The sequence below is a fragment of the Dysidea avara genome, chromosome 1 (genome assembly GCF_963678975.1).
Source record: "Dysidea avara chromosome 1, odDysAvar1.4, whole genome shotgun sequence".
Lineage (NCBI taxonomy): Eukaryota > Metazoa > Porifera > Demospongiae > Dictyoceratida > Dysideidae > Dysidea > Dysidea avara.
This window is the reverse complement of record NC_089272.1, coordinates 22,143,294-22,417,792: the sequence shown is the minus strand read 5'-3', so window position 1 is coordinate 22,417,792 and position 274,499 is coordinate 22,143,294. Positions and strand designations below refer to the sequence as shown.

Genomic DNA, 274,499 nt, shown 5'->3' with positions numbered 1-274,499 from the left:
AAACTTTCTTCTTAGTTTGAACTAGACAGTTATTAACATATACAATTGCATGTATACTCCCTTTAGTGATAATCTGATTTTAACTTCATCATTGTAAAGGTATATACATGCATTTAGAATATTAGTGGTAGCTGCTATCTAGCTCTACAATGTCACCCAACATTTGCTAGTCATTCAGAATTATCAAAGCTTGATGAAATATAATAACATAGGCATAGCTATACCCTTTTAGAGGGTAAGCGTTCATCAGTTTTCTCCTGATTGTGTAGTTTATTTTTTAAAGTATGCAACATACATGATATGATAATGTATAGCATAATGGTCAGTGATATAGTTTTCTTTGTCAATTCATAGACTGCATTAAGTTAAATTTTCTTTACTATTATAGTGGTTGCTGCTATTATCAGTAGATTGTTTAATGTTGTGGTTTGAATGTTACAATCACCAGACTAACAAAACACTGTTTACTCCATCAATTACCAACAATTAGAATTTCCTTCAGTCACACTATAAATTGCGCTCGTTCTATGTTCAAAGCAATACCAATGACACTATTAATTGTGATGGTGGGACTATGCAAAGTCATGAAAAGCAGCTTACATCAATCAAGAGGATTTTGTGATTGTCACTAAGTACTCAGAACAGCAAGTGGGAGCTGCAATGAATCTACTAACACTTTCCAAATGGAGTGAATACGTAGGAGCATCACTTGTTGAACCATTTGTTAATGAATCAGAGTTTAGACTACCTATCCTCACTTTTGCATACAGCTACATCAAGCACACTTCATTTCAGAGACTATTTTAATATCACATATTGGAACACCCTCTGTCTACAGTATAGTGCAGCATGCCTGGTATCTTGGACTATGTTTATGAGAAACAAACTGCAGAAATTTATATTTGTGGTTCTTTTGACCAACTTAAAATTTACACATGCATTAAACAGCCTGTATGTTGACCATGAAATTGCAAGCAATACAAGGATACTCACACCTTGTTGCTGATTACAAAATTGATATTAGAGAAGTATTGCAGGTCCGATGTGTATGCATGATGCTGAACTTAGCTACCAATGAGCATTAATGAGTTTAGCAAGCAAATTTATGGTGGATTTAATCATAAAGAAGTTATTGTGTGGTTTTCTACATGGAAAGGAATTGCTAAGGGAAACCGGATTAGAATAGTTGAGGAAAATTATCACAGAATTCCCAAGACAATTAAAATGCTAAAAATGAGTGATAGAATTATACAGGACAGCAAGTTGTATGTTGAAAAAATTAATGCTGGAGTCTTCTTTTGGTAGTTACATTGCTATATCAGCTCACACTGCCAGAAGACTGAGCAAGGTTTATTAATGCAAAGGATCAATATATGTGACTGAATTTTGGAAAATCACCCTTATGGGCATGCGTGAAATAATTAGAATTTTCATGTTTAGTGAGTTGCTAATAAGAGCAGGGAACAGTTTTGAAAATATTTCAAGAATTTTCTTGTAATTTAAGGTATTGAGAATGGTTTACAATCATTAACAGGTAAATTTGCACTATAAAGTTTGTGATTTGATCATTAAATATTTTAGGTGTCAAATGCGCCCATATGGGTGATTTTCCAAAATTCAGTCACATATACACATTCTTTCACAATTGCATTAATCAGTTCTCAAGCAGAGCATCATCAATGCTAGTTCTAAAATCAGTTCGAAGCAATTTTAGCAGTAGACCTTGGAAGATTTGGAGATACTTTTGCTTATAAGTAAATGAGTGACAAAATGGTGATGATTACTGCAAATGAGCTATTTCAGGTGGTATACAATGGCACTCTAACAACAGACCAGTAGGAACAGTCATTCATTGACATCACCAGTGGCGAAACAGATAGTGGATACATCGCAGCATTGTAAAGTAATGTATCACAGAATAGTGGATGTCTTGTCATGTTTAGTGGGAAGTCTTACTTTCAAAGTAGCTACCATGCTGCACAAGTATAAACAAAGTAATACATGTATTATAGAAGTTTGCTGTATTCCAGAAAAGCGTACAAATGATTAAACTAAAACAAACTTCATATTCAATTAAAATGAATAGCTACATGTAATTAATGTTTGTAGCTACAGATGTCACAATACAGCAATGTATATTGAATCAACTACTTTAAATGTATTATACCATAGATACTATAGCCATGATTATATGGTACTACATAGAGACCCAGTAAACCCCTGAACACTTTTTAAAATATGTTTTTATAGGATCAAACAGTCAACCATATTAAGGCTTGACATTGTAGTTAATGGTTTTCTGGGGAGGGAAACTTGAGAAGTCATACTTGGATATCATGCAATATTTAAATCTAGTGCACCATCAAATCTATCTCTCATGATAGGAAGAGACATGAACACAAACAACAGGTTCATGAAGTAGAGAATGCCTCATTCACTCGATACTTTAATTTCACCACCACTGGTGAAATGGATAACTCATGATCAGTTGGCCAACCTCTTGAGTACCAATCTTTTCTACAGTATTGTGATAGGATGGGTGAGATGTATATACGTTAAATGTATCTTTGTTGTGATCTGCAATTATGCATACTGTTGTGCATTCATGGCTCCCAGTACACTTTGCGCTGCCCAGTTTCCAAGGCTCTGATTGCTGTGCAGGTGGCTTATTGCTAAGCACCTTAACATGAGCTATAGTCATTTGTAGCTGTGTTTATCGACGACAGTAGTAGATGATGGGTGTAGCTGCATGATGTAAGCTGTTGTAGAAAGTGTTTACCTAAAACAGTAGTAGATGATGGGTGTAGCTGCATGATGTAGGCTGTTGCAGGAAGTGGATGATGTAACACTGCAAAGGTAGTGATATTTGTGCCAAGCAGCATCAAATTTCACCAATAAATTCAAGCTAGATGTAGGTGCTAGTGATACTGGAGCAGGGACAGTTCTACTCCAAGAAGATGACAATGGGTCAATACCAGCCTACTTTTGCTTGCAAAATGTATTTATAACCATGCATGTTCACCTAGTGACTAAGTCTGACATATACCAGACATGGAACAAGTGCAAAAAGTAGTCACAACAGGGCCAATATCAGTATAGTCTTGCTTTTTACTTTTATCACAATCTCTTGGTAACTTAATTGGTTGTTATTAGGATCTACAAGAGAAGAAATAAGAAATATAGTTTTAAAACAGATTGGGCAATATTTCCTACAGGCAGCACTGTGATGGGATGGGTGAGAAAAATTAAATCCGCATGAACTTCCAATTTTGCAATTATGTGTAACATTGTGCATTCATGGTGTCCAGTCCAGTTTGCACTGCCCGGCTTGCAGGTCATGCACAGAGGCTTGTAGCTAAAAGTTACAAGTTGCTTTGAATCACTTCACTGCAGAATGTCTGATGTGATTCTGTAAAGAAAGCAAGCCATATTCGTTCACTGGACTGGACTACTGGACTCACATAAAACTTGTCCACACACCCTTTTCAACAACTATGTAGCTAACCATTACTTTGTACAACACACTCAGGGTTCTCAGAGTTCTTGTCTTAAATATTAGAGGTACATACAGCTAACTGTTATCTAATCTATTTAACAGAGTTCATAATGAATAGTTTGAACTCTTGTTGTGTACAATGGATGTAATCTTTCACAAATATGTGCAGCCTTACACGTGCCTGTTATGTAGTGTGTTTATTGGAAAGCATTTCTCAGGCTAGCTGTTAGTGTTCACTGTTGCTCTATTCACCAAGCATTAGCTATAAACCCACAAATAGCTGGCATACCTATATTGAATACACAAACTGCTGAAAGGATGTAGGTGATGCTAGCTATATCATTAATTCTATGCTACATAATGCATGGCAGTATGTGCTATTTAAAAAAAAAAAAACGGAGAGAAGACAGACAGAAGCATTATAGTAGCATTAATAGCGCACAGCGCTTGTATATCATTGCTATAGCAGTAGGCAGGTCATTTATGGTAACGAACTACGCTGAGGTTTTAATGTAGCTATAGTGAATGAATAAAACACTTTTGTGGCTAAATCTGGCTATAATTGATTCCATTAGTCAAATCTGGTGAATGAATACACCTGCCATTGGGTTAACAATATGTTAGAATTAAAGATCTGTAGGGGTTGTGTCCCAGACTTCAAATGCAGTGACTGCCTCTCTATTAGAGTACTAGGGCTACTTTATTAAAGTGTCTTTTCAGTGGGCATATGTGCGAGCGTCTGGTCGGGTTCTTTTGGAAAGACTTGCTTATTAATTATGCCAGACTCTTGCAGAGCAAGGGTCTGGTCTGTATCAATATACATGTAGAGCAGCTCATGTATTTTCGACCCCCATGAGTTTTCGGACGCGATATTTCCTAGAAGAGCAATGAGAGCCGATCATTTATGGCACTATTATGAAGACCTATCACTATAACCTCCATGTATAAAATTTGAAAGGATTTGGTTATATCGTGAGGCTGCAGTGACCTTCGAAAGCCACTATCCAAAAAAATGGATGCTCGGACAAAGTAACGTTCGTTCGGACTCCTCCATCTCTACCCTTCCCATGCAACTTATATGCTATTGTGTGGTAGTGATTGGTAGAGCTATCCTTGAGCTATCCCGTGATATAAGCAGATTAGATTTTTATCAGCTACAGTTGCAGCTATCGCCTTTTTCCCAGACGTGGTAACTTGACGAATCGTCGGACACAAAATTGCAATTATAATTCCGGACATAGCAACTTATTGCGATTACTTTGACATTTTTTGAATTTAAGTATAGTACTAGCTAAGAAACATTTGAAAACAGCTATTTAGGCACCTGTGTAGAGTGATTTTTTATCAATTCGAGATGGAAATAGTAGCTACCTCATATAGCTACAATACATTAGGCCTAGAATAGCTACATAAAAATGCTCAAACTTAGAATAATTTATATAATTGAACTTACTTGAGACAAGGGAGGTAAGAAATAAACCACAACAATGCACAGAAGGTCGCCACTGCTTTATCGCCTTAGTGACTGTTCTATTAGAGTATATTAATTTAACACAGTTTTTAAACTGGTTTTCGCACTAATTTACCCTTAGATCGTCTGCATATGCATAAAATTATACTATGGATGCAATTAATGAAGTTTAATTAATATAGCATTTAATATACTCTAATAGAACAGTCACTAAGGCTATAAAGCAGTGGTGACCTTCTGTGTATTGTTGTGGTTTATTTCTTACCTCCCTTGTCTCAAGTAAGTTCAAATATATAAAATTATTAAGTTTGAGCAATTTTATGTAGCTATTCTAGACCTAATGTATTGTAGCTAAATGAGGTAGCTACTATTTCCATCTCGAATTGATAAAAAATCACTCTACACAGGTGCCTAAATAGCTGTTTTCAAATGTTTCTTAGCTAGTACTATACTTAAACTCAAAAAATGCCAAAGTCATCCCAATAAGTTGCTGTGTCCGGAATTATAATTGCAATTTTGTGTCCGACGATTCGTCAAGTTACCACGTCTGGGAAAAAGGCGATAGCTGCAACTGTAGCTTATAAAAATCTAATCTGCTTATATCACGGGATAGCTCAAGGATAGCTCTACCAATCACTACCACACAATAGCATATAAGTTGCATGGGAAGGGTAGAGATGGAGGAGTCCGAACGAACGTTACTTTGTCCGAGCATCCATTTTTTTGGACAGTGGCTTTCGAAGGTCACTGCAGCCACACGATATAACCAAATCCTTTCAAATTTTATACATGGAGGTTATAGTGATAGGTCTTCATAATAGTGCCATAAATGATCGGCTCTCATTGTTCTTCTAGGAAATATCGCGTCCGAACACTCATGGGGGTCGAAAATACATGAGCTGCTCTACAGCTGGAATGTACGTAATAATTAATAGCATGCATGACCTCACTCATACTAGAAGATGGGAATAAGCCATGGCCACAGTCAATGCAGACACCTCATCAATTTTGAAAATGCTACAATCAGATTGGTACTGTATCTATTCTTGTAGTTCGCACGAGGCACAAGTAATAGTATTGGAATAGACCCCACCTACAGGTACGGAATTGGCTATATATACTAGTGCCACGTGTTAAATCTGACCAGCATAGCACTGTCACCTTGGTGGCCATTTGACTAATTAGAATGACTTCAGACCCCCAAAGCAAGAACAAAGATTGCGGTCAATAAACTTCCGGTTGATTGTGCTTAATCCTGTCAGGTCCGTAAAATATAGAGGAATAGTTCGTCGATATAACAAGTTGATGGGCCGGTAATCAGTACCATCGTAAGTTTACATGTCACACTCACCAATTTGTCATGCCTACTTATATCGAGGACTTATATAATGCCTGGGAGAGTGGCTGACTTTCCTCGACACGGTGCTTATCGATTAGAATTATAAGCGCTTATAATTTTAATATATATGCGCCGTGCCGAGAAAAAGCGCCTGGCCACGTGAGACTCCCGTCACCTTGCCGTCAATATAAAGTGTCACGTAGCCACTGGTTTAGTTTGACTGGAGAGTTTTTAACTGTCAAGTTATAATGGTCACACCCAGGCAGGGGCGTAGCTAGCCAGACGGTGGTGGGGGATCCCCCACAAAATACTCGACATTGTTCATAATTGCACAAAAAGGCTAATGACCCAATGATGGGATACAATGTTGTATTATTACAGCTTATGTAACCCACAAAATACTCGACATTGTTCATAATTGCACAAAAAGGCTAATGACCCAATGATGGGATACAATGTTGTATTATTACAGCTTATGTAACCCACAAAATACTCGACATTGTTCATAATTGCACAAAAAGGCTAATGACCCAATGATGGGATACAATGTTGTATTATTACAGCTTATGTAACTAGCTACATATCTACTTCATTACTGATTGCTACCAGTTATCACTTATCAATGGAAATATTTTCGTCGAGCATCATCACACGTGCCACAACTGTACTCCAATAAATTCGCAATCCAGTAGAACTATATTGTGAATATTTTAGTACAAATACAATGTGTCACAGTTACTTACGTCAGCCACTGTCTGTGCTGCAGTCCTAGCACACTGGCATAGTATGACGAGCTCACTCACTTCAGCCAGCGAAATTCAAACGCCAAGTATTGGCACGAAATCCCAACTCTATGCCTTTCCTGTTAGCAGAATTTGTAAGCTTGTGACGGATCATCTGACTGACTGACAAAGTGAAACAAATTAAACTGGCATGCCACTACACTGTACCATGTACGAAGATCCAGCGTAATAAAGTTGATTCATTTAACACTTTATCACCTCGTAGGTTTGTAGCATCATTGCATATCACTTGTCACTTCTGAGTTGCGACTCTTGCGAAGTCACTTTGAGTGGGTCATCTGTCTTTAGATTCAAAAAATGCACTATCACGTGAGTAGTGTAGGCTAAATATAGAATTGTGTCTAATATTTTCGTTCGGTGAAGGCCTAGTGTCTATACGGGGGAACCCCTGGGGATTTGGGCATACCTTATTTTAGCGAACCATTTTATTAATTGCTTGTAACACGCAAGAAATCATCATATTATTATCACCATTCACAAACGAGTTGAATGTTGTGTGCACTCGCGTAGTAGCGCACAAACAGTAATTTGGGATGTGTGTCAGTAACTGGAAAGCTTGTGACGGAAGTTTAAAAAAACATCACTTAGTGATGGGGGGGGGGGGGGGGGCAAATGCCTCCCCTTGCCCCCCCTTGGCTACACCACTGCACCCAGGACACCCCTAGTCTGAGGTGGGGGTGTAGTGTTGCGCGCCCGGGTGCGCGAGACTACGTAGCTAGCTTCACCATTAAGCAGATCAATTATGAAGGCTAGATGTTATGTTTGTTTTGCATCCATTTTAGAATATTTTGAATACACAAAAACACTAGTTATATTATTATCAAACGAAATGAACAAGAGGCATATATCTTCAAAAGTAGGCCACTCCGACTTCCTGTTGTGGCCAAACAAACTTTGCATACAGGTGCAAGCAGGTGAGTGGCAAATGCCATTATTCCATTATGTTAAATAGTCAGTCAGATTAACAAGTGCGCTAGCCTGGTGGTGCCCACCTCTTCGAAGGGTCTGGTCACCCTAGCATTCAAAATTTGTAGCATGTTACAGTAAAGAGATAATACCAATCGGATTGTGTTGTTGGTAATTACTGAATTTTGGTGATGTTTGTTTTGGAGTTACCATAGACACTATAGAATTATGTAATGAATAGAAACGAAGTTTTGTGAATGAAAAGAAATACTTTAATACAGCAGTAGTCAAGTAACTACTCTAATAGACCAATCACAGCTGCAGTTGAATCTTAACTTTTGCCCTGACAGTTAATTTAAAGAATTGGATTTACTACATTTATATCCAATATTAGAGCTTCGGAGACTTGTTTTATTTATTTATTTACGGTACACTTATGGATCATCCATAATTTTCAGCATTTTACAAGTGTACAGAGAGTACTCTTTTTGCTTACCCCCTCTGTCCTACCAAAAATGTAAAAGTTAATGCTATTTGCTTTTCCTCACTGTATCTACCTGCTTCATTTATGTCAAAACACAGGCACTGACTGGGGTTGTGTAGCAGCAATTTCAGCAAGCTTTTCTAACTATCCAGCAATGTAATATTATAATATGTATAACTATCAATCGTATTTACCATACCCATTGAGTCAGAGATCAGATTGTGAAATTTTAAGTGTTAGACTTTAAAGCGTTTTACATGTTCTACCAGAGCAGTTTAACATGTTGACTTGCTTGACTCCTGTTTCTTTTGTTTTCTTCAGTGATCTATATTTCCCACATTTTAATTTTTTACACTATAGTATAGTGCAAAGTGGTCTTGCTTGGGTACCTAGTACTACTGAGCAGTCATACTAAGTTTGTGTCTTGCGATTGGCTGCCCACACTAACTTATGTGATGAAGCAGTGGTCACTGTGCAAAAACAATATATGTTTCCATGGAAATTTCTGTAACAAAAACTTACATAAAAGAATATTGCCATAATTCATGTCATATTATTTCTTTTTCTGACTGGAATGTGGCCCATTCTTTACATTTCATTCATAATGTAATATCGCATGTCAGTTAGCTATGTGGCTGACATTTAAATTTCTGATAATACGATTTTTTTTTGTGCAGTAAGTTTGGCTAGAAGACTGAGTGAGCCCAATTCAAGCCCCATTTACATGCATATGAGTTAAGATACTTAATCCAGACCAAAATTTGGTTGGTCAGACAACTGGTCTGGGGTACACCATTTTTGTCAACTAAAAACAGACTGATGCAGAAGGTAATTAATTCATCAAGTTAATTAGTAAATGTCTGATAGCTGACCATTGTAGGCCTCTTTACCACTGAACATGTCTGTCAACGCGTGTAGCAGTGTTGCACACACACACACACACACACACACACACACACACACACACACACACACACACACACACACACACACACACACACACACACACACACACACACACACACACACACACACACACACACACACACACACACACACACACACACACACACACACACACACAACATGCATAGGTGTGGTTGTTACATATGTACCAAGATTCAATAATTACTACACAACATGTGTCTATATGAAGAGTGGCACAACATAGTCATTCGGGGATGGCACATGGTGATACTTGTACTTGTCTGTGCAAGTGCAGTTCCTACATGCTTGGCCTATTATTAGACAATGGCCTCAGCACAAAACTTGGTGGACATGGTCAGTAGGCTCTGGTGACTGACCTTGGGCATGTGAGGTGTGGTCAACATCCAGTAATGATACCACTGGGTTCTGCCTATTGTAGTGATTCTGTTAGATAACATGCTACCTAGGCACCATAACTAGCTCACAGTAATAATTGTATACCAATATGTTATCCTATACTTGGGCACACCATCTACCTGTCCAAGATGTGGTTAACCAACCTTGAGAGGTGGTCTGTACCCACCCCTAGGTTCCACCTGTATAATTATGTTCAGTGGCCCTTTGCTATAGGTAAACTATTACTGTGTGATCATCTGCATGTGTGTAGTAACCATAATGGAGATAGCTGGGCCCACTAGTTTGCTATATAAATGCTTCTTCCTGATACACTTTCCCCTTTCATCCTTTGAAGATGAAAGATGGCTTAGTACAGATTACAGTGACCTACTTCCTTGATGTTTTCCGTATCCCAGTTTACGTATATCCAAGGGCAGGAAGGTTTCACTGGTTCTGGAAATCAGCTTTTTATATATCAAATAAGGTCATACATTATACCCACATTGATAGGAAGAAAGAAAACGTGATTTTCACACATACACACATATGATCTAGCTCTTATCCAAATGGAATGAATTTTACAGTGCCTGCCTGGAAAAGTTGGGATAATTACTTCATAGAATTTGTAACTGATTACTTATTGTTTTTATCCCCCTACTTTTGCAACAATATCTAGTGGATAAGCTACTACCGGTAGTTACTTTTGTAAGTTTGTACGATTATTCCACTCAGATATGACTACCAAAGAAAGAACTCAGCTCAGTTTTAACTAAAATCTAGTCTGTTTCATAGCCTGAATTATGAAGTACGGTACACACTTAATTTGGCTGTAGCATATAGCTTGTGTGGCACAAATATTCCAGAGCATTCCAGTTTTTAAAACATTATTACTAGTAACTAACTATGTAAATATTATAATTTTACTAGTTACAAGAGATGTAACTAATTATGTTACTTAGTTACTTTTAAAAAGTAATGTAACTTAGTTACGAAAGTAACTAATTACCCTAATTCTGCCTCCTAGACCATGTAACAAGTCACCCTGCAGAAAGTTTGGCTATGTAACAACCCGCCCTATGGAGAGTTTAGCTGTACAACAGGTTTAGCTACAAACAAATAACCCTGTAGAGAGTTCAGCTACACTCTGTAGAGATTTCAGCTGCATAACAGGTTACCAAGTTAAGAGCTCAGCTACACATCACAATAGAGAGTTCAGTTACAAACAAGTCACCCAGTAAAGAGTTTAGCCAAGTTACAAGTCACCCGTAGGTCATTCAACTAAGTATCTGTTCAGCTACATAACAAATCAGTTCACCCTGTAGATAGTTCAGCTATATACATTACAATTCACCCTGTTGAGAAATCAGCTATGTATTGGTTGCAAGTCACCCTGTAGAGAGTTTGGCTATGTAACAAGTCAACCTGTAGAGAGTTCAGCTACATTTCACCCTGTAGAGAGTTCAGCTACACTATAGGTCACTCTGTAGAGAGTTCAGTTACGTAACAATTCACTCTGTAAAGTGTTCAGCTATGAACAATTCTCCCTGTTGAGAGATCAGCTACATAACAGTTGCAAGTCACTCTGTACAGAGTTTAGCTATGTAACAAGTCATCCTGTAGAGAGTTCAGCTGTAGAAATGTTTGTTGTTGTTGTGATTTAGAAACTTTGGGATGGTGAGATTCAACTGTGAAAAAGTGTTGTAGGGTGTTTATAGCTAACCGTTCAAGATACTCACTTTTAAATAATCAATCCACTACCGTCATTCCAGAAACATGACTGTGGTCTTGCATGGTAGCTTTTTTCCTTAGTGTTTCCAGAACCATTTTCTGTGTGCAATACTCAAGACCCTGAAACACAAACACAAGTAGGTTGTATAAGTGTCCAGAGAATGATTGATACTTTGCACCTTGTAATATGTGACCAGATTTGCAAAAGGGGTCTTCCACACACATTTAATTCATTACCTTTGGTGACTCATAAATTCAGACTGGTATAAGCTATTAACTTGAACTTTGGTCAGTGATAAGTACCAACATAGGTTAGACAGTTTCAGCTTTGTATGTTTTTCAAAACCAAAGTTATGGTTTTTCAAGTTCATAGAATTGGGTGTGTGTGGAAGACTCCTTTTCACAAATCCGGTCACATATATACTTGGCTGCTTGTATGTTGCATTTATTACTGTGCATAGCCTCTACCAGGGATATACCGGGAAATTATGCACAATAGACAGGATGATTACTAGTTAAATATATTACTTGAAGTTTATTAACTGATTAAATCTCTCTAGTGTTGTTCCTGCTGGGTAGGTTGTATGTACCATAACCTTATTGCTGATGGGAAGAAGGAGTGTAAATTCTTGATAAGGGTATCATGCATGTAGCAGTAATGATTACCTCAGTATGTGGTATGGAGTAAGGTTAATTCATTGTTGGGTATCAGTTTGTTGACAATTTTATAAAAGGCAAGTTTCATGTTTTCTTCTTTGTGATAAAGATGGGAGTTACTTAGCATTTCAGTAACACTTGAATGTTTGGTAGGAGTAGTTTTTGTGATAAAACGGGCAGCTTGATGTTGCACCATTTCAAGCTTATGGATATTTATTTATGTATTATGGGCTCCAAGCTGTACAAACATAATCCAAAATTGGCAGGAGCATAGTAAGGTAACATTTCTTTTTAACTGTTGAAGTACAGGAACTTCAATGCATTTACTTTTGCTACTACTCTGTCAACATGATTGGTCCATTAATTTTTTGATGGTCACTCCAAGCATGCTCCAAGGTATTTTGCATGAGATGACTGTTTAATGTGGTGCTGGCCAATGTAATATTTGGTAGCTGATAGGGAATGTCCATTTGATATCTTTAAATGAACACATTAGATGGGTTGGAAGACATTAGCCAATGGTTTGAACATTGGATAAGTGCATTTAAATCTTCCTGTAATATTAGATGGTCATCATCTGTTATAGTGTATATAGCCTTACTTTGGATTTAACTGTTGAAGGTATATCATTCTGCATGCAGTTATTGTTATATCTTTTTATAGGGAAAAGAATGTTAACTAAAGAACGATTGTTAAAGTTTGGACTATTGCTGTGTTCTAGCTGCATGCTATTTTATTATGTCAATCATTTCAATGCACTTACAAGATTTGCATTGCGATATACTGCTAATCTAGAACATGATGAAGATACTCTATCCAGCAGCTCACATTCGAAAATCATGAATGATATCAACAGCAACAGTGAAAATGATGTTTTAGTTTCAGAAAGTAGGGGATTTGTATTTTCTGTTCATATCATTGAGCAACAAGTTGGAGCTGCAATGAATTTACTTACACTGTCACAATGGGCTAAACATGTTGGAATTTCAACTGTGGAACCATTTGTAAATAAATCTGTTTTTAGTTGGCCACCTAGATGGTCACAATCAGAATTATCTACGACACTTCGTTTTCACGATTATTTTAACCTTGATTATTGGAACAGCATGTGTTCTAGGTTTAATGCATCACCATTAGTTTCATGGGAAACATTTTTAAACAGAAAAACAGACAGTTCCATTATAGTCCTACTTTTGTTCACTGAGCACTGCATACAAAAACTAGTATTTGTTGATGATGAAATAAATAGAGAATCTGACTGCAGATCTCATTTCAATAATTTTGAGAAGGCCAATGGTTATAATATCCATCAAGTTTTGCAAACCAACATTGTTAGACGTGTTTGTATACCAATGTGCAAGCGAACATTTCATATTGACACCATCAGTAAATACATCTATGGAACATTTAAGCCAAAAGAAACTACAGTATTATTCATTCGCTGGATTGGAATAATGAGAAAATATAGGTTAAGAATTTTTGAAAAAGAATATGGAAGAACAACACAAGCTGTAGAAATGTTGCAAACAAGTGAAAGGATTATAAGAGACAGTAAAAATTATGTAAAAAGGTACTTGAATTCAGAATTTGGTGATTATGTGGCAATATCATTTCGGTCATGCAAAAGAGCCAAATTGATTGACCCATCTGAACAACCACAGTTTTTTAAAAAATGCATCAAAAAATTAGGACATACATTAAACTCTTTTATGTCAAGAAAGCTATTTTTAGCATTGGATTTTGGAAGATTCGGAGATTCTAAAATATCTACATACATAGCTGATGATTTAGTTAAAATGATGGAACATGATCTATTCCAGGTAGTTTTTAACGGAACACTGACAATGGAACAATGGGAGCAATCATTCATTGACATCACTAATGGCATAACAGATAGTGGATACATTGCTGGATTACACAGTAATATATTACAGAATAGTGGATGTCTTGTCATGTTTGGTGGGTCCTCTAACTTCCAGAGAAATATTGTGTATCAATATAAACAAAAGCATACTGATGAAAGTGTGTGTATTAAAAAAATATGTTATATTGACTAACCATATATCTCACTCATGGCATGCAGTAATTATACTGTAATACTGGTACTATTAGTTGCAATTTAATCCTGCTTTCCATGAAATATGACCTTGTTTACAGCCATGCTGCTAGAGGTAATTACCATAGTGCAGGAGAATTTGGCAAGTGCATTTTGCCAAACTAAAATCTGCCTAATATTTTGTCTAATATTAGCTACTAACAAATTTGCTGAATTGTTTTTCACCAAAATTCTATTGTGGAAAATTTGCCAAAGTTTCCTCTGGCCAAACTTTCCTGCTGCACAGTACTATCCGACACCGAATGCCTATAACTAGGCTATGGTTTAATGACATCCTCTCTCTTGTATGGATATGTGCTAACAGTATTAGTCCTTTGCTGCAGTGGCCATGTGCAATCTGGGTGTATAGACACTAAGCAACTAATATCTAATCAAGTTCATGTGCAGTAGGGTGACAGTCAAGTTTGGGACCCCTTCCCAAGGTATACAATGACATTTAGAGCCATTGTAATGATAGACACTCATTGATCTGAACAGCCGTGCATAAATGTTAGCAAGGTTCACTTGTGCTGATATTTATTAATAACTAAATGCTTCAATTGAGCAGTCACTAATGTCATTCATTACTGTATAGAGGATGCATTGTAGATACATGCTAATTTCCTGCTATATAATTTGTATAGGTATATAATAATCAATCAGAAATGCATTGAAACCATGCATAAAAGTTTATTTAATCCTATGGAATTGATGTGCTTCTGTATCAATCAACCTGGAATGCTACAAATAGAATTGCTTTGGACATGCTCTAAGCGTCACCTAATATTATTGCCATAGTTTTATTTGGTTTTTCATGCAGTGATGTGCCCAGGTTTAGGATAGTGGTGGCTACAATTGATAGAAATGTAATGTGGGGCCTTAACTTGTGTATGTCAGAGGTGAATCTGTAGTGGTTTTTGAGTGATGTGCACATCCCTGTTCATGTGACGATCACTCTTCATGTAAGATCAGTACACTTTGTTTGCAATAGCACTAATATGATTTTGGGTGAAAATACCAAACCACTTTTTCATGCATATAGCTTCATCAGACTGATTGTGCACATATTCACTGGCATAAACAAATGATGATGACTGACTGCTTTATATATATTGAGACCGCTATTCTCCACTCAGACTTTTGTATGGTTTATTTTAACAGTGCTTAAAGTGTGTCCAATCTCCACTGAAGCTGTATAAAATTGGCATAGATTGTAGCTAAATACATGTATCATTGGCTTTGCTAGATACCTTGGATTAGTAATTATGTTTAAAATCCTAAAACAGAATATTCTAGTTGAGCAGCTCATGTACAGATTTCTTGTGAAATGTAATTGAACATTATTGATGGCCCTTTTCACATAACCAATTAAACATTAATGTAATAAATTACTCAACACCTTAGATCAAGAGCATACTGTGCTACTTAGCTATTCGGCACATTTAAACATTCCACCAAAATAATAAGTGCTAATAATAGCTATATATAAAATAGGCACAAATTAAAGTGTTGCACCCCCCTCAGTAATATCTGTATGCTTTAAAGGATGATCTTACAACCAGATAGTCTGCATAATAATCACGTGATCAGATGATTTTACGGATTTGATTTCAGCAGAATTTACGGTTTCAGTCACCAGGCTAACTAACCGCAAGTCCTCTGTCGCGCGAAGCTCTGCTGAGTCAAGCGCGAGGTCAAGCGGTCCATTTCGGTGCGAGGACACGGAAATGGTACTTTGGATAGTGTACCTGTTGTTACTTGTAACAGACACTTTAGTTGGGGCTAACCAATGTCAAGTGACTGCGCCCGACCAGCTTGGACCATTCTTTTTGCCAAATCAGCCTGCCAATGACAAGATATGCCAGGGCGATAGTGAATTTATTAATCAGAAGAAGTTACACATTCGTGGCCGTGTGTTAGACGAGGATTGTACTTCACCCTTACCTAACTATAAGGTAGAAATATGGCAAGCAGATTCTGAAGGGATATATCATCAAGCGGATCGAGAATGTACTAGTACTCTTTATACTGGAGAACAGGGCGAGTTTCAATTCATCGCTCTGCCACCTGGGCAGTACAGAAGTGGTTCATTTTTTAGGCCAAGACACATTCATGTTATGGTAACAGGGAATGGAAGCTGCCATGAAACTCTGATCACACAAGTTTATTTCAAACGAAATGATATTTTGGGTAGAGAGAGTTGTGAAATGGGCTGCTGGTGGGTAGATGACACAAACATTATGGCCAATCTTGATGTGTTTGATAATAATCTTCCCAAATCACTCCGTAAATGTGCTGGAGTCATTCATGGAGAATTTAACATGATATTGCGACGCAAACGATCTTCTCACTGTACATTTTCTGCACCGAAATCAATAAAATGGAAAGGATTGAAATGTCCGAGTTTGAACTGTCCCTCTAAGAAACAGTGCGACAATAAAGCAAACACTTCAATGAGCTCAGCTGTAAATTTTGATTTCACTATCAAGGTTAAAGTGCTAAAGCAGCTTGCAAAATGTTCTTTTGTTGGAAAAATCATTGAAGTAAGTCAAGGACAGTTAGTTATGAATCAGCTCCAATTTAAAAAGAGTGCTAAAGTTAAGATTTATCTGAGCAGGAAAGACTTGTGTATGCATAAAGGTACTTTGTATTCAATCAGTGGCCTGTTTGCTGACTTAACTCACAAAGATATTACAGTTTCTGAAATAAGTTCTGTTAAGTCTTTGTAAGGTACATACATTTTTCAGTGTATTGTATATGTGTGCATGTGTTGAGTGCGTGTACAATTTGCATACCTGTGTGACCTAACTATACATCATCAATTTGATCTAATTCTAAGATAGAGACATCAAGTCTGTCGATTATCTGTTAGACCACATACGTTGCAGAGTGTATAGCACTGGTATAATTATAATAGTTGCAAGATGATCTCAAGAAAGCATAACTACTGTATTTTCTGTCATGGTAATAGTACGCCTTAGGGTCAAGTTCAGTTATGTGGTTCCTTCTTGACGTGTACAGCTAACATCCTACCAATTCTAGAAAATAAAGGAATGTGGGTAGCTTCTAGTTGTAGCACATGTACAGTAATAACAAACCTGGATTAAAGGTGGCCACTAGTCAAGGATTTTCATTAACCGATTTTTTAAACATATATCGTCTTTTGTCTAATTTTTGGCATCAACAGTCACGGCCTACATGAAATTGTGCATTAAAAGTAACGTTTAGATACAGTACTTACAATACCATACACAAGGCAATTAATGTTGATGAATGACTACATGTCTCATGAAATTGTGTACAGGGTACACATGAGTGTAACCATAGATATAATGTATACGTTCCTAACGCATACATTGTCTATGTTGTAACTAATGGTAAGTGGGTAGATGTGACTCCAGTTAGTATCTTCTTTTTCAGTGATACACTGTACATGATCAATCAGGCATCCATGCCAGGTAAGAGTTGACATTTTATTGTGTCTATAGTAACCTAATTAATTATGAGAACAAAATAATTAGATATTTGAATGGGTAAAAACTTGATCCCAAGTGTCTAACATCATAACAAAACTGTGTTTGTTTTTAGAAAAGAAAGTGCATTAAAAGTTTGTCTCATAGAAAGTGATATAGCTATATTGCCCAACAAAAATTGCATGAAACCATGCCTTACAGCTTGATTATTGCAGTTTAGTCCTTAGCTATACATGTATTTTCAATATTTTGTTTTGCCCCATGCATTTGAATATATTGTGTAGTAAATCTATGCACATAATACCTGTAGCTATATACATGGCTTGCTATACTTTCTTCTTTTCAGGATAGAAAAACTACTTTATACATTCTTGAGTAGCTAAAGGAAACACTACAATATCAATGTGTTCTTTATACCATGGCATCAGTGTTATAGATTGTAGTGAGTTATTGCCTTCCAGTGAAAACAACACCTTCAATACAAAAAGATCTGTCCCACAGCATAAGACTTAGCAAAGTTGAATTTTCTCCAAGTTTCATTGACAAGTGAGTAGCGAGTAGTGCCAAGTTGATATTCATAATACTCAGAGTCCTTAAACTTGAATCTATCAATACAACACTGACCAATTCTTCAATAATATCAGTTGACATGGAACTATCTCCAATTATCAGACAAGTCAGTGTACTTTGTGGTTTTATTATGCCTTTAAGCATCTGTACATCATCAAAGTTCAATCTGGCATGAAGCAAGTCCAGGAAGTGTAAATTATTTAGTTGACTTAATGCGCTCAGCAACTTAGTCGCTTCTCCTTCCTTGAAAGGATTATCACCTATGTCTAATTTCTGTAGGAATTATACTTGCAAGACTGTCACATGCATTTCGACCTAGTTCACAGTTGCTAAGTCAGTTAGGTCATGCAATATGACTGTAGGTAGGCTTAGTTTGATCAATGCTATCCTACCATGTATAATTTCAGAATTTGCATTAAGTGCTGAAGAAATCATTTCAATGCACTCAGCACCTATGCAACAAAGTTTCCATTGGCAAAGAGTGTTTGCTATGCAATATCCAAGGGCATAATAATAATCAAATGGTGTGATTGCCATTGGAGAAAAGTTCACGTTTCCACCATTAAATATTTTTGAACACAGATCAGGGTTTTGTGCCTCTTTAAAGCAACAGAATTGCAACTATTCATGCTTGCACTGCCCTGTGAGGCCCTGAGAAATTTGAAAATCTCACTTAAGGACAGCTGGTTAAAACCATTAGTAAGTCCAGCAACAAATTGTAGTACTACACTGTAAATGTCTTGTGAAGTATTGTTTAGTTGCTGTAGTGCTTCTAATTTTGTATTTCTATGGGCAAACTATCAAACTAGTAGAGATAGAATATTTAGTTGCTTTACTTTGGGCAAAATGTACATATAGTTTCCTTTGTAAATGCTCCTCATTTCACTCATAGCTATTTCATTGGAATGATAATCACACACTTGCACATCCAAATAATTTTTTAATCCTTTCACAATGTGGTGACATTTATTCAAGGCAGCAATGAAGGATGAAAACAGTGAAAAATTCAAACACATTTTCTTATACAGTATAGTCAATAATTGTTCATTTTTTGTACTTGGCATTCCACTTCTCCCTTTTCTTTCATAGTAAGCAAGTCATCTGATATAAAATGTGGAATTAATTCACTGGCATTGAGATTATCTACCATAGTCCTATAATTGGCTGCAAAAGATTTCTGCCACTCCATTCCTAGAACTCCTGTTACCATCAACGCTAGGCCTCTGTCAATAAATTGCATAAAATAAACAGTACAGTAATCCATAATAATAGGGATACAAAATGGTAACCCAAAGTTACAAGCATGAAAAACTTGCACAAGAAGGGGGCTGACCAGAGTAGCTGAACTCTCTGTAACTTGTAATGTAATGTAGCTGAACTCTCTCAGCAAGATTTATTACACTGGATGATTGGTATTGTGGCTAAACTCTCTACACAGAGAGACTTACAATGTAGCTGAACTCTCTACAGGGAGGCTTGTAATGCAGCTAAACTCTTTACTGGTAACTTGTCACATAACTGAACTCTCTACAGAGAGATCTGCAAACTCTAACTTGTCACATAGCTGAACTCTCTACAGGGAGACTAGTAATGTAGCTGAACTCTCTACAGAGAGACTTGTTACATAGCTGAACTCTCTAGAACAAAACTTGATATGTAGCTGAGCACCTCTACTACCATCATTGATCTCTTGCATAGATCCCTACTGCATTTTTAAATTAACAATTTTTTAAAATGCTAGTTTGTTTAGTTTTTTTGCTGTAGCACAGTGTAACTTGTGACTGTTCTATTTGAATATCACAAATGAGAGTGACTGTTGTATTAGAGTATCGCAAGTCAGCCAAGGGGTGTGCAGCGAGCTAGACCAGTAGGGGGTAAGGTCTTCTTGTTTACTGTTAAGCAAATAGCTAGATTGTTAAGAAGTGTGCATGGTCTCCATACTCTATTGCTATTAGTCATCTAGATCTTTATTATTTGATGGGTGTGGTCGCGAATCTATCGCGAACGGGATCCCAATCGCAAAGTTGCAGATATCTAGCTAGTGTACTTCTTGTAGTAGCGCCAGGACTGAAATGCCTCTGAAATCCATCTCTGAAATAATTCTGTGGCATCTAAATATGCTGCTGAAAGGACATGTTGATATGGAAAATTAACACCTTGATATGGTTTTGTTGGATGAAGAAGACAAGCAGCCTGATTGAAGATAAAGAAAAGACAAGGTGCAGCCAAAAGGCATATCTCACTGGTGAGTTTGTTATTGTGGCGTAAAATGGTGGCCATGCACTGCTTCATTTGGCCTCTAGGCTTGTCACCGCTTGTGAATGTGGTCAGGGAGTGATGCAGTGAGGCAGACTAAATTTCGAGTTTTGGCAATTTTTAAAACAATCTTTATCCGGTAACCAGTACAGGTGTAAGTGTTTTATTGTTTTCAATGCTGTATTTCATGTTAGATGGACTAATATTATTCGGAGTGGCTATTCGCACAGTCACGTACTAATAGCTTCATGCTATTCGCACGGCAGTCACGTGATGTTATTATTTTATGGATAGTATACATGGTTCATTTATCTCCGAAAACTACACGTGGGATTTTTCTTTCTGGACCTTTCTCAAGAGTTACAATGATCTTAAAGAGTCAGTCTCTGCCTTTGAAAGAACGGAATTCATCCAAGTGAATATTCAACGATCAAGATCAATAGATTCAGCAGCAAAACGTGCACCATCGAAGGTATACAATGAAGATTTGAGGTATAGAGAAATAGATTTTGTTTACGCACATGGAGGAAAATGTTTGTACTGCATTTAAGGGTGAATGGCCGTGGGGGATACAGGGAGGGGGCCAAGGTAGTATACCAAGATTGAGATACTCTAATAGAGCAGTCACTCTAATAAAGCTGTCATAGTATTAGAACAGTGTGTAGCAAGCTTTTAAAGGATTTTTAGGTTATTTTTCAGGCAGTGATAAATGCATAGTTGATAGGGTGGGCTACTATTGTTAGCAGGCTATGACCTTTTTTTTTTGGTCTCACTTTATCAAACTAGACAATGTAGTGCTATTTCATTTTGACCCCCTTTCCAAAAGTCTGCATGGATCCGTCCCTGGTGTGTGTCACTTGCTATCACATTAGAATCTTGACATTGTGATTTGACAATTAATGCCCAGTAAATCCTGGTGCTGACTCTTGCTTGTCAGGTATTACAGAAAATTTTTCCAATTTTAGAATCGAATTCTGTCCATTGTCATGATTCCTCAGAGTTGTAGACCCCCACAGTTCAATAACTAAACAAGGGGATGCTACTTGTTCTACTGATCCATTGAGAAACAATGAAAGTGATGTATGTGATGGAATTAAGGTAAAATTTAGCCTTGTCTATGTTTGTATGCTAATGATAAATTTCTTTGTTTACTGTAGGATGGCATCACTCTTATATTGGCATCACTCTTATATTGGCATCACTCTTATATTGGCATCACTCTTATATTGGCATCACTCTTATATTGGCATCACTCTTATATTGGCATCACTCTTATATTGGCATCACTCTTATATTGGCATCACTCTTATATTGGCATCACTCTTATATTGGCATCACTTTGGAAGAGGCCAAGAGAATGAATACTGTTGGATACTACTGATGCATTGAGAAACAATGAAAGTGATGTATGTGATGGAATTAAGGTAAAATTTAGCCTTGTCTATGTTTGTATGCTAATGATAAATTTCTTTGTTTACTGTAGGATGGCATCACTCTTATATTGGCATCACTTTGGAAGAGGCCAAGAGAATGAATACTGTTGGAGAAATGTGGTTTTGTAACTATAAGGGATGCGAGGATGCATTTGGCGATGTTTTTGACTCAGACTCCTATTGGATTATTTTGATCTAATTAATCTGCTACTTTACAGTATGTGCTATTTTTTAAATCTCTACTTATTAATTTTACCATATCAGTTTATAAACTCTGATCATGACTGCATGCATTTTACCATTCATGCAGTTGGGTATAGCAAGCTATAGGTGTGTCTTTAACATAGAGATATGGTTGCATGTTTTACAACGATGGCTATGTGTACCAAATTTGGTCGTGTGAGTCCAAGGATACACCATGCATGCACATTAATGCATTTTCTCTGCTATGGACTGCTCGCTGTGGGTTGTGTACTTACGATGTATGATACTTCCCACATGCACGTACACACCCCGAAGATGTATGCCATAGTAAAGGATCTATGTGTACATGCCAACTGCATCTGTCTTCTCTTAGTAACCATGCGAATAGCTCTGAGCGAGGCTCTGTGGTATTCGCACGGTCACATATGAATAGCTCCGTGCTACTTGCACGTGACCTTGCGAATGGCTCTATGCTATTCACACGTGACCGTGCAAATAGCGACTGCCGATATTACTTCGCGAAGGTGATTTTTGTCACTTAATATTTCTCTAGGATGGGCGGCAATATTGTCACTTTTGGGTGATCCCTACTTATATAGTACTATCGTACTGTTTGATAGCTAAACTATCTATTGGGTGACTTCTAATGTGGCTGAACTCTCTTCTGGGTAATACCTCTATAATGTAATGTTGCTGAACTCTCTACAGGGTGACCTGTTTGTAGCTGAACTGTCTTAAGGGTGACTTGTAATGTCTATGCTGAGTGAATTGTAGTAATGTAGCTGACTCTCTTGACCTGTTTGTAGATGAACTCTCTACAAGGTGACTTGCTTGAAGTTGAACTCTCTTCAGGGTGGTTTAACACATCTCTACAGGGTGACTTGAAATGTAACTGAACTCTCTACAAGGTGACCTGTTCATACTGTAACTGAACTCTCCATACGGTGGCCGGTTCATACTGTGCTGAACTCTCTACAGGGTAACTTGTTTTGTTCTTAAACTCTCCACAAGGTGACATGATGGTAGCTAAACTCTCACAGGTTGACTTGCTTGTAGCTGAACTCTCTTCAAAGCGATTTGTTAAATAACTGAGCTCTCTATATTGTTGCTTGTACTGTAGCTGAGCACTGTAATAGAATGCGTAACTGACTGGTACCATATAATAGGGTGACTGCACTATTAGAGTATTTTGGTTGAACACTTGCTACAGGTAGTTGGTTTTTGCATTATTACATGATTTCAACCCCGACTGTCCTATTACACTGAAACGCCTTATTAATTTACTGTACTTACTTCATTTCAATTTTCAGCTCATCCCCTTCAGAAGTTTGTCTGGAAGGTATGACAATAAATGTGACTGGGCCTGCGAAAATAGGGAATGTGGCTGCATAGATAGTGCACATATCTGGACACATCACCAAACAACTTATTGATGAAAAAAACAAAAACTGTGCCGGCATGCCTCAGTGGAAAACAAGGATCATGAAGGTATATGAATGGTGCACATTATAAGTGGCAAATGAAGTAAGTGTGACAGACAATGAGGTGACAATACTGAACTGATGAAGAGAGACAAGCAAGGTTGATTGCTTTTGAGTTGTGTTAGTTCCTAATAAGTCAGCTGATATTGAGTATGTGCAGAAAGTCCAAGTAGGTTGGCTGATTATGATTGATGTTTCTTAAATAATTATGTTGTGTTTTGTAATAATTGGTCTATCGGAACTATTGGTACAAGATCATTGGAGAGATGTGGTTACTGGTAAATTGGTAAACGGCCTGGATTACTCAGCATTGAATTGATTTGTGTTATATTGCTTTACAATTATTGTTCTGCTGATGTCGACCATTTGCATTCATGTAGATCGGCTAAGCACAGATTTCAACAGCTGATAGTCAAGCTATAAAATATGGTGAGTTGGTGACTATAATACAAATTAGAATGCGCAAAAAACAGCTGGAAGCTACTCACCAATGAACATTATACATATGCAGAGTTCATGCAGAATATTTGATAATTCCACAATGTATAGAACATTTCACTAAAAGAACCACTGATATAATATGTATTATCGGTGTAATTTAATACAAAAATATAGCTACCAAAGCCTTGGATCCAGCTAAGTGCAGCACTGCCTAAGCATTACCAGTGACATACATTTGATGAAATCTAACAAGTATCACCACAAGTTCACCTTTTCTTGCTAATTAAGAAGTGATATATGGGTGTTGAACATAATGAAACCTTTGTAATAATGTGCTAATACTGTACTTGTGGCAACAGTTTGCTGACTTGAACAACCCACTTCTTTATGGTATTGCAAGCTGTGTCCATAATCACTTTAGTGACTTCAGGATGTATATGTTGAAAAGGGTTGACTAGATGTGCTATGTCCTGCATGCATCTACTACTTAGCTACAAAAAAGCATACAAAATTCAATTAAATATCACATATAAGACAGCTCAGACTCCTTTAGCATCTGTTTAGTCATAAGTTTCTACAATTGCTTTTATACATGTATAAAATTCTTCAGACATTTTTAATGTGGACTAGCAGTATAACTATGTGCACAAATCAAAAAAGAAAAGCATATTTGTATTGTCACTTTCATAGCATCGCCAGTAACTTAATAAAGCCATTCAAGTTGCATTTTAAAAATCCATTCTACATATCTACATGAAGTGGAACACTGATGAACAACTTAACATGCTGCGTAGCCTGTCATACATTCTTTAAGGAAAAAAGTGAAGCTAGAACTTAAACACACACCTTGCTGTTCTGATCACGAAAACAACTTTCCAGAAGAAACCAGGTCAACCCTATGAAACCTCAAATGTAACTACCAATAAACCATCTATAGGATGCACAACTCATTGTGTCAGTTGAAAACTCCTAGAATGGCAAAAAAGTTATTACTATCACCATGATAGATATTCATATACTGATGCTTTTGTTAGTGGCGCAAGCAAACAAGGGCTAAACAGGGCTGGAACTCTGATAATCACAGGCCTAGCATGGTAAGTGGAGCTCAATCTATCAGTCTAAAGTACAGTTAGTCATGGTGGTGATGAGACTTGAAAGCACTGGTAGCTCTGGTATTCATGGAAGTGGCACACTTTGCTGATTTAAAATCTGGGATGATGTCAAGGAAACAACAGCATTCAGTTACCGGACATTAAATAAGCCTGACCATAGGATCCTACATCATCCTACAGTAGCTGTCAGTAACCACTCTAATGTGTCCTCCCTATAGCACAAAGAAATGCTTGCAAGGATAAATTAATGGCAACAATAACTGTGGGTCTTGCTGTAGGTGCAAAATTTCTTGTTGTAGGTACAAAGTTTCTTGTTGATATTGTGACATCAAAACTCGTATCAAAGAGTTAACTGATTTTCAGGCGTCAAACACCCATCCACTGTAGCTAGCTTTGACCGACGGAGATACTAGACATATCGTCCCTAAAATTACGTGTGTGGTACCAGTAATTCAGATTTCTTGGTGGCACTTAATTAGCAATTTAGGCCCAAGGAAGCACTTACAGTAAACACACCATGACTGGAATAATGTGACAGTCACCAGTTTCCTGTCTGGTTTGTCTGCTATGAGGTCTTCTGCTTCATTGTTATCACCCACCATTAACGCTTTTATCAGGACACTGTTTTACTGTAATGTAATACGTTAGAATACAGATACTGCTAGATACAACTGTATTCACTCTAGATCTGCCTGTGCATCATGCTAAGACTCCTGTTCACCTAATTATGTGAGTCACATGATGAATTGACAGATGTGGTGGATTTCCATATTACCAATAGACTCTCAAGAGCAAGTACACTGGCATAAAAGGTGGGGGATTTGACCTTTTTCAATCAAATTCTCCACCTGTGGGGACATGATGAGTCAGAACAAGTAAATATATTCCCACACATTGAACTTTGGGGAACAGTAACCTGTAAGGTCAAGCAAGCACTTAAAACTGAACTGTCAAATGCCCCACTAGTAAAACCAAATTGGCCATGGATCAAATCCGCCACGTATGCCCGGGAGGGGGTAATAGAATGGGGCTTAATTAATAATACTGTATTGATAGGTGAATAAAAGTGAGTCCACAAAAAGCCGGTTATTCGATTACGAGCGACTACTATGATGTGCATGAAGTGTCTAGAGTTTAAATAATCAATGAAATCAAATCAGTGATGCCATCGACCCCTATGATGACAATTCGAAACAAGTCAATTATAAGGGCCTTATATAGACTAGCTTACTGCTACTCACCTTAAACAAATTCATCAACAAAAGATTTGGCAAAACCACTAGAGAGATTACAATGCGGATGCTGCTGCTATCCGGCACATGTGCACGACCATATAAGGACTGCTGGACTGCAGTCTACAGTTACGTCATGTAGAAACCCCCTTTTGAATTTAGCTTAGTGGCATTCTAGGTTACGTTAGCTAGACTCTACACAGAGAAAACCATGAATAGCATAGTCAAGATACAAAATAACTACAAAGTCCTAGGACACACACGGCCACGAAATAAAAGTCTCCTCACTCCAGCTTCGTAGTTAGTCTCGCGCGTCCAGACCGCTTTTTTCCGTGTATTCCACCCAATACACGGAAAAAAGCTGTCTGACCACGCGAGACTAGCGGCGCCCGCTCGTTCGTATACCTGTATAGCAGCTTCGCGATTTCTCGTCTGAAACTATTTGCTGCACACAACTGCAAACTTGTCCTTGCAATTTGATGCAAAGAAACACTAGCTACTGCAAATTTGGCCAAGCTGAAATGCAATAACTGCACGTGCTGGCGTCACCGCATAGCCTGTTTTTGTTTTTATGTTTTTATCTGCTTTAGCTTCTTCTTTTTTATTTCCAGGGATATTTGGCACCCCTTTCCACCACCCCTAGCACTAGATGTTGAAGTGCTAGCCAAAAGAAAGACTACAAAATTTATTAACGGAAAGGCACCTGACCTTCTATCAGAGCAAGGTCAAGAGCCCTATGGCAGGCTGGGCAGCCACTATGGGAGCGTGCTCCCCTGAGACAAGCAATTCCTGAACGCAGCAGCGAAAAATTAAGGTGACAGCGCAGCCAGGCCATAACACTACTGAAAGGAACACCCCTTCTGGCTCAAAGACAACAAATAGGCCAGATGTTTGTAAACAACATTTGTACAACCACTCATTCCACCAAATGTGGAAAGCACTACCAGTACAAAAGACCCCATCTCAACTTCTCTGATCCTTTGCTCATATTTTCTGCGTTTCTCCTTCTCAAATCGCCGATACAGTAAGATACTGGAGTGGTGCGGTATGATGAAGCAATTGGGTTGAAAGCCTTGACATCAAAAAAAGTCCTCTGGTGTTTGCCACACCAGAACCCATCAGCCGAGACGTCCAAATGAGCCCCATGCCATTGAGTATATGAGTGTTTTGCCTGAAAGGTTCTGTAATGAAGGTTCCACACACACACCAGAACACACTTCTGATAGGGCATCAGCAGTAAAGTCCCTTAATTCATTATGTATAAGGGTGGGATAACCACCAGTGGGACAATTCATAGCATGATCCACAGAGAATCCCTTACCACAAACGCACTGTGTAGGCAATCCAGATGGAAGCCACCCATAGCACAAGCAAAGGGCATCACGAAAAGCGCTCTTATGCAAAGCAAAGCTGTGCTCGTTAACAGGCAAAGCTGAAAGCCAAGATGAAGCCCCCTTCTCACTAGACAGTGCCATGATTCTCTGTAGATCAGCAGACAGTGGTTGATGCAAACTGGCAGCAAAATCAGCTTGTGCTTGGTGTGTCGCACGTACAACTTCGGATTTAGCCAAACGTTGAGCCTCCAAAGTGTCGATGCTAAAATGAGACTCTTGCTGAACAATCAGGGCAACAAGCGTAGAGGTTATCTTCACAGATGAATCAAATTGGGAATCAGACAATAATTTCGGATTACCAATGCCAAGACCACCAAGCCTAATGGGTAAAGAGAAAAGAGATCTCTTAGCATCACTAATTGATCTCCCTGTCAATGCAGGAAGGAACTTAAGAGAGATAACATCCTCAAGATAACCAAGGAGGGCAGAGATTAACGGGATGGTACGCACAAAATAAGTCCATTTACTACACACACCATGTACTAAAGCAGTATAAGCAGCATGGGGATGGCTTATGCATGCGGCATAAGCAGCATGGGGATGGATCTGCTTTAGCTACCAGTTTGGTACTGGAGGGCGAACACTGGAGGTAGCAGAGCCTGTACGAGGTGCTTACCATGGGCCAAAGGAACCTATAAAGCGAAAATCATTGACTAAAGTTAATTAGTTTTCAGTACAGCTACTTGTTCACTTTGAATTTTTAGCCACTCATCACATTGGTTAGCTATGCTCCCCAAGTTTTGCAGGCAGAAGGTTTTTACATCTCATCTAAGTGGGTGTGGCTCAAGCATAATGTAAGTTTATGTAATTTAATAGGGAGTTTGTAAGAAATGGTTTTAGCTACTAAGTCAACATTGCCAGCATATATATAATCACTAAAAAATTCAGATGATGAAATAATAGTGAAAACGTGCATGTCAGCAGTGCGGGATCTGAAAGTGAGAGAAAACCATCATTAGGATGTTCAAAAACAGATACACTTACATATAGCTACCTCGGACTAATGCAACTATGTACTGAAGCATAAAATTAACAGTATACCTGAATTATAGCATGTATATACATGGCCTTATATTGTGATTTCTCTCAAAAGTGAATAAAAGAGAAGATGCATATGGTATATTGTGTATTCTGTAACCATATTTAAGTCATAAATCATGAAATACTGTAATAGAACACTCAAATGTATGATTCATCCAAGTTAAATAAATAAAAGTGGAAACTACCTAATCCAAATAGCAAGCCATATGCAGGTCATAACCAATGATTTTTACAGCTACACTCAAGAATTGATGCTTACCTCAACTCTTATACCCCTACACAATTAGATTATGGAATGATTTATCCAGCAGTGCTGTCAAATCACCTAATATTTATGTATTATTAATTTTAGCTAAGTAATTAGTATAGTGTTGATTATTGTTGTACTATATACTCTGTATGGAGGTTTCTGTACAGTAAAAATATACAATAATTATTCTGATAGAACAGTCGAAGCCACTCTAATAGAACAACCATAGTTAAAGCCAGATCCTGCATGAACTATAATTAGGAGTGTAGAATTTAAAATATATATATATATATATATATGTATAGATCTTAAATTTTAATTGGAAAGATTAATCAGTTCTAATAGAGAGATACATACTTTGATCAGCCACAAGCCATAACTATAAAATAGCTGACAGCCATTGCAGAATAGTTTGCATCCACAGAATCATAAATTTTGAACTATTTTAATGTTCACAATCTGTCAACAACTGGGAACTGTGGCTCCATGCAGACCCTTATGACTTGCTACCAAATTGGGAACCATGTACCTTGAAAAATTCTGGATAAGAACTAGTGTTGTTTTAGTAATGGATTTTAGTTCTACATGTACAAATAGAAAAAGGTTTTAGCTAAAGTTTTAGTCAGTTTTTAGTTACTACGCCAGTTATACATCAGTTTTTAGTTACTAGTCAGTTTAGATATTAGATTTTTATTTTTAGTTAAAGTTGTATCATCTTCAATATATATACTTTAGTTAATTAGATGCTAGATTTAAAAAGTTCTAGTTTCACTTAAGTACTAATTACTATAAGGGATCTGGGCTTTCCTGACCAAAATATCACTGCTGGATGTAGCCACATGGCTTTTGGATCAGTAGAGTACGTAGTTTAGGTGCTAATATGCATGTAAGTTGAGATTTAGTAAGTGCAAGAAATAACACAGCTGCAATTGCAAATTGAAAAGCATTATTATGTTGTTTGTTTTGGCAAAATTTATACTAAATGTCTCAATTAGCACACAATGTGACAATTAAGGTGCCAAGATAAACATGGTAAATACAAGATCAACATCAACAGAATGCACCAAGGTGCCAAAATCAAAATGATTAGCTGCAGCAAGTGCAAAACAATTGTAATAAGTATGAATACTGATTTAGCAGTCAGTGCATGCATGCTAACCTCCAATAATTTGATGCACAGTTACATACTTTCAGGAGCTTATAAGCGCCAAAGGCGCTTATAAGCTCCTGATACTTTCAACCCACCATGTTTGGTTTTTATACAAAAATGAATGTAGCTACATAATTTTTCAAGTAATTATATAATAGGTTATAGAGTTCAACGGCAGTAACTCTGGAGTAAATTCTGCCTCCTCCCTATACCATCTGAATTTACTTGTTTATATTATGGTGACTTGTTGCTAGCAAACAGAATAAATGCTTTTGCATTTGGTACTACATACATGGTATATAAACAAAATTTTGTTATGAAGTCCATCACAGACTAAAAAGTTGATAATCATTTTAATGCATAGATTCTAGAATGTTCATAACTACCTATATAGCAGAGAGACTTCCTTTGTCAATAACCATAAGCACCTTAGCATACATGCACAGTGAAAAGTGAATCTTAAGTAGTGGTGCCAGACGGTAGTTAATTTATGTATATAGTAACGTCACTACTTTGTAGTAACTTTATAGTAACTAAAAGGTAGTGTAGCTACCTTTTAGTTACTATAAGGTACGTATAGTAGTATGTAGTAAGTTTCTAGTTACCAGGCAGTAGCTACTTTGTATAGTAATGTCACTACTACTTTTCATTAAATGATTAGCATGTACAACAGTGCAGACAATTTTACTGGCATCATGTTTATAAAATCATGTTTATAAAACATAAGATGAGCAGTATAACTACATTAAATTAAGAGGAATTGTTCTTAGGGTGCGAACTGTTCCGATAATTGCTGCCTTCTGCAGAAAAGCAAACAGTTTTGGGGAGTAGTTTGGGATTTTCTTCATATGATTAAGACAAACTGATGAAATAACACCAGTGCAACCCAGTACAACAGGTACAATAGTAACTTACATCCCATACATCTGATTAGATTAGATTAGATTAGACTAGATTATCGATTTTTGTCAAAAGACAAGGGTCACACAAAAGGCAAAGCCTGCAAACGTGCTCCCCTTACAAAGACATACATACATACATACAGTTACAAGTACAAAATAAAACATACAGCAAAAAACATGACACACGACAACTACATACCTATACTAAAAGAAAACAAAGAGAAAATTACAAAATCAGGTTAGCTGAGCAGAAATCGACAAAGTGCCATCCGAAAAGGAATTGCTTTGGAAATTTGTAAAATTTCTACAGGTACTGAGTTCCAAAGAAATGGAGAATTTATAAAAAAAGAAAAACGGTATGCGTTAATGGTAGATGATGATGTGGTAAGTGAAAGTGAATGGGATCTAGTATTGGTGCTTGAAAACTTGAAATGTGAGTTGAATGGGATAGAAACTCTGTCATGTAAAATATCGTGTACTTGAGTGATAGTAAAATAGGACTGACGAGTATGGAGCGCAGGCCATCTTAGGTCCTGCAAACAAGATGTAGAAGATTTGGACCAGTTATGTGAATGAGGATTCCATCTGCTACCACACACCCAGCGTGCAGCTCGTCTCTGAATTGCTTCTAGTCTATCAATGTCTCTGGCAGTGTGTAAATACCATACAGGTGATGATAGTCAGTTGCCAAGTCATGATATTTTGTCACTTTCTCAACCTCTTTTAATGCCACATTAATATCAGCAGGACATGATATTTCTATAAAATAGATTTGTTTCTTATAATAATCAAATACAACTATGCCAGGACGATTGCTTGAATGATGGTGGTCAGTGAATAAACTAAAATCCCATAGTATCTTCACATCAGACGATTCCAGCACTGGAGGTGGTCTATGGGAGCACCGAGACTGACTAACTCTTGGGAATGAATAAGCTCTCATTAAGTGCCAGTGAACAGCAGCAGCAATCAGATTGTGATGATGACTACATTAAGACTAAAGGGGGCAGAGTGTTAGTTCGCAATCGCCGCTTTCTTCGTCGCCGTGTTCCACTGTCAATCCCAGACAAAACACTACTTACAACGCAAGGAGAACCTGAGCCATCACAGCCACCTCTGCGCAGATCCTCCCGCACTAAAAATCCTACCAGAAGACTTATTGAAGACCCTGATTGGAACTAACCTCTTATAGCGTTTGTGACAGTACCCTCCCACAAACACTTGTTGGGGGGGGGGGGAGATGCAGGATAATCTTAGTATTGTATTATAGGCTAATTATAATCATAGTGTATTCATAGCAATGGTTGTAAGTAGGATCACGTGTGTGTGTGATTGAATTGGTTATCACGTTCCTACAGAGGTTGGGCAAGTACAGGACAGGCTGACAACAGATGTACAACGGTTTCCTCCGCCTGGCCACATAATCTACAATTCAATGATGGTACTGATTTGTGCATTATTTTCGCCTCGATGACTCTAGTTGCTATCACTTGGCAAAGACAGTAGATTCAGTTTCTTAGTGTAGATGTTGTTTCAGCCACACAAAACTATTTTGTTTATTCACATCCTCAGTGTCCACAAAAGAATAAAACCGGCCATGAAGATGTTTTGCCAAAAGAGATGAAAATAAGGAATATAACTGCTTTCTACAAAGCACATCACTCATAGAGTCACAACTGTTGCATTCAAATGGTAGACCTGATGAACGACAATACTCCTCAGCCTGGGCTATCACTACTACTACTTTTCATCAAAAGATTCACATGTACATACATTTGTACAGAAATAAGAACATAATCACGTAAGAAATATACATTAGATAATGTTCAATAAATTACACATTAATAGCCTGTAAGACGTGTACACTTCCAAGTATAACAGCTTTCTGAAGGGTGGTAAAAAGGCTGTTAGTAAAGCCTGGACACAGATAAGTGCAACACTCCTGAGATACAACACCTGTACAGCCCAACACTACCACTACTACTACTACTACTGCTGCTGCTGCTGCTAGAATTTCACATGTACATTTGTACAGAAACATATCCCATTGCTTAACAAGCAAAATACCTATATGTTACACAAGAAAAATGTATATACATACAGTTCAAAGCAAAGGTTCAATTGTAAGTTACAGCAGTGATTTCCATAAGTAGTTTACAGTATGACCTTAAAATGTTTTGTGTTGTGTCAATATGGTATCCAAAACTGTATAAAAACTAGCATTTGCAGTCATATATACTGGATTCTGATTAAGGAAGAATGGCTTACCAATTACTAGAGGATAAACAATAAATCAAATCAATCAAAACAAATCAATACATGGGGAATGCATGGGAAGACTCATGTTCTATTAGAGCATTTCGTGAAATATTGTTTGAGAATGGGTACGGTCTCAATGAAGAGTACATCCTCCTTGTACTTCCCCTATATTTTTTGGTATATCACTGATCAGTTGCTTTAGTTGAACATCAATCCAATGTGTGCACTTGCTGTGAATCAACTTACTGCCTCCACATTCAAGGAAACAATTCATTATGCAGGAAACTTAATTTTTGTGCGGTGGAAAATGTAGGTGGTTATTAATGGAATAGGGTAGCTTTACAATAAAGATACACTAATTCTGGCACCCACATCAAGTCGGAGATATAAACAGAATTGAACTGGTTTATCATCACTCTGCATGGTTTGTGCATAACAAATTTAACAGAACAGCTAGTGTTATAATGCTAAATCATCTGAACTGCAGTGGCCACAACATCTAGCAAAGGAAGAAAGACTACAGACTCTGCTAAAGACAAAGAAAAGAGTGGTCGTGAGGACAACATAGAAACAGCACCAGCTAGTAGAGTAGAAGAAGAAAGTGCGCAGAGACTAACGTTAGAGCTGAGAAGAAATCAATCAAAGTTAGCTACATGTGTTTTATTAATAATCTAATCTCATGACCATCTTACCCAGTTATTTATATCCACTCGGGGTTACAGCATGAGATATATACAACTGACAGATAGAACGAATGCATGACTTGCACTCCTTTTTCCATACATTGTACCATCAAACTATATGGAACATCCTCCCAGAAGAAATTGTTAGTTCACCGGACTTTGATCACTTCTACTCTTCTACTTTTAGAAATCAATGTTTGCATGTATACTCAATTTACATTACAAATGAATAAATTAATAATTATTTATAGATAAATAATACTTATTATTTATTATCTGAGGAGGAGGCTAGTCTGGCCTGCTGACCCTATTTTAGGTGCTTATAAGGCACCTAAAATAGGGTCGGCGGCGTCAGACTAGTTCAGGGCTTGCACAAGTGTGCATGCTCCCCAGATATACAGGACAAGTACACAAACGAAAACTACAGAACTTCTAAGCACTCAGCTATGCAATCTCATGGGTAAAATGGACTTTTACCCACCTGACTAAAGAATCATTCCTAATGTTGTACAAAAAACTTTTATTTGGAATATTGTATTCCAATTGGAATCCATATTTCAGGGGCGGATCCAGAGTTTGGAAAGAGGGGGGGCACCTTTCTGAAAAACAGTTGAAGACCAAAAAAACTTGCTGAAAACCAGTTGAAGACAAAAAAAAAAAAAAAAAAAGTCACGACAATAATAGCTAGTTATCCCTACCAACTATATCACGTCTGTTAAATCCTATTTATAGCTTCATAGGTAAGCTACACTGCCTCATGAACATTGTGACTGTTTTATTAGAGTAATTGACTGCTCTATTAGAGTATCTCGATCTTGTATGCAATTTCTTGAAGGGGGGGGGGGCATTTGCCCCAAATGCCCCATCCTGGATCCGCCATTGTATTTGCAAGGAACGTTGATAAACTAAAGCGCATACAACAAAGAGCCACAAAGTTATTTCCAGAATTAGCTCACAATTACCATATGAAACAAGATTATAACCTCGGATTATAACACCTTAACCTATACACTTTGTACTGCTGGAGACAAAGAGAAGATTTGATAGATCTATTGGTTAATCAGCTGAACAGAGTCTTTACTTACCAAACCCATTTTTCACCTTTGTCAATTAATAGTGTCACTAGTGGCAAATATGTAAGCAGCATTGTAGGATCACCCCAAGACTGAAATTCTTTACAAATAGAGTTGTTATAATTAATGGAACAGAGAGAGAGAACAACCATCATTAAGAAGTTCAAAACACACAATTACAAATACCTCTGACACATGTGACTGTGCGTACAAGCGAGTAAAAATAAACCAAAACATACATGACGAATACATAAACATTGAGAATGACTAACTAAATTAAAATGAAGTGTTCCATTCAGGAATTCTGAAAAAGTTTAAGAACAATCTAGAACGAAATCAAATATGGACAGACTATAAGCCTAAGTTTAGCCGATTAACATAATATTTACGAATTAGACAAATTCTAGGTACGCGGCGCCCGCCTTATTTTTGAGAGATCAATGTGCGTGTGCGGCTGGGCAAGGGGGTGTCACTCAGGCTCTTGCTGTAGGTAGATCTGCGACCGCGGTCAAACTCTAAGTCAACGGTCAAGGCCACTAAATAGCTCTTACAGTGGGTCAAGGGTCAAGACGATACGGAAGGTTCGAAACCCACAATCGAAAACTATACGTAGCTATTATCAAGTTTACGGGATTATACGTAACTCACAAGAAGTAAGGATCTCCAAGAAGATGTTTTAAAGCTCCAACAGGCATTCCGCCATAATTATAATGATTTTTCTCTCCCAGCTGCTGGTAGCACGCACTAAGAAAATATTATGCTAGGTTACAAGCGCAGGTGCGTATAGGAAAATAGAGAAATAAGTAGGTCAAAAGTTCGACAAGAAACGCTCAAGTCACAGGTCAAAGACGATAAACGGTGCAAGTCAAAGGTCAAGGTGAAATTTTCCCCGGTCAAGACTTTGACCGCGGTCGCAGATCTACCTACAGCGTGAGCCGACATGACACCATAGATAATACATGTACAGACGATTGCGCGATCTTTGCAACAAAAACCGTCAAGCGAAAACCGAAAACGTGATCCATTTGCTTTGAAAAGCTGCCGAATTACGTAACAAGCTCACGTTTCCATTGACTTCCTGTGTTGCATAGATTCCGCAATCGTCTGTACACAGGTTCTAATAGTTCTTGCGCATCGACAAATTTAAAGCGGAAGTCACGTGTGGTAATTATAGTTTGAAGTTCAAAAATAAATTGATTTGATTGGTCGAAATCCTATGCACGTGATTTCGCTTGTTTTTGTTGTCGCGCAAGGTCTCTTAGAACCGCTGTAATAAAGGGTTAGTTATAAAAACCGGAATCGAAACGGGAAACGAAACGAAATCAGCCCACACTCTAGTAGAGGACAATCACTATATTAAGTTACACTATAATATATGCACGCAGTACCTGTTTATGCATCAAGCAAGACTCCAGGTGGCAGATTTCTCTGCACGGTGATTATCGATTAGAGATATTAAACGCCTGCTCCTATCCGAGGGTCTGGGGACTATACAATAGAAAAGTTCTGTGCTTGGGTAGGTGAGCCGTTGATTGTCCCTTAACCACTTTCATAAGAAGCGTGCCATAATAGCCACAGATGGATCCCTATGGCTTCAGACTCGTCAACCCACTGCAGCCAATCATTACCGTAAACGGTTTGTAATGATCAAGTAGTTATTCCTAGTCACTCCTCTTATAAAAGTGGTCAAGGGACAATCAACGCTCACCTACCCAAGCACAGAACTTTTCTATTGTAGAGTCCCCAGACCCTCGGATAGGAGCAGGCGTTTAATATCTCTATCTAATCGATAAGCGCCGTGCAGAGAAATCTGCCACCTGGAGTCTTGCTTGATGCATAAACAGGTACTGCGTGCATATATTATAGTGTAACTGTGCATAATAATGTGATTGTCCTCCACTATACCGTAGGCTGATTTCATTTCGTTTCATTTCCCATTTCAATTCCGGTTTTTATAACTATCCGTAATAAAGGATTGGCAACGCGCCTATTAAACCTGTAGTGACGTCACGTACAATCCTCGTTACGGTTCGTCATCGAGTTAACGCGCCCTCTCACCCGTTGCTAAACGCACTAGGCTGCTTCATTCCTTGTACCGTAGCAGGGTACTACTGAGTACAGACGTAAAGCTTAGTTCAAACGTAACGGAGCTGTAATCACCAAACCTACTGCTAGAAGTAACACCACTTCAGTGCCAAACACTGGTACTACTAATCAACACTCCTGACGACTCTCGCACTGGCGTGATGAACCATTCCATGTCCATTACATCTGATTTAAGTTATAGTGACCAATGTGACTTTTCTCCTGACCTCTCTATTTACACTACATCTGATACCCCAGATAGTGATTATGACAGTGACGATAACTCTGATAGTGAGTCACCTGACTTTGACTTTCAATCCTTAACAGTCTTTTACACTAATGCTGATCAGTTTCTTAATAAGCATGATGAACTACAGATGTTCATTGCTGGCAATGAACCTGATATAATTCTGATCAGCGAAATCCTGCCAAAGAGCCATTGTAACACTATTTCTTCTTCGAGACTATCCTTGGATGGTTACAATATGTTTTTTAATTTTGATCCTGATGGCTGTCAACCAACCACTAGCACTCGTGGTGTAGGTATATATATTTCAAAAAGAATATCCGTCTTGGAATATCATTTCACAGGCTCCAGCTTTCAAGAACATATTTGGATCTCAATTTCGCTCAAAGGTTGTGATAATTTACTCATTGGGTGTATCTATCGAAGCCCATCTTCTGATTTATTAAGTAGCACTAATTCCCTGTGTGAGCTTCTGAAGTCAATTCCTAGTCTCAAGTTTTCTCATGTCCTAATATGTGGAGACTTTAATTACCCTAACATAGATTGGTCATTACCATCAGCACCAGCTCATTGTGAACAGCTATTTCTTGATACTGTTCAAGATATATATCTCTTTCAACATGTACTGGAACCAACACGACATCGTAGCTCCTCTTCCAGTTTACTTGATCTTGTTTTCACAAATGAAGAAGGAATGATATCTGATATACAACATCTCCCTGGTCTCGGTTTGAGTGATCATGTTTGTCTCAAATTTGTTTTAACATGTTATGGTAAGTACATCCTTGATAACAAGCCAAGGTACAACCTTCATCAAGCTGATTTTGACAGGATGCGGACTTTGCTGGAGGCTATTGACTGGGATGATACATTAAGTTCCTTAGACATTCATCAAGCATGGGATGTATTTGCCTCTCATTATGAGTCAATTCTTAAGGAATGTATACCCTGCCATGCACTTAAAATGAAGAAGAAAAATATTTATATGACACGTGAAGCATTTCGTATAAAGAAGAAAAAATGTAAGCTTTGGAAACAGTATAAGCTATCTGGCACAAGGACAGACTATTCACTATATAGCAAAGCCAGAAATGAGCTGCGTAGTTTGACAAGGTCTCTTCGCAAGTCATATGAAGAGAAAATCGCCTCCAATATTAAAACTAACCAGAAAGTATTTTGGAAATATGTAAACTCCAGATTAAAATCAAAGTCTAGTATCAATTGTCTACAACATGCTGATGGCTCCATGACACACTCCAACACTGAGATGGCTAATGTTTTCAACAATCATTTTGCCAGTGTATATACTAGAGAGGATACATCCTCAGTACCTTCATTTCATCTTGATCACACAGTACCAACACTTAATGATGTCGATATAACACCATCCATTGTACTTGAAAGGTTAGAGAAAATCAATGTAAACAAATCATCAGGACCTGACGGTTGGCCTCTACTCTCATTAAAGGAAACTGCTTTACAACTTAGTGTTCCATTGTGTATACTGTTTAAAAAGTCACTTAGTAGTAGCTGTCTCCCTAGTAGTTGGAAACACGCCCATGTCACACCAATTCACAAGAAGGGAAATCGTTCTGCTGCTGATAACTACCGTCCAATAAGTTTAACGTCACCTATAGTCCGAATTTTGGAGTCAATCATTAAAGATCATATCACACACCACATGCTCACTAACAGTTTATTTTCTCCAAGCCAACATGGTTTCATTGCTGGCAGGTCGTGCACAACACAGCTTCTTACAGCAATGGACTACTGGACCCAATCACTTAATGATGGCTATCCTGTTGACATTATATATTTAGATTTCCGAAAGGCATTTGATTCTGTCCCTCATAATCGACTACTGATGAAATTGAAGGCATATGGCATGGGCGGGTCTCTACTAAGATGGGTACAGAATTTTCTTTCTGGTAGAAGGCAACGAGTTGTGCTTAATGGTGATCACTCTAGTTGGTCCACAGTCTCTAGTGGAGTTCCCCAAGGTTCAGTCCTTGGCCCCATGCTCTTTCTATTATATGTTAATGATATTCCGTTATCTGTGGACAGCCCAATCTTACTATTTGCTGATGATGCCAAGATCTTTCGATCAATTAGATGTGAAGCCGATTACTTACAACTTCAACGGGATATTGATATATTGTTTGAATGGTCGAGAACCTGGTTGCTTAATTTTAATATTAGCAAGTGTTATGTTTTGCATTTAGGTCTCACCCACTCCTATGGAAATTATTGTATTGATGGTAATGTTATAACATCTACTGAGTCAGTCAAAGATTTGGGAATCATCGTTGACTCTTCTCTGAAGTTTCATAACCATACTGCTATAGTAACTGCAAGAGCTAATCGTATACTAGCTGTGATTAATAAATCGTTTGAGTACTTGAACACCAACGTGTTACTCCAACTGTACAAATCCTTTGTTCGTCCCATATTAGAATATGGAAATATTATATGGGGTCCACAGTTCATACTCGATCAGCAGTCAGTTGAAAAAATTCAAAGAAGAGCTACCAAGTTAGTGAGCGAAATTAAAGACTTGCAATATGTTGACAGATTAAACCACCTAAACTTACCATCTCTCAGATATCGACGTCGTAGAGGGGACTTAATTTACACATACAGACTATTTCATAACATGCTGGACATGGATAGCTCATCTTTATTTACCCTTCGATCATCTTCTATAACAAGAGGTCATGATTTAAAGATCTATAAACCACACGCTACCTGCTTGCCACGCCGTCACTTTTATTCAGTAAGAATTATAAATGATTGGAATGGACTCCCATATGACTCAGTTAATGTTCATTCAACCAATTTGTTTAAGACACACCTAGATAGATTTTATTATGATTACCAGTATGATATTGTATAGTTATTTTTGTAGTAGTTTGATTGTATAGATCAGGTTTTTACAGGCTTTGCCTCCTTACCTGTACCCCCAATAATAATAAAAAAAAAACGGACGTACAACTGCTAAAGTGAGTATCTGATGTAATAAAATGGCAGGTTATATAGAGCCGGTACCGGTTACACTATTTTGCCGGCAGTGGAGGGTATAATACTTAGAATGTTACGTGCATTAAAAAAAACTTGTACAAAAAACCTAAGAAAGCGAAAAAAAAAAAGTTGTCTAAGCGAGGGTTCGAACCCGGGCATCCGTACTCATAAGCAATGTTTGTAACGATTATACCACCGGTGCTGCAGCTAGTCATATTATTTAGTTTCTACGTTATAAACATCCGACTGAAGTGACTTCTATATATAACAAGAGTGAAGAAGAAACCAAAGCTGAACCCTAGCCTACCCCTAACGCTAAGGAACTACTTTTCGCATCCCCTAAAGTTGAATGCTCGGGGCAACCTACTAGGCGCGTGCCCTAAAGTTGAATGCTCGGGGCAACCTACTAGGCGCGTGCCCTAAAGTTGAATGCTCGGGGCAACCTACTAGTGCCGGCACAATAGCCGTTAGTGTTTGCAAACCGGTACCGGCTAAATATACACTTAGATAATAAAATAGTGAAACGCACTGTCAGTTTTAACCCAGCGCAAGATAAGGCCCACTGCTTCATGGCTTTTCACAGTTTTGGAGTTTTAACAAGGACACTGAAGTGCTTTTTTCCGAACAATATACAAAGAATTAATCGTAACCATTAGTAGAGTGTCATGCTTTGTTTTGTGTAGGCGTACCACTTACCCAAAGTATGGTTTGAAGCTGTTTCATTGTGCTGGGTTTTGGAGTTTTGTCGTGGTACCATGAGGAGAAGCATCAAGTTACTATTCAGCACAAGAGAGCTCAATGTCATGGTGGTGTTATGCAAATATGCATGAGCTCAAATTCAGATTTGGCATTAGCCATCAAAGTATGTGAAAATGGGATATAAAAGGTGTAGTGGAACAGAGCATGTTTTCAACATGAAGGAGCTGTTGGTGGTAAAGAGTAGTGTATCATGACTTCAAGCCTAGACAGGGAATGATGAGCATATCTATAAATGTAGCAGCTCGCAGCAAATACCATCCACTGGATATCAAGTGACGTCCTTGTGTTTTGTCACAAAAATAGACATTCCCTTCAAGTGCTGGAAACTAATGTGGACTAAGTCTAGCTAGTTCACTTTGTTATAATAACTGATATAAACAATGGACACATATTATACTAGTTATCTGAACTCCTAGGCACCACCTGCAGCTCAGATACCTGATAACTGAAGTTTGTACAAAATCTCTTTACACAATGTTAGTCAATTGCAAAGTATGAAAAATAACTTCTCTAATAGAACACTCGCTACTCTAATAGAGTATTCAATTGTGACATACAGGTTTGGATAACTGAGATTCCACTGTACACCTGTGGAGCATTTGCCAGTAGGTCCCACATCCCAGTGTATAGCAGTCAAGGTAATTATGACTGTGTTACATTTCATTAAATTCAAGCACTAGTAGTAGTATTCATATCAGATAAAACAGCAGCAACATCACAACCCTCAGAGTCAGAAATGACATGGGATTCTCACACAATCTCATAAAGAAATCTTAAATTCTGAACTCTGGAATCACACAAAATCAATGAGGCTTCCAGGTCCAGTATGGCTTGGAGTTAGCTAGATAAATGACTGATGGATGTTCCATTAACTGATCTGTGCAAAGCACACCTGCATCTCCATTGAGGCTGTTGGCTACTCCATTTTGTGCAATAATAGAAGTGTGAAATCCAAGTAAAACCTAGATAAAGATTTATATTATTGAAATTCTAACAAACACTTGAAATCCCTAAACATTACACAATTTAGAGATGTTGGTTGAGAGGTCTGTCATTCAGTGAAATTTTGTTGATCAAAGTTCAGAAATTTGTCAAACGATTACTTTTTTCGGATACTTTCCACATACCTAAAACAACAGCCATTGCGAGATCTTTCATGTAAATATGGCCCCCTTGGTATGGTTTCCTACAAACCATTAGCCCCAGATATAAAAGGAAACCTCACCATTGAAATTTGCTTACTGCACTATTTAGTTGTTCACTCAGTTTACATGGTCATAGCACACAGTAACAGTTGTCAACAGCACATGCATTATTAAGATAGCTGAATTTCGAGGATTTTCTGAGTGACTGACCCCTGGCATTGGTGACCCTAGTCACCCACGCAATACGACACGTGAACAACACGACAAAAACAGAATGGAGTGTTCAGTGAACTCTTGTCCTCCACCACACACATACACACAGCCTAAGCCGACAACTGTACCTATTGCCACCCAAAAAACCAACACTGGGATGCCTGTGCACCACTCAGGCACTATAGTCTTGTGCAGAATCCTCCTGGGACTATATAGATCTCACAGGGAGAGGTCGCAGAACCCAAAGTTCCACAACAACAACCACTAAGTTGGGACAAGGACAGTGAGGCAGCATAGCCAAGTGGCTAGAGCACTAGCCTGGTAATTGAAAGGTTCCAGGTTTTGCAAATTTAGAGTTTCCTTGAGCAAGAAACTTTGTTCACATTGCTCCAGCTGTATACAGTTGGGGACCTGGTGAGCTGTCACAGCAACATCAATGGGTACCTGGCGTTTACTGGGGAAGTAAATTCCCAATATACATACAATATCCATCTCGAGCTCTCCATTAAAAAAAACATTGCCACTGGATACATAAGGTATTTGCTGCTGAAGCCCTAAACGAGCATACAATCGGTTTAAATCCTGGTTTACATAGTCCATCCTTATTATGACCTACTGTAGCTGGCTACCAGGAGCGCATCGAATCCTTGATAGAATTCGATGCTCATGTGAAACGGTACTGAAGACTCCACGACTCACCAAGTTGCTGCCGCGCCCAAAATCCGCTGGTTGATAGCGCTGGTTGATAGCTCACTACGATCGATACTGGTTACATGAGTAGTTCCTCTCTATTACTGGATAGCGAAATAACAGCACTGGGAACGATAAAGCGGAGCATTCATGTCGGGTAGCCGTATCTATGACAATAGACCCGCAGAAGTTACATAATAAGTCACGCGACCGTAACGAGGATTGTCTAATAGTTGCTATGCGCGTTGCCAATCCTTTATTACGTGTATTATCTATGATGACACCTCCTTGCTGGGGAACACTATAAATTCTTATTCACCATTCAGATGGGGATTCTCTGTGAATACGAAGTGTGTAGATCTCGATATGTTGTTAAGAGTGACCTTGGATCACAAGCGTCTGGCGTTATTGCCATTAATTATATTGAGTATCAGTGCTGTAGCGTTCTCACAACCACAACCACCAATACGTGAGTTGAAAAGTTGAGCATGATTTTGTGTACATTGTGTTAGGCTAGCTGATTGTTCCCAGTGCTAGCCATTATTGTAAACAACATACTAGCTATTATCTCTTTTTGCCATCAGGTATTGTCCAGGAACCAGTTGATGTAGTAGCTCTTCCAGGAGAAGATGTTTTACTGCAATGTGTATTTGTTGACAATAGATCTCTGCTAGTAAGTGCAGAGTGGTTTAGAAATGGTGAACCAACTGCAGGCCTGCAAAGGCATTCCGAATTCCATAACCCTGGCACTACTATCACTATTGGGCTTCGAGTACAGAACATAATGAGAGTAGACGATGAGGCTGTATATCACTGCTCACCGGCTGGTCAACCAGATATTACCAGTAAATTGGTATCCATTACTGTCGCAGGTTAGCAACTACATAGCTACTTGTACATAATTATGTACAGTAGCAGTATGTACATATGTGTTAATTGAAGCTTAATTATATCCACAGTACACATATGCACATACACACATATATACTCCATTACTATAGAGGCACCATCTATGGTCCTGACCAGGAGTGGATGGATTATTGGTTATAACTTGATCTTAGGGCCTACAAACATTTTGCCTTACCTTGGCACCCCTCTTTTAACCACATATTGATCCTACATAGGTGGTGCATGGTAGTTGGAGAGGTACACTGAAATTTGTTACATATATAATCCCAAACTTACATTGGATAATTAATAGTGAAGAAACTAGAGTTTATGTGAAAAAATGTTCAAACTCCTACACATGATTATGTATGTTGTAACATAGTTATCTGGCCATACAGTGTACTGCATAAGCAATACAGTACATGTCGGCACTTTGATACTCCCACGCAAAGTGCAATATTTTATAGGAAATGTGCATGCTGGCATTAGGTGGAGATTCCCAGACTAATATAAAAATAGACTCACTTTAGATGTGTGCTGCCAATTGAGGATTACCCTGGAGCCTCAGTAATAATGACACTGGCTTGTGGGGATTGCTGGCATAGTAGTGAGCTTGCAATATCAGATAAAGCAACTTAAATCGCTAAACTTGATGAAAGCTTATGGCATGAGTTTATTTAAATTGCTTGCTTTGATAAAAATCAAGTGCACATGCATGCTCACATATACCTTGTCCTTCAATGGTGAGAGTGTTTGGGAGATTTGGCAAAACATGGATAACAAATTACATTTATTTATATTATGGCTGACCATACTAATATTGTCTTCAGGCACTGCCTTCACACAATATGTGCTTCTTACACAGATGTTCCTGAGTTTTCAGAAAGTGATAACATTGTTTCAGTTCTTAGCACAACCTTTTCTACTGCTACCATTGAATGGATACCAGCTACAACTCTTCCTAACGCTGCTGTTAGCGGATACATTATCCGTGCATATGATGACATGGGCTTGCAGGGAGTTTACCAAATCAGTGATGGCAATACTTTAAACTTTACTATCAGTGAACTTGAACCATCTACTCAATATTACATTAATGTAGTTGCAAGCAACATTGTAGGACAAAGTGCTCCTACTGGAAACATCAGCCTAACCACAAGAGCATTCGGTAAGGACAGTTTATATTTGTATATATGCATTGTTTTATATTTGTATTTGTTACTGACACAATTATTATGATGATATCTCTATAGTCCCCCCATTGCCACCAACAAATGTTGATGTATGTGTGTCATTTGATATGGCCAACAATCCAACCCTGCGAATTCAGTGGCAAGTAAGCATCTACAGTGTATATATGCAGAATCCCAATTACCTATTAAGCATTGTATTGTACATTGCAGGGAGTCTATGTATGTTAGAAAATAGTACAAGAATGGCAAATGTGTACCTAGGCAAAGAAACCAGCTAATTACAATGTGTTCAAATCTCTCTTTCACAATAATTGACTCCTTGTGCCCTACCCTAGTGTGTTATACAACATAATAATTGTGTTACATTCATAATAGAATCCACCTAACGATTGATACCTACACACCTTGGCCATATTAGCTACATGGATTATGCCATAGAATAAGTTCTCCTTTTCAGAAAAAATGGATAATTGTTTAATGGAGGTCTGTTCTTTTTGGTGGGTTCTTGAAGCTCTCCAACAATACATATTCTGATATACCATTTGTTGGCTGTAAAAATCTCTGAGTTGGTTTATATAGCTAATCTAGATGTGTATAGCTTCATTTCCATTGTGAGTTGCTAACAACTTTTTAATGTGTACACGGGTGTGTATATTAGCCATTATTATGTAGTTGGATGATTTTGTTACAATTTTACTGTTGTGCATGATTGCATCAGTGATTTCCCATAAATTCAGGACTCTACATATCTAAAAATATCCTAGCAATATGCATTCAATAGTAACATAGGTCTGTGCACCACTAATGTTCACTAACGACACAAAGTCATTATATGTGTTGATACCATGCATGGTAGCAAAGGCCTACTTAATTGCTTGTAGAAGAATAACCTGTTAAAATGCATGGAAAATTAAACTGTTGTGTGATGATCAAGTTACATTATCTATGTGAGTGAAACTCCACATAGTGGCCAACTTTTAATGCCAAGCACACTGCTTATGTACTTCACAAGTAAACAAATCCACCTTCGTTTAAGCTTATTTAATTGGCACATGTGTTTTCAGTATATGCTGTGGGAATGTATGTCTTGTTATGACTCGGCACATTGTACACCTCATTTTAACACAATTATTTTCTGCAACATACTATTGGTTACATAGGATGTCTTCATGACTATATAAGTGCTATAGTAGCAAACTTTTGTTCGTTTGATGTGCCTACACCCGAATGGCATAACTGTGTATAATTTTTCAGTGTGTACACATGAATGACCTTTCTTATGTAGGCATCATCAACTGTGTTTGATGATCAAACTAATCAATATTACATATATTATGGAAGAAACAGTAGTGCTACAAAGCAAAGAGTGAGGTTTGACTCCACCAGTGCAATCATAGAAATTAATCAAGATGACTTAAATGAAATATTATCTGTACAAATATCTACTGTTAATGAAAATGGAGAAAGTTTGCTATCAGATCCTGTTCTGCAATGTACGTAAGATAGAAGACATGTATACTAGCTTAATAATGTATAATTTATTCTACAGATATCAACCCACTGCATTCAGTTGAACAGCTCAAAGTCACCTCATCATCAGCAACACTACAATGTCAACTGGCCTGCATGACAAGTGGTCTTCACTGTAGGATAGTATCACTAAAAACTAATTCAACTGAAGTTACAGTAACCATTACAAATCAGATTAATCAACAGCAGCTAATACTTCAAGGATTAGAACGGCTCACTATTTATAACTACTGTGTGTCAGCATTTGTTAATAATACTACTACTGGATTTCAAGTATGTGGAATACTTGAAACAGGTTAGTATTATGTGGTGTAGCCATGTTTATGGTGTAGTTCAATGTACTCACTACTGTACATGTGCTTATGGGCCCACCATGAATAAGTAATATGACTACCTTATACCCCCATCAGACACCACAAAGAATCTTGTGGAATGCCAGGTTGACACTAAAAGAGGGACGCTTAATCACCAAAATATCCAGCAACTCCCTAATTAGTACTCTCAAGGTGATTCAGCAGCATAACAATGCTCAAAAGTGGATTATACCCCAAAAACTCTCTTGAACTTTTAAATAACTAAAAATGGAAGGAAAAAAATCCAAAGGTGTTAACGTGATAAGAAACGCAATTGAAGCAAATATTACAAAGGTAATTGTCAGTACTAGGATTCCATGAATAGGAAGGAAACCTTGGTACTTTTCATAATGATCAGGAAACCTATCAAAACCTACTGTATATACATACACACTGTAATATGAACTAGTGATAATTACAAGTGTGAACTGATCTCTAAAGGTTGTAATGGCACAATTTATGGACACAGCATAATAAGATCCACATCAGTGACAGCACCACCTTCCCGACCTCTAGTCTTATCACGTTATATTAACTATATCATAAATTACCAAACATTACAATGGTCAAGAAAAATATCTATCAATTTTAAGGACTGTTATTTTTTTTGCTATGTTATACATTCGCAGTATAAAATTACTCACAAATCAAACAATTTGTAAAGTAGTTTAACACCTGATAGTGACATTTTGTGGTTTATTTTATGTACTAGGCTTGTTCATATCACCTGGTTACATTAACTTAATCATTATGTAGTGATATTATAGTTACAACCTAGTGTAACACACCCTTGAGTCTTCCCATAGCTTAAAGTATATGTGTGTGTGTTTGGCACATAGTTACAAATTTATTTGCTAATTATGTATATTCCACTTCTTTTAATTTTAGGAGAATTTCAGCCTCGAACCGAAGCATCATCAGGTACCTTCCACGCACATACACATGTGAATACTAATTTGCCATACTGATTTATGCTACAGTATGTACATACCTGAACTTTACACATTTTATACATAGCAATTACTGAATCAATTTAAAAAATATATTCTTATCATTCCTAGAAGCTACAGTTTGTTGTCCTTGTCAACTAAATGATATTTACTAATAATAGTATAATAAAATGATCAACATTAATTGACAAAGACGATCAACAGTACAAGTACATATTGTTTCTCCTTATGTTTGCAATGTCTTTTACAGGCAGTGGATCATTGTCAAATGGTGTTATTGCTGGAATCATTGGTGGTATCATTGTGATAACCTTGGTGATAATAATTTTAGTTGTTTCAATGGCATGCTTCTACTGTAGAAAAGGTAAGCAATATTGGATACTCACTTCGGATATGCTGTTGTTTATTGCTTACATAAAATGAGCCATACGTACTTAAAGACAATGCATATGGTATTTATAAAAATAGTTGAATACCATGTATGCTTGGTTTGCACAATTATAATATACATACTGTTCTGATACATATGCAATAATAATTTAATGCTATATATTTACTGTACATCTTTATGTTTTTCTTACAGCTAAGCAGTCTGAAAAAAGGTATGTACTGTAGATTACTGCACTACAAAAGTAAATCATATCAATTGTTTCTTTTTTATAATATAGAAACATCTCAAACATATACTCAACAACAGAATCTAATCATACTAGCAATTCTTCATTCCAGCAAACTAAACCCCAGGTACTGAAAAATGTGGTTATAATGAAATTGAAAATGTTAAATTGTATGGAGTAAGTGTGTTATATGGTAGATATGGCTCTTACTATAAAGAATACAGATTTTATTCATTTAATCCAAGTATATATACTAAATGAAGTTTATAACTATTATGTATGTGCATATTTCTTGTACAACTTTAAATCATTATACTTAGAAGCAAAACTATATTTAGCATTTCATAAATTTACTGTTCTATGCTGTATTGAAACTGTAATTCAGGTGTAGTTCACATTATGTATTTTTATGTTCAGATGAATTATGATGATTTACATATCAACCCTGCCTCCAAGCCACCTGGTTTGTTAGTTCCATATTCTGAAGTGGTATTATCGAAAAATAAAATAAATGATGATAAAAGGACTGGATCATTAAAGGTACTGCACTTCTGTTTTTTTTTATTATTATTATTTGTTTAAAAAATTAGTTGATAAAAAAGGCCATGGGTTTCTAAAACTAAAGACCTTGAAAAAATTAATGCAATACTAGCAACAGCTCTACTAGAAAGTGGTGTACAAAGTTACTATTCAGGTGCTGCATTTATTTCCATAGGCAACGTTAAACCATGGTTACTTTTCTATTTTTAAAAATTGTTGTAAGAACACTATATGTGACCGGATTTCACATAACAAGGCTTCCACACACACAAAATCAAACTTACGTTTTTACCAGAAATGGATTGCTGGCCTAATACACTATCATATTCCACACTGTACTTCCTTCAGGACTGGCAAGTCTGGTTTCTGTGGCAGCTTTCTTCCGACCCTGTCAAAGCCACGAGTGGGAGATTGGTGCCATTCAATGGCTTTGGCTTTGTGATAATGGTGTGTAGTGAGCTGGGACTTCACAGAGAGCTCGCCAATAGTGTTCTCAGTCAATTTGGAGTGATTTGAGGGCCATGGAGGGCCATGGAGAGCCCAAACTTGGCCTCTGGATTCCAATCGTCTTCTTGCTTCATTTTATACCCCTATATTAAGCCCACCCACTGCCCCCCACCCTCCCACCCTATTACTATCACCTGTAATATTATTACCCGCTCGAGAAAAGCTGCCAAAAACAGGGCTAATTTTGGGTATCAGAAATGTATACACCCACTCAGTGATAGCTAGTAAATAGATGCATACTTGGTGCAAATTTTGTTTGTACAGCTGTAGGCACTGGGAAGTTATTACACAGTGATTTCTTAAAATCGCCATATCTCCTAATGAAGCTTTGTGCATCGATGCCGGGTTTTGTCAAATTCAGTCACATATACACTTGTATTAATAGAATTATTGCAATCATGTTATTAAAAAAGAAACAGCAGATGATAGCTCTCTTGTTCACTTATATATCTCTTTATCTCCTTCCTATCATAAAAGCTTTCCCAAGAACAACACTTCTACTCAATTTAACAGTGACATTAACGTATAAATTTGAACTCTTGTAGTATGGCTACTAATCAAATGCGGTTACAATTTGAAATGCAGTATTTTAACCAAGCAAGTAGGTTGGTGAGATACTAAGCAAATACCACATAGAGAAAAATGTATACGTTGTAGAGACAAATATTCTCTGATACATTGTGTGTATAAATATATAGAATAGGTAGCTGAAAACAGCAGCACGCATATAGCGTGTAATATCGTAGATAAATTTGGTAATCTTTTCTCTTTAGGTTATTCTTAACATGTGAAGTACTTTGTAGTTTTAATAATTTATATCTTCTATTTTTAGCAAGTGGAATATGCTGATTTGGATTGAAGTTCATCAGGAGAAAGCATTGTACCAGCTCCAGCAATGGACAATAAAAGAGTAGTGTATGCCACAATGAATGTTGTATAATATATCAGCAATGTGTTACTTAACAATGAATGATGTACGTATGTAATGTAACTTTGATAATATATGACTCTCTGTATCATACTGTAACAATTAGGCAGCAGCAAGTTAAAGACATATTTTCTTTTGGGAATTGAAATGAGCATGTGAACAGAAAATAGTAATAGTACAATATATCTGATAGCACACACACACACCCATGCACGCACGCACACACACACACACACACACACACGCACACACACACACACCATTGAAGTGCCACTGGATGATGCTTCCTACTATTGGTAATGGACCAAACCATGGCTATCTTTTCTTCCCTTTTGGACATGTCATTTGACACTTGTGTCTGGCGATGTCCTGTCTCCTTCGAAATTCATTCACAGTGGCAAATTTCACAAATAAACTGTGCAGAAAGTGCAGTGTTGTACCCTATTCAGTCTTTCCTGGCACACATCTCTTTACACGTTTCTGTCTTTGGCAAGGCGGTGCCAATCAGCCTCAGCAATACTGAACCTCTTCTGGTCCTGCCTTACCTTGTCTCTCCAACGGAGCTTGGCTCCATGTGCAGGCTGAGGCTGTGGCAACCACCCAAACAGCAGTCTCTTAGGGATCCTAACATCATCCATTCTTGTTGTGTGACCAAGCCAACACAAACATCTAACAGATAACAATTTAAACTCTGCAGCATCTTCATTAAACACTCTAGCAACCTCCTCTATGTCTTGTCTAGTATACATCTACCACACCATCATCAGCAAACAGTAGTTCGGTTATCTCAAAACTCCATGGCTTCCTTGTCCTTTCACCAACCAACTTTCCACCATACTTATAGAATACCTTCACACTCTGAGCCTTACAACGGTCCCACCAACACTCGATCACCCGATTCAGGGGCGTCAGAGTAAAAGTGAAAGTGGCAAGGCTCAGCATGCCCCAGGAAAATTTTAATATTGCACATTTGAGATGCTATTTGGAGGCACTCTTTGGGCTGTAGTACTACATGCAAGGTGCTAGCTAGTTAGTTAGCTAGTGTACCTGACATATGTTCAATGATAAAATTAAACTGGAGACTGACTAAAAACCACCTCTATTACACTGTTTAACTCTTAAACCTTATCATTTGAGTTTATTAATTATTAAGAGATAAACTGTAAGGAATGTTTCCAAAGCAGCTACAAAGAGAAACAAAGAAAGACAGGTTCTCAGATAAAGACAGGTTATTTTATTATTTTATTTTTTTCATTGCTTTACAGATACACATGTGGAATTACAAAGATGGTGAGGTACAAAGAAGATAGGTGAAAAGTGATATGAAGGACAAATGGCAATCAATTCCAAAAGCCTATAAAAACTAGTATTGCATGCTAACTAATCTTAGTTTTGGCCTCATCAAGTTTAAGTGTTTGTTTTTTTTTATTTCAGCAAAAAAAGTGGTGAGGCTCTGGAGTCTGGCCTCACTATTTGCACCTACTCTGATGCCCTTGACCCAGTTAAATTACAAAGCAAACAATGTTGGTGCAATAGTACAGCCTTTGTTAAATGCTGAACTTGTACAACTATTGACTGTAACTTCTGCCTCAATGCCATCATGCAGTGACCTCAACAAGTTAATCATCACCTTAAATACACATAACTGCTCTAAAATTTTCAATAGTGCACATCTTGGGACGGAATCATACACCTTACTCAAGTCAACGAACAACATGAAAAGCTTACTCTGATGTTTTTCCAACAACTGCATCTACACACCCCCTACCACTACAAAAACCACACTGAAATCAGACAATAATTCATCAGCATCTCCTCTGAAAAACTTTGCCAAAAAACTTGCCTATGGCATCCAGTAAGCTAATCCCTCTCCAGTTGTTACACTGTGTAATATCCCCTTTCTTAGGTACTGGTACCTACAATGCATCACATCATCCTCCCATACAGCAATGAACAGACAGACAGACACAAACACACACTTCTTGACTGCCTGTCCCAGATTTTTCTTTGATCCAGTCCCCCATCCCCCTTGGGAGACACCCACCCACCTAATACTGGGTGACCTCAGATCAGATGAATGAATAGACTCCCAAGGAGGGTGGATGGTCCACTGACAATAGCAGGAACCTGAGTATCTTCCTACATCTAGATGCGATGTGTGAATGGCGTTAGCCCTGTTGTTGGCTTGCAAAGCCAACTCCAGGGTACTGCCTGTTCCCCACCATATGGTCAGGACCAAAGCTGCTACCATTAACCATACCACCAGAGTGGCATGTTACCAGGCCCACCACCACACACACACACGCACACACACATGCAAGTGCACAAGTTTATAATCTCTGACACTGTAGAGTCTCTTATATACAGATGCTCACTTAACAAGCTACAAAATTAATGAAAATCACAGTATGTCTCTGCTGATATTAATCATAAAGAAAAACAGACATCAGCATTGTTGACATGTAAATATTCTTGTTTGACTATTGAAACATTACGTGTATCATGTTTACTGGACAGTTCAAAAGCTATAGTGTCACATGAATTTCATGCATGCATACATAGTGCAATATCCCTTCTCCAATTAGCGGTGGAGTCACACAGTAAGCAGGGTAGACCACATGTTACATTTGAACAAATATTTGCCAACCGAATGTTTCAATTTTTTCACAATTACAACGTGCAATACAGTACTTACATAAGGTGCAAAGGAAAATATAGAAGCCATCTTTGGTGTAAATTGATCATGTCATGTCCACAAGGAAAGAGAACGGATGTGATTATCATGGGAGTACCTTTTGGCGGTTAAAAGGAAAACGATGAAACTAACACCAATCTAGCATACAATTATTGGTAGAGTCTTTTAGGTACACAACAATTGAGTCAGGTACCTCCGCACCTAGAAATTTTACACTTTTTAGCCACTGAACCACTGCTTCCAGTTAGTTATCTATCATTTTTAATTTCTAACTTTGAACTATAGTGTCAGTCTTAATGGACATGCTAGACATGTTGTAGTAACAGTGCAAAAAAAAATTATTAGGGTATTACTAAGTTTTAGACAATAGCAATGCAATATAGATACAACTGTGATGCAGCCCTCAAAAAAAAAAGCAAGGGCACTTCAAAACCAAAGGTAGCAGCCAATGTCTTATAAAAATCATGTTTGACATGTGCAGCAGAACACAAGTTTGCTAGTTAGGTACCATTACAGAGGGATTGCTTGGTTGTATGCACAATTTAGATTTTTTCTAATATATGTACACTCTTACCCCTTGGGCCTGCAGCCTTTGGGGTTCGGGTATATATATCAGCAAAATCCCTTGTAGCCATGGTATAATTATTACATATAATTATACAGTGTTGGGACAGTTACTTTTAAATGTAACTCGTTACATATTATTTACAATTGAACTATTTAGTTACAGTTACATATTATCCATATAATTAGGCACCAGCCTATTATGCCGGCATAATTTTGAGCATAATAGGTGCCTGAAAGCATCAAGCATAATGCTAGCATAATAATTGACATACTGTAGCTAAGCATAAATGCATGCCACAGAATAAGGTTGACTTACTTATATGGCATTAAGTAGTTATCTGACATGACTGTTATTATAGTTTACAATGCAGCCAAATTCTTAATGCACAGCGAGTACTTAACCAGTTGTTCATAAGCCAAAGTTTGTTACTATCCATAGAAAGTAACAAAACATTGGAACTGTGGCAAAACTATTTGAGCATAATTATGAGCATAATAGGCAAAAATTTTGAGCACTGCAGCATAGCATAATAGGCAAAATTAAAAGTATAATAGGCTGGTGCCTACATATATAATAAAGTAACTGTAATATTATATATTACTTTGTGTCCACAGCCTTAAGCTGTCATGTGTGAAACTACCATTTTATCATGTGACATGATTGCGTTGTTGGACAATGTGCCAATCTTGGTTATAAGCAAGAAGCTGGTGAATAAGCTTCATTCAGTATATAGGCTTTGTTACTTCATAGTGGCTAGGCGTTACTCAGTGGATTACTAACGAGATTAGTAACTTTGTTACTTAAACTAATAATATTATGTAATATTAGACTCATTACAGTAACTTCATTAATTAGATAACGCGTTACATTTGCATGTAAAGTAACTTGAGTTATATTACCTGTTTTTACAGCATATTTCGTTACATTACTTTGTTACCACAAAAATAATAATTATTACGTAACGCATTACTTATGTAACGCGTTACCCCAACACTGAATTATACCACCATATTATAAACTGCAACAAAATACTGGTAAATTACTGACATGACTTCAGCTTGTAAAGTATTGAAAGTAACTATATTGTGCAATTAAACTGTACAAATGGTATTATACCTAATTTCAACTTTCAAGGCATTCTTGCTGACCCAAGAAATTGTAAATTTTCATGATCAGTGGTTTGTACTATGAGGTTTCAATAAATTGACAATACTAACTTTGATATTCATGCATGTTAAGTTATTCAATAATATAGTTACTCATCACCAATCTACAAATATTTGTGACCTCAAGCCAATCGTATTACATACTAAATCTTTACATGGTTTGTTTATGTAATTGCACTGAAAAGCATCCAACTAGATGCTATGAAGAGAAGTCATTAATATTCCAAGTAGCTAATCAGATCAGCTAACATTAAGTACAACACTTTAATCATATTTTGTGTATTAACAGAAACAAGAAACCAGTTAAGTGTAACAACTAGAGCATTCAATCAGACCAAGAAGTCTTCAAGTAATATAAAAATGGCCAGGCAGTACTAAATACAAATAGAGGATTTAAAAGTAGTGAAACAAGGGAATAGCAAACAAGTAGTGAAACAAGAGAGGTTGTCTATACCTGCAGATATACATTTAAGTATATAGGAATTAATGTCCATTAGTATATCTGCAGGTAGACAAACTCTCTTGTTACACTACTTTTTGCTACTTGCTTGTTTCATTATTTTTTTCCTTTGATCCTTAATCCAGGGGGGGTGGGTGGAGCAGGCCAAAATTAAGGGGGCTAACTTTGACAGTGAAACTTACATAGTAGGATTTTAAGTATACAACAAATTGTTGTTATTTGTGGAGGTAATTTTCATATTTTAGAAACCCTAAGAACCTATTTTAGATCATTAATTTTATATAGGGTTTTTGAATAAATTGGGTAGCTACTTAAGAAATGTAAAGGTAACTGTTCTATTAGAGTAGCCAACTGCTCTATTAGCTTTGCTTACATGCATTACCCAATAAAAGTTTGCATGCGAGGGTGTTTGTGGGGGGAATGGGGGGTGTCCCGTTTTCACCACCTATGCTCTTCCAACTTAAAATTCCTAATTTTCTTCTGTTTGTTTACTCTATTGAAAACAATATCGTGTATGCTACTTTATTGGGTACAGTCAGCTATGATTATGAGACTATGATGCACAGTTTCATCATTGCTGCAAGTGTTGTTCATACACCCATGCATGTTGGATGGGAAATACACCTCTGTATATTGAAAATACGATAGTGTAAGAGGGAAAAACATTCCATTGACATAATATTATGTAACCATGCCCACACACATGCACAAGAAAAAGCTGCATTACTGAATTGTACACAATTAAGTAGAAAATAGAAAAAAAAATACACATGCACGTTGTGTTGAGTAAGAACAGCAACGATTAGTCAATGGAGAAATTAAAAGTAAAAGAAGTACTCTCTAATTCCTTACATAAACTACTAAGTGACTGACTATGTAAGGATGAAATATGATCACCTAAGACTGGACTTAATTTATCATCAAAGCTACTATCCCCAACAGAACAAGTTGATAACTTGGTACTCTTTCTATGAAAGTTACCAGCAGAAGAAATATGTTTGTGATCAGGTATTTTCAACTTGCTACTTGTACTAGGTAAAGGCCTCTCTTTCATTTTTTGCTTGTAATCTCCAAACTTTTGCCTCATTATCTGCCGTTTTCGTGGCACTGGAGTTTTACTTGATTGCAACAGTTTAATGTACTTCAGTGTCTCTTCTTTTTGCTGTTTTGTAACTGTTTTACCACTAATAGCCATTTCTAATTGTGTTACACACCACGCTATATCATCTTCTAGTGAACTGATTGGAGTATCAACAGTGTTCTTAGTTGATGCAGAATTAGCAGTCAGTATTGTACTTGTAGCACATGGTTTTTTGTCAACACCAGCGTTGCGAGGAGATGGTGATGGCATTACCACACTAGATGCACTTTGCACTGCAGTATCACAAAATTCACCACTTTTGTGAACATGTCCATCCTTTACATAGTGAGGTTTTTGTGAGATAGTGTTTATCTCCCTTTTCCCTTTTTTTCTTTTCTGAGTCTTAGCTGACATATTAAAACTACATGAAGACAACAGCAATGTTAATAAACAAATGTACACATACCACAATTGTGCATAAAGAAATAAATATACATAGCTTGTTGTGCAAATCAAGACATGGTAGTGTGTCATGCAACCCAGGGAAGCTGATGTCGGGCAAGTCTTTGTATCCACAGAAACAGACCATTTCCTGAAATTTCCTTGAGAAACAACACCTCTCATACTTAATTAATAATCTGGTAATCTCTGAGATGCACACCTTTGAAGTTTTTTTTGTAACAGGAATTGTCCGTATTTTCCATGGCAACTGAATAGATTGCAGAGGTGCTTCTCCTGGTGCACACGAATTATCCGTTTTTTTTCGTGATGACTGGATTGACTGCAGAGGCGCTTCACCTACTGTTCTTCATTTGTAGCCCTGTGTAATGGGCTTAGCATAGCTGAAAGCGAAACATATGGCCACTTCACTTTCCAGTCAGTAATTGAGGGATTAAATAATATATCTGCAGGTGTAGGCAACCTCCCTTGTTTCCCTACCTTTCTTATATGATCCCTAATCGAACTTAAAATTCTTAATACCTGTATAAGTAATTAACTAGTTACATCCCTTATAACTAGAGTTACAATAGTTACATGGTTGCAAGTAATTAAAAAACCAAACTGCACAAGAATTTTAGCACCATACAATAAGTAGACACATTCTGTGTACTGTACTACAAGATTTGGGCTGTGTAACAAGACAGGATTTTAGTTGAAACTGAGCTGAATTTGTAAGTAATTAATATTTGGACCATATTATGAAACTATACATTAGATTTGTTAGTACACAGATATATAACATACACCACAAACTGCTTTGATTGTTGGGCCATGATTCTATACCAACACAGCATCACTATGATCTGTACTGAAAAAATACATACTTACAAGCATGCATATAGCATCTCATGCAACACGTACTGTAGGTCAATTTGCAGCCAGTGGCGTAAGGCATTACCTTGACATCAGACTACTTTGCCCACCAGCAGAGCATTTAGCTGGATTAAAGTTAGCTACTCCATTATTGTACACAGTGGCAGAGGAAGTAGATGTGAGGACAGAGGAAGTAGTTGATGTGAGAACAGGATAACTAGAGCATAGAATCTCTGGCAGCAGGGGTTGGGGCACAGTCCCTCAGAAGCTGTAGCCATTTTAGTTTTTATGATGTCTTAAACTTCACCAGAACAAAGGTACAGTAGGACCTCAATTATCTGAATCCTTGATCATCCAAACAGTAGCAGTGACTGTTATTCATCTGAACTAAATCACTTATCTGACCACCTTTGTGATTGAACTGGAACACAGGTGTTCGGATAATGGAGGTCTCACTGTACTTATAACAGGCCATACAAAAACTTAGCTGTTGACTATAGGGTAAATAACTATAGGGTAAATAAACATACAGCATTTATAAGCAGTACAAAACAGCATTTAGACAACTTGAAGTAGTTGGTACATTGGTGAGATACCAGCTCTCAAAGTCAGGTCAGTGGTTCAATTCCCACTGTAGGCAAATTTTTTGTGACTACTTTTAGGACGTTTTATAAAGCTTCTGAATGCTCTATTAGAGTATATAGATCTTTTTCATGGTTTACAGTTCCACTCCAGGAAGGATAATTTTGGCGAGATATCATTCTGAGGAGAGCTTAAGCCCCTAGCCCCCCCCCCCCCCCCCACCTTTCTGCTGCCTATGATTTTGTACAAGAATAGATAGCACAACTTACACAATACTAACCGTGTTATTTTCACCAATGTTTTTCTAGATGTCTAACCACGTAGACACTACTTAATGATAGTTCAAACAGTATGGAGTACTTGTTCAGTCAGCAATAGGCCTTATCCAAAACTACGCAAAGCTATATAAGTACCACATACTATCTGTTTCATGAACGCTACACTTTCATTTCATTTCCACATCGCGTCCATGATATTTTAGCTGGGAGTGTAGTTTTTACAGGAGCCTATTGGAGAATGGTGAGTTGAACGTACAAGAGTAGCTCTAGCTTTGTGAGACATAAGTATGTTGTTTTTCCGTTAAAAATGTTGCGGTCTAAGATGGCAAAACCCAGGAATAAAGATTAGAAGTTTGGTTTTTTGATAACATGCACTAAATAGAATTCGCATAAAGGATATATATGTTATCACGTTCAATCTAGCATTTGGTGTTGTTTCAATTAGCCTACATGCTTTTACATTGCCTATCTTAATGGCAGACTGCCAATTTACAGTACATTAAACAAATCTATGGAAGTTTCTAATTAGCGCACGCAGCGAAATAAACCTGCTTTGAGGCATCATTCCTGGGTTTTGCCACCTTAAAATGCTATAATAACAATAAAACAACATAGTTGTATCTCATAAAGCTAGAGCTACTCTTATAGGCTGAACTTACCATTCTCCCATAGGCTCCTACACCCCCAGTTAAAATATCACGGATGCAATGCGGAAATGAAACAAAAGTATAGCATTCATAAAATGGATAGTATACAGCACTTGTATGGCTTTGTGTAGTTTTAGATAAGGCCCATTGCTTTATTTTCATGTTTTTTTTTGTTTCTAAGCTGACAACTAAAGTGGCACTGTCAGGGCATAGTCATCACGTGATACAATAAAAGCTTGTGTTTTAATTCAGGTTTCTTCCTAGTCTGGTATTAATTCCACAGTCTAATTGATCTAGGGAAGAATGAATTACTGTACTGATTGGTCCTTGCATAGATATAATGAAATCTTTGGTCATGTCCTCTGGTGTTAGAAGATTAAATCAACAGGAGATATATCAATGAGATTATGAACAATTTTGCAGAGGAGGGTGATGCGGTATTCTAAGCTGGGAATATTAAGGTCAATGAGCATGTTAGTTACGCTGCTGAAACGCGAGAAGTCAGCCATAATGAATCTGGTAGATTGCCTCTGTACTCGTTCAAGATTATCAATGTCTCTTCTGATGTGAGGGGACCAGACAGGATTGGCGTATTCCAAGATTGGTCTTATCATGGCATTATAACATTTCAATTTGATTTGAGTTGGGCAGGATTAAGATTTCTCTGTAGGAATGCTTTGACTGATAGAGCTTTGGATGTGATGTTAGTAATATGTGTGGACCAAGACAAGTCATTGGTGATTGTAAAATATTTAGTAGATGAAACTTCTGTGATAAAGATGTCATTAATGGTGCAGTTGTACGTGATCGGATTGTGTTTACGAGTGATTTCCATGAATACACTTTATCAGGATTAAAAACATACCAGATTTAGTACCCCATTGTGATAAGGAGTTGAGATCATTTTGAAGTGATAAACAGTCGGATGTAGAGTGAATAACAGTATAAAGTATGGTATCGTCAGCATACAGACCAATGTTGGCATTGATTGATAGTGGTAGGTCATTAATATAACATAAAAATAATAGAGGGGCTAAGATTGTCCCTTGGGGGACACCCGAGTTAACTGCATGTGATTCACTGGTTGAACCGTCAAGAATTACTTGTTGATGCCTACCGATGAGGAAGTTTTGTACCCATGTTAGCAGTTCCCCTCTAATACCATAGTAGGATAATTTGTTACATAAACAGTGATGGGGGACTTTATCAAATGCCTTAGATAGATCTAGAATAATGATATCAATGTTGTGATTCACATGATCTTCTAGATCGGAAACCATGTTGTTGGTCGCAGAGAATATTTATTGATTCTAGGTGAGAGAAGAGATGAGTGTGAATTAGGCGCTCCATGATCTTGCAGCTGATACTGGTTAGCGATATTGGTCTGTAATTGGATGCAAGTGTTTTGTCTCCTTTTTTGAATACAGGTACAATATTAGCACATTTCCAGTCCATGGGAAGTTCTCCTTGATGAAGTGATGAATTGATGATCAGAGTTAGTACTGGAGCAATTTCTTGAGAGGCTAATTGAAATAAGTGTGATGGGATTTTGGATGGGATTTTGTCTGGTCCTGGTGCTTTATGAACATCCAAAGTTGTTAGGAGCTGGGAGACGTCAACATAAGTAATGGAAATAGGTTGTATATCAGGATAAGGGCTTTCATCTGGTATGAGAGTACACTGGGTGTCTTCGGTGGTAAACACTGAGCTAAAATAATCGTTGAGGATATTAGCTTTGTGGGAGGAATCAGTGATGGTATGACCATTATGTGACAGTGGGGGTATTCCAAAGTGATCCAATTTTTGCTTTTTGATATATGACCATAGTTTTTTTGAATTAGCTGTGGAACTGGAGTCAATGAGCTTTGAAAAGTAGTCATTATAGGCTTGACAGCATTCTTTTTGAGCTGAATTTTTAAGAGTTTTATAATATTGTGAGGCAGTGGGTGAGCGTGTTCGGCAATACTGAGCATAAGCTCGCTTCTTTCGTCTACAAATTCTTTTAATGTAGGTGGTGATCCATGGTCGGTTTGATGTCTTGTTCGAAGACAACTTGCTAGGAACCAAAGTGTTCAGACAGAAGTGACAAGCAGATTTAAAGTCAGTCCACAACTGGTTGATTGGTGTGTCAGTGGTGTTGGAATGCAGATATTCATTGCTAAAGTCATAAAAGAAGTTTCTTATTAAGCTAGAGTCTGCTCTATTCCACAGGTAAATTTTTCTTCTTGGTTGTTTTTGCACAAAGATAACAAACTCTTGACCAGACATAATTTTACCATGCAATACCAGTGGCTTGAAGCACTTATCATTGTTGACCTGTGATTTGAGCGCTTCTTATTTAAGTTTTTGAAAGCTGTTTTATTTCCCATTTCCAAGTGTGCCTGTACATTTCTTGGTGCATGCATATACTACCAACAACTGTGAAACATCACAATCACAGCAAGAAAAGTCTGCTGGAGTTCTCATTTTGCAGGGGAGGTTGATCACTCATATACGCATGCATGGTGAGATTATACCATCACCCCTGTAGCATTCTGCAAGGTGTTAAGGGTTTCAATCACGTATAGTTTTCGATTATGGGTTTTGAACCCTTCATCTAGGTTTGACTCTTATTACCCACTGTACTGTAACACTATGTTGTGGCCTGGACTGTTGACCGAGGTCGGCAGATCGGCCTACAGCAAGTTCTTTAGCAACACTGACCCCCTAAAAAATCGCACCCTTAGTAATATGGGATACCAGCTATACGTTGTTATAGTTCACATATTTTCACATGCACACAACACTCAATTATGAGGTATGTGCAGTAAACAAATTAAATAAATTAAATTATAACAGGCATAGCTCACCGATGTGAATATCCTTTCTCAGACAAAGTCACCCGCTCGCTCCCCCCGCTCGGTCACCCGTCCACTTTGAATTTTGAAACACAATAATCAAAATCGCAAGTCGAAGTCGCGATCGATCGAGGTCGAAGAGTACCGATGGAGCAAGGCTGCAAAGCATGTGCCAGACGCAAGTTCAGAAATAAAAAAAAAGTATCTAGTTCAAGTGGCTAAGCTGCTTAGACTTGAGGCGAGTCTACCATGTTGCAGTTGGTTGCTCGATCGGTTGGTAGTCTAGCTCCGCGATGGTCTAGCATTAAACTAGTTGGCCCGATCGAGTTCGTTGATTCGTCACTACTAGATCACCACTCTACTATGGTTAAGCGGGTTTAACACTGCCCTGAGTGCAGATGACAAAAAAATGATACTAAAACACCCAACAAGTCAGATCATCACCAAACTACCTGCAGAATATTCGAGATGATGTGAGATTATTTCTTTCCTAGCCATGTCTGTAAGTCTATGTATATATAGTGGTCACATGTTCAGGGGCGTAGCCAGGATTTTCTGGAATAGTCTCGTGTGGCCAGAATGCTTTGTCATTGGGTATAGGGAGAAAAAAGGGGTCTGGTCCGGTTCGAATCCCACAATCATCTTGACACGTCACAAGTATGGTTGTTCTCTACTAGCCAACAGTTCAGATGTCTCTCCACTGTCCTGAACTCTACGTGCTGCTAAGGCTTTGGTTGTTTAACATCCAATCTGCTACATTCCAGAACCACGTCATTCTGGAGCAAGCTTGTCCTTTATGGAAGAGATTGATGTATGGCCTACCTGAGAAACAGCTGTCCTTCTTGGTTGTGATACTCTACCAACTCCTATGAACCTGGCTAGATGGAACATTATTACTAGCCCTAAATGTGCCCTTTGTCAAGATCCCCAGGCCAGCCCACAACAAACCATATCTTGATTGGATGTCTTGTTGCTCTTGATCAATGTAGAGACATGATTCAGTCCCACAGGTTCTCGTTCACGGACTTCAACAGCATTTACTTGACATTTTAAAACCCTATGCTGCTGACCTATAGTGTCTGCCCTCCTAGCACCATTTCAACCAATCTTTCCTCCACTCTTAGCAGACCTGACTTGGTGTTGGTTTCCAATAATTCCATCTGCTTGTTCGAACTAACTATCCCCACCAACATCTTTTGGCTGCTAGAGCTCGGAAGGAAGGCTGTTTACAATATGATCTTCAGCTTTCTGGCTTATGTCATTTCCATCAAGATTGGTTGTTTAGGCCAGACACAATTGCCTGCTTGTGAAGTGACAATATATTATATGCCAAAGCAGCTTTAGACATTGATTGGTTTGTAAATATGTATTTGTGATTCATAAACGCAAGTGACTACTATTTGAAAACACTTCACGTTTCTTTGGTTAGCACTACCCAATTATCCGGGTAGTGTCAAGACAAGTGTGGGACCAGACCAGACCCTTTTTTCTCCCTACCCAATGACAGAGAAAAAAGTGGTCTGGCCATGCGAGACTTTCTGGAAGGGGGTTCGTTTGAGGTCTTTAGGGGAAGGCCTGGGTGCTTCCCCTGAACCACGTTTAAATGAAAATGATGGATACACAAAATGTGCCCTTCGGCAGTAACATACGGTGCTGTTTGTGCATAGTAAAAAAACGCAACACAATACAATCTACGTACTGAACCTATATACTGCTGCTGTTTATGCAGCTTATAGAAATTATACACCTATTATAATATGAACAAATCTTCACTTCCACACGACATACTAACAGCCAACTTCAACTTTAGCATGCAGGAGTCCTCCACATTTGAATTTCTTATTGGTTGCAAAATATACTTTCTTTTGGTGTATACATTATGTCAGTCCTTTTGATGGTGGTCAGTAATTTCAGACTTGGCTTATACTCCAAAAGTCACATGCCCGCAACATGTGACAAATACATGCATACAAAGCATTCATCATGTAAATATTATCCACACAAAAGCAGCCAAGTTGTGATAAAATGGTGCGGCCTTAAAAAGCCTGGGTGAAAAAAGTTGTGAAATCAAAGGTGGCAACCAAAAAATGGCTGCAATAATGTTAATGCTAATAAATTTTAACAATGCACACAGCCATTATTAAAAATTTTTAGCATCAACATTATTGCAGTCATTTCTTGGCTGCCACCTTTGATTTCACAACTTTTTCACCCAAGCTTTTTAAGGCCGCACCATTTTTACACATCTTGGCTGTTTTGTGTGGATTTCACTTCTTTTTGTACTTTATAAGGCCCAAAAACCAGCCTATGGCTGACTTTGTATGTAAATACAATGATGATTATTGAAGACAGACTATTTCATTGCATGATTTAATTCAATATTTGAAAATGTTATTGTAATACTCTAATAAAGTGCACATTTTTTTGAGGACTTCTGATAGAACATGTATAGAATGTTCTAGAACAATTTTCTATTGGTAGATCTATGAAATTACAAATGTTTGATTATAAGCAGATTTCAACTAGAAATTTCATTTATAAAACAGAAATTAAGTGGGGTGATCAGCCAAGGTAGCAGTGGTTCATTGGTTAAGGATGCAGGTGTTAGGTATGGAAGTCCCTGGTTCAATCTCTGGTAAGTTTTTTTCTCAACATTTTTTGCACACCTTTTTTACCCCGCGGTGACTGCTCTATTAGAGTATCTCGATCCCGTGATTTTACACTTGCTTGGTTTTTGCTTTATTACTTTGTCGCTGTAACTCTATTGCTATTCAAACTATCAAAAGGCACTGCTACGATGATCAGCCTATGTACACACCAATTTTCAAATTATTTCTATACTCAGTTTACCCTGTAGCCATGACAGAAGTTTGATTTTTTTTTTACGTGAATAAGTGCTCATAACTCCTTGAATGTTCCTCAGATTCACAATAAACTTGGTACGTGAATCCACCGTTACACGTTCTTCATTTGTGCCAAAGATCGAGGCAATCAAGTTACATGTTTGCGTTTATAGCAAGTTTACAAAGTGTGCGAAAAGAAATCAAAGCCCCCGTAGCCCCTGTACGGCATAAGAAGAAAAAAATGAAGAAATTAAACCGAAACTTTCAACATCCATATCTCACAAATGGCTGTGCAAATTTAATCAAATTTGCTGTGTGGCATACCCTACCTGGGGGACAGCTATAATAATACAAAAATGGTGTGCTTTGGAGAAGGGGCCATAGAGCTATGCATGCATGAAAAAGCTGTTTTCTTTCTTCCTGTCAATATACTCATGGTGTGGTCGCCGGCTTTCTTGGCCACACAACACACTACCGTGCGTCTTGATACATCAGCCATTCATGGTTAGTAGTGCTAACTTGACACATGTACAACATGACCACTCAAGTTTATCGCAGCTGCTGCCTTGTAATATATTTCAACCAATTGAACCAACAGTACTTTGCCTTGTCCACCATGCATCACATGCACAAGTGATCATGTGATGCAATACTTGATTAATTAATAATTCAGCATTAATGCAATGTGACCCTCAAAAGTAGCACAGAGCCATGCCAGTGTACAAGTAGCTACCAGATGGCTCCAGAGCTGTACGATTTGGTGTGATTTTTAATTTTTAAAAGAAATCTGCCTCTGTAATGCTAGGCCAGCTCATCACAGTAATGTTGTGGCTTAAATGCAGCAGCAATGAGCAGTAGACCATAGTTAGTATATTTGGTAGGGACTTTATTATACCAATCATTCAATGGTTTTCCTTTGCAACATTTCAAAGATTGCAAGATTTCATCTACAAATCATGTGATATGTCCTGTATATGTAACCATCTGATTAGATACCAAGAGTATGCAGAAACATTGTTGTGAAAATTCTGTTGACGAGAAGACATCATGCACTTTGACAGATCCATATGCAAAATATACAGATGTTTAAAAAAAAAATAGGATTTCTAGCAGATTGCACAAGATTTAAAGGAATTGCAGATCCCTTAATGTAAGTATATGCAGTATGTGTCAGCTTTTTACATTGAAAAGGTAGCTATAGGTATGAGACAAGTTCACATACTATCTATTGCTAGTCTCCTGTCAAATACTTCAGTACAGATAAGATCCAGTAGTTTTAAACTTATAATATGAGATACTAGAGTATGGATAGGTTTGCAAATGCATTAATTATTATTATTATATTTGTTACTGTGCAGAAATCAAAAAGATTGTTGTGCACAGGTGTGATCATAATGCATGTTCAGGTTGGTACAAAACTCATCTAAGGTAGGGGAGTGAATTACAAAGGGGGGGTGTGTGTTCCAGAGTCTGATTGTAGAAGGGAAAAAAGGGAAAATTTATAAGAGTCAATTATAGTGACAAGCTGTTTATAATATCCTTCCCTTGATGGATGATGATTAGGTATTAGATCATTTGTAGGTATACTTAGATTGCCATTAATTATCTTATACATTGTAGTTATCTTAGACTTGTTTCTTCTTTCTTTGAGGGTAGGTAAATTTAATGATGACATCATTCTTGTTACACTACTAAATCTAGAAAAAATTATTGTAGCAAAATCTGGCTGCTCTAGATCTCCTTTGGATGGATTCAAGTTGGTTTATATTGGTGTGGGTGTGGGGGGCCCAGACAGAGGATGCATATTCAACAATAGGGCGGACCATCATCTTGTAACAATTGTTCTTAACAGAAACAGGGCATTGGTGAAGATTACGATGCAAAAATCCATTAACCTGGTTTGCTTTGCTAGTGACTCTTTGAATGTGTTCATTCCATGATAGTTTCTGGTCAATGGTGACCCCAAGATATTTTGTGTGAGGAACCTCAGAGATGATAGAATTCTCCAGATGATAGCTATAAATGATGGGATTTCTTTTATTGGTAATTCTCAAGTGTTCACATTTCTTAATGTTAAATTCCATCAGCCAAGTATGAGCCCATTCAGTAAGTTTGTCAAGGTCCTGTTGTAGGGCTATACAATCGGATTCGAAATGTATGTAGGAGTACAATAGGACAATATCTGCATACAATTTAACTTTATTATTGACACAAGCAGGGAGATCATTTATATACAATAAAAACAGAAGTGGTGCGAGTACAGTACCTTGGGGTATACCAGAGAGAACTTGTTTAGAGTAGCTATTTTTCCCTTCTAGCACTACATACTGGGATCTGCAAGTTAAAAAAGGACTTAATCCGCAATAGGATAGATCCATCAATCCCATAATGTTGGAGCTTGAGGTAGAGTCGGGAATGTGGAACCCTATCAAAGGCCTTACTAAAGTCAAGTAGAAGTACATCACATTGGCCCTTTTGATTCAAACCATTTACCGTGGAAATTAATTGTGTTTCACAACTCCTTTTGTGACAGAAACCATGTTGTTCATCGCATAGAATGTTAAAGGATGTTAAATGATTAGATACACTTGAATATACTATATGCTCTAATATTTTGCAGCAGATACACATAAGGGACACAGGTCTATAGTTGCATGGGTCTGATTTATTACCTTTCTTATAAATAGGAACTACCTTTGCAGTTTTCCAGATACTTGGTAGCGTACCTTGAAAGAAGCCTGGAAGATCAATGGTAAGGCTGGGGAGATTTCATATGCCACTTCTTTAGGAAAACGAGCAGGAAGGTTGTCAGGCTCAGATGCCTTATGTTGTTGGATGTTTGATAGTAGTTGGCATATGCCATCCACATGTATCTGAATTGGTGGTATACTAGGTGTTGGATCAGTACTTAGTGAGTGACATCTTCATTGGTGAAAACAGATGAGAAATAATCTGCTAAGAGGTTTGCTTTGTCTGTAGCATCCACAAATGTTTCACCATGATGTTTGAGGGTGCCCACTCCAACAGAATCTTGAAACACCGCAAATGTTTTAATTGTGTTCTTGTTAGGATCAACAAGATTGGATACATATCTGTTAAAAGCTGTACGACATTCGCCCTGGGACTGTCTTTTGAGATCGTAATACTTAGACCAGTCTGTTGGTAGGTTAGAACGTCTAGCTTGATTGTATGCAAGCTGCTTTCTACGGGTCAGCCTCTTAATATAGTTATTAATCCAAGGGTGCTTACATTTGGAAGAAATTAGTTTGGTTAGGACTGAATCCATACAGGTATTACAAATGGACAGAAATTCATTCCATAAAACATCAACAGGAGTCAAAGTTGAATAGTTATTGAGAAAGTCCTCACAGAGTGTTTGAATGTTGCTTCGGATAATGTTAAAGTCAGCTTGGGCCCACAAATAGATTATTCTTTTAGATGGAGAGGAGAGGTTTGCTACAACAGATGAGACAACAAGAACTGCTTCATGATCACTGATACTATCTACAGTGTCGCATGTCTCAACTAAAGAAGGTCTGTTGGTTATGAAAACGTCTAATTATAATATGTTTGGACCTCTAGTGGGTGTGTTGACCATTTGATTAAGTGCATTGTCATTAAAGAAATCAAGGAAGGAGTTGTTTAGAGTGACAGGATAAGAGTGACCGGTGGTGCTATTATTTACCCAGTTTATATCAGGAAGGTTAGTGTCTCCTGCAATCCATAATGCAGAATTGGGGAATTTCATATGAATAGCTGTAAGTTGTCGACGGAGACCTGCTAGGTAATATTTATCACTAGAAGGTGGTCTGTAAACTGAGCAAGCAATAAGTGATGGTTGATCTGCTAGTTGAATATGACAAGCCATTAACTCACAAGACAAGGCAGTGAGATGAATATGAGTAGTAAAGGTATCACGACAGGCAACAAAAACACCACCATAGCCGTCGGCTTTGTCTTGACGATAAACAACATAACCACTTGGAAAAACTTCACTGTTCTTTATACTAGATTTGAGCCATGATTCTGTACCGAAAATGACATCAGGAGAGTGAGTATTAATTATATTCTGAAAGGATTCTTTCTTGGAAACCAAAGATTGACAATTTAGTACCAGAGCAGTCAAAGGGTGGGATACATCACAATCAGTAGAAGTAAAATCAATTGGGGAAGGGGGTATAGGATTATCAGTGTGGAGGTGGTTTAAGTGTTCCTCCACACTACTTTCCCATTTTTTATCATATAAACATTTTCTGACTTATTCATGTCAGCCAGTTGTTGCCTCAGTGCTTTGTGTTTCTTTTGTTAAAGTGGGGTGAGATCTGGTGTTATAAACAAGGAACGGATATTCGATGGATTTGTGGTAGATCTGAGTTTGGTTTTGTTCTTTAATACAGAAGCTCTTTCTTGAGTGGAACTGAGAGACACTTTCAAAAGTCAGATCTTTTCCCTAGTCGGAAAGCATTGGTGATTGATACAGATAGACCTAGGTAGGTGTGAAGTGTTGACAAACACTTTTTAATGTCATCCTGTTTTCTAGCAGTACCATCTGTGGCATTAGACTCTTCAAGGTTATGTATGATGATGTTTGTCTGACGCTTCTCCTTTTCTTTTTGTTCTACAACTAGGGAGGCTGCAATCTGAGCAACAGAATCCTCAGAGACTTGTAGAGGTGTTGGGGAAACTGGGTTGTTGGCAAGTGAGGAGTTGCTTGCTATTGCAGTTGTGATTTCTTTGTGGTATCCACCAAGCTGTGATTCAATATTTTTAATTGCCTCTGAAAGTTTCTTCTCAGTGGATTGGACCTCTGAGAGCTTGGTTTCAACAGACTCTAGCCTTGAATCAACACATATCTGTTCTTCATAAAATTGAAGGGCCATAGGCACCTTCTCAAGTCAGGATGAACAAAAGAACACAATGTTACCCACAACATTATTTGTCGAGAACTAGTAGCTGACAATGTTATTATTATTAGTAGTAGTTGTAGTGATTACGTAATTCATTGTGTGCATGTATCACGTTTTGTGGAGTAATTAGTGCGCTTCATGAAGAGTGAACACGTGTAAGTTGAATCGATCCGCTATCGTCGAGATTGTCCATTCGGATAGCTTCGAACCTCCGTTTCGTCACTAACTCTAGACTAGCTATCACATCTTGGTGCTGTGACCAGGGATTTCGAATGGATACCCTTCAGCGCGCCCGTGCCTCCAGACGTGGCGGGCGCTCCTTCGTGACCAAGCTTCTCACCAAAGCTCAGGCGATCACTGAAACTTACACCGACGACACCCGGGAATCTATTTCGTCCGAAGACAGGGAAGGGATAGAACTCGTCCTCACTCAAGTCTCGTCTAAGAAACGCCAACTGGAAGAACTGGACCAGACGATCGCAGCAGCACTAACAACAGAACAAGAACTGGAAGACGAAGTTGGGGATACTGAGATGTACCACTTCAACCTAACTGAACGCATGGCCAGTTTGCGGAAGTTCACCATTTCTCCTGTGCTGCTAGCGAAGACTAAGGCCCATTCAGGAAGTTCTCAGAACCGTCCTATCTCTGACAACAGTACTGATCAACGGCCAGAGGACAATAACACTCAACCAGAGAATGCTGATCATGAGCAGGACTATTCATCAACAGGGCACACAGCAGCTGCTGGAGTGGTGAGTAACTCATTGCCGCATACACATGTTGCACGCAATGTGGGTCAGTCTGTGGGGCAGTTTGTAAGCCGCTTACCCAAACTTACCCTCCCAACATTTAGCGGGGAACCACTTCAATTCCAGACTTTCTGGGATTCCTTTGTGGCGGCTATCCACAATGATGAGGGTTTAACAGGGGTCCAGAAATTCCATTACTTAAGGGCACAATTGCAAGGGGATGCATACAATGTAATCGATAACCTCCCGCTCACTGACCTGAACTATGAACATTCTGTGGCTTTGCTTAAAGAAAGGTTTGGGCAGCCTTATAAGTTGGTTGATGCCCATATGAATGCCCTAATGCACCTTCCAAAACCTGTTAATAGCCTGACTAGCCTACAGAATTTTCATGACAAGCTGGAAAGCCACATGAGAGCTTTGATGTCTCTGGGAAAGTCTCCAGACACCTACAGTACTATGCTGACCCGCATAGTCTTAGGAAAGCTTCCTGCTGACCTTAGAAAGCAGTTTGCTAGGGACAATAGTGGTGGTGAGTGGACCATCAGGGATGTCATGACTTGCATCCTTAAGGAAATCCGCGTCCTTGAAATAGGACATTACTCTAATGACTCTAACAAAGAGTTCCACTCCACAGCTGCATCCCTCCACACCGGAGCAGCTAAATCTGCAGGCCAACGAGAGAGGAGGGAACCAGTTTGCACCTACTGCAAGGGCTCGCACACAGCCAACCAGTGCACTGTTGTTACAGACCACCAGCAACGCACGTCTATTGTAAAGGGAGCAGGTCTGTGCTTTAATTGCCTGGCACACCATAGAGTGTCACAGTGCACCTCCCGCAGACGTTGCAAACAGTGCAACCAGAAACACCACACAAGCTTGTGTCATTCTCTCATTGCTACAACCAGAAATCCACAGCCACCACCCCCTAGCACCCCTCAGCTATCCCCTGCCCCTGTAGCAAACCACATTCAGTTAGTGCCTCCTCCGCAGGCCCCCCCTGCTGCTAGTACAAGTGCACTTACCACTGTCTCTAGGCCCCAAACCCCCCTTGAGTATATTCGTAGTCCCTGCCTGCTGAAGACTGCTATCACCACAGTCTCTGCAGGTCCGTATAGCACAGAAGGAAACATTCTCCTTGATGAAGGCGCACAGCGCTCCTTCATCTCTCAGGACCTCGCAGATAGACTTTGTCTGAAGACAACAAACAGAGAACGGGTATCTTTGTCATCCTTTGGAAACCGTGCATCTTCTGCCAGACTCCTTCAAGTAGCTACAATCTCAATACACACAATTGGTCAGAGCCCTATTACTATCTCAGTTTTGGTTGTACCTCAGCTGGCTGCTCCACTACAGAACTCCATGCGGATGGAGCTTACCAAGTTACCCTACTTGAAGGGCTTGCAGTTAGCTCACCCTGTCACAGAGGATGACAACTTCGAGATTAATGTTCTTGTAGGTGCCGATTACTATTGGACATTTGTCCAAGACCAAGTCATACGTGGCAATGGCCCTACAGCTGTCAAGTCCCATCTAGGCTATTTATTGTCTGGCCCTCTACTGCAGCCATCAGCAGCTGCTAACTTGATTCAAGTAAACTTTACAGCTGTAGATGACCTTAGCCTTGACACCTTCTGGAAAACAGAGTCAACTGGAATTTCCTCAACTACCATGGACAGCGATAACCATTTCTTGAAAGACTACATGCAATCTAATATCAAGCGCCAACCGGATGGAGCCTTGTCCCTGAAATTCCCTTGGAAGGAGGATCACCCCCCTCTGCCTTCCAACTTCTCCATATGTGCCAAGCGTACCAGATCCTTGGCCAAGAGGTTAGCTAAGACCCCAGAACTCTTGAGCATGTATGGCCAGATTATTGCTGACCAAGAGTCCAAAGGCTTCATTGAGAGAGTCAATGATTTCAACACCAAACAATCTCATTACATCCCCCATCGACCTGTTAGGAAGGACTCGGCTACCACACCAGTCCGCATAGTGTATGACTGCAGCTGCAAGCAGTCATCCCACTACCCTAGCCTCAATGACTGCCTTCAGGTAGGCCCACCCTTCCTTAACCATCTGTGTGCCATACTGCTACGCTTTCGTTTGTTTATGTATGGTCTGTCTGCTGACATCGAGAAAGCGTTCCTTCACGTACAGCTTGATGAGTCTGACAGAGACTATACACGCTTTCTCTGGTTGTCTAACCCGCTTGACCCCAACAGTACATTTCAACTGTATCGCTTTAAGGTTGTCCTGTTTGGAGCTAGCTGCTCACCGTTTATGCTCAATGCAGCTATCACCTTTCACCTACAACAGCATCAAACACCAGTATCTGCCAATCTCCTTGACAGTCTATATGTCGACAATGTAGTCACTGGCTGTGACACTGAACAAGAGGCCACTCAATACTTCTTAGAGTCACGTTCATTGATGAACTTATCGAAGTTCAACCTCCGCACCTGGGCGTCTTAACAGTCCAATGCTCAGGAATCTAGCACACCAGCACAGTGTAGCTGAGACTGAAGAGGTTGTCAAGGTCCTTGGCCTATGCTGGAATGTTCAGCTTGATGAATTGTATCTCTACTCCAAACCTGATCTTGCCACTTGCACTCCAGTGACGAAGCGTGATATCTTGCGGTACACAGCTTCAATCTTTGACCCACTTGGTCTAGCCACTCCAGTAACAATAACTGCCAAGTTGTTACTTCAAGAACTTTGGCAAGGTAATGTATCTTGGGATGCGGAATTGGCTAAACCCTGTCAGATCAGATGGGCTACCATAACAACAGATATCTCAACTGCTTTACAACAAAAATTTCCACGACAGTACATACCTATGCTCCAAGCAGCAGACCTTTCTTCTGCTGTCCTACATGTCTTCGCTGACGCCAGCCCAAAGGCATATGGAGCTGTTGTCTACATCCAATGTGGCAACTATTCTTCACTTGTAATGTCAAAATCTCGTGTAGCTCCCATCAAGCAACACTCGCTGCCTAGGCTTGAACTTATGGCTGCAGTTGTAGCAGCTCGCCTAGGCCCCTTTGTGGTGGATTCACTCAAGCTTAGTGCCACCATTTACTACTGGTCTGACAGCCAAATAGTTCTGTGCTGGCTCAAAAGCAAGAAGAAGCTTAAACCTTTCATCGCACATAGGGTGAAAGAGATTCAGTCCAAATCATCACTATGGCAATATTGTCCAACAGCTTCCAATCCTGCGGATCTTTTGACCCGTGGATTGACAGCATCACAACTGGCCGATTCAGTGTTGTGGCGAAATGGCCCCTCTTGGCTGTCATCTCCTGCCAAGTGGCCCACCTGGAATCCTTCTGAAGCCATGATTATACAAGCTGTCACTGCTGATGACCCGCTATCAACTGCTGGGGTCCACAACACAGCTATATTGCCACCTACCACTGGCTTGCACAACATTGTTGATCCTTCAGCTTACAGTAGCTACACCAAGCTGCTAGACGTAACTGCGTATGTTCTACGTTTTGCCCATAACACCAGGCAAAAGCTCTTTAAGCTCACAGGATCACTAACCCCATCTGAAATATCCATTGCCAATCTTCGATGGGTGGGTAATGTGCAGCACAGGTGCTTCCCAGAGGAACTAAGCTGTCTACAGTCGACTAATCGTGCATCAAGACTGCCACTGGTGAGGCAGCTACGACTCTATGTGGATCACACTGGTTTGATCCGTTGTGGTGGTAGAATACATAATGCACCGCTCGCAGAATCAGCTAAATTTCCTCTTCTTCTACCACAAAAGGACCCATTTACCTCCCTTCTCATCTGGCACATACACAAGCAACAATACCATGCTGGGGTTAGCATGACACTGACATCCCTCCGCCAAATGTATTGGGTGCCATGTGCAAGGCAAAGAATAAGATCCTTACTGAGGAAGTGCGTGACCTGCAAGAAATTAGCTGGTAAACCATACTCTGCACCGGATCCTCCCCCACTGGTGAAGGCCCGTGTACAACAATCCATGCCATTTGAAGTCACTGGGATCGACTTCTCAGGTACTCTGTATGTGAGAGGCATTGGAGGAGAACACAAGGTGTACATTTGTCTATTCACCTGCGCTGTAAGTCGGGCAGTACACCTTGAGATCGTAACAGATCTCACGGTCGAATGCTTTCTACAGGCCTTCCGTCGCTTCAGTAGCAGGAGGTCCTTACCACGCCTTGTATTGTCAGACAATGGCTCAACCTTTCTCTCAGCGGCAAAGGAATTGAAGGCCTTATTCTCCTCACCCTCACTTACAGACACCTTAGCTAGGACTGGGGTAGAATGGAAGTTTATTCCCAAGCGAGCCCCCTGGTTTGGGGGTTTTTGGGAGAGGCTAATCGGGTTAACAAAGTCGGTCTTGAAGAAGGTCCTGGGGAGAGCATTCACAACACTAAACAGCCTTCAAACTTTAATTGTTGAAATAGAGGGTATTCTTAATAACCGGCCCCTTACTACTGCCCCCACAGACATAAATGACCCAGACCCCATCACTCCTGCCCACCTACTGTATGGCAGGAAAGTTGCTTGTGTGCCCTACCATGTGACTACTGAGTACGACTACAGTGATCCAGACTTTGGAGACACCAATATTCAGACAAGAGCTAAGAAACAAGGAGCATTGTTGCAACACTTTTGGACTAGATGGAGGCAAGAATATCTCACTGGGCTTCGAGAGTTTCATCAAACAAGTGGCTCCAATGTTCAAACAATCAAGTCAGGAGCTATTGTTCTAGTGCATGACGATACTCCCCGTCTCACTTGGCGTCTTGCAGTAGTTGAGGACACTATTTCTGGACAAGATGGTCTCATCAGAGCTGCGAATATTAGAACATCAACTGGCAGGACAAACCGTCCAATAACCAAGCTATACCCCCTGGAAGTCAGTACAGCAGAATCCAGTTCCATTCAGAAGCAAAATTACCAACATAAGAAAAAGTTATCAGACAGTGTTGCCCAGAATCCCACAGTTGAAGCAGCAAGTGGTAGTTCCAAACACACTCGACCCATCCGTCAAGCAGCAATTCGAGGAAGGCAACAAGTTCAAAAGTGGACGAGAACACTATGTGGCCCCCCGGAGGATGTCGAGAACTAGTAGCTGACAATGTTATTATTATTAGTAGTAGTTGTAGTGATTACGTAATTCATTGTGTGTATGTATCACGTTTTGTGGAGTAATTAGTGCGCTTCATGAAGAGTGAACACGTGTAAGTTGAATCGATCCGCTATCGTCGAGATTGTCCATTCGGATAGCTTCGAACCTCCGTTTCGTCACTAACTCTAGACTAGCTATCACATTATTCAACATACTACTAAGATCAGAGCTTATCTTGGCACAAGCACTGTGCTGACGACTCTCACACCAGCAGCATTCAAACACATCGTCAGTAGCTTTTTCTGAACATACAATACAGTTCTCTGGTTGTTCTTCGATGGTGATTCAGTTCTAGGTTGTTTGATTCTGTTCGCAAACATGGATCCTCCAATTGACGCCCAGGGTAGAGCTGAAAAACAATTAACACACAAAGCAACAGAAAGACACAAATACTGCTGGCCTTTTAGGGTACCGTTAAAGTTGACACGGTACCATGTCGTTTAGGTTTGTCTTGAGGTTTGGTAGAGGGGATGTTTGACGACCGGCGAAAATGAGCTTCATAATTTTCGCGATTTTTTTAAATTATAGTAATATAATACAAGGAATTTATGATTTTAAATGCCTGAAGTAAACAATGGTCAGTTTTGGCTTAGTGTTGCAAGACTATCTTATTTTTGTCTTAGTCATGAGATTGTGTTGATCAATTCTTTCACTTCTTTGTTCTTCTTTCACTTCTTTGTTCCCCTTTTTGTGTATTTTTATTATTACATCCTGTCATTGCGTACAAAGGTACCAATTCAAATAAAGGTTTATTGTGATGAAATGATGTTGATGTGATATTAAAATTTTGAAGCAGGTCTCAATTTCTTGCAGGAACTAATTTGTGAATGAACCTCTGTGTGTGCCAAGTTATTACAAGTGAATCTGTGTGAGCTGTTGTAAAATCTGCCCGATTAAATAGTGTGTAGTTGTCTGAGAATCTTTTAGGTTATTATCTACAGAACATTGGTGTAACATCTGTTCTCCATTTTAGTATCTCTACTTATACAAATTCAAAGATGAGAGGATAGTTGTAATCTGCTGAGCAAAAGAATCACTGTCTGGTTTTCTTGACATTGATACTTCAGTAGCCACATATTACCTATGAAAGGAGGACCTATATTGTATTGTCATGCCAAGGTGACTTTGTGCCTATGTAGCTTAATAATGCAACTTGCAAAAGACTCTCAGACTATACCAGTGTCCACGTTTATAATCTTTCGCCATTGTGATTTGTAGTAGGTAAATCACAAAGATGTTTTTGTATAGCTATAATAATTTTGATATGTTAAATTTCATAGGTATGAGATATCCCACAATAGTAGGTGAAGACCTTGTGAAACTCATTTAGGGAAATGGTAAAATATCTTCACTCTGATCTTGTCACTTTCCCCTTCTGTACGTTGAACCCTTAAGTAGTATAAAGTTAACAAAAATAATTATTAACATTATTAAAGATAAATAATAATAGACACATGCGTAGATGAGTACAAGTGCTTGAGTCATTGTTCTGAGTATGCAACGATTAACAGCAATGAGTGAGAGTGAGATGTTTACAAGCCCATGAAAGGTACTGAGAATGCTTGAGAATTATTTTGTCCTGATCAGTGAACTGTGGTGTTTTAATCTAGCTTGAAATTAACTAAGGAATGCTTTTGATGTCACCGTATGTGATCAGCTAAGTGAAAACCTGACTTGTTTGCATTTTTCTCAAACTTCATTATATCTTTTTTGTTGTCTGGAGGGAAAAACAAATGGTTTCAGCCTTATCTGGTAAGTACTTTCAGAGTTATAGTGATAGACAACAAGAAGAGCAAAACAATCAATTGTACAGTGCCTATATGGGAAAAAAATTACAGTAGTTTGCTTATTCAGTCGTAAGTCTCGAATGCAATGGGCTACAGTATTGGGACTTGTATAGTTCTATTCACCATCAATTGGGGCATTCATCAAGATTATTGATATTATTAAGCAAGGAGGTTGTTCAAGCTTAGAAACAACGATGATTAGTTACATTTTACTGTGTTGTTACCAAACATACATAACTGGTTGATGTGTATAGCACATGTTTTTACCACTGGCATTTATCTCAAAAACAGAATTTGCAAACAAGTCAAGGTTTTGCTCAGCAGGTCACATATAATGAGGGAGGGTGGGAGTGAGAGTGTCAACTGCGATATAGGGTGAAAATGAGCCTGTAAAGTAACTCGCATATTTTCATTTCCTCTCGTAAACCTGACTGTATGCAAGTGTGCACAAAGTGCATCCACTGCACTTATAATAGTCACCAATCAACATAAATCACCGAGTCAATTGGATAATGTCATGGGCTTATTTTTCACAGCGTATAGTGCAGTTCAACACTCCCCCATTATATATGCTTGACGTAACTAATAAACATTAGTATCCCACCAGATGATTGTATACAGGTCTGACTATGCACTCACTGCACTATCTGGTTGGGCATTTTCTGAGAATGGTTTCCTGCTATCTACACATAGAGATCAAAGCATTTTTCATCTGCTCATAGTATGTAATTACATATACATGTATCATGTTAATCAATCAACTATGCATAATAATTAGTTTACGTTAGCTGGATATTAGTAAAATAATATTGTAATTACCGTTTTCATAATTCATGAATTATTTTACAATTCAGTGGTTGTGTTGCTATGCACTGCTAAGGAAGCATAACTAGAACAAACCACAAATTACACACAGAAGTATCCTCTCAACTGTTTTTATAGTGTGTCTATCATGTTTTCCTTTAGAGAAGCCCCAAGGCTGCCCTTCATTTTTGCTTGCATAAGTATGGCACACATGCTCCCTTTTTAGTCTGGTAGATATAACTGAAAGAAGGGGTGAACCCGGAAAAACTTCGAAGAAAGCTGAATTTGGTATCATTAGAAAGCAAATTTTTCATAGAATAATATATCCAAAATCCTCTAAAATTCACCTCGGGGAAAATTTTTTATGGCCAATTTAGTATTGAGGCATATATGACTGGATTCAGGAAAGTGGATCTTCCATGCACATCCAATTTACCAACTTTGACAACTCATAACGTCAGATTGGAAAATGGCATTGACTTGAAATTTGGTCAGTAGTGAGCACCAGCATCACTTATGAGGTGAAGAAAAGTTCAGATTGATATTAACCTTGAACACTAAGTTGTGGTTTCTCAATCGGATGTATTTGCAGACTCATTTTTGCAAATCTGGTCATTTGTGACCAACAAAAATGTGCTATCCTTAAATTATTTTTTTAACAAGAAACAATTTCCTTAGCACTTCTGCAACTCTCTCCCCCACATTTTGCAACACACTGATAATCCATGTTTGCAATAAGAGCATAATATTGCTACCACATGGATTTGCAGTGGAAAGCTGGGATCTATATTGTACAAAATTAATTATATGATCTATGGGACTGGTCCCATGTCTATCATCATTGGTTGCAGCCTTAGTCCTTCTAGTTTCCAGCCCCATATTAAGTTCCCTCCAATGAATAACTTCTTGCATCAACTAAAACCATTGATCCTGAAAACTCCATCCAACTGTAAGGGTTAGCACTTTCACAGCTCGCATGTGTAATAATTTTCTGATGCCACCATTTCCATGTACTTTGTTTTGTATACCTGAGACTCCTCAATGAATCAGACTGATTCCCATCAAACTCCACCTTTTTCAACATGTGCAATTGTTGCATTATATAATCCATCATTAATTTTTAAATTGTTTGCACATCATTTGATTGCTGATTAGGCCGACTTTACCTATTCAAATGTTGCGGACATTGTATCACAGCCAACCAGGCATGTGAAAAGAGGACCTACATATGTGCTCAATAATTTCATCATTTTTCCAGATCTTCAAATGCTTTACAACCTCTGAATGAAAGAGATAGGTACTTGTCATGTTCTACTTCCAGTGTGCACCAGTAGCACAAGAACTTCATAGTTGTCATCAGCTACAACATTCACTCTACTTCCTTCAATTGCAAAATTGATGTGTGCATTGGACCATCAGTATGTCAGAATCTCCATGTGTGCAATCAGTGTGTAGGGCTGGCAGCATCCCCAGGTACAATTGTATATTATGGTACGCATGTGCAGGTGCAGATATTCAGTCAAGTGAATCTATGGAAGCATACAAAAGCCAGGAAGTTTTCTTGCAAATAAAAAGAGCAAACATCAATTGATTGTCCAATATCTGAGAGATGATGGCCAGGTCGTGCATCAGAGTAATTTGGATACTGACACACTGATTGTTCAATGTGCACTTCAATATGCAATTGAAGGAAGTAAAGTGTGTTGTAGCTGATGACACTGATGTTCTTGTCCTCCTGCATGGTGCACCAGAGCATAGCAAGTATATATTTTCTTTCAGAAGTTAGGAAACATTTGAGCATTGGAAAATTGATGACATTATTGGGCACATAGGTCCTATTGTAACATCATAATTACATCTTCTCTTTTCGCATGCTTGCATGAAGTGGCTGTGATACAACATCTGCGACATTTGAACGGGGTAAAGTTGGCCTAATCAAGAAGAAAATGATATGCAAATGATTGCAAGAACAACACACTTTCACAACTTGTATGTGCATCTACAAGTTATTCATTAGAAGGAACTTGATGACTAACTTGATCCATTACCATAATGGAGCTGGAAACTAGAAGGATTGAGGCTGTATGCAACTGATGATAACAGACATGGGACTAGCACCAGAAGTCTTAACTTAAATTTGCACAATATAAATGCAAGCTTTCTACTGCAAATCCATGTGATAGCAACCTTATGCTCTCAGTGTTGTAATCATGGATTGAAGTATGTTGCAGCATGTGGCAGTTGCAGGGGAGAGAGTTGCAGAAGTGCTGAAGAAACTGTTTACAATAATCGTGACAAATATATTTGTTCAGAACTTACATGATAGGCACCTTTTTTATTTCTATAACTAGTCTTATCCTTATTTCATACAGCTAATACTGATTGCAATGAATTTCTTATGAGAAAATATTTTAAGGATAATATGCATTTTTGTTAACCACAAATGACCAGATTTGCAAAAGTAGGTCTACCAAATGCATTTAATAAAGAAACCACAACTTAGTGTACAAGGTGAATATCAACCTGAAATTTTCTCCACCTAATAAGTGATGCTGGTGCACACTACTGATCAAATTTCAAGTCAATACCATTTTCCAATCTGAAGTTATGAGTTATCAAAGTTGGTAAATTGGATATTTGTGAAAGATCCACTTTCCTGAATCCAGTCATATATGCCTCAATACTAAATTGGCCATAAAATTTTTTCCCCAAGGTAGATTTTGGATATGTTATTCTATGAAAAATTTGCTTTCTAATGGTACCAAAATCAGCTTTCTTTGAATTTTTTCCGGGTCCAACTTTAAATCTACTGGACTATTTATTTACCTTGAAACATTTGTTATTCCTGGCATATCTTATAGGGATAGATATGCCATTTTTCGGTTGCTTTACACCCATATACATGTAGCTGTGAAACTGGATGGAATATCATAACTGCTTAATGAGCAGATCATAACTGCCAGTGATGAATGACATTTCTAGCACCAAATGATTATACCTATAGCAGATTCCTACTACAAGTGTGATATCAATGTTCACGAGAAAGGTACCCAAAATATGCATTTTTGAATGAATATCCTATATAGGTTATTTGGTTATGAAAATAACTGATAGCTGGAATATCTAGTCAGTTAATAGGTTTATCTAGTAAGGTTTCACAGCACTACATATGTATAGTCCATGCATTCATAACGTCTTCAAGAATTCTTTTTACCTCTTGCCATATGCATCATAAAAAGGCACTATGATGTGCAATCTCACTTACTTTTGTTGTCAAATTGAATTTGCATGGCTTATTACATCATGTAGTAGGAAATTTAACTAGTGTAAAAATAATTTTTAAAATTAGAACATGGGAATATAGATCACTGAAAAAGTAAAGAAACAAGAGTCAAACAAGCTAGCATGTTAATCAATGGATATAGAAGAAACTACAGTAGTTTCTCCATAAATCAGGGGCAGATAACGTACTGAGAATGCTTCTGTGTAAATGTTCATTTGAGTCCAAATAGAGATCTCTGTGTGTTTAACATGCTGACTCTTGTTTCTTTACTTTTTTCAGCAATCTCTATTCCCATGTCAACTTTAAATTTTAAAACACTAGTTTGTTTCTTTTATAAATCCATTTGTGGATAGCTAACATGATAATACGATGTGCTGGTGGTGCTTGATATTACACAGTACTAAACATGTATATCAAGTTAGTCATCATGTACAGTAGCTGTTAAGTAGTCAGCTTGTTGGTTACCCTTGCAGAGACTATAAGTTAGAAGATCAATGGCAGAGTGAATTTGCTTGAGATTGGGTATTATCATTGTAACATGCATTTAAAAATAGATCATGGACATGAAGAAAGACATAGGAAGGAAAGTTATGTAGTTTATATCCCCAAAAAGTCTCTTGTGGAAAAAAAAAAGATGAACAAAATGGTATATTTCAGTTTTTTTAAATGTACTTTAATTAGTTCTTTTTGACTTCATATTTTCCAGTGGGCCTATGCGTCTTCCAAATTAACTTCTTCTAAGGTTCCTTGTGTGGTTGGGGGACCTTCCTAAGGTGGTGTTTAGGTGTAGGATTTTGCCAAAACATAGGCGATCTCTATTGTGCATGATACAGTGTAAGCAAGGAATACATGCAAAATATGTGCTATTAGCCCAAATAATTTTGTATGGTAGCACAATTATTCTTATTCTGGGTGCGATAATCATGCACCTGGTACTGTAGAAGAAGACCAGGTGGAAAGCCCATGTGTCAATAAATGACAATCAATATAATTATTGTAAGTCTGCTTGTAAATTTCAATGTAATACCACCTAATGCTTGATCTGCAGTAGGAGGTGCACACCCAGCACAGCATTCTTTTGCACATTTCTAGACATAGTTCCATGTGAAGTACTTAAGTGTATACATAATGTATACATACAAACAAACCTTGTCATACACACATACTTGTTCTTGAATGTCTTATAATGTGTGTGTACAGATCCCATAAAATTAAAGTAGGTACAACATGGACTTGCTAAGGACTTGAATCTTGTACACATACATTATGTATGTAGCTTAAATGCATGTGTATCAAGATAATTATCATAATACATACAGTATAAATTTGTAAGTGGTTAACCAATTAGAAATGTAAGCACAGGTTATTATATTTTTACTATAGATGGTTGAATCAGAGACTCAAAATACAGCTTCCTTTGTCTGCTGTAGCTAAGTACATTTAGCCACAAATATTGCAAAAATTATAAATGTGGTAGGGAAAATGGCAGTGCAAACAGGAGTCATAGAAAGAATTATACTAAAGCTTATGTGATCTCGTGTGTAATTGTATGTATGCAAGCCTTGTATTATTTTTAACAAGTTTTTATAAAATCTTTAAACCATAAATCGTGATTGCATGTACAGTATGCTGCATTTTAATTGTCATGATTTCAATAGCTGATGCAGACTCTAAAGCCATTATATACTTCTATTAACATTCTATTATGGCCAAGCCCAAAGGTAGTTAGATGGATGCATTTGGATCAGAACTAAAACTTCAGACTAATTTTTCCTCTTTACGTGTGCACATTTGCACTTCATGGTTATTACTGAGTTACATTTATACGTACATGAAAAACACTGTACTGCTCATATTAGCTAGTTGGTGGGTGTACTCTTTAAGGGCGTGTAACAATAGTGAAAATTATACTTAAACACAACTTGTGTAAATCTCATAAAAGAATTTACATAAGAGAATTGTGTGTTTTGACTCTGATAAAGAAATGTTCATAAACTATTAAGAGTTATAAGTTTGTTATACGTATATATACAGCAAAGAATTATTGCCTGATTATTGCGATATAAAGGATGCGCAAATCACTTGCTGCATGGTTTCTGCATTTTTAAGGCTACAGTTTAGGGTGGAACTATTGTAGACTAACAAGTGCTTCAATTATGTGTAAATGAATCCATACAAATGTTACATTTATTTGGCTTTCTCAGGTTACTGTTGCTATAATGTCCTTGTACTTGGTTAGCTGGTGCACAAACTGAAATTTTTGTACAGTGGTAGCAGTGAATTGACTGTAGGTAGATTCTGAATAATTAAGTAGTAATCTATGTTTGTATGTTATGTATGTATTATTTATTTAATGAAATAAAATCTAGTAGTTAGTTGATAGCTTGCTGCTTTTTCCATACCAACTAGCTATCATGAAGATGATTTTATTATTGTGGATCAGTTTTGTTGCAGCACTCTTAAATGTATCAGTGAGCCAAAGTAAGTTATATAAAATTATATTAGCAGCTTAACTAACTATATATACTTTACTTTCTTAATTATTTATAGGTCCAAACCAAGTAGAGTCATGTATTTCATACAGTTCCTCAGAAGAAGCTTTTTTAAATATCATTTGGAACAATGTACGTAGTTTGTAACTGTTGTATCATATATTGGTCAACCATTGGAAATGTTGTGTTTTTCTGATTCAGGAAAATGTGGATCTTTCACGTCAACAAATATCCATTCGCTATCAGGCTGTAGGAGGCAATGTGCTTAAAGTAATATCATGTTTTGATGAGAACAACATAACTGGCATTGACCTATTTGATGACACAGCAGACCAAACTGTAGAAGTTGCTACTACAGATAATTGTACTGATAACAGTCTTCCTCAAAATGTGATTGGGTCTGCTATTGCTAGTATGTGATAGAGTGTATAGTGCAGTAATTAACCTTACACATTGTGTGCTTAACCCAGTTTGTTTGTATGTATAATGATAACATTTTGTCTACAAGATAGCCTCAGCTTATTAGAGTAGATCCTTTGCTTTTATATGCTATTGTAATGCAATTATCTCTATTGCATACATGAATTATTTTCCCTACAGTATGACATGTACACAATCTTTTTTTACAGCATTTGGCTACATATCAGATGTAGATACTGCACTGTCTGGAGATAATTCAAGTATAATTGTTACTTGCAGTTTGGCATGCCAGACAGACTTCATAACTGGTTGTAGCATTTCACTTTCTGGATGTGGAGAACAAACCACCTTGTCTTGCACTGTTGATGGGTCTTTTGAGTACAGACCAAGGCAATGTTCAGTCGAATTTCAAAATTTGCTTCCTACAAGCTATTTATATACAGCTAGTGTGATGGCTGATATTGATATGCCACTGATGAGGGAAGAAAATGTGCTTAGTATTACAGGATCATTTGCAACTAGTGGTATGTTTATATGGTGTATCTGGATGTACGTACATTTCAAGTACGTACATACTGTACTAAATGTGATTCTTTTGTTGCTTTAAATGCAATATAGTTAATGCTGTGACTATGAAACTGAGTTTATATGAGCACAACCATAGCATTTTGTTCAGACAGTAAAATCTAGAGTTTATGAACTCTTAGTATTGTATATATATATTGCATTCTGTAAAATTAAGAGAGAAATGTTATAGTTTTGTATATTGTATTATAAGTAACTCTGAATTTTGTAGACCCCAATAATTTCTCCTGTGAGCGACCAACTAGCGAAACCAACATTACCACAACCAATATCAACGTTCCTAATGGTGATAGTAACATAGGGGGCAACTCAAGCAACCCTGACAACACAAATGTTGATAATAGTACAATGACCAATAGCACTATTCCTAATGATGATATCAGCAATCCAATAGCTAACGACACGAGCAAGGATGATATCAGTCCTGTTACTGATAGTCCTAACATTCATACTCCATCACCAAGCCCTATGAATGAAGATTTTTCTAACTCTACAATGGGTGAAGGTGATGACGAAAGTATTCTTGACACGATAGAGTCACTTCCAGTACCGGCTATTGCCAGTGTTGGTGCTGTTATTTTAATTATGATAATTGTGGTCACTATATTGCTAATAGTTTGCTGTAGAATGAAAAGATCTTCTAAGAATGGTATGTATGTAATTAGCATGTTTTGCTACATAGTTGTTTTCTATTCACACCTGATGAAATTGTTTACCCATCACATGTCCATGTTTTCTGGGACTGTTTACAAATAGTAAAGGATTGATCAAAATAGAATATCATCAGTGACTTCTGTGTAGGCTGTGAAAGTTTTCCAATTATTGTATGGTTTAGTACATATCCTGCATAACCTGTCCATGAATGTACACACTGCACATGATTGAACATTACATTTATTGTTCATTTTTTGCTACTGTAGATAAATCTAAACAACATGGAGTGGAAAGGTGAGATAGTGGCCTGTGTCTATCTATAATTTGTTATCAAACATAACAGATGCGTTTACAACCATTAATACACGCACACACATGTACACACACATGCATGCATACACACACATAGATTACATATACACACATAAGTAGTATACAGTAATATTTTCACTCTCACTGAACAGCTGCTTTTATTGGTGAATATACTTCCTGTTTATAGTATAAAAATACTCTCTTAAAAGTATATATAATACATCAATATCGTGTCCTGTACAAAATCTCCAATAGCAGCTTGTGGTATATTTTTGATATACTACAGCAAACTAGCCAATAGAATTAGTATATCACTTGTACATTTGATATACACATCTGATTAACTAAAAATTTTTGATAGTGTTTAGTAGTTTTACCAGTTAGGCATGTCCGACTTGACAACTACTACTACCATAGTAACCAATACATGTTACTTAACAACAACAACATTGTTGCCTAGCATCCGTTGCTAGGCAACCACAACTAATTCTAAAATGAGTTTGACACCATAGCAATGGTTGCAAAAAGCATGTAACTAAGTCAGGTTTAACTTTTTTTGCCTAGCAACTGTTGCTATGAATTGTGCGACCAATTTTCAAGAAGATTGCAGTCTGCAACACATGTGCATGCTCCTTGAGCATGTTAATCACAAGGAATTACTTACCAATACTAATAATGGTGTAAAAAAAAACATTTAAAATTGCTGTTACTGCTTCCAAGTGGGAGATGAGATGTTGTATTAACATATTATACTACAGTCTCCTTGCACCGATCAACCCCCCTTGATTCCAAATGTTATTAATGTACCACTAGTTAACATTGTTTGATTTTATCTGTGCTCCATCTTCTATTGCTATAAAAGTTGTACGATACAGGGAATAATAATAGTGATACATAGCCTGTAATTTTTATGTATACATGTGTCGCCTGTAATTTTTATGTATACATGTGTCTACATGTATACATAAAAATTACAGGCTATGTATCACTATTATTGTACGTGTACTTGCATGTATCATAATGCATTATGCAATATGAATAGTACAAACTGTGTTCTTTTTGTGCATGCCCAGCCCAAACTGCTTCTGAAGCAAGTTTGTCTTTCATTTGTAGTGGGACTGATTGTGCAAGTTTTACATTTCAAAATTCGACGCAGGCACTATTTGGGGGTCATGCGGACTCATGTAGTGAAGTCAGATCCAATAACCAATCCTCCATCACTGCTAGCAGTAGTGTTGACCAACTGCCATCATATGATCACCTAGAAAAGTCATACCAAGCGAAAGAATCAAGTCCTATTTCTCAGGGTTCTTCCAATAGAAACTCTGATGTAAATAACCACATACAGAATCGTGATTCCTCTTTCAGTGCATTAGATGATGAGTTATTGGATGATTTTGATTATGATGAAATTGAGGAACCAACAAATGATGCCACCACTTCAACTCAATACAACAACCTCGTACATAGTGGCAAAGAACAAAGATTAAGTGAGTGGTAATGCGCATTTAATTAGATAACCAGTCTTATTAATTACTTTTATTTAATTTAGTGATACAGTTAATATGTATATAATGTGATAACCAGTCTAAGCATTGATATACATATTTATAAGTAGAGTTTATTGTCTTACAAGTATGACAACTATTGTCATAGTTAGTAGTGCTGTACCTATGCACTAAAGAATATAGACAATGTGTGCACTCCACTATGGGACCAGTCAGCAACAACATGTGTACACATATGATTCCATTTTCTAGTAAGGTGTGCCTGTTTGACAACAAAGAAGACATAACTATAAAACTATTTCATGTGGTTTTCCTTAACTTTACTACTATGTTAATGAGAGGTGTATATTAATTGAAAACTGTTACAGACTGTAAGCACTGTTGACTGTAATCACACACCCAGTTTATGTGTTTGTAAGAAGTAAAGCAATCATGACTAATTTCATTGTTTCTAGCAATATCATGAGTTAAATGTTTATATGGGCAGGCAGGGAGGGTGTCTACACATCCTGCAAACAATGAGACTTTTTGGCTACCTGTACACAGTGACTATCTGGATGCATAATCAGTAGCATATACACAAATTCTTTACTGGTGGACCTGTGTATAATGACATGCTTGCATGGTCACCAGGCATCTTTGACTTTGCAATATTTCCTGCGTTTACTGTATTTACATGGTTAAGTGTCACAGTGTTTATTTCCTTGGTTCAAAAATCAATGCATCCACTATTCAAACTCAACCACTACTTGATGCTTGAAAACGACATTTAAGGCTTTACCTTCCATATTCAATTGTGGCACCACGCAAGTGTGGCTATTATTAAAAGTGCTGCATTTAACCAAGTATGGTATCTATTCTTGGTAGCTGTGTCATCCCTGGACTCTTTCCTTTCACGTAATTACCTATACTTTTAACAGATAAACCCCATATGCTTGTACATATGTATATGTACACAGGCCTGCCAACCTGGAACGTAAAAAATCTTGAGATTTCTGTACCCTTATTGTAGTATTGCAGTGTGTAGTAAAAAAAAACTGGTAGATGCTATGCTGAGACCAAAAAAGGTCTCGACTTTTTAAATTTGAAATCCGTGACATTCGCGCTACAAACCGTGAGATTCTATCCAACGAAGGTTAGTGAAACCGTGAGAGTTAGCAGGCCTCAAAAACCGTGAGATTCGATCTACTGCCCTTGAGCAGGGTAGTGAAACCGTGAGACTCACGGTAAACCCGTGAGAGTTGGCAGGCCTGTGTACATACACTATACAGTATACACAAAACTGATACAGTATGAGGATGGAAGTAGAGCAGAAGGATGGTACATGCATAATGCATGTACAAGCACACAAACATGCCCACGAGTGATTCGGATAGCCAGTTCAGCACATAGTTTTGCCCGTCAGCTGCGCTATTTAAAATTCAACATGTCAAGCGGTCATACAGACTTTGAATATACATATGTTTTGATGCTAGACTCTACAGAGCTGGTGCTTTTGGAATCACTGACTATAAATACCATTGTGTGTATATATATCAGCGTTGCAACCAGGTCGGGTCATCCGGGTCACATTTTCTCCGGGTCATCCGGGTCTGACCCGGATTGGATCACGTGAGAAATGAAATTGTTCGTTTGACGACGTGGAAACTTATAAACGCTATCGCGTAGCTCTTTCGTGAGCCACGCCCACTTATCGCGTTACAAACATATGCTCAGCCACGCCCATTTATTAGTAAGTGCAGTATGTAGCACGAAACTGAGGGTATCTATGGTAGTGTCCGCAACGCGAAAAATCGATATCCTCCAATCAACTACCTAACTATATTGTCATGTGTTAGGCTAAGTGTAACTTGAATAACACTAGCGTGGCAGCCAAGTTTGTCACTTTCTTCTGGTAAAAAATGTTACAAATGTCTTAAAATCACGTGATTTTTCGTTGCAGCAGTTCGTAGGGTTCTTCGTAGCTATGATATTCACTCTCAACATTTTTCAAGTAGTCTACCATCAACTCAAAGTATTGGTGGTTTGATTTTATTGGTCAGTTTCCGGTAGCAGCACGATATGTGCAGCTTTTTGGCGACAGACAAATGTTTATTCTTCTGGAGCACAGGACAAGCAGAGCAGCAACTGCGCCGTGGGTCAGCAATGACCAGTACTAGGTAAAGTACCTGCATGCGGAGTATGGTTATAATTGAAGCTTGTTAGCCATCTGGCTGAACCATCTATATGCTGAAAATTTTTATTTTTTTTCACTATTAATTTAAAAAAAAATCTTAACAATAGCTTATTACAATTACAAACAACTATTACAACTACATAAACTACAGCTAGCTACAGGGGAAAACTATTACTAGGGGAAAAGGGGATTGTCATCATTATCCGAGCCCTGAAGGGCCCAGTACCTCAAGATCATCTTAGCATTGTTGGACCACAGTTGCACAGACAGTTGTTGTAGCAAGTTCTTTCTAGCAACTTTCTGAGGGACACCGCTGCGAGGAGTGGTACGGTCAGCTATACTCTGTAAAGCTTTTAGAGCAAAAGGTGTCCAAACTCCAAATGTTTCCACAACTAATGGAATGAAATCTGACCCCACCTTCTCCACAGCTGCCAAATGCTTCTCATCCTTGGCAACCTCTCCAGCAGCAGCAGCCACCCCAGCACATGAAGCACAGGAGGAGATAAAAGCAGGCTGAGTGGTGCAGCATATGGAGACATCGAAGTAAGCTGGATGACCATGCTGGAAGTCAGGATGAAAAACATCGCCAGGGCGCAACCCATCATCATAAGAAGCTCTCTGTTCCTTACGAACTCCAGGGTGATCCTGTGAAAGGGCATTATAAATGATGTTTACCAGAGCATCATGTCGACGTATTCTCATTGGGCCTTGAGAGCAACCTAACAGATGGTCACCATAGTTATCGATGGTAGAAAGACAGGTACACAAAGGAGAGAACGGAAACAAAGAAACACCCAACCATATACGTAATCCAATAACAAATTCAGGTCCAGAGATAGCCAAACCCAGACTGACTCGAGGAATAGCTTTGAGCCATCCACTACTTGTGCCAGAAGGGTGTGACAAAGCAGTCAAACGAGCTTGATCGCAAATGCCAAAGGATGCAAATAAGTCATCAAATAAATGTTTGTCTAATGTAGCTTGCAGGTCCTTCTTAGAGGTGTGCGATTATCTAGATATATTCGATTATCGAGATATCATAAGACTTATCAAGATAAGGATTATAGGTTTATTAATCTAGATAATAGTAAACTTCCGTAAATTATTTTTATACCTGATGATGTAGGCACCTCCTGGGGGCTCCAACTCTCCTACCACTTGGGAACAGCGTTAAGACTAACATTTTTCACTTTTTTATAATCTTAAAATTGCAATTTTCTCACTTTACTGGTTACAATATTGGTAGTTTACTAAAATAAATAATTGTTTCAGTTATCGAGATATGTTAGATAATCGAGATAAGTTCAAAGGAAATATTGAGATATGTCTAAATTAGTCATCGCACATCTCTAGTCCTTCTGAGAGGCTGAGAAAAGCAAATGACCACTGGAAATACCCGATTCAGAAAGTAAGGTAGCAGCATCCTCTTCATTAGGGAAACTGAGCTGATTAATATCAACAGAAAGAAGGGTGGAGGCTAATTCACGAACACTGTTACATGAACCCAAAAATGCAGGTGAAGCAGAAAAAGCAGATTCACGTAACCCCAGGCCTCCTAATCGAAATGGCAAAGATGCCTGTCTCCAAAAAGTGTCGAAAAGACTGCACTGCATAATCCTACCAAGGCAGGAATGAAGAATGCTGAAATTCGGCCAAAATGATGCAATTTTTGCAAACAAATACCAGAATGGTTGATACATCAGTGAGACAGTCTCCAACAGCAAGGATATGAAGCTTATAAACACCTAACAATGCGGCTATCTCGCCCAGTAAATGCATAGAGCATGAAATAGGCACTCACGTGATCGAAATTCAAATCGAGGATATACCCATGAAATCGCTTTCATTTGTGAATAGGCATCATGCAGTGTGCTCCTTTTGTAAATATTTGCGTTAATTGTTCACTCAGGCGTGGTCTGGGCCAGTGCAGGTGTGTTTTATGCTGTGATGGCATCATAGGGAGAGTCTCAGACTGCTGGGCTAATCAAGATGCTGAACCTAATGCACACAAACTGATTGCCACTTGATTCCAAGTGATTTTAAGGTAATTGGAATAGATTATGGTTGTATTTTTCGAGATCTGAATATCGATCACGTGAGTGCCTATTTCATGTATTGGATTGCTCTATGTGTTTACTGGGCGAGATAGCCGTATTGTTAGGTGTTTATAAGCTTCGTATCCTTGCTGTTGGAGACTGTCTCACTGATGTATCAACCATTCTGGTATTTGTTTGCAAAAATCGCATCCGGCATTTTGACCGAATTTCAGCATATAGATGGCTCAGCCAGATGGCTCAGCCAGATGGCTCAGCCAGATGGCTAACAAGCTTCAATTATAACCATACTCCGCATGCAGGTACTTTACCTAGTACTGGTCATTGCTGACCCACGGCGCAGTTGCTGCTCTGCTTGTCCTGTGCTCCAGAGCAAGAAACATTTTGTCTGTCGCCAAAAAGCTGCACATATCGTGCTGCCACCAGAAACTGACCAATAAAATCAAATCACCAATACTTTGAGTTGATGGTAGACTACTTGAACAATGTTAAGAGTGAATATCGTGGCATACGAAGAGCCCTACGAACTGCTGCAACGAAAAATCACGTGATTTTAAGACATTTGTAACGTTTTTTACCAGAAGAAAGTGACAAACTTGGCTGCCACGCTAGTGTTATTCAAGTTACACTTAGCCTAACACATGACAATGGTTAGGTAGTTGATTGGAGGATATCGATTTTTCGCGTTGCGGACTCTATCTATGGTGAGGGGTAGCTATTGTTAGTAGGTGATGACCTTTTTTTTTTGGTCTTCAACCTACAGCTAGGCTGAAGTTGCAATTCTAAAAGCCTGGATCCGCCCCTGTTTACTCAACACGAATCGAACGCTCAAAACATAGTCTTGCTCGCTCGAGACTAGCCGAAACATAGCTCTTATCGCACGCCTCGGCTTTAATTAATCCGGGTCAAATCTGGGTCAGTGGGTCATCCGGGTCAGCAGTAGTGACCCGGTTTCAACACTGATATATATACATATATGTGACCGGATTTTACAAAACCAGGCTTCCACACACATCCAAATTTACGACTTTGAAGGACCATAATTCAGTATGAAAGTGAGCTATCAGTTTCCAATTTGGACTTGTTATTACATAAAGCAATGAAAGCATTGTGTGAAAATTGTAGGGAAATAGCATACTGCGTTGTCAAGTTACTAGCAATTAAAGTCGAAGAATTGGATGTGTGTGGAAGCCTGGTTTTGTCAAATCCGGTCACATATATATAATATACACAGTATTGAGAAATACACATTACTAAAGTAATTTTAGCAATGCCTTATGTTATACTTAGGGGTATTCTAAGTAATATAAGACATAAATATAACGTAGGAAGAAGCTCTAATCCATTACTAGTAGAAAAGTATTATTATTATTATGTAAGTTACTAATATTAACTATAATCATAGGTAGATGTGAGTGCAGCCTAGTCATTTATAGGTATGGCTGAACCATAAAGCTGAGGTACATGTAAAAGTAAAAAGAAATCAGCCTATACTGCAAGTGGAAGTACTGTACCAGCAGTCCCACAAAGAAACTTTACTATAGCTGAATAGTTGGCTATAATGAAAAGCAACTTTACTTTCATTTGGACTAGTAACTAACTGCAACTTATTATGTTGAAAGAGGAGTAATATTATTACATTGACCAAGTGACTTGCCTAACACTGTGTATATATACACTGCATTACAGGCTTATATATAGGTCTCTACTAAGATATTGAAGATTATTATATTAAATTACATGTATGGAATGTCTACTTGTACTGTTTCAGAAATCGACAATCCTCCTGCACCATCATCAGGAACATATGAAAGATTGAGCCAACCTCCTACTGATGACAATTATGCAGTTCCACCTGAATTAGGTACAATGGTCACATTTTGTTTCATCTGACTGACCGCTTTATAGAACATCCAGCTCTGACTTATGTGTAAAATGAATTAATTAGTTTGACTTGTATTAATACCAGACATGGGTCAAGCCTTAAGCATTATAAGCACTTTAAGCACATGTTTTGAAGTGCTTACAAGTATTTGTTACTGTGCAGCATTTTAGTATGTGCTGGACCAGGTATACTTAATTACTTATATTTAAAAGTGCTTATAAGCACTATTAAAGCACAAAAGCTGCCTGCTCTTATCTAAAGTCTTTGATTCAATGAGCTTCTCATGTAACAGCGAAAAGGTGCTATCACACACAGCCTAGCAGACACAGCATTTTACTCATTTGTTGCTATGGGTTCTTGCATTATATAAGGCTGAATTATTAAGGGAAACAACCATTTTCCATTGTGCTGAAGACAGAATGGCAGAGAAGAAGTACGTGTCTTCTGTAGTTAATCACTTTGACTTACCAGATTGTTTGGATGGAACAATCTGTCAATATGTCCCATCTTTAGACAGTATATTTTAAGTAAATAAGTAATCATCTCAAGCACTTTTATTGTGTTTCACTTTGTATTTGAAGCATTTATTTAATTGCAGTATTAAGCACTTTTACAGGTTCTTGAAAAGTGCTTTGAGCCCTTGACCTAAATACTTGACCCATATCTGATTAATACCTCATAGTTTAGTTCTGGAGCAAGCGAGCAACCCAGCTTCTATAGTGACCCATGCCCACTTATCAGGAATCTGTGATACTGTTTGTAGACATGTGTGGAGCCACACTAATTTATCAGTAAAGTGTGTTGGAAGTTTGTAGGTACGTATGCACAAATCCCATTTATAGTAAATATGTTTTTCTCTCTGTAGAGTGTAGACTAGCATAGAACCACGTTCACTTACTGAATGTTAATAATAAAACATACCTGTACTATAAACATGCTAGTGGAATGCCCAAATCTTACTCTTGGCATACTTTATGCCTCAGAGTTTACTAAACTGAGTCACGTCCAGATCTGACCCAGATTTCTATCCAAATCAGTGGATCATTCTACTGACCCAGTTCAAACCTGACTGAAAGCACAGTTCTGTTTCGCTTTACAAAGAGACAATCTCTAGTCTCAAATACCACGTAGGCCTGGTAACCACTGTAACAGTACAGATTGATGGTATTGCTGTTTGAAAATAGATGCAACAAACCAATTTAAAATGCACTGTTAGTATATCATTTTTCCAACCTTTACTTCACACTGTAAATAATTGTACAATGTACTGTATGTCTACTATTTATATGGCAGATGACGTTGAGCTTAATGAAGCTAAAACAAAGTCTACCCATGAGTATGAAGTACCACCAGATGTAAACCATTCTCTAAATAGTGAAGGTATGTACATATATAATTTGACTTGCTATAAGAAGCAGTGTCATTGTGTTTTGCAGATAATACTAACACCACATATGATCATCTGAGTCCAAAGCCTTTTAATGTATATGATCGAGTGGCTTCAGGATTTCGTACGTAATTTTAATGCTATTTATGATTTCTTATATTCAGTATTATTATGCAGAATATGATTACCCTACCAACAGCACTCTTTCTGCCCTCAGAAAGAATCAATATGACACTTTACTGCCAAAAGTGCCGGTAGTGGGACAAACTTCTCAACCTGGTAAGTGATACTTTAATTGCATATTTGCAGGTTCATGTACAGTGTATACAAACATTGTTGTTTCAATACAACAGATTCACAGTCAAATAGAGTGGTAACACAACAGCCAAGTCCATATAAAGTTCAACACAGTCCTGGACCACTGACTGGTGATATGTACACTGTACCAAAGAAATTTGAAATTAAGTCATCCACTTCTTTTCATGATTATGATATTGTGGCAGATGCTTTTGATGGTATATTACTACTGTATATGTAGATGCATAAACTACAAGTACTTTCTTTCTATTTAATAGGTGGTCAGTCAACGGTGTTTTAAAACATGGAGTTATAGCATATGATTTTCAACAGAAAAACTTCTGTGCTTCCTATAAAATATGTATTTTTAATTCACATACATGTGCATTTTATTTTGGCATAAACATAAATATATGATTCACTATTGTAGTGCTTCAGTGGAATAAATTATATGATTCACTATTACAGTGCTTCAGTGGAATAAATTATATGCAAAAATATCCAAGTCCATGTTGAGGATTAATTCCAACAAACAATGCTCATACGTAGTTCTGGTGATCATATCATGCTGCCTGTTTCCTGAGAGAGGTCAGCTGCCTTTACATTGAGTATATCAGCATATGTGATGTAGTTTCTGCTTCACTTCTTTGTACTGCAACCGCGGCTGCATATCAGTGAAGGTTATCAGATCAAAGTACAATTTCAGTATGTCATTTGATCTCCCTGTAATTTAGAGCTATCTCACTGTTTGTATAATGCACAAAAGTACTATCTACTGTAGCTCCTCTAACACTATAATGTACAAATAGTAGCTTTAGTCACTTAAAAAGTATAGTGGGTTCACTCCACCAATATTATCTTGTACCTGTTGCATTATTGTTTGGACAACCATGCAGATATAATCTCATATTCCTTAATATAGTATTAGCCTTCCAGTAGTGTTGTGGTTCATTATTAGTTTCACAGTTTGCAGTAAGACCATGGTTATAAGCTCTGAAGTAAGATGGGTGAGTAGTTACAGAAGAGCTCAGTTTAGAGTAGGGGCCAGGTCTATGTACTAATTCATCCATTATATCACAAAATTCAACCAGTGCATCCAGCCCTAGTAGTTGTGATAAAGAATAAGATGTCAAAATGATCAAAACGTTGAGCAACTATAAAATTGCTCTGTAGGGTCCAAAATTATTAAAATTAATGTACTGACATCTTTATCACAAACTGGTTAAATTTTGTGGTATAGTAGTAATCATATCTGAGGCAATCTCTGGTGGTAACAGCTCATATTCTGTAGCAAATCTTCTGGAGAAACTGTCTACTTGTGGGGTCTGGCAGATTTCAATTCAAAAAATAAACAAAAATTATAGTAAATCATTTCAGCTGCAACTGACTTTTATGACTGCTCTATTAAAGTATCCCAATTTTAACAGGTACTAGGTGCAGGTGCTAAAATTTAGACCTTCTGAAATCAAGTGAAAAAGCTCCATTTCCATTCCCTTTGCTACTTACAGCCACACCAGCCACTTTCTTTTAAGAGATCACCTGATTTACATCACTTTATTTTGAGGTTGTCATAACATGCACGGCTGTGACCTGTCAGATGTGTGAAACAGAATATTATTTGTTATACCAAGACTTTATAATATACAATATTAAGGAAGAGTGTCAAACTGCCAATACAAACTGTGTAAAATTAGACTTTTGAAAGCTTTGATCCAATTGACACATTTACTGGTGGAAGGCATGTGTTGAGATGGTGAAACCTTTGTACAAACCAAGATGTTGATATTCTATCTTACTCAGTGTATTTGCTGGAATGTATTCCTGTTGGACACTAGCTCTCTCTTACTACTTTATATTATGAACTCTTGGTTATACTGTGTACAAATCACATATATGATGCACAGATATAATTACTTGAGTCATTGCTAACTGATCTAAGGAGGGATAATTAGCTAACTACATAGAGGGGTTTAATTACAGAGGGGTAGAAAGGAAAATTTATGTGAGTCAATGTTCATGATTAGTTGCTGATAGCACAATCAATTCCTTAATCAAACTTTACAAGGAATAAAGCCGGAATTCTTTAGGGATATCAACATGATCATTTATTATCTTATATACACCATTATGAGTTTAACTCTGACTCTTCTTTGTTGTAGTGTAGGCAAATCAAGTGTGGTCAACATAATTTATTTGGAAGACTAGAGTACCGAATCTGGCAGCTCTCTTTTGGATGGATGGCTTTAATATTAATTGATCCCAGATGCATAGGTCTAACCATACTTTTGCAACAATTGCACTTAACACCACTCAAGCAGTGGCACAGATTTCTGCACACTGAAAGGCATTGCTTTACTAACAATTCTTTGAATGATTATGATCATTCCAGGTAAGCTTGCTGTCATTGGTGGCCCTTAGATGACAGAACTTCCCTGATTAGTGTGTTCTCACTGTTGTATGCATGCAAAATGGGACACCGATTTCTTTGTTTGTCTTTCTTAAAAAAACATACATCAACCAGCTGCAAGTGTGATTAATTGTCATAACCTAATAATAATTATTATTATTTTAATGTTATTTAATCAGGGAAAAATAATAGCATCAGTCAAAAAGGCTGTTTTTCAACTATGCCCTGAGAGTACAATAAACAATACAATAAAAGTACCTATACTTACGTATATACACAACAAAATTACAATGTCAGTTTCAACATTGTACAGTGCTTTAGGTAAGTTGTTCCATATGGCCGTGCCCCTCAGGGGCGGATCTAGGGGGTGGGATTTGAGGGCAGAAGCCCCCCCCCCCCCCCCCCCCCCCCCCTTCACTTTTAGGCTTTACTTGATCAATATGTTGAGGATTATAATAAAATTTTGTCTTAGCATATTATGCATGATCACTAATAATACAAATACTCATAAACCCACCTTATAAACATATTTCAAAGGCATTATTAGTGGATTTATGCTAAAGGTTATGCAACAAGGACTCGGATCAGCATTAGAGGTGTACAAGATCGAGATACTCTAATAGAACAATCATCTAACTACTCTAATAGAGCATTCAATGTAAGCATAAAATGTGGTTCTGTTATGGAATCTTTCTAAATCTTCCTGTGCCTATAGTGCATTGGTTTGTTTAAAAGGCTTGTTCATTTACTTGCGTAGTTATTACCAGTACTGGTATATTTAATTCAGGTAAACAATTTCCATAGAAAATGCTCTCAGATTCAATCTCGTATCATTCAAATTTCAAAATTTTCCAGTTTCAACATTATTAATTTATCATGCATGCTATTGTGAGAAGGTGCATCATGTGCTTGGTTGCCTGAACCTATTTTCCATTAGTAAATGCTGCAGAGAACCATATATATTTATAAGCAGTATATAAAATATCTACAGGCAGAAATATGCATTTTATGCAGAAATGTCTCCAAATTGCAGTATTTTAGCATCTATTTCCTCCCTTCCTTTTATAAATCCTAGATCTGCCCCTAGACTGTTTTCTAGAATTAGTTCTAACACTGAGAACAAATAATCTGTGTAAATTTCTCCCAGAGCGACCAGTAACATCCACAGCATACGAAAATGTTGCATGTAAATAAGGAGGTATGAGAATCTTGAAAACCTGCAAAACTGTACGAAAAGTATGTCTTTCAGTTAAAGATAATCATAAGTTAAAGTTATCAGAAGAAGGAAATGATGAGGTAAACTTAAAATGAAGTCTTTTAATGACGAGTGCCAAAAGAACTTGATGGTAACCATAGAGTATCACAGTAATCCAACACTGATAGAATATAAGCTTGATAAAGCAATTGTAGAACTAATTGATTTATGGCAAAAAGTTTCCTTCTAACTCTACCAAGACCATAGTCAAGAACATAGTATGATTTAATCACATTTAATTTAAATCTATATATTAATAACCAGCCAAGTCCAACATTCTCTACATCAGCTTGAAAGGTTTTTTCAACTACAGATAGATCACCATGGCTGAAGTGAAACTCCATTATCATCTCCATATCATCTCCATACATATTAATGTCAGATAAAAAAAGAAATGACATTTGGCAAGTCATTGACATAAATGGTATAACTGAAATGGGACGAAAATTGAACAATGAAGAACCATTGCGTGATTTTGGAATTGGCAAAGACAGCTGATGAAATACTCTTATTAATTAACTTGGTCAAAAGCACAGCCATACAGAGAGGTGAGGCCTTAACATACTTTGTTGGAATTCCATCAATCCCCACTGCCTTATGACTATCCAGATGAGAAATACGCTCAACTACCTCATGAACATCTGGCACTTCAGATAATTTCAAAGGTGACACATCAGTGTTGTTGATAATATATGAGGTAGGGGATGTGTGGGAACTGAGATGGTAGCTAAGGCCTAAGGCACTAACAGTTAAATAATGCACCTATCAAACTTCTGCCCCATCTACGGGAAAAAGAGGGGCATAACAAGGTGAAAATGTGCCCCATGTAATGGGGTTTAGGCAATGCTTGTAATTAACAACGGATTGAGGTACTCAAATGGAGGATGGAATGGTATAATTCACCCTAGTGTAGGGGAAATAGACTTACAGCTGGGTCAAATCTCCATACCCCCTCCTTACCTGCATAGGGCAAAATTTTGATAGGTGCATAGCTAACTGGTAACAGCATTAAGTAGCTTATTTTCAAAAGTAATATGTATAGTTTTGGCAGTTAAGTTTTTAGTAGCAGCAGCAACTTTTGCAGTGATCAGCTGGCCCCTTTGTTATATTAGTTTTTTTTTTACCAATTTGGCACTGGCCAGCCGCGCCGCCTTATAAATGAGATGGCCCTATTAATGAAAATAAATAGTATAACAGGACTTGCAATTGCTGGACCTGTGGCTACCTGAGTGGCCTTATTGCTAAGCATGACCTCAATTGTGATTCAATACATGCGCAATATTTATCCGCCCACGCGGAAATATACGTGACTTAATTCTCATATGAGCTGAATTTTCAATGGCTTCGTTTTATCTTTCAAACTACCGGTAGTGGTAACCACACAGTACTTGCTCAGTGACTTTCTAATTGTTGCCGTGTTATCCGAGTTCCAGTCAAAGACGACGTCGTTGCCGGTGAGTGTCATGAAACTGAAATGTAACACTGTAGCTATTCCGTACCGCTAATATGGATTCATGTTGTCGTTTTTACCGTGTTTGTTTATGTCATTTTACCAATCACTAAGTCACTCATAAGTTTGCACGTTGACCTTTTTCAATAACTGCCTAAACAATTCGGGTCTGTTTCAGATTAGCTAAATCCGGCAGTCAGTGTAGCCGGTACTCACGAAATACGTAAACGGCTCTCACAAAATAATACATTTAGCTATACTTTCCGCTTTAATTATGTGCTCAAGTCTTCTAGTACAGCCGGCTATAATATAGTCTACACTGTAGTAATAAGGCTCTTTGCTCAACTTGAAAAGCCATCATATGGGCAATCAAAATTTAATGCCCTATTTAGCACCTTGTTACTAGTCAGCCAATTATACATGTGCAGGTTGACTTTCTGGACTTGGCCACTATAACAAGGTGGCCTTATTAATGAGGTGGCCACTAGGTGAGGTTTCACTGTACAATGATCAGCATGTCATTGAGTGAAGTACTGTTGTTCGTCAACACATACATGCTGGTGTTCGATAAACAGTAAGCTCTGTGGTTTCATCTTACAGTATTCTGGTGTGATTTTACCAGCCATTCTATACCTCAAGTAATGAATATTCCTATCTGTGCATTATGATGAAACCTGTAGTATACGTATATAGCTGTCACAGCAACTATAGACAGGTGTTGATTTGTTGAAAACCTTGATAATAAGGCCACTTTGTTAATGGCTGAATTAATGAGGTTTTCATTAATGAGCTTTATCCGAAATTATGTCACAGACATAAAAATGGCTGTTGTTTGTGGGGATGTTTGTAAAATTTGTATGGGTGACTATGGGGAGAAATTTTTGAACAGCAATATCTCAGCCAAGATGGAAGATATCGAGCTCTAACCAGCAGGTATGGTTATAAATTAGCTGGAAGAATAGGAATCTAGCGTTGTTTTGGAAATCAACTCTTTACGTACTTATTGTAATGTCTTATAGCCATACCTGCTAGTTAGAGTTTGATATCTTCCTTCTTGGCTGAGATATTGCTGTCCAAAAAATTTCTTCCCATAGTTGCCCATATAAATTTTACAAACATCCCCACGCTACAGCGGCCATTTTATGTCTGTGACATAATTTCGGATAAGACCCATAAGGCTACCTCACTAATAGAGCCACTGATTGTGGGTCCAAAGGGTGGCCCTTTCAACAAGGTTTCACTGTAAATTCTGTTAAATTGTTTGCTTGGCACTGAGGTTTCTGTGGGATATTCAACTACTAGTATGCAATCAGTTTCATGAAGATTAATTATGCTGTTCAGGTTATAGACTGAAAGTAGTCGTTGTGGGCACTGCAGTAATGCTCATAACACAGAGCATATACTGATTTCATTAATTGCAATTTGGTACTCAATGAGTTATTTTATTGAATTGTCTAAACCAAAAGTATGCACATTGTCAAGAATAAGTGTAATTGTTATCATGTTGAATTAGTATCCCTGCATGTTTGCTACAGTCTCCAGAATGTGTAATCAATAGCATTTGCTAAAGGAGTAGCTGTATATATAGGTATTGTGCAATGATAGGTGACATATGCTCAAATTTATAATGACAGCCTAAAGTTGCAATGAAAGTTTTGTAGTAATAGGTTTGTTCGCACTGGTAGGTGATCATGTATTTGCAAATTGAAGTGCCAACCTCCATAATGACAGTGTGCAACAAGACACTGCTACTAAAATGTACTCAATTTATGGTCATTTATAGAACTTCGCGATCAAAGGAAAAAGTGTACTTTAAATTTTATAAAGTACACTCTCAGCCGGCCAACAGTGCTTCAGACCACAAAGAGTGCTTTATTGCACCGCAAAGAGTGCTTTATTCGTTCAATAAAGCACTCTTTGCGGTGCAATAAAGCACTCTTTGTGGGCAATGAAGCACAGTTGCCCATGTGCCTTAGTGCAGGCTGATAGCCTGCGGGGCTCACTGGGCCAGTGCAACTAATCACCCATGCCGGTGAAGGCTGATAGCCTTGCCGCGCTGAGTGATCAATCACCCCAGCCAATACGAGTTCTACCACTGGATTGCTTTTATAGTCATACCTAAATGCTTCGATGATGGGTGGGAGAAGGTAACGTTGCTGTTACGTTTGTTAATGTAAACGGACAAGTCCTGGAGATATCACGGAAATATTTTGACATGTTGCTCACAATAGAATCGATTGTGGGTTGCGAGCAAAACCTTCCAAAATACGCAATGAACGTCTTCCATGCCAAATTATGGTGAAATACACGTGAGTTACTTTTTAAAACTAGTTTGTGTGCATTCAGGCCACTAATAGTTCGTGCAACGCGTGTTAATTACGAGTCCTAGTGTATAGTGAAGCTACACGACTAGAAAGTCCCATAAATCATTTAAAGCACAGCCTTGTTCGTGCTATATGAAAAATAAAGTACTCGGCCACGTGCCTTGTACTTTATTTTTCATATAGCACTCGTGGCTATGCTTTAACATATAAATGGCATGGAACTATGTATACTGTATATATGTATGCCTTGTGAGGACACAATCATTTGGATTCTTACTGTGCCTACTAGTAGAAACGCAAAATAAGTGAAGTGTGAGCTTTTCAGTCTGAATTAATCATACCCCTTCCCCCTCCAACCTCCCTTTCCCCCAAAATGCATGGACTATATATACATCAGTCAACGGTGACTTAAAATGTGGTAGATGCAGCCTGTGGACTGGATTCACTTTAATATTCAGATTATGTGAACTACTGTATGTTGCTATAGCCTGGAATAGTAATGCATCAATACACATGCCATTCTTCACGAGTTATTGGACTCAGTAAGTACTGTATATTAAATGGGACTTTGGCTCATTGGTTTCTGGTTATGTTGATTACATAATATTATTACCTGTATGTTTATATGTACCTTTGTCAGTCATCTGATTCCCTAAATGACATGCTTGTGGTTATATGCAGTTATACATGACTAGACCCTCCATTATAAATGACTCTTGCTACGTACATTGTATAATAGTACAATTTTGCAGTGAAATCTGAAATCATGAAATTGTGATTACTATATTAGTATAGTAGGAGGCTGATCTTTGTGCCTACAATTTCTAACTGTAGATATGTGTGTTTATAATTTTTGGAGGAATTATTTGTGTAATTATCTGTTTAGTACATGCACTTATAATGTAACTGCAAGGAATTTCTGCTAGGAGAGCATTATTCACTCCCACCACAAATGATTTGAATACCAGTATTCAATCTGGTATGTGTCAGTCAAGGAAATAGCAATTCTACAAAGTTGGCTACAGCTATTGTTATTATTGACGGTAGTAAATGTCATGTGACATGTCTGATTTAATGGTTATTTTTTGTTGTATTCTAAGTAGCACAAGCTTGTAGTGGCTATTTTCAATATATGGACTTGACAAACAGCTGTCTAGCGCAAGTATGCCATGTGAACTTACAGTAACAGAAAATATGTGCATGTGTGTCTGATAACAGAATGACCACTTTTTCGAAATATATTGGCAAAGTGTAGTAGCAAGAGTAACTATGATGTACTCTTGATAGTAGCAAGAGTATATAATAGAATCCAAGAGTGCCGGACGGTGTATTAGCCTGTGATTAATGATTGTGTAAAGTAACACAGATATTTCAGTAATAATAGTGTTCGATTACGTGAAATGGTAATTTGCAATGTGTACATGGCAACGGGTCTTTGTTCACCAGTTTTCCGTGTTATTCAACCATGCAAGTATTCAAACAAGGAAAGGGAATTTGTAGTAAGGACCCAAGATAACTCCAGCTCACTAAAAAAACAGTCGCACAAACAAACGTATTGCCACGCCTTCAGAGATCTGCTTGGCAGTTCCAGAACTTTAGCATTACCCATATCCCTTTAACGCTATCATGTTTTCACTTGGTTTAGTGGCAGAATTGGGCTAAATACAGCAGCCCTTAATCGCAATATAAACGAACAATTACTGAAATATCCGTGTTACTTCACGCAATCATTAATCATGGGGTAATACACCCGTTCAATACTCTTAGTCACTATTATATACTCTTGATAGTAGCTACTGCTTCAAAGCAAGAATTTCATTGACAAAGTTATATCATAGTAGAAATCTAGTATTGTCTAATTGCTCATTAGCTGAGAATTCTTTAGTTGATATGTCATACAGTATTCATTGTAACACATATATGAGTTCTCATGTGTTGCTTTGTTACAAGGTGCATGTTTATTATCTCAAGCATGACTTAAATTTTAAATTTTATTTATACCAAGTTTACTGTAAACAAACCAAAAGTATGTGGTTATCTAATGTGAGAACAAATTATATCCTTTAATTGTTCATGGTAATATGGTGCCAACATAGACATTAGAGCACAGAAGGAAATGCAATATATTATTATTTTTACAGTTACATGGTCATGTTGTGTACCAGGTGTTGAATCACAGTTTTTTAAATGGTAGATTGTTGTGGCTAATGGTTAGGCTATCTATTGGTTTGCAAATGAAGGTCAATTGATTTTTTATGTAGTCACTGTTCAAAAACTGGTTGTAGAGGCTCAAACCTTTAAATATGCCAAATAGTATATTTAGCATGGACCCCTTGGTACATTGAATACTTCAAGAAGGCTAAGTAAAAAATTGCAAAGAAACTATGTGAATTTATGAAAAAGACTACATTAACATGCTGTGCAAAAAGTATATTCATACATTCGAGAGTGCTTTTGTAATATCAATAAAATAACGAAGATGTCCAATTTCAAGTAAAACCTCAACACAAATGTACGCATGCACAATGAAGATGCATCTGTATGTGTATCCTCTGAATGTCACCATTTCAAATCCGTGACAATAAAGTATATCACGTTTTTTCTCCATTCTGTGTTCTAATGTCTATTTCTCAACATTGTTAAGGCTTGTGAATGTGCCTAGGATATTGACATATTATGTTATACAGGTTTCAGTGCCTATACAACTACTGTACTACAAACTGTTAGTGGTATGAAGTCTATGGCATTTATGAATCCCATAATATGTGACCGGATCTGCGAAAACCCGAAACAGTCGTGCATTTTTCAAATTCCTGTTTATTAAATATATATAGCCAAGTGTACCCTCTGGCAAAGTTTCAGCCTCATGTGCCAATAGCTTTAGGAATTACAGCCCTACAAAGTAGCAACAACAGAAAAATTGATTTGCACAGCAAGTATAGAGGTTATGCAGGGGGCATTCCCGCATCATGTGAAATGACGATATACTTGCGTGAAACAATATGGAAGACATTTTGAGTGGAGTGGAGTGCGAGTTGAAGCGTTTGTAATGGTGAAGAACTGTTGTGCTGTGGGCTGTACTAAGGTTAATCAGAAGGGTAGTGGAATTTCATTCTATCGGTTTCCAACCAATGTAGAGCGAAAACGAAGGTGGATAGCTGCTGTCAGGAGGGAGAACTAGATGCCATCAAAATACTCTTGAATATGCAGTCAACATTTCGTGATGGGGAAGAAGAGTAATAACCCACTGGCACCGAACTACGTTCCATCTGTCTTTGAACATGTGGACAATCCAGTAAAACGTAGACTGGAGAACGAGGCATGCCAGTTTGAGAGAAGACATGCTATGAAGAAGAGGAGGCGGACTGCTGCTCGTAAAGCTACTACTCGGCGTAAAACTACTACTCGCCGTGATGATATATAGTGTTGTTGATGTGGTTGAGACCGAAATTGGGACTGGGTCATCTTGTACAGTTGAGACCTGCAATGATGAAAACACTCTGACTAGAATGGCATCAGAAAGTCCTGAGGAGTCATCTGTACAAACTGATCCTAGTGAAGCAATTCTGCTTACAATTACAGAACGCCTTTTACAAGTTGAAGCTGAGCTATCCAGTACAAAACAGGAGCTGGCGAAAACATCTAATGAGTTGTCGCAAGTAAAATCAGAGCTGCTAGCTGCAAATGACCAGCTAGCTGTGGTAAAAGCAGAATTAACTGAAGAGAAAAAGGTGAATGCTCGATTAATGTCTGAAAACTCAAGTCTATCTAAAAGGGTTGTTAGTGAGCAGTCATTGAGTGAAGATGACAAAATGGTCAAATATTACACAGGGCTACCATCATTTGATCTGTTAAATGCCATTTATGAGCTTGTAATTGCTGATGCACCGACTAACCTTTTTTCAGGATGCTCATGCAGTCCACTCCAACAGTTATTGATTGTGCTCATGAAACTTCGCTTGAACCTAGGAGACCAAGACCTTGCCTACAGGTTTGGTATCCATCAGTCAACAGTATCAAGGTATTTTAGCAAGTGGCTTGATATTCTGTACCACAAATTATCTGTGTTTGTGAACTGGCCGGAACAAGAGGAACTGTTAAGGACGATGCCTGTTGATTTTAGAAAAGATTTTGGAAAATGCGTTATTATTATTGATTGTTTTGAAGTATTCATAGAAAGACCAACATCACTTATGGCCAGAGCACAGACTTGGTCCAACTATAAGAAACATAACACAGTCAAATTTTTAATTGGCATAACTCCTCAAGGAACAGTTGCTTTTATTTCGAAAGGTTCGGGTAGACGAGCATCAGATGTGCACATTACGGAACATTCAGGGTTGTTCCGCCACCTTTTGCCAGGTGATGTTGTCTTAGCTGACAGAGGCTTTAACATTCAGGAAGCAGCAGGTATGTATTGTGCTGAGGTTAAGATTCCTCCTTTCACCAAGGGGAAAAAGCAACTCAGCAAGATGGAGGTTGACAGCGCGCACAAATTATCTAGTATACGGATCCACATTGAATGTGTTATTGGCATGGTCAGACAGAAATATACAATTCTTCAGTCAACTCTTCCCATAAACATGGTAATGTGTGGAGATTCAGATATTTCTGCTGTAGACAAAATGGTAACTGTTGCCTGTGCATTGTGCAACCATTGTAACTCTGTTATTCCATTTGACTAAATATTAATTAGTATTATTGTATTTATTTTTAAAAATAAAAGGATTATTATTATTATGACAAATTAAATAAAACACATTAAAGCATACACACAATGAAACAACAGTAAATATGACAATTAAGCAAAAAGGAATATATCTGTCACAACTGTCAATAAGATGTCTCATCAAAAGCCGCTCCATCTGCCAAACTTAGTGATCTCCATTTCGTTCGTGATCCACGCACACATAATAAGGCTGCTCGAATAATTGCAAATGATAATCGTGCCCTCACATATCCCATCACAACACTATAATTTATTACTTTATTAATTATGATTCAGGTATTAAAAATTTGTTTTAATGAAAATATTTAATAGCAGCATTATAGTATTATGTACAGTACTGTTTACTAACTACATCAAGGACAAAACCAATCACCTGATGGTAATTGTTCCATTGTAAGGTTTAAGCATGACAAGTGAAACCACTGAATTGGACAATCATCATTATTGCAGCCAACCATCTCATCTCCCTTATTCTCTTGACAATAACACCATAGACCTTGTGAAGAGTTCAGATCGTCATCTTGTGAAACGTGCATGCTCGAGTTGTCTCTATCAATATCCAGATCTTGCTGGTTGTCTTCTGCCACTGAACCATCCACATAATTTGTTGCATCATCTCCCACTACTGAGTTGCTGCTATCATGCAAATCACCAGTTGTGTCATCTGAAGTAAAGCCATCCATGTTGTCATTTGCTGCATGGTTATCATCAGCTACACTTGTAGTCAAAGCTTGTACATCTGCAACCGAGCTACTGGGACCATCTAAATCATCAGAAGATTATGTAAAATATTTCCCAACTAGTTCTGGAAGAACACGTAATTTAACAAAGGGTGGTATTTTGTTGAGAGCAGCTGCAATACAATCACTGTCAGGAAAAATTCTCTGCATTATGACAATGTCTGCTTTCCAGACTACAAAGTCACAGTAGTCGGCATTACTCAGCTTGATTTGCAATTGCACCTGGTAAAAGTAGGCATGCTGCTTTTTCAACACAAGATGGCCACTTGAGTCTTTCTCCATAAAGAAGGATCGTTCTTGTGCTCTTTCATCAAATTTCTTGTCTTTGCAAGAAAAGGGACACTTTATTTCTAGCACACCACTACCACAGCAACTACACTCCACAATCCCATCAGGTGAAGCTCCTATAAAAGGATTCATAGGATCTAGCAACGACCCGGACTGTCTGATAATAAAAGAAGAATGATTTTGGGTCATAGTTTCTGAATAAATTGACCTTGCTTCATCCTCGTGCTGGCATCCATATTCACATGCCTTTGAAAAAAACTTGTTTGCTCCAGGATAGCAAATAGATTTAAGAAGAGACACAGACGGCTTTGACTGGTTTGTGTGCAGTACACTATATAACTTAGATGCTGTGATACGGCCAGATCTCTGGTCGAACCAAATCTTACTGCTTGACTGCTTCCTTGTTGCTTCCTCTACCAACTTGGCTTGTGCAGCTGAAACAGTTACACCATCATAGATACTTTCACATTTTTGTAAGAGATCTGAAAATGATATAGATAATGCCTTTTCATCATAGAGGTGTGTCAGCGGCTTTGGAAGTTCACCACTTACGTATCTGGGAACAAACGACTTATTCATACCTGAAACTAATGATAAAAATGATGGCTTTCCACTTGTTTGAATAATATTAGAATAATGGTTCTTCAATTGTTCTTCAGTAGGTGGCAAAATTGTGTACTTCTTCTTTGATTTGGGGGCAGATTCACCAATGGTTGATAGTTTCCTCTTATGCTGTGGTGTTGAAAAATCAATGCCATTAATTTCTGAAAAATTAACAGAACGGAATGTTGGAGGCAGCCATGAACATGGCAGTGACATTGAACTGAACTGCAATTTAGTCAATGAGTTAGCTTCAGCAGCAAACAGTACTGCAGCTACATGTGAACACACCTCACCCAGCCCTGCCATGCAGGTGCAATGTGCAGTGATTACCTCTCCATCTGATTTAGTGATCACCCATACTCATAAAGGAGGTAAAGATACACTCTGTGAATGCTTAACAGTCGACAGGAACAAGTAGTTAATACTGCTGTTATCAACTTTCAACACTGTGACACCGTTTACCCAACCGTTTACAAAAAAATTGTAGCCATCTAAACTCTTCTTTGCTTTGAGCTGGTCACGGGTGTAGAAGCTCACAGTGAGTACTAAGTAGTCGTATACTTCGGCATAAGTGACATCAGGCCATTCCGTCCATTCTTTCGCATTGGTGACACTTCTCTTACTTTCTAGATAACAATAAGAATCCTTTAAACATCCGCACGACTTCAACTTTTCTTTATATCTTCTTTTAGCTTGCTCTTCTTTCAGTTCTTCGTAGTATTTCGAATACTGCACAGACATTGCGACTCCACTCAAAATGTCTTCCAAGAATTTTTACACACCGTTGTCGTCACATTCACGTGATGCGGGAACGCCCCCTGCATAACCTCTATAGGGAAAATAAATTACAGGCGCCTACAAAAACAATTGTAACTTACGAACGAATTGACGTACGGAGCTACAATTTTCACCATCGTGTTCGCCATGAACAGGGGAATCAATTAATGGGTAGGTTTTTCCTTTACTCGTCCATCTTCACTGCATACAAAGGCGGAATTCATGAAGAAAAATCGATCACGCACGATTGCTTCGACGTGACGTAAACAAACGTTCATACTTTCCGCATTCTTGGGTCTACTGCAATGAAACAAAGATTTTCCAACTCCTCTTGAGCATGCAAATAAGATGATATCCAGGGTGTTATTGTTAGTCCTTTCTTTCACCAGGAAAGAGGCATTCAAAAATTTTACAGAATTTTTTCAATAATATGCAAGTATTTTAACCATTGTATTCAATACTTTATATTGTAAATTTAGGCTTGCGCGATTGTGTCGGGTGTTTGCAGATCCAGTCACATATGAACTTTTGGGTCTATTTGTGGCATCTTGGAGCTAAGCATTTTGTCCACTTGTTATCCTGCTTGATGCAATTTACTGTGACTAAAACTTTGGTAAACGAATTTAGTTGTATTTTGAGCTGATAATACTTGTGACTTGAAATTAGAAAATGTCAGCTATTGGTAGTAATTGTATTGTAACCATGACTCCAAATTACCTGTTTATGACCCATAGTGATAAGGTTTACATGGAAGTGTAGGATGTCAAAGAATTAGTTAAACCAATAAAATGCTGCATACCCTAAGCAATGACCTGGTTAGTGGGTTTATATTTTTGACAGAGTTCTAGATTTGTGCTTTAAACATCTTACCATTTAGGGTTCATTGTAATGGAAGTATTCTGTAGCACCCCTCAATTCTGCCTAGATATATACTGAGTATGTGACCCAGTCTGGGAAAACCGGTCTTATCAAGTATTTAAAAGTATTGAGAAATGCTGGTTTTAAGTATTCAGTGTACATGTGTTGTAGCTCGCCATTGGTTGAAGCTACATGTACTAAATTTTCACACGTTTTACGGCAATTCCTTACATTCAAGAGAGTCCATTGTACAAGTAGCCAACGCTTTAAGTTTACCTCCATTTTAAATAGTCTTTAACTCTATGTTGACTGTACCAGGTGTGCTAAACATGTAACTTGCTGTATCCAAATTAAATTGGGAATATATTTATGTGTGTACTGTTTTATTTATGCACATAATTATTTTACAGATCAGTTGATGGATTACAATGGCTCAACTGATGCATTTGTTCCTAGGGATGTTATTTCTGATTAAAGCTGATGGTAAATCATAATAGCGTAACTGTGCACCTGTTGCTTGAATATGGTAGTCGATGTGGATATGTTTGGATTTAAAGTGATGTCATTTGCAAAATAAATTAGATGCATTTTGATCATTTGTGTAATCTTTGGTGTCTGCATATATTCACTTTGAGTTTAGCTTTGCAGTTAGCGGTTATGAACGGTGAAGTGGTGCAATACAAGTTGATAGCCAATAAAACAGCATCTGGTTTTTTACATTTAGAAATATGTACTTCTTAGTACGTAAATTCTTTTTTTTAGTGTTTGCGCCAATGCAAGGCCTCGTAGGCGTGGGATAGGGCTTCAGAGGCTAGAGCTCCTTCAATTTAGTTTAGAGGAGGCTTAGTACTTTTTAATATCAAGAGAACAGTCAGCTACTCTAATAGAGCAGAATGTGCCCAAGTAAAACATTCAGATGCATTTTCAAATATGATATAGTCAATGTCATTACCAAATTAAATTTCAGAAAACCAATTTTCCTGTTAGGTTAGGACATTTCCTCAGACGCCCAGATAGAGAGCATGCTGTGTGCTTAACACTGTACAAATTTGTATCAACCAGCTATCATCCTTTTTATTCCCCTTGCTTAAAATTTTGTTGCTATGCCCCTGCAAAGCTCTGAAGTATTTTGGTTGTCTTACCTGTACTTGGGTGCAAATGTTGAGTCAAAGTAAATAGTAGTTTATGCTGCACACATGCATTAACTTACAGTGATATTTGGGGTAACTCGATCAGTAGACACTATCAATCAGCACTGTTTTCTTGTACAACAATGATTTTTGTGTAATGAAAATCTTTTTGGATCACACATTGTGGTTTCAATGTTACATATTGGTACCATGCAAACTGTCACATATAACATGCTGTAAGCTTAAATGGTTGATTGATTCTGTTGTATATCTATATATATATATATAAAGCTAAAAGCCATCTGTCTGTCAGTCTATCTACATTCCTTTGACATCAGATGATTATCTCACTAACCAATGCATGTGTCGAAGCAGTTGCTGTGTCAAACAAAGCACTCATCATCTAAGAATTACATAATTTTTAAATGAAACTTCTAACTGTCTTTATTTGTCATTTACAGTGCGATTAGTGTGAGGGTTGCTTGAATTCTTTCTGTAAACCACATTCAAACTGCAAGTAAACTGCATTCAAACTGCAAGTAAACAAAAGTGCTCGAAATAGTGTCAAAATATCTGGACAAAGTCACCAATGACCTGCCATTATTTGTGGTTGTCCAGTCACATTCAAAATGTACTTCAGCATGCAAAGCATGCTAAGGGATCTGGGAGGCATGCCCCCCAGGAAAATTATTTTTAAATTGCAACGTCTGAGATCACATCTGAGAATGGGTAGTTGGAAAAGGCGGATATGGTTGGATGCGGATGCAGACACAGACATTTTCAAAAAGCACTTTTACATTTACATAACAGTTATTTTTCATACCTAACGCTGTTTTTACAGCAGTCTTCGCTTCCAGACCCAGGCGTCGATCTTGTTATAGCGCTTATCCATTTATAAGCACACATGCTCTAAAGTCTAATACAGAGTTATATAATTGTAGAGATTAGTTTGTACTGTATGTCCCATGTAACTTAGCTTAGCAGGCCAAATCCACAATCTTATGCCTTTTAGTATAAGACGCAGGCACTTATATCGAGTGTTGAGAGTTTCAAAGACCTGACCTAAGAGATTAGGCTGGAACATGCTAGATTAATTTCTGTGACTCTGAATTAGATTTCTAGAGCACATATACAACATTATATGGTTTTTAGAGTGCTAGTCTATCCTTCGCACATGCACTTACGTATGGATAAGTGCTATGACAAGATCGACGCCTGGGTCTGGAAGTAAAGACTGCTGTAAAAACAGCATTAGGTATGAAAAATAACTGTTATATAAATGTAAAAGTGCTTTTTGAAAATGTCCGCGTACGACTGTATCTGCCTTTTCCAACTACCCTCTGAGATCACATCTGAAAAGCATTTTGAAAGGGTAAGTTTAATCTGTGAATCACTTACAAACATTTTGTCATATATAGGTGTATGATTAATTTTATTTTTGACAGGAAACAAGAATTGATCAGTTTGGGTTATTGTACAATAACAATTTGATTCTTACAAATAATATCACAATAAAATGTTACAATTATTGAATGTATTATTAGTTTATTACACTGATAATTACAGTAAGTGATATGGTCATAAACAGTCATAGCTAATTCAAACTCACAAATAACTCCCATCTTTAATAGTGAAGATTTTCTTTAGCGATTGTGTAAGCAATATCCATTTTTCTTTTAATCTTCAACCTGGCAGCCTCGCTAAGGTTGGCTTGAGCCATTCCCTTACAGCTGGTGCATATTTCATCAAACTACTGGCTGCTTTCTTGGCCTCCAATGCCATTGCTCGCTTGTGCACATGGTTGCCGCATGATCCTTGATGGTCAAAGCGCGAATATTGGTCGTGCCTTCAATAAAGGCCGGCCTACCTATAGTGTCGCATCGAGCAGAGCTTATCATTAAACACTTCACATTTTTTACATGGTCACGTGCTCTGGATCACCAGACGCTGTTTCCAACCCGAGTTCAAACCGTAACCATCGTATTGTCTGAAGACTTTTATCATTTCAGACACCAACTTCTCCACCGTTTTCTTTGCTACTACATGCTTCCGTGACCATTGCTAGCAGTATCTTCACTGGCTCTCTTGTATCTGGACAATTTGTCTGGATAAGCAGGAACTTATACAGGCATTCTGTGTATTGTCCGGATAATGTCCGGTTGTCGAACGTTATTTCGAGCACTGCCTATACCAGTCAATGTATACATGCCTTTATAAGACGGTTTTTAATGACATTCTGTTAGTGTTGGAGGTTTAGCTAAGTGGTCACAGCATGTGCCTATAAATACATTGGCAACCTTTTTAATGCAACTATATTGTAAAAACTTATCATGCTCTGATTCTGAACCTTATTTGTGCAACATTCTTTTTTGAATGTGTGCCATTTTATTTTCGCTCTCAGTGTAAATACTTTAACATCAACTTATACTGCTTTTAGTATGGAAATAAGGACAATTTGGTGAGCTGGAAATACGTACATGAGACTATTCTTTATCTATAAAGTAGATACTATTTCAGCATTACAAGTTTAAATTGAGTATCCTTTCCATTGTCAGTCATGTGTCACAATGAAATTCTGCACGTATAGGGCATGCTTAATGCTAGTCTCATCCCCCCCCCCCCCCCCCCCCTCAGATCCTCCTCAAGCACGCTTATCGATTTTAGATTATAAGCACACATCAGAAAGGGTCTGGTGAACACCCCCATCTAGTCTTGTCCAGCCAATCCCCAGAATTTTGGGAGCATTAATTGGTGCTAAATGACTATACAAGAGGTGAAGATTATGCCATTGCATCATGAAGCCACAAACCTCTGTAAAAATCTTTGAGTGAACTGAGAAACGGTACTCTTTGGCAAGCCCACCACCTCTACAATGTTTACAAAGACTCCCTGCCACTTCTTAAGTACTGTAAGTAGCTATAGAGTGCTCATATGGGGCTTGTCACGATAATTCTGGGGCAACAAACCTGTTAGTATAGTAGCGTACCGTAGAGCAATACAACAACAACGTGTTCACATTATTCTTATAGACGCACTACATACACGTGAGCAATATTACACTACAAAACCCACAATACATAGTAAATGTTACATACTAAGTCATGTCTTCAGGACATCCTCCGGGGGGGGCACGTAGAGGGTCAATCCATGCTCTAATTTTGTGTTGTCCTCTCTTGGCTTCCTCACAAGTTATAATGGCTGTAGTTGTTACAGACTTCCTTGGTTCATGGCTCCTCCTTCCAGCTTTAGTAGTGGTCTCCAGAATGTCAAACTGCTTACAAGGATCAGCATCCTCCAACACAAGATGGATAGTGTTTGTTTTGGGAATCTGTTCAAGCTGGAATAGGCTTTCTGGGGAAGAGCTGGATAGTGTAGGATTGTAGCCACCTACTGGTAGATTGTAAGGGCTTGGGCTAAGAACTTCTGTCTTTGGTTAGCAATTGGGAGGACAGCTTCACTAGATCCCTCACTTAGCATGGAACTGCAATTCTGGTTATCTTCATTACCATTTACAGCACTGGTGGTAATCAAGGTTGTTGGAAACCTTGATCTGGTAGCTGTTTAATGTCATTCTTCATACAAGTTGCCACAGAGTAGGCATCACAGGCTATTGCAGGTGTCTCATTCTTGGAAAACACTTCTGAGTTGCAAAATGGAGTGTCAATTGGGCTGCTATCTCTAGCATTCTCTGTAGTGCAGGAAAGGATTGAAATATGAAGACTAGTTGTAGAAGTTGGTTGAGGTAGAGGAAGTGGGCCTGAGAGCAAGTACCCCAATCTGGATTGAACAGCTGTTGGTCCATCACCGCGGACTACATGGTCCTGAATGAACTGCCAATAGTAGTCCGCCCCTATGAGAACTGATATGGAAAAATTCTCATCACTAGTCACTGGATGAGCCAATGTTAGTCCTTGTAAGTAAGAGAACTGATTGAGGTGAGTTCTGATGGAGTTTCGAACTGGTGCAGCTAGCTTGGGTACAATCAGGACAGAAATAGGGATCTGACTTCCATTCAATGTATGAATGGAGATTGTTGTGACAGCAAACCTTGTTGGCGTAGAAATTTGCTCACCAAAGGAGGACACTGTGATGAGTTCGTGTCGGATTGGTTGCAGTTGTAGAGTGTCGGCCAGCTGTTGGGTAATGAGTGAGCGTTGGGCTCCTTCATCGAATAGGATATGGCCCTCAACAGTTGTTGAGTTAACTGATACATCTGCAATGGCAGTTTTGAGGAGGCAGACACTAGTGTAAAATGCAGACAATGGTGCAGGGGTCATGGTGGTAAATGAACTAGTGGCAGTAGAATTTGTAGATGTCATGGTTGAATTTGTGGAAGATAAAGTAAATTCTGTAGGAGTTGGTACAGGTTCAGGTTGTAACTGATTAGGTGGAGGTGCCTCTATATTGGTGGTGAAGGCATGACAGAGGCTAGTATGATGTTTCTTATGACACTCAAGGCAACTGAACTTAGATGTGCATTGAGATACTTTATGCCGTGCCAGACAGTTGAAGCACAAACCAGCACTCTTCACAATGTCAAGTCTTTCTTGGGGGGATGTAACTGAGGAACATGAACTGGTTTTGTGCATACCCTTACAGAATACGCACACTGGATCTCTCTTTGGCATATCATGGGTCTGTGGTGTCTTGTAGGTGTCTGTATAGAAGGATGCTGTGGTTGGAGTAGCATAGCCTCGAGTGTCGGAGTGGTTGTGTCCAGTAGGTAGACCAGCCTCAAGGATGTGTACTTCTTTTAACACTCTAGTTAATAATTCGTCAATTGTCCACTTGGTATTGTAGTGATCACGGGCCATATTCATCTTAACACTAGGAGGTAGTTTTCTCAGAACAGAAGTAGTTAAAAGGGCTCCATATGATTGGGATGACTCGCCTAAAGCTGATAGTGCTCTGATATGGCTTTGCAAAGTGTCATAGAATGTCTGTAAGCTCTCTAAATTGTTAGATGGTGGCAGCACATTCAGCAATGCATCCATATGAGCCTCTACCAACTTGTGACTCTGACCAAACCTTTCCTTCAACAATTCCACTAAATGTGAGTAGTTGTTATTAGATAGTGGGAAGCCACTAATAACACGTGATGCATCTCCCTTTAGCTGGGCACGAAGGTAATTGAATTTCTGTATGCCTGTGAGGCACGGGTTAGAGTCTACTGCTGCAGAGAAAGAATCCCAAAAGGTCTGCCATTGTAAGGGATTCCCATCAAAGGTTGGCAGTGGCAGCTTGGGAAGCCTAGTATAGGTCCGATGCATACCTCTTGTGTGTTCATTTACATCTGATGTGTGACTACTCACTTGTGCTGCTGAAGATGTGTCGGAGTGAAGTGTCTTCTTGACTACTTCAGTCTCTGGAAGGGTAGCTGCTGTCACTTCAGGTTCTGTAGTTGTTGTCAATTCTGTCGAAATTAAACGTGGTGCATCATTCACTGAGGATGGGGGGGTGGGAGGTCGTGTTCTTGGCGATTGACTGGCTTTCTTAATGAATTCAGTTAGGACAGCTATTTGTTGTTCTAGAGTGGTCTGGTAGGTATCTGCATCACATATCTCTAATTCAAGCTCATCTTCCTTCTGAATCATCTCTGCAATAGTGCTGTCAAATTTGGTTATCAGTTCATGTTTCACTCTGAGCTGTTCGACTGTAGTGGCTACTAATATTCTCCGCGATTCCGGCGTGGATTCAACGCTCACTCTCTCCAATTCGGCGGTAAGTGCTTCGTCTACTTTAGCCAATAATTTCGTTATGCTGCCCTTGAGGCCACATCGCTTAACACGAAGTCGCTGAATCTCTTCCATTTGATTTAGTGTCAATAAACTGCTTAGTCCAGTCGGTTTCGGTCACAGCACCAATGACTGGTATAGCGGGTTTACCTGTAGAAGAAGGTATCCTGGTTACAGCATCAAACTTGATACGCGAAGGATACCGACCGTAGAACAATACAGCGACAACGTGTTCACACTATTCTTAATGACGCACTACATACACATGAGCAATATTACACTACAAAACCCACAATACATAGTAAATGTTACATACTAAGTCATGTCTTCAGGACAAAACCTCACTGCTAAAGCTGGCCTATAGTAAACTTACTTGGGAAGTGGCAGGGAGTCGTTGTAAGCAGTAGAGGTGGTGGGTTTGCCAGAGAGTACCGTTTCTCAGTTCACTCCAAGATCTTTACATAGGTTTGTGGCTTCATGATGCAATGGAATAATCTTCACCTCTTGTATAGTCATTCAGTACCTATTAATGCTCCCAACCCAGGAAAAATATCTTGCAAGACTTGCAAGATTTGCAGTGCAAGATTCTTGCACTGTTCTTGCAAGAAACGTGCACTAATCTTACAAGCTTGCAAGAATCTTTCACTGAAAATGTCCCTTTTCTTGCAAGAATTTTGCACAGAACTCTTGCATGCAAGAATCTTGCACTGAAAATGTCCCTTTTCTTGCAAGAATCTTGGAAACCTTGCAAGATATTTTTCCCTGGGAAGATTCTGGGGATTGGCTGGACAAGACTGGATGGAGGTGTTCACCAGACCCTTTCCGTTGTGCGCTTTAATCTAAAATCAATAAGCGCACTTGAGGAAGGGTCTGGGGGACGAGACTAGCTTAATACACTGGATGTAGTATATAGTACTGTTATAGTGTAGGTGCACTTGCAGTAAATTATGCAACTTTGTACAAGTGGGAGCTTGAAAGTGAAACATACTTGATAGAGAAACTCCTGCACTGTAGGGCAAGTACTATTACTGTAGGGCAGGTATACTGATGCTACGTTATAATTTCTTTTTGCTGTCAGTTAAATGTTTCATGTAGAATCTAAAATGGTATTATTACATGTATTGCCTGCATGACAGGTACTACTATTATAAATTTCATCACCAACTGTATGGTATATAATACTACTGTTTAGTTTAGCTAGCTACACATAGCTCTGCTGTTAAGCTTACCTGCCTGCATCGTTGTGCTTACATCATTTCAGTGTACTTGCAGGATGCAGCCTCATGTTTAATGTAATACCACCATGCATGCTACATAGCTACATTCATAGAAACTTAATGTTTGTTTACCATTACATTAAATTTATGTGGAGATGGGTGATTTTAAGCTTAATATACGTAAGTATAACATAATTATGCATGCACAATACCATACATCAAGTCCTGTATGCACTGTAGGGTAGGCTATGGTCTTTTTTTGATGTTGGTCAGTGTGTAAAAGTTGTCAAATGATGTTACAGATATTGCCTACAGGTACCGTGTACACACCTGTGTGGTAAACATTATGTATATACATTATTATAGTTGTCCTAGCTTAGCTTAGATACACAAGTACACAAAAAAATTTAGAATTTTCAACTAGAGTAGGGACCATAGCATATCGATAAAAAGTACTGAAACAAGCTGGAGTAGTGCATGATATTAAATCACAGTAAAACAATAAGAAGTTATATCCCTACTGTGCATTTCCATTGTGGTATCTTGAGCACAGTAGGGATATAACACTTCTTATTGTTTTACTATGATTTAATATCATGCACTACTCCAGCTTGTTTCAGTACTTTTTATTGATATGCTATGGTCCCTACTCTAGTTATCTTATTGTGTACTTGTTTGTTAACCTTTATTGTAAATAATTATTATGATTGGTGAACCCATGCATGCCGCAACTGAAATGGTGCCACACACCCCAACTATGTTAATTATCGTCTGAAAAGTAAAATATCCATTGTGCTTTGTTGTCAGCTATGTTATACCCGTTACACAGCATTACGAATCAATAACTGTTTGAAAAGCACCTCTGCAAATCAGAGTAGCCACTATGAAAAATACAGACAATTTCCGTTACGAAGGGAAGCCATCACACACTACCGTCAAATTGACACTTTTCGCTGTCATCAAAGATGAATGGGACACAAAGGAGGACACTGGTAAATCCATGAAGAATGCAATGTATGTACTGCGGTATGCCAAAAGGCTCCTCTCAGGCCGAAGCGACGTTGAACAGTGAAAAAATCAAGCCCGCAGCCTTAGCCGTTATCAAGTTACGCTTGTCTGAAGGCATTAGTCAGTCAATCAGTTACTCAGTCAGTAGAAAATTCTGTTAAATTAAAAAAATAAAAATAAATTCCATAGCAACTTGCTGAAACGTTTTGGGTTGAAACGTTTTGGGTTGATCTGAAAGCTTGTTTGGGCTTAGTTTTACCTAACCAATACTGCAGGGGAAATTGAGGCTGGTTTTTGGGTGATGCTATTTCGTGAGCCATGCCTACTCCTTTGTGGTCCCTACTATACAGTACTGTCGTACTGTATGATGCAGTACTGCTATGGTTGCAACATTTCAGTTTATATTGCTTTCAGGCTTAAAAGTGATATCACTATGCATGCTGTGTGAATACGTTTAATGCTTATGACTTTTAGTTATGGTCCTGCATGTAGGGCAGGTACCATTGCTAGTACTTATATAGCTGAAAGCCGTTTGCCTATCCGTTTATATGCATTCTTTCTTCATTATTCTACCAACTTGGCAGCTGGAGCACATATTGACATGGGACTTTGGAGAAGAGAAAATTAAATTGTTTACATTAAAGAGAAATTAATTGACCTAGGTGCCTGAAAGCATGTGTCAAGGTACTTTTGCTCAGGCATTTGGTTGCTATTCAGTATAGCTACTGCAAATGGTGCCAGCTTCTATAACAATTTTGCAGTCAGAATTTGAAGCCATACATACTACGTACATGTGCCTCCATGATAGGACAAGTACCACACAAATTACACTGTAATGCTGACCCTGTCATATAACTTTACTGCAGGATTGCACAAGCCTCATGATCATGTAATTTATAAGTGACATCACTGTGCATGTTACGTAGGTTTGAGACACGAATCGTGCTGATATTTAATACTTGGTTCCAATGTATTAATGTTATTGTAATTTAACCAAAACAGCCAAGCTGTAAAAAAGGAGTGCGGCTCCCAAAAAAGCCAGGGTGAAAAAAGATGTGAAATCCAATGTGGCAGCCAAGAAATGGCTGTGACAGTAGGTTAATGGCAAAAATTTTAATGATGACAGTTCAAGTGAATTTGCGTTAACTCCTCCAAGTTTTACTAGGATTTGGCACCAAATTCACCTGAATTGTCATTATTAAAACTTTTGTCATTAACGTACCATCACAGCCATTTCTTGGCTGCCACCTTGGATTTCACATCCTTCTGTGTGCCAAGGTTCAAGGCAATTGGATATGATGTTGGCGTTTTATGGCAGTTTTTGTAAGTGTGCGAAAAGAGGAAGAAAAATAAGATAAAAAATGAAGAAGCTAAGCCAATTTTTGAAGTTGCATATCTCAGAAATACTGTAAGTGATTTTGCTGAAATTTGGAATGTCGAATACTGACGTTGGTGGGAGTGTCCACAGCCAAAATTGTTTCATTTCGTAAAGACACCACAGAGCTACGGATGCATGAAAAATCATGTTTTCTTTCTTCCTGTCGATATACTCACAGTGTTGCATGCCGGCTTCTTGGGCCTCACAACACACTACCGTGTATCTTGATATGGAATTTACCTATAGCTTTCACTCTGCATCTTGGCTTGGGAGTGCTCCTTTTCTTTTCATCTCCTTAATTCATTGTACTGTATTTGTTTAATTCATTCTTCCCATATAGCTGTTACAGTGTTTTTCTATACAGAACCCTTGTTACCATATGGAGCACCACAATCAACAAAGTACAATACTGTATCATACAGTATGAGTACCACTGTGTGTATAGTATAATATAATATAATGGTACTTCCCCAGTTGATATAGTACTACTGAAAGATGCCTTCGCAGGAAAGACTGATTCCATAGGCATTTCTTGTACTGTTCTTCATTTGTAGCGTGGTGTAACAAGTAGTTCAGCATTATAAAAGAAGGTAAACAAGCAAGTACAAGGAATTTTAAGGTCATAGGAATAAAAATATTTAAACAATTTAAGGGAGTTTGCCTACACCTGAAGATATACTAATGGAAATTTAATTTCTAAAATTAAATGTCTATGCAGGTGAACTAGTGGACATTTAATTCTCAATTGAAGTATGTAGGAACTAGTGCATATCATTTCTCTAGTACACTGTATGGTACAGTAAATTCAAAAAAACTTTGTTTATCACAAATGTGTAGGCCTATTCAGCTAATCTATCAACTATATTGTTTCCTCATACTGATGCAACCAATACCGATATCTATTAGATAGATTTACATCTACAAAACCTATCAACTATACTGTTTCCTCGTATTAATGTAAACAATACTAGTATCTATAAAGTAGGCTTTGCACCTAATCCTAGGTGTTTTGCTGTCAATTGATTATGTTTATTTTCAGTTATTTCAACCGTGTGTGTTCATACACAGTACAAGCATAACAAAAAATTAGAAATTTGAGTTGATTAGGGTTCAAACAAAAAAAGTAGTTAAACAAGCTAAAACAAGAGAGGTTGACTATACCTGCAGATATGTTCGATCCCTATACTTCAGTCTATAACCATGACTGAATTAGGGATTAAAATTTAATGTCTATTAGTATATTATCTGCATGAAAGTATGTCCATCAGTATATCTGCACTGAAGCCATATAGTGATATTGCAAACGACATCTTACATTGTCAGCAAAAAGAAGTGGGACATAAAGGGAAGTCCATAATTATGTATTGTACGTGATCAGTTACTACAAAAATTACAGAAGGTTTCTGTTATTAACATGATAATCAGCACAAAGGAACCATTGCACTCTACTCCTGAATCAATGTCTACTGTACACGGTAATGGAAAAAGAAATGAAAAACAAAGGAGGACTAAGACACATCCCATAATGTATCCATTGTAGCCTGTACAGTAGGAAAAAGGCACATCTCAGACTGAAATGATGTTCGACAGTGAAGAAATCATGCCTGTAGTCTTAATTGTAATCAAGCTACAGTATGCTTGGCTGAAGGCTTATAAATTGTACGATTATACGATTATAAATTATAAATTATACGATTGTTTTATTGCTAAAGGCTAAAGACTTATAGGCTTAGTTATAGTTTCAACCAATAATGCCAAGGCACCATGAAGGTATTGTGAGACTGGTTTCTGGTCAATATGTAGTTTGTGAGAAAGTACAGACATAATATACTACTGTACTGTATGATAGTAGAGGCATTGTTAATTGCATAATATTATCATACTGTATAGTTATGTTAAGTGTGAATTGTCTCTTTCGCAGCTGAACAGTTATCAAACACCCTGGATAATGCTGATGGTAAGAAGCTATTTTTGAACACATGGCTTGTATTTTAATATGTATACTTAAGTTTAATTTGATCTGTGTGTCTCCAACTGTCTACATGTATTAAAGCTGGCTTTTATATTTTTTTCCAGATTCTAACAAAACCGAAACAGTTATTGCAGTTACAGTTAGCATTGGAGTGATAATAGTGTTGATAAGCATGGGATTAGTCACTCTCTTTGGATGTTGTTATAAAGCAAGTATGTATTAATGTGTACTTGTGATACACATGTACCAGGTTTGTCATATCCATGTGAATGTCATTGTGGAACATAGTTTGGGTATGCAGAGTATATCCACTGCTCATAGGTATGTGGATAATGATAACCTTAATTCTATACTCACAAAGAAAGTCACAGAACCTTGTCATGGCTAAAGGAATAGTGTTTTGTCCACTCTGTGGTCTGGCATAGTGACTAGTCTGGCTTAGCAGTTCTCTGCACAGCCATTTATCATTTCTTCCAAAGATTACTGTGCAAATGCAACTTCTAAACCAGGGGTGTAACCTGCAGCCAGCAAGTATGTGTACATGTGGCGTAGGGATCCATGTGGTATAAAGCAGTAAAACAAGAAACATGCATATGTACCTATATACAACTCCACTGTATACAGGGGGTATACGTTTGTGAGAAATCCGTCTTTAGCACATATTGTTTGAAATCTCTTTACTTATTCAATGTCACTTCTGTGAATTGTACACAGGTTATTTTGCAATAAAGTGAACGAGTAATTATTTACCAGAGTAATGGGCAGACGCATTCATACTTAGTTCATTTGAGCAATTTTGCATCTCTGTGTATGATATATGCCAGCCACTTGAAATATTTGCTCTATTGACCAATGTGCTATTGGTGATCAGTGCTGGCTTGCTGTTACAGAATTTGGTTTTTGATGAAGGGATTTGACACCATTGAATTTGTTTTCATACACGTGAAACAATATATCATACAGGACATATACTATAGGTATTTACCACGGTACGTATGTGTCACATCTAATTGTGCTTTATTGCCTGTCTGTATCTCTTATTTACCATCAGCTTTTTTTAACTGTAGAAAATGACAGGAGCCCAGCTGAATGCAATAAGTAAGTCCTAACATCCAAATAACCTGCATACTCATTATAATTGTATGTGTGTTACTGTACATGCTAGACATGTGTGTAATACTGACTGCCACACACACACATATGCGCACACACATGTGCACACACCTTTACAATGTCTTGATACTCTTGGGACATAACAATAACTTTTTAACAAGTCTATAAAGTCAACAAAGCCTACACATTGCACACTTTCTCATGTTACAACTGCATTTATATTTTTTTAAATTGGTGTCAATTTTAAGGTATTTGATATAAACATCTGGTGATAATTGCTGACAGGTCTTGGTTACCAGTAACCAACTAAGTGCTACTTCCTAAACACTTTTGCACTGCTTAACACATGTATATACCATACATGGTGGGCTCCCAGAACATATCATTAAGTATGTAAGTAGGTCATTCAGGCACTCCTAAATATAATTTTGTAGCAAACTATTGTAAGCATTTGGGTTGTACTGAAGGCACTTTTGGTCTTGGTCAAGGCACCGTGAAGAAATCACGAACCTCTAATATACGGTTACTACTTCAGTTCTGAGTATGACCTCATGTGTTTCACAGTGTACTACTATCTATTAATGCAACTATGTATGTACATACACATAGTATGTGTAATACTTTTCCTGGATTTTCTTGTAGAATAACGGAGGAAAATCAAGTAGAAAATTGTAGCAACTCACCTGATCATGAGTATGAGCCATCCACCCCAGAACGTTCACTAAACGCCCAACCAGTACTTCATTCCACACCGAATGGAGACTGTGATATGCCAGGATTAGTAGTATCATCTCACAGTGATGAAGACTCTGTTGAAGAACAACTTGAGCATTCCAGTGGTGCTGTTAATCTTCTGTATTCTATTAAAGAAAACGATGATGATGTTTTTTCTACTGAGTCTCGTAGGCCTAGCAGAAAACTTGGCGTTGCAGATGCAATTCTTAGTGGTACGTTCTAGCAATGTACATATTTAGAGAAATAATCCTGGGTGTCCCAACAGTACCCTTTATTATATACTGTGTGCCGCCCAGAGGTAACATTACAATCCCTCGCGAGTGACTCGACATGACGCACGACTGGAATACATCACGTGCGAAGGCATGCGGTTACTGGAGCAGCCACCCGAGGGAGCTCGCCTATCGTGGCTACAGGTGGTGAGTTAGTTAGCGCACACATGCCAAAGAAATGACGGCTCAAAAATTGGCTACACGAGTGTCAACTGCTTGCAAGTGTAACGTTACCTCTGGACAGTACTGTAGGTACCATATTGTTAAATAGGAGACGTGGGTTGGTAGTTTGTTGGATAAAACCAAAGTACGTACAGGTACATACATGTATAAGGAGGAAACACAAAGGTATTGAGGTGTAATGGAGGTAACATCATGTTGTATTGTTGGTTGAATTGTCCTTAATTTTCACAAAACATCCTCTGCAATCAAAGTGAGCGGATTGCTAACAAACACAACCAGTATACTACTATGCTGTGAAGCTGTCAACTAGGCATTTAAAGTTAAACAACTGTTTTGCTTTCGCTAGTACTTTATTTGTGGCATGCGTTTGTTACACAATACACAAGATTGGGAATTTTACATGTAAGTTCGATAGGGATTATAGAAATAAAAGTAGTGAATCAAGGGAGGTCACCTACACCTGAAGTGGAAATTTAATCCCTACTTCTATACATGTACCTGTGACTGAATTAGGGATTAAAATTAAGGTGTACCTGTAGATCATCTCATTTGTTTCACTACTTTTTATTCTATAATCCCTAAATTTCTATTATGACTGGTAAACCCATGCATAAGAACTGTTCAAAAAGCACCTCTGCTATTGAAGTAGCCACTATGAAAAATACAGACGATTTCTGTTATGAAGGGAAGCTATCATGTGCTACTGCCAAATCGACACTTTTCGCTGTCAGCATAGATGAATGAAACACAAAAATGGACACTGGCAAGTCCATGAAGAATGCATTGTACATACTGTGGTATGCCAGAAGGCACTTCTCAGGCCAAAGTGACATCAAACAGTGAAAAAATCAAGCCCATAGTTTTACTGCTATCGAGTTACGCTTGTCTGAAGGCATCAGTCAGTTATCCATCAGTCACTAGAAAATTTTGTAACATAAATTTTTAAACATTCCATAGCACCTTGTTGAAAGCATTTCGGATAGATCTGAAGGCTTGTTTGGGCTTACCCATTACTGCCTTATATAATGTCATCAGGGAAAAGTGAGGCTGGCTTTTGGGTGATGTTTTTTCATGGGACATGCCTACACCTTCGTGATTCCTACTATACAGTACAGGCTTTGTTTAGTGTTTAATTTTCATAAACTGACTGCTTTTTACCACTAAAGATTTGCTCACATGGGTGCGTGCAGACAAACATAGATACGTAGATAGATATGTAGGTAGATAGATGCACACACATTTTTACGAAAACAATTTGAACGCCGACTGTGGGCATGCGCCTGGTTTAAAAATGTCAGAAAAAATTCTCCAGGTTTCAAACCAGGGACTTCAACACCTATATACCCAAGCCTTTACCACTCTGCGACTGCTGTCAGTTGCTCACCTCACTTAATTTCTACATTTTAAATAAAGTTTCTGGTTTAGTACACTAGAATGATAACTCGTAGATCTATTAGTAAAAATTCTAGAACATTCTATATGCATTGTATTGTAATGCTTAGAAAAAATCTGTACATTATTAAAGTACTACAAATAGCCTATATCAAGTGTGTTGTGTGGCTAAGTACAGCGCGGGAGACATACTTATTTTACAGAACCAGAAAATGCCTTTCTCTTGTATCCTATCTCCATAGTGCTTGAATTAATCATTTCTGCTGTGGAATCTTCCTTAGGGTAGGGCATCTCCTATTCCTAATTCGAGTCAAATCTGTACAGTCATTGGGATATACCACGTGCCTTTAAAATTTGTCTTATTTCAGTTCTTCTCAGTCTTCGACGATTCCTGTAGTAAAGGGAATAAGTTAAAAGGAAGTACTCTGTATCAAGGCCAACCATAAGCTGGCTTTGGAACTTGCAAGAAGTGATATCGGTACAAAAACAACCAAGCTGTGAAAAATGTGTGGCCTTAAAAAGCCTGGATGAAAATAATTGTGAAGTCAAAGGTGGCGGCCAACAAATGGCTGCAATGAGTTTATGCTAATAAATATTAATCTAATCCAAAACAGCCAAGCTGTAAAAAAAGAGTGCAGTCCTCAGAAAGGCTATCGTGAAAAAAGATGTGAAATCCAAGGTGGTGGTCAAGAAATGGCTGTGATGGTAGGTTAATGGTAAGAATTTTAATAACGACAATTCAGGTGAATTTTGTTCCAAGACCAAGCGGCACCAAATTCACCTGAATTATCGTTATTAAATTTTTTACCGTTAACCTACCATCACAGCCATTTCTTGGCCGCCATCTTGGATTTCACATCTTTTTTCACCATAGCCTTTCTGAGGGCCGCACTCTTTTTACAGCTTGGCTGTTTTGGATTAGATTTCACTTCTTTTTGTATTTGTATACCCCAAAGCCGGCCTATGACTGGCTTTAGGGCTTTTTAACTCATCATTTTTTCTTTACCACAGGAAGAAGAACAAGATGAAGCAGATTTTAAATACTTTAACTAATTCAGATTTTTTTATCAGTAAATGTACAAATTATATATATATAATATAAATACATACATTTATTACATGTCAGTTATTTCCTATGGATAAATTGTTTGCAGCTGATCTCTCTACTGGGTGACTTGAAATGTAACTGAACTTGTACAGGATGATTTTGTTTGGAGCTGAACTCTCTACAAGGTGATTTTTTTCTTACTGATAACTCTACAGGATTACTTTGTCTGGCTTATCTCTCTAAAGGGTGATTTGTTTTTGTAGCTGAACTCTCTACAGGGTGATCCTTCTAGCTGATCTCTCTACAGGATGACTTGTTTGTAGCTGAACTATCTGCAGGGTGATTTCTTTGTAGCTGAACTCTCTACAAGGTGATCCTTCTAGCTGATCTCTCTACAGGATGACTTGTTTCTAGCTGAACTCTCTACAGGGTGATTTGTTAGCAGCTGAACTCTCTACAAGGTAACTTCTTCTAGCTGATCTTTCTACAGTCGATTTGTTTGTAGCTGAATTCGCAGCTGAACTCTTTACATGGTAGTTTCTTTGTAGTTGAACTCTCTACAATGTACTTCTTCTCTTCTAGCTGAACTCTCTACAGGGTGACTTGTTTCTAGCTGAACTCTCTACAGGTGATTTTTTTGCAGCTGAACTCTCTTACATGGTGGTTTTTTTGTAGCTGAACTCTCTACAAGGTGACTTCTTCTAGCTGATCTCTCTACAGGATGACTTATTTCTAACTGAACTCTCTACAGGGTGATCTGTTTATAGCTGAACTTTCTACTGGGTGATTTGTTTGCAGCTGAACTCTCTACATGATGGTTTCTTTGTAACTGAACTCTCTACAAGGTAACTTCTTCTAGCTGATCTCTCTACAGGGCTATTTGTTTGTAACTGAATTCTCTACAGAGTGATTTGTGCAGCAGAACTCTCTACATGGTGGTTTCTTAATAACTGAACTCTCTACAACGTGACTTCTTTTAGCTGAACTCTCTACAGGATGATTTGTTTGCAGCTGAACTCTCTACATGATGGTTTCTTTGTAGCTGAACTCTCTATTAGGTACCTTCTTCTAGGTGATCTGACTACAGGGTGACTTGTTTGTAGCTGAATTCCCTACAGTATAACTTGCAATGTAATATAATTGAGTAAATTATAAACGCAGCTGAATGCTATATTAAGGTGACTGTTCTATTAGAGTATCTCGATCTCGCATTTGCTACACGTAGTTGCCTTTCGAATCATAACTCAGTGGTTTGTAATCCGATTCTTCTGTACTACTGCAAGGACATTCTATAATGATTATTCCAGCTACATACTGATTTTCAGCTCATTGCTCTAAGCAGTTTGCCTGGTACAGACGAAAACTAGTAGTTTTTTTATTCGTAAAAGTCGATCGCCTAATTTTGACACAGGTTGGGTTTTGTGTCATATCTCCATGGTCTTTATCCCTATTCCTTTCAAACCACAAAAAGGCACTCCTACTCCATCTACATATCAATTTTCAACTGATTCCTCCAAGGGGTTTACCCTGTATGCGTGACAGGCCTTCAACCTTATTTTACGCAAATAGTTGGTCATAACTCCGTGAATGTTCATCGGATTCCTACCAAAGTTGGTACTGAGATCCGCCTTAATGAACCCTTTACATGTGCCCAATGTCAGCCCGATTGGAGCACAAATTAATGTTTTATGGTGGATTTTGCGAAGTGTGCAAAATGAAGATGAAGAAGAAAAACGGAGAAATTAAAACGAAAGTTTGTTCGCTCGTATCTCGGAAATGGCTGGAGCGATTTTCTTCAACTTTGGTATGTAGACTTCCCTAACTGGCCTGCACGTCTATAGCAAATGTGGTTTCAATCGGATTAGGGATGACAGAGTTACATAGGTGTGCTAATTCCGTTTTCTTTCTTCCTATTAATATACTCACAGTGTGGCGCGCCAGCTTCTTTGGTCGCATGACACACTACCGTGTTTCTTGATAGTGGCACCTTCACAATTTTTTTCATCCAGACTTTTTAAGGACGCACCTTTTCTCATAGCTTGGCCAGTACTACCATATTCTAATGTTTCTGATGCCATTGTTCCTTTGTTGCGTATAATTGTCTAAACCTGAACAACTCACTTTTCCTAACACCATTAGTGACTGTTTAATTAGAGTACATGTATAGGTTGGCACACCACTGCTGTTTGCATCAGTCATTGTTGTTTTGAAGTAGAGCTGGTCGATATACTGGTACGTATCATAGGAGAAGGTATTTTAATGATACCGTTACCGTACTGGATGAATGTAGAAAATACCGCCATACCGTCTAGTGTTAGATGACAGCTGATTCATAACATCATCTTATTATTTCCTGCTCTCACCAATGTGGTAAGATACTTTACCAATGTGGAGATAACCTTCTGATCGCATTTAAGTCATTTTATCATGTTTCATCAACCTTCTATCACCCTTTCCAACAAGAATTTCACTTGCTTTGCAACAATACAATCCATACCGTGGTATGTATTTGTACCATGATATTTTCTATAATATCGTACTGGCTTTGACAACTCTCATACCACCCAGCTCTATTTTGAAGTAGTTTTGCAGTACACAACATCACACAAAGTATCATGTCTACTAGGTAAGGAAAGGAAAGGTGATCACCAAATTGATCTACAGTACTACCAAGGGGGCAGTGAACTGGAGAAGCAGAAAATGAGGGTATATCAAGCCAGTGTCAATAGGACAATCAAACTCCAGAGTAAACAGTCATGGATAGGCCCAAAAAATCACCCCGACGAATGGCCTGAAGCCATGAACTAGTACAAGAGTCAGCAACAAACTTTGGCTTGGTCCCAAACGAAGACTGACTGTTGAGCAGAAGGGTCTGACGAGCAACTTCAAGTTCATGTTGGAATACACACTGTCTACAAACAAGGTTAGAAAGGGACAGGATCGAAGCAGCAACTACATCAGGACCACCACTGCAAATGGAAACGCAATTCCTGGGAGCTGATATAAGAACCCAGAAAGGCTGCTAAGGAAGTACTTCTGGCTTTACGCTAACCCAACCCTCCCATAGAACATGGAACCATCTAAAGACACTGCTACAATGAACAATGGTTAGCCTATGTTTATGCCAATTTTGAAGTTATTCTCATACATGGTTTACCCTGTAGTGATCACAGAAGTTTTACATGAATAAACATTCATAACAACATGGATATTAATAGATTCATAGCAAACTTAGTAGTTTATATGCTCTTCATCTGCATCAAATTTCAAGGCAGTCAAGTCATGAGTTTACATCTTATAATAATTTTCACAAAGTGTGCAATAAGAAGGAAAGTCTGGCACAACTCGGTGTAAAGTTGCTGTGTGGCATACCCTACCGGATGGACAGCTAATTCAAAAGTGCCGTGCTTTGGAGAAGGGACCATGGAGCTACTGTATGCATGAATAAAAATTGCATTTTGTTTCTTCCTGTTAACATACACAGTGTGGCATATGCCAGCTTTTTGGCCTCACAACACACACACTACTGCATGTGTTGATATAAACATAGCCAATTTCAGTTTTGTCTGAAGAACACCTACTGTTTCCAATCTACTTGATGCTCACTAGTGGACCTATACTTCTTGCAAAGAACCACCAGAGGATTCTTTTCCGAGGTGTTTGTATGCGTTTTATATTATTAGGATTTTTGCAAAAACAAACAAGTTGATGTTACAGGTATGCTACTTCTAAAAACCAGGCGCCCATACAATTAACATTATCCCATTTTAACTAAATATACAATTAATCAACCATGTATATAATTTATGTTATTAGATTTGTAAATACTGCAATTTAGCATATTTTGTAATTTATGAATTATTTTGTAATTCGGTAATTACGTTGCTAGCCTGCACCGTAACTATAACAAACCACTTTAAACTGCAAAGTAAGCACAAATTATCTTCTCAACTGTTTTATAGTGTGTCTATTGTGTTTTCTCATGCAAATAGTATAGAAAAATCCCCAAGGCTGCCCTTCATTTTCATTTGCGTAAGTACGGATAATGCCCCCCTTCCTACTTAAAGGATACGCTATCTCTGGTAGCCTAAGAGGCCTTCAATGTTGTTTTAACATCTATTAAACTGAAAGGAAGACCATTCAAGTAGTATATGAAGAGTTGCTATACCCGTATTTTCGACCACTAAGAAGAATTCACCTCAGAGCAAAGTTTGTGTGTGGGAGTTTAATACTGACTTAATTTAGCTTTCAATTCTTGCATCCTGGCTGCTTTTTACCATTTTAAACGTTTTTACTCACATTCGGTGCATACGGACAAACAAACATTCATAGGTAGGTACGCACACACGTTTTACGAAAACAATTTCAGTAAACCAGGCACATGCCCACAGCTAACTGAAGGCTGGCTGTGGGTGTGTGCCTGGTTTAAAAAGAAACATGGGAAATTCCCACTGTTGTGGTTCATGTTGACTGTAATGTATACATGTATAGGGTCATTACCACAAACTGCAGTAAGGAAGATCATCAACCTAATGTGCAAATTTCAATCCCTATTTTAGCTAATTAGGAAGCAATAAACCAGTTTGGGATTAAACCATGTCTGGTGGTATAGTCATCCTTCTCTTCATTGTAACAAGTATAGGAATTTTATAAACTGTAGTATCATTCAGTGAAAGGCTCTAAACAAGTAGGATTAGCACCTGACACAGTAAAAATAGTGTTCCAATACTACATATTCTAACTCAGTCTTTATTCAGTATTGGAACAACTGTTTTAAAAGCTCCTTATAACGAGACAAAACGAACCTCAAATTTATAAATGACTTTAATTTTATTCACTATTAAGGGCTGTGTTCTGTTTTTGTTTGAGCCAAGGTAGACTATTTGGACTATTAGTTCCAACACTTAAACATAGACGGAATAAATACAGTCAGTATTTGTGTATGAAATATGCTGTGTGACATTCAAATTTATAATTTCCACTCTAGCAAACACTTCTGCTGGGGTGTTCTGAGATTGGTAACCTTTCTCCTTGCTAGTGGGCAGGGCTGCCCACAGGGGGGTGGGGCATTTTGCCCCAGGCCCCAGCCTGAAAGGGGCCCCAGGAGGCCCCATGAAGGGCCCCTTGAATAACTGTTTAAAAAAATTGATATACTCTAATAGAGCAGTCAGATCTAGATACTCTAATAGAGCAGTCAGAGTATTCTTCAGAGGAGCAGTGTAGCAAGCTTATAAATAAGGAGATATGGTTGGTGAGAGCTAGCTTTTGTCATTTTCAACATGTGATGACCTTTTTTTTTTTTTCAGTCTTCAACTTAAATCATGAGTGAAGTTGTGATAACCTCCTTGCCCCTGGAGCCCCACTTTAGCTCTTTGCCCTGGGCCCCTCAATTTCTCTGGGCAGCCCTGTTAGTGGGACAATAAACAGACCTTTGCCCTATACCCCAACCTTTATTGTTGTCACCTTGTACTTGTAGCTGACCCTTGGTGTTATAAGTATAATGAAAAACATTTTCTTGTACTCTTATGTATGTTGACATTGCCCTTCTCAAACTCTCCACATCCCACCTTTCAGTGGGTAACTTAGATTCCTCCAGTTTGACAACCACTTCAAATGGAAATTTTGACAAAATTAACTGAATTAACACTACTTGATTATTGACAACCTCCCCTTGAACTTCTAATTGCCTCAATATCTTTTCTATTTGTTCAGATGTTTTACAGATTTCTGTAAATTTGTTAACTGACCTTGGAAGACCTTGCAGTTTAACGTACAAGGATTCAATAATGATATCTGATCTTTCCAAACCTTTCCTTTAACAGAGTGACTGCCAAATCGTAATTTTCGTTTGTAATTGCTATACCAGAAATGGCTGCTGCTACAGCACCTCTTAAAATACCTTTAAGGTAAGCAAACTTTGACACCTTAGGCAAATTTTGCTGATCCACTGATGTACTAAACATTTCCCAAAATTCAGTCCATTGTTGAATGTTACCATCAAAACAAGGCAGCTGCATTTTTGGTAAATTGACCTTAACACTATTGCATTGACTAAGGCTACCATCTAATGCACCTTGACTTGAGAGATTAGAGTGGGAATTAAACTGATCAAACAGAGAAGTGTTTAGAACTGATGGGTTAAGCATTACCTTTTGCTGGCTCAGCTCGAATTTATGCTTTACGTGTTTTAATCTTCCTTTAAAACGAGCTGTAATCTCACCAGCGTTCATTAATCTTTCAATGTACCCTTCTGTACCTTCTGCTACTCGTGCATGCTCCTTTTCCTCCGTGGCCTATTCCTCTGCTTTCAATTTGCTCAGTAGTATGCCCCACTCGTGGTCACATCTTTCTAGAATAGTAACATTATTATTAATATGTTCTACATACTCCTCTATAGTCGCCTCCTCGTCTCCCACGTCTTCTTCATTAATAGTCGAGGTAAGAAACTTCTCTGCATCCTCCAGATATCCTTGTAGTCGAGCCTTCGCGGGTCCAAGTAGCTTGTGAATCAGCCCAGACATCTTCGTTCCGAACACTGCAACTCAATGCACAGAATGATCCTGCTCACTGTGCCATAAGCTATGTCGCGGAGAAGATGAGCAACGAAGAATGAACCGCTTCTTACATTAAACTTTTCTCTCAAGTAAATTTTAATGACAAATCAACATATTTATGCAATACTAAGTAATGACGTAATAGATATAATACGTAGTGTTACATGATGTAAGATTACATAATTAGATTAAAGTATAATAATCAGTTCAGTTTGTGACACTAGTATATGAATCATATGTACATGTGGGGATTAAATTGGGTACCTGTAAAGACTTTACTATAGCCTATACTGTAAAATTTATGTTTTTTCTTGTGTGCTGACAGGTGAAGAGCTTACTGCTCATGAATCACAAAGTGATGAAAATGAGTTAGAGTCAGCAGCCAGCCCAACAATAAAGAGGAAAAGCTGGTATCACCGAATCAAACCTAAAGGTCGTCAAGAAAGCCGCTCTGGTCTTCAAAAAGACAGCCGTTCTAGTCTTAAAAAACATGAAGGTACTTTTCCATGTACACTGTTTTCAACTAGGTACTGTATTTATGACCACGAGGGATTTGCTTGATATATATGCAAAGTGTAGGCATATATATCAGAAAAATCCCAAGTGGCCATGGTATAAGTAATAATTATATAATACTACTCAGGTCTACTCACTTATACCTATAGGTGAAGAAAGATCACCACATTACTTTTATACGGAGGTTTGTAAACATCGATTGTGGGCACAAAAAAGAAATGATTGTGGTTGTAGTGATACCATTTCTAACCAAATAACCACTTTGTGGATGCCAAAGATGCTAAAATAAGTACTTAGGGGTATAGGTTAAGAATGTCTGAGCCATCCTGTCATGTGCTGTGTAGAAACTATTCCACATTGCGAAAAAGCTTATTGTAGTGGTGCCTAGTAACTGAACTATGCAATGCTGATCACTCAATTATTTTTCCTTCTAGAAAAATTGTCTTTAGCCTAACTAAACCAACATGCTAAACTCAAACCCAAAATGCAAGTCTTTAAGCAACTCTACAAAGGAAACTGATACTTTGTAAATGCCTCAGCATAAAAGGCAGTTGTGGTCAGGGCTGTATCACAATACCGCCTTAACCACAGGGCGATATCATGATATCAGGGCAATACGTGAAATATAGCCTTGTGGTTTCCTTAGATGTGAGGTGTCAAAGTGGCATATTTTGTCATATCCCGAGTAATTGTGTTGTAACTGTTATATTCTACACCCCAGTAGATGAAACGATTATAGATAGCAAGTTGTAGTGAAACAGCACCGGTTGAGTAGACATCCTTGATGGATCAGACATTTTAGATTCTTTAGTGGTGCCATGCCCATCTACTCACAATTAGTGAAGTAGACAAGAGTTCAACGGAAATCCTCTTTGCTCAGGTGAATGATTTTAGGTGCTTGTCAGTATTCGAGACTAATCCTTAATGGATCAGGCGTTTTAGACTCTATAGTGGTGCCACACCCATCTACTCGCGATTATTAAAGGAGACAGGAGTTAGTGAAGGAGACAAAGAGTTCATCGAAAATTGCTCAGGTCAATAATTATTGGTTGATTTAGGCGCTTGTTATTAGAGACTTGTTACTGTTTAGATCAGGATTTCACGGAATGTACCACACCTGTGGTTGAGATTAAAAGCACCACGCTGTGGTATATAACCAATAACCACAGATAACTGATATACCAGGCTTTGTGGCTATGCTTACCATATATGGTGTAACTTCACACATTCCGCGAAATCCGGTAATCAAGTCTCTAATAACAAGCACCTAAATAACCAAAAATTATGCGCCTGAGCAAGGAGAAAGATTTTAATGAACTCTCGTCTCCTTCACTAACAATTGTCTCCCTCACTAGCTCTTGTCTCCTTCACCAATTGCAAGTAGATGGGCATGACACAGTTAAAGAGTCTAAAACGTCTGATCCATCAAGAATTTCTACTGATTTTGGTCTTCAACAGGTGTTGTTTCACTATAAATTGCTATCTATAATCATTCCATCTACTAGGGTATAGAATATAAGTTATAACATGATTACTCAGGATATGACAAAATATACGCACTCGGGCACTCATTCGTATATTTTTATCATATCCCTCGTAACTGTGTTATAACTATAAAATATATGTTAGCTGTATATTGATGCCCATTGAGCTTACGTGTGTATGGATATACAGCATTGTACATCTTCTATATTTGGTTGATGATGCAGTGTTAAATTTATAAACTAACTTGTGTTGTTTGGGTAGGTACTTAAAGTACATACAGGTGGAAAGCTAGAATTCTTTTCAAGAGTTTGAATAATTTCTGTTATCTAGAAATAGTGTGAGATCATGATCATGAGAATGATAGGTGCCAGTATTAATATTACTTTCAGGAACAGCACCAATATCTTTCATGCTTAATTTAGTGTATCCAAGCATATCATTACTTCAAATATGGAACTTGTATAGGTTAGGAACCTAGACTGAGGTTCTAATATTATGAATAACTGTGGGCATGGTTCCTAACCAACTTAGAAAATGGTGGAGGGGGGGGGGGGGGAGGAAAGGTTTATAAAATTAGTGCTAAGAAGTGTAATGCCAAATCAGATAAAATATTGATTGACACCAAATAGGAAACCTCTATCAGAAAAAAAAAATACTGTATCATTTTAATTACTACTGTAAAAGGGACATTGCCATTTATAAGCCGTAGCTTGAGAATAGCTTGAGAATAAAATCATCAAAGAGGTAAACTTTTCTACTTTTAGCAAAAACCAATGCCTACCAAAATTAGCTATGGAACATACATACCATATAGTGGATTAACTTCAAATCAGAAACTTTTGCAGAAGGAGTAAAATCTGATTATCGAATGTTTTTTGATTGTTTCAAAGAGTGCGTATGTATTTCAAAGCCCAAGTGGATTTCAAATAAATGAAACTATCTGGCAGAAATAATTAGGATGTGTATGAAATTGACAGAATAAAATTAAATTCTGTGCACTGGATAGAACACCAGCAGAGTCTGGAGTAGATAGCAGGAGATAGCAATTTCCGTACTGTATTAGCTAATTACTGGCTATTCACTTGAAATAATTATACTGCTTAATCATTGCCATTACCATTTATTGCTGCAACTAAACTGTAAAAGTATGAATCATGCCGCAATATTGGATTTAATTTATTGTGGAAGCTTAGGAATACAATTTTGATAAGAATGGCCTTTTCATAATATCCTGAAATAATAAATATGATACCAAGGAGTGGTTTAAGTGCATATTTGTTTTGCCCAGAATTTCTCATGATTAAGAGCTGTTTAACTAGAAAATCGGCTAAACACTACCTGTAAGACTGGGACTGTTGAAGTACGATACATAGACTATTGCATGGTACAATGTGCTTATAAAAACATTTTATGTGCAAATACATACACCTATATCGTGTATATGTACCATTTGATGGGTTGTTATGTTAAAGTTATGTATATGCTAACCATGTGCATGATTGTTATTGTTCAACTTTTTAATTACAGCTCCACGTCTTCATCATTCAATGAGTTCTACTAATTCATTTAAGGATAGGTATGTATTAAGTTTCTTATGCAAAATTCTTACAATTCAATGCCGTATAAAACTATTATGTTAACCACATAAGGTATAGTTATATAAGTTACATATAGCTATATTCCAGCAGGCAGAGGAGGTACGACACGCACACGTGAGCGCATATGTTTTGTGCAGGGAATCTATTTCGTGGGGTTATCAACGAAAAATACCTGCCAATCGAACTCTTTTCTTATGCTTAATTCAGCGGTGCAATCTACCCTATTCAACCCCAGTGGTTCAGCTTCGATATACACAGCCTATTGGAGGAACCGTCATGTGATGAATAACTAACCGTACGAAATAAAGCCAAGCAGCAAGTTGGGAGGAGAAAACCAGTGAAAATCAACTGCACAAGCGTCTAAGTAGCTTTGCAGTTCATCAAATCTTGTCTACGGATTGATTTTCCGCAATTTAACCATTTGAAGAATGCAATTACTATGAATTCTTTTCAATAGCGCTTAATTCGTGTCGTACCTCCTCTGTCCAGCAGGAGTAGAATACCTGAGTTATTGACACGAGTCTGAGTGGAAGCCAAGGATGAGTATTGTATCTATGACACTGCTATGACATACTGGCTTCTATCCAAGTGGGCACTTCAATGTAATATTTGGCTTCAGACATCATAACAAGCCTAAAATTGCTGGTGCTGTTATATGCTTTTTATTATTTTGCTGTGTTGGTTGGACTAGCAATAACTACCATATGGTTCCAGTAAACTCTTAAAATACACATGTATGGCTTCAGCAGGGTATTATTGTTTTTATATATCATACAACCTGTAGTTGAAGTAGCAAGCTGTGCTGTTGTGAGCCATGTTTACACTTACAATATACCCCCCCGTACATTTTTCTTTTCTGTGATCGATATTACAATTTTTCTGATTTTATAAAAGCATATTTACTTACCTAATGTATGTGTGTACACAGTGTTGGGAGTAACGCGTTACTAATAATATTACGTAACGCGTTACTTATGTAACCCGTTACTTTGTTGTGGCTAGGCGTTACTCAGAGGATAACTAACGAGATTAGTAACTTCGTTACTTGTAGTAATAATATTACGTAATATTAGACTCATTACAGTAACTATATTACTTAGGTAGTGTTACATTTGTAAGTAAAATAACTTGAGTTATATTATCTGTTTTTATAGCGTATTTCATTATATTACTTAGGTACCACAAAATTAATAATATTACGTAACGTGTTACATAATTACCACAAATGTAACACTACCTAAGTAATATAGTTACTGTAACAAGTCTAATATTACGTAATATTATTACTACAAGTAATGAAGTTACTAATCTTGTTAGTTATCCTCTGAGTAACGCCTAGCCACAACGAAGTAACGAAGCCTACTGAATGAAACTTATTCACTAGCTTCTTACATATAACCAAGATTTACACATTGTCCAACAACGCAATTATGTCACGTGATAAGGTGGTAGTTTCACATGTGACAGCTTAAGGCTGTGGACACAAAGTAATATAATATGTAATATTATTATAGTTACTTTATTTTATGGGTAATATGTAACTGTAACTAAATAGTTCAGCTGCAAGTAATATCTAATATGTAACTAGTTACTTTTAAAAAGTAACTTGCCCAACACTGTGTGTACATACCAACATACATTATACCAGAAAGAGAGATGCCATTTGGGTGCTTACCCCTGGTTCCATTGAATATCCTTAAGTTATAGTGCAAGCCTAGATTTTACTATACTATTATTACAATGGGTACAATTACGTACTTTTATTTTAAAACTTTATGCTGACAGAAAGGTTCTAATGGAAAAACCTACACATTCGCCTACTCAAGAGGAGTATTTGTTTCATTGCAGTATGTGTACTAAAAGAAACCTGTGATATGAGCATTTGTTTATATACAGTATCACTTTGAAAAGATGGTGTGTTGATCTTTCACACTGATTTTGACTTTATCTGTGGTGAAGAAAGGTGGCGATACATTTACCCAGCAGTTATACTGTGTCTCTACTTGCCTGTTCATGGAAAATACTGTGGCACAAGTGTCAACTTTGCATATCATGCATTTGTATGCTACAGTATAGCCACTTTATTAACCTATTTCACTAATTGTTACTGTACAAATTGACCTTCTGTTGATACTGTAATGCTATAACTCTAAAAATTCTCAGCATATGAAGCTGGAACTTCATTTCTTGATAGTAGAGATATGATAATAAAGAATTCAAAAACTGTACTATGTCAGGTTTTTACAGACCCAGTCCTGTCACTAGTGTATTCCTATAATTGCGTGTAATTCTGCTGTGGGAAGTTTTTAAAGAGTTATCATACAGTACGATAGTACTGTATAGTAGGGAATGGTAAGAACTCATATGATTTCATGGATTTTCACACCTTAAAAAATGGCCTTGCAATACGTTTTACCCCAAAAAAACCACCTGGAATGCATTAGTACTGTTATAATGATGCTGTACCTTGGGTAAACGAAGTTAATTGTCGAATGTTTCGATGTACAGTGAGTTTTAAAATTTTAGAAATTCACCTACATTTCGTCTGCCAGCCAGCCTGCTAGGTGTATGGCTCCAGAAATTTCAGACAGCCAAAGTAATGATGGCGGATGCACAAATCTGTTGTTCCGATTAAGTTCTGTCCACTGCACCATGTTGTTTACTTTCATCATTCATTCGCTTCTTTGTTCTATTCGAAGGATAATTAATGGTTGCGGCGCTTAATAGTTGCGGCGCTTAACAGTTGCGGCGCGCGCCACAACTCAAACACGTGATTTTAACAAAGGTGTGAATACATATGCATAAGATGAGGGTGAACGGGTGTAGTAACCAAGGAGTTGTCTCTAGCATTTATTAATGGTGGGTAGTCGTTTTATATAGTCTTAATTACCAGTTTAGCTTTTTTGTGAGGTAGCTAGCTAATGATGTCTTTGAGGGGCAGATCCACCCCGGGATCCAGACTTCTAAAAGTGAGGGTTCCACTCTTATAATGGTGGACTCCCCAGCAATGTTTTACTGTAAAATGATCAACATTAGGTCATTAGAAATGCAGCTGAAGCCTTAAACAGTTGCTGTAATAGCTTTAAATAACTGAAGGCAAAATGGTAACTTTTTTAGAGGCACTTATTGCATACGAAGGTACCATATAGCCTTAATATTTTGAGGGGCAAATATTTCGAGGTTGAGCAATGTTGCTAAAATAAATTTTCGTGGATTTGTAAACACTCCCAAAATGTATTAGACTATGTGAGGTCTAAATATTTCGAGGCTAAAATTTTCGCTTATAACCCTCAAAACTGCGAAATCAGCGAAAATTTTCTTCCTCGAAATATTTAGGCAATACGGTAAAAGATAGCTGTTTCGAGTGATATTTATACTATGTGGAAAACAAAAAGAGTATAATATAACTAGCTAGCTAGACAAAAAAAATAGTAAATAAACTAACTATTTGAAAAATTCAAAAATTCAAAAGGAAGTAGGGGTTGATATAATATACACACTACAAAAGTAAGGAAACAAGCTCAAAAATGTTACAGCTGAAATGAGAAATGATCCAGCAGTAAAAAGTAAGGAAACAAGATTAGACAGCTACTTGCTAAAATGAGACACGCTTTAATCCCTACTTTTGGCTAATTTGGTGGTCTCATTTCAAGATGCTAGCCAAAAGTAGACATTAAAGTGTGTCTCATTTTAGCAATTAGCAAGTAGTTGTCTAATCTTGTTTCCTTACTTTTTACTGCTGGATCAGTTCTCATTTCAGCTGTAACATTTGTAGCATGTATATTATATCAACCCCTACTTCCTTTTGAATTTTAGAATTTTTTTAAATAGCTAGTGTAATTACAGTTCACTCCACATACATGATATATATGAGTTTTTGTCCTCTTTAGACCCAAGCAAGGCAATGGATCCCGATGGAATCTGTCCCAAGGTGCTAAAATACTGTGCTGATATCCTTACCAACCCTATAAGATATCTTTTTTCTCTAACTTTTACTAAGAGCTACTTGCCTATTGAGTGGCGTACTCACTGTATAATTCCAGTTTTCAAAACTGGTGTTCACACTGTTATTTCAAATTATCGCCCCATTTCTTTATTATGTATCATCTCCAAGGTGATTGAGAAAACAAGGAGACTATTCAATTTGTAACAAACTCATTTACCCCACACCAGTTTGGTTTTTTATCTGGTCGCTCCACCCTGCAACAGTTGTTGTTATTTATTAATGAGCTTCTTGATGCCAAAGAAAACAACAAGATCTCTGATGTTATTTACTTAGATTTCAAAAAAGCCTTTGACTCTGTGTCTCACTGTAAGTTATTGCTCAAACTAAAGATCATACGGAATTGCTGGAAAACTGTTTAATTGGTTTAAGGCTCACTTAACCAACTGGCACCAATACGTTCGTATAAATGACAGCTACTCAGAGTCTCTTCCTGTTCTATCTGGTGTCCCACAGGGCATCATTCTTGGCACTATTTTTTGTCCTTTTCATCAACGATCTTCCTAACTGCCTAAAGTCCTCTCTGCCATTTATTTTTGCAGATGACACCAAGTGCCTTAAACACACAATCAGTTCAGACACAACTGAAATAGATTTAAACAATGCTTTTCATTGGTCTATAAATAATGATCTTAGTTTTAACTTTGCAAAATTTGTCTACATTCAGTTTTGGTCCAGAAACACACTTGACACATCCAACGCCATCTTCACAATGGATAACAAACCCATCACTACTGCTGAGTGTTTTAAAGATCTCGGAGTACTAGTGACACAGGATCTATCCTGGGATAGTCATTATAAATTAATATCAGGTAAAGCTTACAAGATGTTGGGTCTCATACGAAGAAGCTTCTCAGTTAGTTGCCCAATTTTAGCTAGAAGAAAGTTATACATCAGTCTTGTGAGATATCAGTTTCTATACTGTTCTCAAATTTGGAGGCCCTCATTAATCAAACACATAAACATCCTTGAAAGAATACAAAGGAGAGCAACTTAATTGACTTTCATTCAACATACAAGTCTCACTTGGTGACCCTAAAGATGCTACTTTTGATCTATATATATGAAATCAATGATATCTTATTTTTCATCAAGTCGTACAAGTCACCAACTTCCTATTTCAATGTTAAAACCTATCTACAATTTAGCTCATCGAACACTAGGTTTGGTTCATCTGCAAAGTTGGTTCACCACAGGTGTTCCACAAACTTAACTCAACATTTCTACTTTCACCGTATACCTTGCCTGTGGAACTCTCTACCTACAATGGATTTAACAGCTCAAATAAATTCTATCAAACACAAATTGTACATCTTTATGTGGAATCACTTCATACAAGAGTTCAATGACAACAATGTACATACCTTCCACTACTTCTGTCCCTGTAGCCACTGCATTAGAACAACAAAACCTCCACTTTACGACAAACTACCATAACTCTACCTCTCCACTTTTCCTATAAGAAACCAATCAGTTCTGTAACTAATTAATTATCTAATTTATGCTAGTGTACTTTAAGTTTTGTAGTTAATTAATTTTATGTTAGTGTAATTTAGCCATTGGCAGGACTTTCCATTGGCTTTCAGTACTTACATACTGTAAAAAATTAAAAATTAATAATTATACAACCAAGTAATAAAGATAATACAAAATGCAGTTAAAATTACATCATAAATAATAATTAATTAATAATTAACGTTCTCGAATTAACGTTCTTGAAAACTACGAGGTTTAGAGATATGAACTAACCGGGGATAGATTCGCCTGTGAATGAAGGCACAAACGTATAATCGTCGCACCTGTTCATGCTGATGACTGACCATACGTGCAATTCTATATAACGCCCAGTACCACACCCTTACTTTAATTACAGATTGCACAAAGGAGAAGATTAGCGATGCCCATGTAGTGACAGCAGGAGAGCCAGAGACCACTTTACACGTAAACAAGAAGATTACAAGTAAGTTTTTATGTTTGTAACATCTCAAGTCTCCATGCCAGCTGCCAGTAGATTCATTCACATAAAATAGTATATTATGTAATTAAACAATACAAGAAAACATTAAAACATATGCCATGCTCTTTACAATACAGTTACATATAAAATACAAGTAAACAATCTTGTCTTGTGCAACTGGCATGGTGAACTTCCTTTGTGTTGGTGTCAGGCAATTCAATACATGCTTAATCTTTTTTGCCTTCACCTGGCTTAGCTACTAGGCTCCGGCTGGCTTGGCTGTCTTCCTTTATCTGGTTCATCTGGCTTGCATACTCCTACAGTATTGTGTAGCTATCTCCTGCAAGTTGTGTATGCATAATTATAGTGTGTCACCCATCACTGTGCCATTGCTACACCACTGATGAACCGTATTTAGCTCTAGTTGATGTTGATATACTGTGCTGTATATTGGCTAATAATTTTTATCTGGTGATGTTGCCTATAATGTATTGCTGCATACAATACTACACATACAATACATTACCACACCAATGATGTACTGGTACTTAGCTACTGGTGGCCTTTAGTTATGATGCCACTATTGTGTTATATCTGTCACTTAGTGATGTGCGATATATTGAAAAAATATCGATTTCGCGATAATTTTGTCGATATCGTTATCATATCGATTTTCGATACTGCTTTAGCAGATTTCGATATTTATCGAAAAGGTGATATTTTGCGATAATTATCGAAATATCGAAGAATATTTTGATAAATCTACAGCATTTAGTGTGTGATTGCGCAATCACGCTAGAAATGAAGGTTGGTTTTGTACTATCTAGCCACTTTAAAAACTTGTTTGCCAGTTTTCTAGGCTTATTATTAGTTTTATGCAATAATTTGTATTTCAAGCATATTTATAAATATCGGCCGCCCACGCAATTACACCACCCACACAATTAAAAATTATCGAAAATCGTATCAAAATTTCGATATTAACCCCAATATTGTATCGATATAATATCGAAATAAAAATCCTGATATCGCACACCACTACTGTCACTACTGTGACATATTGAGTTGATTTGGGGATCGTGCCTTCACCACCTAATAGCCTCACCATGGGGCTGTCACGTTGGTGTATGTACTTGGTTGTATGTGACGCAGTCCTAGTAATAATAATAATGATAATAGTATACAGCTGTACATAATGCAGCATATGTGTTTCTGTAAAGTTGTAGGGAGAAAAGGAAAGAAGTATACATGCAATCTACCTATGTACTAATGATTTGTCTTCATAAAATATACCAACATTGTAAATATATACCATGGTGAAAGCCGCTAATCTCCCATAATAAACATAGAGTAACCATGCAATTGAAGTGATAATGACATACATAGCCATGAGGGATATCCCTATGTACACAATGTGGTTTGCTGAGTAATCACCCACCATTAGATTTTCTACATGCCAATTTGTTTTGCTAAATTAAATATATATAACTTGTTTGAGGCTAGTTAAAAATGATCTGCCATAATTGGCTAGAGCATATGTGCCATGGCTTCCAAAAGCCAAAAGTCTAGGATTAAAATTGAAGAAAATTACATCCAAACTGTAAACACATGTCGGTGATCCTTGACATGACTCAGGCCAAGTACATAATATTATGTAGGATACAAACAGTCGAAAATTAGCAATAAGAAGATCAACAACAGATTACTGCTGTTTTAGCAACATACTGTACAACTAGAGTTGTACTGATTATTAGATTGGTTGTTAGTTGAGGTTATTGGTTGAGGTATGTAATTATTGGCCATTTTCCATAATTAAACAATCAAGGTTGCAATAGGCCTCAGTTGTGGCAGCTGTAGTACTGTTGGGAGCCTGGTGTCAAAGGCTCTAGCATGTACTTAGGTAATTTGTTGGTAGTTTGTGGTGACAACAAGTCATACCCTATAGACAGTAGCAGATGAAGTAATCGATGTGAGTGGGGCTAACCAGAGTATAGAATCTCTGGAGCTGGGGGGTGCAGCCCCCTAAAAAGCTGTAGCTTTCACGATGTCTCACAGTTCACCAGAATTAATTTATAGGTGCAATTTGAAATATTCAACTAAAGCATCAACTTGTAAAGTCTAAAGTACTTAAAATAGGCTATTTGGAGTCAATAAAAGTCTCTCTTGGCAAAGTTTTTAGAATGAAAAACTGACTACAGGTTAGTAACATACAGTGGAACCTCTCTTAACAATCTCCCCGAATTAAGGACACAATAGAAAAAACCTCCATAACAAGGACAAAAATTTTGGTCCCAAAAGGTCTGGTTAATACATTTTTTACCTCTGAAAGAGGAAAACCTCTACATTACAGCAAAAACTGGCCAAAATTCAGGGTCCCAAAATGTCCGTAATAGAGAGGTTCCACTGTATAGCATTTATAAAGCAGCCTTTAAGTACGTGGAAACAGTTAATACAATAATAAGATACCAATTTAACTCTCAAAGTAAGTGGTCAGTGGTTCTATAAACAAAAAAATTCTTCTTGTTTTCAGTCTACATTTAGGAACTTGTTTTTATGAAATGCTTTGACTGTTCTATTGGGAAATTTGAGCATTCCAATCTTTTTTCACAGTTTTCAATTCCACTCTAAAAGGATAATTTTGGCGAGATATCATTCTGAGGGGGGATAAGTAACCCCTCTTAGTGGACTGAGCCCCTTTTTGCTGCCTATGCACTATGCCTATAGAAACAGTGACAGTTGGAGCCCTAGCCCGCTTGCATGATTAGTTATACCAGTGTTGTTGTGAAAAGTCATCTACAGTGCTTGTTATCAACAGTGTGCGATGATATCATATTACCTGCAGAAGGGACCGACCCATTACTTTTCATAAAAAGTGTGACGTAACAGGACAAGTGCAGTGGCTGCTACAATGTGAAACAAATTACAGAGTGCTTACAAAGTGATGCTACACATGATTCCACCATAATGGTGGTTACAGCAAGTTACTATGACACCATGCAGAGTATTTTATGCAGTACCAACGAAACAGCAATGTCTAAATTACTGTACATACACATATCATGATCATGTACATTAATATACTGCCAAGGCACCATAAAGATATTGTTAGGCTGGTTTGTGGTCAAAAATTTTTTGTGAGAAAGCGCTAACTTCATGATCCACACATAATATAAAGTACTACTGAATTGTAGGATATGCTGTAAATATTCATTTTGTTAATCTTGTTTATGAAGGTGATTATACATGTGTTTGTACACACGTTTTAATTAAATGAAAACTTCAGCTATATTTTGTGATGAAATGCTGTACATATGTACACAGTGATCATGATTATGTAATGCTAATGTGTTTTTGCTGTTACACGTACTACACATTTCTGTGTGTGTGTGTATATTATAGATTCAATAAATTACTTGGACGATCACAGTCTTTAACACCAGAGCATGTTTCAACAAGTTTATTGGCACCACCACGTATGAAAAAAATTAAGACTACTTCTGCAAGTAACTTATGATTACCAGTAATGGTTTACGGACTTAAAGAGTGTGTGATTCTGGTTTTGAGTGTTTGTATTCTAAGTGTAATGCTGCTATGTACTAGTGCTAGTTACGTTTTTTGTGACAGTTATATATAGTCTCCCTAACCTTTTGTCTTTAGTAGATTTTTATTTACAGTAATTTTTTAAAAACTAACAGTACATAACAATGTTTTATCTGTTTGTGTGTTCACATATGTATATACTTCTGGCAAAACACTGTAAATTAGATTCAGCAAGATAACAAAGTACAGAAATTGATTGAACTGTGTATGATCTAGCTTTTAAGTCAGGTTATTGAGACCAATTATCTTGGCTTGTTCATGCTTGTAGTGTTTAAGCATTGCTAATTTGCATGTATCTTAAATAGTCAATAGTTTCCATCACCTATGACAGTGCTGTTAGTATGGTAATACAGTTATCTGCTGTTTGTTGCCATATCTATACTGCAAAAGGTTTTGTTATTTCATGCTTGTTAGCAACTACTTGACTTTGGTCATACAAATATTGGATGGTTAGTAGGAGAGAGTGCATGTGTGTAGACTGCACTTGTTAAGACTTATTCCTGAAGATAAAACAAACAACCTGTTTATAGTTCGATAAGAGTATAAATTTACCGATAAGAGGTATATAAATCTGTGACCTTTAAAACTATTGCATGTTTCTTAGAATGCTAGCTAATTACAGAAATAAAACTAAATGTTTTGCCTCAGCAAGCTATAAATTGTTACTAATCTTGCCAACTCAACTATTTATTGTAGAACTGATATCTATACAAATATACTAGTCAATGCAGGGTATTTATAGCCTTTTCAAGGGTTTTTAATCATGTGATGTTTACTTAAAGAGTAGAATTGGATTGCAATATAGGTATAGGCAACATAATTATTTGTAGCTATGCTACAGTATATAAAGTGATATTGCATGACTTTATGTATCAAGTCTTTTCTACTCTGTTGATCTCTGCAGACCTCTTGAGTGAGTTAAATATTTAATAAGATCCTTAGAATACCAGTAAAACAATTCAAAGGTTTCACATTCTGAATAACAATCGAAACATACATGCGTTATTTGCATGGCTTATAATTACACCCTTTATCTGGCAAATGTTGTATCCATTGATCTTTCTACCCATCTGATAAGAATGTGTTATGTACATGCATGTTACACTGCAAGTATTTTTGAAGGTACAACATTAACAAACAACTATTGCTGCACTTAGATGGATCTTGTCAGTGCATATCTTGATAGTATTTTTGTTACAGAGTTATTCAGAAGTCTATCTAGTAATTAATCCATATACAAATTTGTGTGTGTTAAAATTGTGTAATTACAACTGCCATACATAATGTGGCTATATGTGTGAGCGGCGTAGGAGACTGAAAGTGATTCAAGTAGCGTATTGAATGGTGATGGTAGAATTGTTGGTAGGTCTACAGTTATGAGTACTGGCCATTTTCAGTAGATGACACTGACATATATATGTATGTATGGTTTTGCCAATAGCTACTAACTACAAATGTTGTGGACATACATGTATGTAAGCTCAGTGGGACCCAGTGACTGAACCTGTGTGGTAGCGTGAAATTTAAAGGTGGGTAGTAATAGTATCCTTCTGCAAATGGAAATTACATGTAGACATTAAGACTAGGCCGTGTTTATTGTACTATGTTTGGCTAATTATTTCTACTGAGGGCAAAATTACTGATAAGTTTTTTTGGTAGGCATGTCAGTTGTGCAATAAAATTATTATTGTTTGCTATATCTATATGTACTTACAATCTATATTTACTTTATCACAGTAAATTACTTCACTGGTTGTTGTCTATGCTTTAAATTTTGGTTGTTCTCAATATTCAGAGTTTGTTAATAGTTTGGGGTCACATGTGTAATAACAAGTGTTCATAATAAGGTGTGCCGCCGGAGTGGTACAGGTTGTATTGAGGCAGAGAGTTTGTGTACATGTACATGTGGGATATGAAGTGTAGGCAATATATCATTCCATGGGCAGGTTACCTAACTGCAACAGATATGAGAAAGTCCACTAAAATGGATTTAATTGTGATGTTTCAAAGTATCTGGTCTATGGTTTTCACCCTGTAATTTAAATCCTTCTGTTGAGCTGAAGGGTTTCAAATGTGATGTTGGCAGGTTCAAGCTCCAATTACACAAAATACCAGGTAATATCATCATTCCCAATGGTTCATGCATTTGATTTCACAGTTTCATGTGCCTAGTAAAGCTCAGCTCCACCTTTTTTATTTGATAATAAAAGGACATAAAACAACACACCATGAAAAATAAGCATTAATTAACTAAGAGTTTGACACGATCTCAGAGTCCACCTTATTGTTAGCAAATTTAGTTTTACTGTAGTGGCAATCCAGTTGATCTGGTTACATAACACATTCTATAGTATGTAAATTATTGTAATCACAAAGCAGTTTAATGTAAAGGCCATTATACTGTGATCTTCTTATATGTATTGTATATTCTTTGAACCTCTTATTTCGTGGTATAAAACTTAATATACTTGTACTTATTTGGAAGTATACGTACCCACTGTGTATCAGCAATTGATTGTACCTCATAATGCTCAGCCAGGCCTTACGTTCTCCATGGTTTCTAATTACACAGCTACACGTCTGTAAAATTGCTGCTGGCAGCTGTTATACAGTAGGTCAAGTACAAGGTTTTTGTAATCCATAACCAATCCTACAGCCTTTCCAATCATACCTAGTTTTGTGGATAAGACAAAAGGTTGAAATTTTGTCAACTTAAAACACAATAGTATGGCCAAGTTTCAAGAAAGCCATAAGAAGTTACATCAAACTTGGAATCTGGAAAGATTGGCTTTGTCAACTGGGTATAGGTATAAATTTTCCTATGTCCTATGCACGCACGCACACACACATGTATACACTGTTACTGCCTGTAATTATTCATTTCATAATCACAATGTACTGCTGCAGCAGTTGTTTCATAATATGTGGCCAGATTTGAGAAAAGGGGTCTTCCACACACATCCAATTTGCCAACTTTGACAATCCATAACTTTAGATTCGAAAAGCTAATGACTTGAAATTTGGTCAGCAGTGAGTACCAGCATAATGGATGGAGGTTTGAACACTAAGTTATGGTCTTCAAAGTTCATAGAATTGGATGTGTGTGGAAGACCACTTTTTGCACATCTGTTCACATATAAGCTACAATTTATGATATGACAGGAAATTGACAGACTCAACAAATTGACAAACCCAAACTTCATCAGCTTTAACAACTAAATGTTCACAAAACCAAGAAATCATGTATCTTAACATGTACTTTTAAAGATGCATACTTAATATGGACATTTGACAAATTTAAAAGTTGACTATTTTAACTGATTCATCAACTTTTACTTCATCAAACTTTCCTGTCATACAGTAGCTGAATAACCTCACATATTAGCATATGTACAACTGTATATAGGCAAATGCAGGGAGATACCCCCTGTTGACAGACATGCAATTTAGCTTGTATATATATATATATATTTATTACTAGTTAAATTGCATGTCTGTCAACAGGGTGTATCTCCCTGCATTTGCCTGTATTGTATGGTTTCATATGAATATAGTTACACTGTATGACTATGTTGTTGTGGTCTGCAGCTGGTTTATGCAATTTGTACAATGAAGCCATTTGATGGACTTATAGGTACCGCCTAGGCTTGCATCCACTCAGTCGTAACATTTGCCTTTTGGATAAAACAACTCTATAAAAGTGAGTTATCTTTTTGTGTTTTCTCAGTATGCTGTGAGTGGATATACATAGAGTAGACTTGTATGTATACAGAAGGTGAGTACAATAGATATGATGGTATATATGATGGTACTACGCAAATTAAGGCTTAAAAATAGTTATGTGAATGGTGTGGTTACTATATCTATCCTTGTTATACTGTTGATAGCAATATAATGCAGTCTTTCTATGAGCTTATTTAATAGTTATGCCATGGCTGCGAGGGATTTGCTGATATATACACCCAAAACCCAAGGGCTGTGGGTGTATATAGCATGGTAAGTAAAATTAATAGATAAGGAATTTGCTAATTCAATGGTGTTGAAATTTATAAATGTACTAGGAAGCCAAGAGACTAGTAAAGGCTGATCTATACATTGTGCATACTTTCCTTGTATTTTTATGGCATGTAGTTTTTACTGTGTAGTCAAACTGCATGTGCAATGCACAAAACCTCACTATGGTCACTTTTACACATACACAAGGTGTGAGTAGTGTCTTTAAGAGCTACATAGTTAAGATTCTATCCAAACTTGCTTTTAAAGAATTGAGCAGTCACAACCACCTTTTACCACACCAAAGACGACTATATTAGGGTTTGCCAATAGAAAGTATAAATCATCTCTAATGCTACAACAAATTTGCCACCTTTTCATTCATTTGATCATAATTTTACACCCAACCACTATGGTGATACAATATATTGAGCAACTCATCTTCTTGCCACAATAATGTACACTTCACCATGAAGATCCAGTAATAATTGTTAAGTGTGTCTCTCGAGATACAAGCATTAGACAATTCTTGTTACAAATATTACACTGAGATACCATCTATCAAAACTTTGTACCTGGTTAATTAGTCTTTAGAAGTAGCAGTGTATGTAGATTGCATTTTCACAAGTTGCAAACATGAAGAACCGAACGAAGCACACATTCTTAGAATTTGCAAATTCTGCATTCACTTTTGTATCTTTATGTTTTCCTACTTTATGTAGCATGCAGAGAATACTTTCATCAGTGTTTATCTTCTGTACATGTGTTGTGACTTCTTCTACTGGTGAGTTTGTGTCAAATTATCATCTAGTATACATATATGTACAAATGTTTTGTAGATCAAAATAGACAAAGCAAATTTCATCTCAATACGTAGGCGCTTTTGTTTACATAATCATACAGTATCTGTTTATTGGTACACCCTGTAATTACTTTGTGTAGAAATGCTATTTTCAGGTTTCGTAAATCTATTTTGTGTACTCTTACTGTAGGAATTTTATGTCATGAGTTTCATATGTCATACACAAAGGTACATCAACACTCTAACATACTTTTATTGTTATTCATAGCTAATAACCAACTCTCTATAAGGAACGTTGAAGCTTGCATATCATTTGATAAGTCTGGAAACAGTCAATTGAATGTAGGATGGGATTCAGTGAGTACAGTCATTATTTCTTACCTATCTACCATGTGTTAGTTTAATAGATAGATCATGTAACTGGAATGTTTTTGTGGCATGAAATAGATACCACTAGCAAACCTAAGTACCTCCGTACAGTGTACTTCAAATACTATAGTTACCTACAATTCTCAAACATTTAATTCATACACAGATACTCTATGTGAATTCTCATGTGCAGTTAACCATTTTTAAAAAAAAACAACAACTGATGTGTGCTTGTAGGCCACAAAAACAAAAATACCCCAAAAATATTTTCACTGGATATTAAGTGTAAATAAATCAATACACACTATCTCACTAGAAGCCTGCTAAAGAAGCTTGTACAGCAGCAAGTAAAATTCTAGTCCAAGTGACTTTATCCTGCAATCTAGTCAAATGCCTGAGGTGTCACACAGAACTGAGACTCCCTGCTTTCAAATTCCAATTAACAGTGCATGTTATTAATATTATGTATGTATAGTAATGCCTATTCTACTAGTATTCCATAATGCAGTATTTGTTAATTTTATTTCCTCAGATTGAAAATACAAACAGAATCTCAGTGTTTTACAAAGCTACAGGAAGTAGTGAAACCAAATTGAGCTACGAATTATCAAGGAAGGTTATATTTGGAATAATTGTAAATGGCAATCCTATTGGAAGTAATCTCACAGTTCAAGTAGCACCAATTCTTGGGAGATCTTTAAAAGAAGGAACCAGAAGCAATCCAGTTACAACAGGTACAACATCTTATTATTAATATACTGCCATACTTCAAATTCATGAACTTGTGGCATATACATGTACATACACGTGAGTCACAAGAAGCAAAAACATGGTAACTTAAGACTTACATGAATTTCTATAGCACATTGATGCTTGTACTACGTATAGTGCTTGTACATGTGTACTTGTTTTGACAAATCAGCACAGCTAGTGTATACATATAGTGTTACATGTTTCACTTATTTCTTGTAGTTGTGAACTACGTTTATAGTGTAACATGGAAGAGAATATCAACAAACCATGTGGAATTCAATTGTACACTTGCTTGTAGAACATCTATACAAGCCTGTGAAGTACGTCTTAACAACAAGACCTCTAATGTTTCCACAAACCTTGTTAAACTGGAATTCAGTACCTGGGCTACAGTGAACTTTTACTCTCTAGATCCCCTCCAAAACTATGTGTATGAAGTATTTGCTAGGACTAACAATGTAAATGGTTTAATGGTACAGGGAGTGTTGCCACCATTAGGTAAGTATATAAAGACTAATTGTCTATTTTATTGCAATATGGCTTTAGCAGATGTCAAAGTCACCACTGATCCAATAAGTAATTCTACATCTAATTGTAAGTTAACTGAATTGTTGAATCACAGCCTAGATACTACAATAAAATTAATGTTACACTGTGTACACTGTTTAGCTTATACACCTGTAGTGTATTGTAACAGACATAATTTGGAATTTAGAGACAAATTTCTGTCATGTATATACATAAGCATAAAACTTGGGAAGGAATTAACTTTGCCAATTGGCAGATTTATATACAGGTTGCCATTAATTTTACTATGCATTCATACATAAGTACTGTATGTACAGTAATCACTGAAGCATACTTTCTGTCAAAATAAATCTCACCAAATCCATGGTGAGCCATCTAAATTTGTTCTTATATGGTATTAAGCATACGTTTCTTTTATGTAGTTACTAATGCCTCCAAGAATGATTCTCACATAACCAAAACCTCAGGTACATGATCGTTATGTATGTATGTATGCACCATTGTAATGATTTGTATATTAGTAGGCACCATTGTGGTGGCTGCTACTACAGCTGCAAAAGGTATGCATTTTTATGGTCTGTGTGTCCAAGTTAAATTGTTAATTATGATTACACTAGACAAAGGAAGTGATAATAATGGTTCAGTGGGTGTAATAATTGGAGTGGTTGTTGTTGTGCTACTGGTCATTCTGGTGGTATTAACACTTGTATTATTGGCAACAATGATATGGAAACAAAGGCAAAGGAAAGGTAAGTCTGAAAATACAACATTCTCTGAGTCAATTTAAATAATGTTTTTAATAGGCAATACATCAAAGGTGTCAAACCAGTAAGTAAATGTATTAGCTATTATGCGTATGTGCCAACCTGAAATATTTCATAATTGGATCACTAAGATGTACTATTATAAAGCAAATGCTATCTAACATTTTATTAGTTATACTACCCATCCAATAATTCATTTTTAGAACTTCAAAGTGAAAAATCAAAGCAAAAATAGTGCTATATTTGCCATACGGAACAGTTTACGCGACCACAGTGCTATATACGCAATCACAGTGCTATATTGGTGACTGTAGTGCTGTATTGAGGTACACAGTTATAGTACTGTGTGTGGGCTTGAGATGATTAGTTATGCGGTGCCCCATCCTAAAATTGAGATGGCAAGGATGATCAACTGGAGAAAGAGGCAGAGGAAAAAGTACTCCAGAGGGTCTTCGAGGTACATCCATATCCAGAGCGAAGTCAATTGTTTCACTCAAAGCTTGCTTGGTGAGTCTCGAATAGTTTTGGACATGTTTCATGGCTCAAGCTCCAGCTTAAAGCATTGCCTTGCTCATGCTATACAAAAATATAGCACTCAAAGAGTGGTCTCAAGACAAAATATAGCACTTATTTGTCTCTCGTCCACTCTTTTCGTGCTATATTTTTTGTATAGCACTCGCGGCAAAGCTTTAACTAATACCTATGGCTCAACAGTTACTGTGTAGATCCGATAGGACAAAAAGTGAGAGTGACCTCTAATAGATGTGATTTATTCTATACACAGTGGAAGATCCAGAAAAAGGGTTTTTAGCAATGTTATAACTAAGCTAATTCTGACTTATATTTACATCACTGCAAATAATCACTTCACTTCTCAACATTTTATCAATGTTTACTTATCTGTGATAACCTGACATTGTAATCCACATAGCCAAAGAAATTTATAATCATGTACAAGAACTACTACAAGCTGTATGTGGTGATAAACAGAAGATCAATTTGTACACTAACAATAAGGAAAACAAAACAAAATGGTTACCGTACAGTAAAAAACTTTGGCAAAATTGGCGAAGAAATTGGCGAATAGTATTACAATCACCAAAGTTTTATCCGCCAATTATTTTTAGCAACCACTTGAGCAGATTAGCCATGTTGAAAGGATGGGTATCAAAGTATCATGACAGGTATCGTGGGTATTTCCAAACGTTCCCTTCGATTGCTGCGAGGTTCATTGTCCCACAAGAGTTCACGAAAATCCGAAGATTGCTCTTGACATTATTAAGAACCAGCGAACAATGCTTTTACTAGCTACATACCACTCGAATACAACGTCGCTACGCGCATCAAGCGATTAAAAGACTTGCTAATTAAGGGGTGTAGCAGCCATTTCCATTGTGAGTCGTCATCACTCAATGCGAAGGATAAAGACTCGCAATCAAAATGGCTGCCACACCCCTTAATTTGGTGAGTTGTTTGCACTCGCATGTAGCGATGTTGCATTACAGTACGTGGTAGCTAAAAAATTTCAGGTGAAGCTCCATTCACCAAAGTTTCTTTTTGTCAATTTTGCAATAGTGGATTTTTGCCAAACTTTTTTACCGCCAAAGTTTACTATACGGTAAATGTGTAAATACAGAATTGAGATCTAAACCATCATGAACAAGCTAATCAATTTCTGAGTAGGCCTTCCCTCTATCTCTTCCACCAAGGAGAAAGCTGAGAACAATATAGAAACATTGATGATACTATAACTTTTCAATGTGATAATCAAGCGTTTTTCTAAAAATTGAACTCCCATGTAATGGCAATGGCACTTTCCTTTGTACTGAGAACCAAGAATTCATTCAAGTTGCAGATTATGCTGCATTGTTACAAATGCGAATTGCAAATGTGTTGCACAAATGTACTAAGCTTGCACATGATCATTTTAGTTTTTCGTAGATGCAGTCACAAAATAATGTAACAGTGGAGATCGACCACCATAATACCAAAAGCTTGACTAAACAGAAGAGCAGCATAGATATTCTTGTTATACAGAAAGCCTTCTCACAGGTCCCTAGTGGGATAAAAACTTGACTAAACAGAAGAACAGCATAGATATTCTTGTTATACAGAAAGCCTTCTCACAGGTCCCTAGTGGGATAGCATTCACAGAATAGAATAAAATACATAACATGACTTTTGGCTGTCATATTATACATATGTATGTATGTTTGTATCCATGATAGTGATATATATGCAATTACAGAAACTCAGAAAAAGGATACTCACAACCATGCAAAGGTATTAAGGAAACAATGGATTCCAATGAACAAGAAAGTGATGGGAGAACAATTAAAGACAGGGGTGTCTCAGTCATTAACACTTATGAAGAAATCAGTGATATTCCTGTACATAGTAAACCAGTACCAGCATTCTCAGCATCAACTGGAAACATCACATCATCACCAGTTTCCCTTAAACATAGTTCCCTACCATGCATTTCAAATTTTCAGCAAATTCATGTGTGTAATGACTTATTTCATCTTCATGAAAGCTCAGAGAAATGTTCAAGTAAAGAGACTTTTCCACAGACTGAACATCCTGTTAATAAAGGTACATACGTACTAATATTTATGTTTAGTACAGCTGCATTGTAGTGCCTGGTGTAATGTTACCATAACTAGTATAGCTAGGGTGTGTAATTGTTAATATTACTACAGCCGAAATGTTTGCTTTGTTGAAAAACTTCTGTTACGCAGGACAATTTTCTCAGTTACACATTCAATACATCACCAGATATGCATACCTAACGTTTAATACACACATTTCAAATTTCAAAGCTACTATCTACCCTTTGATAATTGCCAGGGTATTCATAGGTTAGTGAACTGGGAAAATATGCGGTTGGTATTAGCACTTACCTGTATAAGCTGATACAGTAAAATGTCACCAACACAGTGTATAAGTACACTCTTTTACTACACTAACCATTCATACTTATTCAACAGGCTCTGGTGACAATAGCAAGAAATTTTACTACGAACTTGAAAACCTAAGAGCTGAAGCAGCAGATTCAACACCAACTGAAACGAACGGAACCACCAAAGGTACATGTTGTATTAATGTGCTCTTAGGTGTATAGCAGCCAAGACTAGTTGCCTTGTAAAAGCACTATGTATTTATATATTTTCTTTCTTTATGTAACATACACATGGCCAAGTCTGTTGTTAAAATAATTTTCACTACATTTTTTTTTGCCTCAACTAACAGTAAGAAAATATAGTGTACTTATGAAAGCAGCATATCCCCATTAATTTTGTATAATGTTGATAATCAGTGTAGCAATTACAGTTATTTCTATTGTATAGAGGAAGAGAATCCATACTTTGAACTGGTCGATCCAACTATGGCTTTGACTACTTGTTTTTATGAGAACATACAATCATCAGACTCAAAAAGTTAGTAGTGCATAGTTAGTACATGTGCATGTACATCCACCCTATACATGTGTACATTATCACATGTCAGGGTTATTAATGGTGTATGGTGCTACAAATTAAATGGCATGTATTCAGACATTCCTGTTGCAAGCATTAATGGATGCTATGTGATACATTGGTGTATAAGCCCTGTTAAAGCACGTTTTGACTTTACTAGTTTATTGTTAGCTATTCTAAAGATATACTTTGTATATTGCAACAAAGTACTGTAGGACAACATCCACCACACACATGTATATAGCATTTCTACTTGTTAATTTACAGAAGAAAAGGTGGCTAAGAAACAATTAATTGACTCCAATACAACACAAACAGTTCAAGGTATGGGTGTAATATTCACTATACTTATTGATATTGTACACAATATAGGGAATGAACCTGAAAATGGCAGCATCCACATAACAAAACAACTTCCTGTTAAAAGGTAATGCTAGAATCCAGTATGATAGTACTGTATAGTAGGGACCACAAAGGAGTAGGCGTGGCCCACAAAATAACAAACTAGCCTCAATTTTCCCAGACAACGATGAGGCAGTATTGGCTAGGTAAAACTAAGCCCAAACAAGCTTTCAGATCGACCTGAAACGCTTTCAACAAGTTGCTACAGAATTCAAAAAAAATTATTTAACGGAATTTTCTACTGACTGATTGACTGCCTGATGCCTTCAGACAAGTGTAACTCGATAACGGCTAAGGCTACAAGCTTGATTTTTTTCACTGTTCAACGTTACTTCAGCCCGAGAGGTGCCTTTTGGCATACCGCAGTACGTACAATGCATTCTTATGAACTTAGTGTCCTCCTTTGTGTCCCCTTCAGCTTTGCTGACAACGAAAAGTGTTGATTTGGCAGTAGCATGTGATGGGTTCTCTTCGAAATGGAAATTGTCCGTATTTTTCATAGTGGCTACTTTGATTGCAGAGGTGCTTTTTTAGTTTTTGAACAGTTTTTGATTCGTACTGCTGTGTAACGGGTTGAACATAGCCGACAACAAAGCGTAATGGATACTTCACTTTTCAGACGATAATTGATATAACTGGGGTGCGCGGCACCATTTCTTTCGGTATACGAGGATTGCACAGGTGGTGCTTTTCGAACAGTTCCTGATTCGAAATGCTGTGTAACAGGTTAAACATAGCTGACAACAAACCCTAATGGATAGTATCCATTAGGGTTTGTTGTCAGCTATGTTTAACCTGTTACACAGCATTTCGAATCAGGAACTGTTCGAAAAGCACCACCTGTGCAATCCTCGTATACCGAAAGAAATGGTGCCGCGCACCCCAGTTATATCAATTATCGTCTGAAAAGTGAAGTATCCATTGGATACTTAGCTTTTCAGACAATAATTGATAAAGCTGGGGCTTGCGGCGCCATTTCAGATGCAGTATGCGTGGGTTCACCAGTCATAATAATTATTTACAAAAAAAAGTTAACAAACAAGTGCACTAAAAAAATTGGAATTTTCAACTAGAGTAGGGACCATTGCACATTGATAAAAAGTACTCAAACAAGTTGGAGTAGTCCATGATATTAAATCACAGTAAAATAATAAGAAGTGTCATATCCCTACTGTGCATTTCCGTTATGGTATCTTGAGTACAGTAGGGATATAACACTTTTTATTGTTTTACTGTGATTTAATATCATGGACTACTCTGTACTTTTATCGATGTGCTATGGTCCCTACTCTAGTTGAAAATTCCATTTTTTTTAGTGTAATTACATCATTAAACTTTCATCATACAATATAAAGGCACTAGCAGACGTACTAATCTGATTTCATGAAATAATGTAGTTTGTGTGCATGCCTGCTTGTCAGTTTATTCCTAGTGTGTGAGTTTTCAGCTAAAAAATATCAAGTCCTACAAACAGCAGGTTTGTTGTGCAATGTCAATTTGTTTTTGTAAAACACCAGCATTATTTTTTATATTCTCTTGTGTGGGAGGATATATATTGTAATCAACTTTTGGCAAGATGGTTGCAGCTAGCTAGTACTGTCAACATTTTTTGATATGTATCCTTTTAGAATAATTAAGCTTTATTTGTTTTGGCAAGTTATAGTAGGCTTGCACCACTTACATCACCATAATTTCGAGCATAATAGGCTAGCGAAAGCATCAAGCATTATGCCAGCATGATAGGACAATTTTTAATTAAAATGTGCAATGTGTGCAGCAAAACATGAACACACTACACATTACTACAGCATTTTGTATCAAGAATACTGTAATGCTATTATTTGTGTTTTTTTGGTTGTTTTTTTACACTTATAAGATTTATAAGATACTCTAATAGAATAGTCAGGAAGTTTTGAAATTCTCTAATAAAACAGTCAACTCTAAAGCACAATAGGCATATTGCACTTCCAGATACAAGTTATTGAGCACTGTCACCAGGTAGTGTTTCTGCTATTAGCACAGGCCCCTGGTTCATCACGTACATAGAAACCATTAAGATATACATATACTTACAGAGCACATTAAATATAACAATTTACAGTACTTATTGTATAATATGTACAGGAGATCACTCAATGATTATGATGAGCCAATAAAAGTCAGTCAAGTTATTGATCCAAGTACTGGACACACTTACACATTACCATTCTTAAGAAAGAAGCAATAATTACATTTGTATAACACATGTCTATCATACAAAGCACTGTAAATATGAACTATTTAATTTTATTAAAGTACAACGTGATACTGTATTACATGTATTTACATATTCATAAAGCAACTTCAATTTCTTTTCCAAAGTTTACAACTTACACAGTAAAATAAAAAGGATTTACCATTGAAAGGGATGCTAACTTTTGGGGGTAGATTTAATATAAAGATTTCTAGTTGGTATGGAAAAAAGAGTTACTTGTAACTAATCAATGTACTACGCACATGCATATGAGTCTTCAAGGGTGGCTCTAGAAATTTTGGGTGAATGATTTCCAAATTTATGTTGCATAAAATCTAGGGATGCACCCAGACAAGTATGTCAGTCACTAGACATAATGTCCCAGCTATCAAAAGAAAATGGATGGAGCCTAAGGAATACAGTTAATCTGTTTGGTTTATGGCTTGTACTGCTAATCAGAACTACCACTTTGTTGCTAGGGACACTACATTCTTACAACCCAAGGGGGGGTAGCCATGAATGTACTAGGCCTACACCCATTCAATTAGCAACAGTTTGTTAGCTCACAACAAGAGTAATGAATGTAATATCTAACAGTTAGTTACTTTACATAAATAATGCAATACTAAAGTGGCGCATTACTACTTGTTACTGTAATATTACCTAATGAAGTACCTTAACACATTGTGTAATATAACATATTACTAATTAATATAATTATGTAATATAACGTTACTAATTAATATATAACTGTAACGCGTTTCATTGCAGTGGTAATAAGTAATGCGTTTCATTGCAGTGGTAATAAGTAATGCGTTTCATTGCAGTGGTAATAAGTAATAAGTTTTAAAAAATTAAACACTCAGATGATTTTAACTGTGTTAGTACAGGTAAACTAAATAACTACTTACAGCTTTTAAGAAACACAAAATGTGCTAGGATAGTTGACTGCTCTATTAGAGTATTTAGATATGAATCTTTGATACCTTTGCAAATCTATGCAAAAAGTAATTTTAATTATTGGAATATACTTGACCAGTTTCTGAAAACTTCAGAAACACCCTGGATCCACTCCTGGTCTTACAGTTATAAGATATAATAAACTATGCATGGACTTAAGACAGTCATACAGGTAAATTGTTGTATTTATTCCCACAGAACCCTATAGGTTTCATACATGCATACAGACAATGGTGATTCAAATGATATACACTCAGGTTTTCACAAATACAGTCACTTCTTTGAACAAGTTATCTTTTGTGTTAACTGTATAATAAAACAACAGATACATACACACATGAATATTTACACTGAATCTAGTAGTTTGGTAATGATAGGCGAAGAATTAGGAATCAATGAAAGTTCCATAGAACACTCGAGATTTGCCAGTGAATAATGGCACTGTTGAAAACCCTATTTAAAACAAAACAGTACATACATACAGTACACCATTGTATGGTACAAACTTCATTTAATTATACCATGTTATAGTTAAAGCACTGCCACGCGTGTGTACGGAAAATACAGCACAAGGGGGTGTGTCGAGAGGCAAATACAGCACGAGGTAAAGCTGAGTGCTGTATTTTCCTTGAGACACCCCCTGAGTGCTGTATTTTTTGTACACACAAGCATAGGTGGTGCTTTAAGTGTTATATTGTACTTCCTGGTCATTTGCTCGGAGCAATTTTCTCTAGTACCCATACCGCTGCGATTTTCGGTGATCAGGATATCAGTAAGTATTTATATAATCTATTTCTAGTCGTAGAACGAACTAATAGGATTAGTTTGGCTAGTTTTAGCGATTTACAATTAGAGCTGCACGATATGGAAATTTTTCATTTAGAGCTGCACGATATGGAAATTTTTCATGGACGATATATCATCAACCATATATCATGATATTACTAAATATCACAATATTATATGAAAAGTATTAGAGCCTAATTTTGAACCAACAATGAGTTAATGTACCTGTGACATGATATAAAATGACATGATAAAAACAGCAACATTGCTAGGGTACAAAGTAAAAGCAGTATAAGGTATAACAGGACATGACCAGTAAATAACAACAACTAACAAGTTCAGTTACAATGTAGTTCACTTTAGGTTTTGTGCCAAAAACACCAAATTATCTACTCTCTGAGGTTTAAGACAAGTTCTACTGTCACAGACAATATTTCCTCCACGACTAAAGACACGTTCTGAGGACACACTGGTAGCACACAGACACAAAACTTATTTGCTACCTTAGCAAGAACTGGATACCGAACACACTCAGACTTCCACCATGGAAGAGGCTCATCTTCCAAGCTGAGCTGGGGATGGGTAAGATACTGAGCAATTTCCTGTTTAACTCTTTGTTGAGGGGTTACCTGTACCTCAGCATTGCCAAAACAGCTACTTAGTATTTTACTTAATCCTTTCACTTTCTTACTAGGAGGAGGTGACAGTATCACATGATCTACTTGCAGTTGTCTGGGATAAGACACTAGCTTGAGCAGAGGTGAATGTTTCAGTGTTAATCTCCATCATCATCTGTTTTTCTATCTCCTTTAGTATACCATCCTTGTCAGTGACGTGTGCAAGTTTGAAACGAGGGTCCAAAAATGATGCAAGTTCAAGCAGTTGTCTCGTATCTGGATCCATGTACCTTGTCTTCAAATCCTCCATAATACATTCTTTGATTTCATCAGTCATTTCTGTATCATATACCTCATGTTCCACTGTACTATAGATGTGGCTTAACAATGGTATTACTGCAGAAATAGTGACACACTGCTCACTAGACAAAGCATCTGTCATGGCTTTCAATGGCTTTAACGCAGCAGCAATTGATTCTAACATGTCACAATCTTTCCATGATGGTATTATATGTGGTCATCACACAGCACCATCCTGATAGCTTCTAATTGCTCCAACACACGCTCTACCATGTCATAACAAGATCCCCAGCATGTCACAATATCAACTTTTAACATATGAATGGGCAAATTCTTCTGCTCTTGAGCTTCAACCAAATCCCTTTGTTTCTTCCAGCTCCTTGAGAAGCTAGCCACTAATGCTCAACAAACCCTTAAAGCACGCTGTATCCTGGTATCATTTAGTCCTTTGCCCACTGCTAAATTCAAATTATGTCCGAAACAGCTAAGCCTTACCCATCCTAAAAGCTCACAAGCTAGTTTTACATTAGATCCACTGTCAGTGGTAATCCCGACTAATTTATCTGGCTCCAGATTCCATTCGTGCACAGTTTCCAACAGAACATCCTTAATGTTAACTGCCGTATGGTCTTGGGGTAGATAGTGGGTCTGTAAGCAGTAGGACTTGAGTTCCCATTGTTGACTGAAGTGATGTAAGGATCTCCAGCTGCTGATGTTCACATGTCAGTGGTGGCAGCAAAATGATAAATGTTACCATCAGTAATTTGGCTCTCAATACTGCTTTGAGTCTCTGCTACTAATTCAGGAATGGAAATTAATGGCAATATTTGTGAAATGATTTTGGCATGGAAGTTTGTACCTGGGATTGAAAGTACGGAGCATTTCACGAAATCCCACCTTATCCACAGTAGAAATAAGTAGCATATCTCAAGCCAAACAAAATGTCACAAATTTCGTGAGCCTTCTGTATTCTTGTGACTTTGCTGATAACATCTTCGTCTTGTCCCATGTTGTTTCAAGTTTAAAGCAATGGCTGCCTACCACTGTCATCGTCTGTCTCCTTCCCCTTAGTGCCAGTAGCGGCTTGCACGATACTGTGCTCGTCTGGATGCTTATAGCATAAGTGGCTGTACAAATTACTATCCTTTGCTAATACTTCTGCTCCACAAAGGCAGCACTTCGGACTGCCACAAGGTCGTCCATTTCCATCAGGTAAGAAACCAAAGTATTTCCATATGAACGCCTTTGTATTTCGCTTACTGACTAACCCTTCTACTGTTCCGGGTGGGTCAGTAGAAGGGTTAGTAGAAGACGATTCGGACTCGAGCTTGGACTGCAGGGGCACAGATTCATCCGCCATGTTTCCTTTGTTTTCAGAACACGTGACCATGATCAGTTTTTAATTACGTATGATAATTATCGCCATGCTTACAACTTGATATCGTGCAAGGGTGATATCACCTCTACCGATAAGTATCGCCATACCGTGCAGCTCTATTTACAATGTCACGCATGTGATTAATCGTGCTGTCTTAGTGGAGTCGCTTCGTGATCAGACGATCAGTAAGTGTTTATACAATCTATTTCTAGCCATAGAACGAACTGGTAGGATTAGTTTGGCTGGTTTTAGCGATTTACAGCGTATTGTTTTCATACATTCCTTAAATAAATTCTCCACATAACTGTACTGAATTTGCCCAATTAAGTGCATTACTGTACTGATTAGCTGCATAACTGTTCTGTAAGACTCATACAATACAGTTATGCAGCTAATTAGTACTATATGGACAATATGATATGCGGCATCGCTTTGATCCTCCCACGCAAAGTACACATTATCTTATCTGTATTGTAGTTGGCTAAATGACAAACTATACCCTTATACTCAAATCATTATGGTTGGACAAACATTTAAATCATTCGAAATGTGCTGAAGTGTGATAACGTATTTCATTGTATACACGTACATACAGCCTGCAGTGTAAGTGATGGAGGATTACATTTCCCTGCATGTAAGTGTGCTACCAAATAGCACATGCAAATGACTAAATATTACATCTATCAGGAACTACTGCAGTAAAATGCACATGTAGAGCAAAGTCATGTACAATATATGCTAAACATTACTCACTGACCTGTACTCCCTTAGTCTTTATAGCCACTACAGATTTGTTTGGTTCAATTTCCTACACAAAAATGTTCAAGTGTATAGTCATTTTTCAACATGTGATACTTGTTGGATGTAGAGGTATAATGTAACCACAGATAATAGAGTACACAAAAGGGATAGGAAACGCAATACAGTGTAATGTGGCGTCATAAAATATGTACATTTCTATTGGAATTCCATGTATTACGTCACGAACATACTCGTTATGATTGCTGCGCTTGTATCAAAGAGAAACAAATTGTTGTAACGACAGAATTTGTACAAATAATTGTGAAACTTTGCTACAATGAACTCAAGTAGAAACTGGGATGGTACCAATTCTCAAGGAAGTTATACGCAAAATAAAACGAGATTGAAAGTGAGAAAAACAGCCGAAAAAGTACCCTAACTTTCTTTGCAAATATAGTCTATACTTTAAACTGTGCTATGCTTTTTCTGACAGAGAGAAACAGAGCCAATATCAGAACAAAACAGGAAAGAAACAGCAAATTATCTTCCATTTCGTCGAAAGTTTAAACCCCCTAGCAGTGCTATGCAAGGGTAAAAAAAAGCTGTGTTGGTGAAATGCCTAGTTTACCACAAGACTCGAAAGTGGAACCAGCTGTACAAGAAGTGGTAAGGACGAGGCATAGAAGGTACTATGAGCAAAGGTACAACGGCATGTAACTGTCACAGTTAATGCAATACGCTTTGTTACAAAATCTACGGCTTGAATTCTCTCTCCAAAATCTCTCACAACGACCTAAACACTTGCTGTGGTCTGTTGGAATACTATTTACGCTGCTTAGAACACCAATTCCCACACTTGAACACAAGTCATGAATATCAGAAATCAAACTGGAAATTACTTGAATTTCCTATCCCTTTATTGTCCATGGTGTAACCCAAACTAAACAACTACAGAAAATTTTACACAATATTTCCTTTAGTGTACTAATTTCCTTTGATGTCTGAGGTTACTAAATCTAATAGAAACCTGTGGCAGGGTTACTAAAATAGTAACCTGTCAGGCTGTGGTCTCGCCAGTGGTTGTTTACCACATTCACCAAATGACAATTGGTAAAGCCAAAAACAAAATGTCCTTACTGTTAGCTCACTTTCTGGACAAGACAAGCATCATTAGGGCAGTCAATATACTAATGTCACAATGCAATAAACTCGAAGGATAAATCTCCATGCTAGCACCCACAGTTTGCTTCTTAATAGCTTAATTTCTGGACAAGACAAACATCATTCTAGCCTGGCATAGTAACTACTTGATACTGGCAATGTTATGAATGTCAGTGGTACTGACACAATCTTAGGATAAATCCCAATGCTAGCATGCACTCACTCTTTCTTTACCTACTTTGTTCAGGAAAGTTTTCTAAATCACTTAGAACAGAACGACATCAGTTTGTATAGGGAGAGTATAAACAGTGGGATGGACTGCTGGAATGATAATTAAAAAATATATATATATATACGTATATATATCAGTTTTCACATCCAAATAAGTACAACTCCTCCCCTTAAGTAAACAAATAAATAGGATTCCCCTTGAAGTCAGCTCTTTTAGCATAATTCACCTCATCATAGACAAAGTTTATCAATGTAATGTACTGTAAAATCAGTTATGAACATGCACAATAACAGTTTAATGGGAATACCAAGAAGACTCCTGACTTAACCCTTGTTCCCAAATGATAAAAGTTTGCTAGCTAGCTGATTACATGTATGCATTGTACAAGTACATTCACTGTATAATGAAGTATTCTTTAATTTATTATCAACTTTACCAGTTAAGCACTAGAGGGTGAACACAGAAGGCAGAGCCTTTATGAGGTGTTTACCACTAACCTAGGAGCCTAAGCGAAAAACTTTGCGTAAAGTCAAACGGCACTATCTTGTAAGCATTGACAATGAGCCTTTTCCACAATTGTCAGAAAACAAAATTTAAGCCAAAGTTCGTTGTGGCAGTGCCACATTACAAAATAAAGCTCCTCAAACAATGTGGGCTTGGCTATCCACAATTAATTACCTGGGCCTGTGGCCTTGGTAATTAAGTTTGTGGGTAGCCTCACCCACATTGTCCTCAGGTCTCTAGAAACCTTGTTGGCCCGTTCTAACTAATACTTAGTAATGCAAGTTAATGTTGATGCTCAACTATCCTTTGCTAAGTATTATCAGCCACAAACTGTATGAAACGTTTATACCATGTTACATGGAAACTTGTAACAGTACTATGCATACAGCATTTTGTAAGTTAGTCAATAGTAATTCTATGCATATTAAAATTCATTAATTATTTTATATTAGTTACAATAGTCTGATGATAAGGAAGTGCAACTTAAACAAACTATTTACTCCACAAACAATGCACAAAAGGATTTATTTTTTTGAAAATTTACTAAACAAATAAAGCCATCAATTGGCTCCTTGTTTTATTACATGTGTGGAATGGAGACACATCCCATTTCAACACAATTTTCTGGTAGCCTATAGCCATTACAGTTTTTCAGTTTCTACAGTGCCCATAAAGCCCATTTGAAAAAAAATAACATTTACAATGAGTCTGAAACCAGTAAATGTTTCACCCATATTTCAAACTGTACCACCTCAACATAAAGCTTAACTAGCTGAAGTTCAAAACAAACACAGACTAATTGATTTTAATAAAAAACTTTTCCTCATAAGGGACACATATGTCCTGCTCAGAAATCATCATATTAAATTATTGGTAAAATTTCAACAGATATACTTAAAACAAACTAACATGCCTCTTTAAACTCTCTTGCTGAGAATCCTATCAGCAATTCAAGTACCTGAAATCAAAACACATGCTGCATATGACTTATATACAGTATTATTATTATTATATATAACACAGTAGGAGCTCTATTAGCTGAGCTATTCATTATCCAAACAACAGAAGTGACTGTTGTATTAGAGTTTTCATAGTTGGTGCATGCTAGTGTATGTTATAGTTATATCCTGTTACGAGGGTGATATCATTGTTATTACATGAGTCCAGAACTGAGGATGAGTGTAATAACAATGATATCATCCGAGTATACAGGATATAACTATTTTATATCCCAGTGTGCGGAAGTTTACGGATAGTAAATTAAGTTCCGGTTTGAGTTCCTGTCACAGTGCTTAAGATTTCGACCGAATTATGTGGAAATTCAACTTCGTAGCTACAAGAGAGAACCTGCATACTGCCTATAAACTGTAGCAAAGGGCGGTGTTACGAAGCAGCACTGAATTAGGGATTAAAATATGTGTAGGTGTAGTCGACCTCTCTTGTTTCCCTACTTTTTTTATCTATGATCCCTAACTAACTTAAAATTTATAATTTTTCCTTATACTTGTTTGTTTAACCGGTGAGGCAGGCAGGCGGGCGGGCGGGCGGGCAGGCAGGCAGGCAGGCAAATTTGTAGCAATCTATTGAAAGCATTTAGGGTTGTACTGAAGCCACCTTGGTTATACCTAACCAATACTGCCAAGGCACCAGGATGGTATCGTGAAGTTGGTTTTTTTGGTGATATTTTCGGTTCAAACCTCCATGATCCTCAATATACAGTACTATTGTACTGTATGATTATTTAGTCCTTATGTATGCATGCATGCATTTGGTAACATAATTCCTCACATAAAAGACTGGGCTTTTATTTCTTTCCCAGCATTTTTGACCTGGCCCGTAAATGAATAGGGTTTTACTTGAGACCAACAGGTGATGCCTGGTATTCAATTGAATTCAAATCACAGTAGAACACCATTATTGTGACGGTAAGCATAGAGAACTACTAACTGCATAAACAAGTGAAGTCTTAACAATAATGATTTTAAAAGTCACTTGTCCCTGAGATGGTTCGTTAGAAGAAACAACCAAAAGCAAGGAATTGAAGGAAAGAATTAAAATCACCAACAGTAGACTCCATTAATAGCCCTTGCCTCTATCTTGTTTTATTTTTCAAATATGCTGGAACCAGGGCTTAGACAGGCGTTTTATACTAGGAAATATGATAAAATCTGTGTATAAGTATGCACATATGTAAGTATAGTTCATGAGATAAAAGTTAAGGATGACCCAGAAATGCTGCCATCAATATTTATGTGCACTTGGTAGGGCAAACACCAATGTGCCAATTTGTTCAAAAGTAAATGAAGCCCATACATGCACCTTGTATACGTATGTACGTATGTATGTACGTACGTATGTACGTACGTACATACATACATACATACATACATACATACATACATACATACATACATACATACATACATACATACATACATACATACATACATACAAACATACATACATACATGCATACATACATAGACACACACATACATACATGCATGCATACATATACAAGTATAAGAAAAATTAAGGATTTTAAGTTCAATTGGGGATCATAGAAATAAAAGTAGGAAACAAGGGAGGTTGCCTACACCAGGACATTTAATCCCCAATTCAGTCATGGCAGGTAGACTGATTAGGGATTAAATGTGACCAGGTCTGAGAAAACCGGTCTTATCGCCCATGTCAGCAGATTCGATTTTTCACCCAGGACACACAGCTACATGAATAAACTATCTAATTCCACATTTAAAATCAGCTAGACTTGAGTGGTCTGGTTTTGCTGGCTGCTTTTCCCGAGCCCAGTGGCAATCTGTACGTGTGGTGTGGGGCCTTAATGGAGCTCTGGTCAGCCTGGGAATGACTATATGTGGCTGTACAGCTCTGTGGTGTTGAATAACTACCTCTGCTGTGAATTTCCTTTCATTTTAGCCAGTTTTGAGACCTCAATGGCTCAAAACTTGGCCTAATTCATCCCTTGGCCTCCCTTTTCAATTTTTGAAAACCATCTTGCCCGCCTTCCAGGGCCCCCGCCTCCCACCCAATTTGCAGCTCGCCTGATACAGTCAACCTCGGTTTAAAAACTATCTAAAATGGCGGGAAACTTAGTTGTTGGCTACTTGCACAGTGGATGCTCTGGAAGGTAAGGAATTGGTGTAAAACATGTGAAAATTTGGTACACATAGCTTCAACCATTGGCGAGCTACAACACACTAAATACTTAAAACCGGCATTTCTCGATACTTTTAAATAGGCGATAAGCCCGGTTTTGTCAGACTGGGTCACAAATGTCCATTAGTATATGTGACCACCCTAGTTTCCCTACTTTTTTTCTATAATCCCTAGTACATACAATGCATTCTTCATGGATTTACCAGTGTCCTCCTTTGTGTCCATTCATCTTTGCTGACAGCAAAAGATGATCATTTGGCGGTAGTGCATTATGGCTTCCCTTCGTAACAGAAATCGTCCATATTTTTCATACTGGCTACTTTGATTGCAGAGGTGTTTTTTGAACAGTTTTTGATTCGTAATTCTGTGTAATGGGCTGACAATAAAGCATAATGGATACTTCACTTTTCGGATGATAATTGGTAGTTGGGGTGTACAGCACCGTTCTTCTTTTGATGCGGTATGCGTGGGTTCACCAGTCATAATAGTTGTATGTTAAAAAAAAAGTTAACAAACAAGTACACAAAAAATTGGAATTTTCAACTAGAGTAGGGACCATAGCAATTTGATAAAAAGTATCAAAACTAGCTGGAGTAGCGCACGATATTAAATCACAGTAAAACAATAAGAAGTGTTATATCCCTACTGTGCTCAGGATACCATACTGGAAATGCACAGTAGGGATATAACACTTCTTACTGTTTTACTGTGATTTAATATCGTGCACCACTCCAGCTGGTTGCAGTATTTCTATTGATGTGCTATGGTCCCTACTCTAGTTGAAATTCCAATTTTTTGTGTACTTATTATTATGACCGGTTAACCTGCACATACTGCATCAAAAGAAAGTATATTATCAACTGAACGCACATCCCAAATATCAATTACTGACTCGAAAGTGAAGTGGCTACTACGCTTCACTTTCAGCTATGTTCAGCCCATTCATTACACAGCGCTACAAATGAAAAACAGGTAGGAGAAGCACTTCTGCAACCAATCCAGTCACCACGGAAAATACAAACAATTCCCGTAGGGAAGCCATCAAGCCCGCGAATCAACACCTTTGGCTGTCAGCAAAAAGAAATGGAACACAAAGGATGACAAAGGTAAGTCCATGATGCATGCACTGTATGTACTGTGGTATGCCAAGGCACATCTTGGGATGAAGGAACATCGAACAGTGAAATTATCAAGCCTGTAGCATTAGCCATTATCTAGGTGCACTTGTCTGAAGGAATCAGGCAGGCAGTTAGCCAGCCAGTAGTAAATTCCATTGAATAAAAAATATAATTTTTTTTGCAGCAATCTATATTGGAAGCATTTAGGGCCGAACTGAAGGCACTTTTGGACTTACTGCCAAGGTGCCAGGATGGTATTGTGAAGCTGGTTGCTAGGCGATATTTTTGGCCAGAAAAACCCAATCTTCCATGATCCCCATTACCCTGGCTTGTTTGGGGCCCTGTACAGTACTATCGTACTGTATGATAAAAAAAAGCAAACGTGTTATTTGATTGCTTTGAAATTTCACATACATAAGAATAGATTAGAAATACAATCAAACCCTTGCTGGTGATTGTTCATGCAAAAAAAAGGCTTATTTGTTATCACATCTGCAGGGTATACCGATTACATGAATAAGTTGAAATCGGTATTAGTTAACCATTGTAACTCAACAAACATTGGTAACAAGCATGCGATCTAACTAAACGTGCGATCTAATCAAACATGCTTTTCCAACTAAAACATTAGTACATTATCATGCAAATCCTACTTGCACCTGGATGAAAGACAGCTGTAAATTGGTAAAGAGATAGTTTTGCCATACATACAGGGCGAAATGCCTCAAATGAAAATCAGTATGTGGATCAACTTTTTTGTGGTTGCAAGTGAATCAAAATAACAGCTACAAAGTGATAGTACAAAAGCTGAACATGTGTAAAAAGTGTGATAGAAATACAGAATTGGGATTGGAAATACAAAAAGAAGTGATATTTATATGTACATGCAAAAAAAGCCAGGGTGTAAAAAAGTTGTGAAATCAAAGATTATATTGTAATGCAAATCACTACACTGTCATCATTAACCATTGCAGTCATCACTTTTAATTTCACTTTTTTTTTACCCTGGCTTGTTTGAGGGGTCACCCCATTACACACCTCATCGCTTAATTTGACAGAAATCTGATCTTGGCCATTGTCAGTAACTACCACGTTTAAACTCCATTGCAAGTCAGAAGTATACTGCAATTTCCCAATTACATCACACACTGTAGCCTAAGTCAAAAGTGCATATATGTATACAGCAGTAATCATTATACAACATAACAACATACAGTATACACTTAGCTATCTCTATTAGGAACAGTGTATAGTACAAATATAGCACATATTGGAGTACAGAGGTTCATAAATTTCACTAATCTCCTTCGTACAATGGAGTCTTGATAATTTTACTATTTAAAACATCAAACTTTATGGTTATCAATGTACCAAGCAATCGTCAATATACTCACTACTAAGATAATCATAGTTGTAACAAGTATTAACAAGAGTAAATGTACATATCTACCTAGTTCATAATTCTGGCATTACAGTACACCCAGGCAGCACTTACATGTATATTCCCAATTCATTTAAAAAGCACCTGAAACCACTCCCTCAACACTTCTGCATGTGTCAAACACCTCTAGATCTAAAAATAATTTATTGTATTGTTGGCTGAAAACCCTTTTTTAATTGATAAGATTTAACGGTGAAACATTACCGAGACTGGATCTGTTACCCAAGAAGATACACTGTAACTACAGTACCTTTGTATGTAATGTTCCACAAAAAGTGTTATCTTTGACAACGGATAATATTTCACTAATTCCTTTCATTTCTACACTGGACGAGTGCGTAGAGACATTATTAGAAGGTGTGGTTACATGATGATTTTCCCCTTCTTGATTTGCATGGCTCTCTTGACCAAAATCATCATCAAGCATATCAAGATCAATGTTATTTTCAAACATATCAAGATCAACATTCATCACAGCAGCATCAAAATCATCATCTACATCATCATCATATTGAGTGGACGGTTGATGTCCAATGTTATTATTAGCAGTTGAAACACTATGTGTGGCTCTGTGACCAGTAAAAGTTTGATGTGCATTTTGATTAGTTCTACTAATTGGAGGATGATTTTCACCATTAGCAGCATCATTACTTGGCATTGCTCTACTTGGTTCTACTACAGAACTGCCATTTGACTGGGTGTCACTATACAATGAATAACACAAAGACAAAAACCATATTGATTTTTTGCTACTAATATAATCCATACATAAAAGTTGGTTCACAGTATACTCTGCTATCAATATTTGAGAAGTATAAAGAAAAATTAAGAATTTTAAGATCATAGAAATGAAACAAGGGAGGTCGCCTACACCTGAAGATATACTAGTCCTTGCTTTAGTCTATACCCACAACCGAATTAGGGATTAAATATATACTAGCATATCTTCAGGCAGGTGTAGGCGGCCTCCCTTGTTTCACTACGCTTTATTTCTATGCTCTAAAATTATTAATATTTCTATACGTTTTGTTTACTTTTTCTGTAACATTATTATGACAGTTGAACCCATGCACACCACATTAGAATGGAAAGAATAGCACCAGGGCTTGTTGTTTTACCTGAATGTACGCCCCAAACATCAAGTATTGAAATAGCAAAGTTGCCATTACACTTCATTTACAGCTATGTTCAGCCTGTTACACAATGTTACAAACAAAGAAACACTAGAAGGGCCTCTGATCTACAATTATTTAGTAACCAAAGAAAACTTGAGTGATTCCTGTCTAATGTAGCTGTATGGAAACCATGACATGGCGCTACCACGAATCAACACCTTGCACTGGTAGCAAAGATAAATGGGACACCAGGAGGACACAGCCACACAGATATGTCCATGAAGCATGCATTGTATGTACTGTGGTATGGCAAAAGGCACCAGTCAGGCTGAAGCGATGTCGAACAGAGAAAAAAATCTAACCTACAGCCTTAGCCGTTATCGAGTTCTGAAGGCATTAACTAGTCAGGCCATCATTGAGTGGTAAATTCCACTAAATAGAAATTTCGTAGCAAGTTTTGTAAGTGACTCAGGTCATGCTGAAGGCAATTTCGGGCTTGGCTATACAAACTGCTCTAAAACACACTTTATACATGCAAACAACTAGTTTAAAATCATGTTTTCTTATGCAAATTTACTACACAAAACTTTTATTTCATTGCTAAGAAAGAGCAACTCGTTGACAATTATCCAAACACCTTGGTTGTCTAAATACCTATTCAATTATTAGAGTATAATCAGTATATCTCATTGGGAGCATACATTCTATTAAAGTAAATGTACAGTGTATGATAAAATTAATAATTGGACAGAGCTCTGTATATAACTCAACTAGTGCACTTGTAAGTAGGGACCATAACACATCGATAAAAGTACTGAAACAAGCTGGAGTTGTGCACGATATTAAATCACAGTAAGAAGTGCTATATTCCTACCGTGCATTTCCATTGAGCACAGTAGGAATATAACACTTCTTATTGCTTTACTGTGATTTAATATCATGCACTACTCCAGCTTGTTTCAGCACTTTTTATCCATGTTATGGTCCCTAATCTAGTTTAAAATTCCATTTTTTTGTGCACTAGTTTTAAAACTTTTTTGTAAATATAATTATTATTGCTATTTGTAAATAAAATTATTATGACAGGAGAACCAATGTTTACCGCATCAAAAGAAGAAATGGCACCGTGCCCCCTCCCCAGTATTGTCTGAAAAGTGAAGTATCCACTATGCTTCGTTGTCAGCTATGTTCAATCTACACAGCATTACAAATCAAGAACTGTTCGAAAAGCACTTCTGCAGTCAAAGTAGCCACTAAGGATGACTTCCGTTACAAAGGGAAGCCATCATGTGCTACCGCCACATCAACACTTTTTGCTGTCAGCAAAGATGAATAGGACACAAAGGAGGACACTGGTAAGTCCACGAAGAATACATTGTACGTACTGCGGTATGCCAAAAGGCACCTCTAGGGAGTGATGTTGAACAGTGACAAAATCAAGCCTGTAATAATTCGAGTAGAACTCTAGCGACGTGTATCCCGACTGTCTGACAGTGGTATCATTCACACATTGTCACTAATTCCCGCCTTATTCTAATTCATTAACACCACAAAAAAATTAACGTGCGGATTACATAACATGTATATCTAAATTATTGTAAAGAGTCTAGTTTCTAACACACTCCCCCCGTTGACCACTATAGCTGGTCAACAAGTCATGTCATCATCTTCATCAACTTCAGACATCCATCTCCTCACTCGGTCAATTGCTTTGGATGCCGCTACTCTTCTTGGTCTACGAGTTGGCATTGCTTCCTCTTGAACTTCACCAGTCGACGCCACATTGTTCTGGACTTCAGCAGAATTGGTATCAGTAGAGGATTCAGTCGAACAATTAATTTCTAAAGGATACAGCAAGGACAGGGGTCGTTGTAGAACAGTTACATTGCCATCTCTGGACGACACTCTCACATTAGCTCCTCTCACTTTTCCATTGACTCCAACTATTGTGCTCTCCACCTTTGCTAATCTCCAGAATCCTCTTGGTTGGTTCTCATCGTGGACCACAACTAGATCATTCACGGCAATCAGAGCTTCCCTTGATCCAGGTTTGCCAAAGCGGTGAGCCTCCCTCAGTTCAATCAGGTATTCGTTTCTCCAGCGCCTCCAGAACTGATTCAATGTATTGCTGAGGTGCTTCAATCTTCTCGATAACTCACCAGAGCTTACTTTGAAATCACTATCCTGTATGTCCCCTTGATAATTGAGATTGTCAGGTAAGCTCAATACACACCTACCCATAAGGAGATGCGATGGGGTAAGGGGCTCTTCTACGTCATCAGGGGTGACATATGACAAGGGCCGAGAATTGATTATTGACTCAATCTCTGCAACAGCAGTGATCAGCTCATCATAAGAGAGTTTGGCCTGCCCAATAACTTTCCTCAAACATCGTTTAGTGGACCGGATCAGTCTTTCAAAAATTCCTCCCCACCAAGGCGCCTTAGCTAAGTTGAAATGCCATTTCACTCTGATTTGTGAAACAAACTGCTGTACAGCCTCATCAGCAACAATGGTTGCAATCACCCTTGAAGCAGCTTTAAACGTCTTACCATTGTCTGAAACAAAGAGACGAGGTAGTCCTTGCCTGGCGCAGAATCTCTTCAGACTTCAGATAAATGTTTCTGTGGACATGTCCGGTACAATATCTATACTCACAGCTCTTGTAATACAACAAGTATACAAACAAATCCAAACTTTCTTACTCTGGATGAGGCCATGAGTCTTGACATACAAGGGTCCAGCAAAAGTCCACCCCTGTACTAGAGAATGGAGCAGCCTCACTCACTCGGAACTTAGGTAATGGGGGTGAAGGTGGCAGTCGATATGATCTTCCCTCAAATTTCTTACAGAGAGCACACCGGTGTATTGTGCTTCTTACCACACTTCTACCCTTCACAATCCAGTACTTGGCTCTGACCTCCGTTAGAGTGTCCTTCACTCCATTATGAAACACCCTCTCGTGTGCCTGCCTCACAACCAGTACAGCTAGGTGATGTTGCTTACTCAAAATTATTGGGTACCTTGTGTTGTACTGCAGTGCAGCATTTCTCAACCTACCGCCACATCTCAAGATTCCTTTCTCATCTTCGAACAATTTATATTGTCTCATCCATTCATCAAAGTGTCCTTCTTGGGCCAATTGTGACTGAGCCTCTAATATCCACAACCTTTCAGCTTTTGCAATTTCCTCTGGCCCCAAGGTCGGCGACTGAAGTGTGGAGATAGACCCCACCCTGCTCTTGAGTATCTTAACAAAACGAATCACATATGCTGTTACTCGTAACAATCGAGTCAAGGTGCTGTAGTTTTCACAAACAATCACTTGCTGTAAGCCTTTACCTGAAGTTGAGTTACTAGCAAACAGGTTGTGTGTTACTCGATCCTTAGTCATCATTTCTACAGCACACTCTACAGGCATCGTTAACTCCTCGTAGGTGTTTTTCTCCAAACTAGCTGGGCCATTCCACCACAACTCATTGGTAGCCATCTCCTTAACAGCAAGACCTCTGGATGGAATGTCAGCTGGGTTGGTCTGACCACAGCAGTGGCTCCAGTACTCTGGCGAAACTAATTGACGTATCTCAATGACACGGTTTTGTACGAATTGTTTCCACTCCTTGTTGTGGCCTCTAATCCAGAAAAGTGCAACTGTTGAATCTGTGAAGCATCTGGGAGGGCCAAGAGTGAGTTGAGAACTCAAACCTTGTGACACAGTAGTAATCAACCTTGCTAGAAGGAGGGCAGACAACAATTCCAACCTCGGAATTGTTTGGGTCTGTGTTGGCGCAACTCTGGCCTTGGATGTGACAAACAGCAAGGACTCTCCAGCACTGGTCTTTACCGACAAGTAGATAACAGCAGCATATGCTCTCAGTGAGGCATCACAGAAACCCCAAAGTTCATAAGAGGTTTCTTCTTCAGTAGTGCTGTCATGGCTCAGACATCTTGGTATGGTGATGACCCATCCTTCTTGTAATTCGGTGGCCAAACACTGCCACTTTTGTAGAGTATCTCCTGTGAGTAACTGATCCCAATCAGCCACTGCCTTACACAGCTCCTGCATGAACATCTTAAAGCGTATAGTCACTGGGGTAACAAGTCCCAGTGGATCATAAAAACTACTCACCACAGAAACCACACTCCTCTTAGTCGGCTCTATCTTGGCAGCGAGTTTTGCTACCTCTTCAAAGCTAAATAGGAAGTGGTCTGATGTGACATTCCAGAAAATGCCAAGTATCTTCTGTACACCTGGTCGGGGGGGACAGTATGGCCCAATGGTGGAGCTTGCATATGTCTCCTCTAATTCACCACTCTGCTGTGGGAAGCTGGTAGTCGGTGACATGCCCTCTACGTCATCGATCTTATTATTATTATTTTTATTATTATTACTAGGACCGGATCACACATAACCAAGTAAATTTGTTAACGTATTAAACAACCTGTGGCAGCTTTGTCTAACTGTGATGCATATTAATAAGTACAGTAGGACCTCCATTATCCAAACACCTGTGTGCCAGTTTAAATATATAGAGTTCCGGTCAACTACTCTAATAGAACATTCACCCAATGAAGAAATGCTCTAATACAGCAGTCACTAATAAATAGCGAATAATCAAGAGTTTGGATAGTCAAGGTCTTATTGCATCAGCTGCTTGTGTCACAATTGAAGGTGGTCTCTCTACCTTGTCCCCATAGCCCTGATTATGCCACAAGAATGTAGATGTAGTGTCAGTTTGCAACATCATAAGAGCAACTTTTAGCTTGCAAGTAGGGTAGATTTTTCAAGACCAAAAAACATAAAGAAAAACACCCACTTAATGACCTAACATTAGTTTAAGTGGAATTCTGATGCTATACACTAAAATATGGTATGATAACAACATAAAAGCACGTAACAGTTGACAATATACATAAATATTATTCAAGTGTTTATCTTTATCCATTAATAGTAACTTGAGACAGGTATTCCATTTATTTATCTTGCTACAAAATAAGAATACATGAAACTGCTTATTCCCACATTTGATATCCAACAAATACAGTTACATGTATAGTATAGGGAACCTCTCAGGGACATATTATTCTGAATAAAAAGTCTGACTGACTGATGAAATTACTCAGCTACTGTACAAGAATGAGTAGCACAACTTAAACAACACTACATCATTTTTGCCAATGGATTTTATTCTGGCTAGTGAATGGATAGAAGTACGGCTATTCAAGGGCTGCTTCAAGCTACCATTTCGCATAAACAAAGTAACTGTGTTATTCCACATGACCATTAATCACAGGGTAATACAGTGTTATCCAACCCCCTTGGGACCAAGACATGTTCAGATAATCAAACCCCATACATTTGTATACAGAGCTCAAATACTCTAATAGAACATACATCATAAACAAAAGAGAACTCAATTCTGCTGTTCGGATAACCAAGTGTTCAGATAATCAAGGGAGCTAGCACTGTATGTCATTTCACCACAGGAAGAAGACTGATATACCATTTTACCCTGTAAGAAATGTAACAGTAAACTAACGGGTGGGACACTACGTATATAGCATAGTTTACCCCGAGATTTACTTCAGAGTAAACTAACATTTATTTGTTGGTCTAAGTTTTACATCAGAGTAACTAACAGTTACTAGTAATTGGTTTACTCTGAATTAATCACAAGCGGAGCTTATAATAAGAATTCCCTGTTCCCTGTACCATTAGAAAAAGACTATTGATACCACACAATCATCACCACTCACTACAACACATGCACATATGCACGTAGACACACACAGAGTAGAAGAGTAGATATTGTTAAATATTTTTTTTCAAATTCCGTAGCAACTTGTTGGAAACATGTTAGGTCAATCTGATGGCTTGTTTGGGCTTAGTTTTACCTAACCAATACTGCCACATCATCGTTTGGGAAAAATGAGGATGGTTTTTGGATGGGCCACATCCATGTCTTTGTGGTCTCTACTATACAGTATGATATCAGTACTATCGTACTGTACAATAAGTGAGCTGCTGGCAATTAAAATTCAGAAGAACTGATAGACTTTAGGGCCTAGCTATACAGTGGAACGTGTCTATAACGGTCACCTTGGGACCAGATATATCTGGCCTTTATGTACAGGTGGCTGTTATAGAGAAAACCTGCATAAGGCGGTCTGCAGCATTTTAGTGGCTATGGCCATTATAAATGAGTAATTATTATTAAGAGACTCGCGTATAATTTTTACTAGTCTTTATACAGAAAGGGCAAGGTGAGCTTGTTATGAATGTTGGTTATAGCTATTGAATACGTTTAAGTAATGAAGCCTGATAGTTTGTATAGCATTCATTGAAAGGCAGGAAGTGTGATAATTGCATGCGTATTAATTGAAATGGTGCCGTGGTCACAGACTATTGGCTTAACAAGCCACCATAAAAGGAAGCGACTGCTATACGAAGGATGAAGTTATGTATACAGTGATTCATAGGCAAATTCTTGTTTGGCCGTTATACACGTTAGACAGGTGACCGCTTAATGCAGACCACAATACATACATTTGAATGGGAAAATATTTGGGCGTTATGCAAAGGTGACCACTTAACATGAGGCTGACTATTAGCAAGTAGCAACTAATTCTGTCTCCCTGCTATATTAGAGTGACTGTTCTGTTGAATGTAAAAGAAACCGCAAATGCTGCAATTCAGCAATCATGGAATATTTAGTTGTTAAAACAAATACTACATTTGACCGGTTATAGCTGAGGCTACTACAACTTTCAACAAAGAAAACCCTGCAGCTGCTATGTGAAGACGGCTACTATGGGCTTGTGTGGTAGCAGCTCATGGTGTCTGTATGGATTCACAAGTTACTGGCCTTGTTCAATCATCCTTCAACGGTATCACTCATTTAAACTTCTCTCAAAAACGTTATTTCCTGGCTTAAAACAACTCCTTTACCTGGTTTCTGCTCCAAACATGTCTTATCAACACTTGTACCAGCATATTCAGATACAAGATGTGGCTCTTATTCGAGGGCAACTCTTATGACAATAATTCTAGGCTGTAGAGTGGCCACTATCTGGGGGCAGCTATTGTAAGAGCCGCGGCTATTAGCCAGCCAAATATGATGAAGGTACAGTGGACCCTTGGGGTTTGCAGGGCATATTTATCATGTGTAATTTGATAAAGAGCATTAAAACACCTCGTGCTTTCAAGTTTCTTCCTATAGTCAAGTATAAACTACATAAAGACACATTCAGATGTATATATGGGTTAAGCCGGCCAATAGCTAGTTAGGGTTCTCAAGGTTATATTAGTCATTTTGCATACAGTAGTGTTACATAATGCATACATAATGTCCATATGAAGATGGGCATGTGTATGTGTGTTGCATGGCTGAATATGACTTTCTCACCCAGTGCCCAGACATGGCAAAGTCTGGCTATGCCACTGCACAACGGTGTTGAAATGAAAAACAGATGTCAATTTTTTTTAGAATCAGATGTCAAAAAATTCTTTAGAATCCACTCTTTGTACTCTCATAGAACATTCATCAATTTAGAGTCTAACTAAAGAAACACCAACAGTTGGCCTAGAAATTTAGCATGGTTAACGTTACATATGTTAATAGTGTTTCTATCTAGTCTGCCCCTCTACACAGAGAGAGGGTCTAGTAACTTTAGAGATGTCATTAAACAGTGATGTCACAATAATGTTAGCAGGGGCATATGGAGGGGAGTTTCCAGGGGTTTCAGGAAACCCCTTTAGATTTTACACTGTACTTGAAACATTAAGAAATTGAAACTTCAGGGTTCCAGAATCTGGAATCTGTCATGGAACAGGACATATTTTAAACTTTTATCTTAGTTAAATAACAGTTTTTCACATGATAGCAATACTTACAGCATTGTTCTGAATTATGATTTTGGTGAAAAGATCGAGATACTCTAATAAAGCAGTCAGACAATACAAACTATTCTAATAACAGTCACTTAACTGTAGTGGAAACCCCTTTTCAAAATTCCTGTGTACATCACTGATGTCAGCAAGGATGGTACATCCAACAGCCACATAAAGTGAGTAGTTCTTGAAAAAAATCAGCAAACAGCTACAAACCAAAGATTCTTTCCATATGGATTAACATAACCAAGATTTCTTTCCATATAGATTAGGCAGCATTACCAGTTTTAAAAGTGTTACACCACAAATTTTGAATGTCACAGTGACCAGACCCTTACTCTATAGAAAGGCAGACTAGTTTCTACAGTCAATAAAACTGTGTGCAGTACACAATGTGATGACCAATAAAATGAAGGGGTAAACATGTTGAAATTCATTACAGACTTTTTCTGCCTTCAATGCTAGAGATAGTCAAAAGTGAGAATCAACTTTACTGGAAATAAAAAAGTGATATCATTGGAAAATCACTTTTCACATTATGTAGTGAAGCAAGGAACAAAAACATAAGCTGCTCTATCAAGATATCATTTTACTTTTAATATTTATATTGCTCTACTTAAATATCCAATATGCTTGACATTCCTCTTATATGTTCTCTTGGACCCTTTCCTACTCAACTTACAACACTTTTTCAGCAGTAAACTTTCTTGTGTCGTTTCTCCCTGCTCCTTCAGTCGCTGTCCTAACTGGACGAGTAAAATTACACTTGGCTTTGGCTTTAATTGGCCGAGTTCCTTACACACGTGACACGCCCACTAAATCTCGATGTGTGGTATTCTGTTCATCCATGAACTAACAATTCCTTTAACTCGAAGTGTCTTCTCACTGAGCTTCTCAACTGCAAGCATAGATAATACACGTAATAAAGGATTGGCAACGCGCCTATTAAACCTGTAGTGACGTCACGTACAATCCTCGTTACGGTTCGTCATCCAGTTAACGCGCCCTCTCACCCGTTGCTAAACGCACTAGGCTGCTTCGTTCCTTGTGCCGTAGCAGAGTACTACTCAGTAAAGACATAAGGCTTACTTCAAACGAACGTACAACTACTAAGGTGAGTATCTGATGTAATAAAATAGTGAAACGCACTGCCAGTTTTAACCCAGCGCAAGATAAGGCCCACTGCTTCATGGCTTTTCACAGTTTTGGAGTTTTAACAAGGAAACTAAAGTGCTTTTTTCCGAACAATGTATAAAGAATTAATTGTAACCATTAGTAGAGTGTCATGCTTTGTTTTGTGTAGGCGTACCACTTACCCAAACTATGGTTTGAAGCTGTTTCATTGTGCTGGGTTTTGGAGTTTTATCGTGGTACCATGAGGAGAAGCCTCAAGTTACTATTCAGCACATGAGAGCTCAATGTTATGGTGGTGTTATGCAAATATGCACGAGCTCAAATTCAGATGTGGCATTAGCCATCAAAGTATGTGAAAATGGGATATAAAAGGTGTAGTGGAATGGAGCATATTATCAACATGAAGGAGCTGCTGGTGGTAAAGAGTAGTGTACCATGACTTCAAGCTTAGACAGGGAATAATGAGCATATTTGTAAAGGTAGCAGCTCGCAGCAAATACCATCCAATGGATATCAAGTGACGTCCTTGTGTTTTGTCAGTCCCTTCAAGTGCTGGAAACTAGACTCTGCTTTGTTATAATAATTGATATAAACAATGGAAACACATATACTAGTTATCTGAACTCCTAGGGACCACCTGCAGCTCAGATATCTGATAACTGAAGTTTGTACAAAATAATGTTAGTCAATGTATAACATTTGCATAGTATGAAAAAATAACTTCTCTAATAGAACACTCGCTACTCTAATAGAGCATTCAATTTTGGCATACAGGTTTGGATAACTGAGATTCCATGCACTGTACACCTGTAGAACATTTTCCAGTAGGTCCCACATCCCAGTGTATAGCAGTCAAGGTAATTATGGCTGTGTCACATTCAATGAATTCAAGCACTAGTAGTAGTATTCATATCAGATAAAACAGCAGCAACATCACAACCCTCAGAGTCACAAATGACATGGGACTCTCACACACAATCTCATAAAGAAATCTTAAATTTTGAACTCTGGAATCACACACAGAATCAGTGAGGCTTCCAGGATGGCTTAGAGTTAGCTAGACAATTGACTGATGGATGTTCCATTAATTGATCTGTGCAAAGCACACCTGCATCTCCATTGAGGCTCCTGAGGTCCTGTCGGCTACTCAGTTTCGTACAATAATAGAAGTGAAATCCTAGATAAAGATTTATATTATTGAAATTCTAACCAAAGGCTTGAAATCCCTAAACATTACACAATTTATGGATGTTGGTTGAGAGGTCTGTCACTCAGTGAAATTTTGTTGATCAAAGTTCAGAAATTTGTCAAACGATTACTTTTTTTCAGATGCTTTCCACGTACCTAAAACAACAGCGATCGCAAGATCTTCCATGTAAATATGGCCCCCTTGGTATGGTTTCCTACAAACAATTAGCCCCAGATATAAAAGGAAATCTTACCATTGAAATTTGCTTTCTGCTCTATTTAGTTGTTCACTTTACATGGTCATAGCACACAGTAACAGTTGTGAACAGCACACGCATTAATAAGATAGCTGAATTTCGAGGATTTTCTGAGTGACTGACCCCTCGGCAATGGTGACCTTAGTCACCCATGCAACACGACATGTATGGCCTAATGAAACAACACATCACATGTGAACAACATGACAAAAACAGAATGGAGTGTTGAACTCTTGTCCTCCACAACACACACCCTAAGCCAGCTATTGCCACCCAGCAAACAAACACTGAGATACCCGTGCACCACTCAGGCACTAGAGTCTTGTGCAGAATCCTCCTGGGACTAGATCTCACAGGGAGAGGTCGCAGAACCCAAAGTTCCACAACGACCACTAAGTTGGGACAAGGACAGTAAGGCAACATAGACAAGTGGCTAGAGCACTAGCCTGGTAATTGAAAGGTTCCAGCTAGGTTTGATTCCTGGTTATGCAAATTTAGTGTTTCCTTGAACAAGAAACTTTATTCACATTGCTCCAGCTGTATACAGTTGGCCCGGGGACCTGGTGAGCTGCCACAGCAACATCAATGGGTACCTGGTGTTTACTGGGGAAGCAAATTCCCAGTATACACACAATACCATCTCGAGGTTTACATAGCCCATCCTTATTATGACCTACTGTAGCTGGCTACCAGGAGCGCATCGAATCCTTTATAGGATTCGATACTCATGTGCCACGGTAAGACTCCACCCCCCCTCTCGACTCACCAAGTTGCTGCCGCGCCCAAAATCCGCTAGTTGATAGCTCACTACGATCGATACTGGTTACATGAGTAGTTCCTCTCTACTACTGGATAGCAAAATAACAGCACTGGGAACGATAAAGCGGAACATTCATTCTGTCGGGTAGCCGTATCATGCGTATCTATGACAATAGACGCGCATAAGTTACATAATAAGTCACGCGACCGTAACGAGGATTGTCTAATAGTTGCTATGCGCGTTGCCAATCCTTTATTACGTGTATTATCTATGCTGCAAGTAGTATCTAATGCCCGATTAAACGCGCACCGCATATGAACTAGTCGTTACTATAAGCTACAACCCGTTTTTCAAACCGGTTGTACGAGTTCGTTGCTAGGGACTCTTACCGCAAAGTTATTTTGTTTGTTTATTGGACAGCGTTATTTGGAATAGTAAACTTCGTAATTACAGCAAGTAGAGATGAATCCATTTTTAGTTTTTCCCTTCGTGTATTACTTATTTCATTACCGGTGAGTGCATATTTTTATGTGCAGTGGTTTAGCTGTACATTATTTAATTATTTATGACGTATTTTGACGAAAAAAAGTATTATTCTTATTACTTGGTTATGTAATTATTAGCACTTTATAGTGACCAGCACTGAAGGTCTTACAGCAACATATGCTGCAGCCTTAGGATTACCTAACCTAATTTCAAGGACTTAGACCTAGTGACTTGACTTACTGACTGACTGACTGAAAAGGTGTAACAGAAAAGGGGCCAAAGTAAGGAAAAAAATCCCTCCAACCCCAGGATTCGAACTGCAGGTCACCCAATGTCTAGTCGGGGCCACGCTCAGTCTTCCTCCAGGAGGGATGGATTTTCTTCCTTAAACCTAAAGTATTTATTATTAGCACTTTACAGTGACCAGCACTGAAGGTCTTACAGCAACATTCTTGTTCTGTAACTGCTGGAAATTTGTAGTAAACTTCCTCAAATTGAATGAGCCTTCTCTCAGTATCTTCTTAGAGGATTTAAACAGTTCATCTGCTTCTTCATCATGGTTAGCTCCACATACTAAGTCGTCAACATACAATGACCTTAACAAGCAACTCACTAAGGTTGGATGAGTAGAGGTAAATCCTTCCAGATGGTGTCTGATCACTGCATTCAACAAAAAGGGGCTAGATGATACGCCAAACACTACTCTGGTAAACCTGAGAGCAATGGTCTTAGGATGTGCCTCCGTGATGCTGTCAAGCCACAGAAATCGCAAGGCATCACTGTCCCTTTCCTCTATAGCGATCATAAGGAACACTTTCTCTATGTCAGCAGTTAAGGCAACTCGGTACAAACGGAATCGGATCAAAATGTCAAATATGTTCTGATTGAACTTAGGTCCTGTGTAGAGGCAGTCATTCAGTGATGGACCTCCCGACCTCGCGGAGGCATCATATACCACACGTAGTTTTGTGGTATCTCTGTCACTCTTCACTACCGCATGGTGGGGAAGGTAATGTGTTCGTCCTTCTTGTGTCTTCTCTGATCTGGGGACCACCTCTACAATTCCCCTTCTAATTTGATCCTGAATGGTATTATTGTATTCCTCCAACAGTTTAGGAGTTTGCTTAAGTCGCCTAACAAGCCCTTCAAGCCTTCTAACACTCAGAGTGTAATTGTCTGGTAAGGGATCATGAAATTCCTTCCAAGGGAGACACACCTCATACCGTCCATCCTTGAAGGAGATATTCTTCTTGAAATTGTCATGTACTGATTCCTCTGCCCTCGTTATCCCAAGTGATTCTAGTTCCCAAAAGGAGCGCAACTGTTCATTCAGGCACTGGTTGCCCACCAAGGACGCTGCATCAGACAATAAGGTGTGGGTGATCAGGCTTGTAACTGGAGTCTCTGTGAGAATTGATGGAACAGGTCCTGACAGGACCCAGCCTAACTTAGTCATCATGGCTATGGGGCCAGTAGCACCACGCTTAACCTCTCCAGTTGCTAGTGTCCAGTAGTAATCACTCCCAATTAAGAAATCTACTTCTAGTGGTGAGTCTCCACTTGAGTCAGCCAAGTCAAGTTGTGATAAGTGTTCACAGTTCTCCAAACAAACCGAAATAGGCTGAGGTGATATAGGTTCACAGATATGAGGAACTACCAGTACGCTGAATTCGTGATTGGTTCCATGTTTCATCTTCATCCCTACATTGACAGCTTCACACAACTTAGAATCCCTCTTTGCACCAAAGGTCACAATAGACAGACGTTGTAAATTCAGTGGTTCAAGGTTAAGCGTGTTCTTCACCTTACGACTGATATAGGATCTTTGACTGCCACTGTCTAGGATAACACACACTTTCATGACAGTTGCCAGGTTATGTGGATTGTAGACATTGGCCTGTGCCGTCTGGAGGAAGACTGACTTATCTGTACACGCATACATTGAAGCGGATGTAGGTACTGTGCCAGTAAATGTTGCTGCATTAGGGTTAAGGGTGACCTGGCTGCTCTGATCTGACTTCGATTGTGGGGGTTGTTTGGGTGCATTCATAGTACTGGCTGTTGATGTCCTAGTAGTAGTATCACTGGATAATGGTGGAGGCAATCCCTTTGTGCAAATACTTCTGTGATGTCAACCATTACAATTTGAGCATCTTATTAGTGAACGACAGTCACGACCAAGGTGACCTCTTTTCAAACAACAAAAGCAACGTCCACCCCTTTTCAAAATGTCCTTCCGCGCCTCCACTTGTGTAACTGTTGTGCACGCATTTGACAGGTGTTGTTGTCGACAGAAGCAACATGATACTGTTGTTGGAGCTGCACTAGATACTAGAGTGGTCGCAGTGGGTGGATGCAGATCTGCAGGCTTCCGTTGTGGAGCTGGTGCAGGTTTAGGATTAACCCTCTCTCGAGCTTCTATCTCTTCTTCCACCAGTTTCAGGAAAGGAGTCAATTCAAGATTAGCTCCTGTCAGCTTTCTACTAATCATAAGCTGCAGGTCAGCTGGTAACTTATTCAATAGGACTGACGAAAGCCAGCCTCCATATGTAGCTGAATCGATGCCCAGTTCACTCAAACTTCTCATGTGGGACTCTACAAAATCATGAAACCTACGTAGAACTTTCAGGTCTCGTGAAGAGTGAACTGCTTCAACATTCATAAGAATTTCCATGTGTTTGGCCTTGATACGCTCAACATTACCAAATTGCTTCTTCAGCATAGCGACAGCCTCTGTGTAATTGGCTGACGTCAGAGAAAGCCCTGATATGGCTTCTTTGGCAGTGCCAGTTAATAGCGAGTTGAGGTAATTGAATTTGTCAATGTTTGATAGTTCTTTATTGCCATTAACAGAAGATTCAAAGGACTCCCAAAATGTGGTCCATGCTGCGATGTCCCCATTAAAAGGTCGTAGGATGAGCTTTGGCAGCTTCACCTTCTCAACTGGAACTGGTGTACGACCTGGCTCTAGTGTATCGGTGGATACACGCATATTGAATGCCCTGACGCACTTATCAATTCTAATCATTGCTGTATAGATCCCCTCCTTATAAGCATCAGCTTGTTCAATTTCAGAAGTCAGCTCTTCCTCTGTGACAAGGTCTAGCATTTCCCCGTCCAGTGACTTAATAGTCTCCAGCTTTTCCTGAATACTAAGTTTTAATTGTAATAGCTTCGTAATGTCAGGTGAATCTTCGCCAAGGATTCCATCAATTTGAGTTACAATTTTTGTCGCTGACGCCTTATGTCTGGCGCGTATTCTCTTCTTTCGGGCGACTCCTTCACTACTCATCAGTACACCTGAAAGTGACAATGCGAGAAACAACTACAAAATTTTAAAAGTTACTAGCCTTTCCTGGTACCGTTAAAGTCACCACAGTACCACAGCTTCAGCGTTATTGGTTAATATGGAACGGCCTGAAGTTCGACGCGAGTCTAAGAATTCAGCAGGATAACGTCGTCCCGAGTTTCGGCACCATGTAATAATTCGAGTAGAACTCTAACGATGTGTATCCCGACTGTCTGACAGTGGTATCATTCACACGTTGTCACTAATTCCCGCCTTATTCTAATTCATTAACACCACAAACCACAAAAAAATTCAGGTGCGGATTACATAACATGTATATCTAAATTATTGTAAAGAGTCTAGTCTCTAACAAAGCTAGTAGCCTTAGCCGATGTTGAGTTACGCTTGTCTGAAGACATCATCAGTCAGTCAGTCACTAAAAAAGTCCATTTAATAATTAAAAAAAACAAAAACATTCATAACAATTTGAAAGCAATCTGAAGGATTGTTTGGGCATAACCAATACTATGATTGTCCTCAGAGAAAACTGAGGTTGGTTTTTGGATGATGTTTTTTCATGGGCCATGCCCATACCTACTATACAGCACTATCGCACTGTATGATGGGCTTCAAACTATTCACTTATCTGGGTAATTCAGTAACAAAGGTGTTTAGATAACAGAGGATACACCATATTTTTCTCAACTATTTTATAGTGCGCCTATCATATACTGTAGTCCTACAAAAATTCACTAGTTACTTACATACATATGTAAGAGGGAAATGTCCTTTAAGGATACACCATTTACGGTAATCAGGAGGGCCTGCTATGAAGCTTCTCGGTTGAAACAATGGCCGTAGAGCCCATTAGGAAATGTGCTCACAATATGTTTCAAACTAGCCAACTCTAAAGTTTAATACAATAATTTACCTTCATTTTGCACACGCTGACTACTTTTACATTGTACATAACATATTTTGCTCAAGTGGGTGGGTGCACACATGTACAGAATTTAATTGCAAGTATGCATGTTGCCTGCTGTGGGGTGCACACCTGGCAGAAAAAAATATTAATAGCTCTATTATTCAGTAAAGCAATTAAGTCTCAAGTCAATGAATGTACCATAATGTTTTCCTGCATATGATGAGTTTATAATATTATTTTCTCATACAGTATGTTAGTCATTTCTTTATTCAGAACCCATTGGTGGACTTGTTGATTCATCAAACTTGTTGAACCTAATTCCAACTACATTCGCACAAGTTATAGATGCAAATTAAAGTTGTAGTTTAGTTTGAGTCTACAGTAGTTGTACAAATCAAGTTCTTTGCTCCATAGTACTATAATTCCAAAACTACTCATGATAATAATACGCTGAAACCTTAGCAACAGATTCTTTGGACTCTTAGAAACACTCAAGGAAACAGTAGGAATCATGCACACACAGATGTGTATTGTACACTGTACTTACATAATACGTGATAAAATTTTCTTCTGGCTATTGGTGTCTGCTAAATGTTCGACCTCTCCACCCAGCACTGTAACATTCTGGCTAGTTAATAACAACATTCCCAGACGACTCTCTACAGGTCCAATCAGCTTAATCTAAAATCAAAATGAATATGCTATTGCGTGCATGCATACACATACAGATAACAACATTTTGAAACACATACAGATAACAACATTTAGATACACACACAAACACACAAGTAGCCTGAGGTAGAAGATAATACAGTATTAATATGAGAAGTAATTAAACACAGAATCATGGGAGAAAGAGTTTGAGGAAATAGCAATATGTGATTGGATCTGCAAGAACATGTTTGCACAAGCACAAGTATAGTACAACAGAAGTCAGTTGATTTGTGACCAGTCAATTAAAGGAATCAGCACACCCCCAGTAAATGGAAAGTCTAGTTGTTAGGAGCATCCGCTTAATAAAACTCCCCAAAAATATATTATACATATACTTGTTAAGCATACCTAATAGAAAGCTCATCATGAATGTTTATGAATGCACTCTCTTAGGTGGTCTGAATTGCAGTCACCACATGCAAATTAACAAATATACAGTACCTTGACACCAGGAGGTGATTCTGTTGATAAAGAGGGAATAATGTGGTACTCCATTGCACTAATCTCCACTGAGCCATCAGTGAGTTGCAATACTAACATACGAGTAGGTTTAGCTTCTGCCTGTGTAAATACAACAAGCACTCTTATTTTCAACAATATTAAAATGTACCAAAATCTTGCAGATAATGCATGCCCATTGCAAACAAACATTGTTCCATATACTGTAGGTTTGAGAGAGTATAAAGCTTATATTTCTCTACCAATGGAGAATCTAAGTTGTTGTAGAACATTCTATGAGAAATGCTCAAAAAATGTGCACTCTTTACATTTAACAAAATACGTAGTCAATTCAATACAATACTACTGTAACTTCTATTTTCCATAATCATCATTCATGATCATTGCATCTGTAGATAAGAAGGAACAAACCCCAACAGAGTCTATGAATGTATTTAAAACACAAAAAGTGAAATCCATGCGAAAACAGCCTAGCTATAGAAAATAAAAGCCTGGGTGAAAAAGGTGTGAAATCAAAGGTGGCAGCCAATAAATGACTGCAATCATTTTAATGCTAATAATACATGGTCATTATTACATGTAAAATATATTGGCATTAACATCATTGCAGCCATATTTTGGCTGCCACCATTGCTTTCATGACTTTTTACCCAGGCTTTTTAAAAAGCTTTTATAGCAACAGCAAATATTAAATCACTAAACTTGCATTAATACAGTAGATTTGATAAGCTGCTTTCACCACTTAATGGTATCACTTGCATGAGTGCATATATATATATATGGAAAACTTACTACTTCTTGCAATACAGAAGGCAAAATCCTTTTTAATCGACCAAAGAATGCTGTTTTACAGTCTAAATAACATACAGTCCCAAATCTCTCTAATCCAACACTCAACGGGAGACAAAGGCTTGCTGAATTTTAAATGTCAAGTCACCTCCACAATCCAACATCGCTTAGGTGGATTATGCAGTAATTTACAGGTAATAATGACAACAAAGAGTTACTTACCATGAATTATTTTTAAAATTAGCAAGTATTGCAGTTATTTTTAACCACTTAAGAACTTTAATTGCTTGAAAATTAACATTATGTGATTTATGTTAGAGCTGCTATATTCTATTCTCTGTCAAATTAGAAAATAAAATTTTACACAGAGTACAGAGGTGTCAGATTACAGAGGTGGTTTTCTATACAAAAGCATTGGTGAATGAAAACTTGGTTGGATTAAAGAGGATTCTGGATTATGCTGGCATTGAGGTTTGACTGTAGTATCCAAGCACATGTTCAAATTTTTAGGAGGCCATAACTCTCCCATTTTTGATCTAATCTACCTACATCTGTATCATACAGTGCGATAGTAACTGTATAGTAGGGACCACAAAGGCGTAGGCGTGGCCCACGGAATAATATCACCCAAAAAACAGACTCAATTTTCCCTGATGATGATGAGGCAGTATTGGTTAGGTAAAACTAAGCCCAAAAAAGCCTTCAGATCGACCCAAAACGCTTTCAACAAATTGCTACGGAATTTTAAAAAAATTTTATTTAATGGAATTTTCTACTGACTGAGTAACTGACTGAGTAACTGACTGACTGATGCCTTCAGACAAACGTAACTCGATAACAACTAAGGCTACGGGCTTGATTTTTTCACTGTTCAGCATCGCTTCGGCCCGACTGGTGCCTTTTGGCATACCACAGTACGTACAATGCATTCTTCATGGACTCACCAGTGTCCTCCTTTGTGTCCCATTCATCTTTGCTGACAGTGAAAAGTGTCAATTTGGTGGTAGCACATGATGGCTTCCCTTCGTAACAGAAATCGTCCGTATTTTTCTTAGCGACTATTTAGATTGCAGAGGTGCTTTTCGAACAGTTCTTGATTCGCACTGCTGTGTAACGGGTTGAACATAGCAGACAACGAAGTGTAATGGATACTTCAGTTTTCAGACGATAATTAATATAGCTGGGGCACGCGGCACCATTTCTTTCGGTGTGCATTTATTGCAGAGGTGCTTTTCGAACAGTTCTTAATCCGAAATGTTGTGTAACGGGTTGAACATAGCTAACAATGAAGCGTAATGGATACTTCACTTTTCAGACAATAATTAATATAGCTGGGGCGCGCAGCACCATTCAGATATGGTATGCGTGGGTCCACCAGTCATAATAATTATTTACAAAAAAAAGTTAACAAACAAGTACACAGAAAAAATTGGAATTTTTCAACTACAGTAGGGACCATAGTACATCAATAAAAAGTACTGAAACAAGTTGGAGTATAGTGCACGATATTCTTGAGCACAGTAGGGATATAACACTTCTTATTGTTTTACTGTGATTTAATATCGTGCACTATACTCCAACTTGTTTCATAACTTTTTATCGATGTGCTATGGTCCCTACTCTATAGTGCGTTCGCGTTGAGCTGAATCCTGAGTTGTTGATTAAGAAGTCATACAAGATCAAATGCCTTAAACATGATGTTCATGACGCATTTATTCGTAAGCTCATGTTACAGGCGCGCACTTAATTGTCGAAAATATGGCATCCAGTGCAGCGTCAGTGAGTGCGGAGCGAAACCCTCTTGGAAAGAGGTTAAACAGCCAAACAAAGTATCTACTCATGAAGCTATGGAACTACTTTGAGCAAGAAGCGAATAAGTCTAAAGTTTCCGTCAATGTGAAGCAGAGAATCTCGAAGGCCACTGGTATTAAATATCTTCTTTGCAGCTGGGTTTGGTATTCATTTCGCCATGTAGGGATTTCAGAGTCTTCTATTGTAAGAGTGAGGATGAAGTACTGCAAGAAAGGTGGGTTTTCTACGCCAAGAAAAAGGTACAAAAGCAGTTTGCAGGAGGCTACTCAATTCATCTAATCATCACGGCAGGTACAGACATTCACGAATCCGTGTCGATGCAGATAGTTTCTATCGGGATGCAATCAGACAGAAAATACATTCATTATATGACAAGAAAGAAAATCTATCACTGTCGAAGATTTTGGTGGGTGAATTTGAACGCTCGAGCCTTTGGTTTTGTAACTTTTGTTATTCCGTCTACAGTCAAAACTTCGGGATGATGGTGTTTTCTCCGGGGGAAGAACATCACTTAGGAGGGTATTGAAGGATATGGGATTCAAACATAGAACGATTAATGACAAGAGGTTAGCATTGCACCAGTTTGTGTGTTTTAATTTTACTACACATACATATATGAGCAGCCCCGCGTAGTCCATCAGCATCATAAATATTTGAGACGAATGAGGTGCAACAGAACTGAAGGGAAACCAGTGGTGTACTTGGATGAGACTTGGGCCAATGCGCATGATGGAAAGTCCAGAGCCAGGGTAGAGGCTGATAAGACTACTGGGGGGACTATAGGAGGAGTCAGGTTGGTTAAATAGCTTTCAAAATTCTGCTTGTTTAACCTAATTTATACATAGTAAGCCATCAGGTAAAGGAGAGCGCCTTATTATCTTACATGCTGGAGGCAAAGATGGATGGGTTCCCGGTAATTTTCTATGATGTAAAGTATCCAGTAAACACAGTTGTTCTTTCAGGTTGTGATTGGGTTTTTAAAGCCAAGAAAGGATCTGCAGCTGATTACCATTAAGAAATGAATGCAGAGAATTTTGAAAGGTGGTTTAAAGAAAAGTTACTTCCAGCATTACCAGCCAATTGTCTGATTGTAATGGACAATGCCAGTTACCACAGGTAGGTGTTACATTTGTCAACTGTAAACATTACTGTGTTAACTGCAGTCGCCACTTGGAGGAGTAACCAAAGCAAAAGTGTCGAAAAGCACAGCTGAAAGGGTGGTTAGATAAGAAACGTAAGGCAGTGTGTGTATACTGTCACTGTTTCAGTATGTGACTGTATGATGATTCACAGGTATAGCATATCCAGAAAGTTCACTGAAGAGAGATCTGTGGGAAATCATCAAACAAGCAAAAACTCCTCCAAGATATGCTATAGATGAGATAGCTGGAAGTAAAGGTATGTTAAGTGTATACATTGTGGCGCTGACATTTTTCTGGTATGGCTTTTTTCTGGTGTACTGTTGTGATTCCAGTTCTTTCGGCTAACGTAATAATATGCCATGAAGTAGTCAGACTACCAGTTGCACACTGTGAACTGAATCCTATTGAGATGGCCTGGAGTCAAGTGAAGGGACACGTAAAGCGGAACAACAAGAGGTATATCAACATTGTTATGGACATTGTTATAGTTTGGCATCTGTTTAGGTTTACTTTGACTGAAGTTAAGGAACTGGTTTATCAAGGATTTGAGGCTGTTACATCTGAGAGGTGGCAATCTTTGATAAAGCACGTTCAAGAAGAAGTTGAAGATCATTACTGGGAACAGGATGGACTTCATGAGGAACTTCTAGAACAATTCCTCATTCACGTCAGCAGTGATAGTAGAGATAGTGAAGATGGTGATGGTGGTATTAATGACTCCTCCACCACCAGCAACAGTGAGTCCAAGTCTTCTTCTGAGCCTACTTCATCTGATGTAAGATTGTTTGATATTTACAATACTAGTGTTACAACTTGTATGTTGTTCCCCAGGAGTCATTAGGTGGCTGGGATTGAACTCTGCAAAGTACATGAAAAAAACAAAACAGATGAAGTGTAAGTGTATGCACTTTCAAAGTTATTGTTACTTTATTATGCTTGCAGAAGGTGAACATAGAAGTCACTAAAGGTATTATAGGTCCAAATGCATACAAACAGTATTTCATTTAGTGAAACTTTTGTAGAGTTCTGTGGGAATGTGACTTCGAGAACCAGGTGCTGATTTGAAACGGCTTGTATGACATGTGCACAAAGTGATGGGAAAAGGATTAAAATGACAAATTGACTAGATGGGAATAGGAGAGAATAAGCAGCTGTGTGGTAAATGTGAAGTTAATAACATGTTGTTTGCCTCACTTGCAGGTACACCTATGCTGGATAAAGTACTTGAGCTGTTATAAATTGGGTTTTTCCTCTTAATGGCTGAAAGACGTTTTTCCCCTGAAGATACAGGGTAAGTGGGCCACTTATCTTCTAAATGCAATACAACAGCGGCCCCAGCTCTTCTACTCATGCAACTCTGTTTTACACACATAAAAACTGCTACATTTTTCTTGCAAAAGTGTATTACAGCCTCTTACATAACGGATGGTGAAATCATGCGTGTTGAGGGTGGGAGTGTGACGTACATGTGTTGACATGAACATCAAAGGGCCGCGCTTTAGAGGCTTCCCCATTGAAAATGTATGGCGAAACTTTACAGTGTCATAACTAGAGTGTCTTACATTCGAATGAAGCGCTTTTAATATATTTTTAGCGGATTGAGAAGCACTACGTATCGAGCAATACAGGAGGCCTGTGCGATGTAGCAATCGTAAGTTATAAATCGTTTTTTAGGGTTCAGCTCAACGTGAACGTACTATAGTTGAAAATTCCAAATTTTTTCTGTGTACTTGTTATTAATAGAATCAGCTTGAAGGGATGAATTAAAAAACAACTAATGATTTATTTTATAATACTCTAATCATAACCCCTTAGTCTCATTGTATAAAGTCAGACCCCTGTAACCTTGGCAGGCCACAACTTAATTAAGCCAATTATGTACTCAGGTTGAAGAAATGAATGAGATTTATGTCATGATTCTTGCCTACTGCACTGGGGTTCATTAGAGACTTGGGGCATTTTATTCAACACCCAATATTCACATGTTTCTGTTGTAATGTCCCTGGCAAATAAAGAAGATCAGAAATTTATACAGGACCAGCTATAATTGTCGAATGGCTCAGGTCATACAATGGCCGCCAGCTATTCGTAATTATATGAGGAGGGTGAGGTTGAAATATCAACATGTAATAGCTAATTTTTCCACTACAGACAGCAAGTTTGAATACAATAGAATACACGCATGCGTGCAGAAAACCACAAAAACACGTGTACAAGCACTATAAATACAACTCTCAACTGCCCACTTCGGCTTTTTTTTTCACAGTCTCTTGAGATAAACATACAATTAAGGGAAAAGGGTGGGTGGGACATGTTGATATTTCAACCTCACCCTCCTCATATAATTACGAATAGCTGGCGGCCATTGCATGACCTGAGCCATTCGACAATTATACTTTGGAAGGCTCGGTCTCCATATCAACATGTGATTTTGAAGACCTGGCCGCCAAAACTCTTGATCCAAATTCCCCTGAGTACTTTGGTCGATAATAGAACTTCTGAAAAACACCTTCACTGGACCAGTCAGCAGCCTTCAGAATGTCCTCCACAGTTAATCCAGACATTGCTGCTGTAGAAGTGGCAGCAGCTCTCACTGAATGTGCCTGAAATTTTGATGTATCTATTCCTGCTTTGTGCAGGCAAGTTTTAATCCATCTAGCCACAGTGCTTGATGTGACCAGTCCATGTTTTCCAATAAAGGATCTAAGGAGGTGGTTTCTCCCTGAACTGTTACGAAAAGTAAATGTGTTTCTCTCATACACCTTTAAAGTTTCCACCGGACACAGATTTTTATCATCTTTAAATGCTGGGAAGAAAAATTTTACCCTGTTATGAGAAGGACGGGACTGTTTAGACAGATGTGCTGGGGTAAATAACACCCCTTCTGGTAGGAATGATCTATGATTAAGGTCCAGTTCTGCCAAATCTGCCCCTCTACAAGGGCGAGTCAAGGCCAGCAACATTGTAGTTTTAATAGATAAATCTTGCAATGACAATGAGTCCGTAGGACCTTGTTCCTTGAACCACCTGAGCACTGCTTCAACATTCCACACGGAATCATATTTAGGTTGTGGTGACCTTTCATTAAAAATGCCTTTCATCATACAGGATACCAATGGGTGTTTACCAACCTCTTCTACATCCACTTTCTCATGTACTGATGAGATAGCTGATCTGTATGAATTCAATGACTGGTATTGATATCCTTGTTCAAACAAACCAGCGAGAAAGTTCATGATATCAGCTATAGGACCCCTAATGGGATCTTGGTTCCGTTCCTGACACCAGCTATCCCACCGTTTGAATAGAGACTCATATGTTGATTTTGTCTTGTTCCTCCAGGAGGATGCCAGAAGTCTTGAAGCTTCTTCTGAAAGACCTCCTGATCTCCACTGATTCCTGACAATGGCCAGACAACTAGTTGAGGAACTCCAGCTGGCATGATGAACTCCTGCTGGGTTGGTGATATCACTATATTCTCCTGAGAGTTGGAATAAGAAGTGGAATCTCGATCAGGAGATGTAGAAGGAGAGGATACCAAGGCTGAGTCCTCCACAATGGTGCCACTACCACCACCTTGGCCTTCTCTCTCTGAATCTTCGCCAGTGTTGGCAACAGCAGGCACCATGGAGGATTGGCAAAGCCCTGAAACTGGCTCCAGCTCTGGGTGAAAGCATCCGTTACCTCTGCTGCTGGATCCGGCCTCCAGCTGAAGTAGCGATCCAGTTGGTGGTCAGCCGAGATGCAAATAGGTCCACCTCCAGCGGACCAAACTTCTTGTTGATCTGGGAGAACAGATGAGGATAAATCATCCAATCGCACCTGTCCCTCACCGTTCTGGACTCTGTGTCTGCAATGAGATTGTTCACTCCTGGTAGGTGCTCTGCTACCAGGAAAATCTGTCTCTCTATGCACCATTTCCATAGATCCATTGCCAATGCATTCATGGGGTGTGAATGTATCCCCCCAAAGTGGTTGATGTAAGCCCTGGTTGGTATATTGTCTGTCCTCAGAAGGATTGTGACATTCTGTTGACTCTTGGTAAATGCTTTTACTGCTAAAGTTGCCGCTAACAATTCCAGGCAGTTGATGTGCCTGCCCTGCTCGCTCACTGACCACAATCCCCCTGTTGTCAATTCCTGGCCCTTCAGAGTTGCCCCCCAACCCTGACAGGAGGCATCTAATTCTATTATCAGCTCTGGTGGGGGTGTCACCAGTAGAGTGGCATTGAATGTCTGAGCTTCTTGAGCCCACCACACCAACTTTTGCTTGGCCTCTACAGAAATTTCGACCATTTCATGGTAACTCTGTTTCACTTCTTCCAGTGATCTTGCCATTGGCAACACTCTGTTTATCAGAGCCTGCAAGTGCCGATGGTAAAGAGGACTCATTCGAATTGCTTGCTTTGCTGCCACTGTCATACCCACAAATGCTGCTAGTCTCTGTACAGAGGCTTCTGTCTTGGAGAGTAGCCCCCTGGCCTCCTGTTTTATCTTGTTGATCTTCTCTGTAGGTAGTGAGACCTGCATGGAGAGCGTTGAAAGGTGCAGGCCTAGAAACACTATCTCTTGTGTTGGTTCTAACTGGGACTTCTTGAGGTTGATGGTGAGGCCCAAGCACTGAAACAAGTCCTTCGTCAAGCTCAACTGACTGAGTAAAGTCTCCCTGCTGTTGCAAAGCACCAAGATATCGTCCAGATAAATTATAAGTCTGATTCCTCTTTCCCTTAGTAAGGCCACTACTGGCTTCATCAGCTTTGTAAATGTCCGGGGGGCACAGGACAGGCCGAATGGTAGGCAGTGAAACTGATAAGTGCACCCCTGCCACTGGAATTGGAGGAATTTCTGGTGATCCTTCATCACTGGTACTAGAAAGTAAGCATCTTTCAAGTCTATCTTTGCCATCCAATCTCTGGACTCTGCCAGATCCTTCACCATATGGAAGCCCTCCATTTTGAAATGCTCCTCTGCTATGAACCTGTTCAAAGCCTTCAGGTTCACCACTGGGCGGTATCCCTCGTCCTTCTTGGGAATCACAAACAACTGGGAGATGAAGCTGTCTTTGTTGGGTTGCACTACTGATACTGCCTGTTTCTCTAGCATCGCTTCCACCTCCACTGATATCAAGCTTTGCTGGTCTGGAGGGAAGTGCATCTGTGATGGGACTGTTGTCTGAACTGGCTGGGCCACTAGGGGTAAGTGGAACCCTTGAACAGTCTGTAACACCCATGGGTCCTGTGTCAACAAGGCCCAATTCTGTTTGAAGGCTTTTATACGCCCTGCTTGTAGATTGGTGTCTATATCCCTCTCTATTGAGGGCAGTATGACCTTTAGGTCTAATGTATGGTGACAACTTATTATTACTTTTTGACAATTTACAACATGCATGCCATGGGTCATATCTATGGTTGTCCTTGGTTGCTTGCAGCTGGGCGACTTGAGCTCTGGGTCGATTGGCTGAATCCCTTGCTGTATGGCTGATATCGTCCACGGCCGCTTCTGTATCCACCCCCGCAACCGGTTTGGTAGCTTCGAGGGTGGTATCTGGAAAAACTCCCTTTCCTGTCCTCTGGCTTTGAGATCTTCTTCATAGCCTTCACCTGGTCCACTCTAGTGGTTGCAGATTTCACAAACTCCTCCCAAACAGCATTGGTGCCGCTGAGTCGAAATTCTTTCTGTCCTCTGCCATAAATTTTAGAGACGGGTTCAGCTTGAACAGCAGCTTCTTGCGCCTTTCTTGGGCCATCTGCTGATGAGTGTTTCCCATCAGGCATAGCGCCGCCTGGGTAGAAGCAACCGCCTTTTCTGGCGTCAGCTCGCCTGCCTCCGCACTCTCCAGAATTGCTGCGAGAGGGGCTACGGCGTCCAGCCAAAACTGCTGGAGTCGTTATAAGTAGCCATCCGCCTTTATGGCGTCTGTTGGTAACACCGCCTTCATTACTCCATCCAACTTCGGGCAGCGGATTTGGTCACAATCTGGCACCCCAATCCGTTTGATTCGCTTTCTGCGATCGTCATTGTCCATTATTCCCGAAAAGGCTGCCCCCAGAAAGGCTTGTGTTGCCTCTGAAACTTCCACCAGACCGCCTTCCTCTTGTTCCACCTCGTCCGTTTCCATGCCGGTCGCGGGTGCGGTGGTACTAGTAGACTGCTTGCTCTGTAAAGTGTTCACCTGTTCCTGAAGCTTATTCATCTGCTCCATCATCTGTTTCAGAAGCGTATTCGTCTCTTCAGACATTTTAAACAATGTTGAAACTTCACTGTCAGCGAGAGAAAAAAAGCCGAAGTGGGCAGTTGAGAGTTGTATTTATAGTGCTTGTACACGTGTTTTTGTGGTTTTCTGCACGCATGCGTATATTCTATTGTATTCAAACTTGCTGTCTGTAGTGGAAAATTAGCTATTACATGTTGATATGGAGACCGAGCCTTCCGAAGTATAATTCAGTACAGCATGTGCACTTTTAAACATGTATGCACACACACACACGCACACACACACACACACACACACACACACACACACACACACACACACACACACACACACACACACACACACACACACACACACACACACACACACACACACACACACACACACACTTACATTATTCTTAGCTTTATCCGAATCTGTGGCATCAATTTCTTGCCCCTTTAACTTTTGTAGCTGAGAGTAAGCTGATACTCCAACATTGATCACTGAATTTACCTACGGATGTACATGCAACAATAAAACAACAGTTGTGCTATTGAAATTGAGATAATTTTATGGATACAGTGGAACCTTTCTATACATAGACACTTTGAGAGACTCAAAATTTTTGGCTGTAAGATTGTTAGTATAGAGGTAAGTTGCTCTCTTGTAGGTATGGAGGCAAGCTTGAAATCTTTGTCCTGTTACCTTAATTCTGTGAAGAGAGGTTCCACTGTATATGTACATTCAAATTTTCGAGGGACACAATCTTTTTATTTTGCAAACTTCACAGTTGCTTGGCTGTTACTGAAATATTCATCTTTTAAAATCAACAATAATCTCTCTACCATACAGTAGGTAAACCTGAGTGAAAAATGAGCGATCCACAAAAATAAAACACAGAAATCCTGAAATTCGTTAATCCATAAAAATTACATACTGTACGGGATTTGCATTATACTGTATATAAGTGTGCCCAAAGCCTGAGGGCAGGAAAATCTTACAAGTGCCTATGTTACAATTAACACAGTAAGCAAAGCCCATGGCAGGCGACCAATTACCTAAGCTGAAACCAATAATGGATTTATTTCCAGCAAAAATAAGAATTGAGTAGAGATCATCATAATATATAGTATGGTAGTATTAGGGAATATTAAAGTTTACACTTTTCACCAAGAACCAACCTGACAATAGCTTCACGGTGCCTTAGCAGTACTAAAAGTGCCTTTAAAACTCTTTCAATAAGTTGCTACAAAATTTTTAATTTAGTCGGATTTTCTGCTGACTGAATGACTTACTTCAGACAAGTGTAAATCAATTACAACCAAGGCTACAGTTTCACTGCTAGATGTGGTTCCAGCCCAACAGGTGCTTTTGGCATACAGTAGTAATGTTGGCCCTGCTTTGTGTCCTTTTTCTTTTCGCTGACTGCCCAAGGTGTTGATTCGTGGTACCTGTGGCCTTGCTGACTAGTTATCATGGTTATCATCCATTGTCGTGGAGAGCGGCTAACTCGTAGTAACTGTTGTATTGACTGTATGTATGTAATGTGGGTTTCCATATTGTGCATGTGTGCTAGTCAAGATAATTAAATAGCACATTAAAACGAAGTAGGGATTCAAGCAATAAAAAGTAGTGAAACAAGAGACGAATGATGGTATCAAACAGTATGGTAGTACTGTTTAAGTAGGAATCCTCCCCCTGAAATGACGCGCGTCACCAAAATATCACCTTTTAATAACCAGCTTAGAAACTTCTTACGCGACGAAAATCACCTTTACGGAATACTATTAATCCATCTAGCATCAAATGTAGCGTTAAAAAACAACAAAACACTTACAGGTGGCTGGATATAAAATTTTTAAATCACCCAAAACTCCTACATGGTGTATTTTAGTCTCACTACCTCACTGACCACAGTCGCAAGCCTAGAGCCCAAACAAAGCAGCGCACGGTCACCATTTTACACCACATTAACAAACTCACTGGTGGGATGTGCATTTTGTGGTTCCGACGAGTATACACCCTGTGCACCTTGTCTTTCTTTTATTTTCAATCAGGCTGCTTGTCTTCTTCATTCAATGAAACCATATCGAGGCGCTAATTTTCCATATCAATGCTTTCTTTAAGCAGCATAATAGAGGCGACTAAATTATCTAAGGCGCTTAGACTACACTACTGTACGGAGGTACCGGTACTCCACGATCGGTCACAACATCACGCCCATTCTTTATTCTACGTATTATCAATCCATCGATCGAGACCACGCCCCTTTTACACTAGCTGTATTTGTGACCACACACCTTCAAGTTGGTAGGCTGATTCAAGATACTCTAGTCTAATACTATGAATCAATTGAAACCACAATGACCACACCCCTTTTGGGGCAAGCACACATCTTTGCAGGCTGACTCGAGATACTCTAATACAGCAGTCACCCTAATAGAACAGTCACATGTTTATAGCTAACTATGTTTTATCAAAAAACTTTAAAAACTAGTATATTACAAATTATAAATTTAAAAGTGAAGTAGGAATCCAAACGATAAAAAAGTAGTGAAAAAAGAGATGAACAATGGTAGCTATTACAGTATATACATGTAGCTCAATGGGAAATCCCTACTTTGGCAAGGTATAACAAATATTTTGTGTTCAGTGCCAAAGTACATGTAGGGATTTCCCACTGAGCTATACTGTAATAGCTACCACTGTTCATCTCTTGTTTCACTACTTTTTATCGTTTGGATTCCTACTTCATTTTCAAATTTATAATTTTTAATACACTAGTTACAACATAGCTGTGTGTGAAAATCCCCATGTTATAACAAATATTTGTTCAATGCCAAAGTAGGGGTTTCTCCACAAAGCTATGTTGTAATGCATTAATCTTTTGTTTTACTACTCTTTTTATCACTTGGATCCCTACTTTAATTTTATAAAACAATGTATTAGTTTGTTACAGCTACAACTATGATTTGCACATGTATGTGACCATTTTATCAGAATATCAAACATATCTTTTGTAAAATATAAGGGTGAATGCTTTATTAGAGTATAATGAGTGAGCCTCAGCAAACTGGACTATACACAATAGTGAAAGGGGTGGTCATGACATGCGTTGTTTTTCATCGTGCTACCAATAAAAAGTGTGTAATTAATGGTCAATCTCTATATAAGTACAGCTAGATCATTAAGAGGCATATCCCTCAATTGTTCTTGGTCCAGCTATACTAGATTGCAAAGGGGCATGTTGCTCGATTATTATTGGCCCAGTAAGGTCCTATCGTGCAGGTACAGTGTCTACCAACTGGCTACTGGTAATGTATCACTTTAAGTACAAACTTGTGGCATCCATGTGTTGATACAGAAAATTAATGCCTCAATATGGTTTCCTAGTATGAAGAATACAAGCAGATTGAAGATAAAAATACAAAGGGCACTCGTTGGAACCCTGAAAAAGCACACGCCTCTGGTGAGTTCATTATTATGGCGTAAAATGGTGGCTATGCATTGCTTCATTTAGCTTCCAGTCTTGCAACTGTAGTCAGGCAGGTCAGGCAGGCAGGTCAGGCAGGCAGGTCAGGCAGGCAGGTCAGGCAGGCAGGTCAGGCAGGCAGGCAAACATTCGAGTTTCAGTAATTATTTTTAAAATTCTATATCCAGCCGCCTGTGTTTTCTTGTTTTTTATTGCTGTATTTGATGTTAGATGGACTAATATTATTCCGTAAAGGTGATTTTTGTCACATAAGATGTCTCTAGGATGATTTTTAAAGGAGAATTTTAGGTGGTGGTGCACGCTACATTAACCACAATAATAACACAAATCAATGCATTGGGAATGGAGCATTAGTCCAAAAGTAGCATGCGATTTGCATGAACCTTATTCCACCATCATGCAAGCCCAATAACGGCTAAAATAATGTGTGAACATGCGGGTTAACTAAGTAGTAGAATTGCATGCAAGCTAAACAAATAATTATCAAGACATGTACAAAATATGTGGTGCTGTCCTGAGGTTTGAGTAAAATCAACTTAACGCATGCACACTTACTGGCAGTTACTCTAATAGAACATGCAGACAAACAAACATGTACTCAGTTGACCTGCCCATACTAGCATTAGTAACTGCCCTACATGCAGCATCAATTCACATTTTCACATTAACTACAATAACTTGAATCAATGCACTGGGAATGAAGCATTAAAGATCATGCCCTAAAGTACAGTGTAGCATGCATGGTGATATCTTTTGCATGAACCATCATGCAAGCTTAATCTTAATAGTTAAAGTGATGTGAACATATATGCATGGGGTAAGCAGTACTATTGTAGCTATACTGCAAGCAAATGGCTGTGAATTGTGTTGATACGTGCACAGATTGCCGAGTAATTGTCATCAATAGCTGACATATGAAAAAGTGTGTTACAAAAAGGTAGCACTGAGAAGGAAAAAGTTGTCATGGGCAGGAATCGAACCCTGGATCTTTGGGTTAACAGCTCTATGCACTAATACTTTGGCTGTTTGTTCATGGTTTTGACAGGAATGTAGCTCAAGTTTTCCTCTACACCAACACCTTCAACGCTCTATAGAGAGCAAACAAAAGCACGTAGCGATTTGTAACAACAAACTAGGAGTTGCCAGATGATGAGCGCTTAATTTCGTTAAAGTTCCGTGTTGATATGTGCTTCGGTTGTTGAGCTAGCAGCATCACGACGAAAGAATGCAGATGGACAGACAGACAGCTTTATATATAGATCACATGTATATATACAAGTACACAAAACAAAATTGGAATTTTCAACTAGAGTAGGGACCATAGCACACTGAGCACAGTAGGGATATATAACACATCTTATTGTTTTACTGTGATTTAACATCGTGCAGTACTCCAGTGTGTTTCAGTATTTTTTATTGATGTGTTATCCCTACTCTAGGTGAAAATTCCAAATACTGCATTTTGGTGCACTTATTTGTTTACTTTTTTTTTGTAAAATACACTTATTATGCATTATGAATCAAGAACTGTTCGAAAAGCACTTCTGAAATCAAAATAGCAACTGTGAAAAATACAGATGATTTCTGTTACGAAGGGAAACCATCATGCGCTACCACCAAATCAACACCTTTCGCTGTCAGCAAAGATGAATGGGACAAAAAGGAAGACTCTGGTAAGTTCATGAAGAATGCATTGTTCACACCGCGGTATACCAAAAGGCACGTGTATGGCTAAAGCAACGTTGAACAGTGAATAGATCAAGCCCGTAGCCTTAGCTGTTATCAAGTTACGCTTGTCTGAAGGCATCAGTCAGTCAGTCACTCCAAAGCTGTAGCAAGGCCGAAAAAAGTTGTCAGGCTATATATACGTAGCATACTAATTAGGGGCACTGTGGGCATTCCCCCACAGGAACTTTTTGAAAATTTAACCCTCTGAGATTGAATTTGGAAGCAACTCTAACTGGAATTAGACTCTATTTAGGCTGTTTTGGGTGGGTAATAAATCTCATCTACTCCACCTTGTTTTCTAATATACTCCACGCTTTTAGGCACAATATAACATATGCTCAAAAGCTAACTTTATCCGATCGCTATGCATTGTTCACGTGCAGTGATTTAACGAGCGCGATTATTTTGTCACGTGAGGATGCATAGTTGCCATGATGCTAGTATTATCACAAGTAAACCAGCTGCTTTTGCCGAGCCTACAGCAGAAACAGCCGTGGATGAGGTAAGTAATGTGAGTGTAATGTGAAATAGAGTCTAAAGCAGTTATATGTTGAAAGTGTTTCGTGTCAATCTAAAGGCTTAGTTTTACCTATCTAATACACTGCCTCATCATCATCAGGGAATGTGAGGCTGGTTTTTGGGTGATGTTTTTCATGTGCCACACCCAAACTTTGTGGTCCCTACTGTACAGTACTATTATGATGACGAACAGTACAAGAAGTGCCTCTGCAATCAATTTAGTCCCCATGGAAATTGTGACTAACCATGTTCCCAACTATCAATTTAACACTGAAAAGTGGAGTGGCAATTCTACTTTGTTTTCAGGTGTGTTGTTCTACCTGTTACACAATGTTACAAAAAACAGTATGAGAAGACGTCTGCAATCAATCCAAGGTTTTTTTCTAGGTGGGGTAAAGGGACATCTGATGGTAGCAAAGGACAAAGAAATACCTGTAGTTATGTTGCACCAGCAATCCACTACTGCTTTAGTTAGTGTATAGCAAGCACCTTTGTTAGTGCCACGTACAACAAGTGCACCATTTTAAGGAAATAGCCCTACCGGTAGACTGGGCGAACTGAGGAGGAATACCTCTTGCAATAAGGACACTTATGCAGCCGAGCTCTTTAAGAATGAAACCTACTTGATGGAAGTATGTCACTCTTAGCACAGCAGTGAAATCGCTACAGGCCTGACTTGACCCTAGCAACAAGTTGGTGGAAGCTCAAGAGATATGTCACTTATTTTAAACTAAAGGAGAGTCTGTTGAAAATTTTATCTTGCATCTAGAGATACTTATCAAAGTCACATATGGTAAGGATGTCATGCGTTATTACATGGGCAAATGCAAGAATCATTACCTACAGCATGATGTAACAGCCCAATGATTAGAGTATCTTGCATAAGTTTTGCGAACAGATACCTCCTCTCCAAACACAATTGTTCCTGTCCAGTTTGAAAGAAACATAGCACCCATACAGTAAAAAGTAGGCAACATTGCTTACAGAAGAGGGGTATACACTGCAATACTTAGTGTAACTAACTACATGTACTATTTTCATGTGCTCGAAGATGGTGAATGAGGTGAAAATGATTTAATTAGAAACAGAACAGGTACTACTGCACCTACTGTAAATGCCACCCCACTTGCTTAGCCACTAGAGTATTTCCAGTTGCTGCAGATGCAGGAACAAGGAATGATACATCAACAGTCCCCAGGTCAGTCCAGTATTAGGCAGGAGCCTATTATAGTCAGGTTCACCATGTCAAAAAAATACACTTTCGTTCAAAGTTTATGGGGATTAGCAAACCTATACATTTTTGGAAAGCTTAGAGCATGAGGAATCTGATAATCAACATTTACATTTGCTCAGATTCTTGCAAGGTCAGCATTTTTTTAATTTCAAAGTGACAGCTAAAAATAACAAATTTGTAATACATCAAGTTTAATTTTGACATAAAAGTTTAATAAATGGATTCAACAATTCTCTGGTGACATTTTACACCTCTATTCATTAGAGGTGACAGTTAACCATGAATAATTGAAAGTTTTTACAAAGGGAATAGAAGAACACCCATTATAATTTATATGCTGCAATAATTCAGGAATAATTTACTTTAACGAATATTCTGGAGTATAACTGGTGCAAAGTATAACTGGTGCAACATATTTTTGACTTCTAATGAAACAGTTCAAGCCTGAAAATTTAGATACTCTAATAGAGCAGTCACATAATCTAGTAAAGCAGTCAACTTTTCAGCCAATTTTTTTTTTGTTAATGTGCTTATGCATGTTTAACATAATATTATTATTATTACTAGATAAATTTTGAAAGACTTTTCATTTTCAAAGACAGCAGTTGGAATTTGCTTAATACAGTAGTTTTAAAATAACAATTGGCAAGAATGAATTCACACTGATCACCAAGAGCAATTTTTTTTTCACCAGACAGACTTGCACCAACAAGTTAAAAACACAATCTTGAAAGTTAGTATCCACTGTAAATTGCTTTTCAGTTAGGGCTGAGCGATACTACCGTTTTAGCGATATATCGCGATATTTTGAAAGTATCGATATCGCGATATTTCGTTATTAACTATCGTGATACCATGCCTGTACATTATTGTCATTAAAAATCCTTCTGTTATGCTGTACTAGGCTCAAGAATCCTTATAAGTCATAACCTGGTTACTCCTGCAGAGAGGTATAAACACCATAACATAACTTCAAAGCATGTGTTACAATAACCGTTACTGTAAACAAGAACTTCAGTGGCTAGTTTGATGCTACTTTTAAAGACTTCCTGCAGGAATAATGAGGAATACACTATGTAGCACCAGCTATGATTGACATATTTGTAAGTGTTGTGAACTATTCAGTATCGTGAATAGTGGCTTTAGTATCGATCGTGATACTAAAATGGCAGTATCGCTCAGCTCTATTTTCAGTGGCAGAATTATTGTACCCTGTATATCAGACATATTCAAATAATCCAAAGATAGCCATTGTTGACAAATTGATTCTTCTCCAAAAATAAACAAAGGGCATTTGGCACATCTAGCCAAGACATTTTTAATGACTGGCTCACAAGTAACTGCTCTAAGTATAAAGCTGGATTAAAGATCAAAAAAGTAAAGAAACAATTAATAGCTAAACAGTAGTGAAACAAGAGATTGCCTATATACTGCAGATGTACTAGTGGACATTTAATCTGCAGTATATAGGCAACCTCTCTTGTTTCACTACTATTTAGCTATTCCCTTGTTTCTTTACTTTTTTGATCCTTAATCTAACTTTCTATTTATTTTTTTGTAACATAGTTATGACTGGTGGACCCATACATATGTTGCATCAAAAGGAGGACAGGTACCTGACAAGCCATATGTCTGGACGCATGCCCCAACTATCAGTTGCGTAGCTAAAAGGAAAGTGGCCATGCATGATGCTTCATTTTCATCTACAGTATGTTTTGCCCATTACACAACATTGCAAACAAGACAGCACGAGAAGCGTCCCAACAATCAGTCATATGGCTTATGGAAAATACAGCCACAGGGAAGCCGTACCACGATATAATATAGCATGAATTGACACCTTGCATTATCAGTGAAGAAAACTGAAACACAATTAAAGGAGGACAAAGGCATGTCCACGATACATGTATATATTGCCAAAATCAAGCCTGTATGTCAAGTTATGCATGCTTGGCGGGAAGCATCAGTCAGTAAGTCAGCATAAAATTTTGTTGAATAGAAAAGTTTTAAATGTTGTAGAAACTTGTTGGAAGAATTTGGAGTTGACATTTTGGGGCTTGGCTGTGTCTAACCAATGCTGCCAAGCTGTCATGAAGGGAAATTGAGACTGGTTTTAGGGTGATATTTTGAACTGGAAAAGCATGATCCCTAACATACAGTATAATACTGTATGATGCATTGAAAATGACAACAGTGATACTGCTGATGATTGTTATGTATATGTACGTACATACATAGCCATGATGTCTTCATATGTAACTATATCCTACTTCTCAATGTTAATAATTCACTTATTCACTTTGTTTCATGCAATAACTATCTGCCAAATAAATTGCTTTTAGGTTTCTTAGCCCTTTAGAGGCCATTAAGTAATGGATTCTATATGGGTGTGAGAACATAGAAATAATGTTTGTATATGAAGAAATTTGTACCATATAGACTGCTATTTTCAAACTGCTGATTGACTACCATTCAGGCATCTGTATACAGTAAATGCAAGCATTGATTTTCACTGATCTCCATGCATTAGTCAGGTTAACTATATAATTATGTCTAAGATAACTTTGTTCAAAATTTATGGGCCTACATAAAGCTTGGAGAATGCATGGAGATCAGTGAAAATCAATGCTTGCATTTACTGTATACAGATGTCTGAATGGTAGTCAATCAGCAGTTTGAAAATAGCAATGCATACCACCAACTGACAAAAGTGCCAGTCAGGGTGAAATCATAGTTGCCAATTGCTAATTAACAAAAATTAATTACCTTTTAGGGGAGAATATTTTATGTAAATTCCAATCATTCTTTCAAACCTAAAATTAGCTAATCTCCTGAAATTTATGCCCAACATAAGCACACTAGCTAGGACTTTCACAAATGTGACTGCTACATTAGAAATGTGGACTCAAAAATTGACTGCTTCATCAGAGTAATTGACTGCTCTATTAGAATAACTCAATCTTTTGTGCTGTTTTTAGGCTTGAACTGTTTCTTTGGAAGCCAAACTAATACTTTGCACCAGTTATACATATATCTCATCCAATTAATCTGGAATATTCCTCAATTCTTTTTGCTAAAATTTATTCCTGAGTTATTGCAGCATAATGGACGCTCTTCTATTCTGTTCGTTAAAACTTTTAATTTTTCATGATTAACTATGTCACCTCTAGTGAATACAGATGTAAAAATGTCACCAGAGAATTTGTTGAGTTCATTAATGAACTTTTATGTCAAATTAAAATTGATATATCAGGAATTTCTTACTTTATTGGCTGCCATTTAGAAATTTTAAAAATGCTGACCTTGCAGGAATCTGTGCAAATGTAAACAATGATTTTCAGATTCTCCATGCTCTAAGCTTTCTGAAAATATATAGGTTTGCTAATCCCCATAAAATTTGAACAAAAGTACATAGTGGACTATTATGCTTTTTAAGATATCTAATTATTCATTCTGGCAATTCTTTTCAAATTTACCTAAATTATTCCTGCAATTTGTGCAAAAACAAGCATATTAGTTAGAGTTTTACATACAGTAAGTGACTGCTATATTAGAATTATGGACTTGAAGTTGACCGCTCTATTAGAGTATAAGTGACTGCTCTATTAGAGTATCTCAATCTTTTCAACCGTTTTTATGCTTGCGTTGTATCCTAAAGATTTTTGCATCACACTACCAGAAATTATTCCTAGAATATTCCATAATACTCCCAAATTCTTTGCACTACCAATTATTCCTGAAATTATCCCAGCATAATAGACGCATCCTATCCAGTATATATCCCTTGTCAAATGTCCTTATGCTTTTGTGTCAATTATAGTCTATCAAAAAACTCGATCTATTCCCTCTTCAGAGTTGGGGGTAACTAGTTACTTTGTAACTCAGTTATGTAACTAGTTACCGTAAAAAGTGACTAGTAATATAGGTATTTGTTTTGTAACTAGTTACAACTGCCTGAAAAGTAACTAAGTTAAAATAGTAACTAGTTACAATGTAACTATAGGTAATTATGGTTTAAAAGCAAGAGCACTTCAATTTGTGCTACAGCCACATCAAGTAGACATTTTCTGTGTACTGTTCTTCATGATTCAGCTTGAGTAACAGACGTAACAGTTGAAACTGAGCTGAAATGGCTACAGAATCATTATTTTCAGAAAGTGTTCATATAGTTCTCTTCTCCCTTGCTCTGGGCAAATAATCATATTACAAAAGTTAACAAACAAGCATAACTTATGTACGTAAGTAACTATAGTAACTAGATACTTAGTTACATTTTATAAAAAGTAACTACAACTTAACTAAGTTACATGGAATAAAAGTAACTAGTAACTAGTACCTAGTTACTTTTGTGAAGTAACTACCCCAACTCTGTCACTCTTCTACAAATTGATGACCTACTCAACCAGTTAGTCACTGCAAGTATTTTCTCTATACTGGATCTTGCTGCTGGCTAATGGCAGGTACAAGTAAGCAGACCTATAATCACAAGAGAAGACGCCGTTTACATCTCACAAAGAGCTCTATGAATTCAACGTTATACCATTGCCTGTGCAATGTCAATCTTGGCATCAGCCTTATTTAGATGAGTCTTCCTTTGTATCATCCCACTTCTTTCTCCACTACCACGTAATAGGTGGTAACTCAAGTAGCTAAAGGTTTGTCAGAAAGAAAAAGATCCTTTGTAGAGAGATCTAATAATTCCTATGGCCTCACAGTCTACCTGATTTAATCTCTTCCTAAAGTTTAAAGAAACAGCTAGCTAGTATACGTACATTACTTCAACATTAATAGAGAAATCACCATGATGTAGTCAACTCAACTGTGGTTTAAACATAATAATTACTATCGAACATCATTGGCTAGCTATACAGTACAGACAGCTGTATATTTATACTCCATACTTGTAATAAAAATGTTCCATTCAATTTGTGATTGTCATGATTCAAAGGCAAACATCCTGAAGAACTGTCCGAAAGGTCTGACAACAACCATTGTTCATAGACTAAGTCTCGCAACTTTACATAATCAACATTTCTAACCTATAAACAGAAATGTACTGTAAGTTAAATCTAAAGTATACATGCATTCAATATTAAACAAAAGAAAAACTGAGGCACTAGCAATTGTGACTGGCTGAGCAAAAACTGGCCGTTTCCGCACATTTCTTGAATTCCAATTTATTGCATCTCTGTAATCTATAGTAAAAAAAGAGTGGACAGCCAAAGTTTCAGCCTTTTAAGATGAATGGTCTTGGAGTTATAGCGCTTGACAGTTCGAACAGTACAATTTGTACAGCAACAATACGGGAAATAAATTACAGGTGCTTAGATAATCGATCATAACTCACGATTGAAACAAGCTAAAAAGATGGTACTGGGCTCAATCTGTGCACCATGAACTGCCAATTCAATCAAGGTATAGTGCTTTCCCTGTACTCCTCCGTGTTGACAAAGAAGGTCATTCCAACTATGACGACAATGAACAATGTATTATCACATTGTAAATAAATGCCCATAACTCACATACCCTTAGCTGCACGAACACAAAACATATATTTTCTTACTCTCCATAAACAGGCGAATCCAGTGGTGTATAGGTTTTATTGATTTGATCTTAATTTTATTGCATATGAACACGATTAATGTGTGCATAAAATTTTCATGTAGCATGTGTATTTTTACCCAGTGTATTATTACGGTTTTATGGCAAAATATAATTTTGTGAAAACAGCTGGTTTTCGCACAGCCGGTCACTATTAATCACTGTCAATTCACTCCCAAGGCTGGGACTAAATAATGTACAGCATCTACACTGTACATGTTTTAAATGAAAAGCTGAACATAAACATCATACAATAGTGATACCAGTAGCATGTTCTCACAGCTTTAAATTTCAAGCCAGGATTTTGAATAGCAAATTTAAAATTGGGGCATGCACATATCTCAACAGTATGAAGACAATGGAAAATTTTGCATCTTAGGGCCAATACCATAATAGCAAATCTAGAGGATTTCATGTTAATTGTGACTGAATTTTGGGAAAATGTTCCTAATTGCACATCAGAAGTTTCGAGAAAAATGGTTTTAAAGAATTCAAGTCAGCATAACTCACCAAGGATGGCAAGCATGCGTACGAAATTTACACAAACTGTGCATCAATCTATTACCTTTCAGACCACCTCCAGCACTGGTAGCTGCACTTATAGAGTTTCCCACCAAATAAGATAGAAAATATGAGCAGTTGGATGAGCATAGTATCACGAGTGCTCACAAAGGGGAGGAGGGTGGAGATAAACTTCAAAATGGAGGCAGACCACAATTGAAGTCCAGACACAAGATTACAGTGCTATGCTGGCTTCTTAGTGGCTGATATGAATAGAAAAATCATTTGGCCAACATGCCATCCACCAGTAAACCACCGATTCTTGCCAAGCCAGGCCCTTCACAAGGCCTGAAACCGCCATTTGAGCTCTCCACACCGTCCAGAAAAGACGTCTGTTAAAACCAGCCTCAAGTTAAAACCAGCCTCAAGTAGTGTGAGTAGTACTGAGGGTCAAAACTAGTAGTACAATAGTGTAGCTATTTTTGGTGGTGTTAGTCTGATGCAGATCTGGTCTGATGTACGATTTGGAACGGTTTTGTAAAATCTGGTTATAATTGATTTTGATTTATTATTTTATGCTCAACAATTGGCACAATGCTATTCCTCCCTCCTTGTTGGAGACTGGGAGTGACACAAAAATCAAAGAGAAATATACTCATAAACATATACACACAGATCTACATACAGTATATAAAGCAACATAAAAGAATTCCACAAATGAGTGGTTTTATGTTTCACAGATACAGTGGGTCATGTTTTGGCAAACCCAAAAGTTCATGTGATGTCATCAAGAGTGCTGTAGACTCATAAAAATTGTGCAAGCAGTCATAGGTTGAGCAGCAAAGGAGAGGGAAATGAAGCTCCTTCACACTATATTTCAGAAGGACTTTAGTGCCTGCACTCATGTGTAAAGATCAAGTTACTCTAATAGAGCAGTCATACACACCAACAATAGTCAGGTTCAGTAAAAATAATTTGCAATACTCTTGACCTGCCAGATTACTAGGGAAAATATGATTAATTTGCTACTGCCTTTACATCAAAAGAAAGTTTGTGCAAAGGCCAACCAACATTGGCAAAGGAGTTCTAGTATGTCGACATCCGAGTTACATTCTTGACAGTCCCTGTAATAAAACACTATGATTTAGTACTACTATAGTATCAGTTTATTAAACATGCACAACAGTAGAGTATCATGTTGCAAACACTGTAAAATAACGCTTTTTATTAGACATCATAAAAAAGGAAGAATGGCAAGCACGCGTGACAGAAGCTGAGGGACTCTAAGCACGGAAAACACATTTACGAGCAAAAGAATTCTCTCACCATTTGCTCTTCTGCTAGTACCCACTCAACACAGGCTGTGAGCCAGTTAAATTTGCAGGAAATTCCCTTTTCTTCGTTGAGCATACGGTTTATTTCCCGAATTGTCCTTTCCATTTCTACGAATACTGCTGCCTACACCAAATACTCCTGTACGTGTGCAAAGCTGAAATGGCGCGCAAAACAGGGAATCGGAAAACAAGCACGAGCGCCAAAACACAGTGAGCATTATTTAAAATGTTGGTGTTCTCGTAGTCTGGTGCGGCAGGAAGGTTTGCGAAGGGGCGGCCGCGCCAGACTAGTTCAAGCCTCGATTCAAGCATATAGATATGTGTCATATATTATCTATGGCTCAAGTGACGAGTGCTCTTATTAAGAAGTACGTGCATTATATCGACGTGTGCTGGATTTTAGTGTTGTACCTCTTCCTGCCATTTACTAAAAATTGGTAAGTGTTCTAATATGTTTACGTACAATTGTCTAGACTGCTGGCCTCTCCCTTCCTGTGTTAATCATTGTTTACTGTCACGCATGTAGTACTTTTACTGTAAAACTAGGTGTACCCGCGCAAAATGCGCTTGATACTAAGACAATTGTGTGCTCTTGTGTGAATACACTTAAAGTTTGAACATTACTAATGATCAAGGAGTAATCACATCATTGCATACCAACAAAGTCATGATTATGCATAGCTATTGATGTGCACGCATAATCTCTTCAATTGTGTTTGGCACTAAAATCTAGCTATAATGTTGGTTGGCTTCATGAGCAAAGAGTGACTGATGTTATAGTTTTTATAATGTAGGTTGGCTTTGTGCACTGGAATTTCTGCGCATTACTCATGCAGGTCCCATTACAACCATGCACATACATAAAATTAGTTTTGAGCAGCAGACAAATACCACAATTGGGATGTAATCTACTTCATTTGGATGATGTTGCATGAACTAACATAAATTGCATGCTTGAGTGTGGCATGAGGATCAGTTGACCAATGGATGGTGCATTACCACAATGAGCTATATAGATAGATTGTATTGTCAATATGAGTAACTGAATTGGAGTTCCATTTCTACATCCTAGTCATGGTATTGTTATGTTGTTTACTTATTACATGACAAAGTGTGTATGCAGTACAGTATTAATTATGGGTATTCAAGCTAATCATCGACTGTACTGAGCAAGAAGGTCAACACCAGCATATGTGAAGAGTTGTATATCAGCATAGCCCAGGCGAATCCTTCATACGAAGAGTGGTTGCTCACAGTGCTCAGTAGAGCTTCTTTAAGTTTCAGCTGTCCCTGTTGAGTTACCAAAGAGTGAAAATGTGTCTGTGTCTCCCTACACATTGAAGACTGCAATAGCAACTAAATGATCTTGTCCCAACGATTCATGGCTTAGTAAGGTAGATGTATGTTCTATTAGAGTGGTTGAATATCCTCGTTCACAAAGGTGTCATCCTGCAGGGTGTCATTGTAGGCAGCCTGGTCGGAGTGATCATTCCACGGTAACTTGCCACACCCACTACGAAACTATCCTTTGTTGACTGTATTCTTCTCCTTGCAGTGGTGTTGCTAGTAATCCTCCGTTTTAGGTCTGTCTATAGTCCCTGGCCTGCTTGTTGCAGTAGCTATACTTTGTCTAGCGGACAGCGGGATAGGCCTTAGGACGTCTATCCTTGTAGTGGACAGCACAGTAGGGTGCAGGGTGTGTATTTCCGGTGAGTCTTCCTTGTGTGGTCTCTGTCAAGTAACCTAATAGAAATAATCATCGCTCGTAGACTTGCCACACCCAATACGAAACTCTCCTTTTATACTGGCGAGTGTTTGCCGGATGATAGCGTACACACCAGATCACATGATCAAATTCACTGATTTGATTGGTTAAATCATGAAAAAGTGATTGATCCTATCTCACTGTAAGCTTTTAGATATTAAATTTTAACCATGATGTCATCTGATTTCTATTGGCAACGCGTGTATACCGGGATGCCGTATACGCGTATCGTAAACTTATAATGGCCATTGACAGTGATAAGTATCTCGCAACCAAGGTTAGCATGTAATGATAGACACGAAAACCACCTTATGACACATTGATTTGGACGGGTAGTTGGTATAGCGAGTTTGAAGCTAATCAGGGGAAAAACCTGGGAGGAGTTTGTGTTTGAAATTTTTATGGCCTCGATTTTAACGTTTCTCGTTCTGTCAGCCACAGGGGAGAGAAATGTTTAGTGTAGGCTGGGATGGGGAAGGCTGGTAACACGATAAGTGTCTCCAGAAAGGTATGGACGAATTCGTGTCTTCCTCGGGTAGTTACGGTGGTTTAAAGGGTATTTTCCGTAGTTTAACGAATCGCCACCAATCCTGGATCATAAGATTTGTCTCAAATTCTAGAATTGAATGGTACCGATCCGATTGGAATCAGACCAAGAATGGCGGATCAGTGCTCGAAAAACACGTGCGTGGGCGAAGAGAATTAATATATAGATTATGAGGATTTAGGATATTCACCTCACCTAATTTATGTTTAAACCAGGCACACGCCCACAGCCGGCCTTCGCATGCCTGGTTTACTGAAATTGTTTTCGTAAAAGTGTGTGTGTGTACCTATCTATCTACCTATGGGATTGCAAACAGTCGTCCACATGCTGCTTATAGTGCCTTCACTCATGGATTGATTGGACGATGGGTTTATTTGATGAGAACAGTCCCGGATATAAGCTCTTTTTTAAAACCACTAGAGGATGCCATACGATTGCAACTTCTTCCTTCTATTTCTGGACACCCTGGTTGCTCTGCTGATGAATGGGACCTGCTCTCCCTTCCTTTCTGTTTTGGTGGTTTAGGGCTTATAAATCCCACGAAGGTTTCTGATTCTCAGTTTGATGCATCACTACTGATTACTGCCTCCCTGAAAGATCTGATTATCAAGCAGTCAGTTTATGCTCGGCCCCCTGATGTTCGTTCTGTAAAGGCCCAGGTTCATCTTAATCGGCGAAGAACTTCCAAAGAACTCGCAATGCATGTAAGAGATCATCTTTCTTCCCAACTTCAAAGGGCGGTTGATTTGAACAGTGAACCTGGTGCATCTTCCTGGTTACTGGCCCTGCCATTACAGGAGCAGGGCTTCCATCTTAACAAACAAGAGTTCTGGGATGCTGTCCATCTGCGCTACGGATGGAAGTTACTGAATGTTCCCAGTCACTGTGTCTGTGGGGCTTCTTTTACTATCGACCATGCCATGGTCTGTCAACATGGGGGCTTAACCTTTGTGCGACACAATGACTTGCGTGACATCACGGCAGGTTTATTGTCAAGGGTGTGTTCAGATGTTGCTACTGAGCCTCCCTTACAGCCCCTCAGTGGTGAAGTAATCACTCCCAAGTCTGCGAACCGACAGGACGATGCCAGGGCAGATATTCATGCACGTGGTTTCTGGGGACGGCGACAAAGTGCCTTTCTTGACGTAAGGGTGTTTCACCCTAATGCACCAAGTTACCGTAACTCCAGCATACCATCTGTATATCGCCGTCATGAATTACAGAAGAAGCGAGAGTATGGCGAACGTGTCCGGGAGGTGGAACAGGTTTCCTTTACCCCTTTAGTATTTTCCACAACCAGTGGAATGGGAGGAGAAGCACTAACATTCTATCGTCGTCTGGCCGACATGCTTTCTCGCCACAGCTCAACATCTTATAGTGGCACTCTGGCGTGGATTCGCTGCACACTGCCATTTTCATTGCTTCGTTCTGCTACAATGTGCATCCGGGGAACACGATCCATCCTTCATCGCTCCAACAATGCTTCCCCGGAAATGGGCCATATTGCTGGCCCTAGGGACTTTTAGTTGTCCCCCTTTCAGTTGTCCAGCACACTTGCTCCTTGGTGCTGGGAGTGGTAGGCAAGGGCAGTACATCCAGCCCGGGAGAGAAAAAAACAAAAAAAAAAAACATCTACCTATGTTTGTCCGTACGCACCCACGTGAGCAAAATCGTTTAATAATGGTAAAAGCAGCTTTTACGTAAGAAGTAAAAGTGAAATGAAGTCTGTATTAAACTTCTGCACAGGTGAACTTTGCTCTGAGGTGGTTTCTTTTCGGCGGACTGAAATACGGGTGTGGTGACTTTCCTCAGACTACCTTCCCCTTGAGGTTTTCAGGCATTTAGCAACTGAAAAACAACGGTGCAGGCCTCGTACACTGCCAGGAATAGCCTATCGCTTCGAGTTGAAAGGGGGCGTATCCCTTACGTACGCGAACGAAAATGAAGAGCAGCTTTGAGGCTTTGTCGAGAGAATTTGTGGGAATAAACACGTTAGTCACACTTAAACAGTTTAGAAGATAGTTTTGTGCGTAATATGTTGGTAAAAGCGGTTTGTTTAACAAATGCTTCCTTAGCAGTGCATAGCAACGTAATTGAACGAATTACGAATATTTCATGAATTACGAAATACGAGAATTAGCTAATAATATTATTGCACAACCCAAAACTACCCTATTGTAAAGTAGTAATACATAGTTGGTTAATTCATAGTAGTATATACTGCCTATAGTTAATTCCAGATGAGGTAGCTAGCTGCATGGCACCTGGTTTTTTAGAAGTAGCACAACATCAACTTGTTTTTGTAGATACAAAACAGCATGAATGTGTGTGTATTATATAGTTATACAACGGCCACGAGTACTCTGCCTGATATAAACGCACAAGCCTGAGGGCCGTCAGGCCCGAAGGCAAGTGCGTTTATACAGGCAGAGCACGAGTGCACGTTGTATAACCGTTATGTACCATTCACCTAATAGGTGGGGAGAGTCTCACAAGACAGCTGTAACACTTATAAAGGCCAGGTTTCTAACATCGATTGTGGGTAACCAAGCCTGACGTTGCGATGACGTTCCCCCTGCAGTACTGCAGCCACCTGAGATATTGAAAGCTAGTACGCTATGGGTTATATCACTAACCTGCATTCGCTGTTCCACTCTCATCATGTAGTGCTCAGCATGCCAGCGTGCCATATAGACTAAGCACCAGACTAATCGCCATAGTGATTCTCTCGAGCGAAAAAAAGCAGCTAAATAGACGGTTTAAGTAAACAAAACCTAACTACTAAATGATATTAGTCTAATTCTTACTATTCACACTGGCTAAACTCGAATCTGGTGGCATGACAAAACTGGTTACCACAATCGAACGTAAAGGTTAGTATTATTTAGAATATATTTGTTTTATTGAGTCATTGTCGAAGTGGACTACAGTTTAATCTGGGCTAAGATGGCACCAGACTAGTAAGGTGTATAAGTACGTTTATATATATGTAGACTAGAGTTGTGGCCACCCGCATTGGCTTTTTCGATCGCCATTGGCTGCTTGTAAACATTATACGTATTGGTGACGTTATGGCCCACAATCGACCTTTACATGTCAGGCTATAAAAGAATTCGAGTAATCTGTGTAGTGTCTTTCCACCCATTAGGTGAGGTGTCGTAGTGGTCTTCGCCACCGGCACTTGTGCTATGCTGCACAAAACTGCAGCCAGTGCAATATCTGTATATTGCACTGCGGTCGGTGCATTATAACTTATAATGTACTCGTTGTGGTCTACAAAACCGCAACCAGTGCGTTATAAGTTATAATGCACTCGCTGCGGTCTGCAGCAGTGCAATATACAAATTATGGCACTGGCGGTGCCTTTGAACTGCCCACGCAGAGTGGTACATATATATATATATATATATATATATATATATATATATATTAAGTGCTATCCCACTAGGGACTGTGAAAAGGCTATAGGCCTTTAAATACAGGGAGTCAGAAACATGTACGTATCTAAAACTGAAAAATCCCAGACCCAGTGGTGATCGACTTGATCCCCTGCAACATGCAATCTAGGTATTGTAAGTAATTGTGTCCCTCCTTGCATAAACATTTATGCTTATCATCTGCCCCTACATGCAATATGTACATGCAGTAATACAATGTACAGTGTACAACACTGCCACAATCACGTAATGGACCTTATCCACATTTAGGCTACTTGTTATACCGGTTTCTGGTCCCTGCCCGTACCAAAATATCAAAGATCTCTAGATTAGTCATTGTCGCTATTATCACGATTTTTCTGCTCGTTATGCATACTCTACTTCATGTCTATCCCGCTTATTGGCACATGTTGCATTGCTTTCTGATATGTGTTATTGTTGCTAATTATAAGTGGCAACCTTAGCCTATGGCTTTTTAAGCCATTTACTTTGTATTTTGTGATTGGTATCTAAATGTGTCAGCATTAGCTATAGTACTATAGGTTTTACTTTGTTGCATATAAATAATTCATGCTAGCACATATATTATAGTCATGAAGCTGTATCTAGTAGAGTTTTAATATAGTGATTTTTAATAGTATAATAATAATGACGAAATTTTCCCACCTGTAGCCCCTTTTAGAGTGAATAGGACCAGAAACCGGTATACCAATTAGGCTGACCTTATGCCATAACAAAAATGGCAGCAGTAGTACACAGACTTTGTACAGAGGAGTATTAGAAGAGTGGTTTTTGTGGGTAGTTTAGTAGTCCTGTAGAACTATCTATAACCAGGATTAGTATTGAATCAAGCAACTTAGCGATCAAGAGGTTAGTTTTTACTGACTGAGTTCTTGTGGCACCTGCCAGTACAGTGTGATTTAACATTTCTGGATCTACATGTGCAATAAGTAGTTACATTACCAAGATTTTTAGTATGGAATTTGTAGCACAGCAGGCAGTGTAGCAGCCAACTGTTGTTGCACGCACGCAATTGTATCACTGTGTATAGCCTGGACCTTACATGCAATACAGCCTGCATGGATGCACTTACAAAATTGTGTTAATGATGCCAATATTTTTGCATATTCTATACAATTTACTAGGAATAACCAGCCAAAATGGAAGGAGACATTGTGTTTGTTTGCAAGCATCCCTTACTCACTCCAAAAAAATTCAAACGTTGGACCTTGATCATAAAGATTAACACTTGCACCCAGTACTGTGAATGGTATGTGTTATGCAGTATTAAATTTGTGAATATCATGTCATCGTGTATGTTAAGGTGTATAGTTTTGGTTTAGCCTATGATTTTGATTTAAACTATGTGCAGGTACTGCTATAAGCTGGAACGCAACAGGGTGCTCATCCTAATATGAAATTGCTTTAATCAGCCTGTACACTATTTATGACTATTACAAATTAGATATACACCTTAGTTATGCTAAGACTTCATTATACCTTAATTAAGACATGCTAAAAATCATTTTACTAGTTATCTGTTAAATACTCAGTAGAAAGTTTCCAATTAATACCCACTGAACAATATGACTTTGTTTAATTAACCGTCTCACTGTCACAACCACTACATGGCAGTTTCAATATATAAATTCCCACAGAATCACATTCCTAACTTCAGTCCAGCGTTTTAGTAGCCCCTGTGTTTATCCTGTAGCTGGCACACCCTTTAATATACGGAAACAGGCAACAGGGATAACCGGTCTCTTGCACACTATCGCGTGGTTAGATGATGCATTCGCCTACTTTCGGAATGACAATAGCAAGCATTGTAGACGATTCTTTGAAGTGATAGTGTCACTACTAATGGAGAAACAGTAAGGAGAGGGATTATATGGCGTGCTGCTACTTTTGTACGTCTCAGAACAGTGCCCTCATGTCTGTATGCACAAGCACACATGCTCAAATACTGGAAACCAGACTTTGAGATAATCTCTTCAACTGTAAACAGGCTAGCGATGTTTATTGAATTATTATAATGCTAGCCTGTAAATTTCATGTTTAGTTTCACTTAGACCAATTTTTCCACTTTAAAGTTAGACTCTATTTAGGCTGTTTTGGGTGGGTAATAAATCTCATATATTCCACCTTGTTTTCTAATATACTCCACGCTTTCAGGCACAATATAACATATGCTCAAAAGCTAGCTTTATCCGATCGCTATGCATTGTTCACGTGCAGTGATTTAACGAGCGCGATTATTTTGTCACGTGAGGATGCATAGTTGCCATGACGCTAGTATTATCACAAGTAAACCAGCTGCTTTTGCCGAGCCTACAGCAGAAACAGCCGTGGATGAGGTAAGTACTCTGAGTGTAATGTGAAATAGAGTCTAAAGCAGTTATACGGGCACAATGTGGAGTTTATGAAATTTATAATCCCTCAGGCCCTTAGTAGCGCCCTCGCTTCGCTCGTGTGCTATAGCCCGGGCCTTCGGGTTTATAAATTTCATAGACTCCTCATTGTGCCCGTATAACTATTATTTATATGGCTTTGTGGTTTCTCTTGTGTAAACAGCAACTCGATAATCAAATTCCTTGTTCTATAGCACGTAAATAGATATATAGTTTTATAGAATTATATGGTATGGTGTGTAAATTATAGCAGTTGTAGACGTAGTAGATTGGATCCTCTAAAAATTAGGCACTGAGGGGATTAATTAATCACTTTTTGTGTCCCCCTTAGCAAAACCCTGGATCCGCCCCTGAAATGCATGTATATGCATCACCCACAACATGCACTTACATTGTACTGTGCTATACATACTATAGGCCTCTCTAATCATAGTGATCATGAGTGTTATGATTACACATACACTGTATGCTTAGTCTTTAGTGTTGTGGTTTTATAACTTTTTGATAACTCAGTAGCTAGTAATGTTGTAAGCCCTTAGTGTGATTTCTCAATGTTTATAATGGAAAATTTCTTATCAGTTCTAGTTCAATTCCCTCATGTGTTTATCTGATTAATGCATTTTGCAATAATATAATTTGAGTAACTTATTGTGTTATTTAGGAGTCCCTGCAAACCTTAATATTATGCATTAACAATAAACAGGTATTGGTTTCATTGTTGTGTTGGTACACCACCCATACATTATAGGCACATACAAGTATTACACGTACCAGGGTGTACATATACACTGTATTAAATTATAGGGGGTGAATATTTACCATTAGTCACATGAATACAAGTTATACAGTACAGTATGCACATTGTCACAGAAATGTTGACCAGAAATCGGCCTCACGATAGCTTCATGGCACCTTGGCAGTATTAGTTAGGTAGAATACCAAGCCCAAAAGTGTCTCCAGAACAGCCAAAACCACTGCAGATACAGTAGGTTGCTACAGAATTTTAATTCAATAGAATTTTCTGTTGACTGATTTACTAATTCCTTCAGACTAGTGTAACTCGATAATGGCTAAGACTACAAGCTTGATTTTTTTTTCATCGTTCAATGCTGCTTCAGCCCACCTATTTGTGGTAGCTCAATGGCTTCCCTATGTTTGTAAATGGGAATTAGTTGTCCAGATATAAATACAGGCGCCATTCTTTCTTGTGATGCGGGTTCACTAGTCAAAATAATGTTATTATGCTACAAAGAAAAAAAAGTGAAAAAAGAACTACAGCGCTGTATACCCATGACTGAATTAGGGATTAAAGATTAAATGTCCACTAGTACATGGTGTAGTTATTTCCCCACTTTTTTCTATGATCCCTTAATAGAAATAGTAACTTAAATGCACACAAAAAATTAAGACCTGAAAAAGTCAGCCTGGGCAAGCTCCAAGTTTGAAACCCACCGTGCTAGATAGCTACCTCAATCTTTTCCTTATACTGTCACTTATCTTTCTAAGAAAAGTATGCTTTAATTTTCATGTAGTGCCAAAGTGTGCTATATTTCCATCAAAGTGTGCTTTATTTTCCTTTGTAATAAAGCACACTTTGTGTGAATGTGATACACACAACCCAGGGAGACACTGGAATGACCACAATTACCCCCACTAACAAAGCTACAGTGTACAGTATCAACAACTTTGCCATAGCAATTGAAAACAATTAATAGCTACCTAGATTTGTAGTTATACCAAGTTGTGCATGTCTAAAATTGAATTTGTACATTTGTGTAATTTAAGACCAATATCCTACAATACTATACTACTGCAACATGTAATTTGGTCGTGTCAACAGCTCATGTGTTGGCGGGGGTTACTATTCAGTGGACTGGACTACTGGACTGGACTACTGGACTGGACTACTGGACTGACATATTTTTGGTTTTTGCACATTCTATGGTTGGATTTACGGAGTCTTGCTAATAAGCACCCTTAGGGCACCTGCAGCCCACTTCTAAATGCTGAAGACGAACAGTGGAATACGCGAAAACTGTCTCTTAATATTTTCGCTGCTGTTTATTATGCCACTATACAACACTTATTCCTTACCCTGGTGTGTAGTAATTGAATGTGACAGCAATAGTTAACCAGCAATCAACTAGCCAGTAGACAATATCTTTCAAGATATCCTTAGAGCAAGCTTGAGGAGCAAGCTAGTCTCGCCAGCATGGCCAGACCTCTAGACTTGCCTCTAGTTCAGTGCAGGGGCTTATCAATTAGAGATTTTTCAGTATGGGCACTTATAATCTTTAATTGATAAGCCCCTGTACTCAGACAGAAGTCTGGCAGCGAGACTAGCTTGCTTGCTCCTCAAGCTTGCTGGATACAACTCGAAGGATACAGTCTACTGGCTAGTTGATTGCTGATTAACTATTGCTGTCACAATCAATTCCCTGCACTGCCTGCAGCATTACTACACACCAGGGTAAGAAATAAGTGTTGTATAGTGGCATAGTGAACAGTAGTGAAATTATCAAGATAAGAGACAGTTTTCGCATATTCCATTGTTCGTCTTCAGCATTTAGAAGTGGGCTGCAGGTGCCCTAAGGGTACTTACTGGCAAGACTCCATAAATCCAACCATAGAATGTGCAAAAATCAAAAATATGTCAGTCCAGTGTTCCAGTCCAGTAGTCCAGTCCACTGAATAGTAACCCCCTGTGTTGGCACAAAGTACAGAAGGCATCAAAAAAGGTTCCTGTTTTGCCAGTATTTCATTCCGTTGCAACGAAAGGGGAATGGCGTTGAATTGACAGTGGTATGGTGTCGAAATGGCAGAGGAATGATGCTGGAACGGTAGCAGAATGGTGCTGGAACACCACTGAAATGGCAATGAAATGCTATGTTGTAATGAATAGCTGTCTGTACTTGTATGAGTATGGTGGTTTTCACTTCATTACATGTGTTATTTTGCATTGTTGCATTATTAATTTAAGTTTTGTTTATACCTTCACCAAGAGTTCAAGTGAGGGCCTCACTGTTTTATGTTATGAATTCTTCACCCAAACACCTAGGTCTTAATGCTCCCACTGGTGATTTCTCACCCTGTGTACCATAAGGTACTGAAGACCATATTGCTCTATAACATCAAGAAGGTGGTAACAAATATATACCTAAAGAATGATGGCTTCTATTGACAGATGATGTCTGTGTCTGTGTACACCTATAAAGGACCTATACTAGTACATACCTTTAAAAATGGATTAATGGTGTCACTATCAAAGTTACCAATAAGTGACAAACTCAACCACATCATCATTTCCACTTTTAAACATATATGCGTATTAGTGTTGTTTTAGTTAACTATAACTAAAACTAAAAGTACTTTTAGTAAGGCAAAAATGTATTAGTTAACTAAAACTATATAACTAAAATAAAACAAAATATTTTACTAAATCTAAAGCTAAAGAAAGATAACTAAAACTATAACTAAAACTAAAAGGTTTTCTTATGTACAACTAAAACTATAACTAAAATGCTTTTAGAAATGTTACTAAAACTGTAACTAAAACATTTTCACATTTTTAACTAAAACTACAGAAAATAACACAGAGAATATAACTATATAACTAAATCAATAACTAAAGGGAATTAAGTAAAAGTACTATAACTAATTCTAAAATTATTGACGAAACTGACAATGACTATGACTAAAACTAAAAGTCATTACTAAAACAACACTAATGCGTATGTATGTAAAGTGACTACAGGCCTAAGACCAATCGCTAATGGACCTTATCTGCAATGACGTCATAATTGAAAAAATGGCCATGTGGGCACTTCGTATGTACACTGTAATCCCTAAAATGAGTTTTGTTTGCGGATTTCACGACATGGGACTATTGGATAATAAAGGTAAGGGGCTAGTTAGGGTGATGTGGCGATGCGAAATAGTCCCACCAGACGAAACCAGACTTAATTTTTGGTATCAATGCAAAACCATGCACATTTGTCTTGTAAGTACATGTAAATATGTATGCCACACCTTGCCCCTTGCTGCAGTATGTAAATTTTAATATAATGAACCGCCATCTCTCCTAATACCCTCTGTACAAATGTGTCCACACTATCGGCCGCCATTTTGTGCTTTGACATCATTGCAGATAAGGTCCATTATATACAGCGTACCTCCTTAGACTTATGGCAACTGAATTTATAAGTTCAAAAGTCAATGACAACACCAATTTTCTTTATCATTTGTCAATCATCTTGTCTGCTTTCAAAAATATTGTATATGTATACTGTTGAAATCACATATTAGAAGATGCATACAGTAATGGGTTTTAGTTACATGTTTCTGACTCCCTGTATTCATAGGCTTTAAGCCTTCCCTAGTGGGATAGCATTCAGACAATGGGTGTTGGACTAAGCAGTAGGGTTGGGCGGTATACCGGTATTTTAGTCTTAATCGGTATCATAATTATAGCGGTGCGGTATTGAATGAATACCGCCAGTTTATTATTATTATTATTATTATTATTAGTTTCGGTTTTAAAAAAATTCTCGACTATCCGTTAAAATTTTTAAATTAGCATCGGTATTCGATAGACTGCCTCGTGCGTGTTGAACGAAGTGTGTAGTCTGGCGGCGCCCGCCCCTTCGCATGGAGTAAGGGTCTGGTTTGCTTAGTATCACCGAGTTGTTCTGGAGGAATTTAATTTGAATGTAATGACGTAACGAAAATGGTCTTAACGGAAGTGCCTCACTCAAAATTGTGGCAGTGATATTGAACTTCCTTCGCCTTAACACAGGTGAAAGTGGATTGGTCTACTTTTATAGAATAGACATGTCTCCCTACCTAGGAAATCAGAGCGTAACCCGGGTTTTTCGCGTATCAAACAAGGCGAAAAGCCCTTCCCGAAAAAACACTTTCTTCTCTTTGTTCTTTATTAGCTAACTCCTTTTGTTTCTTTCAGCACTGTTAGGACATTTGATTCATTCTTCTGACGTAACATAAACAAAAATGCGCTGATTAAACGTGGAGCGTTCTGATTGGTTGCACCAGTTTTTGGTAATCCGGTACAACTCCACTATACTAAGCATACCAGACCCTTACTCTATGCGAAGGGGCGGGCGCCGCCAGACTACGAAGTGTGTAGCTAAGTGTTGAAAGTTATTGCGTAGTGTTAGATGGAGCTAGTGGACAAGCCTGGGGGGAAATCAGTGGTGTGGAAATACTTCGCGCTAAGGAGTGATGAAACAACAAAGCAGCCCATTAACGATGGTTACGCATATTGCAGACAGTGTAAAAAGAAGGTGGCAGCTCGTAATGGAAACACTTCCAATCTTATTTCGCACCTGCGATATAACCATCCCAGTGTATATGCTGAGTTTACCACACTAAAGACAGACAAAGACAAGGCGGGAAATTCTGTAACGCATGGAACCCATAGCCAGCCGTCGATTGAAGAAGCACTAATGAGCAGCCAGTCTTATGATAACAAGAGTAAGAAGTGGGTTGAGCTTACCAATGCAGTGACCTACTGTATTGCAAAGGATATGCTTCCACTTTATACCGTGGAGAAGGCCGGATTTAGGAAAATGTTGGCGGCACTTGACAAGAGATACAAGCCACCCAGCCGCAATTACATGTCCAGAGTAGCCATTCCAGCAGCTTATAGTACTACTAAAGAGCAAGTGGTACGAGATGTTGGACAGATTGAGTACTACTCTGCTACTACAGATTGCTGGTCCAGCCAGGGATTAAAGCCTTACCTTAGCTACACCGTGCATTATGTCGACAGCGAGTGGTCACTAAAGAGCTACTGCCTTCAAACCATGTATTTGCCAGAAGACCACACAGCAAGCAACCTAGCAGAGGGTTTACAAGAGACTCTTCAGTCATGGTCACTTGATATCACTAGACAAGTTTGCATAACCACTGATAGTGCTAGTAATATTATACGAGCAACCAAGGACTTGGGGTGGAAGCAGTTGTCATGCTTTGGTCACAATCTTAACCTTGCTGTCAATAAAGGCCTCCAGGATCAACGCTGCTCTTCCACTATTGGAACTTGCAGGAAGGTGGTTAGTGCTTTCAGCATGAGCTGGAAGAGAAGACGGGATCTGACTTCTACACAAGCTACTATGGACTTACCTCAGCATTCACTAGCAACAGTAAGTACTGGTGTCACCATGTCAATGTATTTATGTCACCATGTCAATGTATTTATGTCACCATGTCAATGTATTTATGTCACCATGTCAATGTATTCATGTCACCATATTATTGCATTAATGTCACCATTGTATTTGTGTCAAGTGTGCAATATCTTGGCTCCACCTTGGTGATTTGTTATCACTTTGGCTCCACCTTGGTGATTGTTGCATTCTTAACATACAGTTCTGTTTCTGCAGGATTGTGTCACAAGATGGGGATCAACTGGAAAGATGGTAGAACGTATTAGGGAGCAGCAAGAGGCTATAAATGTAGTACTCAGCAATGACAAGAAGGCTTCACACCTTATCCTAAGTTGGCAACAAAAGGAGGTACTGAAAGCCATTGACACGGTGTTATCGCCCCTCAAGAAAATGACTGACTTGTTGTCTGCTGAAAATTATGTCACGATTTCAGCCGTAAAACCCATGTTGGAGTATATCTGCAAAGACCTGCTGGCTGACGATACCAATGATTCTGCATTAACCAATCACATGAGAAAGGTTATAAGGGATGACTTGGAGAGTCGATACTCTTGTGCCAATGTTGCCTTACTGGTGAACATAGCCAATTTTATGGATCCTCGCTTCAAGGTTGACTACCTCAGTGATGATGAATTTGACCTCGTTAAAGAAGAGATAACAATGGGGGTCATCTGTCACACCTCACCTGAACAGGAAGCAGAAGAATCAGAGTGTCATGACAACAGCTGTACAGCAGATGAGCCACTGAGGAAGAAGCCTAAGAAAGGAGAGATGAAGCTGGGAGCTATTTTCAAGAAAATGAAGGAACAGGCACAGTCCTCTACAATCAGAGGAGGGACTATGACAACCACCGAAAAACTAGAATCTGAACTTGACCACTATACAAAGTTACCAACGGCTGACCCAGAGAGTAATCCTTTGGATTGGTGGAAAGCAAACCATGAGCACTATCCACTCTTAGCCATGATCGCTAAAAAATATTTGTCAGTATCAGCTACTAGCTGTCCATCAGAACGACTCTTTAGTACTTCTGGTAAAATTGTTACCCCCCTGCGAAACAATTTAAAACCTGAGAAAGTGAACATGCTTGTATTCCTATCAAAAAACTTGAAATAGATAAACTTTTTGTATTACTACTTGATCATAACGATCTTATCATGTCTGACATGTACAAACATATTATACAAACAATGCTTTGTATTGTGTGCTGTATGTCCCTTTTTTAACCATTGATTTATTAAAATTTTATGTCTCATTGATTCATGTACAAACATACGTACATTGTACAAACAATGCATTATATTGCGTTCTGTTCCTTATCAAGTTACATTATGGGGCAAAGCCAACTTCTACATTACTTGCTGTGGGTAAAACTTTCGTTTGGTAGCAGACTTCCATACCATCCCTGAATCTCATATTTCCAATTTTCCACCTGTCTGTTGTGATAAATCATTTTATAATTATTTTTACCACTTGTCACCATTTAGTCAATATTTTAGTCATACCGGGGTATTTTCAGGTAAGATATACCGTACAAGGTATTCCTAATACCGCCCAACCCTACTAAGCAGTACAGTTCACATGTCAAAGTTGTATCAAATCTTACTATGGCATTTATGTTCATATTCATTTGATCACATAGAAAGCATCTTATTGTATAGTGATTATGCATCTGTACTTCAAGGCCACACTTCAACAATGTGCACTTCCAACTTGATCTTCTAGATTAACAGTTTTTATATTACGTTACCCTATGTTTTAACCAGGTGTGTGAGATGTGTGTCTCGGAAATGCATCTTAAACATGTACATAATTTTATGTAGCTGTAGTACGAAGTCATCCCTTAGTAATATAACTTTTATACAGATATAGTGTAGTGAAAGATGTTCAGACAGTATATACCAGTTATAGTACCTTGGAAAGTGTAAACTCAACTCCAACAATGAAAAGCCTAAAGGTGTTTCATTATTTAATTTCAGGTCTTAGTGTAAATTGTGCAGTGAGTGCTGGTAAGTTACAGTAAGTAATAACAGTTAACAATTTACCACTGTATTGTCTGCTTTATGGCTTAGATTTTTTCTCCTATGACATTAACGATGCCTTTGGTACTTTAATTACCAGGGCTAGGTTTTGTTTGATTACACATTGTTCACCAAGGATTAACCTTTTTGAGTTAATATGGCATTTGTAGGGTGTACATATGTGTACTTGGAGTGTTAAGAAGCCTAGCATGATGTATGCATACTGGTGATTCCATACTTTTTAGCTGAGACCACATGGGATGTGGTTGGCACCACCCATACATGACTACCAATATAAGCAAGACTCACTGATGTGATTTGTCAGAATGTTCAAAAACTTTTTATTGCAGCTATATTAAAATCAGGAAACTAAAGTGTAAAGTCTAAAAAAATAAAGGTATGGAATTACCTATCTTAATTGTTGTACCTGTGTGTAGTCTATACTGTAGCTGTAGCCTTAAGTAGTCTTAGTTTATAGGGACAAGCTGTTTATAAAGCTACAGTGTATATACATTTTAGTATTGGTGTTTAGTTATGCAGATCATATCTATTTATCATCTTTATTTTAATACATGTGTGCCAGGGACATATGCCATAAATGCACAGTATATGAGAAAGAAATTTTTGGTACTGATAATCTTAATTGTTCACATATTTTGTAACTTTACATGATTATTGTGTCCACACGGATACAAACAACCATGACTGAATTAGGGATTAAATAACCACTAGTATATCTGCAGATATAGGAAAATAATTATGACAAATGAATTAGCGCATATCACGTTAAATGGAAGAATAATTTTGCATCTGAACGTGTGCCCCAACAATCTATTATGTAATGGAAAAGAAGGTGGCCATCATGCTTTGTTTTCTGCTATGTTTCGCCTGTTACACAGTGTTACAAACAAAGAACAGTATGAGAAGCATCTCTGCAATCAATCACTCAATGAAGTCAGTACAATAAATACAGGCGATTAGCCAACACAGCCACAGGGAAGCCGCATAGTACTACCAAGAGTTAATAATAATAGTAGGGAGGGAGAGTGTCTAACGCTCAATAGGCCTGTATAAAATGAGCGGGTATACCCCGCTTATTATCGTATACCTTTGTAATTTTCTATAGTGTTGATGACCACAATAAACACGTTATGTTACATTTTGTATGGCCTTGCAAAATCGATAGTTGGTGAGAAAGCAGTGATGCGAAGATGGCTACTCCAGTGAGTGATGGAAGAACCAGAGAGAAATCGTTCATAACTTTCATCTGGCGCTTTTTCTTAGGTTGGGATTCTTCAGGCTGTGTTTCATCGGTGCCGCTTCTTTTCCTTGCCATTGCTTTCGTCTGACACTTCTTCTTGGTTACTTCCGGCTCATCACTCCTCGACTGACGCTTCTTCTTGGGCCTTACCTCAGGATGTCGCTGAACGGTAGATTCGTGATGCAATTCTACCTGTGCTTCCAAGCGTGCTTCATCTCCGCTTTTCCTCATTGATCTTCTCTGATGCTTCTTCTTGCTAGGCTGAACTGTTTCTGCTTCAATTTCGGCCTAGTACCGAGGGCTGCATCACAAATCGACATGTTTGATTGCACATGTTGCCTCGCACGTTGCTCACGAGACCGATTCGTGAACAGCTAGTAGTATCGATAACGTCCTTCTGCTGCGTGCCTCATTTCACATCTCCCTTCATGCAATCAACACGTCTGGCCAAGAAGCCAGATTGTCTTACACGCTCATTTTATACAGGCCTATTGAGCGTTAGACACTCTCCCTCCCTACTATTATTAACTCTTGGTACTACAGTATCACTAATCGACACCTTGTGTCATCAGCAAAAAGAACTGGAACGCAAAGGAGGACAAAGGCAAGTCCATGATGCGTGTATTGTACATACTGTGGTTGGCGAGTTATGGTTGGCGAGTTATGGTTGGCTGGAGGCATCAGTTAGTTAGTTACTTTAGTTGGTTAGTTAGTTAGTTTAGTTGGTTAGTTAGTTTAGTTGGTTAGTTAGTTTAGTTGGTTAGTCAGTCAATCAGTCAGTCAGTCAGTCAGTCAGTCAGTATCAAAAAGTTAAATAGAAAATTTTATAAAAACTTTTTGGTAGGGTTTAGGGTAGGTCTGAAGGAATTTTTGGGCTTGGCTTTGCCTAACCAATGCTGCCAAGTTGTCATGAAGGGAATTGAGGTTGATTTTAGGGTGATGGAAAAGCCTAGTTCTTCATGATCCTTAATATACAGTACTACCGTACTGTATGATGTGTACACAAGCATTTTACTGTACTATATACCATTTTTCAAGTGATGCATACTGTGTATTTAATGGCCTATGTACTGTTCACATGAGACTAGAGCTGTATACATGAGACACAATTATAAGCTAATTTAGAAATGAGTGTTAAGTAGCACTTTCATGGTAGTCACATCTACATATTTGCTAAACTATGGTCCAAATAACACTGCAAACAGATACCCGTTATTTTGGTATTCCGATACCAATTAATAGCTACTCACGCCAATGATCATCATCATAACTATCATCATAAATGCTATACTAGTGAAACTTGGGAATTTGTTATGCACTACGTAGCTATGATGGTAGATGGCTATTGAAAATATTTCCCATTTTCACACTGTACATACCGTATGTACATTCTACATACGTATTTTACTGAGCAGATAGTACTTGTACATTCTAAATTGCAACTCTTGATTTTGTTACTGGCTTTGCCTTTGCAAATGTTCAACTTCAATCAACAAGTTCACATTAAAATCACTTATAAGCTTATATAAACAACTGTGCTGTGATGTGTATAGTGTTCTTTCATCTCCATAGCAACACAAACATTGCGGTCATTTTCCTGAACAGTTTTATACTTGTATTTATTGCAGGAAATTTCAAAACTAGCTACCCTGCTTATTTTAATTATCAAAAGAGTGATAAATAAACAAGGTTAGTGATAACATACTCAGCATGCATGGTTACCTGATAGGTTGCCATATATTCTTGGTCAGCAGTATGACTGAAATACGGTATATAATAACTGAAAAAACAAGTGGTATTGTTTGTGTTACTATATGAAGTTGAAAGAACTCTATTCAATCTGACCAAATGTCACTTCACAGAAAGGAAAGCATGAGCTGTGAAAGTGGACTTTTGGAAAAGCATATAACTAGTGTTTGCAGAGCCAGTCACTTTTATCTGTTTGTTTTGTAACACTACATGTACATACCGGTGTGAATTTTGGGTAACTGTATGGATTACCTGAACTAATTTATCTCCACTGATTTCAAAACAAAGATTTTTTGAACTCATCTTGGTTTGGGAATCATGATATGAAACAAATATTTTTCAAACTCCTCTTGATTTGGGAATCAAGATTTTGCCATTAGTATCTTCCATCATCATGAAACAAGCACTCAAAAAATTATAGGATCTTTTTTTCAATTTTGTAAATATTTCACCCATTGTCAATGTGTTTATTGCATTCTACTGTAAAATTAGGCACAAGTGAGATTCTTGCAGATCTGGTCACATATTGTGTTCTTTGGGTTGCATCTGCACAATGTAGTGTAGATTGTGTACATGTGTAGTATTAGATAACCTAAATTTAGTGTCCTTTGTAGTTGTCAGGTGTGGTGCTATTTGTACAAACTTTTACATGTGTTGACATGGGGTGTGTGGAAAAGTATTCCTCTGTTTGTTTAATTATGTCCATGTCCATATGCTTTTAAGGGTACAGTTACATGCAAGTGCCATTAATAACTTTAGTAGTTCTTTCTTGAGCCTACATACGGCTGAATGTATAGAGAGAAAGTGTGAATTATTGATTGTTTGAATGTTTCTGTGTGTGTGTGTGCGTGCGTGCGTGCGTGCGTGTGTGTGTGTGTGTGTGTAATGAACTCTGAACTCTGCAAGTTTATGATAGGTTACGCCCAAATTTCTGTGGTTCTTTATGTTGTAACAACCACAAGCAGAACACTTTTGTTTGCTAAGCTGAATTCATTCTACCAGGTCCAATATTATGGCTATAATATTTGTTGATACAGTACATGTGTAAGCTATCACTTAACCTAGTGTACTTTGTTACTGTAGAACTATGGTATCTTTACATATACCCATATACAGTATTGTGCAATTGTATGAAAATACGTATGTACAGTATGTATGTATGGTAGTAGGTATTTAGTAACACAGATTTGTTGGCACTTTGTATTTTCCAGATGCTGTTCCCACTGCTGACATTAACACTGTTGGCAATTTCTGTGTTGCAGCAAGGTGTGTACCATATGTGTTATAAATATACATGTTCCTACAGGGGCGTAATCACTTTTTAATAATACTAACCTGTAGCTGGGTGGGTATTGCAAGATGTATTGCTTATTATCATGCATCCAAAAAAGGGACATTAATGTATAATTGTTTTAGAGGCTTACCCAAACAACACTTATTTGTTTAGTGTATATATGATTTATGTACACCCTGTACTAGTTAATATTTTACTGACAGTGTGATTGTGTGACAATTCAGATTGGAGTGAATTTAACCAGATCCTAGGGTACACAAAACCAAACCTTCTCTTTTATTACAACTCAATTTTGTTGACTCTAGATTTTTCATTCAGAGGGGGCTAATTTCCAGAATTGAAAAAGCACATTGGCTGAAGCAATAGTCTGCAAGGACTGTAGCTGCCATGAGATTGAATCTATAAGCACTTTTAACCTTACTTTTACAGGAGAGTGTTATATTATTATACTCCAAACACATTTATGCGCTCCTGCCAACCATTGATACTACTAAAGACTTTCCTCATACTGCAGTCCTTTTGCTACAGTATTGTTGTAAATATCTCTTCTCAAACATTTCTACATATTAAGCTCTTTGTTAAAGTGAGAACCCATCCATGAGAGACTGAAAGAATTCATTTTTTTCTGTAAGTGAGATCCTACTGAATCCCTTGCCAGTTGTAGCCCCCAAAGTGCAAACAACAGTGTCACTAATCACTAGTAGACTAATTTCTCTAAGTTACATTCTCTGGTGAGTCTTCTTTAGGCACTGTGTTCAGTGCACAAGTCATGTTTAAACTATAGTGCTGCATTTTTGCTGGCAAACTAACCAACCTAAAGCAAATTATTCCATAGACTGTGAAATAACAAACTCAGTGTAACTGAACAGCTTCAATAATACCCTTTATGCATGGTATGCACTGTTGTTTGAATTGTAGAAGTACACTGGGCTGTTCCGTACTCAGCATCAGACATACCATAAAAGAAAATTCAGGTTTAAATGCATGTCCTAATTATTAATTATCAAAGTAAAGTGGTTATTCTGCTTCATTTTCATTGTATGTATAGCAAATAAATGAATAGCAGTATGAGAGTTAATTAACCCTCTCACCGCCACAACCGCTTTGATTTATAAACGCTCCTGGCATCACATTTTCAGCACTCTGTAACCTCAGTTGAGCGTTTTAGTAACCCCTGCACTTATCCTGTAGCGTCTACGCCCTTAAGTGAATTGGAACAGGATAACCAGTCCCTCACTAACTATCACTGGTAAAATGATGTATCGCACAGGTTCAGAAGGTCAGTAACAACCATTGTAGACTATTATTCGAAGTGATAATGGCACTATAACTAACGAAAAGAAACAATAAGGACAAGGATTTTATAGGTTGGAGTGGCATGTTGCTACTTTTGGACAAATCAAACCAGTGACCTCGTACCAATATGCGCATGTGCACTTGCTCAAATGCCATAACCAGACTTGAAGATAATTGCTTCAACTATAAACAGGTTAGTGGTGTTTATAAGGATAAAGTAAAAAGTGCTAGCCTGTTTAGTAGTGAAATTTTACGTTTGGTTTTGCTAAAGCCGAGTTTTGAAGTTATATAATGGTTTTGCAGTCGCTGTAGTGTGAACAGCTTGATAATCGAATTCCTTATTCTATAGTGAGTAATTTGATATATAGTTTTATAGGATTATATGGTATGGTTTGTAAGCTATTGCAATTTAGAAGTAGTAAATTGAAACCTCTACAAATTTGGTGGTGAGAGGATTTTAACTACTACAAAAATTATCAAGATGTTACTACAAATTAACACTAAGGAGACACTGTGGTTGGGGAAAACACACATTTTGGGCCGAAGCAATGTCGAACAGTAAAGGAATCAAGTCCATACCATCAGTAGGGATGTGGGAATTATGCTTGAATAAACTTGGGAATAAATACTCTTAATAGAGCAGTCACCTACTCTTATAGAATGATCAGCACGGAATAGTTCATTACTCATTGTACTAGTTGCTAAACATCTTGCTAGCAAAAAATAACAATTGATACAGCTAGACTTAGCAGTTTTTACTGTTTCAAAGTCTTGCTGTACATTTTAATTACAAAACTGAAGAAAAGGTTATACAAAATAGGAATAATTTTGATAATAATGAGAATAATAAATTTGGAATAAAATAATGAAAATTTTGAGCATAATTCTAACCCTTAGCCATAGTTGGTTACTGTAGTGTCTTAGTAATAAAACGACTTGGTTTCAGGGTACTTGATTATTTGTTGACTGTTACAGGGTGTATATTAGGATATTACATTGGATTTCTGACTCTCCAGAACTGTTCATACCTACAGTGTAATGCAATACAGGGGGTGTACATACTTGTAGAAGACATTGTATTGTTTACATGCTGCATTAGGATATACACAGTTTATATTTGATAATACTGTACAGTAATGCAGTTCCTCTAAATGGCATACAGTACTTATGTCTAAAGTGTATATAGGAATTTGTTTATATAAGTATGTTTTTTTCTAGGTTTGAGCCAAGACCTCAATAATCTTGGTGTATGCGTCAATCCTGAAAGCAGTTATTTATTGGTGGAGTGGGAGGTAAAGAATAGATGCACAATATGGCATTTCATATCCAAGTACTAAATCTATGTTCAATAATTGTGTTCAAAATTACTACCCAGTATGGTTGCTTATGCATGTACAAAGGTACTTGGTGTATATACACAGCTGCAGAAACAGAGGAATCAAATTGTCTTTGAAACCTCTCTATTGCCAATCCAAATTTTCATCCGATCACCAAAATTTATTAAACAAGTGGCTGCATTAGGCAGATCATGTGCACTTTGTATTTGGGAATTATTGCAATGAATACGTAGTTTAGACAAAGCACTAAAGCAACTCTTTATCTGCATTTAAATATCTAATCCTTAAATCTGCATAGTCCAGAAAACTGGATGTAAACTTAATAAATATGTGTGCCTTGCACAAAGCACTGTATTATTCAAAGCACTGTATTATTCAAAGCACTGTATTATTCAAAGCACTGTATTATTCCTATGGCTACGCAATTTACGTCACTCTACTTGTGATAGATGTAACAAGAATACCTAGGGTTTTATCCTAACACTAAATTGTGAGTCCGAAACTAGCCATGTAAATAACTTTTTGGTAAGGAAACATTTACACACCCTTTCTAAAGTGACCTACATGTATAACTCGATGGTCTATCACCTTGCAACAAGTTCCATTTGCTTCACCATTAAATTTTCTATCATGCCATATATGGCTTGCGTGAGTAAACCTACAATTGAAATTAAGCATGTGGCAAGAATTTTGAAACACGAAGATGTGACTTGTTGTTGTTCATTGCTTCATAGCATGTAAGCTGCTGTAGTCACAGTGTTCATTTAACCTTTTCCAAGTAGCTCAGTGAACAGACTTTCGATCAACATATAGTTGAATTAAGTTACTTCACCTAATGTGTGCTTATATTGTGTAAACATGCATTCCCCAAAGTTCTTTGCCGATTTAAGGGTTAATTTAACAGTTGACTACATAATAGTACTCATGACAACCGTAGTGCTAACTAGAATAGCTTATGCTGAATCCTGTGACAAAGATTGAATCTACTGCAAACATGCCAAAACTCCCATCCATCCTTGACTAAACCTTTGGCAAACCTCAACTTAACTATTAAAAGCAATCATGCATGCTAGCACAATTTCTATAAAAATATAAACTAACACACTTAGCAACCCAGGACATGAGCACAGTCAGGCTGCTTGATGTGACTAAGTACTCGCTATAGCAATAGAGATACAAGAGCTAGCTTCCTCGCTACAGCAAATGCAAGTGTACTTAGCACCTAGCATCCAGAAATGACCTGATCTGCTGAAAGCTATTCATGTAACCAAGAGTACACCTCCCTACTCTATTATTATGTACTCTTGATGTAACTGTACATTTGGATGTGCTACATACATATGTATGATCACTTACATGTGTAAGGTTGTTCTGATAGGTAGAACAGCCACTTTGTTTACCACCAGTTAATGCTTGAGGTGTCAATATTCATAGCCTAGTAATTAACATCCTATATCTGCTTACATGGCATGTACTCCTGCTTTGTCAAGAGTAACTACATGTACATGTACCTGTATTCCAATTGAAACAGCGACTGCTGGTTACCCAGCATGTCTTACTGTAGTTGCTAAGATACATTGCTTTCTTGCAAACCAAGGGGGGTAACCAATGAATTTGTTATACTAACACTCCTCCATAAGTTGTTAATTTATTTCTTAGTTTGCTAGGATACACTACATTCTTCAAAGAGTAAGGGTAACTATGAATGTGCTAAGCTAAAATCCTTGGGTTGATATAAACAGTGGACTCAGACTGCAGGGAATTTTATACTTGTACCACTACGCAAGTCATGGTGCATAATCAAACCACTTTTTGTCCTTTATGTGATGTTCGACATGATTCCTGTATCAGTTGTAAGCTGCACTATTAAAAAGGGTGTATCCTTTTAAATGTCTTGCAGTATGGTCGTAATTGCTGGTATGTGTTCATTCGCTTCCTTTTTCAACCCCAGTGACTAATGCACTTAACACTTTCTCTGTCCCTGGTCAAAATTCCAGTCAAGATCTAGTACTCACAACTTTACTGTAGTACCGTAGATTGCTGTAGTTACAATTTATAGTTATATGTTTAATGATTACTGTGTATGGTTATAATTACTTGTGAAATGTAACTGTGGCTACAGTTCACCCAGAGACCTTTGATTCACTTTCCAACATGTATATTAGATAAGAAAAACATGGTCATAAAACATTGCATTACACCCATCTTGACTTGGATATTATCAACTTATTCATTAAAATCCTTGGGGGTCATGTTCCCAGACCCCCTAGCTTTATAACATGCATTGTCATACAATGTCAGGTCATGTCCTTTGTCAGATCAACAAAAACCGGTTAATGTGGTTATACACTGTAATCTCCCCTGTACCCATGCAGGTCCTCATTCCCCTCCTAGTCCAGTGATTATTTCAAGTACCCAGCATTCTCAATTATGTAAATGGAATGGACCCTGTCTTAGCAGCTACCTGTATAGAAAGGCCACCTGTTTATAAAGACTATCTCTAGGAGGTACTTACACACTGGCCCAGCAACTACCTTCTAATTGAGGCCAAGAAATTTAGGCCTGAAGGTGGCTTAGACAGTGTTCCACTGTAGATAGTAATTAACTTTGAATATAACTCTGCAGTGGGCTGTAGTGGAAGGCCTTATTAATAGCTATACTTTCTTTCCAGTATAAGACAGCTAGATATTGCTGGAATTAGTAGGATGAATAGGGGTAATTACTATTGCAATGCTGCGACTTATTACTTATGTTATTGCATGGCCACAGTTTTCTTTCTTATTTATCTAGTGCATCAATGGCTTCATTTATGTTCTATCAGGTACTGTAGGAAACAGAATTGCTCTGTAATTTTTGCACCACGTACCCAACAATCTACTGTAAATAGGCAGACTGATTCAGGTGAATTTCACATATTGTTCTCCCATATGTAGGACTCTGTAACAGGCAGAACATGGACAAAAACTAGGTAAAAAATTGGCTACTTCTTTATTATACGTACATCTTGCACCATTCTTTTCTTTGTTGTGGCGTACAAGTTTATAAATGATTACAAAAAGTTAACAAGCAAGTGTTAATAAAAATATGGGCTAATGGTAAGAGTTTATTTATGTACTGAGGAAATATCCCACTCCCACATGCCAGTATGCAATGGTTTACCAGTAATGTATTTATTATGTTTATGAAAAAGTAAACAGACAATTGTAAGGAAAACTTTAAAATTCTACATTTGAGTAGCGATCATAGAAATAAAAACATTGAAACAAGAGAGGTCATTATACACCTGGAGCTATACTAGTTATCCCTACAGTTCAGTCATGGCTATTTTGATATAGCTACTATTGACAGGCTGTATACAGTTAAATATTCACTATTGTTTTAGGTATACACTGTATATGACCTTCCTTGTTTCATTGCTTTTTATTCCTGTGATCACTACTCAAATGTAAATTTTTGCTTTTCCTTACACTTGTACTGGTAATAAGTAATTGCATTTACTAGGGATAGTTATTTACAAACTACTGCTTCTTTTACACATTTTTATTTTAAGAAGATACATTTTTAAGTCGTATTACTAACCTTGTTATCTACAGTAGCTGTGTATTGCCAGATGTGGGTCTCTGGTATCTTACATAATACATACATAATAATGTACTGTTTATATTCCTATTTATAGCCACCCTTTCCAAAGGATGCTCACATGCTAGATGTTCAGTGTTCTTCACTGAATGATTCTTTTAGCAGATCATTCACAGTGCAACTGTCTCCTGAACTTGACACCACCATTGCCGTCAGGGTACCAGTGCATGGCACAGGTGTACATCTTGGCTATGTGTATGTCATCGAAGCTACACTACATACAACTAATGGCAGGATACTGCGAAGCGATCCAATCATTGCAGGTTTGCCACTTTGTATTCACGGATTGTCTTGCAAGCAAAGATACTCTACTTTGTGGTTACGTAGTTCAGAATGTCTTTTGTGGGTGTACCTGTACATTGCCTTATTATAATGCCTAGCTATTTCATGCAACTCTGCTCATTTAGCACTTGCTACATGTTTGTATGTATGTGCATGTGCACCCAAGAGAAGATATATGACACACTCATATGGGTTCATAGGATTTGTATAAAACAATTAAAAAGCAACTTTGGAGTTCGAAAACTAGGAGCCAATCGAAAGCTTTTCCTATGCGTAGTATAATTACAAGTACACAGAAAAATTTGGAATTTTCAACTAGAGTAGGGACCATAGCACATCGATAAAAAGTACTGAAACAAGCTGGAGTAGTGCACGATATTAAATCACAGTAAAACAATAATAAGTGTTATATCCCTACTGTTGCCCTCCTATAGTTGAAAATTCCAAATTTTTCTGTGTACTTGTTTGTTAACTTTCTTTGTAAATAATTATTATGACTGGTGAACCCATGCATACCGCATCTGAAATGATGCCGCTCACCCCGATTATCGTCTGAAAAGTGAAGTATCCATTACGCTTCGTTGTCAGCTATGTTCAACCCATTACGCAGCATTTCGAATCAAGTACTGTTTGAAAAGCACCTCTGCAATCCACGCATACCGAAAGAAATTGTGCTGTGCACCCCAGTTATATCAATAATTATTGTCTGAAAAGTAAGGTATTAATTTCGCTTTGTTGTCAGCTATGTTCAACCCGTTACACAGCAGTACGAATCAAGAACTGTTTGAAAAGCACATCTGCTATCAAAATAGCCGCTATGACAAATACGGACGATTTCCGTTATGAAGGGAAGCCATCATGTGCTATCGCCAAATCGACACTTTTCGCTGTCAGCAAAGATGAATGGGACACAAAGGAGGACACTGGTAAGTCCATGAACAATACATTGTATGTACTGCAGAATGCCGAAAAGCACCTGTCAGGCCGAAGCGATGTCGAACAGTGAAAAAATCAAGCCCGTAGCCTTAGCCGTTATCGAGTTATGCTTGTCTGAAGACATCAGTCAGTTACTCAGTCAGTCAGTCAGTCACTAGAAAATTCTGTTAAATATATTTTTAAAATTCCGTAGCAACTTGAAGGCATTTTGGGTCGATCTGAAAGCTTGTTTGGCCTTAGTTTTACCTAAACAATACTGCCTCATTGTCGTCAGGGGAAATTGAGTCTGTGTTTTGGGTGATATTATTTTGTGGGACACGCCTACTCCTTTGTGGTCCCTACTATACAGTACTATCGTACTGTATGATAATGATGTGCTAGACCCCTCGAGTCCAGTGGATTGATAATAGTATACACTATACAGGGTAATTAGAGATATCATAATGTACTGAGAAGCTTACTTCACAAAAAAATGGAGGGCAGACGGCAGCAATGGAAGAGATTAGCACTGGATATTGTATTCAAGGTCTCCCCTTGTATGCACATTGCAGTTTCTTGTGTATACTGAAACAATGACTGTACTGTACTGTACTGTACATACAATGCATAGTGATCTTCATTGTCAATAAAATAAATCCATTGTTGCATTAATAAAAATACACAATGAAAATTTTTGAAAGGAGAATAGGGATTACTGATAAAAGCCACAAATGAAAAGGGATCATTTGGGTGGTAATGTAAACCACAAATTCCCAATAATGAATGGAGCACATACTGTAGCTAAGTTGTAAGACAGACAGTCAAATAGTTTTTATTACCACCCTAGCAATCCCTTCTTGTTGTGGCTTTTCGGTGACTTCTATTACCCTATTGTTTTATTCATTTAGTTATATTTGCACAATAGTTATCTGTAGTGTGAAGACAGTAAGATCATGCGCAACATTTAATGGACAAGCAAGACCTATAGTGTATAAACATATATAACAAAAATTGGTAAAGAGCGAAGCCAACAATTATCATGTACAATATAAAACAATTTACCAAATTGTATTTCTTGGTACATATGTACAGTATGGATAGCTTAACAAACATAGGCTGATTTCAATTTAAAACCTATTAGTATTCGCCTCGTTCTATATTTCTCTCTCGCATATTCTTCATGCTGTATTTTTTTTGTATATAGTCTCGTAGCAATGCTTTAACTGATTTAAAGAACTTCAAGTTTTGTTGTGTGAAACTATCCGAGACTCACCAAGCAAGACTACAAGAAAACAATCGACTGGAGTGCCTTTCCTCTGCCTCTGAGGTGCTTCTTCTCAGGCGCCATGTATCTAACCATTTTCTGCCCACGCACAATGCTATAACTACCTTGATATAGCACTGTGGTTGCGTAGATGGCACTGTGATAGTGCATATATAGCACTTTGGTCGCATAAACTGTTTTGTATCGCAAATATAGTACTATTTTTGCTTTGATCTTTCACTCCAAAGTTCTTTAATGACATTTACACTATTAAGATGCACATCATTCTATTGACAAGGCAATTCTAGATGTGATTTTTAAAGTATATGTGCATAGTGTAAGGTGCAGAATGTGTATTCTTTCTGTGTTATTCCATTATTTAGTGGCAAGCTATTTTCAAGACATCTATTGGCAATTCAAGAGTAGTACAAGTATTACCTTTCGCTGTACATTATCAAATTCATGCAGCAGGGTGATTGGAGGTTGCATGGTATCACTATCTAAGCAAGGTGGTCAAGATACAAACCTTACTATACCAGTGGTGGGTAGGAATAATATTGTTGAAGGAACTTTTGATGACTTGGACCTCAGCATTACATACTCCTACACTGCAAGTGCTGTAAGGCGAGATTTGACAACTCCTCTTGGTAGGGCTATCAGTGGTGCCATTCCTCCCATCATGTTTGACACAACAACATTCAGTACTACATCAACAGTGTTCAGTACTACATCAACAGTGTTCAGTACTACATCAAGAACATCATCAAAAAGTATATCACCAACTAGATCAGTTTCATCAACTGTTGTGCATATGTTTTCTTCTACTGTGAAATTGTCTACAAGTGAGCCTAAAGTATCTACGATAGTACTAACATCATCAAGAACCATGACTAGTTCAACTGTAACACCATCAGTAACATCGGTGTCAAGAGGTACATGTACAGTATATTCAAATAACCATGATCTCACCATGTGAAAATGCTTATTTGATAGGACCAATGACATCACCGTCTAAAGAATTTCCGATGATTGCAATTATTGGAATAGTCTGTGGAGTTATTCTACTATTGGCTGGCATTTTTGCCTTTGTCTTAACCATCCTCGGTAAAACACGACATTATTCTCAAAGTTAGTGCATGCACTATATTCCCATATAAAAGAAAATTTGATATAACTGCGCATACACTCTGTTAATGTACACTTATTAGAGGATTTCACCTTTTTTACTGTACTAATGCAAAGAGTACTTACCAAGATGCATGTGACCTAGACACATAGTTACATATATTGGCCAATAGACTGAAAAACATGGTACAGGTGTATTTATACATGTAGTACATCCACTGCTTAAATAGTTAATAGTTGGGATGCAGTGTTTTTAACCAAGTAGAGTACACATGTAGCAGTTATACAAGTACATTTTCTCTCTTTCACAGGAAGATCATCCAATGCTGCACCTTCCAAACAACATAGGTAGGTAGACAGGAGTGTCTGTGTTTATTATCTGTTTATTTTATTAATTTATTAAGTTTCCTTCATTGAAGGAAATAACAGGATGTAGGGTAAACAAAGAGCTTCTGTGGTGTACACTCAATATAGGATGTAGTTTTTGGTGGTATCTTCATCACCACCTGCAAGCTGTGTGTGGTGCATTATGAAATTCAAAACTGTACAAGTGTTATTTAATATATACCACTTGTTACCAAGAGTTCATAATGCAAAAAGAGAACTCCCTTTTATATCATGAACTCTCTTGCAGTTACGTAAACATAGCATTTGCATAGAGCCTGACTTTTTTTTTCTTTTATCATTCTCATCATTTGGTTAATTGTCTCTTGTAATTTGGTTCTTTCTTTTGTCATTTGATGGTCAATTGGTTTGTCTTTTTCCCAACTAAATGACAAAAGAAAAAAATACAGGCTAGTTGGCAATACTAATGTTTGTACTTTGTTTTGCCTCATAGAGGCAGAGTGTTAGTTTTACACTTGCAGTATTGTGAACTCTAAATGTAATCAGATTGTTTGGTTGTTGCAGGTCAATGTTTTGGCCATTTAATGTTGATTCGTCTAAAAGAAATGGACATTTGCATCCCTCAATTGTGGTAGATTCTACTGTAAGCCCCAACACTGGGACGAATGGCACAACTAATACAGCAGGTTATGTGAAAATGTCATCCCCATTTCTTCAAACTGTAAGCAATGAATCAAAGCCAGCTGATTATGAAATTCCTATTAAAAGCCCACCAGCAGTTGAAGATGCAAAGGCAACCGCTAAGCCACCTGATGAATTTGTGACGGCTACTATTTATGAAATGCCAAGTATACCGGATCAGACAGCTTATTTAACTCAGGATTTTGATCAAAAAATGAGACCAAAATTATGAAGCTGATACTGTATATGTTACATATTGTAGCTATATTTAGACACTGTTTTGTAATGCATTAATTTCTTTTTTTGTTTTTGAGAAAAGTTGTGTATTATGTAATTGTGCACATGGCACATTCTTAACCACAAAATTAATAGTGTGTTCTTAAATTGTAGCGTGTGGTCAGCATAGACAGGAGCTCATAAAGCACCCGACATGCTCGTGATTCATATACAGTATATGCTTATGAGCATGTATGTAATTTAGATACTCTATCAGAGCTCAGCTTTCTGGATATGTTCCATGCACCACACTAATGAGGAATGAATGTACAGGTGTATCAGCATCTGTGTTACCTGTCAGGCTGCACTCCACCATTTCTAATTGCTGTCAACTTTTGCACTTATAACACTTGTTATTCAGTGCTGGTCACTGTAAAGTGTTAATAATAATTAGAGGTGTGCGATGACAAATTTAGACTTATCTCAATATTTCTTTTTTTTATTTATTAATGCTTTACAGCACAAGTGCTGAAGGTCTGTAGGACACCTGGTCCTACAGCCTGCTCAAAGACTTTAGCTACTTAAGGTGTGTTTGAAAAGTTGGAGAAAGGAGAAAAAATCCATGACTGGACCTATTTCCTTTTGAACTTGTCTCGATTATCTAAACCATGTAGATAATTGAAACAATTTTTTTTTTAATTAACTGTCAGTAAAGTAATCACTAAAATGAGCAAATTACAATTTGAAGAGTATACATAAAGTGAAAAGTATTAGTACTAACACTGTTCCCAAGTGGTGGGAGAGTTGGAGGTGTCTACACATTCAGATATTCTTTGGCATACAAGTAATTTACGGAAGTTTATTATCATCTAGATAAATAAACCTATCATTCTTATCTCAATAAGTCTTATGATATCTAGATAATCGCACACCTCTAATAATAATTACCACCCACTCCACTAAGTACCATGGTCTATCAGAGAAGGTTTTTCTGCAAGACCATCTGATTGGAACAATTTACACCATGAAATCTTATTCAACTAATACCTTCTCTACTAGTTTGTTACATCATTTTTGATTGTCATGTATGGACCACTAATTATGTATGCATACATGTGTAAATTTTTTAGGAGCAGCTCCCTGTGATAACAGATAACATCAGCTCAAGCTGCCTATCCCAGTGAGTACACAATCAATCAACTACATAGTAGCTACACACCTATTCCCTGAGAGCACAATAAAACAATAACATCTGCTTAGAGTTACAGTGTGGTGGATGGGTGGGCTATGATTAGGGCCATGCAGTTCTTCAAATATTTAAATGCACAATTTTTGATCTTGTCCGCTCTAAGGATTTTGCATTTGTAAAAAGTTTGCCTACAGAACAAAAAGAAGTACAGGTGAAAGGGAGCGATTCCCTTATTTTATTTGAGGTCTGACAATTTTTTCCCCCCCTCCCCAAAGATCTGGGCACGAGATCATACCGGAAGTTAGTGCAGGTGATAAAATGTCAATCAATCAGGCGATAAAATTTGAAGACTGGAAGAACAAATCCTATATTTCAGAAATCGTGCTTGCTGAAGATTTACGTAGCTAAATCATGGAAACGGCCGAATGCTTCGAGAACCCCGCATACTTGCAAGCAGCTATTTCATGTTCGAACGATTGCGCTGCATTAATGTCTGAACTAGAAAGTGCATCTCCACTACCTAATATTTGCCCCGTCCACTTCCAAGAAACTACGCGATTCTGTGGGGACTGCAGAGTGGTGGCATGTAATGAATGTACAAATGAACAGCATCATGGTCACAACTGCAAGACATCGGCAGAAGTTTCATATGAGGAAACAGCAAACCTTGGAAAGATTGCGATGACAGCAAATAACCTTTTGAAAGAAATAGAAAATTCGATTACTGGGGTCCAAAGTACAAAGTTGAACGCTCAAGAAAGGAAGGAAGAAAATCTGCAAACTACCAAGGAGGCTTTTTTCCTGCTCCGTAAGGCTTTGGATGATCGCGAACGTCACCTCCTCCAGCAGATCAATGTAGGGGCAGAGCGAAAAGATAATGCTTTGAACGTTCAACAGGAGAAGCTGAGCCTTTTAGGAGCACAGGTGAGGAACCATTTGAATCTTGTGAATCAAGCAGCTGTAAGTAAGCTGCGTGTGGATAGACTTTACAACAGCACAGTGATACTACAGCAACGTATGAAAGATTTGGTAGCAATGAAGAATGTTACCACTGTAGAACCGGTGAGAAAAGAGCAAGCCCTTGTGAAGTTTTCAGGTGTGCAACAGTTATGCCAGGATGTTTCAAATTTTGGCTACCTTCCATTTAACGGTTCTGTTGAATATGTATGGGAGCACACTGTTCCAGTTGATCGATGTGCATCACTGACAATTACAGTGAGAGATGTTAGTGATGCCTGTGTATCTGTGAAAGTGGACGAATTAGAGGCAAAAGTTTGTTCCCCTACTGACAATGAAGTTTTGGCAGTGATCAAGGATATTGGAAGAGGGCAGTACAACGTCTCTTTTGTTCCTGAGACTATTGGGAATCATGATATATCTATTTTGGTGGCTGGAGAACCAGTTCCTCAGAGTCCATATAGGTAAACATTATAGTGCTAATACTTGCATAGTGTAAATCAGAGACAATTATATATTTTTTTAAACCCCAGTGAAAATGTCAGGCAGACTAAAGCTTTACCTGACGTTGATACACTGCTGCTTTACACAATTTGGCATTCAGGGAATACATCACTTAACCTTAGTATGTATAATGGTACAATCACTATTGTGTTCACTATTATGCACTACAACCTTGGACTACTTCCTTTTATTTTGATCTGACATTTTGTCAGGCAGGTTTCATTACGGTCGGCCATGCATGATATTTGCCTGACAAATGGCCTATGTCAGGCAGTAATAATTGACTCTGGTGTAAATGCATTTTAGCAGGAGCTCATAAGTGCCACAAAGCGCCTTCGTTGCTTTTGCTTATAAGCTCCTGGTTTTAGCCATCTTGCTTGCATAGATAATTTCCATATAGCTCAGAGCATGTAATGTCTGCATGCTATTAAGAATTACTTGTGGTAGGTGAAGTAGAAATAGGATGTAATACTTGCATAGTGTAAATACGTTTTAGCAGGAGCTCATAAGTGCCACAAAGCGCCTTCGTCGCTTATATTAGCCATCTTGCTTGCATAGATAATGCCCATATAGCTCAGAGCATGTAATGTCTGCATGCTATTAAGAATTACTTGTGGTAGGTGAAGTAGAAATATCATCATGCATTCACTTCACATTATGTTTGTGGGTATTGTGATATGTCTGATTACATCATTCACTGTGTAAGCAACCAGGCTTTGTAGCCCCACTGTTGGTGGTAATAACTGTGAACTACTATTTGATTAGGGCTCTCATGATTAATCAATTGACCCCTGCAAAGAGATTTGGGGAAATGCATGTTGGCAACATTGCAACACTAGGTTGGGTAGGTTAATTCTTATACATGTAGCTGTTCACTGGGCTACTTGGAGAAGATTAAATGAACACTGTAACTACAGTGGCTTACTTGTTATCAAGTTGTGAACAACAGCGAGCTGCATCTCCGTGTTTCAAAATTCTAGCTACATATTTAATTTCGATTGTGGGTTTGCTCATGTGAGTCGTATATGGCCTGATAGAAAATTTAATGGCAAATCGAACAGAACTTGGTGCAAGGTGATAGGAGCAACCACCTTCAAAAGTATGTACAGGGTTTGCTTGTTTCCTTACCGAACAGTTACTTGCATGGTGTTAGGGATATACTGTCATGTGTGTATATACGCATGCACACCAATCACTGTGTGTGTCAATTATTAGACTCATTAAACATGTGCATTTGTAACATGGTGTCAGAAGTAAAGTGTTAGTAAGACGAAAGGATTGAGATGGCGAATTGTCAACTTCCTCCCCCTGACATGATGTTCTGCACCGGAAATGCAGCAGCAAATTGGAGGGTGTTTAAAGAAGGTAAAGAGTGCCAGCAAACCCTCTCACGCTTAAGAAGAAACCTACAAGATTCTTGAGAAGTTGGAGGAATATTTCGCGCCTACACAAAACGTTTTGTATGAATGATATCTATTTCACTCTGCTCAGCAACAACAAAATGAAACAGTAGATCAATACATAATTCGCCTACGACACCTGGCAGAGACTTGCAAATTCGGAGTATTACACAACGAAATGTTATGCAATCACCTCGTACTAGGCTGCTGCGACAAGAGCTCGTCTCTTCCGAGAGAAGAATGTTCACTTAAGAAAGCACTGGAAGCCCTGCAAATTAGTGAAGCAACGTAGGAGCAGCTGAAAGACATGGGAGACAAGGACAGCCCTATTCCAGTGAGTGCCATGTACCACAAGAGAATTACCAACTACAAAAAACCAGTACAAGCTAAAACCCAATACCACCCCTCAACCTGCAAGTATTGTGGAGGAAAACACAAAGTGGCCAGGACGAAATGTCCCGCATATGGGAAGACATGTCACCAGTGTGGAAAGGCTAATCATTTCCATACAGTGTGTCTACGAGGAAAAGGAAAATGGGAAGACATGTCACCAATGTGGAAAGGCTAATCATTTCCATACAGTGTGTCTACGAGGAAAAGGAAAAGCAGGTACAAAGCATTATATCAGTAGTGCAAGAATCACAATCAGGAGAAACAGAGAGTGAAGATGAACTGTTTGCTGTTGAACAAGTAGAAACAGTCAACCAAAACCGTAAAGGACAGTTTTTTGTACCATTGAGTTTTGACCATGAGCTGGTAGCACCATCTTAGACTGTCAGTTGAATACTGGAGCTACCTGCAATGTGATGTGTTTAGATGATGTGTGTGCAATCCTGCATACCAAAAACTCGCCCCTGCAACCCAGAAGCCTCACAGCTGAAATGTTAGGATAATTCAGTTATTAACACCTTAGGCCAGTGTACTCTAGAATGCAGACGCCAGATCAAACAATATACCAGCTGAGTTTCAAAGTCATAGACGGAGACAAGAAGCCCCTACTATCAGGTACCACATGCATGGAGTTAGGACTTATATCAGTTCATGCAGTTTGTAATGTTACTATATAGTACTAAACTTATTGACCAGTATGAAGATCTGTTTAGGGGCTTGGGGTGTCTGGGAGATGAGTACCACAGATGTGGATAAATCGGTAGTACCAATACAACACGTTCCCCGAAGCGTACCTGTAGCAATGAAAGAGTTGTTAAAACAAAAGTTGACGGAGACGTGATCATGATGCAAACTTGGAACACCTACTTCAACATGCACGTGAACAGAATCTGAAGCTCAACAAGAGAAGGCTTAAACTCTGCCTTTCTGAATATGGGACACCACTTAACTAAACATGGTCTAAGCCCAGACCCAACTAAGGTCAAGGCCATCAGTGATATATGCCTAGACCAGACAGCAAGAAGGCAGTGGAACACTTTTTAGGCTGCTTGCAGTATTTGTCTTACTTTCTACCGCAACTAGCAGAAGTACTACTGTATCGTTTGATATACTTATGAAACATCAAAGTTCAAAAAATGGGTCAAATTTTGTGTGTGAAAAAAGGTACCTTTTTGCAAATCTGGTCACATATAGCAATAATTGAATTGCACCTATTAAGTTACTATTATTATATCTTCTATGTACAGTGGAACTTCAGTTATCCGAACCCCTTGGGGCCAGGGTGGTCCATTAGTCTGAAAAGTCTACATCTCTGAAACGGTGTATATATAACCTTAAAATACTGTAGCACAAGAATTTTTTTCAAATATATTATTAGTATTATTCAACTACCCTAATAGAACAGACTCTACGCACAATAGTACTTTTGCAATAAAACGCATTCAAAAACAATGGGTACAAAATGCAAGCTTCAGAAAAAAATTTACGCAAGCTTTTGTCGCCTTGTTGGTTGGTGAATTGACACTCCAGTGGATAAATCCAGGCATCATCATGTTCCCCTATTCATAAGGAGTTCAAAAATCCTTCATACACTGGTGGGTATCTGAGTTACGGACATTTGTTTATGTTGTGGTGATGAAAGAATTTACGATGATTTATCTTCCACGAATTTGCCTTCCTTCCGGATCACAGAAGAATGCCTTTGGCAAAAACTATGCGTTAGTGGATTCACAAATTCATGGCGAATACGATGAGCAAAGATTCAACTACGTACGCCAATGTATCAGTAAGTTATGATGGTTTATGTAAGCGCCTGTAGATTATTTTCTTGATGTCTTCTGTACGTATTGATTTATTCGCTCGTCCTGGTGTCTACTGCTGTATTTCCTACGCTACTTATCTTATGAAGCTGAAACTTAGCCAATCCATTCTTCTGTCCCTGTAGACAACAAAGAACCAATAAAACAAATTTTGGTAAATGTGATAAATGTGTGTAGTTTTCTAAAATTAGGTCACATTTTATAATATCATGGGTGATTCATGGGTGATTCATTGGTAACAATTTGACAGGTATAAAATGCCTAAACTTTCATAGGAATTTCATTGGTATCATATTTTGGCATTGTACAATTTCATAGCTTATTCATTGGTAAAGGTTTGGCATAGAGAATAGTTACATTAATTTACATGATTTTCATGTAAAATTCATTGCATTTAGACATACCAATGAAAAACCCATATAGTTAAAATCATAATATTTTCATGGCTTTTAAAAGTATTTCATGGACATTTCATGGATTTATCATTATTGAGAAAGCTAGTGGTGTTAGGTTGCTGCAGTAAGCTAACTTCGTACCTATCTTCAATAGCAAAGTAAACATGATGCAATACTAGTCTAGCATTCATACATTAAGGCCACTTCAAATATATTCTCTGTTTCCCGTCCTAGACTCAGGCGTATTTGCATGCAGGTGAGTGGACCATTTCCATTATTCCATTATATGATTGGCAGCTTTTCAAGCCATTATTTTCCTGGCACAACCCTAAAATGCTGCATAAAAAAAGCATGCTTAAGCTTGTACCTCCTTTTTAAATTGCAAGAATAACACATGTGAATTTGTGCCGACTTGATAGCATTGCTGACACACTGTTACACGATGGCTTTTACTGAGCCTGTACAGAATGCAAGAATAACAAGAAAATAATGGAAGAATATGGAATAATGGAATATTTAGAGCTGGCAGTAGCCAGATGCAGGTGGTGGACAGGAAACTGAGAACTTACTTGGAGTGGCCTAATACCGTCAGTGTTGGGCAAGTTACTTTGTAAAAGTAACTAGTTACATATTACATATTACTTGCAACTGAACTATTTAGTTACAGTTACATGTTACCCACAAAATAAAGTAACTATAATAATATTACATATTATATTACTTTGTGTTCATTGCCTTAAGTTGTCACGTGTGAAACTATCACCTTATCACGTGACATGATTGCGTCGTTGGACAATGTATAAGTCTTGGTTATAAGTAAGAAGCTGGTGAATAAGCCTCATTCAGTAGGCTTCGTTACTTTGTTTTGGCTAGGCGTTACTCAGAGGATAACTAACGAGATTAGTAACTTCGTTACTTGTAGTAACAATATTGTAATATTAGACTCGTTACAGTAACTATATTACTTAGGTAACGTGTTACATTTGTAAGTAAAGTAACATGAGTTATATTCCTCGTTTTTATAGCGTATTTCGTTATATTCAAAAGTAATAATATTACGTAACGCGTTACTTATGTAACACGTTACTCCCAACACTGAATACTGTACAGTGGGAAATTTTCAAGAGATGAAACTTTCGTGAAACTGTAAAATATGATTTTCACGTTTTTTTAATTCACAAAAGTCTAGAAAACAATTTTGGTAAGGTAATATCTATGTGTATAAAATGTTTCACGTTTATATTTTCATGAAGCTATCACTACTTAGGAAATTTGCGAAAGTTTCATCCCTTGAAAATTTCCAGCTATATGGTATACTGTAACGGTTGCAAGACTAGAGGCCAAACGAAGCAACACACCACCACAATTTTACTCCACAATAACAAACTCACCAGTGGGATGTGCCTTTTGGGGTTCCGACAAGTGTGTGCCCTCTGCGCCGTGTCTCTTATTTTCAATCAGGCTGCTGTCTTCTTCTTCATCCAACAAAACCATATTGAGGCGTTAATTTTCCGCATCAACACTTTCATTAAACAGCATAATAGGCACCACAAAATTATTTAAGGCTCTTAGACTACGCTGTACCGGTACTAGATAGCTCGGAATAGCTACCTGTATCTTCACAATAAGTCTCAAGATCACACCCATTCTTTATTCTACACATTATTGATATATCGATCGAGATCACGATGACCACATCTCTTTTACACTATAACGGACGTCATACTTATAATAGTGACCACACACCTTCAAGTTGGAAGGATGACTCAAGATACTCTAATCGATCAAAACCACGATGACCACACCCTTTTGGGCAAGCACACATCTCAGCAGGCTGACTCGAGATACTCTAATACAACAGTCACCCTAATAGAACACTCACATGTTTATAACTGTATGCTTTAGTAAAAAAATAAATAAAATAAAACTAGTATATTCAAAATTATAATTTTTCACTTGGATCCCTACTTCATTTTTTAATTTATAATTTTTAATTTACTAGTTATATATAGTATAATTTTAATCATTTGTATTTCCTCTTTGGAGTGGTATCTCATCTACATCGAAATCAATACTCTTTCTGGTCCTCTTGCAGTTCCCTCATATTGGGTCAAGAGTTGCCGACCCTTGTACTCTCAGTGATATAGCAGAATCATTAAATTGTTGTACTGTGGGATTGTCATTGCATCCACCTTTTGCCCTTATCTGACCAAACAATGCCTTCGCAGTATCCTAATTGAATGCAGAAAATTTACTCCTGGCTGCTTCAAAAGAAATGGTGCCACTTCCACAAAAGATTTCACTATAAATTTTATAAACTGCATGTATGACCTGTAAACATTCAACTCTCCATTAACCTGTTATGTGTAATCCCTCATTGATTTCTTGGCTTAAGATCATATGTTTCTTTTCATCTTTTGTGAAGCCTTGCCACTTTGCTACAGTTTCTTTCCATTCTTGAAGGTATCCAAAGAAGTCACATTCCAGCCACTGTAATATTATATAAGTCTATGATAACATATACACCATACAGCATTCAAATTATAACTAATTTTAGTTGGTGTTTGTTTACATAATCAACTTTTTAATGCACACACACACACACACACCATGAATCACTCATCATCAGGTTCCTTGTATGCTTGTACGTCCGGTTTTAGTGTGTAAATTTCCTCCTCCAGGCATCAGGTGTTTAGCATGTCTAAAAATATATCAAAATTCCTCACAATAATTTCTGTTTCAACAGTATCACTTACTCCATAGTACTTAAATGCTTCAGCAACTGATTTGCTGAGTAGCTATGCAAGATTAAGTCAAGTAAATACTTGTTATGAGTGCACATTGCAAGTATTACATCTAAATTTACCTGAGCTGCCAAGTTTACTCTCATACGAGAATGTGAATTTACGTTGAGATATTCTAAAGTTAATCTGGTAAGAAATGTAAGGCCTGAATTCAAACGACATTTGTGAAGTCTTTTTATGTGGTCCCAGCTAATATGTTGATCCCTAATCTGTAATTTTAGCGAACAACTATAATGCAGATCATGATGTCTTTTTGCGTACCCACAAAGCTCTTGTGTAGCTGTGTCCAAAGGAATTAGACCAACAATTCCTCACAGTTTTTATAAGGTGAGGAACATCCACAAAAAAGTACAAGTATCGATCTTCCGTACTATAAGGGTTTCTCACTTTGTGTGTGATAGTCATGGGTTCTGCAGTGTCAGGATATAATTCACAGCTGCAAACTAACTTGTGTATCTGAAAATTTTTGATTTTGTGATGCTCTATCCCCAGTGACAGATATAACCTTAAACCCTGCACTTTCCAGGTTTCTTACTACTCCCCAAACTATGGTAAATCTGCAGTAACTCCATCCACAGCTGCAAACTAACTTGTGTATCTGAAAATTTTTGATTTTGTGATGCTCTATCCCCAGTGACAGATATAACCTTAAACCCTGCACTTTCCAGGTTTCTTACTACTCCCCAAACTATGGTAAATCTGCAGTAACTCCATCTGTGGGGTAGTATGCATACGGAAATCGAAGGTGGATAAAGAGTTCTCGCACCATTAATGTCAACATATGGCTTGCCACAGGCATTGGTTGGACGGAGTCATCAGAAAGTGAGTTTTCCAATTTCATTAGTTATTAATGGGTCCCAAATCAATATAACCTACAATTTTGCAGTCATGCTTATTGTACACAATTCCTTCCTTTATCTTAACCTCGTCAAATACTAATGCCGCATATTTTTTGCCAGTCTTCTAACTCATCAATATTGGTTTCTAATCTCAATTGTTTTGTTACATCCACTTGGACTCCTATTCCCCCCTTGACAAAATGCGTGTAGTCTCGCAGGGTGCAATCTATAGGAAGAACCAGTACATGGCTAAGAACATCATATGATGAGCCTGAAAGCATACACAAATGCAGACACCACCTAATAATCATGGGGTGCCAACATCGCTGTGTAGAGTGTTTTGAAAGATAAGAGACTGGCTGGTTCCAAAATAATTATTCTGTTGGTATTTCTTGTCAATATCTTCTGATTCATAATCTCTAATAGCCCTCCATGAAGTCTATCATCTACAGTAACAGCCAACTTGTTATGTGATTCTTGTATCTTTTTTTTTTTTTTCAAGTAAGCAATTTTCTGACAAGAATGTTTGAGCCTTGTTTTAAGCTTTGCTGTTTTCTGGTGTCTTTGTTGCTTAGTAAGCCATCTTTCATTGATGTGGCTATGCGTGCTAGTGCGTTGAAATGGTGATTAATTTTGTTGCTTGACCCAGCGATGGTAAGTTGCCCTTAAAGTGTCTCTGTATTTTAAACAAACACTCCGAACACTTGATTCCATTAATGAGACGATGGCATTTACTTGATCTCACTGTTTCACTGTACACCTGTCCATTTAAGTGGTATGTATCACTGTTGTTTAAATAAGCAGACAGTTCTCCTGATACAGCATGAAAATTACCTCCCCTACTGGCAGCCATTGTAACAAACTGCTCCTGGACAGATGTTTAGTGAGTCAATTTTCCATACTGGCTGATACAATGTTATACAATTAACTATGTCAGGTGACCCAGCTAACACTTCACAGTCCCTACTGGAAACTACTTGTCCATAGATGGAAAGGAACCATGTCATGTCAGAGCAAACAGTAAGGGAATGTGAAGTGACTAATGGTTGTGTAGATGAGCACTGCTGTTGGACCTTGTATACAATGTGATACTCACTAGAATGAGATGCATTCCATGATGGCAATGTTATTGAGGTCTTCAAATGGCTAATTGTCCTCTGAATTGTTATAAGTCATCGGTGGAATATTTTAGGTATTTTCTTTGTTCTTTGCGGCTGGGTGGGCGTCCAACTGAAAATACTCTTGTGGCCTGACAATTCTTTCTTGGTATTTATATTTTCATGGTATTTATTTATTTATTCGTCCAATTCTCCTTTTCCTACTCATAATTCCTATTGAATTAGTTTGAAGACAATTAAACTGAACTATTCGCATGCAGCTATTGTACTAGTACCTAATGCTATAATGTGTAGAGCTCTGGAATTCACTGTCATTTGACGTATTAAAATTACAGAACTATATATACTGTACATAGCATATTTATTAATATGTACAAATTAAAACATTATTCAGTAATTTTATGTAGCCATTTGCATGACAAATGGGGTATGCAAGATAACCTAAATGTGAGCTATTTCTTAACACTGATTTCTTTTTTAAATTACAAAACTGTAAAAAGTGTTAGCTTACAAGTAATACTGATCAGCATATGTCAGTAGTACTGTGCCGCTCCACACAACCGCATTCTCCAAAAAGGGTGGGCAATACTCTTTCCATGTACTACACTAATTGATAATTTGTTGCCAGTTAAGTGACTAAACCACAACCGTTTATATTATTGCTTCATTAGCAACAAATTTGTGCACCATAATGAGGATAGGGTGAGTACATTGAGTACATTGAGTACATTGAGTACATTGATTATAAATACAAAGTACATTGAGTACATTGAGTACAGTGAGTACATTTAAACGTGCATTTCCGATCCATGTTACGTATATTATCAGTGATTATACTTGTACTTATATTCTTTATAACGTCATGAAACAAATGATATTGATTTGAAATTCGAAATATGAATAGCTAGTAAGTTGTGGAATTCTTTGATTTGCATAACTAAAATTCCAAGTCTAACTGCTATAGGTCCCTTTTCCTATGCCCCCCCCTCACATATGTGACCCACTGAGCAAAAACCCAACTGTTTGCAATTTCCTCAAATTTCATTTTGTGACTTGATGTCAAGAGGGATGGGCTATTGAAGTTTCAGTCTTATTTAGTAAGAGCTTTGGAATTATAACAAAAGACAAGAAAGAGTGGCAAGGTAAAATACATATACACTCAGCTACTGTATGGAGGGAAACTTTGGCGCCGTTAAAATTTGGCAAATGACCATGAATTTGCCAAATTTTCCCCATCCAAATATGTTTATAGGGAAGAAAACAGCAAACAAAGCCTCGAACTAAACAATTCTATACTCAACCAAGGGCTACTGGGCCAGGCATCAAACTAGAGCCAAGCCTGCCTCGACTACTTTACTAGATAGCTATAGCTAGCTGTATCCGTGATCCTCAAACCTCACTTCGGAACAGGCGTGACAAGTATCAAGTGTTACCATATCAAGTACAATATTCACTATTCCAGAGGGTGTAGATCTTCTGTCTAAATAGTATTACCTTTTAGTTGATTGCTGACTCCAGACGCCAAAAAAGCGTGACACTCCAGATCCACACAGCGATTAGTAATCTAATTAATTAAATAGGGCATGTGCTTTGCTAACAATTCGCCTAATTTTATTTTGCCAACAGTGATATTTTGCTTGATTTGCCAAATTTTCCTCCTCCAAAGTTTCCCTCCATACGGTACCTATTCTGTAAACACACAGTTTATATTGATGCCACAACATCTAATTCCTTGTATTTTACTATTAATCAGATATTTTTGATATTATTTCAATATCACACAATCTTGGCCGCTTTCTCAGTATGACTAAATATCAAGTCACACGATAGTGTGTTGTGCGGCCCAAGAAGCCAGCGTGCCACACCGTAGGTATATTGACAGGAAGAAAGAAAATGCCATTTTCACACCATTGTATCTCGGTGATACCTTATCTAATTGGAACCAAATTTGCTGCAGAGTTGCCCGCCAGCTAGGGGAGTCCATATTCCAAATTTGAAAGAAATCACTCAAGCCATTTCCGAGTTATGAGCAGCCAAAATTTCAGGTTTTTTTTTCTTCATTTTTTTTCTTCGTATTTTTGCACACTTGTAAAAATTGCTATAAAACTAAAATGTGTACTCCGATCGCCTTGACCTTTGGCACACAGAAAGGGAGTCCAAAGGCGAATCCTAGTATCAAATTTAGTGCACATTCGATGAACAGTTAAGGATTTATGACCAATTATTCACGTAAAACAAGATCAATTTGTTGTCACACATACAGGGTAAACTGCTTCATGGAATGAATTGAAAATCGTTTGTGGATAGATCAACCATTGTAGGAGTGCCTTTTGTTGGTTTGAAAGCAATCGAAATAAAGATCATGGAGATATGACACGAAACCGAAGGTGTGTAACAATTGCACGATCGAGATTCATGAATAAAAATACCAATAATTTTCATGCCTACCAGACAAACTGCTTAGAGCAGTGAGCTGAAAATGGGTATGTAGCTGGAATAGTCATCATAGAAAGTCCTTGCAGTGGTAAAGAACAATCGGTATACAAACCACTGAGTTATGATTCCAAAGCCAACTCTGTGTAGCAAATGCGAGATCGAGATACTCTAATAGAACAGTCACCCTAATAGAGCATTCAGCTAGTTCATGACTTACTCCATTATAGATTTCTATTACATTGCAAGTTATGCTGTACGGAGTTCAGCAGCAACCAGTTAATATTGTAGACAGTTCAGCTACAAGCAAGTAACCCTGTAGAGAGTTCAGCTACAAATATATTGCTGTATACTTATAACAAGTCACACTGAAGAGAGTTCAGCTATCAACAAGTCATGCACCCTGTAGAGAGTTCAGCTACAAACAATTCACTCTGTAGAAAATCTGCTACAAACAAGTCTTCATGCAGAGAGTTTAACAACCAAAATCTACCATGTAAAGAGTTCAGCTTTACTAACAAGTTACTCTGTAGAGAGATCAGCTAGAAACAAGAGAGAGCTCAGCTAGAAAACGTCACCTTGTAGAGAGTTCAGCTACAAACAAATCACCCTGCAGAGAGTTCAGCTACAAGCAAATCACACTACCTTGTAGAGAGTTCGGCTACAAAGAAACCACCATAAACAAATCACCTGTAGAGAGTTCAGCTAGAAATAAGTCACACTGTAGAGAGATCAGCTAGAAACAAGTCACCATGTAGAGAGATCAGCTACAAAGAAACCATCCTGTAGAGAGTTCAGCTACAAACAAGTTACCCTATAGAGAGATCGGCTGGAAAAAAGGAGAGATCAGCTAGAAACAAGTCTCCCTGTAGAGATCAGCTAGAAACAAACCACCTGTAGAGAAGCAAATCACCCTTTAGAGAGTCCAGCTACATTTCAAGTCACTTAGTAGAGAGATCAGCTGCAAAAAAAGTTATCCGTAGCGAATAATTGACATGTAATAAATATATGTATTATATATAATATATATATATATATATATATATATATATAATTTGTAAATTGAAAAATCAGAATTAGTTAAAATATTTAAAATCTTCATCTTTTTCATCTTCCTGTGGTAATGAAAAAAAAAAAGGTTAAAAAAGCCCCAAAGCCGGCCTATTGGGATATACAAAAAGAAGTGAAATCTAATCCAAAACAGTCAAGCTGTAAAAAAAGTGCAGCCCTTAAAAAGGCTATGGTGAAAAAAGATGTGAAATCCAAGGTGGCAGCCAAGAAATGGCTGTGATGGTAGGTTAATGGTAGAAATTTTAATAACAACAATTCAGGTGAATTTGTGCCAACACCAAGCGGCACCAAATTCACCTGAATTGTCGTTATTAAAATTTTTACCATTAACCTACCATCACAGCCATTTCTTGGCCGCCACCTTGGATTTCACATCTTCTTTCACCATAGCCTTTTTAAAGGCCGCACTCTTTTTTACAGCTTGGCTAGATAGATATATATTGCAGACCCCTAATTAGCAGTCCACAGTAATGTAATTATAAATTGTGAAATACATTTACAATAAACTGAATAGTTAATTTGGATGTAACTGATTATTACAAAATAATGAAGAAATAAGGGCACTCATCTAATAATGGATTAATGGAGAACGTGCTTGGTATAAGGTATAACTGTATAATGCCGCATTCATACCTCTTTGTGATACTGCAACTACTGAAAGTCACAACTAAAATGAAATCATGAACATTTCAAGTTACAATTTTGTGAGTATTCGTTGATCTTGATTTTGTATTTCTAGAATAATTGTCAAGGACTGCCAACAAATGGATTACCAAATTATTTCACACTATGAAGGAAAGCAATTCATTGCTCCTAATGATATTACAGTTGGACCCAATGAAGAAATCCTTGTTGCTGATACTGGCAATGATTGTGTTGTGGTAATGAATAAAAATTTGGATGTGGTTACTGTTATTGGAAAAGATGATTGTGATGGCAAATTGAGTTCTCCATACGGTGTAGCAGTAAGCCATGATTTTGTTGCAGTCAGTGAACCCCTTGACCATCAAGTGAAAAAGTTTTCATTGCAAGGAAAGTTTCTTTCAGTGCTTGGATATAAAGAATTAGATACCCCTAAAGGTGTGGCATTTGACACCCGACAGCAGCTATTTGTGGCTGATAGTGGTAGCAACAGAGTAGTGGTTTATAATAGCAGTGACAACTTTTCATTTGCCATCAAAACTAAAGGATCTGGTGAAGGAGAACTTTATCACCCAACACGCATTGCTATTGATTCCTTTGATAACATTTATGTTACTGGGTATAGTGCCAATTGTGTTCATGTGTTCACATCAGGTGGTCATTTCATTAACAGATTTAGCTGTCACAAACCAGGTGCTGTTGCTGTTGCTCCAGACGGAACTATTTTAACCGGTCACAGTGATGACAAAATTAGAGTTTGGAATTCAATGTCAAAGGTTATTCAGTATGTAACGAGAAAGGATATTGATCATGGAGTACGTGAATTTGATGGGATTAATGGCATAGGTGTCAACAAGTATGGAATTGTTTACATTGTAAAGCTATGGAATACCTAGCTCCTAAACAAATGACATGACTATTTAATCATTAGCTGTGTAGGTCTGATGTACATATATATATATATATGTTCCTTCATACACTCGTAACCATGCATTTTCAATCTCACTTTGTAGGTAAAATATAATATGTCATAATGTACCTATTCAATATACTATTACGGTATTACTAAATTTACACATGCAAATATCATGAACTACAATAAGAAAAATACTTAAACAACAAGTGTTACCAAAAGTCCAGAAACTATAAAAAAGAAAATAATTAAACAAAAGGTGTAAAAAAAATTATTAAATAAAAAGATGCTACCAAAAAGTTCAGAAAATGTAAAAAAACAAACTAATTAAACAAAAAGGTGCTTATAAATACCACATTCTTATTCACAACAAGTACACGAAAAAATTTGGAATTTTCAACTACTCTAGTTGAAAATTCCAAATTTTTTCGTGTACTTGTTAATTTAAAAAAAAATTTTTTTTTATTATGACTGGTGAACCCACGCATACCGCATCTGAAATAGCACCATGCGCCCCAGCTATATCAATTATCGTCTAAAAATTTAAGTATCCATTACGCTTCATTGTCAACTTTGTTCAACCCATTTCAAGAACTTTTCACGAAGCACCTCTACAATCTACGCATACCAAAATAAATAGTGCCACGCCCCAGTTTTATTAATTACTGTCTGAAAAGTGAAGTATCTGTTATGCTTCACTGTTGGCTATGTTCAACCCGTTACACAGTTTGAAAAGCACCTCTGCAATCAAAATAGCCACTATGAAAAATAGGGACGATTTCCGTTTCGAAGAGAAGCCATCACGTGTTCATGCCAAATCGACGCATTTCCCTGTCAGCAAAGATGAATGGGACACAAAGGAGGACACTGGTAAATCCATGAAGAATGCATTGTACGTACTGTGGTACGCTAAAAGGCACATGTCAGGCTGAAGCGATGTCGAACAGTGAAAAAATCAAGCCCATAGCCTTAGCCGTTATTGAGTTACACTTGTCTGAAGGCATCAGTTACTTACTTACTCAGTCAGTCAGTAGAAAATTCCATCAAATAAAATTTTTTTTAAATTCCGAAGCAACTTGTTGAAAGCGTTTCAGCTCAATCTGAAAGCTTGTTTGGGCTTAGTTTTACCTCAGCAATACTGCCTCATCGTCGTCAGGGAAAACTGAGGCTGATTTTTGGGTGATGTTATTTTGTGGGCCACACCTACACCTTTGTGGTCCCTACTATACAGTTACTATCGTACTGTAAAAACAAATGAATAAAGGTGCTACTAAAAAGTCCAGAAAATGTAAAAAGAAACTTAAATAAAAAGTTGCTTATAAATACCACATTCTTATTCACAATTACTATAAAAAATATGAATAAAAGGTGCTACTAAAACGTCCAGAAAATGTAAAAAGAAGAAAAAAAACTTGAAAAGGGTGCTACGAATAAGTCCAGAAAATGTAAAAAAATACTTGAACAAAAAGGTGCTAGAAAGTCCAGAAAATATAAAAATATATATATATATAAGGTGCTTATAAATACCACATTCTTATTCACAGTTACTGTAAAAAATTAATAGAAGGTGCTACTAATTAAAAATTCCAGAAAATGTAATAAAAATACTTAAACAAAACGGTGCTTATAAATACTGCATTCTTATTCACAATTACTATAAAAAATATGAATAAAAGGTGTACAATTCAGGATCAATCGCATATACATCATGTCATTACAACATCAACAATCACGTGATTCTCTCTCGTGCCTAATACAATTATGTGTGTGTGCATGTGCAAGGCTAATAGTCTGTTCACACTACATCCCCCTTTCTCAAGTTATAAGTTCAGTCGGTCTAGAGGGCATATATTTGTTCCAGTTTGTGATCTGGTGATAACCGGACTTCTGACAAACTCTAGTCTAGCCTGTGGCATTGTTTCTGGCCTGTCTTCTGTAGTAGGGAATTCTGTAGAGGGTTCAGTTGGACATTCTTCAGGTCTAGCATGAAGATTACTTATATTTCGTCTGACAACTCATGTGGGTGTCTGAACTTCATAAGAACTGTTTCTAGTATGTTGAACCACTCTTCCTGATACAGTGTCAGTGCCTTCCCTGGTAGCAACAAATACAAGTTGATCAACATCAAAACTTGGCAGTTCTCTGGCTCTATGCCATCGGTCAAAGTTTCTCATCTACTTCTGCTTAAAACTTTCATCAATTTTCTGGAACTCTTTCAGGTCAGGCCATTGGGGAACTAATGTCTCATCAGGTACAGGAAGAGTGAAGCGAATTCGTCTGCCCATTAGTAATTGGGCTGGAGACAATCAACACCAAGAGAGTAGAGTTGATCAACAGAGTTGATCAACAGGACTTCATTAGGATCACAATTACATTTAAGTGCTTTATTGTTTTGATGGCTCTTTCTGCTTCCACTTTTCCCTGGGGGTGGTAGGGACTGTTTGTGATGTGTCGGAAGTCATATACTGTAGCAAAATCCTTGAACTCCTGGGAAGCATAAAATACTATTCCATCAGTGCCTAGCTGATGGACCAGAAGACCGCTTGGGAAACCCTGCGGGTGGTGCTGGCATCAGGGGTTCGATCCCCGGACTAGGAGCAGCCAGTTTCCTCCCTTATCCTAACAGCTTTCTTCTGGTAGGTTAGCTAGGCCAAGTCACTAGCAAAGCCGATGACCAAGTCCACGTGTGGGCCATGTGGTGCTCCACCGGCTGTCCCCTGTATCTATGACCAAGTCCGTGTGTAGTTGGGGGGCAATCAGGATTGGGCCAACTTCCCAAGGTGAAATGGCACCCATTAGTGACATTTTTTTTTAACATTTTCTAGACTTTTTGGTAGCACCTTTTTGTTTAATTAGTACTTCTTCTACATTTGCTAGACCTTTTTGTTTATTATTTTTATAAGATTTTCTAGACCTTCTGGTAGCACCGTTTTGCTCAATCACTATTTTTTTTACGGTTTCTAGACCTTTTAGTTGAATTAATACTTTTTTTACATTTTCTAGACTTGTTGGTAGCACCTTTTTGTTGAATTATTTCTTTTTTTAAAGAGAAATTGTGAACAAGAATGTGGTACATATAATGAAAAAGGTTAGATTTGTACTATTCCATGATACCATTGGTCATTTCCAATCCACTACTTTAGTCCTTCCTCACTATGCTTAAAATGTTGATAGTCCACACAGAGTTATAATTTGTTCAGCATCAAGATGTATTGAACTTATCTAAACATACAGTACCATGCAGAGTGTACTGTAATCGTACAAGCACTACCCTGGGATAAGTACATTCGCTCCCCAAAGGTATATAAGCGTGACTCTTTCATCAATAACTCTTCCTAACTTGTAATAATTATAATTACTTAGCATTAATAAAAAGGTTATTTATTTATCCCTTTAGTAGAATATAAAATTAATGTATCGGTCTTTAATATAACACACATGTACAGAGCAGGTAGGATAGAAATATACTGATTGTTGTACATTATAACTGTAGGTAGCCAGATTGTTGAATGGTTACTGCATTGGGCTGCTCACCTGGAGGTCCAGGGTACAGATCCAGCAAAAGATTAAAAAAAATTTTTTTTTTTTAAGTTTGATGCATTTAAATAGCGCATAAAATACTACTCCATCAGTGCCTAGCTGATGGACCAGAGTGGTTGAAGGAGACCGCTTGGGAAACCCTGCGGGTGGTGCTGGCATCAGGGGTTCGATCCCCGGACCAGGAGCAGCCAGTTTCCTCCCTTATCCTAACAGCTTTCTTCTGGTAGGTTAGCTAGGCCAAGTCACTAGCAAAGCCGATGACCAAGTCCGCGTGTGGGCCATGTGGTGCCCCACCGGCTGTCCCCTGTATCTATGACCAAGTCCGTGTGTAGTTGGGGGGCAATCAGGATTGGGCCAACTTCCCAAGGTGAAATGGCACCCATTAGTGACATTTTTTTTTACACTTTCTAGACTTTTTGGTAGCACCTTTTTGTTTAATTATTACTTTTTTTACATTTTCTAGACCTTTTTGTTTAATTATTACTTTTTCTACATTTTCTGGACTTTTTGGTAGCACCTTTTTGTTTAATTATTTCTTTTTTTTAGAGAAATTGTAAATAAGAATGTGGTATATAAAATCAAAGAACTATACAGGAAGCTGTACTGTTCCATGGCACCATTGCTCATTTCCAATCCACTACTTTAGTCCTTCCTCACTATCCTTAAAATGTTAATAGTCCACACAAGTAGTTATCATTTGTTCAGCATCAAGAAGTATTTAAAATAAATTATCTACACATACAGTAGTACCATGCAGAGTATACTGTAATAGTACAAGCATTACCATGCGATAGGTACACTAACTCTCCAAAGGTATATAAGCGAGATTCTTCCATTAATAACTCTTGTTAACTTGTTGATACTTCACACTAATATTTAGCATTAAAAAAAAGTTTTTTTAATCTCTTTAGTACAATGCAAACTTAATATCTCTGTCTTTAATTTAACACAAATGTACAGAGCACATACGATAGAAATATAGTAATCGTTGTGCATTATATTTGTGGGCCAGATTGTTCAATGGTGCATTGGGCTGCCCACCTGGACTTCCAGGGTACAGATCCACAGTGGGGAACATTTAAACATTTTTTTTTACTTCAAGTGTGATGTATTTAAATAGTACATAAAATACTACTCCATCAGTGCCTAGCTGATGGACCAGAGTGGTTGAAGGAGACCGCTTGGGAAACCCTGCCGGTAGTGCTGCATCAGGGGTTCGATCCCCGGACTAGGAGCAGCCAGTTTCCTCCCTTATCCTAACAGCTTTCTTCTGGTAGGTTAGCTAGGCCAAGTCACTAGCAAAGCCGATGACCAAGTCCGTGTGTGGGCAATATGGTGCTCCATTGGCTGTCCCCCGTTATGGTGAACAACATAGATTATTGCTGAATTTAATTAGACACAGAACAGAGTAATCCACAAATGATTTCATAGTTGTTCACCCTTTAGAAAGCTTCTAACTGGTGATTCAATGTATGCTCTATTAGAAATGATATGTAGTTAAACTTTTTAAAATACTTCCAGATGGTGAACAAGTTAGATTATTGCTATATACAATTAAACACAATGAACAAGATAATCCACAAATGATTTCAGAGTTGTTCACCCTTTATAAAGCTTCTGAATGGTGATTCACTGTACACTAATAGAAATGGTATGTAGAGTTAAACTTTTATAAATACTTGCGGATGGTGAACAACTTTGATTATTATTGTATATAATTAAACACAAAGAATAAAATAATCCACAAATGATTTCACCCTTTAGAAAGCTTATGACGGGTGATTCACTGTATGCTCTAATAGAAATGATATGTGGAGTTAAACTTTTTAAAATGCTTCCAGATGGTGAACAAGTTAGATTGTTTCTGTATACAATTAAACACAAAGAACAAAACAATCCATAAATGATTTCAAAGTTGTTCACCCTTTAGAAAGCTTCTGACCGGTGATTTAATGTATGCTCAATGGTATGTAGAGTTTAACTTTTTTAAATATTTGCGGATGGTGAACAACTTTGATTATTATTGTATATAATTAAACACACAGAACAGAGTAATCCACAAATGATTTCAGAGTTGTTCACCCTATAGAAATCTTCTGACTGATGATTCACTGTATGCTCTAATTGTAGAGTTATACTTACAGATGGTGAAGAACTTTGATTATTGCTGTACAGTATATAATTAAAGATATAGAACAGAGTAATCCACAAATGATTTCAGAGTTGTTCACCCATTATAAAGCTTCACACTGGTCATTTACTGCATGCTCTAATAGAAAGAGATGTAGAGTTAAACTTTTTAAAATACTTCCAGAAGGTGAACAAGTTAGATTATTGCTGTATACAATTAAGCACAAAGAACAAAATAATCCACAAATGATTTTAGAGTTGTTCACCCTTTAGAAGGCTTCTGACTGGTGATTCACCGTATGCTCTAATAGAAATGATATGTAGAGTTAAACTTTTTAAAATACTTCCAGAAGGTGAACAACTTTGATTATTACTGTATATAATGAAACACACAGAACAGAGTAATCCACAAATGATTTCAGAATTGTTCACCTTTCAGCAAGCTTCTGACTGGTGAGGTACTGTATGCTCTATTAGAAGTGATATGTAGAGTTAAACTTTTCAAAATACTTCCAGATAGTGAACAACTTTGGTTATCACCAAATATAATTAAGCACATAGAACAAAGTTAACCACAAATGACTTCAGAGTTGTTCATCCTTTAGAAAGTTTCAGACTGGTGATTCACTGTATGCTCTAATAGAAATGATATGTAGAGTTAAACTTTTTAAAATACTTCTAGATGGTGAACAACTTTGATTATTATTGTATATGATTAAAGACACAGAACAGAAGAGTAATCCACAAATGATTTCAGAGTTGTTCACACTTTAGAAAGCTTGTGACTGATGATTCACTGTACGCTCTATTAGAAATGATATGCAGAGTTGAACTTTTTAAAATGCTTCCAGATGGTGAAGAAGTTAGATTGTTGCTGAATGCAATTAATCACAAACAACACAAATGATTTCAAAGTTGTTCACCTTTTAGAAAGCTACTGACCGGTAATTTGATGTATGCTAAATGATATGTAGAGTTAAACTTTTTAAAATACTTCCAGGTGGTGAAAAACTTTGATTATTACCGAATATAATCAAGCACATAGAACAGATCTAGAGTAATCCACAGATGATTTCAGAGTTGTTCACCCTTTAGAAAGTTTCAGACTGGTGATTCAATGTATGCTCTAATAGAAATGATATGTAGATTAAAATACTTGCAGACGGTGACGAACTTTGATTATTGCTGTATATAATTAAACATATAGAACAGAGTAATCCACAAATGATTTCAGAGTTGTTCACCTTTAGAAAGCTTCTGACCAGTGATTTAATCTATGCTCAATGACATTTAGAGTTAAACTTTTTAAAATATTTGCGGATGGTGAACTACTTTGATTATTATTGCATAAAATTAAACACACAGAACAGAGTAATCCACAAATGATTTCAGAGTTGTTCACCCTTTACAAAGCTTCTGACTGATGATTTACTGTATGTTCTAATAGAAATGATATGTTGAGTTTTAAAATACTTCCTGATGGTGGTGAACAAGTTAGATTGTTTCTGTACACAAAGAACAAAATAATCAAATGATTTCAAAGTTGTTCACCCTTTAGAAAGCTTCTTACCGGTTATTTAATGTATGCTCTAATAGAAATGATATGTAGAGTTGAACATTTTAAAATGCTTCCAGATGGTGAACAACTTGTATTATTGCTGTATATAATTAAAGACATAAAAACATTGTAATCCACAAATGATCTCAGAGCTGTTCACCCTTTAGAAAGCTTCCGACTGATGATTTACTGTATGCTCTAATAGAAATGATATGTAGAGTTAACCTTTTTAAAATACTTCCAGATGGTGAACAACTTAGATTATTGCTGTATATAATTAGACATAGTACAGAGTAATCTACAAATCATTTCAGAGTTGTTCACCCTCCAGAAAGCTTGTAACTGGTAATTCACTGTATGCTCTATTTGAAGTGATATGAAGAGTTAAACTTTTTAAAATACTTGCGAATTGTGAACAACTTTGATTATTACCGAATACAATCAAGCACATAGAACAGTGTAATCCACAAATGATTTCAAAGTTGTTCACCCTTTAGAAAGCTTTTAACGAGTGACACACTGTACGCTCTATTAGACATGATATGCATAGTTAAACTTTTTAAAATACTTCCAGATGGTGAACAACTTTGATTATCACCGAATATAATCAAGCACATAGAACATAGTTAAACAAAATGATTGCAGAGTTGTTCACCCTTTAGAAAGTTTCAGACTGGTGATTCACTGTATGCTCTAATAGAAATGATATGTTGAGTTTAACTTTTTAAAATACTTCCTGATGGTGGTGAACAAGTTAGATTGCTGCTGTATACAATTAAACACAAATAACAAAATAATCCACAAATGATTTTAAGGTTGTTCACGCTTTAGAAAGCTTGTGACGGCTGATTAACTGTATGCTCGACTAGTGGTTCACTGTATGCTATAATAGAAATGATATGTAGAGTTAACCTTTTAAAAATACTTCCAGTTGGTAAACAACTTAGATTATTGCTGTACATAATTAAAGACATAGTGCTGAGTAATCTACAAATCATTTCAGAGTAGTTCACCCTCTAGAAAGCTTGTGACTGGTGATGCACTGTATGCTCTATTTGAAGTGATATGTAGAGTTAAACTTTTGAAATACTTCCAGATGGTGAACAAATTAGATTGTTTCTGTATAGAATTAAACACAAAGAACAAAATAATCCATAAATGATTTCAAAGTTGTTCACCCCTCAGAAAACTTTTGACTGGTGATGCACTGTATGCTCCATTAGAAATCATATGTAGAGTTGAAATTTTTAAAATACTTCCAGGTAGTGAACAAGTTAGATTGCTGCAGTATACAATTAAACACAAAGAACCAAATAATCCATAAATGATTTCAAAGTTATTCACCCCTTAGAAACCTTCTGACTGGTGATTAACTGTATGCTCTAATAGTAATGATATGTAGAGTTGAAATACTTCCAGATGGTGAGCAACTTTGATTATTGCTGTATATAATTAAAGACTAAGTGCAAAGTAATCCACAAATGATTTTAGAGTTGTTCACCTTTAGAAAGTTTCAGACTGGTGATTCACTGTATGCCCTAATATTCTGTTTCGTGTCTTTAATTATATACAGCAATAATCCAAGTTGTACACCATCTGGAAGTATTTTAAAAAGTTTAACTCTACATACCATTTCTAATAGAGCGTACAGTGAATCTCCATTCAGAAGCTTTCTAAAGGATGAACAATGCTAAAATCATATGTGGATTACTCTATTTCATGTTCTTATTTATACACGGCAATAATCTAAGAAGTTCACAATCTGGAAGTATTTTAAAACGTTTAACTCTTCATATCATGTCTAATAGAGCATACAATGAATCTCAATATAGAAGCTTTCTAAACGGTGAACAATGCTAAAATCATGCTTGTATATCTCTGTTTTATATGTTTAATTATACATGGCTATAATCAAAGTTGTTCACCATCTGGAAGTATTTTAAGAAGTTTAACTCTGCATATCATGTCTAATAGAGCATACAATGAATCTCAATATAGAAGCTTTCCAAAGGGTGAACAATGCTGAAATCATATGTGGATTACTCTGTTCTGTGTCTTTAATTATATACAGAAATAATCCAAGTTGTTTACCATCTGGAAGTATTATAAAAAGTTCAACTCTACATACCATTTCTAATAGAGCGTACAGTGAATCTCCATACAGAAGTTTTCTAAAGGATGAACAATGCTAAAATCATACGTGGATTATTCTAATTCATGTTCTTATTTATACACGGCATTAATCCAAGTTGTTCACCATCTGGAAGTATTTTAAAAAGTTTCACTCTACATACCATTTCTAATTGAGCATACAGTAAATCTCCATTAAGAAGTTTTCTAAAGGGTGGTGATGGCATCAGGGGTTCGATCCCCGGACTAGGAGTAGCCAGTTTCCTCCCTTACCTCAACAGCTTTATTCAGGTAGGTTAGTTAGGCCAAGTCACCAGCAAAGTCGATGACCAAGTCCGCGTGTGGGCCATGTGGTGCTCCACCGGCTGTCCCCTGTATCTATGACCAAGTCCGTGTGTA

The 274,499-nt window shown here is 37.8% G+C and overlaps 16 protein-coding genes and 2 long non-coding RNA genes across 37 annotated transcripts; 13 read left to right on the top strand and 5 right to left on the bottom strand.

Annotated features, from left to right (window-relative positions):
* Positions 1-6,121: 6,121 nt before the first annotated feature.
* On the top strand, positions 6,122-14,264 carry LOC136249045 (uncharacterized). The gene is made up of 2 exons (XM_066040955.1): positions 6,122-6,295; positions 12,871-14,264. Exon 2 carries the CDS (start codon positions 12,879-12,881, stop codon positions 14,262-14,264), a length of 1,386 nt encoding a protein of 461 aa, XP_065897027.1. The 5' UTR covers positions 6,122-6,295; positions 12,871-12,878.
* A 1,657-nt stretch (positions 14,265-15,921) lies between these two features.
* Positions 15,922-17,129, top strand: LOC136259371 (uncharacterized). The gene has a single exon (XM_066052868.1). It carries the CDS (start codon positions 16,030-16,032, stop codon positions 17,029-17,031), a length of 1,002 nt encoding a protein of 333 aa, XP_065908940.1. The 5' UTR covers positions 15,922-16,029; the 3' UTR covers positions 17,032-17,129.
* A 2,163-nt stretch (positions 17,130-19,292) lies between these two features.
* On the bottom strand, positions 19,293-26,822 carry LOC136259381 (uncharacterized). The gene is made up of 2 exons (XR_010703245.1): positions 26,514-26,822; positions 19,293-19,568 (listed from the first exon to the last, which is right to left on the bottom strand). It is a non-coding gene; the product is annotated as an uncharacterized lncRNA (long non-coding RNA).
* Positions 26,823-41,711: 14,889 nt separating this feature from the next.
* LOC136259365 (uncharacterized) lies at positions 41,712-43,637 on the bottom strand. The gene is made up of 2 exons (XR_010703244.1): positions 43,423-43,637; positions 41,712-42,327 (listed from the first exon to the last, which is right to left on the bottom strand). It is a non-coding gene; the product is annotated as an uncharacterized lncRNA (long non-coding RNA).
* Positions 43,463-51,007, top strand: LOC136259353 (contactin-5-like). 2 transcript variants are annotated; one of them, XM_066052852.1, is made up of 12 exons: positions 43,472-43,882; positions 43,998-44,285; positions 45,167-45,469; positions 45,555-45,637; positions 46,780-46,987; positions 47,044-47,319; positions 48,266-48,298; positions 48,578-48,691; positions 48,911-48,929; positions 48,996-49,071; positions 49,362-49,484; positions 50,824-51,007. In XM_066052852.1, the coding sequence occupies exons 1-12, from the start codon at positions 43,780-43,782 to the stop codon at positions 50,848-50,850; spliced, it is 1,653 nt and encodes a 550-aa protein (XP_065908924.1). In that variant the 5' UTR covers positions 43,472-43,779; the 3' UTR covers positions 50,851-51,007. The 2 variants fall into 2 exon arrangements, 1 of the variants encoding a protein (XP_065908924.1); XR_010703243.1 differs by lacking the exons at positions 49,362-49,484; positions 50,824-51,007 and having other exon boundaries at positions 43,463-43,882; positions 48,439-48,691; positions 48,996-49,012.
* A 5,603-nt stretch (positions 51,008-56,610) lies between these two features.
* On the bottom strand, positions 56,611-57,303 carry LOC136268452 (UPF0488 protein CG14286-like). Its single transcript, XM_066063834.1, has one exon. The coding sequence runs from the start codon at positions 57,301-57,303 to the stop codon at positions 56,611-56,613; it is 693 nt and encodes a 230-aa protein (XP_065919906.1).
* Positions 57,304-70,569: 13,266 nt separating this feature from the next.
* On the top strand, positions 70,570-73,524 carry LOC136268310 (uncharacterized). The gene has a single exon (XM_066063646.1). It carries the CDS (start codon positions 70,570-70,572, stop codon positions 73,522-73,524), a length of 2,955 nt encoding a protein of 984 aa, XP_065919718.1.
* A 7-nt stretch (positions 73,525-73,531) lies between these two features.
* On the top strand, positions 73,532-76,162 carry LOC136268230 (uncharacterized). The gene has a single exon (XM_066063542.1). It carries the CDS (start codon positions 73,532-73,534, stop codon positions 76,160-76,162), a length of 2,631 nt encoding a protein of 876 aa, XP_065919614.1.
* Positions 76,163-84,302: 8,140 nt separating this feature from the next.
* Positions 84,303-96,283, top strand: LOC136259340 (probable serine/threonine-protein kinase DDB_G0276461). 2 transcript variants are annotated; one of them, XM_066052842.1, is made up of 14 exons: positions 84,303-84,383; positions 84,506-84,577; positions 84,647-84,720; positions 84,790-85,000; positions 85,218-85,532; positions 85,805-86,242; positions 86,514-86,541; positions 87,673-88,049; positions 94,069-94,161; positions 95,476-95,562; positions 95,619-95,693; positions 95,747-95,848; positions 95,923-96,084; positions 96,145-96,283. In XM_066052842.1, exons 2-14 carry the CDS (start codon positions 84,511-84,513, stop codon positions 96,165-96,167), a joined length of 2,052 nt encoding a protein of 683 aa, XP_065908914.1. In that variant the 5' UTR covers positions 84,303-84,383; positions 84,506-84,510; the 3' UTR covers positions 96,168-96,283. The 2 variants fall into 2 exon arrangements, with proteins under 2 accessions (XP_065908914.1, XP_065908908.1); XM_066052836.1 differs by having other exon boundaries at positions 95,473-95,562.
* Positions 96,284-100,843: 4,560 nt separating this feature from the next.
* Positions 100,844-148,345, top strand: LOC136259246 (uncharacterized). Its single transcript, XM_066052738.1, has 9 exons — positions 100,844-100,982; positions 111,708-111,780; positions 123,687-123,722; positions 123,842-123,949; positions 124,805-124,835; positions 125,493-125,797; positions 135,360-135,530; positions 138,563-138,611; positions 147,993-148,345. The coding sequence occupies exons 2-9, from the start codon at positions 111,726-111,728 to the stop codon at positions 148,105-148,107; spliced, it is 870 nt and encodes a 289-aa protein (XP_065908810.1). The 5' UTR covers positions 100,844-100,982; positions 111,708-111,725; the 3' UTR covers positions 148,108-148,345.
* On the top strand, positions 106,526-107,987 carry LOC136268012 (uncharacterized). The gene is made up of 2 exons (XM_066063274.1): positions 106,526-106,712; positions 106,777-107,987. The coding sequence occupies exons 1-2, from the start codon at positions 106,526-106,528 to the stop codon at positions 107,985-107,987; spliced, it is 1,398 nt and encodes a 465-aa protein (XP_065919346.1).
* On the bottom strand, positions 108,385-108,714 carry LOC136267925 (uncharacterized). The gene has a single exon (XM_066063162.1). It carries the CDS (start codon positions 108,712-108,714, stop codon positions 108,385-108,387), a length of 330 nt encoding a protein of 109 aa, XP_065919234.1.
* Positions 148,346-151,767: 3,422 nt separating the features above from the next.
* Positions 151,768-161,655, top strand: LOC136259212 (uncharacterized). 6 transcript variants are annotated; one of them, XM_066052708.1, is made up of 16 exons: positions 151,768-152,189; positions 152,909-152,970; positions 153,257-153,345; positions 153,890-154,091; positions 154,330-154,608; positions 154,657-154,704; positions 155,061-155,105; positions 155,163-155,198; positions 155,256-155,387; positions 155,442-155,466; positions 157,651-157,997; positions 158,393-158,491; positions 158,753-158,842; positions 159,149-159,205; positions 159,254-159,308; positions 161,408-161,655. In XM_066052708.1, exons 1-16 carry the CDS (start codon positions 152,101-152,103, stop codon positions 161,508-161,510), a joined length of 1,758 nt encoding a protein of 585 aa, XP_065908780.1. In that variant the 5' UTR covers positions 151,768-152,100; the 3' UTR covers positions 161,511-161,655. The 6 variants fall into 6 exon arrangements, with proteins under 6 accessions (XP_065908780.1, XP_065908771.1, XP_065908786.1 ...); XM_066052699.1 differs by having other exon boundaries at positions 151,769-152,189; positions 155,160-155,198; XM_066052714.1 differs by having other exon boundaries at positions 151,770-152,189; positions 154,660-154,704.
* Positions 161,656-162,645: 990 nt separating this feature from the next.
* LOC136259292 (recQ-mediated genome instability protein 1-like) lies at positions 162,646-216,740 on the bottom strand. 8 transcript variants are annotated; one of them, XM_066052784.1, is made up of 10 exons: positions 216,490-216,738; positions 213,963-214,100; positions 202,499-202,600; positions 192,132-192,251; positions 191,524-191,657; positions 174,182-174,635; positions 173,529-173,645; positions 169,109-169,153; positions 166,315-166,365; positions 162,648-162,929 (listed from the first exon to the last, which is right to left on the bottom strand). In XM_066052784.1, exons 1-10 carry the CDS (start codon positions 216,601-216,603, stop codon positions 162,822-162,824), a joined length of 1,383 nt encoding a protein of 460 aa, XP_065908856.1. In that variant the 5' UTR covers positions 216,604-216,738; the 3' UTR covers positions 162,648-162,821. The 8 variants fall into 8 exon arrangements, with proteins under 8 accessions (XP_065908865.1, XP_065908860.1, XP_065908889.1 ...); XM_066052810.1 differs by having other exon boundaries at positions 162,898-162,929; positions 169,105-169,153; positions 216,490-216,739; XM_066052793.1 differs by lacking the exon at positions 173,529-173,645 and having other exon boundaries at positions 162,646-162,929; positions 216,490-216,740.
* LOC136241727 (uncharacterized) lies at positions 195,851-196,786 on the top strand. Its single transcript, XM_066033003.1, has 6 exons — positions 195,851-195,866; positions 195,955-195,984; positions 196,044-196,148; positions 196,225-196,348; positions 196,397-196,667; positions 196,724-196,786. The coding sequence occupies exons 1-6, from the start codon at positions 195,851-195,853 to the stop codon at positions 196,745-196,747; spliced, it is 570 nt and encodes a 189-aa protein (XP_065889075.1). The 3' UTR covers positions 196,748-196,786.
* Positions 216,732-248,435, top strand: LOC136259256 (uncharacterized). Of its 6 annotated transcripts, XM_066052769.1 has the most exons (10): positions 216,732-216,934; positions 223,392-223,516; positions 235,753-235,813; positions 237,085-237,139; positions 239,682-239,755; positions 243,477-243,702; positions 246,284-246,832; positions 246,894-247,028; positions 247,337-247,373; positions 247,935-248,435. In XM_066052769.1, the coding sequence occupies exons 4-10, from the start codon at positions 237,085-237,087 to the stop codon at positions 248,281-248,283; spliced, it is 1,425 nt and encodes a 474-aa protein (XP_065908841.1). In that variant the 5' UTR covers positions 216,732-216,934; positions 223,392-223,516; positions 235,753-235,813; the 3' UTR covers positions 248,284-248,435. The 6 variants fall into 6 exon arrangements, 4 of the variants coding, with proteins under 4 accessions (XP_065908841.1, XP_065908826.1, XP_065908834.1 ...); XM_066052754.1 differs by lacking the exon at positions 235,753-235,813; XM_066052762.1 differs by lacking the exons at positions 216,732-216,934; positions 223,392-223,516; positions 235,753-235,813 and adding an exon at positions 232,737-233,260.
* LOC136267851 (uncharacterized) lies at positions 219,216-220,335 on the top strand. The gene has a single exon (XM_066063053.1). The coding sequence runs from the start codon at positions 219,508-219,510 to the stop codon at positions 220,333-220,335; it is 828 nt and encodes a 275-aa protein (XP_065919125.1). The 5' UTR covers positions 219,216-219,507.
* A 1,311-nt stretch (positions 248,436-249,746) lies between the features above and the next one.
* On the top strand, positions 249,747-264,867 carry LOC136259205 (E3 ubiquitin-protein ligase TRIM71-like). The gene is made up of 2 exons (XM_066052690.1): positions 249,747-250,877; positions 263,927-264,867. The coding sequence occupies exons 1-2, from the start codon at positions 249,868-249,870 to the stop codon at positions 264,723-264,725; spliced, it is 1,809 nt and encodes a 602-aa protein (XP_065908762.1). The 5' UTR covers positions 249,747-249,867; the 3' UTR covers positions 264,726-264,867.
* The last annotated feature ends 9,632 nt before the right edge of the window (positions 264,868-274,499 follow it).

Coding starts and splice junctions, on each gene's coding strand:
- LOC136259212 (XM_066052699.1), top strand. CDS start 152,101: ATGAGCTTATTTAATAGTTATGCCATGGCTGCGAGGGATTTGCTGATA. Junction 154,609..154,656: donor GGGAGTGTTGCCACCATTAG/GTAAGTATATAA, acceptor ATATGGCTTTAG/CAGATGTCAAAGTCACCACT. Junction 155,467..157,650: donor ACATCAAAGGTGTCAAACCA/GTAAGTAAATGT, acceptor ATGCAATTACAG/AAACTCAGAAAAAGGATACT.
- LOC136241727 (XM_066033003.1), top strand. Junction 196,349..196,396: donor GTAAAGCGGAACAACAAGAG/GTATATCAACAT, acceptor GCATCTGTTTAG/GTTTACTTTGACTGAAGTTA. Junction 196,668..196,723: donor CTGAGCCTACTTCATCTGAT/GTAAGATTGTTT, acceptor GTTGTTCCCCAG/GAGTCATTAGGTGGCTGGGA.
- LOC136259371 (XM_066052868.1), top strand. CDS start 16,030: ATGGTACTTTGGATAGTGTACCTGTTGTTACTTGTAACAGACACTTTA.
- LOC136259340 (XM_066052836.1), top strand. CDS start 84,511: ATGAAGATGATTTTATTATTGTGGATCAGTTTTGTTGCAGCACTCTTA. Junction 85,001..85,217: donor GATTGGGTCTGCTATTGCTA/GTATGTGATAGA, acceptor CTTTTTTTACAG/CATTTGGCTACATATCAGAT. Junction 96,085..96,144: donor TGTGGCAGATGCTTTTGATG/GTATATTACTAC, acceptor TCTATTTAATAG/GTGGTCAGTCAACGGTGTTT.
- LOC136267925 (XM_066063162.1), bottom strand. CDS start 108,714: ATGGATGGCTTTACTTCAGATGACACAACTGGTGATTTGCATGATAGC.
- LOC136268012 (XM_066063274.1), top strand. CDS start 106,526: ATGGGGAAGAAGAGTAATAACCCACTGGCACCGAACTACGTTCCATCT. Junction 106,713..106,776: donor GCGTAAAACTACTACTCGCC/GTGATGATATAT, acceptor CATCTTGTACAG/TTGAGACCTGCAATGATGAA.
- LOC136259292 (XM_066052784.1), bottom strand. CDS start 216,603: ATGGAAAGGACAATTCGGGAAATAAACCGTATGCTCAACGAAGAAAAG. Junction 192,252..202,498: donor CGGATAAAGCTAAGAATAAT/GTAAGTGTGTGT, acceptor GTATTTACACAG/GCAGAAGCTAAACCTACTCG. Junction 166,366..169,108: donor CAGCAAGAGAGTTTAAAGAG/GCATGTTAGTTT, acceptor ATTTTTGTGTAG/GAAATTGAACCAAACAAATC.
- LOC136268230 (XM_066063542.1), top strand. CDS start 73,532: ATGCTCAGGAATCTAGCACACCAGCACAGTGTAGCTGAGACTGAAGAG.
- LOC136259353 (XM_066052852.1), top strand. CDS start 43,780: ATGTTGTTAAGAGTGACCTTGGATCACAAGCGTCTGGCGTTATTGCCA. Junction 44,286..45,166: donor GGTATCCATTACTGTCGCAG/GTTAGCAACTAC, acceptor CTTCTTACACAG/ATGTTCCTGAGTTTTCAGAA. Junction 48,299..48,577: donor TCGAACCGAAGCATCATCAG/GTACCTTCCACG, acceptor TGTCTTTTACAG/GCAGTGGATCATTGTCAAAT.
- LOC136259256 (XM_066052754.1), top strand. Junction 237,140..239,681: donor AATTTCTGTGTTGCAGCAAG/GTGTGTACCATA, acceptor GTTTTTTTCTAG/GTTTGAGCCAAGACCTCAAT. Junction 239,756..243,476: donor ATTTATTGGTGGAGTGGGAG/GTAAAGAATAGA, acceptor TCCTATTTATAG/CCACCCTTTCCAAAGGATGC.
- LOC136259246 (XM_066052738.1), top strand. CDS start 111,726: ATGGCTCAACTGATGCATTTGTTCCTAGGGATGTTATTTCTGATTAAA. Junction 123,950..124,804: donor TGGATGTTGTTATAAAGCAA/GTATGTATTAAT, acceptor TTTTAACTGTAG/AAAATGACAGGAGCCCAGCT. Junction 125,798..135,359: donor TGCAGATGCAATTCTTAGTG/GTACGTTCTAGC, acceptor GTGTGCTGACAG/GTGAAGAGCTTACTGCTCAT.
- LOC136268310 (XM_066063646.1), top strand. CDS start 70,570: ATGGATACCCTTCAGCGCGCCCGTGCCTCCAGACGTGGCGGGCGCTCC.
- LOC136267851 (XM_066063053.1), top strand. CDS start 219,508: ATGCATGTAAGAGATCATCTTTCTTCCCAACTTCAAAGGGCGGTTGAT.
- LOC136268452 (XM_066063834.1), bottom strand. CDS start 57,303: ATGTCAGCTAAGACTCAGAAAAGAAAAAAAGGGAAAAGGGAGATAAAC.
- LOC136249045 (XM_066040955.1), top strand. CDS start 12,879: ATGTTAACTAAAGAACGATTGTTAAAGTTTGGACTATTGCTGTGTTCT.
- LOC136259205 (XM_066052690.1), top strand. CDS start 249,868: ATGGAAACGGCCGAATGCTTCGAGAACCCCGCATACTTGCAAGCAGCT. Junction 250,878..263,926: donor GTTCCTCAGAGTCCATATAG/GTAAACATTATA, acceptor TTGTATTTCTAG/AATAATTGTCAAGGACTGCC.